Source organism: Pongo abelii, chromosome 19, assembly GCF_028885655.2.
Source record: "Pongo abelii isolate AG06213 chromosome 19, NHGRI_mPonAbe1-v2.0_pri, whole genome shotgun sequence".
Taxonomy (NCBI): Eukaryota; Metazoa; Chordata; class Mammalia; order Primates; family Hominidae; genus Pongo; species Pongo abelii.
The window spans coordinates 32,275,137-32,518,929 of record NC_072004.2 but is presented as its reverse complement, the minus strand read 5'-3'; the positions used below and the strand labels follow the sequence as shown (position 1 = coordinate 32,518,929).

Below are 243,793 nucleotides of genomic sequence, written 5' to 3'. Positions count from 1 at the left end.
TTTTTGACCCTCCGAGAATACCGGTCTCCGGAGACCATCCTGTTAACACCCTGGCCAGGACTGATCTCAGCCCCCACTCTGACGCACTATCACGCAGGGCTCCTACATCGCCAAGTCTCAGGGACCCACTTCTGGGCAACAGTGGCGGTCACTGTTACCAAAGCGGTGTCTCGGGCCTCCTGCATGCGCACTGGTGAGGCCGACTCCCCCCTTGCTCCCTACAGTCAGGCTGCGGACCCTTTAAAAAATGGCGGCGACACGACGGGCTGCGGGGACTGGGGCGGCGGCGAAGTCCGAGATGGCGGGTGGGAAGAGTACTAGGAGGGGGCCTGCAGGAGACCCAGGGTTGGACCCATAGGAGTCCTGTCATCAGGACCTTCTTGATCGGTCTTTTGTTTCAGTTCCTAGTGGTGGAGGAGCTTCAGGGTGCCGGCTGGGCATTCCAGACTCTTCTTCGGATCTGATTATGGATCCGAACGGGTGATCAGGAATGGGGTTACAATGTAGTGAGGCGGGAAGGGTCTCGGTGGGACACAGAAAGATCCCAAGGGCCGCAAGGCATACTGTAGGCTGAAAATGCACCAATCCATGAGCCCACTGCCTCCCTTCTTCCTGGGTGGAGCAGTGGCCTGCCTTTATCTCCAAGGCCCGGAGCTCTGGCATCCCGAAACTGCTTTCTGCCACATGTGCAAAGAGAGACAGAGGTGAGTCTGAGATGGAGCCAATGTGACCACACGTGGTACTGACGTCCCCCAAGAACAGATGGAGTGAGCGTGTGTCTCTGAGGCCGTATGGGGCGATGCCGAGACAGATAGTGACGTCCAGGCATGCCTCCGTGGGCCACTGGGACCTTCCACACAAAGCTGAGGAAAAGCCAAGCACACCTGAAAACATGCGAGGCAGGGCCTGTGCCCCAGTCCAAGCCACATTCAGGGATGCCTGCCAGAGGGGCCCAGAGGTTTCGACAAACGACACCACACTGACACCCCGCCACCGGGTAGGAACCCCTGACGCCACCTCCCCTAAACCCAGCAAAACCCAGTGCCTTTGGCTCCCTCACATCAGTGGCAGCCAAAAGATTCACTGCTTGAAGGCACTTTCCCCAGGAGCAGAGCAACCGGATGGCCCTTAGGAATGAGAGAGGAAGCACAGGTGGGATGCAACACTGCCTTTCCTAGAAGGCAAAGGTCAGCCACGGTGGGGTCGCCTCCCGCTCTTCCTGGACTGACCACGCAGCCCTCAATTCCGACATGGAGACCAAGGGAGCTTCCTGTCCAAGACAGGTATGGCAGCCCAGAGCTCCAGGATCATCACACCTGCCCAATCATCCAGAAATAGGTTTGGAGAGGGAAGGAATCATGAAACGGACCCCAAAGAAATTTCTCCCTGATAGACTGGGACGTGTTCTTTGTTGAAGACGTTGAGCCAGACTAAGAAGCCTCTAGGATTCCAAGAAACTGGGCAGACAGAGAAATAAGGAGCAGAGAGCAGAGGCCAGCGCCCAGGCAGGATACGGCACAATGCCACCATCACGGGCATCCGGGAACAAGTGCCAAACGGGTGACTTGGCCAGGAAGGCTAGCGTTTGGGTGACAGAAATGCTTGCCGCATCCCGTTGCCGGCTTCCTTCTCCGTCCCTGTGTCTAGCTGTGGCTAGATTTCTCAAGGAGGGCAAAGTGCGAGAGGAGTGGAAACCATCTTCTTGAAGGTCTGTGGGCACCCTCCTGCGGGTGGACAATGAGCAACTGTGAGGCCTTTGTCCTTGGCTGGGGTATGGTCGTCTTGATCCTAGCAAAGAGGCAGCTGAGGATGAGAAGGGTATTGAAACCCTTGCCAGTCAGGCTGGAGGCTCAGAGCCCCGACAATGAAGCAGGGCCACGGAGAACTCCTGCTTTGCCAAGCCTCAGGGACTGGATTCTAAGACAACCATGGAAATCAATGTGACGGGAAAATCAGCTAGAGCCTCTTGGATACGCATTTGCTGGGCCGACTCACGCTCCACTCCTGAAAGTCAGGCTGTGGCCCCTTTAAACAATGGCGACTGGCGGTGGCAGGGGGAATCCTGCTGCAGCTGCGGCGATGGTGGGATGCAGGTTCCAGTAGGGGGCGGCAGGGGAGAGAGGGCCGCGGGGGTCCCAGGGCCAAACGCCGAGGAGTCCTGTCTTAAAGACTTCCTTGAGCTGACTTCCACCGGTGGAGAGAGAGCTTCAGGGCACCTGCTGGCGTCTCAAGACCCCTCTTCAGATCCCATTTTGGACCCCTCCGGGTGAAGAAGGTTAGGCTCACCACATCTGCTGACAAAGGAAGGGCCTCGTTGCAGGACAGAATGATCGCATGGGCCTCAAGGCGTGGTGTCAGTGGAAAAATCACTGATCCATGAACCCTCATTCTCCCTCCTCCTTTGAAAGAGCAGTCGCCTGCCCCACTTGTAAAAGCTCTGGGGCCCTTGCAAGCTGATACCTCTTTCCAGAACACATGCAAACAGAGACAAGGGCAACTCCAAAGTGGAGCCAATGCCAACACATGTGGAACTGCCGTATCCCAGAGTAGATGGTGTGAATATGTGTCACTGAAGTCATATGGGGCAATGGCAAAACACAAGATGGTGTTCAGGCATGTGCCAGGTGGAAGGGGGGCACAAGTGACCTTCCCATCAATGCCAAGGAAAATCAAAGAACACCTGGATCCAGGAGGGGGCCAAAACATTCAGGGAGTCAGTCCACCCAGGAGCAGAGGAGAGAATGTTTCTCGAGAATGAGACTGGAAGTGCAGAGGAAATGCAACACCACCTGTCCCAGAAGACTAGGCCTGTCACAGTGGCCTACTGCTCATTCTAGGCAATCCACCCACTGATGAGGTGAAACACGGAGACCAAGGTAGCTTGCCTGTCTGAGACACCTATGGAAGTCAAGCTCTCCAGGGTCATCCAACCAGCCCAATCCAGCATAAACAGGTTGGGAGAGAGAAACAATCATGACATGGATGTCCACCAACTGTCTCCCTGATGGACAGGGAAGTGAGCTTTGTTGAAGACATTCAGCCAGATCAAGAGGCATCTAGGCCTCTCAGAAACAGGGGAGACAGAGTAACAGGGTGGCCAGAGCAGAGGTCAGAGCCCAGGGAGGATACAGCACCGTGCCACTGCCATGGACATAAGGGAAGAGGTGCCAAATGGGTGACTTGTCCAGAGAGGCCAGCGTCACAGGGAAAGGGATTGCTGCCATCTCCCATTCCCGGCTTCCTCTTCAAGACTGTATCGTGGTATGGCTTCATTTCTCAGAGAAGAGCCGTGAAAAGATACAGCCATCTTCTCTGACGTGGGTCTGCTCCTCTCCTGCAGGACAATGAGCTCCTGTGGGGCCTTTGTCCTAGGCTGGAGTGTCATCATCTTGATCCTGGAAAAGAAGCTGCTAAGGATGGGGATGATAGTCCAATTGCTCCGGGACAAATGCATCTCCTCATGTGTCCAGGCCTTCACAAACCTAAAGTGGAAGGGCCAGGAAAATGATTGACAACCGGTCACATGAACCAGGCAGAGAAGCAGAAAGAGGTTCACCAAAGACCGGCCGACATGGAAGAAATCGCTTTCTGGCACACAGGGCACATTTGTCCAAAGACACACACGCACAAGGGCACACACACACACACATACAAACCGACAGAGAGAGGGAAAAAAACTGACAGAGTGACAGACAGCGAGAGAGGAGAGAATGGGAGTCACCCCCCCCACACGCACACACAGACACATACACAGTCAGAGCAGTGGCACGGAAACACCTCCTCCTCAGCTCACAGGCAGCCCCTGAGGCTGCGGGGTTCTGCTCTCAACGAGAACGACTGTTGGGTGAGAGAGTAGCCCAAGAGCACGCAGTCCGACTTGTCCTAGAGATCATGGGGGCACAACTTTTGGGGAGACTCACCCGAACACCGTCCGGGCAGGCCTGAGGTTAGTCTGTCGCGGTGTTTCCCCTGGACTCCGCCGAGGGTTTCTTCATCCTGGTCGGCCCTTTGCGAGTCCTGGCATCCGGAGACATTCCTGTCGACCCCGTGGAGAGGTCAGGCTGGAACCTCGGAGCCCCAACACCCAAACACTGCCATGGAGGTCTCCTGCTTTGCCAAGCCTCGGGGACTGGTTTCTGACAACCGTGGGAATCACTGTGATAGCAGAAGCAGCTGGTGCTTCACACATACGCATTGGCGGGGCCGACTGAGGCTCCGCTCCTGGGGATCAGGCTGCGTCCCCTTGAAACAATGGCGGCTGTGCGACTGCAGGGGCGCTCCTGCTGCAGCCTCAGCCACCGCTGGATCCGGGATCCAGTAGGGGGCGGCGTGAGAGAGGAGGCCGCAAGTGAATAGCGCCAAACCCTCAGGAGTCCTGTCTTCAGGACTTCCTTCAGCCGACTTCCACCAGTGGAGAGGGAGCTCAAGGGCACCTACTGGGGTCTCAGGACTCCTCTTCAGGTCTGATCTTGGACCCACCCGGTGAGAAAGGAGGGGGAGCTTCAGGGCGCCTGCTGGGGATCCTTCAGATCCGATTATGGACCCCTCCGGGTGAGAAAGGATGGGCTCACCACATCTGGTGAGGCAGGCAGGGCCTCGCTGCAGCACAGAATGACCCCATGGGCCTCAAGGCGCAGCGTCAGCTGAAAATTCACTGATCCGTGAGCCCTCTGGCTCCCTTCTCCTTTGAAAGAGCAGTGGCCTGCCCCGCATCTAAAAGTCCTGCAGCTTCTGCAAGCCGACACCGTTTTACAGAACCCGTGCAAGCACGGACAGGGGGGAATCCGAGGTGGAGACAATGCGACCACGCGTGGCACTGGCGTATCTCAGTGCAGGTGGTGTGAATGTGTGTCACCGGAGTCATCTGGGGCGATGTTGAAACAAACAGTGGTGTCCAGGCATGTGCCCAATGGAAGGGGTGAAAAAGTGACCCTTCCATCAATGCCAAGGAAAATCAAAGAACACCTGGGAACCAGGAGGTGGCCTGTGCCTGAGTCCAAGCCACATTTTGAAACATCTGCCAGAGGAGCAAAGAGGTTTCTGCAACATTCACCCCACCCCCAACCCTCCACCGTCCAGGTAGCCCTGATGCAACCTCCCCTGCCCCCATCCCCAGCCCCAGCCCCAGCCCCAGCCCAGTCGTTTTGGCTCCGTGACGTTCAATACGGCCAAAAGATCAAGGGAGTCCTTCCACCCAGGGGCAGAGGAGAGAATGTCCCTCAAGTATGAGACAGGAAGTGCAGAGGAAATGCGACACCACCTGTCCTAGAAGGCAAGGCCAGTCATGGTCGCCTAGCGCTCATTCTAGGCAATCCACCCACCCATGAGGGGAAACATGCAGAGCAAGGAAGCTTCCTTGTCTGAGACACATATGGAAGCCAAGAGCTCTAGGGTCATCAGACCTGCCCAGTCAAGCAGAAACAGGCTTGCAGAGAGAAACAATCACGACACAGGTCTCCAGGAAGTGTCTTCCTGACGGACTGGGAAGTCATCTTTGTTGAAGACATTCAGCCAGAGTGAGAGGCATCCAGGCCCCTGAGAAACAGGGGAGACAGAGCAAGAGGGAGGCCAGAGCAGAGGCCAGAGCCCAGGAGGATACAGCACCGTGCCACCGCCACGGGCATAAGGGGAGGGGTGCCACTAGGGTGGCTTGTCCACAGAGGCCAGCGTTCCAGTGACAGGGATTGTTGCCATCTCCCTTTAACGGCTTCCTCTTCCAGACTCTATCGTGATGTGGCTTCATTTCTCAGAGAAGAGCTGTGAAAAGATACAACCATCTTCTCTGACGTGGGTCGGCTCCTCTCCCGCAGGACAATGAGCTCCTGTGGGGATTTTGTCCTTGGCTGCAGTGTGGTCATCTTGATCCTAGAAAAGAAGCCGCTTAGGATGGGGATGAGATTTCAATTGCTCCGGGACCAACGCATCTCCTCACGTGGTCAAGGCCTTCACAGACCCAAAGTGGAACCGCGGCGAAAACGATTGACAACCAGCCACATGACCCAGGCAGAGACCTAAAAAGAGGCTCATGAAAGACAGACCAAAAATCAAGAAGTCGCTTTTTGGCGCACAGGGCACATTCTTCCGAAGTCACTCGCAGATGGGAACACACACACACACAATGACAGAGAGAGAGAAAGAAGCCCACAGAGAGTGAGAGACAGAGAGAAGAGAGAATGGGAGACACGCACACACACACACACACGTACACACACACACACAGTCATACAGCAGTGGCACAGAAGCATACAACCCCACGCAACTCCTGAGGCTGCGGGGTTCTGCTCTCTGCGAGAACGACCCTTGGATGAGAAAGCAGCCTAGCGACACGCAGGCCGACCTGTCCTCGAGATCACGGGGACAGGACTTTTGGGGAGACTCACCCGAACACCGTCCTGGCAGGCCTGAGGCTGGGATGCCGCGCTGGTTCCCCAGGTCTCTGCCTGTGGTTTCGTCATCATGGTCGGCCCTTTGCGACTCCTGGCATCCGGAGATGTTCCTGTCGACCGCGTGGAGAGGTCAGGCCGCAGCCTCGGAGCCCCGACACCCAAGCACTGCCACGGAGGGATCCGGCTTTGCCAAGCCTGGGGGACTGGTTTCTAAGACAACCGTGGGAATCACTGAAGGTAGAAGCTGCTGGCGCCTCGCGCATGCGCATTGGCGGGGCCAACTCGCGCTGGGCTCCTGGCAGTCAGGCTGCGCCCCCTTGAAACAATGGAGGCTGCGCGGCGGCAGGCGCGCTCCTGGTGTAACCTCGGCCGCGGCTGGATCCGGGATCCAGTAGGGGGCATCGTGGGAGAGGGGTCCGCGGGTGACCTAGGGCCAAACCCTCAGGAGTCCTGTCTTCAGGACCTCCTTGAGCCAACTTCCACTAGTGAAGAGAGAGCTCTAGGGCTCCTGCTGGAGTCTCAGGACTCCTCTTTGGATCGGATCTTGGACCCCTCTGGGTGAGAAAGGATGGGCTCACCACATCCGCTGACCAGGCAGGGCCTCGCTGCAGCACAGAATGTTCCCATGGGCCTCAAGACTGTAGTGTCAGCTGAAAATTCACTGACCCATGAGCCCTCTGCCTCCCTCCTCCTTTGAAAGAGCAGTGGCCTGCCCCGCTTCTAAAAGCCCAGGGGCTCCTGCAAGCTGATACCACTTTCCAGGACACAGGCAAACAGGGACGGGGCTATTCCGAGGTGGAACCAAGGCGACCACGCATGGCAGTGGCGTATCCCAGAGCAGATGATGTGGATGTGTGTCACTGAGGGCATATGGGGTGATGGCGAAACAACCAATGGTGTCCAGGCATGTACCCAGCTGAAGGGGGGTACAAGTGACCTTTCCATCAATGCCAAGCAAAATCAAAGAACACCTGGGATCCAGCAGGAGGCCAAAAGATTCAGGGAGTCAGTCTACCCAGGAGCAGAGGAGAGGACGTCCCTCAAGAATGAGACAGGAGATGCAGAGGAAATGCGACACCACAGCTGTCACAGAAGACAAGGCCAGCCATGGTCGTTTACCGTTGCTTCTAGGCAATCCACCCACCCATGAGGTGAAACATGGAGACCAAGGTAGCTTCCCTGTCTGAGACACATATGGAAGCTAAGAGCTCCAGGGTCATCAAACCTGCCCAATCAAGCAGAAACAGGTTTGGAGAGAGACACAATCATGAAATGGATGTCCACCAACTGACTCCATGATGGACTGGGAAGTGATCTTTGTTGAAGACATTCAGCCAGACCTAGAAGCTTCTAGGCCTCTCAGAAACAAGGGAGACAGAGTAAGAGGGAGGACAGAGCAGGGGCCAGAGCCCAGGCAGGATACAGCACTGTGCCACTGCCACGGACATAAGGGGAGGGGTGCCAAACGGGTAACTTGTCCAGAGAGGCCACCATGACAGAGATTGTTGCCATCTCCCATTCTCAGCTTCCTCTTCAAGACTGTATCATGGTGTGGCTTCATTTCTCAGAGAAGAGCGGTGAAAAGATACAGCCATCTTCTTGGACGTGGGTCTGCTCCTCTCCTGCAGGAGAGTGAGCTCCTGTGGGGCTTTTATCCTTGGCTGGAGTGTGGTCATCTTGATCCTAGAAAAGAGGCCACTCAGGATGGGGATGAGATTTCAATTGCTCCAGGACCCACGCATCTCCTCACGTTGTAGAGGCCTTCACAAACCCAAAGTGGAACCGCCAGGAAAATGATTGACAACCGGCCACATGACCCAGGCAGAGATGCAGAAAGAGGCTCACCAAAGACCGGCCGACATGCAAGAAATCGCTTTCTGGCGCACAGGGCACATTCGTCCAAACACACACACGCACAATGGCACACACACACACATACACATACACACAAACTGACAGAGAGACGGAAAGAAGTAGACAGAGAGTGACAGCGAGAGAGGAGAGAATGGGACACACACACACACACACACACACACAGTCATACAGCGGTGTCACGGAAACACCCCCACCTCAGCCCTCAGGCAACCCCTGAGGCTGCCGGGTTCTGCTCTCCACGCGAATGACCCTCGGGTGAGAGAGCAGCCCACGGACACACAGGCAGACCTGTCATCCAGATTACGGGGGAATGACTTTTGGGGAGACTCACCCGAACACCATCCGGTCAGGCCTGAGGATGGGATGCCGCTCTGCTTCCCCGGACTCTGCCTGTGGTTTCGCCATCCTGGTTGGCCCATTTCAAGTCCTGGCATCCGGAGACGTTCCTGTGGACCCCGTGGAGAAGTCAGGCCGGAGCCTCGGAGCCCCGACACCGAAGCCCTGCCACGGAGGGCTCCTGCTTTGCCAAGCCTCAGGGAGTGGTTTCTACCACAACCCTGGGAATCGCTGTGACGGGGAGAAGCAGCTCACTCCTCGCGCATGCGCATTTACTGAGCCGAGTCCCGTAGCTCCTGGAAGTCAGGCTGAGGTCCCTTTAAAGAATGGCAGCTGCGCGGAGGCAGTGGGGCTGTTCTTTCTGTAGCAGCGGTGGCGGCTGGATACGGGGCCCAGTATGGGGCGGCGTGGGAGAGGGGACCGCGGACGTCCAGTACCAAACCGTGTCACCTGGAGTGACTGGCTCTCCAAGGGCCAGCTGGCCATCGTATCCTGGAGATGGTCAACAAAGCTTTGACCCTGACCAGAAAGGAAAATGCTGCCAGTGCCCTGGACTGAGGACAACCAGGACATATCACGCTTACCTGGGAAGGGCCCATACACAAAGGCTCCTGGAGAAGCACAGGGCCTGTCACCAAGATGACCAACATCTGGGGATTGTGACCCTGGGGACTGGCTATGTGAGTGTACTGTGTGAGCTGCCCCAAAATGCCACCCAGAAAGTGGAAATGGCCCTGGAAAGCTGTAGCAGGGAAACCCCTCACTGGTGAGTTATTCTCCACCTGCCTCCCTCTGTTCCTGGCAACCCTGCCCCATCTCGATTTTCAACCCCAGCTGTGTCTGCCTGGAGGGTGGCATGGCCAGCGTTAGTATTTCCTTCTACAGCTCAGTGATGGGCTCCACCAGCCCTCACCATGCCTCAGAACCTGAGACCCTTAGGGAAGGACAGGACATGCTGCAAACACAAACCCGGTGAGAGAGGGTCCTCTGGCCACAGAGGTCACAGGTAGGGGTCTACAGACTCCAGTTCTCAGTTCCTGACCAGGTTTCAACCATCAGCATGCTCTTTAACCTTATTATTTCTTGTCATTCCCATCTGTGACATGGGGAAGGCACCCACCTCAGAGGTTTTGTGAGCAACAAATGAATACGATTAAAGTGCCTTTCCTGGTGCTACACATAAAGCCAGGCATGAGTCCTTGTGCAGCTGCCCCACACGTCCAGGTCCCATAGGCTAGCTCAGACCACAGAGGTCACAGGTAGGGGTCTACAGACTCCAGTTCTCAGTTCCTGACCAGGTTTCAACCATCAGCATGCTCTTTAACCTTATTATTTCTTGTCATTCCCATCTGTGACATGGGGAAGGCACCAACCTCAGAGGTTTTGTGAGCAACAAATGAATACGATTAAAGTGCCTTTCCTGATGCTACACATAAAGCCAGGCATGAGTCCTTGTGCAGCTGCCCCACACGTCCAGGTCCCATAGGCTAGCTCAGACCCCAACGTTGGGCCAGTTCTCAACAGATGCCTGGATGCCAGGCCCCCCTGGAGATACTGGGACCCTGGCCTGGGCCTGGACAGAAGATCTTGCTGTGCCATTTGGAGACGACCGCATAGGTGAGGACTGGGGCCTATGTGGCCCTGTGAAGGGGTGTGCCCTAAGGCGGGGCTTGGGTGCCTCGCTGGGAGGGCACAGGATGGAAAGGCCGGCAGGTGAGACCCAAGGCCACTCTATACCACGTTTTGAACAAACCTGTCACTCTCCACCTGCAGACTCATCTCTGCATATTTAAGACACTATTGGGCCCTTAGTTAAAAAATGATATTTTGCTTGCACACTCAGCGTTCTCATCCAACATCAGTGGGGAATCAAAAATCTTTTATTTGGAAACAACAAGTAAGGGAAGCAATGTTGAAAATTTGTCATGGCTCCATAACCCACACCTCCTCTGGGGATTGATTATTTTCTTAAAATGCAACGTGTACTGTTAGTTTAAATCATCCCAACTGGATAACACTCTTTAAATCTTCAGTAAACCTTTGCGTTTAAACCACCTGCAGATGAGAGTAAATCTGTTAGGTGAGAGGAGAGTGAGCACTCAGTGGAGGTGAAATAAAATCAGGTAATAAGAACTTAGATTGTGGTCTCTTGACACCTCCCGCCCACCCCACCAGAATGTGACAGCTGAACAAGAAGACATGGCAGGCCTGGCCACAGTGCCCAGTGGGGCTGCCCACCCTAGCTCTTAGGAAACTGGATACTTGGGGCCAGTGGCCACCCAGGGCCTGTTGTCCACCTGGGTCCTAGGGGTAAACCTAAGACCTGTGTCCACCTGTGTGTTAGGAGTAGACCTAAGACCTGTATTTCCCCTGGGACCTGATGTCCACCTGAAGACTGGAGTTCACCTGTGGCCCTACTGTCCAACTGGGGCCTGAGGTCACTAAGGTCGTAGGTATCCCTCTGAGGCCTGGTGCCCACTTGTCCCTGATTTCTACCTGGATCCTGGGTATCCACCTGGAGCCATATACCCTTCATAAGCCTGGTTACCTTCCTGGGGCCTAAGCATTAACTGGGGGCCTAATGTACACCTGGAGTTCAGTGTCCACCTGGGGCCAGAGTTCTATGAGGAGCCTGGTCTTTACCTCGGGCCTGTCTCTCTCTCTCTGTGTGTAATCTCACTTTCTATGAATAGTTTTGAAAAATAACTTTCTGGGTTTTTTTTTTGTTATTGCTCTTACACAGTTAAATTTACATAAATGGACACATTGATTTGTTTCTGTCTTCTCATTTTTTCTTATCACCTTGCTTCAGTTGCTTTATTATTTCTATTCATCACCACTTAAAGGGCCAATCACAGGATACCAAAAACGACTTTATAAGGAACAGTGGTAAAGAAACATTGATTAAAAAATATGAAAATCTGTAACATAAGTATAATTAAAAGTATAATTTTGAAATTTTAATTTAAACAAGTGGGATAGGGAATAGGTAGAAAATTAATTTTAACTAGCTCTTTGGTAAGCCAGCACAATAATATTGAAAATCAAAAGTAAAAAAGCTGAAAAGGATGTAAATAACACGGTCAATATCTTTATCTAAAAGTATACAAATGTACATTTGTATTTCATCATGTTTTCAAATGTAGGTCATGAATTAGACAACAAATGAGTAATCAATGTATTCTAAATCGTCAATATCATATTGTATTCCTCAAAGCCAGCAATAATTAAAATTTTCAGATATTTGGAAATCACTAAGACCATTATTAAGCAATCTTGAATTTAGAGAGAAAACAATAGGTGAATTATGAAAACAATGTAGTATAATGATAAATACCTTTAGATATGTAAGTTTTTGAGAATTCATTTAAACAGAAATTGGAGGCATATTTCTAACTTTAAGTACATTTTTAAGAAAAAACTGAAAATCTAATAAAACAACTAAATCATCCATCTGAAAACCTAGAAAAAGCATACAAGTAAACAAAAATCATAACAAATTTAAGTAACATAAACTAAGAAATAACAGAAGACAAAATATTAAAATAAGAAAATAATTTTTGATATTAGTAGCAATACCAATTAAGAACATAAGGTATGCAGATGAAACAGAATTTTGAAAAAGCTATTACTAGAGATGTAACATAGATAAAAAATGTGGCCTTCAAATAGCAAGAAAAAATGTTTATCCTGGTTCCTTTCACAAATTCCTCCAAACTCTCAAAGATACACAGAAAGCAACAAATATGAGCAAATGGAAAATAGAAAAGCACGACAAACTAGACCTGTTCATTTCACACACTCCTATTAGGTTGGTGTAAAAGTTATTGCAGTTTTTGCCATTAAAAGTAATGTCAAAAACAGCAATAATTTTCACACCAACCTAATAACAATCTTTTGTTTATAATTTGCCTTTTTCTGCATATGGGACTAATCCAAGTATTTAGTTTCCATATGGGCATTATGATCGGCATGGGTTTGTGGGTGGTGGATATATAGTGTTGGCACAATTTGCTATGTAGGGTTTGCTCTTAGACATCCAGATAGAGTTACCAGGCAGTAGCCTATCTATTCTCTGAGTCTGGAGGTCTGAGAACAGGGTGGGTAGGAGAATATAGTGAGAACTCTGTGAGGAATTAGAGATATGGGGGTTACACTCTTGACCTACGTGTAGCCAGCAAGCCCTATTCAATGTGCTGAGTTTAGAGAAAGGCTCAGACAAGGGCCTAGAGCATGGGCAGGAGAATCTGCAAGCTTCCCAGGGTTCTGCCTGGGCCAGGGCCATGCCCAGCACAGCCTTGAAAGGACAGAACTGGGGTCCTGCAGTCCACCTCTGTGGGCACCTGGAATTACGACCATCCCACCTGCCCTAGTGTAGACAGGGGCTACAGGAGATGAAGCCTCCGTTTTCTCCTGTATATAATGTGAGGTGCTTAGAGCATGAAACCGTAGGGTTCCACATGCTCTGATAGTGCTTGTTGACCTTGGTTTTTTATGAATGACCCCGTGTTTGCTGAGACACTTGAAAAAAGCTATTCACTCTGGGGGTCCTTCAGAGCAGAGAGAGGCTTGGTGGTTCGGGTGGATGAGGATTTGTGATAGGACAGAATGTGCCCAGGCACTGGACCCTGTGTCAAAAGTCCCGGAACACGATCAAACCTCATTTGGAAGTTGGGGGAAATTGCTGCCCTGGCTGTGGTGAGGACGCCTCGAGAGTGAACTGCACATCCCAGGAACTGGAGGCAAAGAAGGGACAAAAGAGACTGCTGAGGTCCTTCTTACTGCCCTTGGAGCCTGCAGATCCTGCTCCTTTGCCTCCTGGGACCCTAGAGAGCCACTGACTTGAGGAATCCTAAATGCAGGTCCCTGTTTTGTTCTGTGATGCTCCTGCCTGAGGCTGCAGTGCTGATGCTCGCTACGGGGTGGGTGGGAGGACAGTGTTCTGTGTTCCTGGTGCCCACTGAGCTGTTCTCATGCATCTGGAGCCAGGGGAGAGTCATGCTGAGGTCACGCAGTTCCTGTTCTTATGAATGATCTCCACATTATGAGGTGGCCAGAAGCAAGAAGAGGCATTTGACATCCTCCCATTTATTCACTCAGCAACTCTGCCCTTAGCATTAGTCCTGTGTGCCAGGTGCCCTGGTGGGCCCAGCATACGGTACTGAAAATGTCCACGTGGTCCCTACCCCCAGGGGCCACAGTCTGAGGACAGGTAGACATCAAGCCCCAAGTTGATACCTAGGTGTCCGGTGGACATCATGCCCCAGATGGACACCCTGGCCAGAGGTACACTTCAGGTCCCAAATGGAAATTCAGCCATAGGTGGATATCTGGCAGCAGGTGGATAGCCAGTCCCAGGTGGACATCAGGCTCCAGGTTGACATCAGTCCCCAAGAGGATATCTAGGCCCCAGGTGGATGCCCATTGCATACTTGTAAATTGTCAAGACTGTTTTTTTTTTAAAGCAAGTGAGAGCTATCATAAAACATGATAATTTTTAGTAGATTTTGAATATTCCTAAACTCCATGAGAAATCATAATAAATACTTTAAAAATCAGCGTGTATATGGAATGAGTATTTTTAAATGTATCTTTCATGTTAAAAGATTTAGAATAAAATGTTACAAAAGTTATCTGTGTTATTCATAGAAAATGTAGACAATGAAAAGAATCAGAGACTAAAAATACCTATATTCTTGGCTATGAGATAATCGCTGCTATGGCACATTCCTTCTAACCTTATTGTCGTAGATTTTTTATACCTAATATTGATTTTATGCCACACATTTCATTACATATGCAATGGAGTATTACTTATTCATTACTAAATCACAAAGAGTTTGATTGATTGTGTGTATATTTAAAAAGGCAAAGGAGAAAGATAAATTTACATAATTCAGGTTTTTCCACTTAGCATTTTATCAATAAACATATGTGGTTGAGAGCATATGCATGAGAGATTTGGTTCTGCATTTATTTCGGATGGTCTCATGTCCTATGTGCTTATCACTAAATATGATTCTATTGTAAACTATATGCATTTATTTTTACATATGTCCTTAAAGGAACAAAAACATTTACCTTTGATGTTAAAGCAAATAAACAACAACAATCTGTTCTAATGCCAGAGGAACAGCAAACTGAGGGTGATTGTAAAATTATATATATGAATACATCACTTTAGAGGCCACTTAATTTTTTTCCAAGGGGATCTTTGACTATATGTCATTTGTATTTTATTTAATGATTTTATAATTTAACCCCTAAATTATAAATCTAGAATTTAGAAAGTATATTTCCTTGCTGGATTACATTTTTGGAAATATTATTTTATATGTGTACAAATATTACAAGTCATTGTAGACACTGGAAAAGTATATTATTATTTAAAGGCAATAAAGTTTCTACAATAAACTGGTATACCAAATAAAATTGTTGGTGCATTTTTTCCAGTAGATTTTGTACATATTACATATTTAACCTTTTTTATTCAGCACATAATTTTTGAGTATTTACTAAGTGTCTGCATTACGAACTGTGTTTAAAGAGTGAAATAACAGACATGGCCTCGAACATTAAAAATTAAAGTTAGGTCCCCTATTTATATATTTAAAAATGGTAATTATGAAAACTTGTTGAGATTTTTACCTAGATAACATTACAATAATACGCTTGATGTTAATATTTGCAAGTGAGCAAAAAAGAAAATAAAAAGATGGTTTAATTCATTCAATGTACACTTTAAAATTGCAGAAAATAGTCAAGTTTCTTTGCTTTGCAATTCAATGTCTATGTGTTTTTCTCTGCAACTTGGCTTTTGTGGAGTGAGAGAAACAATTATTCTTCCAGCCCAATAAAGGCAGAAGAGTAACAATAAATCTAATATTTTAAATGCTGATCAAAAGATAGTAAACATATTATTTCAGAATACTGAGATCAATAAGTTGATCTACAAAAAAAAGCCAAACTGACAGTATAACTGAATAAGAAAAGGCCCAAAAGAGACAAAATACTTTTTGTTTTGTTACCTCGGTATGACACAACTTACCCTAACTATAAAGACCCTACATTACCAAGATGGGTGGCTTATAATATGGAGAGTAAACAAAGTCATTTCACTTTTAGCATTTTTATTTCTCTAAGAATAAAATGTGTATGAGGAATTTATAAAAAAAATTGACACTATATGTTAATACTGCAATGAGCACTTTTCGAGAAAAGACTTTTTTACTCTCTTACCAACATGATGTTAGCAGTATTTATTTTCTCCAGAAATAATGCGGCAATAAAAATATCAGTATGTGGGTAAAATTAGTGTAGTTTCTTAAAGAAATGAGTTAGACCACAGGCTAATTATGTGTATTTCACTGGTATTTGAATGCCTACAATCATATTCTTTATAAGGCACAGAGAAGATTTTCCAAAAAAACAAATATGCAAACCTGAAAAGTAATTACCACTTGGTAGTGACAATATGGATAGGGTGAAGGGCGTCATCAGGAAGCAATGAAAAAGATACATTTGCAGTTAAATTTGAAAACCATGATGTTTAACACATATGGTAATAAAAAATACTTTCTCCTGTTTCAAAATTATTATAGACTTCAAGATAGAAGCTAAAATATCTAGGGATAATGATATGGTTAATCACAAATTAAAAATTAAAGGATATTTTGAGTATTATAAGTTAAGAATGAGATCTTATTACCCAATGAAAAGGGAATAATTCATTATGCTCCATCTCCATTGAATTAAAAGGCCCCATAACCTGGGTAATTTAAAAGTTTAATTTGACTTAAAAGTCTTGTTTTGTTCATCAAGCTGAAGGGTTTGCTCTCAGAAATATTCTAGGATTGCATATCCCCAACTCTGTATGAAGTATACAAAGAATGTTATAAGGGCCACAATCTAAATGTTATTATGTAAATAATTTAGTACCATTTCATTTGCCTTTGTAGATTTAAATATGTAAATGGCTTTCTCATATTAGGAAACATCATTTTTCAAAACCCAGATAAACATAATATATTGCAGGAGAATAATTATTTATTTATTTAAAAAGAAATGCTGGATGCTAAGTCCAAAAGACATAAATTATTTTATACTAATAACTACTAACATTTTATTCATTAACACATAAAAGTCAAAGATTTTAAAATAATCTTTAAATGATTAGCAACATGTTGATCTTTTTCTTTTTTCATAAACCTTTTTGAGTCTTACAAATACTAAATTATACAAGCAATATTAAATATTAAATTCAATGAACTTGAATTAAAATATTCAAATTTACTAGAATATGGACATGGGAAAAATGAAAGTAAACAGAAGCATAAAGCAGCATATGTAAAATTAAGAAAGCTACTGAGAGTGTTTAAAGTACATATTCATCTGTAGTCTAACTTCTGCCATAAATAAGGTGTCTTCTCAGTAAAACACAAACTGTTCATGAAGGGAAAAAGCATGTTGTATTAGGGAATATTCAACATAATTTTTTTAGTACTAACTTGTGCCTTGAATTTTATTTGATTTTGTGTTATAAACTTATGCACTTGATAATTTCTTTTTTCTTAAAAAAAGTATTTACAACTCTATTCAAAAGCAGTTTTTTTTTTTGTTTTTTTTTTTTTGAGACAGAGTTTCGCTCTTATCACCTAGGATGGAGTGCAATGGTGTGATCTTGGCTCACAGCAACCTTTGCCTCCCTGATTCAGGCGATTCTCTTGCCTCAGCCTCCTGAGTAGCTAGGACTACAAGCATGCACCGACATGCCTGGCTAATTTTGTTTTTAGTAGAAATGGGGTTTTGCCATGTTGGCCAGGCTAGTCTCGAACTCCTGACCTCAGGTAATCCACCCACCTTGGCCTCCCAAAGTGCTGGGATTACAGGCAAGAGCCACCATGCCAGGCCTCAAAAGCAGTTTTTAAAAGCAAACACAATATAACACCAAAGTTGATGAATCTATGCTCACTGAATTTTGCCAGGTTTAAAAAATTATTTACAGAATACTGCATCAAAAATAAGGCAATAACCCAAAATATACCATTAAAGATGTATTCACTCCTACAACTAGAAAGAACTAATCTATCTGGTAGCAAATAATACTTCATTCAGTTTCAGCATGTCTGAAATCTTTTTTTTTTTTTTTTTTTTTTGAGACGGAGTCATGCTCTGTCACCCAGGCTGGAGTGCAGTGGCACGATCTCAGCTCACTGCAAGTTCTTCCTCCTGGGTTCTGACATTCTCCTGCCTCAGCCTCCCATGTAGCTGGATTACAGGTGCCCGCCACCAAACCTGGCTACTTTTTTTGTGTTTTTGGTAGAGATGGGGTTTCACCGTGTTAGCTAGGATGGTCTCGATCCCCTGATCTCGTGATCTACCCACCTCGGCCTCCCAAAGTGCTGGAATTACAGGCGTGAGTCACCAAGCTCGGCCTCAGCATGTCTGAAATCTTTAAGGAAAAAAGTGATAAAACGTGACCCTCATTCTTCATTACACTCTTAGAACACTTGAGGGAAAATAATTTCCAAAGCACAAATTGGTAAAGAGGTGTAATCTTTCAAAAAGATATTCAGTGTTCAAAATCCAAGAATGCAATATCAGGCTGGGCGCAGTGGCTTATGCCTGTAATCCCAGTACTTTGGGAGGCCAAGGTGGGTCGATCACCTGAGATCAGGAGTTTGAGACCAGCCTGGACAACACGGTGAAACCCCGACCCTACTAAAAATACAAAAATTAGTGAGGCGTGGTGGTGTGCACCTGTAGTCCTAGCTGCCTGGGGAGCTGAGGCAGGAGAATTGCTTGAACCTGGGAGTTGGAGGTTGCAGTGAACCAAGATCATGCCACTGCACTCCAGCCTGGGTGACAGAATGAGATTCCATCTCAGAAAAAAAGAAAGAATGTAGTATCGGTATACACAGCTAATATACTGAATGAAAGAAATAGAATAATTTGAAGAGCTATCTTGACGAAAAAGGAGTCATGAGGAAAGTTGTATTCATGTCTCTGAATGAAGGAAATTGCAATGTGAGAAATTAGTACTATGACAACTATACTAAAAGCTTATTGCTAACATGTGTTGCGTTATTAACGTGTGTTAGGCAGAGTACCATACAATTTAAATGTGTTATCTCATTTATTGTAGGTAAAATGTAATTTTGAACTCTGGGATTATAAATGAATTAACTGGAATAAACTTCTATTTAAGTGGTCATCTATAAATTGGTATCTAGGAACAGGGTGATACAGTGCCCAAGTTTTCTAAGTATTCTTACTAACAGTTGTTTTTCTTGGATATTGCTCTTTTTTGGTCATTTTGATTTTTTTTATTTTAGAAAACTAATAAATTCACTCTTCTTGGTGCTGACACTTGGGTTTCATAGAAGAAAAAGTAGTTAAATTCTGTACTTTTAATTTTATTTCATTTTTTCTCTTTTAAAATTATTTTTAATTGGCATGTAATAATTGTACAGGTTTATGGGTTACAGAGTGATATTTTGATATATTTATGCAATGTGTAATGATCAAGTCAGAGTCATTAGAATATCCATTACCTAAATCATTTATTATTTCTTTGCAGGAGAATATTAAAAATCTTTTCTTCTAGTTATTTGAAAACACACAATAAATTCCCTTTAACTACAGTCACCCTGCAGTGCGGTAGAGAACTATAACTTATTCCTTCTCTCCAGCTGTAATTTTGTATGTGTTAACCAAATTTTTCTTATACTCCCCTTTCTCTTTCCTGTATATGGTAACCAATACTCTGCTATCTAAGCTTCCATACATGAGAACATGTAGTTATGTGCTGTTTATTTCTCTCTTTTTTTTTTTTTTTTTGAGACAGAGTCTTGCTCTTTCTCCCAGGCCAGACTGCAGTGGCGCTATCTTGGCTCACTGCAAGCTCCGCCTCCCGGGTTCAAGCCATTCTCCTGCCTGAGCCTCCCGAGTAGCTGGGACTACAGGTGCCTGCCACCTCGCCCGGCTAATTTTTTTTTGTATTTGTTGTAGAGACGGGGTTTCACTGTGTTAGCCAGGATGGTCTCGATCTCCTGACCTCGTGATCCGCCTGTCTTGGCCTCCCAAAGTGCTGGGATTACAGGCATGAGTCCCCGCTCCTGGCCTGTGGTGTTTATTTTTCTATGCCAGGCTTATTTCACCTAAGCTAATGCCCTCCAGTTGCATTCATGTTGCCACAAATGACAGGATTTTGTTCTTTATTATAACTCAATAGTATTCCATTATATAGGTATGTTACATTTTCTTTATTCATTCATCTGTTGATGGACACTTATGTTGATTCTATATCTTGGCTATTGTGAATAGTGCTGTAATAAACATGGGGGTGCAGGTAACCCTTTGATATATTGATTTTCTTTCCTTTGGATATATATTGAAAACCATACGATTAAATCAATAAACACAATGAAAGCATTTGGCAAAATTAAACATTCTTACATGACAAAAGCCTCTCAACAATTTAGTATAGAAAACATATGCTTCAACACAAAAGGGCATAAAGACAAACCCACAGCTAAGATCATACTGAATATGGAAAAGGTGAAAAATGAAAACTGGAGCAAGAAAAGGAGGCCCACTTTCACCACTCATATTTCACATACTGAAAGTCTTAGCCAGGGCAATTCAGTTAGAGAAAGAAATAAAGGGTGTCTGAATTGGAAAGGAGACAGTCAAATTGTCCCTGTTTGCAGACAATGTGATTTCATACACAGAAAAAACTAAAGACTCTACCAAAAACTTCTTAGAGTGATAAATGAATTTAATAAATTTAATAAAGTTGCAGGATATAAAATCAACATACAAAAAACAGTAGCATTTCTATATGTTGCTAGTAAACTAGCTGAAAAAAAATTCAGGAAGCTATTTCTTTTACAATAGCTACAAAAATGTAGCTATTGTAGAAATAAACTTAACCGAGGAAGTAAAAGATTTCTACAACAAAAATTACAAACATCAATGAAAGAAATTAAAGAAAACACAGAAAAGGAAAGACATCCAGGTTTATGGACTGAAATAATTAATATTCTAAAATGACTCACTATCCTACGTGATTTACAAATTCAGTATAATCACTAGCTTGTATTTTCAAAAGCACCTTAGCTGCATATTCTTAAGTCATTCAAATGACAATGCCTGGATTTAAGTGTAAGAGGTATTTTTATATCTATTTTATATTGGGCACAATATAGTGTGCTCGACCTCAAATTTGCTCAAAGATTGGAGCAGGTGCTGACAGCGAGGAGAACCCAGACAGTGGGCGCAGGCTTGAAAGGCTCCAGCTGTACCTGGGAGGGTGGGGCTCCTGCCTTCTCCTGGCTCCCAAGAGCACAGGACTGCCTGGGTCGCAGACCCTCCTTGGGCAGCTGCAGTTGCGCCTGGGGAGTTACTGCCCTGGCAATTTGGAAGGGGCTGGGCTCCCACTTGTCCCCAGCTCCCACTGGCTCCATAGAGTGTGCAGCCCTGGCCGTGACTCCTCTCTGCGTTTTCCCTGCAGTAGTGCACGGGCGAGGTGCAGGTGGCATGGGGGCCCTGGCTAATGCCGCACAAATGAACCTGATGCTCCTGGGGCCAATCCTGCAAGATCCGGCTGCCAGCGCTGATGGGCTCCCAGATGTGGTGGGAAGCGAAGTTGAGGCCACCATGGAGGGTCTGCACCTGGGAGTGGGTCCTGCCCAGCCATTAGGGGGCGGCTCAGTCAGATGCCTTGGGACACAGGGAACGGGGACCTACCACCGCCACTGCTGCTCCTGCTGCTGCTCCTGAAAACACTGCCCGTGAGGCCCAAGTGCTACTGACATGATGGCAACTGCCACTCCAGATGGCCAGCCGCTCCCATCAATAGTGTCCATATCTGGGAAGAAAAGTCAGGAAATAAATTATTGGTCAATAAAAATAATAGCAATAATAGTCCATGTTAAATTGACTGATCAACAGTGTTTGCTTTTGTTTAGGATTTTATTTTTTGCTTCATATTTATTAAACACATTTTATTTTATTGAGAACAAAATGTTAGATTTTTGGAAATTCATTTAGTACTTGTAAGTGTACTCTAGCAATGAAATTCTTAGCCAAACAGTTTAGACTCTAGTTAATATTTTATTGGTCAGAAATATTGTGTAATTTTAAAAATCTTGGTATATGTCTACATATGTTTAGTTGCAATTTAACTTTACCTACAGTCAGGTTTAATAGCTATCCTTTTATGAAAGGATGATATCTTACCCTTTGTAGATCCACAGTGCCTATCAACAATGTTTACTTGCAACATGTTGACAACTAACAGAAGCAAGGTATTAATTTGCTAATAACTTATTATCCTGGGGGACAGTACTATTCATTCCCAGGCACTTAAATTTCTACCAAGACACATTTATATATAGCTGGAAAGAAATTAAAGAAAGCACAAAAAAGGAAAGACATCCAGGACTGTATTATTTTTATTAATTAATTATTAAATTAATGTTTCAATTATCTTGAGTGCTTTCTCATATGAGATTTGTCTGGAATAGTAACATACCAGGACTTCTGCTTTGGAATTTCCTTTTTTCTGAATTTCTTTTTTTTGTGTGACAACTTAGCATTTTTTTAATATCTTTCTAAGTTGATACTGTTTTATTATTTCCTTCAAGAATTGAGAATGTACTTACATATTGAGCATACGAAATTTCCCATTATATCAAATCTTTATTCATTACAAAATTCAAATAAGCTAATAGATCCTAATGTTGCCATTGTTTGCATTTTCCTCTAGCCTAAAATTATTTTTATTTCAATTTTTGGAAAAGTATAACTCTTGTTTAATATCATCTCCCAACTCAAAACCAGATAAATAAAGCAATAAAGAAAACAGAGGCCAGGCACAGTGGCTCATGCCTGTAATCCCAGCACTTTGGGAGACCAGGAATAGTTGATCACTTGAGCCCAGGAGTTCAAGACCAGCCTGAGTAATATAACAAAACCCTATCTCTACTAAAAATACAAAAATTAGCCACGTGTGCTGGTGCATGCCTGTAGTCCCAGCTACTTGGGAGGCTGAGGGACAAGAATCACTTGAACTTGGGAGGCAAAGGTTACAGTGAGTGGAGCTGGTGCCACTGTCCTCCAGCTTGGGTGGCAGAGCCAGACCTTTTCTCTGAAAAAAAAAAAAGAAAAGAGAAAAAAAGTTTCCTAATTAGTAAAGATAGTTTATAGACAAGATCAATAATAAACAAGATGTTTATGAATAGCCACAATTGCATAAGTTGGAAAACAATCATTTAGATAAAGTTCTGGTGGTGTTGTATGTGCCTGTATGTGTGATAACATTTATCTATTAATCTTAATGTCATGCAAGGACAGTATCTTGATTTCTGCACTCCAAATTATTTCTTATTAGTAAATAAAAAATAAGTTTATCAGCTAGCAAATATTGCTTAAAAACTTGAAACACAAAAACATTGATATTATATGTATATATTTGTCAACACATAAAATATTCTGCATTTGTCATTTGCTCAAGTCTGAATGCTTTGGTTAGAAAAAAAGCTTCTAAATTTTATTTCTAGAAGATCACAATCTAAATTTCATATTCCCAAAGTTAATAAACAAACATAGTTGATAATTTTTCACAGCTGAAAGATAGGCATTATGATATATAAAATAGAAAAAAGTGAAGATTTATGTGGTTTAGCTGAGTCAATGAGTCAAAAATGTGGAATGCTGAAAAAAATAATGAAGTATTTTATCCCATTCATAGCAGCACTTCTTCAAATTATAATTTTCAGAGATGATCATAGTACATTCAAAATTAATTTTTAAATTTTGGTAACTGCTTTAATAAGGGTGATTGAGAAACTGCAGTGTATTAAGAATATAATAGTAGGGAACTAGGAACATCAGCCCTGACTCAGATTTCACCCGTAACTACTGAAAATGATAAAGAGAGGTTGGGGTGACATGATTCATATATTTGAATGTCTATCATGCTGAAAATTTCATTTTATTTTAATTTCTTAATTGAAGGATAAAATTTTATGTATTTATTTTGTACAACATGATATTTTGAGGTATATTTACGTTGTGAGGTGACTAAATCTAGCTAATTAGCATATGTATTACCTTATATGGTTATGAATTTTGTGGTAATTAACATCCAAAATATATAAGAAATTCAAACAACTCAATAGCAAGAAGGCAAATGAACTGATTAAAATATAAGCAAAAGATCTGAGCAGACATTTCTCAAAAGAAGACATACAAATGGCCAAGTAGGCATATGCAAAAAATGTTCAACATCACAATTATTATGGAAATGCAAACTACAGCTCCACTCTGCTGTCATCTCACACCTATTATAATGGTTATTATCAAAAATACAAGAATTAAACGTGTTGATCACGGTGTGGAGACCAGGGAACCCTTGTACACTATTGGTGGGAATATATTCACTTCGTGTAAAAGTAATTGCAGTTTTGCCATTACATTCAATGGCAAAAACTTCAATTACTTTTGCACTAACCTAATAAATTAGTACAGCCGCTATGTATTAAATATTAAGTTTTAGGCCGCTAAGTATTATGGTTCTCCAGAAATTTTAAAATTGAACTACTATATGATCCAGTGATCCCACTGCTGGGTATCTACCTATCCAAAGGATATAAAATCAGTATATGGAACAGATATCTGCACTCCCATGTTTATTGCAGTATTATTCACAGTAGTCATGATATGGAATCAACTTGTGTCCGTCGACGGGGGAATGGATAGAGAAAATGTGGCATATACATACAATGAAATACATTCAGCCACAGAAAAGAAGGAAATTCTGTCATTTGTGAAAACGTGGATGAACCTGGAGAATATTATGAGCTAGGCCAGAAAGACAATTATCACATAGTCTCATTTGTATGTGGAATCTCAAAAAGTTAAGAAGTAGAGAGTAAAATGTTTTTTTTGCCAGCAGCTAGTGTGGTTGGGAAGGGAGTTTGGTAGATGTTGGTCAAAGGATACACAACTATAGTCAGAGAGAAGGAGTAAAATTCAAGAGATCTATTGTGCAATGTGCTGACTATTGTTAGCAACTTAATGTATTTTTGAGAAATTCTGAGAGTGGATTAGTGTTCTAAACCAAAATGATAACTATGTGAGATGATGCTGGAAACTAATGGAAACATTTCTTTTTGTATGAAGACAGGACTGTGAACAAGGGTGATTGTAGCATTGTTGGTTGAAATGCAGATGAAGGCCATTGACTTCTTTCAGTGTTCTTCAAGAGCTTTGGAATGCAAGGAACCAACGTGGTATGGAGAAAAAAATGTTACATATAGTGTCAGAAAACTCAGATGATAAACTTAATAAATGCATGAATTTGGGAAGATAATTTACATCTCTCAGGATCAGTTACTTCATACCAAGGTTTATACGTGGGTTATTAGGAAGTCTGATTTAAATGATGTAAGTGAAATGTCTGAAACATAAGTTATTCTCAGTAATATTATAGTTATTTAACACAACATTTTAATGGGCATATGGTGTTAATGATACATTAAATTATATTTTAATATTTTAAGAAAATACTTTCATAAAGGAGTTTCATTCTTGTTGAACAGGCTGGAGTGCAATGGCACGATCTCAGCTCACTGCAACCTCTGCCTCCTGGGTTCAAGCTATTCTCCTGCCTCAGCCTCCCGGGTAGCTGGGATTACAGGCATGCGCCACCATGCATGGCTAATTTTGTATTTTTAGTAGAGACGGCATTTTGCCATGTTGGCCAGGCTGGTTTTGAATTAGTGACCTCAGGTGATCCACCCACCTTGGCATCTCAAAGTGCTGGGATTACAGGCGTGAGCCACTGCAGCCAGCCGAAAATAATTTTATTACATTTAAAATACTAGTAAAACTTATTTAATCTACATTTTCTTATGTTACAGAAATATGGTTGCAGTATGAATTCAGATGGTTTACACGTTAAAATTACTAACCTCTATGGCTGAAAAAGTTACCTATAAATGTTCATCGCCTTTAATTGATATTCACTCATATATGAAAATATATCACACTAATCAAATTGCAGATGTAGTAATAGAAAAGCAAAACTGTGCTATGAGTTTTGAACACCAATTTAATTTGACAGAACTTAAGTGACCAGAAAGAAAATAGAATTATTTGCAACTGAAGAAATTGCTGCTGGGTTAAAATTGACATTGAAAAAGCCCACCTTTTGACACTCTCCTCCCCCACATTGGCAACTGTTGGAATCAATTGTCATGCTCCCAAGGCAAATTATTGTCCATAACATCACAAAAAGTAATGAGAGCAAAAGAATTTCTGTAAGAACATGAGGCTTTCCTAAGCACTAAACTAACAAAGCTTGAACTTAGCTAAGAAATGGGAAGTTGCAGACACTGCACATCAGCAAAATGTCTTGGCAGAAGATGGACATGCAGAAGTGCAATCACTGTCTTATTTATTTTCCACTCTAGGGGACACCAATATGAAAGTGACTAATATCGGATAATCATTCCCAGAACCAATTAAACATAGCATGCCATTTCTTGTGGAGAATATTTCATGCTCAGGGAAATTAAACCATTTTATTATGATTAAGTTTCCTTAGTCAAACATGCTTTAAACTTACATTCTCACACTGTTAACTAGATGGGTATGAATTTACTTTCCTATGGTGTACAGGTGATTTCTGGAGGGAAATAGATGAAGTGCTCACGTGGAATGGAACTAGAGTGTGGTTCTTTTTGTATTCTACTTTGCATTAACTGAAATATTTAGTGTATTGATCTCATTTCCCAAATGAATAAAATGGAGTTCAGAAAGCTTATGTGATTTGCAAATTGAGGCAGAGCTGATAACACACAGTGTTGTTTTGGCAGTGCAAGTTTCTGACTTCAAATCCGTTTAGACCACAGAGTTTTATCTATACAGCATAATTATGACCAGATCTAAGAAATCAAATTCTAAAACAATAGAGACTATATTTTGATGATGTTTTACTATATGATCAAGAACAATAAGTTAGGATACATTTAAATGACTTTAGTGTGTTTCATCGGTTTAATTTTTATGACTGCACTGTGAATTATAGGCATTTTAAACTTATTTTAATTGTATGTTCCAAATGTGAATTGGACAAATATTTAAAATTGTTGTATTCTCACCACAAAAATGGTATGTAAGGCAATGCATATGTTCATTAGCTAGATTGAATCATTCCACAATATATATACTTTAAAATATCATATTGTACATGATATGTACAATGGTATCTACAAATTAAAAATGGAAATAATAATAAATTATGTCTTAGGCAAATATTCACTGATATTGGAAATAATATTTATGCATCTCATTGACTCAATTTATACTAAAAGGCAAATAGCCATCTTCCTTAATAATAGTTGTAGTATTTTCATAGCCATCTCTGTTTATCTCTGCAGTTTACTGTGAAGCAAATTTTCGTACTTCTCTTTAACACTCAGAGGAATACTTCAAAGGAAAATTGAGATATGAAAGTTGGTTGAAGGTTTTATGGGGTAAACTGGGTTATTTGTGGATAGATGTCATAGCACACAACCGTGTAGCAACTTATACTCAAGTACCATTCAAATATCTCCTCTTCACAAAACGTCTTCTGCTCCCTCGATTCCTTTCTTTAGGCATCTTCTGGTCTCTCATGGGAAGAATATATAATAATAAAGAGGGCTTGGGAGGAAAACAGACTAGTATTGGCTAATCCATTACATACTCTGGGTAAATTGTTTGAACCATATTCACACCCTGTTAATAAAACCTATCCCATATGGTTAAAATGGGTATTCAATAACATGTCTTTAATGTGTTTAGCACAACACCCAGCTAACTGTACCAATTGTGATAATGGTAACAAAGAAGTGGTCAGAAGCAAACAGAGAGGGAAAGCCCTTATTCCACTTCACATAATCTCCAACATTCTTGCCCCAAAGAGTATGTAACATACAATATAATTAAAAATGAGTATAGGACATTTAAGATTTCCAGGCTTATCTTCTGACCAACTTGCCATTAAGTTCTTCTGCTGCAGATATTATAGACACTTTATAAAGTAAGCACTCAAAATCCTCGTCTCCCTGGTCGTCCTCATGTTTGTTTGCCACTGGCATCCTAGAGAATGAACTGGCCTTCTCAATAACACCTTTTTTTTTTTTGAGACGGAGTCTTGCTCTTTCGCCCAGGCCGGACTTCAGTGGCATAATCTCGGCTCACTGCAAGCTCTGCCTCCCGGGTTCACGCCATCCTCCTGACTCAGCCTCCTGAGTAGCTGGGACTACAGGCGCCCGCCATGGCGCCCAGCTAATTTTTTTGGTATTTTTAGTGAAGACGGGGTTTCACCGTGTTAGCCAGGATGGTCTCGATCTCCTGACCTCGTGATCCGCCCGCCTCGGCCTCCCAAAGTGCTGGGATTACAGGCATGAGCCACCGCGCCCGGCCCTCAGTAACATTTTGACTTGATCTGTCAAGGCGCTTTCGTCAGTGCTTCTGGACCGCAGCCGCCACCTACAGCCTCCACAGTGCCAGGCGTCCCTGAGCTGGCCTCACTCCAGTTCCTGAGCACCAAGACCACAGAAGCTGAGGCCCCTGACGGAGGCGCCAAGGCCCTGGGGGTGGTTGCCCGAGTCCCGCGCCTGTCTCCTGAAAGGCCAAGGGTGGCCTGCACCTCGCTGACGGCTGTTCCCTGCGGTGTTCAGCCCCTCCTGGGAAGCCAGTGGCAGCCCCTGCAGCATGCACTCAGCTGCTCCTGCCCCGCAGGTGGGGCTCGCTTGCCTCCAGCCCCACTCCAGCTCCTGAGACTAGAAGGAACCGGACGAGGAGGTGTGCAACCTGACCAAGGTGGTCCTAGCGGGGAGCTTCGCTCCAGCGCTCTTCCGGGGAGGCTGGCTCACTTCTGGGACAGTGGCCAACCAAGGCCTGCGACCACCTGCCGAGCCGGTGACCGACGCCGCCCGACCCTCCCTCGCCCGCCAGAGCCCAACGCCCGTTGGACGAATCGCTGCTGCACAGCGGGCTCTGGTACCTGCCGTGCCTCATTTAACGGGACGCCAGGGCCAGGCGCCTCTGGCCGTGCTTTCAGCCCCAAGATTTCTGCGGCTTGGATCCCGCTGTGCGAGCTGCTCAGTGAGATCTGCTGCTGGAGGGGTGGGCTACATCTAGGAGGGGTTGATGGTGTCTCATCCCTGCAGTCCTATGGAAACAGGCTGTCTCAGAGAGGGGAGATGGGCAAGCCAGCTGTGGATACCCGGCTGGATGGCCTGGACGCAGCCCTCAGCAGCCTGGAGGAGAAGCTGGAGGGCTAGGTACCCATAGACGGGCTGGAAGCCTGGCCACTGTCACAGAAGTCAAGGAGTGTCCCCAGATCTCCCAGCCCCAGAAGCTGACCTCGAAGGGCTGAGGCCAGCACTGGGAGCTGTTCAAGCAAGACATGCAATCCTGCCATGAGAGCCAGGCCACGCCCCAGTGGACACCCACCCCACACCCTCCACAGCTCAACCTCAAGGGCTGTGAGGGCATTTCTGGTGTTAGCGTCTGTGGCTTCAAGTTCTGCATCCAACTCACCCGAGGAAAGCGACCCCCACCTGCGGGGCAGGAGCAGCCGGGTGCATGCTGCAGCGGCTGCCACTGGCTCCCCAGGAGGGGTTGCACCTTGCAGAGAACAGCCGCCAGCGAGATGCAGGCCTTCCAGCAGACAGGCACCGGGTTCGGCAACCACCACCAGGGCAGTGGTGCCGTTGTCAGGGGCCTCAGCCTCTGTGGTCTTGGTACTCCCTCCACACCCCCAACCCTGCACTTCCACAAATGTTCAAGGACAAGCAGCTCATCCCACGGATCCCGGAAGCCCCCAGAATGTGGCCTGGCTCTTGCCGACCAGGCCCAGCTGTGCCTCCATCAGGCCTGGCAATCCTTGCCTGACTTTGGCATCTACTACCTCATGGTCAGGCTCAAGAGCAGAAAAGATCCTGGGACTCGTCAACAATCAACAGTTCACATCGACTTGACTGTTGGTGATGTGGTGACCTGGCGTTTCAGCAATATGTGGTACTGGGATGTCAAACTGGGATACCAGCAGGCGGTTATCAACATGGCCTTCAGCTGTGTGTCTCCCATCTGTCCAGTTATGCACAACCACATCAGGGGCTACATTTTCCTGTTGATCCAGAGTGGGCCCCTGGGGAGGAGCTGGATGAGGGGATCTCTTCCTGCAGCTCAGGGGCGGAGGCTTTCTAAGGGCTGTCTGACTGCCCCTGTCCTGCTCATCCTCTGCGGCTAGGCTCCCAAGCCCACATCCATTGTGTCTGGCTGCCCACACCTGCTCCAGGCAGTCACTGAGCTGGGCTTGTTCACCTGGTGCCACTGGCTTTCTGCTGGCTCTGCCAGGGACCTGGCTGAGCCAGACTCTGCCATCATCTAGGCTAGGGACAGGGGTCCTGAGCTCATAAGGTGCCCGCTTCCCTTGTCCAAGAGGCTGAGGTCAACACCCCTGACCTCTCTGTAGTCCCTGAACACACAAAGAAGTCCAACTCTAACTGTGGGATGATGAGTCCTGTTTTCAAACTGAAGTTTATGTCTTCTTACTTTTAAAGACTAGTAATCGCTGTAATTCCTCAAGAAGATAAGGTGTCATGAATGTATTTTTTAACTGTCGTAGACTTATTGAAGTGAGTTTTGCAGTTCTAGTAATCCACAGAACACATTTAAAAAAATTGAATAATCTACCTTTGTTTCAGTGTCAGGTACTGATCTTGGTACGGCATTGGAAAGTAAACATGATGTAAAAAATCGCTGGTCTTATATAATTTATATTCTAGCAGGTAAGAGAAACAAACTGTGTATTAGTAAAATATACAGTGCATCAGGTGGTTCTAAGGAGGAAAACAAAGCAGGGCACAAAAATGAAGTGCTTAGAAAAACTTCTAGTAATACGATTAAGGTAGGCACCACTTTGAGGAAACATTTGAGCAAAATGATGAACACGGTAAATATTCATTAGGAAAAAATGGAATTTTTGTAAAATGAGAGATGATGTAGGTGAAGAATTTGACAGTTATGGATATATTAATTTTGGGATTTCCATTAAGTAGTTAATTGGAGATGTTAAGTAAGCATTTAAATATATAAATCTGAAACTCAGGGGAGAGTTCTGGCCTGGATATAAAATGTTGAAAATCATTGTTATATTGTTCTTTTGGGCATGTTCAGCTGCATGGGTGCTGGCAAGGATTAGACACAGACAGTTGCATTTAACCAAGGTTGTAATTTTGGCAGTAGAGTTGAATATATCAAGGGAAAGAAATGAATTGAAGTTGCATAAGCTCTAGAAATTTCAAGTTGATAATTAACTTCAATTTGTTTGAGGTAGATGGGAAGCAAAGGGATTATGGATATTAAAAAGTTCATAGAAACAGTAGATCATTGTTTCTTTGAAGCTCACACTTTGTTTCTAGATATATTGTTTTATGGCCAAATGGAGATATTAGCATAAAAATAGAATGGTTTTTATTAAATAACATTAAATGGAAAGATGTATTTGGAGTTGTCACTTTATATAAAAAAGTTGAAGAGGCATAAGAGTTATAGTGATTTACATCTTTATAAGGTATTTTAAAAGAGAGATTTGAGGAATGATGAAGGTTAAATGATTAACATAAAAACTAAGATTAAATGAGCTGGGCATGGTGACCCATGCCTGTAATCCCAACATTTTGGGAGGCTGAGGTGGGTGGATCGCTTGACCCCAGGAGTTTGAGACCAACCTGAGTAACACAGTGAGACCCTGTCTCTACAAAAAATACAAAAATTAGCCAAGTGTTGTTGCATGCACTTGTAGTCCCAGCTACTGAGGAGGCTGAGTTGAGAGAAATGCTTGAGTCTGGGAGGTTGAGGCTACAATGAGCTATGATTGCACTACTGCACTCCAGCGTGGGTGACAGACTGAGATCCTGTGAAAGAAAAGAAAAGAAGATGAGAGAAGGGAGAAAAGGGGAGGAGAGGGGAGGGAGAGAAGAGAGAAGAGAAGAGAACGAAGAGAAGAGAGAGAAGAGAAGGGAAAGAAAAAGGAAAAAGGGAGAGAGAAGAAAGGAGAAAGGGGAAGAGAGAAAATAAACAACAATAACAACAACAAAAATGACAATCAAATCAAACAACACATAGATTTACTGAAGCAGAAAGAAAGACCTGAGTCTATAGACCAACAGGTTGGAGCTCCAGATGACAGTGCTGAGAAAAAAAATCCCCATGGAATCACATGCTAAAGAATATGTGTTTGATTAGGAACTCCAGAGAAGGGGTAGAAGCCAATAATGAAATGGAAAGAGTAACAAGGGAAGAAAAAGGAAATTAATAACTGGAGTGATCAATAACCAGAGGAAAAAAACCCACAAGGTAAACCAATAAATGTAAAATAAGCCAAAAGAAATAAAATCAACTACAGTAGATCGATTGTTTAATGAAATGTGAACAGATGAATTCCCATTGAAAGACAAAGGTCAGCTTGGGTTTAAAAATACAGTGATAACTGGGCAATATGGTGAGATCCCCATCTCTCCAAAAGAAAAAAAAATACAAAAAATTTGCTGGGTGTAATGGTGCATGCCTGTAGTCCCAGCTACTGTAGAGGCTGAGGTGGGGGGATCACCTCAAACTAGAAGGCCAATGCTGAAGTAAGCTGTGATGGTGCCACTGCACTCCAGCCAGGGCAACAGAACAAGACCTTGTCTCAATCAACACCATCACCAACAAAAAAACCCAGTGATGTATATATACAAGAAAAACACTTAAACAATGATAATGGTGGAAAATAAAAGAATGCCAAGAGATACCAGGAAAGCACAAAAGCTAAAGTAAAATCAAGAGTGGCCATAATAATAATAGAGGGGTGGAATTTAAGGTTAAGCACTGAAATGGGATAAAGAGGGACACCATGTAATGATAGGCACAATTTGTAATGAGAGAACACTCAAAATCTGCATGCTCCCAACAGCATCACGGTAAATACAAAAAGCAAAATCTAGTAAAAGGTGAGATTTATAGAGAAAATTACAGAGAACACTCAAAATCTGCATGCTCCCCACAGCATCACAGTAAATATAAAAAGGAAAAACTAGTAAAAGAAGAGATTTATAGAGAAAATTTGAGTGGAAGGCTAAATCTCTGTTAGAACTAGAGTAAAAGCCTCCTCCCTCAAAGGATACAAAAGAAGTGAAAGTTTGAATAACCAAAAACTTGATTTGGTATATATGGGACCTTATATCCCTTAAATAGAAAATATACATTTTTTCTATATCTATGAAAATCTGAGAAAAATCATTTGTTTGGCCACAAAAAATTCATAATAAATTTTAAAAGTGGAGACTTTACACATTCGGAGAAAATGAATGCTTTCCTAATAAAATATAAAGTGCCCCTAATGAACTAGACAATGAGTAGAAACTTAATTACCACTGATGAGAAAAAAATCTGCCACTGAAAAAAGCACCAGGTCCAGAGGGTTTCATGAGAAGGAACTGTAGAAACCTTTAGAATTCACCTCTGTCAACATCTTCCTCCTCTGGGAAGCACTCCTGGATTTCCCTCTTGCTGACAAGATCCTGGGAGAGTGGCTTCTCCATCATGTCCCTGACACAGCTCCTTGAAGATGTACCATATCATATCATAACCATATGATATCATATCATAACCATATGATATCATATCTGCATACCACACCCTAACTGGATTTGATGGCCATTCTGTCCTGGACAATAAGCTACTTGAGTGTAGGAATCACGCTTTTTTATTGGTTCCTAGTGCCTGGTACAGCAGCTGACACTGGCTGACTAGGTGAATACGGTAAGTGAAAAAGCAGAATGCACAATCATCAGTACTCTGTGATGCCCCTATGGGAAATCCCCAAGACACACACATAGGAAGGAGAATAAATGAAAAGAAACCAAAATGCTAACAGTAATTAGATTGAGATTTCCCCCATTATCCAAATATTTGTGATGGAGTTAAACAATTTTTATAGGGGTGAATAGTAATTTATACAACCACCTGGGCCAAGGAGTAGAAAAGGAGGAGGAAGGCTCAGAGGATCTTCAGGCAGGCCCTTCTGCTACCTCGGCTTCCTTTCTCCAGCCAGGTGGTCCAGCCCCCAGGCAGACATGAAGGCCTTGACAGGGGCCTCTGCCCCACCACCTTCATGCCTCATAGGGGACCTCTAGCTAGGAGAAGGTGATGAAACAGGGTGGGCACCCATTGGGAGCCTAAGCTGGAGAGAAGGGTCCCGTGGGTCTTACCTGGCCCAGGCAGCAGCTCTGGAAATTCTATCAACACTAGATTCCTTCAAACAGAGCCTCCTAAATTTTAGCAAGAGCTCCTATGCCCTTCAGCCCCAGGGCCTTAGTCCTGTCAGCCCCATCTTCCCCTCAATATAAACCAACAGCCACTGTCCCCTCACTCCATGGCCAGGATCCAGCTATGAGTCTCCCTAGCATTCGGGCATGGAGGCCCAACTGCATTCCTGGTGATCACCTATCCCTGGTCATGACCAAGGACTTTCCTATGCCCCAGAGCCTGGCACTGACCATCCATCTAGGCTGGCATACCATACTAATGCCCACCCCTCCCTCTACTGGACACAGTCAGCTCTAGGAAGGGCAGAGAATATCCATCTAGAATGAGGGCAACTGCTGTGGCTGGGGAAAGATGCGACAGGGCAGATGAGCTTGTCCTGGTCCATCTCAGGCCCCTGCAGGCTGCAGGGAGCCAGGGACTAAGAGATGAATAACAGGTGTAGCCTTCAGGGAGATCCCCAGAGGACCATGGGGCCTGAAGGGAAGGGAGGGGTGGATGGGGAGAGCTCTTGGTGGAGAGGAATGTGAAGTGAAGATGGAGGGAGACCCAAGAACCTGCTCTCTCAGAGGTCAGACACTAGACAGGCAGCGGGGCTTCTGGGTCAGCCTGGGTCAGCAGGTGAGTCAGGGGAGGGAAAGGTTGGGCCAGGCGTAATCCAGCTGAACCACCCCAGGGTGGCTTCTCCAGCTTGGGGGTGGGGAAGTTGCTGTAGGAGGAAGTACAGGCAAGGGGACTCGCTGGAGTCCCCTCAACTTGGCTTCAGCTTCCTGCTGATACCAGCTTCCCTTTCCAAAGGCCCCCAGCTGGCCCTGGAGTAGAACAGATGGGTCTGTCCTGAAGTCAGTTTCTTTCTCTCAATCACAGCGACTTTGGGCTGCCCTTGGAGTTTGACCTAGGAAGTGGGTACAGGGCCTGGATCCAGAGAGGAGGGGTCACCGGATGGGTTACAGGATGGGGGAAGGGGAGGTCCAGGTGGAAGTTCAGGAGGGAGGGGAGAGAGTGAGGAAACTGCTGCGGCCCTCTCCTGGTCCTTCATGGGTGAGGGCTCACTCACAGTTCCCACAAGAGGAGGAGGAACAAGGGCTCCCAGCTCCTTCCAGTCCGGGCTGCCAGCTCAGATGTGTTGCCTCCGGAGCTGCTTGTACAAGAAGTTGCAGCAGCCTCGCTCTGCCGGGCTGGGCTTTCTCCTTTTGAGGTGGGAATGATGACTGCACCCTGAAATCCCCGAGTCAGGACCACAGCAGTGGGGAGGAGGCTCAGAGGCCCCTTTATTCCACGGGCTTTTGCCTGGCTTCCCTGGGATTCCTGAGTGGCCTCCTTCAAGGGAGGGGAAGAGTTGTCCCTGCTTACCTTCCCCTTGCCACCCTCTCTCTCCTTCAAGAGAGCTTGCTTTCTGCCCTCTCCTAGGCAGCCAGGGAACAGGAGACATCCCTCTCCTGGGACACCAAATTCGCCAACTACACCCTCAGCTGCAGATGGCAAGGTCACAATTTGGAATTCCTGTCTCCTGCCCTGCTTCCCATGCCCACAACAGGGCTGGGCACACAGAGGATGCTCAGAAGAATGAGCACGTGCTTGCCTTTGGCTTGCATTCTTCTTGCCGAGTCGAACAGTGTGGTCAACCCTGAAGGCCACCTGGCTGAAACTGAACCTGGTGGCCTGGGTGGGTTTTATGGGCAGGAGACCTGGAACTGTCCTGGACACAGCCATTTCCTGGCAGCGTGACCTTCGGCCAGTCACTAAACCTCTCTAAACATCTGTTTGTACTCAAGGCAAATGGAGGTGCCTATGTCTGCCTTCCGACTTGTTAGAAGCTTAACCCTGGGTGCAAGCCTTTGAGTAAGAGGCCACAGTACTCTTAGCCCCTTTGGGACTGTGTCTTATCATATTTTATGTCCCCTGTGTCCAACACAGTGACCAGTACATACCAAGTACTCAATATGTGAAATTAGAGTGCATGGTGAATGACAAGACTGCGCCATACATGGCAGGAGCTCCTCTCTTCTAGGGGTCTGTGGGCTTGCCCAGCAGCCTGGCCTCAGCCATGAGCCGATGCCCAACAGACAGGTGTCCCCACACACTCCCCAATGACCCTGTGTCACTGCCACCCTCACATCGTTGCCCCCTCTGTTCTGCTCCACCTCTCCTTTCTTACGAGATCCCTTCTCAGCAATGATCTCCTGCCCATCCACCTAAACTTGGGGATATTTCCATCTATGACCCTACACCCCCTCTATCCACACCATCTCCCTCCCCTTCTGCCTGTTGTCTACACTCTCAATCCGCATCCTCACCTTCACTCCTGACCCACTGTCCTCTGCCTTCAGCAACACCCTTGACCAGCTGGCCTTCTGGTGGCCACATTGGATAGGTGTACTATGGCCTTTATCTAACTTGACCTTTCTGTAGCCCCCTTCTTCTGGACACTTCTTGCCCTTTGGGCCAGCACTCTTGTGCTTCTCCTCCTTGATCTGTGCCTGCTGCTTCCTCTCAGGCTTCTCTTTTCCTCCCTTTGTCTGGCATCTACCTTCAGGCAGGCCCGGTGTTTCCTCCATTCTACTCTTCCTTAAGTCATCTCCCCTCAGTAAATAGCACCACTGTCTGCCCATGACTGCAAACTGGGAAGCTAGAACTTGGTCTGATTTCCCTTAGATGCCCCTTGACCACCAGACCCTGCCTACTCTAATTCTCAAAACCTCCGGTCATTGCCACGTGCCCATGGTACCACCAAGGATCTTAGCCATTCTTGCAGCCCTGGCCATGGCAATTTTTTTTTCTCAATCCCACACCCTTCTCTGCTAAAAGCCTTACAATGGAAACAGGATGGCATGCACATTGCTGGCAAGGGCCCATGAGACCATGCCCAGGTGGGCACTAGCCACTTGCAACTCCCTACTCCACTCTTGAACCTGACCCACATGTCCTCTCCTGCTGGCCTCCCATCTAAGAGGGTGAGACCCCCAGGACCATGGCTGTGTCTTAGTTCTCTCTAGATGTAAAAGCTCACCTGGGTCTTGGCAGGTGTTCAATTAGTTCATGCCTAATGATTAGGTGAACGGACCTGGAGGATCATGGTGGGGAAAGGGGATAGAGAGGGCCGGCTTTTCCTGAACCCTCTGAGGAGATAACAGGCAGGCTCACCTTTCAGGATATTCCTTCCCAAAATGCTGCTGGAAAATATAAGATCAGGGGTGGAGGTCCAACTAACTCCCGACACTGGACTTTGTTGGGGATAGAGTGTCAGGGAGGCCCACAGCTGACTCCTGAATAAAACACAGTCACAGGGACTGTGGTATTATTGTACCCATCACATAGTAGGGGTGGGGGTGGGGGAAACAGGACCAGAGATACTGAATGACTTGTGGAGGTCACACAGTAAATTAGGGACACAATTGGGCTCAGGGAGCAGCCTCTTTGGCCAATGTCCTAGTTCCTTCCTGCGAAAGTCCCTGGCCCCATCACCTGCACCCCTCCCGCACAGGCCACTGCAACCATGAACCTGCTGGGAGACAGAGGAAAGATGGGCAGAGGCACTATCCAACAGGGACCCTGGTACTGGGATGATGTCTTCTCAGAAGATGCTGGGACCTGGGATGCCGCGTTCATCTTAGGGCCTGGACCCTGGGATGTTGGCCCTTGGGCAGACCTGCAGAGCACTGGCTCATAGGTAAAGGGCTGCCACTCCTCCACCCTCCTCAACACACACACCGTGCACTCTATCTGAGCCAGATACTGGGCCAGAAGTGAGGTTCAAAGGGCACGGTCATTTCCCAACCTCCAGGGACACCTTTCAGAGGGGCAGACACTCCCACCATCACCAGGACAGAGAATGTGGAGAGGCCTGGAAGTCTGCCACCACGAGCCAGTGCAGGAAACAGAGGGGTGCCAGGACAAGAGCACTGGCATCCAGCCACCCATCCCAGAGATGCTGCCTGGCCGACTGGCAGGGGCTCCAGACAGGGACCCGCTTAGTCCCTATGCCCTCCTGCCAGTTGCTGTTTTCCAGCCTGGTCACAAGGTGACGGGCTGCCTCTGCAGGAGCCTGAGTGAAGGTGGCACAGACCTGGAGGGAAGCAGACCAAGGCCTACCCAGAGAGTCTGGGTGGACCACCTGCTGCTGCCAAGCACTTCCAAGTCTCCCCTTGCATAAGGCTCACAGCAACCCTAATTGTGTATTGTGCTTACATATAGGGATGTTGGGCCTGGAGGAATTAAGTGGCTGTCAGCAGCTGGCAGGTGACCCAGTGGAGTCAAATTCATGTTTTCCTAGTCTCAAAACCTGAACTCTGCATTATAATGAGAAGGGTGGATGGAAGACCTATTAGCAGGCTCAGGGGAACGGTGCCTCCTTCCTCTGGGCATCCAGGACTCAGGCCTGGCACATGGCAGGCATCAATGTTCATTGTAATGACATCAACTACAAAGAAAGAAATCAAAGGCACCCAAGGTTCAGAGGTAATCTGTCCACCCCACTCCCTTTGGGCGAAAGAACAAGCCAAGACCCTGAGAAAGGAAGTGAAAGCCAGGAAAATAGGAGGCCAGTGCAGAGGCCACATTCCACCCAGCATCCATCCATCCCAATCTCAAGTGGAATGAAAGCCCAAATCGGGAGCTGACCAGAATGACCCAAGTTTGCACTCCAGCTGTTCCCTGCACGTTGGAGTGCTCCCAACTGGGCACCGGGCTATGTGTGGACTGCCTTTGTAATGAAGGGAATGCGAGGATGGACTTGGAAGCACCTTCTGTGTCATCTGTCTGCATCTTTTTTGCAGGTGAAGGTGCAGGACCCCATCCATACCTCACCAGATTGTATCCTCTCCCCTACCTGACCTTATTGCTGCTCACACTCTCCATCCCTAAATGTAATCCCAATACAAGGGAGGAGTGTCCCCCTCACGATGGGAAGCACCTGCTTGGCTGGAAACCCAATCCGAGGTAAATTCAAGGAGTTCTGTGAACAGGACTGCTAGGGTCTGGCTCTGGGTTGGCCACAGGATAATGAAGCACTGGGAGTTGTCTGTTCTTGGGTGTGGTGTGCTCCTTTTCTTTCTAGAAGAGTGGCTCCTTTGCAGGGGGAGGTGACTTAAACCCCGGCGGGTCTCAGCCAGTCTCCCAATTCATCGCGGATTCAGGAACCACAGAAACGCAAAGGACATGGAGTCCCACAGCCCAAACAAAGCCACACAGATAGGCCACGAAAAGGTGGGGGAAAAAAATCTGTGGTGCGTTAGCCACATTCCTTTAAGCCGACTCCACTTACAGGCGCGCACACACACAGGCACACACACACGCACACACATACACAAAGCCACACACACACGCAGACATCCAACACTTGCAACACTCCCTCAGAAACACACAGCCTGGCAGCTTCTGAGGCTGGGTGGTTCTGAAGGATGCCCCACCTGGAGACAGCAACCCCGCGGAAAACAGGGGGCTATACCTAGAAATCAAAGTGGGGCAAGTTTCAAAAAGACTCACCCTTACAACGACTAGGCAGGCCTGAGGCATCCTGCAGATCCTTTAGGATCCTTAGGGATTTCACGGTTTAGTCCTGGGGCTCTGCCTTGCGTTTCTTCAGGCTCGTTCACATCTGCCCTCTCCTAGGATCCTCGGACTATCCTGTGGATCCCACGGAGAAGACAGGCGAGAGTCCACCGCCTTCGCACCTCCACGGTGGTCTCCTTCCCAGCTAAGCCGCACAGATTTGTCGTTAGGCAACAGTGGCATTCATCGTGATGCTAGCCAGAGCTCACAGCTCAGGCCTGGTGCCCTGAAACTAGCGCATGCGCATTAGCGAGGCAGGCCGGAGCACCGGACTGTCAGAGCTGTCAGCCTGCCCAAGCAGAAGAAAATGGTACAGGCAGAGCCGGCCCGGTATCGGGAAAAGGGCTGCCTGCCATAACCCACTGCGGGACCCTAAAAGTCTTGACCTTAGGGACCCCTCGGGTCGTCTCCTTTGTCGGGTCCCGCTGGACGAGGAGGCGTTTCAAGAGTGCGAGTTGGTCGCTGGAAACTGCTCTTCTGACTCCCTTCCTGAAAGAGGTTGTTTGCAGGAATCAGGTCCCATGGGGATTGGAATATAGTCTGGTGAGTTGTTGAGGGGTCTTTGGGTGATGGAATCCAAACTGAGACCCCAGAGGCAGGTGTCAGCAAAAGATGGACGGGCCCTTGGCCTCACTGCGTTACTTCATCCTGGGCCTCGCAGAGGATCTCTGGGAAAGGCAGAAACCGTGACAAATACAAGTCCAAGGTGGAGCAGTGTTCTCACACCTCGAACTGGCCTCTCATGGCTGCAGATGAGGTTGAGACATTGTCTCAGAAGTTGTCTGTGGTGATTGAAAGCCTGAAAAGGGTGCCCAGCAGTGCTGTTGATGGGCACTGTTGACCCTCCATGAAAGCCAACAAAAATCAAGGCTCGCCTGAGAGAGCGAGCTGACTTGTGCTGGAGTCCAAGCAATGTTCAAAGATTCCTGTCAGAAAACCCAAAACGCTCCTGCAAAGTGCAAACAACCTCAGCCCCAAAAGGAGACCACGACCCACAACCTGGAGGTCAGCCTGCCTACCTGAAGTCCCTTTTGCTGCCTGAAATCCCTGGCAGCCAAAAGATTTATGGCGAGAGACAGTCCCACGTAGCAACAGCCCAATGAAAGAACCTCTCCACAATGAGAAAGGACGTGCCGATGAAATGAAACAGAGCCTAGATTATCAGGCAAAAGCCAGCCATGGCTGCCTGCTACTCATCCTATAGTAATCATGCAGCCCTTCAATAGAAGTGGGAGAAGGAGAGTTTCCCTGTTGGCAAATGTAATGGGAATTTATGGTTTTAAAAGTATAACAGCTGCCAGTCATTAAAACGTGACAGCGTTTAGAAGAAAACACTCATGTAATGGATTCCCATGAGGATCATCCTCTGTGAACTGGGAAACATTTAGTGTGTAAGACGTTGAGCCAGCCCCAGGAAACCCTAGGCCGACGAGGAACATGGAAGTCAGCAAAAGAAGAGGCAAGTGGGGTGGCCACATCCTACCCAGCATCAACCCATCACACTTCTATTTGGCTCTAGGTATGAAAGCCCCCAAATCAGGAGTTTGCCAGGATGGCCTCAGTTTGCACTCCAAATGTTCCCTGCACCTTGGAGTACTCCCACCTGAACACTGGGCCATGGGTGTACTGGTTGTGCAATTAAGGTATTGAGGGGATGCAGTTGGAAGCGCCTTCATCTGTCTTCACCTTTTTTGCAGGTAAAGGTGTGGGACCTCATCCATCCCACAACAGATTGTGTCCTCTCCCCTATCTGACCTTATTGCTGCTCACACTCTCTGTCCCTGAATGAAATCCGAAGATGATGGAGGAGTGCCCCGTCACGACAGGAAGTACCTGCTCGGCTGGGAACCAAATTCGATGTAAATTCAAGGTGCCCCGCGGACAGAACTGCTAGTGTCTTTCCGTGACTTGGAAGCAAGACAGTAAAACACTGGTATATGTCCTTTCTTGGGTGTGGTGTGTTCCTGTTCTTTCTAGAAGCGTGGCTTTTTTTTTTTTTTTTTTTTTGCAGTGGAGGTTATTTTGACCCAGGTCGGTCTCAGCCAGCCTCCCAATTCACTGCGGATTCATGATCCACAGAAAGATAAAGAACACCGCATATTCTCACTCATAGGTGGGAATTGAACAATGAGAACACATGGACACAGGAAGGGGAACATCACACTTCGGGGACTGTTGTGGGGTGGGGGGAGGGGGGAGGGTTAGCATTGGGAGATATACCTAATGCTAGATGACGAGTTAGTGGGTGCAGCGCACCAGCATGGCACATGTATACATATGTAACTTACCTGCACATTGTGCACATGTACCATAAAACCTAAAGTATAATAAAAAAAAAAAAAAAAAAAAAGAACACCGAGCCCCGCAGACCAAGCGGAGCCACGCAGACAGGACAACAAAAGGTTGGGAGACTCAAAAAAAAGAAGCGCTGCAGTGCATTAGCCACATTCCTTTAAGTCGACTACACTTACAGGCACACACACACACACACACAAAGCCACACACACATGCAGACTTCCAACACTCGTAACACTCCCACAGAACACACAGACCGGCAGCTTCTGAGGCTGCATGTTTATGAAGGAAGCCCCACCTAAGAGAGCAACCCTGAGGAACACAGGTGGGCTGTATCTAAAAATCACAGTGGGGCAAGTTTCAAAAAGACTCACCCCTACAATGACTAGGCAGGCCTGAGGCATCCTGCAGATCCTTTTGGATCCTTAGTGATTTCACGGTTTATTCCTGGGGCTCTGCTTGACGTTTCTTCAGGCTGGCTCACGTCTGCCCTCTCCTAGGATCATGGGACTATCCCGTAGATCCCACAGAGAAGACAGGGGAGAGTCCACCGCCTAGGCACCTCCACGAAGGTCTCTGTCTCCGCCAAGCCGCAGGGATTTGTCGCTAGGTGACGGTGGCATTCATTGTGATGCTAGCCAGAATTTACAGCTCAGGCCTGGTGACCTGAGACTAGCGCATGCGCATTAGCGAGGCAGTCTCCGGCGCCCAGATGTCAGAGCTGTCAGCCTGCTTAAGCGGAGGAAAATGGTACAGGCAGAGCTGGCCTGGTATCAGGAAAGAGGCTGCCTATGATAACCCACTGCAGGACCGTACAAGTCTCGGCCGTAGGGCCCCCTCGGGCCGTCTCCGTGGTCGAGTCCCATGGAAGAAGGAGGCATTTGGAGAGTGTGAGTTGGTCTCTGGAAACTGCTCTTCTGACTCCCTTCCCGAAAGAGGCTGCGTTCAGGAACTGGGTCCCATGGGGATTGGAATATAGTCTAGTGAGCTGTTGAGGGGTCTTTGGGTGATGAACTCATACCTGAGACCCCAGAGGCGGGTGTCAGCGAAAGATGGCCGGGCCTTTGACCTCATTGCCTCCCTTCATCCTGGGCCTCGCAGGGGCTCCCTGGGAAAGGCAGGAACTATGGCAAAGGCAAGTCCAAGGTATAGCAGTGTTCTCACACCTTGAACTGGCCTCTCACAGGTGCAGAGGAGGTTGAGACATTGTCTCAGAGGCTGTCTGTGGCGATTGCAAGCAGGGAAAGGGTGTCCAGCAGTGCTGTTGAGGGGCACTGTTGACCCCCCATTAAAACAAGGGAAAATCAAGGTTCGAATGAGAGAACGAGCTGACCTGTGCTGGAGTCCAAGCAACGTTCAAGGATTCCTGTCAGAGGACCCAAAAGTCTCCTGCAAAGTGGAAACAACCTCAGGCACCACAACGAGATCATAATACACAACCTGGAGCACAGCCTGCCTACCCGAAGTCCCTTTTGCTCCCTGAAATCCCCGGCAGCCAATAGAACTGTGGCGAGAGGCAGTCCCACCCAGCAACAGCCCAATGAAAGAGCCTCTCCGCTATGAGAAAGGACGTGCAGACGAAATGAAACAGAGCCTAGATTACCAGGCAAAAGCCAGCCACGGCTGCCTGCTTTTCATCCTATAGGAATCATGCAGCCCTCCAATAGGAGAAGGAGAACAAGAGTTTCCTTTTTGGGGGATATGGTGAAAATGCTTTGTGATGTGTGGATTGATTATATAGAGTTAAACGTTTGTTTTGATTCAGAAGGTTAGATACACTCTTTTGAAATGTCCCCTCATTTGGAATGTCCCCTCATAGATTTGTACAATCTTTTGAAATGTCCCCTCATTTGAAATGTCCCCTCATAATTTTGTACTATCTATGAGGGAACATTTCAAAATTTTTTGAGGCATATAGTGAAAAACTGAATATCCTGGGATAAAAACTACAAAGAAGCTATGTATGAAAATGCTTTCTGATGTCTGATCTCATCTCACAGAGTTAAACCTTTCCTGAGATTCAGCAGGTCAGAAACACTTTCTTTCTAGAATCTATGAGGGGACATTTTTGAGCAAATTGAGTCCTATAGTAAAAAACTGATTATCTTGTGATAAAAACTAGAAATAAGCCTTCAGCGAAATGATTTGCGATTTCTGGATTCATCTTATGAAGCTAAATCTTTGTTTTGATTCAGCAGTTTTTAAGACTTTTTTTGTAGAATTTGTGAAGGGACATTTGGCTGCCCTTTGATACCCATTGAGAAAAACAGAATATCCCCTGATAAAAACTTCATGCAAGCTATCTGTCAAAAGGCTTTAGAATGTGTGCATTTATCTCACAGAGTTAACCTTTGTCTTGATTCAGCAGGTTGGAAGCACGTTTTTTGCAGAACCTAAGAAGAGACATTTCAAAGCACATTGAGGCCTATAGTGAAAAACCGAAAATCCCGTGATAAAAACTACAAACAAGCTATCTGTGAAAATGCTTTGTGACGTGTGAAATTATGTCACACATTTAAAGATTTGTTTTAATTCAGTAGTTTGGAAACACTCTTTTTGTAGGATCTACGAGGGGACATTTCAGAGCCCATGCAGTCCTATAGTGAAATAACAAATATCCCATGGTAAAAACTAGAAACAAGCTATCTGTGGAAATGCTTTAGGATTTGTGGGCTCATCTCAAAGAGTTAAACCTTTGTTTTGATTCAGCAGGTTGGAAACACTCCTTTTGTAGAATCTACGAATAAACTTTGTGGAACCCATTGAGGCATATAGTGAAAAACAAAATATTCTGCAATGAAAACTAAAAGCTTGCTATCTGTGAATATGCTTTGTGATGTTTGGATTCATCTTACAAAGGTAAAACTTCCTTTTGATTGAATAAGTTAAAAACACTCATTTTGTAGAATCTGCAAAGGAAAGTTTCAGAGCCCATTGAAGCCTATACTAAAAAACCAAATATTTCACGATATAAAGTAGAAACAAGCAATCAGTGAAACCACTTTCCTGTGTGTGAATTCATCTCACAGAGTTAAACTTTTTTTTTTTTTTTTTAGTAGGTTGGAAAAACTCTTTCTGTAGAATCTGCAAAGGGACATTTTAAAGCCCATTGAGGCATATAGTGAAAAACTGTATATCCTGTGATAGAAACTAGAAACAAGCTATCAGTGAAAATGTTTTGCAATGTGTGGATCTGTCTCACAGAGTTAAACCTTTGTTTTGTTTCAACAGGTTGCAAACACTTTAATTGTGGAAACTATGAAGAGCCTTTTTGTAGCTCATTAAGGCCTATAGTGAAAAATTGATTATCCCACCATAAAAACTAGAAACACTATTTGTAAAAATGCTTTGCAATGTGTGGATTCATCTCACAGAGTTAAACTTTTGTTTTCACTCAGCAGGTTGGAAACTCGTTTTTCATAGAATTTCAGAAAAGTTATTTGGAAGCCCATTGAGGCCTATAGTGAAAAACTGAATATTTGCAATAAAAAACTAAAAGGAAGCTTTTTGTGAAAATGCTTTGCAATCTGTGGTTTCATCTCACAGTGTTAAACCTTTCTTCTGATTCAGCAGATTGTTAAGACTTTTTTTTGTAGAATCTAGGAAAACACGTTTCGGAGCCCATTGAGGCCTATAGTGAAAAACAGAATGTCTCATGATAAAAACTAGAAGCAAGTGATCTGTGAGAACACTTTGTGATATTTGGATTTATCTGATAGAGTTAAACCTTTGCTGTGATTCTGTAAGTTGGATACACTCTTTGTACAGTCTACGAAGGTACATAGACCCCTTGAGAAGTATAGTGAAAAAACAAACATTCATCAACAAAAACTAAAAAGAAACTATGTCTGAAAATGCTTTGCAATGTGTGATTTCATCTCACAGAGCTAAACCTCTCTTTTATTAAGCTGATTGTGAACACTTGTTTTATAGAATATACAAAGGGACATTTCACACCCATTGATGCCTATAGTAATAAACCAAATATTTTGTGATAGAAACAATAAAAAATCTATCTCTGAATATGCTTTGCCATGTGTGGATTCATCTCGCAGAGTTAAACCTTTGTTATTATTCAGCAGGTTGGAAACAATTTTTTTTGGAGAATCTAAGAAGGGACATTTTGGAGGTCATTGAGACCTGTAGTGAAAAACTGAATATCCCGTGGTAAAAACTAGAAACAAGCCATCTGTGAAAATGTTTTACATTGTGTGGATTCATCTCACAGAGTTAAACCTTTTTTCTGATTCAGCAGATTGAAAAATTTCCTTTTGTAGATTCAAGAAAGAAACATTTCAGAGCCCATTGACAAACCAAACATCACACAATAAAAACTAAAAACAAGCTATCTGTGAAAATACCTTGCGGTGTGTGGATTTATCTCACAGAATTAAACCTTTGTTTTGATTCAGCTCTTTGGATACACTCTTTTTGCACAATCTATGAAAAGAGTTTTAGAAGCCTGTTGAAGCCTACAGAGAAAAGCTGAATGGCCCACTACAACAATAACAAATAACTATGTCTGAAAATTATTTGCCATGTGTGATTCCATCTCACAGAGTTACACCTTTTTGTGATTCAGCACGTTGATGAACAACCCATTATCCCATGATAAAAACTAGAAACAGGCTCTAAGTAAAAATTTTTGGCAATGTGTGGATTCATCTCATAGATTGAATCCTTTGTCTTGATTCAGCAGATTGGAAAATATCTTTTTGTAAAATCTATGAAGGGATGTTTTGAAGCCCATTGAGGCCCATAGTGAAACACTGATTATCCTGCAATAAAAAGTAGAAACAATCTATCTTTGAAAATGCTTTGCAATATGTGGATTCATCTCACAGAGTTAAACCTTTGTATTTATTCAACAGGTTAAAAAATACTTTTTAAAATAGAATATACAAAGGACATTTCATACCCATTGATGCCTATAGTAAAAAACTGAATATTTTGCAATAAAAATAATAAAAATTCTATCTCTGAAAATGCTTTACAATGTGTGGATTCATCTCACAGAGTTAAATCTTTGTTTTAATTAAGCAGGTTGGAAACAATCTCTTTGTAGAATCTAAGAAAAGACATTTTGGAGCCCATTAGGGCCAATATTGAAAAACCAAATATCCCACAATTAAAAACCAGAAAAAACCTACCTGTGAAAATGCTTTGTGATGTTTGGATTCATCTGATAGAGTTAAACCTTTGTATTTATTCAGCACATTGGAAACAGTCTTTTTGTACCATCTCCGTGGGACATTTCAGAGGCCATTGAGGCCTACAGTGAAAAACCGAATATCCCACTAAAGAAACTAGAAACAACCTATCAGTAAAAATTCTTTGCTATGTGTATATTTATCTCACAGAGTTAATCCTTTGTCTTGATTCAGCAGGTTGGAAACACTCTTCTTGTAGAATCTGCAAGGGTACATTTTGGAGCCAATTTTGGTCTATAGTGAAAAACCAAATATCCCACAATAAAAACTAGAAACAAGCTATCTTTGAAATTGCTTTGCGATGTGTCAATACTTCTCACAGAGTTAAACATTTGTTTTGATTTAGCAGGTTGGAAACACTCTTTTTATAGAATCTATGAAGGGACATGTCAGAGTCCATTAAGGCCAAGAGTCAAACACTGAATATCCCACGATAAAAACTAGAAAGAAACTGTGAAAATGCTTTGTGATGTGTGAATTCATCTCAAAAAGATAAACCTTTGTTTTGATTCAGCAAGACGGAATCACTCTTTTTGTCCCTTTGTCTACAGAGGTACATTTCAGAACCCATTGAGGCCTACAGTGAAAAACTGAATATCCCACAATAAAAACTAGAAACAAGCTATCTGTAAAAATGCTTTGCCATGCAGGGATTCATCTCTCAGAGTTAAACATTTGTTTTGATTGAGCAGAATAAAAAGACTGTTTTTCTAGTATCTACAAAAGGACATTTCGGAGCCCATGGACAAGTATAGCAAAAAATCAAATATCCCGCAACGTAAAATAGAGAAAAGCTATCTGTGAAAACGCTTTGAAATGTGTGCATTCATTTTACAGAGTTAAACCTTTGTTTTGATCCAGCAGGTTGGAAACTCTTTTTGTAGAATCTATGAAGTGATATTTCGGAGCCCATGGAGAAGTACATGGAAAAAGTAAATATCCTTTGATGAAAAGGAGAAAGAAGCTATTTGTGAAAATGGTTTGGGATGTGTGGATCCATCTCACAGAGTTAAACCCTTGTTTTGATTCAGCAGGCTTGAAACACTCTTTTTGTAGATTCTATGAAAGGATATTCCAAAGCTAATTGAGACCTATAGTGAAAAGTTGACTATCCCACGATGAAAACTAGAAACAAGCTATCTGTCAAAAGGTCTCATGATGTGTGGAATAATCTCTTATAGTTAAATCTTTGTTTTTATTCAGCAGGTTGGAAACATTCTTTTTGTAGAATATACCAAGAAACATCTTGGAGCCCATGGATGAGTATATTGAAACATTGAATATCTTGCAATAAAAACTACAAAGAAGCTATCTGTAAAAATGCTTTTTATTGTGTGGATTCATCTTACAGAGTTAAACACTCATTTTGATTCAGCAGGTTGGAAACACTCTTTTTGTAGAATGTGCTAAGGGCCATGTCAGAGCCCATTGAGGCCTACAGTGAAAGACCGAATACCCTGCCATGAAAACTAGAAACAAGCTATCTATGAAAATGCTTTGCATTGTGTGGATTCATCTCACAGAGTTAAACCTGTTTTTCAGTCAGCAGGTTAAAAAAACTCTTTTTGTATAATATATGAAAAATATTTAAAAACGTATTGAAGCCTGTATTGAAAAACAAAATATGTGGAGATAAAAACTAGAAATAAGCTGTCAAAATGCTTTGCAATGTATAGATTCATATCACAGAATTAAAACTTTGTTTTGATTAAGCAAGTTGTAAACAGTCTGTTTGTAGAATCTACAGGACATTTTGGTACACATTGAGGCCTATAGTAAAAGCTGAATATCCCATATCAAAAACGAGAAACAAGTTATCTGTGAAAATCCTTTGTGATGTGTGGATTCAACTCATAGAGGTAAAACTTTGTTTTGATTTAGCCGATAGGAAACACTCTTTCTGTAGAATCTATAAAGGGACATTTCAGAGCCCATAGAGAAATAAATGGAAAAAGTGAATATTCTTTGATAAAAAGTAGGAACAAGCTATCTATGAAAATGCTTTGGGATTTGTGAATCCATCTCAAAGAGTTAAATGTTTGTTTTGATTCAGCAGACTGGAAACACTCTACTTGTAGATTCTATGAAAAGACATTACAAAGCTTATTTAGGCCTATGGTGAAAAGCTGAATATCCCCTGCTGAAACTAGAAACAGGCTATCAATCAAAAGATATTGTGATGTGTGGAATCATCTCTCAGAGTTAAACAGTTGCTTTTATTCAGCAGGTTGGAAACACTTTTTGCAGAATATACGAAGGGACATTTCAGAACCTATAAATGAGTATACTGAAACACTGAATATAATATCCCGCAATAAAAACTAAAAACAAGCTACCTCTGAAAATGCTTTGCATTGTGTGGATTCATCTCACAGAGTTAAATATTTTGATTCAGCAGGTTGGAAACACTCTTTTTGTAGAATCAACTAAAGGCCATTTTGGAGCCCATTTGGGCCTACAGTGAAAGAACAAATATCCTGCAATAAAAACTAGAAAGAAGCTATCTGTGAAAATGCTTTGTGATGTGTGGATTCATCTCACAGAGTTAAACCTTTGTTTTAATTCAGTAGGTTAAAAAAAAATCTCTTTTTGTAGAATCTACAAAGAAACATTTCAAAGCCCATTGAAGCTTGCAGTGAAAAACAAAATATGTGGAGATAAAAACTGGAAACAAGCTATCCATCAAAATACTTTGTGATGTGTGGATTCATATTACAGAATTAAAACTTTGTTTTGATTAAGCAGGTTGTAAACAGTCTGTTTGCAGAATCTACGACAAGACATTTTGGTGCACATTGAGGCCTATAGTAAAAATTGAATATCTGCGTTAAAAATGAGAAACAAGCTATCTGTGATAATGCTTTGAAATATGTGGATTCAACTCACAGAGGTAAACCTTTGTTTTGATTTAGCATTTAGGAAACGCTCTTTTTGTAGAATCTATGAAGGGACATTTCGGAGCCCATGGAGAAGTAAATAGAAAAATTGAATATCCTTTCATAAATAGTAGAAACAAGCTATCTATGAAAATGCTTTGAGATGTGTGGATCCATCTCACAGAGTTAAATATTTGTTTTGATTCAGAAGGCTGGAAATGCTATTTTTGTAGATTATACTAAAGGACATTACAAAGTTCAGTGAGGCCTATAGTGAAAAGCTAAATATCCCGCAATGAAAACTAGAAACAGGCTATCTGTAAAAAGGTCCTGTGATGTGTGGAATCATCTCTCAGAGTTAAACCTTTGTTTTTGTTCAGCAGATTGGAAACACTCTTTTTGTAGAATATACAATGGGACATTGTGGAGCCCATAAAAAAGTACATTGAAACACAAATATCCTGCAATAAAAATTAAAGACAAGCTACTTCTGAAAATGTTTTGCATTGTGTGGATTAATCTCACAGAGTTAAACATTCCTTTTCATTCAGCAGATTGGAAATACTCTCTTTGTAGAATCTACTAAAGGCCATTTTGAAGCCCATTTAGGCCTACAGTGAAAGACCAAATATCCCATGATAAAGACTAGAAACAAGCTATCTGTGAAAATGTTTTGTGATGTGTGGATTCATCTCACAAAGTTAAACCTTCATTTTAATCTAGCAGTTTGGAAAACTCTTTTTGTAGAATCTATGAAGAAACATTTTAAAGCACATTGAAGTCAATAGTGAAAAAAAATGTGGAAATAAAAACTGGAAACAAGCTATCTGTGAAAATGCTTTAGAATGTGTTAATTCATATCACAGAGTTAAACCTTTGTTTTGATTAAGCAGGTTGGGAACAGTCTGTTTGTAGAACCTACGAGAAGATATTTTGCTGCACATTAAGGCCTACAGTGAAAAACCAAATATTTCACAATAAAAATGAGAAACAAGCTATCTGTGGAAATGCTTTCCAATGTGTGGATTCATCTCATGGAGTAAAACCTTTGTTTTGATTCAGCACATGGAAAGCACTCCTTTTGTACAATCTACAAGGGGACATTTGGGAACCTATTGGGGTCTATAGTGGAAAACCAAATATCCCCATGATAAAAGCTAGAAACAAGCTATTTGTAAAAATGCTTTGCAATGTGTGGATACATCTCACAGATTTAAAGCTCTGTTTTGTCAGCAGATTGGAAACACTCTTTTTGTAGAATCTACGAAATGAAATTTGGAATCCACAAAGGCCAATAGTGAAAAACCGAATATCTGGTGACAAAAACTAGAAAAAAGCTATCTGTGAAAATGCTTTGCAATGTGTCAATTCATGTCGCAGAGTTAAACCTTTATCTTGATTCAGCAGGTTGGAAACACTTTTTTTGTAGAACCTAAGAAGGCACATTCAGAGAACATTGAGCCCTACAGTTAAAAACTTTATATCTCAAGATAAAAACTAGAAACAAGCTATATATGAGAATGCTTTGTGATGTGTGGATTCAACTCACAGAGTTAAGCCTTTGTTTTGATTCAGCCCGTTGGAAATATTTTTTGTAGAATCTATGAAGGGACATTTCAGATCCCATGAAGAAGCATATGAAAAAAACCAACATCCTGTGATAAAAACTAGAAACAAGGTATTTGTGAAAATTCTTTGAGATCTGTGGATTCACCTCACAGAGCTAAATCCTTGTTTTGATTCAGCAGGCAAAAATCTCTCTTTTTGTAGTCCTGAATGGACATTTTGGAGCCCAGTGTGGCCTGTAGTGGAAAACTGAATACCCACGATAAAAACCAGAACCAAGCTATCTATGAAAATTCTTTATGATGTGTCATTTCATGTCACAAAGTTAAAACTTTGTTTTGATTAATCATGTTGAAAGCACTTGTTTTTGTAGAATCTATGAGGGGATATTTGAGAGCCTATTGAGGTCTGCAGTGAAAAACCAAACCAAATATCCAGTGATAAATACTAGAAACATACTATACGTGAAAACGCTTTGTGATGTGTGGACTCATCTCACAAAATTAAACCTTTGCTTTGAGTAAGCAGGTTTGAAGCACTCTTCTTGTAGAAACCATGAAGGTACATTTTAAAGCCCATTGAGGCCTATAGTCAAAAACTGATTATCCTGCAATAAAAACTTGAAACAAGCTCTCAGCGAAAATGCTTTGTGATGTGTGGATTTCTCTCTCAGAGTTATATATTTGTTTTGATTCAGCCAGTTGGAAACACTATTTTCATAGAATCTATGAAGGGATATTTCAGAGCCCTTTGAGGCCTGTATTAAAAAACCAAATATCCCACAATTAAACCTAGAAACAACCTATCTGTAAAAGTGTCTTGCAAAGTTTGGAATGATCTCTCAGAATTAAACCTTTGGTTTGATTCTGCAGGCTGGAAACACTCTTTTTGTAGAATCTACATAGGGATTTTTCAGATCTCAATGGGACCTCAAATGAAAAACAGAGTATCCTATGAAAAAACTAAAAATAATCCTTCTGTGAAAATGCTTTATGATGTGTGCACACATCTCACAGAGTTAAACCTTTGTTTTTATACAGCAAATTGGATACTTTTTTTAGAATCTACAAAGGAACACTTAGGGGCCTATTGAGGCCTCTAGTGGAAAACCAAATATCCCGTGATAAAAACTAGAAACAAGCCATCTGTGAAAATGTTTGTGATGTGCAGATATTTCTCCCAGAGTTAAGCCTATATTTATATACAGCAGGTGGAAAACATTCTTTTTGCAGAATCTAAAAGAAGACATTTCTGAGCTCTCTGTGGCCTATAGTAAAAAACAAAATATCCCCCTATAAAAACTAGAACAATCTGTGAAAGTGCTTTATGATGTGTAGATCTATCTCATACAGTTAAAACCTTGTTTTGATTCAGCAGGTTGGAAATACATTTTTGTAGAACCTACAAAGGGAAATTTTGGATCCCATTGGGCCTATAGTGAATAATCAAATATTGCACGATAAAAACTAGAAAAAAAACTATCAGTGAAAATGTTTTGTGATGTGTGGATTTATCTCACAGAGTTAAACCTCTGTTTGTATTCAGCAGGTTGAAAACCCTCATTTTGTGGAATCTACAAAGGGACATTTTGGAGACCTTTGAGGCCTATAGTGAAAAACAGAATATGTCATGATAAAAACAAGAAATAATCTATGTCTGAAAATGGTTTGCAACGTGTAGGTTCATCATACAGAGTTAAAACTTTATTTTTATATGGCATTTTGGAAACACTGTTTTAGTAGAATCTAAGAGGGAACAATTCTGAGCTAGTGAAGCCTATGGTAAAAAAACGAATATCTCGTGATAAAAACTTGAAACAAGCTATCTGTGAAATTGCTTTGTGATGTGTGGATTCAACTCAAAGAGTTGAACTATTGCTTTGATTCAGCAGATTAGAAAAATTCTTTTTGTAGAATCTTTGAGGGGCATTTCTGAGCCCACTGAGGCTTACACTTAAAAACTGAATATTCCATGATAAAAACTAGAAAAAATGATATTTGTGAAAATGCTTTGCAATAGGTGGATTCACCTCACAACATTAAAACTTTTTTTTTATTCAGCAGGTTGGAAACTCTTTTTTTGTGCAATCTATGAAGAGACATTTTAAAGCTGATTGAGCTTACAGTGAAAAACCAAATATCCTGTGATAAATCTATATGAAGCTGTCCTGAAAATGCTTTGCAATGTGTGATTTAATCTCACAGAGTTAAATCTTTCTTTTGATTCAGCGGTTGGAAACATTCTTTGTGTAGAATCTTCAATAAAACATTTCAGAGCAAATTGAGGCCTACAGTGATAAACTGAATATCCAGCAATAAAAGCTAAAAACAAGCTATCTTTTAAAAATGCTTTGCAAATGTAGATTCATCTTACAAAGTTAAATTTTCTTTTGCTTCATTAGCTTGGAAGCTTGGTGTTTGTAGAATCTATGAGGGGACAATTCAAAGACAATATTGACCTGTAGAGAAAAACCAATATCCTGCCATAAAAAGTAGAAACAAGCCTCTGTGAAAATGCTTTGAGACGTGTGGATTCATCTCAAAAAGTTAAACGTTGTTTTGATTCAGCAGGTCAAATCTGTACAATCTATAGAGGGATGTTTCAAAGCCCATTGAGCCTTAGTGAAAAACTAAACATCCTGTGATAAAAACTAGAAACAAGCTATCTGTGAATATGCTTGGTGATGTGTGAGTTTATCCCACAGAAGTATACCTTTGTTTTCATACTGCAGGTATGAAAAACTCTTTTACTTGAATCTAAAAGAATAAATTTCTGAGGCCTTTGAGTCTTGTAGTGTAAAACCAAATATTCCATCATAAAAACTAGAAATAAGCTATCTGTGAAGATGCTTTGCAATGTGTGGATTCATCTCTCAGTGTTAAACCTTAGTTTTGTTTCAGCAAGTTGGAAACACTTTATTTGTAGACTCTACGAAGGGACATTTTGGAACCCATTGAGACCTATAGTGAAACACTGAATATTTTGCAATGAAAACTGAAAACATGTTATCTATGAAAACGCTTCGCATGTGCAGATTCTACTCAGACAGGTAAACCTTTCTTTATATATAGTAGGTTGGAAACACTGTTTTTGTAAATTGTAAGAGAGGGTAATTTAGAGTCCATTGAGGCCTATAGTGAAAAATGCAATATTCCATGAGAAAAACTAAAAAAAGTTTATCTGTGAAAATGCTTTGTAATGTGTGGATTCATCTTACTGATTTAACCATTGTTTGTATTCAGGAAGTTGATAATAGTCTCTTAGTAAAATCTAAGAAGGAACATTTTGAAGCCCATTGATGCTTATATTGAAAAACCAGTTATCCCACGATAAAAACCAGAAACAAGCCATTTGTGAAAAATGCTCTGTGATGTGTGGATTCATCTCAAAGAGTTAAAATTTTGTTGAGGCCAATCCTGAAAAACAAAATATTTTGTGGTATAAACTATAATAAAACTATCTCTGAAAATGCTTTCTGATGTGTGATTTCATCTCACAGAGTTTAACTTTTCTTGATTCAGCAGGTTGGAAACACTTTTTTTTGTAGAATCTATGAAAGGGCATTTCAGAGCCTATTGAGTCATACAATAAAAAAGTGAATATCCCTTGATAAAAACTTAAAAAAGCTATCTGTGAAAATGCTTTTCAAGGTGTGAGTTGATCTCAAGGCTTATATTGAAAAACCAATATCTGGTGATAAAAATTAGAAATAAGCTATCTGTGAATTAGCTTTGCAATGTGTGGATTTATCTCACAGAGTTAAACCTATGTTTATAAACAGAGGTTGGAAACACTCTTTTAGTAGAATCAGAAAAAAGACATTTCTGAGCCCTTTGAGGCCTGTAAAGAAAAATCAAATATTTCCCAATAAAAACTGAAAAAAACTATCTGTAAAAACACTTTGCCATGTGTGGATTCATCTCACAGAGTTAAAGCCTTGTTTTGATTCAGCAGGTGGTAAATGCTTTTTTTGTAGAATCCACCAAGGGACATTTCAGAGCCCATGAAGGCCTATAGTAAAATACCAATAAAAACTAGAAACAAGCTGTGTGGTAAAATGCTTCATGATGTGTGGAATCATCTCACATAATTAAACCTTTGTTTCTATTAAACAGGTTGGAAACACCCTTTTAGTAGAATCTATGAAGGATCATTTTGAAGCCCATTGAGGCCTATAGTAAAAACTGGATATCCCATGATAAAAACTAGAAACAAGCTATCTGTGAAAATGCTTTGTGATGTGCAAATTCATCTCATAGAGTTAAACCTTACTTTTAAATCAGAGGGTTGGAAACACTTTTTTTTGTAGAATCTAAGAAGAGACATTTCAAAGCCCATTGAGTCCTATGGTAAATAACCAAATATTCCCTGATAAAAACTAGAATCAAGCTATCTGTGAAAATGCTTTGCAATGTGTGGATTTTTCTTACTGAGTTAAGCCCTCGTTCTGATTCCATAGTCTGGAAACACTAATTTTGTAGACTGTATGAGAGGACATTTTGGAGCCCCTTGAGGCCAATTCTGAAAAACTGAATATATCTTGATAAAAACTATAAAGAAGCTATCTCTGAAAATGCTTTATGATGTGTGATTTCATCTCACAGAGTTAAATTTTTCTTCTGATTCGGCAGTTTGTAAATGCTTTTCTTGTAGAATCTATGAGGTGATATTTCAGAGCCCAGTGAGTGCGACAATAAATAAATGAATATCCCTTGACAAAAACTACAAACAAGCTATCTGTGAAAACACACTGAGATGTGTGAATTCATCTCACAGAGTTTAAACTTTGTTTTGATTCAAAAGGTTGGAAACACTTTTTTTGTAAAATCAACCAAAAAATATTTCTGAGCCTGTTGAGGCCTATAGTGAAAAACCAATATGCCATGATAAAGTCTAGAAACAAGCTGCCTATGAATTATCTTTGAAATGTTTGGACTTATTCCACAGAGGTAAACCCTTTTTTGTTTTTGATTCAGCAGGTTGTAAACTGCTGTATAATCTATGAGGAGACATTTTGGAGCCCATTAGGACCTATAGTGAAAAACCAAATATCTTTTGATAAAAACTAGAAACAAACTAACTGTGAAAATGTTTGTGATATGTGGCTTTATCTCAGAGTTAAACCTATGTTTATATACAGCAGGTTGGCAACACTCTGTTAGTAGAATCTAAAAGAAGAAATTTCTGAGTCCTTTGAGGCCTATCATGTAAAAGCAAATACCCCCAATAAAAACTGAAAAAACATTATCTGTGAAAATGCTTTAAGATTTGTGGATTCATCTCACAAAATTAAACCTCTGTTTTGATTCAGAAGGTTGGAAACACTGTTTTTGTAGCATCTACAGAAGTAAATTTCGGAGCTCATAGTGGCCTATACTAAAAAAAACAGATATCCCGTGATAAAAACTAGAAACAAGCTGTGTGTGAAAATGTTTTGTAATGTGTGGATTCATGTTACAGAGTTAAATTATTCTTTTCATTTAGCAGGTTGGAAACACTGTTTTTGTAGCATCTATGAAGGGACATTTCAGAGCTTATTGAGGCCTATAGTGAAAAACCGAACATGCCATGATAAAATCTAGAACAAGATCTCTGTAAAAATGTTCTGCAATATGTGATTTCATCTCACAGATTTTAATTTTTGTTTTGACTCAGCAGGTTGGAAACACTCTTTTTGTAGAATCTATGAAGGTACATTTCTCAGTCAGCTGAGGACTATAGTGAAAGGCTGAATATCCTGTGATAAAAACCAGAAAGAAGTTATCTGTGAAAATTCTTTGCAATTTGTGGATTTATCTCATGATGTTAAACTTTTCTTTTGATTCAGCAGTTTGGAAACTCTCCTTTTTTACAATCTACTAGGAGATATTTCAAAGCCCATTGAGGCTTGTCATGAAAAATCTAATATCCTGCTATAAAAACAATAAAGAAATTATCTCTGAAAATGCTTTGCAATGCGTAATTTTACCTCACAGAGTTAAACCTTTCTTTTGATTCAGCAGGTTAAAAACACTCTTTGGCCGGGCACGGTGGCTCATGCCTGTAATCCCAGCACTTTGGGAGGCCAAGGCAGGTGGATCACGAGGTCAAGAGATCAAGACCATCCTTGCCAACATGGCGAAATCCTGTCTCTACTAAATATACAAAAAATTAGCCAGGCATGGTGGCAGGCACCTGTAGTCCCAGCTACTCAGGAGGCTGAGGCAGGAGAATGGCATGAACCCGGGAGGTGGAGCTTGTAGAATATATGATAGGATATTTCAGAGCAAACTGAGGCATATAGTGATAAACCAAATATACTGTGATAAAAACTAGAAACAAGGTATCTGTAAAAATGCTTTGTGATGTGTAGATTCATCCTACACAGTTAAAACTTTGTTTTACATCAGCACTTTGAAAACACCCTGCCTGTACATTCTACAAGGGGACAATTTGGAGCCCATTTTGGCATGTAGTGAAAAATCAATATCCCACAATAAAAACTATAAACATCTATCTGTGAAAATGTTTGTGATGTGTGGATTTATCTCAAAGAGTTAAAACTTTGTTTTGATTCAGCAGGTTGGAAACACTTTTTTTTTGGTAGAATCTAAGCAGGTACATTTTGGAGCCATTTGAGGCCTATAGTGAAAACGGAATATCTCGCAATAAAAACTAGAAGCAATGTATCTGTGAAAATGCTTTGTGATGTGTGGATTCATCTCACAGAGTTAAACCTTTCATCTGATTCAGCAGGTTGGAAATACTGCTTTTATAGAATCTATGAAACAATATTTCAGAGTCCATTGAGTTCTACAGCAAAAAATCCAATGTCTCACAATAAAGACTAGAAAAAATCTATCTATGAAAATGATTTGCGACGTGTGGATTCATCTCACAGAGTTAAGCTTTAGTTTTGATTCAGTAGTTTTGAAACACTTTTTTTGTAAAATCTATGAAGGAACATTTTGGAGCCCATTGAGGCTTACAGAGAAAAATGGAATATCCCGTGATAAAAACTCAAGGCAAGCTATCTGTGAAAATGTTTTGCCATGAGTAAATTCGTCTCAGAGAGTTAAACCTTTGTTTTGATTCAGTAAGTTGGAAATGCTCTTTTATACAATCTATGAGGGGATATTTTGGAGCCCATTGAGGCATACAGTAAAAAACCAAATGTCCCATAATAAAAAACTATAAAAAGCTATGTCTGAAAATTCTCTGTAATGTGTGATTTTATCTCACAGAGTCAAACCTTTCTTTTGATTTAGCAGGTTGGAAACACTATTTTTCTTGAATGTGCGAAAAGACATTTTGGAGCAAATTGAGGCCTACACTGAAAAACTGAATATCCCATGATAAAAACTAGAAACAAGCTATCTTTGAAAATGCTTTCTGTTGTGTGGGTTTCTTTCACAGAGTTATACCCTTGCTTTGAATCAGCAGGTTGGAAACACTATATTTTCAGAATCCATGAAGCAACATTTCAGAGCCCATGGAGGACTATATTGAGAAACCGAATATCCTGCAATGAAAACTAGAAATAAGCAATCTGTGAAAATGCTTTGTGATATGTGGATTCATCTCATAAAGTTAAACTTTGGTTTTGATTCAACAGGCTAGGAACACTGTTTTTTTGTAGAATCTACAAAGGGACATTTTGGAGCCCATCAAGGCCTATGGTGAAAAACTGAATATTCCCTATAAAAAATAGAATGAAGCTATCTGTGAAAATGCTTTCTAATATGTGGATCTCAGAATTAAAACTTTATTTTGATTCAGCAGTTTAAAAACACCCTTTTTGAAGCATCAACAAAGGGATATTTCAGAGCCCATGTGCATGTATATTGATAAACAAAATATCCTATGACAGAAACTAACAACTATTTATTTGTGAAAATGCTTTGCAATGTGTGGATTTATCTCAGAGAGTTAAACCTTTATTTTCACTAAGAAGGTTGGGGCAGTTATTTTGTAGAATACACAAAAAACACATTTTGGAGCCTATTGAGGCCTACAGTAAAAAATTGAATATTTCACAACAAAAACTAAAAACAATCTGTGTGTGAACCTGATTGGCAATGTGTGGATTCATCTCATGGAGTTAAACCTTTGTTTTGATTCAGCAGGTTGGAAATGCTTTTTTTTTGTGGAATCTATGAAGGGTCATTTTGGAGCTCATTGAGGCCTATAATAATAAACCGAATATTTCATGATTTAAGCTAGAAACAAGCTATCCGTGAAAATATTTGTTGATGTGTGGATTAATTTTACAAAGTTAAATCTTTGTTTTTATTCAGCAGGTTAGAAATGCTCTTTTTGTAGAATCTGTGAAGGGACATTTCAGTGCCCATTGAGGCCTACAGAGGCCTACAGTAGAAAACAAAATATCCCACAATAAAAAATAGAAACAAGCTCTATGTGAAAATGCTTTGTAATGTGTTCATTCATTTTACAGAGTTAAACCTTTGCTTTCATTCAGCAGGTTGAAAAAACTCTTTTCTAGAATCTACAAACCAACATTTCTAAGCCGATTCAGGCCTACGGTGTAAGGGCGAATATCTCGTGATTAAAACTAGAAACAAGCTATCTGTGAAAATAATTTGTGCTGTTTGCATTCATTTTACTGAGGTAAACCTTTGTTTTGATTCTGTAGGTAGGAAAAACTCTTTTTGTAGGATCTACAAAGGGACATTTCAGAGCCCATTGAGGTCTGCAGTGAAAAATCCAACATCCCATGATAAAAACTAGAAACAAGCTATCTGTGAACATGCTTTGCGATGTGTGAGTTCATCTCACAGAGTTAAAACTTTGTTTTGATTTAGTAGGTAGAAAAAACTGTTCTTTTTTATTATTATACTTTAAGTTTTAGGGTACATGTGCACAATGTGCAGGTTAGTTACATATGTATAGATAGACGCAATAAAAATGATAAAGGGGATATCACCACCAATCCCACAGAAATACAAATTACCGTCAGAGAATACTACAAACACCTCTACACAAATAAACTAGAAAATCTAGAAGAAATGGATAAATTCCTCGACACATTCACCCTCCCAAGACTAAACCAGGAAGAAGTTGAATCTCTGAATAGACCAATAACAGGTTCTGAAATTGTGGCAATAATCAATAGCTTACCAACAAAAAGAGTCCAGGACCAGATGGATTCACAGCCGAATTCTACCAGAGGTACAAGGAGAAATGGGTACCATTCCTTCTGAAACTATTCTAATCAATAGAAAAAGAGGGAATCCTCCCTAACTTATTTTATGAGGCCAGCATCATCTTGATACCAAAGCCGGGCAGAGAAACAACAAAAAAAGAGAATTTTAGACCAATATCCTTGATGAACATTGATGCAAAAATCCTCAATAAAATACCGGCAAACCAAATCCAGCAGCACATCAAAAAGGTTATCCACCATGATCAAGTGGGCTTCATCCCTGGGATACAAGGCTGGTTCAATATACACAAATCAATAAATGTAATCCAGCATATACACAGAACCAAAGACAAAAACCACATGATTATCTCAATAGATGCAGAAAAGGCCTTTGACAAAATTCAACAACGCTTCATGCTAAAAACTCTCAATAAATTAGGTATTGATGGGACATATCTCAAAATAATAAGAGCTATCTATGACAAACCCACAGCCAATATCATACTGAATGGGCAAAAACTGGAAGCATTCCCTTTGAAAACTGGCACAAGACAAGGATGCCCTCTATCACCACTCCTATTCAACATATTGTTGGAAGTTCTGGCCAGGGCAATTAGGCAGGAGAAGTAAATAATGGGTATTCAATTAGGAAAAGAGGAAGTCAAATTGTCCCTGTTTGCAGATGACATGATTGTGTATCTAGAAAACCCCATTGTCTCAGCCCAAAATCTCCTTAAGCTGATAAGCAACTTCAGCAAAGTCTCAGGATACAAAATCAATGTACAAAAATCACAGGCATTCTTATACACCAATAACAGACAAACAGAGAGCCAAATCATGAGTGAACTCCCATTCACAATTGCTTCAAAGAGAATACAATACCTAGGAATCCAACTTACAAGGGATGTGAAGGACCTCTTCAAGGAGAACTACAAACCACTGCTCAATGAAATAAAAGAGGATACAAACAAATGAAAGAACGTTCCATGCTCATGGGTAGGAAGAATCAATATCATGCAAATGGCCATGCTGCCCAAGGTAATTTATAGATTCAATGTCATCCCCATCAAACTACCAAAGACTTTCTTCACAGAATTGGGAAAAACTACTTTAAAGTTCATACGGAACCAAAAAAGAGCCCACATCACCAAGTCAATCCTAAGCCAAAAGAATAAAGCTGGAAGCATCACGCTACCTGACTTCAAACTATACTACAAGGCTACAGTAACCAAAACAGCATAGTACTGGTACCAAAACAGAGATATAGATCAATGGAACAGAACAGAGCCCTCAGAAATAATGCCGCATATCTACAACTATCTGATCTTTGACAAACCTGAGAAAAACAAGCAATGGGGAAAGGACTCCCTATTTAATAAATGGTTCTGGGAAAAGTGGCTAGCCATATGTAGAAAGCTGAAACTGGATCACTTCCTTACACCTTATACAAAAACTAATTCAAGATGGATTAAAGACTTAAACATTAGACCTAAAACCATAAAACCCTTAGAAGAAAACCTAGGCATTACCATTCAGGACATAGGCATGGGCAAGGACTTCATGTCTAAAACACCAAAAGCAATGGCAACAAAAGCCAAAATTCACAAATGGGATCTCATTAAACTAAAGAGCTTCTGCACAGCAAAAGAAACTACCATCAGAGTGAACAGGCAACCTACAAAATGGGAGAAAATTTTCACAACCCCCTCATCTGACAAAGGGCTAATATCCAGAATCTACAATGAACTCAAACAAATTTACAAGAAAAAAACAAACAACCCCATCAAAAAGTGGGCAAAGGACGTGAACAGACACTTCTCAAAAGAAGACATTTATGCAGCCAAAAAACACATGAAAAAATGCTCACCATCACTGGCCATCAGAGAAATGCAAATCAAAACCACAATGAGATACCATCTCACACCAGTTAGAATGGCGATCATTAAAAAGTCAGGAAACAACAGGTGCTGGAGAGGATGTGGAGAAATAGCAACACTTTTACACTGTTGGTGGGACTGTAAACTAGTTCGAACATTGTGGAAGTCAGTGTGGCAATTCCTCAGGGATCTAGAACTAGAAATACCATTTGACCCAGCCATCCCATTACTGGGTATATACCCAAAGGACTATAAATCATGCTGCTATAAAGACACATGCACGCGTATGTTTATTGCAGCACTATTCACAACAGCAAAGACTTGGAACCAACCCAAATGTCCAACAATGGTAGACTGGATTAAGAAATTGTGGCACATATACACCATGGAATACTATGCAGCCATAAAAAATGATGAGTTCATGTCTTTTGTAGGGACATGGATGAAATTGCAAATCATCATTCTCAGTAAACTATCGCAAGGACAAAAAACCAAACACCACATGTTATTACTCATACATGAGAATTGAACAATGAGAACACATGTACACAGGAAGGGGAACATCACACTCTGGGGACAGTTGTGGGGTGGGGGGAGGGGGAAGGGATAGCATTAGGAGATATACCTAATGCTAAATGATGAGTTAATGGGTGCAGCACACCAGCATGGCACATGTATACATATGTAACTAACCTGCACATTGTGCACAAGTACCCTAGAAATGGATATTTTAAGAAAAGGGTAATAAACCCTAAAATAAATCTCAAAACTTTTTTTCATTAATTTAAGTAGAAGAAACAGGATGTTTTTAGCTACTTATTCATCTTAGAAATTCTTGCATGGTTTAATTGGCCCTGCATATACATGGAGTGATAGGTGGTAGTTCCCTCCCTTCTGCTCCGAATTAGGGGGCCAGAATACCACTTCCCTTCTTTTCTCATGGTCTTATTGGCATTACACTGTGTTTTGATGATAGCTGGTTTAAGGCAAAAGACATAAAGGGAATACTAATGGTCTACATTTACGTGGTTTAAAGAAATCATATATTGTTGTATATTAAAGGTATCAATGTAAATATAATTATGCCCTTTTGCTACATTAAAACTTGACTGTAACATTGAGGGCTATGGTTTTAAAACTGGTTATGTGAGTGGAAATGCATGGTTCCTGAAACTATTTTCACATTCCCTGAGGTTTAGTAGAAGCTTCAAATTTCCTGTTTCTCCAATTGAACTTCAATGCTTATCTAAGGTCCATGTTAAAGTAGCTGAAAAGCTTTCTTTTGAAAAAGAAAGATATCCATAGCTAAAGTGTAGTTGGAAACCTCCATGAAATTCTTTACCTTCACATACCATATTTTTATGTTGTTTCCTCTTTATAACAATTTAAATCAATCTTGAACATTTTGTTGACTTTATTATGTTTTCTTTGCCCAGATGCTTTCTTCAGTCTACAACTCCTACATTTTCCATAACACCACTTATCACATTGTACATTTATTTTCTTAGCATTATGTAGAACAAAATTTCACAACTGGCCATGAAACAAGGGCACAGGGAGAACTGGGGAAAACATAGTATTTTGGAGTGTACCTCAGTGAGAGAGAAATACATCTAATTGATATAGACAAGGTCTAGATAATAAGTAAGCAGCAGGTGTCTCTTTCATGCACAATCCCCCTCTAAAAGCACTTGAAAGGGTTAAATTTTGAGACAAAAGAGACAACTCTAAAACTTCAGGATCTCGGCTTACTCTTGGTCACTGCTCATGTTCTACCAGACATTGTCCCAAACAGCTAAAAGTGTAAGCCTTGATCTCTGTGGTATTTTATAACTTCAAAACAAAGGAGCTCAGAGACGGAAAACTGAGGCTCAGAGAAGTCAGGACAAGGTGGTATCACAAAAGAGGAACACTTGAAATACCAATTGATCTTTCCTCCTACCTTTAAGTTGAATGGCTCATAAATTATCTCATATGTCTCCACATATTACAAGAAATAAAACTATATGGTTGCATGGTCCTATGACTAAAATTCCCATTGCAAATCTACAGACAAAAATCTCTTCTTCATGTTTCTCATATGAAGTCTAAGCTACATCTGACTTCAGTGAAGATGGCAAATAGCTGTTCCTCTTCCTTAAGCTCACCGTATATTTAACAAAAACTCTATTAAATAGCCCTTCCTCTCTCTTCCTTAAGCTGCAATTAAATTATATGTTATCATTATTTTAGGTTGGCATTTATCTTACACAATTAGCCTCTTTTTCTGTTCTGTGTCTTTTTACAAGGAGTTTTGTAGGTCATAACGTGAGTCAGTGCAACATGAAGATAAATTGCTTGGAGTAGGGAAAAAACAGAAAAAAAAATGGGATTGACAAAGAGGAAAGGAAATTGGTCAGGTTAGCTAATGAGCCAAGAATGTGAGAACATATATTTACTGATCTTTTTTCTTCCTTTCTGCATCTATAATGTATCTCCATTTAACAACCTCCTGGGCTTACAAATGTATAACAAGAAAAAAATATGTGAAGATTACTTTACTGTCCCTAATTACCAATTTTGCCCTGGCAACCATCTACTAAAACTACTAATAAAAAGAAGCATGATTTGTTTCTCCTACAGTTGGCTGAATTTAGTTAAATTAAAAATAAAGTGTTATTGACATTAGCTTCAGAAAATAAAGATCCAAAGCTGACTTGAGCAGTGATTTAACCAGAAAGCGATTAAATTCTATGAATATATATGACAGGCCTTATGTCTGAAGATTTTTATATTGACTCTTCTTATGGGCCTTGTTTTAAAAGATGCCAGAAAAAATATCTAATAATCTAAGGCAATGGCTAATGGAAATGCTACTGTTACAGCTCGAAGGTAACATATTTGTTTAAGAAATAGGTGTACTAGCCTTCCCTGAGACTCTTTTTCTGTAATTAATGATTAGTTGTATTTGTACTATAAATGATGGCGTTTGGATAATGATTACTGACCCGTATGCAGCTCCCAAACCACAGCAAACTTTGAAAATTCAATTACAAGTCCAGATGCTGTATACTGCATATGTAAACTGTTTCAGGAAGGAAGATTGCATATTAATAATTTAGTCTATGTGGGTTATCTCTGCAGGCTAGTGGATATTTTGCAGAAATAGTTCTTGGGGAAAGCAAAAGGTATACGTATACAGACACTAGACTGTTTCAAGTTTATTTCAACGTACAGCTACATTACATGTTTACTCTTATAATTAGTATTTTTGTGTCAATTATTAAAATCTCTCCATTTTTTAAAATTACTTATTTGATTAATATCTTTCAAAGATAAAAATAAATCTGAAGTATCAAGCTGTGTATTCTTGATGCCACAGAATATTATGTCATTTTTATGTGCTCAAACTGACTTCCTTCTGATTATAGAGTACAGAATAGCAATTGACATTTTTTGGAAAACTGTAAAAACCAACTTTCATAAATGAAGACCACCACCAACCAAAATTTATATCTAGTAGTAGACATGTACAATTTAAAAAAAAATTAGCATTTATTAAGTTTTACTGCTTATTATAGTTATTAAACTATTTACCCAATCATGTATTTTCTAGACACCTCCTATGAACCAGGATCTGTACTTGCTGTCCCAGTTATAAAGTAAAACAGCCTGTCCTTCCTGCACTCAAGGAGACAGCTCCATAAGTGGGGAGCTTGTTGAAAATGCAGAATTTGGGGAACTATTCACAGAGATTTTATTAAGTTACACTGAAAAAAGCCTGAGAATAGCTATGATCTCCTGTCTGGTGATTTGGATGTGATAGTCTCTTGAACATATTTTGAAATACACTTGCCCAAAGAATGGTGAAAGACCCAGCCATCCCTCCTCATGTGGCTGCTGAGGGAGATATATGCATAATAAAAAAAACTGCCAAAAACAAAGTCTCCTGTTCCTTTTTTTTCCATTTATTTTTTTCTACCACTTCAGTTCACATCTTTTCTTCCATTTAATAGTTTTCTGCTGTTAGACAAGACAACAGGAAATCTGGATGCTCCATTCCACACCAAATGAATCAGGACCTCCAGGTGAAAAAAAAAAAAAGTGGAGATCTGCTTTTTCTTCTTTTTCTTTCTTCTTTTCATTAATCTCTATTTGGAGAAACACTGGTCTTGGAAATGAATTGACATAGTAACGTGACCTTAGACAAATCAATTAAGTTTCTTGACCCCTGACTTTTTTTTTTATCTGTATAATGCTATTTTTACTAAGGATTTATTAATGTCCTTCCAGCTCTGGTATTTTCTTATTGATTCCAATTACATTTCAGCTTTATTCATTTTCTTTTTGATACAAATTCCTTTGATAGGAATGTCTTTAAACAAAAGTTTTGAGATTTAAAAAAACTGTAATCTTTGATAACTTCTACATTTATCATCCTCCTTATTTTAAATTTATTTTCTCTTGTTTATCACTAGCTAGTCTTCAAGTCTTGAAGTCAACTCAGACTGGAAAATATATGAAAGCCCTGTTCTTGTTTCTTTCGTATGTGCATTTGCTTTTTATAGAAATCTGGAAAAATTAACAAATTATAAAATGGTTTAATAATTATTTCAAGTATCTTTTCTAGGGTTTCTAATTGCTTTTCATTCATTGGATATGACAGTTCCAAATATATTCACCTTTGTAAATGAAGAGGATTGAATTTTAATCAGAAGAATGAGAAAATAAAAGTGCTATGATTAGAAAAGCTTGAGGATTATTCTAACCAGCAAGCAAACATCTTTAAAATCTTCAGAAGAATTGCAAAATTAAAAAAAAAATTATGTGGCAAGAACTCTCCATTGGATAGATAAATACAGGTAATAGATATCTTTGAGGTAAAATAGAACCTCAAATTAAATAGATTAATGTAAGAATTTAAAAAATGCTGATGAACTTGATATATTACAATAATGCTTCCTGGGCTGAAGGAAATATAAATAGGAGCAAGCCACAGTGGAAAAAACATACAATCTGTCTCACTGGGTGAGAGGGTTGTCCTGAAAACATATGACACCTGGAATGCCCTTTTCTCCAAGTATGCAAGTCCTCCAAATATCCTGAGGCTAATATAATGCCATCAAGTAAATGAACTTTGTTTATATACATGGGAACTTTTTAAGAAATCAAAACAGATTAAAATTCTCGAAAGCAGTATGATTGATCAATAACTAAATCTATCCATAACTGAGAATTTGCACAACCTGGGCAACAAGGATTTTCCAGGAATAAATTGCTATTCATCCATAGTGTGTAAATGACTCTTCCAAACGATTTTGAGCGATGTCACCATTTTATCTTATTTTTGTCTTCCTGTTCCATCTTCCACTGTCTCAAACTCTCTTTACTTCGTTCCTCAGGAACAGCTTTCATCTGCTCTTACTTCCTTTAAATATGTGATAATCTTTGCTCATTGACTCTATTTTCCTAAGATATGGTTGTTCTAATTGATTTTACCTCAGCTGACATTAGGAGCATTGTAAAAATTAATAACAATCTTACACAAGAATCTTTCTTAATACTATGAAATATAATCAGGTTTACCATTTTTATAAATCTCTTTGTTTAGAGTAAAACAGGTGATGATATGGCTTTATCATCAAGGGATTCACCTCAGTGCTAACCTAAAAAGAGAGGAAATTAGTTCTGATATAGGATCCAAACACAATTAAGCATTTTAACTCATGCATACAACAATCTGTCTCAATCAACTGCTACTCTTCTGTTTTACAATGAATTTCCTTCTTTCAATTATTTTCTAAGAAGCATTCTATTTTTGGCATAAAATATTGATTTCCCTGAACAAAAATTCATGAAGGTACCGCATAAGCGTGAAGACTTTAGATTTATGTATGATTTCTGAGCAGGGGCTATTAATTTTGGTTGACTTTGAGAGAACATTTGAATTGATTAGTATTAACTATTTTTAAATCAGTAGAGACTGAGTTATCATATACATATAGATGTGTATATGCATATGTGTGTATGTTTCTTCTTTTTTTAAATAGTGGGAGTAATGGGGTAAGATAAACTCATATAGACTAAAGAAAATAAACTCGTATAGATTAAAAAAATAAGTTGACAAATTTGAATTGTAGTATACAGAAGTACAACCTATTATAAATGTATATATGTATTAAGTATGATGAGTAACTACTCCTGTAATAACTATGTCTCCAAAAATCCTTCCTGGAAAATTGTTTTCTCCTAAATGTGCTGCTGCAGTTAACTTGTATTTTCCTATTGAAGCACTATTGCAATATGCTATGTTGCTTACTTGCTTGAGTACACGTTACTTGAGTAAACTCTGTGACAGCAGGGAGGGACCACACCTCTCTTTTTCTCATTCTTTTTTGTCCAACACCTTGTCTAATATATGAACAGACTTGTGGCTTCATAAATACCCACTGAAATAAATGAGCCGCATATTTTAGGCCCTGGTCACTTCTGCAAAGTCATGCTCAACCTCAATGCCAGTAATCTGGTATGTTATTTTTTGTTATCTTTTTTTTCTAACAGTGGAATAAGTATTGCAGTGATTTTATATTATTATGTCCTATGTTATTGACCTTAACACTTCCATTGGATACCTTAACACCATCTGTTCTATGCATCACTGCAGAGAAAGGTTGATGAAAGATTGATACCTGTCATCTTAGGAAGTCATTTGTGCACTGATTAAAGCAATTATAGGTGGGATAGTCTCTGAAAAATGTCCATTTTCCTTTTGTAAAGTAATTCTGTTATTTATGTCATGTCTCCATTGATGAGCCCACTGTCTCTCAAACTATTCACTAGCCAGTTTCTAATTTTATAATCTCCAAACCTTTGGAATTTGCCAACACAATAGAGCATTAGATGATTTTCTTGGACTTCATGCTTGATCTGCTTCAATCTATACTATTTGTTATAAACCTTGATGACTGACAGATCAGACCTATCATCTTGGATCCTCTGTAGTGGCATAATTTTGTCTTTGACAGATTATAACTTAAAATGGCTGAGAATACTTTGTCAACTTTAAAGTGTCTCTGCAACATTTTCAAGTATATCATTTTTGTCTTAAGCACTACAAAATACCTTTCCCTTATGAGAGTCAGTTAACTATTTTTAACTAGTTGCATTAAAAAGTGAAAACTAGGTTGCATTAAAAAGTGAAAACTAGTTTTCATTTCTAAATATGCTATTCTCTTCTAAGTAAATTAGGATAAAGTACTTTCTACTGAAAATCAAAATTATAAATCTGTTATCTTCAAACTTACTATGTACTTGTGAGTTTTTTATGTTAGGGAGTGCTTGAGTATAATGGGAGATCAATATAAAACCTCGTTTAAGAAACAATTTTGCATCTGAAATGATGCCTAATAGCTGAGGCAGTAGAAGTGGTGACCATTCCTGATAAAATTCTTCTTCATGAGTAAAAAAAATTCAAGACCAATGTATTATGAATCTGATTTTTTTCATATTTATACCAAAATAAAGAATGTTACATTATGAAATCATGGCTTGTTTTTACTGAGAGTGTTAAATTGTGGAGAACCAGTTATTTTCTCATAAGGCTTTTTGTCTGTGGTTACTGTTCAGTTACAATTGATGTCCTTAATGGCAGCGGAAACATCCATATCCACCATATCAGTCACATTCCAAGTAGCTGACTGTTGAATGCTTGGTGCATTAAGTAAGAGGCATCGACCAAGAATATTGAGAAAATTAAAGGGTTGTTAGAATAGAAAAAAGTTGAAAAAATATGGTTAGTGAGAAATGCTGTATAGTAGCATCCTTTAAATTTGACAGAAAAGTTGATTTCATCGAGAGTAGAAGAGTGGTTACAGTGTCATTTTTAACATAAGTTGAATATGTACTTAATTTTTAGTAGGAATGGTGTATTCTCTGAATTTGTAGATAAAAGTTATTTTTATTTAATCAGTTTCTACAGCCTTTCACCTTTCTTATCCATTTTATCTATCTATAAATGTTTATCATTTATTATCTTGTATATCTTCTTTTACATTTCTTATATGGATCTCTTGGAGTGAAGCGACCAGATGGTAGACACTCTTTATGAGTAGCTGTGATGTGGGTGTGCTGGGAAGGGAAGGGCATGGTCCCTTTAAATGATACGGAAGTGGGGAAGGGAAGTGCTGGGTAAAGGAGGGCATGGTCCCTGCCTAGGGCTTCACCTGCCTTCTGCCCAAATGTTGCATTTCCTAAGACCACTCTTGGCTGCTAAGCCCTCATCCTGTGTCTATAAAAATCTCTGAGACCCTAGCAGGCAGACACACAAGCGGCTAGACATCGAGAGGATGTCAAGAGGAGCACGCAAGTAGAAGATACCGGCAGTCCAGCAGGCCATCGGCCAGCAGAATGATGCAGAATTTGGCCAGAGCAGTTGGAGAAGCTCCACAGCCCCACATCAGGGAAAAACCATCTCCCTTCTGGCTCCCTCATCTGCTGAGAGAGACTGCCACTAAATAAAACCTTGCACTCATTCTCCAAGCCCAGGTGTGCGCCAATTCTTCCAGTATATCAATTCAAGAACCTGGGGTACAGAAAAGCCCTCTGTCCTTTCAAGAAAGTAGGGGGTATAATTGAGGTGGTTAACACAAGCCTATAGACGGCAAAACTAAAAGAGCACCCTGTAACACTTGCCCACTGGGGCTTCAGGAGCTGTAAACATTCACCCCTGGACACTGCCGTGGGGTCGGAGCCCCACAGCCTGCCCATCTGTATCCTCCCCGAGAGGTTTGAGCAGCAGGGCACTGAAGCAGCAAGCCACTTCCTCTGTCACATGCCCTGCAAGGGGGACAAGGAAACCTTTACCCTTTCAGGTGCTATCACATTAACTGTATAAGTAGTCATTCCACAAATATAACTTGAGCTAAATTTAATAGATGTATTATGGAGATTAATTGGAATAAAAAAATGCTTCAAGTACAATCATTTCTTTTCCTCTGTTATCTGGGACATAACCAAAAGTTAGAAGTTCAATATTAAAAAGATGATTCTCACACAAACCTAGGATAAACGTATTATAAGACTATATACAACTCATTAATGAGGGAACCAAAAAGAAGGTAAAACTGGTTTAAAATACATTTTGTGGAACTGGCATATAAAGAAAGACAATGTAGGGAGAAATGTTAAAATAAGACTGCTAGATAAAATACAGCACTTGTTAACGGCCTATAAAATAATATGTTAATCTTTCATGTTTTCTTTTCTACAAAGAAAAATCTACAAGTTGGCAGTAAATTCATACAAAGTTATATACATATATTAATTGTTCTGTTGGGTGTTTGTAAGCCAATGTTCAAGCTTTAATGTTCAAGTTTCAATGTTCAATGTTGAGCATTGAAAGTTACTTCCACACTGTCTGTGCTTTTTTTTTGAAGTTTTTAATGATTTTGTTAAACAGAGTCAATAAACTCTTAAATAGGGCCTAATAAAAATGTCTGCTTTTTCCCCAACTGTTTATATGGAAGAAATCTTTAACTCCTTTATCCAAAAGAAAACAACTGCTATCATGTTTGTCTCTCTAGGCTGTGAATGGTAGACTTGAATCCCAAAATCTAAGGGCCAACCATAAACTGCAACCAGAATGTAAGAAGACTTAATGAATTCATTTTCTCAAGAATTTTGCAGAAGAGTCTCGGTAGAGGAATTAAGAAATTAGTCACTATAATATACAGACATTGGTGAATAGAGAGTAATAGATTAGACCTATATAAGGAGTCTGGAGAACAAAAACAAACATTTCTTTCCAGAGCCTTGGGGTGGTGGGAGGGGAGAGCGACACAAGGAGAAGCATATGAATACACAGCCATACTTGGATTGTTTTAATCTCATTCCAGTAGAATTGAATGACTGGTTTGCAAGAACACTGCTAAAGGTCAAAAGTATAGGCTACTCCGAAGTAACCTCTGAATATCTAAAAGATGCTGTGTAAATCAAGCCCTCCAACATGATTGTATTAATATGTTTAAATGCATATGCAAAGGCAAAGACATGTTGTCTCATTTGTTAATTACTTCAAAGCGTTAGGTCTTGGGTTCACTAAATTTTAAAACTTGATATTTTTATATATTACTGTATCTTAAAAGAAAAGCAAAAAATATGAAAAAGCAAAATCAAATATTTTATAATATAAAGTGAAAAAAGGGCATTATATCAAATTTGATGTATTGCGATACTAACATGTCACATCTAGTTTAGTCTGATGTCCTGTTAGGTTTCATTGCCTACATGCTACCATAACTAGAGGTGACAGTTTAGAACATTTTATGTGTTAAAAGGCATAAATAGAAGTAAATTCTTTACAATATCAGGCAGGGAATTTTAAGTCAATTGGTCTAGGCTATCAAATACAAGTGAAAAAATTTCTAAGTGCACAAGGAAAAGGAAAAGCTTAGCTTCAAAAGTTGTGCTACTTTATGCTATCAAATTACATTTGAAAGAGGACTGATTATTTCAATGCTGAAACATATACACACAAGGGCAAAAGATCATTTTTAAACACAGCAGGCTTCTCTAAGTCCTGCTACAGGATCCTACTTAAAATGGCAAATGCAGATTTCATTGTGATGTTGATACCCTGTTCCTTCCCCCAAGGCTTGCTTTTCAACTTTTCTTGCTTGCAAATTTTCATCCTATGGTGTCAAGTAAGCATTTAGAGGATTTCACTTGGGATAATTCATTCTTACAGTCAGACTCAGTTGTGTGTGCAACAATGGCCTATCTATTCTGACATTATCGGAAATGAAGAAATGATTTTTTTTCTTTCAGCAGATGGTAAGCCTCATAAAATCTTTGTTTCAAACACCTTAAGAGTCCCTATGTATTTCCTAGCTACTTTTAGCTTAAAGTATTGTACTATTTGGTGACATGTTCAGGGTAAAAATATTTACATCCTATAGATTCAAATAAAAAATTGCTATAAATCATAGGCAAAAATTAGTGGTTAGATCATCCGTTAGAATATCTGCCAATGACAAGGTTATTTCAATATCTAGATTGATTTTATATGTTGAAAATAAAATGCTACAACCCTTTTCTCTGGAGGGCAAATTTAAAAATAAATTTAACCTATTTATGGGGGCATTAATTTAAAAATCAATTACTTGTTTTACAAATGAGATGTGGAAGAACTACGGAATGTTAGAATTTAAGTTTTTTTTTTAAAGTATTCAGCCTACTATATCATTTTATTTATGTATTTTATATTGCAATGAATATACATTTAAACAGGGACAAGTAATTTTTCTAAAAGATAAATTGAAAAGATAAAAGTGAGAATATCCAATGAGTAGACATAATTTCAGCACACTGGTATCACAAATTTTAATACCTAGCCTTATAATTTCTAAAGAATGTATTATTAAAAGAAAGAAAATTATTATTTAAAAGATAAACTTTGCTCCCCCAGGCTGACTTCCGATGTCCTTGATTTTTTTTTATACTTCGTATTTTAGATAATTTTATCTTCTTATTTTCTGTTCACGATATCTTCTACTTCTAACTATGTTGCTAGCCATATTTCATCTATGTTAATAAATACCTAAAGATATCCAGTGACCTTTAGATTACATCATTTTCATTGATAGGATCCTAATTCCCAGCCCCAAGTTCTTCCTTCAGACAATGTTGGTTCTAATTTTCAGAATTTGAGCGAGTAGAAGAATAAGAAAAAGACTTGGTGTTCGGGACAAGGGATATATGTTATAGTGACACAGTTGAGAGTATCAGAAAGTGTACAGAACTAAATTGGCCCCACAACAGTGGAGGGCCCGAATGTTTAACAGCAATGACCCCTACATAGTAGAATTTCAGGTGACAATTTTATTTTCAGATTAATTGATTAGTTGGCTTGCCTTTATTGGATAATTTTACTATTTTGGACTTGTATTACCTATAAAATATTGGCAAATTCATTTTTAAAAAAGACACTTAGAGATGACTGGGATTCCATATATTTGGAGTAGCAGAAAAATCCCCAATTAAACAGTGACTACAAACTATTGGAAGCAAATCTAATGAAGTTCACTATCTACCTGGAATATACGGATTTGGGAAGAAAAGCTTCATCAAGCCAGATAGACCTAAAATAAACAAAAATAAAGGCATTTGCAACTTTTTCTTTTGATAAGTTTTTTTCTACTAATTTTTCATGTGTCCCCAGCTTCCGCTTATTACTTGCCACTCTAGTCTTCTCTTTCTTTTTTCATTATTGAAACATAGTCAATCACATGTTTTTGTCTAATCAACTTACTATTTATTGATCTCCTAAAGAAGACATTCTTCATATATTAGAACCCTGTTCTACAGTTTTTATCATAGATTGATAGTACCTCTCACTTATTTTCATGTTCTAGGCAATGGGTAGCTTTGTTCTGCAGCTAAAATATTCTATGAAACTATGATCAAAAGTGCCACGAACAAAAGTGAATGGACTTTTGATGAGAATGTGGGGTTCACTAAGTGTGTTGCATTCTACATGTAAAATGTAAGTTTTGGAGTCAAGATTGGAATACAGATTTTAACATATATTATAATCTACCATTACAAAGTAAAAGTAATCTGCCATTGTTTTTAGTGGCAAAACCACAATTGCTTTTGCACCATCCTAATACTTTCCATATATGATCTTAAATAGAAAGATATAACTAGAGACTTACTCATATTTAAAATGAAGATAAATAATAATATTGATAAAGTTGTCTTATTTTATCAAATGAGATAATATGTAAAATTTTAAGCACAATGTTTGAAATATAGTAAATTTTCAATGAATATATTCTCACTACTAGTTAGTATTTTATACTGTAGGTGTATATTTTTGGAAAGAGTATGCAATAAATATTTAGCAGTTCTTTTTGTCAATTTTCTTTGATGGAATAATGTTTCTAAGTTTGAATCAATGAGGTTTAGGTGAACCTGATAAATCTGCAAATTCTAGAAGTTGTCCATCACCCAGTTCTGACTAGTGCATTCTAACTGGATGGTTGTAATTAATTTGTCCAGATATGAACATGTGACCCAATCTAGACGTAAGATTAAATCTTAGCTATTCCCTAGATGAGAGAAATAAAATTCTGACCACATCATTTTATTTCCTGACTCTAAAACTAGCTATTAATTCTAGACATTTTAGTTATACACAATTGTGTTGGAGAGCTATCTCATATCAACTTATGAGATCTGACTATTAAATTTTTGGAAATATTGTGAGGTCATTTTTAGACACAGAAATTATTTAAAATAAACATTTTAATTTATAATTAAATTATATTAAAAATAAGGAAAATAAATTACTTAAATTCATCACTTCCCAAGTATTTTGCTATATTTTGCTGTGATTTATGCTACCGAAAATATTTACATACGTTTGTATCATGGCAACACTATATAATGGCAAGCTAATGTGCAGCTCTCCAACTTCCTATTAGTGTCCTCAGGTTGTAGCTTGTAATTCAGTCATGAAGAGAGAATTTACAGCATGAAAATTAACACCACATATCAGGGTTCGATTTAATATTTTGTTGATTGTGTAGAATAAAAGTAATTAATAAAAGTAAAAATAAACAATGAACAAAAGTATGTTAATAATGCAAATTATTTTTTAAATTACGTCTGTAACCATTATATTGTGAACCGCCCCAACATACACAGACATATTATCCTTGTATTAAAAAATTATGATTCTCAGAACAGTGATTGTATCATTGGTGAACAAGTAAAGGTTTTAATTTTACCTTTATCTTACCATTAACGTATATAAAAATAGTAACCAATATTCATATTGAAACTCTATTCATTTGCTAATTGCAGTCAGTTATCTATGGATTTAAGAGTCAGGCAAAAATTAACAAAAACACCCCCTGAAAAGGGAACTAATATTTTATTACTTGTACATTATATGCTATGCATCTTTGTATAAGTAAAACATTAAAAAAATTTGCATATAAAATTTTTGAGTGATAATTCCTTTTTTTTTTTTTTCTGAGGTGGAGAGTTGCTCTGTCGCCCAGGCTGGAGTGCAGTGGTGCAGTCTCGGCTCACTGCAAGCTACGCCTCCCAGGTTCACACCATTCTCCTGCCCCAGCCTCCTGAGTAGCTGGGACTGCAGGCACCCGCCACCATGCCCGGCTAATTTTTTTGTGTGTTTTTAGTAGACGAGGTTTCACCATGTTAGCCAGGATGGTCTCGATCTCCTGACCTCGTGATCCACCTGCCGCGGCCTCCCAAAATGCTGGGATTACAGGCGCGAGTCATCACGCCCGGCCAGATTCTGAAATTTTAGAGAAGCTACAAGCCTAGTCAAAAAAAGGTTATTATTGCTCAACCTCAAAGGCAAATTCTGTGATGTGAATCTCAAGCTGTTACTTACTAAAGTATGACATTTCTCAGGAAGACAACTTTTCTCAATACCTTTCTAAAATATGATCAATGTTAAAAAAAAAGAAAACCCAAGACCTGTCTATCTGATGTCTTCAAGAGACCCATCTCACATGCAATGGCATCCATAAGCTCCAAGTAAAGGGTTTGAGAAAGATCTACCACACACAGAAAATACAAAAGTGCAGGAGTCACTATTCCTATATCAGAAAAAAGACTTCAAACCAGTAACAGTAAAAAAGAGCAAAGAAAGGCATTACATAATGATAAAGGGTTCAATTCAACAAGAAGACTAAGCTATCTTAATTATATTTGCACCCAACATTGGAGCACCCATATTCATAAAACACATACTTCTAGATCTACAAGGAGCCCTAGACAGCCCACACAATAATTGTGGGGAACTTCAACAACTCACCAGCACTATTAGACAAATCATCAAGGCAGAAAACTAAAAAAGAAATTCTGGACTTAAGCTTCACATTTGGTCAGCTGGACCTAATAGACATCTACAGAATTTCCCATTCATCAACGACAAAATACACATTTTTCTCATCTGTATATAGAACATATTTCAAGATGGACCACATGCTCAGCCATAAAGCAGGTCTCAATAAATTTAAAAAATATATAGAAGTCATACCAACCACATTCTCGGAACACAGAGGAAACAATATAAATCAATGCCAAGAAGATATCTTAAAATCACAAAATTGCAAGGAAATTAAACAACTTGCTCCTGAATAACTTTCAAGCAAACAACAAAATATAGGCAGAAGTGAAAAATATTCTTTGAAACAAGTGAAGAGAGACAAAACATATTAAAATTTCTGGGATATGGTGAAAGCAGTGTGAAGAGGAAAGTTTATAGCTAAACACCTACCTCAAAAATTTAGGAAGATTGCAAACTAATGATCTAACATCACATCTAGAGGAACTAGAAAAACAATAACAAGCTAACTCCAAAGCTGGCAGAAGAGAAGTAGTAACTAAAATCATTGTGGAGCTGAATGAAATTGAGACCCCAAAACCCATACAAAGAATTAACAAAACCAAAAGTTTATTTTTTGAAAATATAAACAAGATTGTTAGACCACTAGCTAGATTAACAGAACAGAGGGAAGGTCTAATTAGGTACAAAGAGAAATGAGAGGTGACATTACAACCAATCACACAGAAATACAGAAGATCCTCAGAGACTATTATAAGCACCTCTATGCACAAAAACTAGAAAATCTAGAAGAAATGAATTCCTGAGAACATGCAATCTTTAAAAATTGAATGGGAAAGATATTGAAACACTGAACAGACCAATATTGAGTTCTGAAATTGAATCAGTGATTTAAAAAAAAAAAAAACCTGCTAATCAAAACAACTCTAGACCAACTGGATTCACAGCCAAATTCTACCAGATGTATGTAGAAGAGTTGTTACAAATTCTACTGAAACTATTTCAAAAAATTAAGAAGAAAGGATCTCCCCCACAAGTCATTTTACAAAGCCAGCATCACCCTAATATCAATGCCTGGCAAAGACACAACAACAAAGAAAACTACAGGCCAATATCTCTGATTAATAGAGATGCAAAAATCTTCAACAAATTACTAGGAAACCAAATTCAATACCACATCAGTTAATTCACCAAGATTAAGTAGGCTTCATTCCTGGGATTCAAGGTTGGTTCAACATGCGGGATTTAATAAATGTGATTTACCACATAAACAGAATTTAAAACAAAAAAACATGACCATCTCAAGAGATGCAGAAAAATATTTTAATAAAATCCAACATCTGTTTATGATAAAAATTCTCAAGACACTAGATATTAAAGGAACATGCTCCTTAATAACAGCCATCTATGACAAACCCATGGCTGACATCATATCGAACAGGCAAAAACTGGAAGCATTCCCTTAAGAGCTGTAACAAATTATGGATGGCCACTCTCACCACTCCTATTCAACATAGTTCTGAAAGTGCTAGCCAGAGGAATCAGCAAGAGAAAAAAAAAAAAAAAGGCATCCAAATAGAAAAAGAAGTCAAACTCTCTCTCTTCACCTGATATTATTCTACACCTAAAGACTCCTACAAAAGGCTCCTGAACTGATAAATTATTTCAGGAAAGCTTCAGGATACAAAACCAATGTACAAAAATCTGTCACATTTGTGTACCCCAATAACGTTCAAGCTAAGATTGAGAACAAGAACATAATCTCATTTAAAATAGTTACAAAAATTAAAATACCTAGAAATACATCTAACCAAGGAGGCAAAAGATCTCTAAAAACTGTAAAACACTGGTAAAAGAACTCATATATGACACAAATGCAAAATTATTCCATGCTTATGAATTGGAAGAATCAGTCAGTATTGTTAAAATGGCCATATTGTCCAAAGCAATCTACAGATTCAATGCTATCCCTATGAAACTATGAATATCATTTTTCACAGAATTAGAAAAAAAAAAAAAGACGATTCTAAAATTCATTTGGAGCCTCTAAAAGCCTGAGTAGTCAAGGCAATTCTATGAAGAAAGAACAAAAGATAAATATCTAATATCCAAATTGTAGTTGTAGGTAAGCCATGGCATTTTGCCTATGCCCTTTCCTTTTCATTCCGTAGTAGGTTTTACAATTGCAAATGTCTCACGTGTGTGCATACATATCTGTGTATGTGTTTCCATGAGTGTGCATAAACTAAGAAAGCCCTTTTAGTCCACATTACCTGGGAGCCATTAATAGTCATATGATAAAAATAAGTATACAAAAATAAAAATTACCTTTACAGAAGCTAAAAATCAACAGAGTAAAAGTCATCATTCTTAATATTCATAGAAATGTGGAGACACACCCTCTATTTCCATAAGATGTCCAAACAATGTTTGAGTTAAGCTTCTCGAATTCTCAATAGTTTACACAGATGTCAGTTCATAAGCAGTACACACAGAACATGGAGACTAGTATAATTCCTGAAGGGTTAATTTACAAATGGATGGATTAGGGTTGGGGCAGAGATACCACAAAGGATAGTGAAGTAACCTGTCACTTTCTAGCAGCCATTTCCTTACCACAAGCACATCTGAAGGAGAAGGTGCATTACTCATAATCAGAAGTAAAACATCCTGTACAGTCTGTGTTTTGTTTGAATCAGTGGTTAAAGATGTAGCTACTTACAGGGAAGAGGTAAGATGGATTAGTATATTGGTCTAACTCTTCATCCTTCGCAGCTCCTGTTACAGGTTCACCATGAGCTGAGGCCAATCAGGAGTCAGAGGATGCAGAAGACACAATGTACATTAAAAAAGGTAATGGGAAAAAATGGCACATGAATCTAAAGCAGCAAATAAGGTATCTTTCACAGTTTAGAAACATTAGCTTTCATAGAGATAACTTTTTCAAACACATACATGAGATAGTGTCTCTAAAATGCTTAGGACAATGTCTGGCTTGCATGAAAGAGGTTCTAAAAATTTGTTAGGTTTGGCGGGGCACAGTGGCTCACACCTGTAATCCCAGCACTTTGGGAGGCCGAGGCAGCGATCACCTGAGTTCAGGAGATTGAGACTAGACTGACCAACACGGAGAAACCCCGTCTGTACTAAAAACACAAAATTAGTCAGGAGTGCTAGCGCATACCTATAATCCCAGCTACTTGGGAGGCTGAGGAAGGAGAATCGCTTGAACCCAGGAGGCAGAGGTTGCAGTGAGCCAATACTGTACCATTGCACTCCAAGCTGGGCAACAAAATCAAAATGCCGTCAAAAAAAAAAAGAAAATTAGATTCATTTTTCTTCCTATATTTGCAAAATTTTCCAGCAAGAATGAGTAAATAGAAGAATCAAGGGCCCTTTTCTCTCAGAAGAAAGCATTTACTATGTTAAAGGGACATAAGCTGCATGTTGATGATACATCATTACATAAATATTTGACAACATCTGCTCCTTTATGAAGTAATTGGCATCAAGATTTAATCTATCAAATACATTTACTATGTGCCATTTTGTATAAAACATATTTATATTGCTTTGAAATGAGCAGATATTTGCAATGATACTGTCCTTGAGTGGAGTGTTCATATTACTTTAATTTGGTCTGATAATAGTGGGTAGCAAAATCTAATGGTTGTGGGACACAAACTCTGTTAACATTGCTAACTGAGGTACGCATTCAACTATTTTTGTATATACTTAATAGTTTTTGATGCTTCCTGGTGTACCTCTTGCTGTGGATTTCCAGCCAGTGCCAAAGATCTTGTTTGTATATACATATATTGAGTAGATATAGCAAAGTAAATAGTTTCTACAGGACTCCATGTCATTGATTTCACACCGTGATAGGCAGCAGTTGTTCCAGGATCTCTGCTAAAACTCCTCATATCTAATAGCACTGCAAATAAGAGAATGGACTTTATTCATGCCAAAGTCAAACAGAATCCTCTAAAAATTTAAGGGAATAATGGTCTTAATGCAAATATTTCTTTTCTGAATTCTAAAATATAGCTTTAGAAATTTATTGGAAAAAAATATATGTATCGTCTACTCTTGATACCTTGAAGAAAAATCTGTCCTGAATTTTTGTACATTTTTCTCTCTAGAAATAAATGAAAAAGTATTTTAGAAGACTACTTTACCAGAACTGTTAACATCTAGCAACTTTCAGTTGTATGTGATTTGGGGAAAGAGAAGAGGAGAGAGATAAGGTATTAGATACATTTTTGCCAATGACATTTAGTAGAAAAAATTAAAATAATATGGGCATAGCATCTCTAACCAAGCACAATTTCATTGCAAATATCTGCTCAGCTCAAAGCAATATAAATCTATTTTGTATCAGCTCAAAGCAATATAAATCTATTTTATATAAAATGTTATACAGGAAATATATTCAATAGCTTCAATCTTGATGACAATTACTTCATAAAAAAAATTTCAAACATTTATGCAATGATACATTGTCAACATGCAACTTGCCCATGCCAACTATATACTTCATTGTTTTCATTATCAACAATTCTTTATATCTCCTCTTGTTCTAGCTGCCACTTAATTTGTCAGCAGAATTTTCTAGAAAGGTGTTAGAGATCAAGAATGTTTTTTAAAATGCTGACGATAGAGAAAAAGGACATGATTAGGAAAGAACAGAGAAACAATGGTAATAACCAATTTTAACATTTTTCAGAATATGAAAGTAAAAAAAATGATAGTAGATTCATGTTATGACATGTAAAAAAAAGTATGCTTAAAAAGAAGTGTTTCTGTTTTTCATTTTGTCTACCTACTGGCAACCTCCTCTGTCTGCTGTAAAATGCTGCTAGGAAAAGATGTTGTAGAGAACTTATAGATCTTTGTATAATTTTATATCTCATTTTAAAAAGTATGCCAATGACCGATACATGTATACTAGTTAAGGTAATCTGAGTGGATCAAATTGAGCACCCCTGATTTCAAAAAATATTCCAAATAGATTACCTATGTGTATCTTGATTCTGGTAGAGGCTGTCTGTAGACTTGATGGTCAGTCAGTAATTACATCATAGTAAAAATCATGTTGGTTCAATTAAATAAAATATTATTTATTTAAAAATATAACAGTATGCCTCAAATATGTATGAAATATATTTCTACACTGATATACAAAAACCCAATTTTCTAATATATTGTGTACAAGAAGCATATAGTTTGATGTTGCAAACCATAGTTGGGTGGTCTGTTAGATTTTACAATAAACATACTGCTCAGTAGGATCACAGAGGAATGTGTGGTAATCAGGTAAGAGTGATGAGGTGAATATATTGGCAACCTGGAGGTTTGAAAAAGACATCTGAGCAATTCTTGTAATTCTTTATATTTCCAAACTATATAGCAAAGGCAGAATTAAGCAGAGAAAAAAAATGATAAGGCAAAAAGAAGAAAACACGATATCTTTTCATTGTCTAGCATGATTTTTTGCATGACCCATGGAATAAAAATATAAGAAATTAACTTTCATAAGCAATATAATCTAACTTGCTTATAAACACAAAAAGCTGTCTTGATCATTAAGATCATGTTTAATCTAAAATAATTTTCATTTAGGGAATTTTATAGATTCTTTGAAGTATCAAAATATCTGTACATAATTATAGCACCAATTATATGAGTTGCAGAGGTAAATTCTGCTTGAGCAAACATAAGAGAGCATATGTTTTCTTTACTTTTTTGCTTCATAGACATTTTTTCTTTTTAGAATAACACTCTCTTCACAACCAGAAAAATATATTTCAATCTGGTTTTTAATTTAAAAATAAGTCATGTGGTTCTTCATGATTAGTCTCTGATTTGAAAGCTTAGTCATTTGGGAAAAAGTAAATACTGTTCAATCAACACAGTATTTTCTTCGTTAAACTTTTTATTCATGTCTTTTAGTTTACCAGTACCAATCCTGAAATATCTAAGACTGAGGGTTTAAAAATTTCGCATCTTTAATATTCTTTTTTAAATTAATGCCTCTTTTAACACCTAGAACTCATTGCCTAGTGAATTCCTTAATGTAGTCTCCAATGGGTAATACATAGCTAAGCTTCCATTGGACAGGTAATGTCTCCTTTTTGATTGATTAAAAGGGAGTAATACAAAGTATTAAGTAAAACACTAATTGAAATACAAATATTTTAGATTATATAACCATCAAAAAATTATTCATACATGAAATTGAAACCGTTTCATTGCACGTATTTTACTGATTACAGAATTTGTAATGCATGTTCTACCCTGTGAAGAATAAAAATATCTTTCCAGAGTATCAAATATGTCATTGAGAATTTTATAGAATATGCTGCCTGGGAAGAAGTACAATCACCTGACATTGTTAAACACTGGCAAAGACAAAAATAACAGCATTTGCCAATGCACAATGCCTGGAAGTTTGTTGATATAGATGAACATGGACAGATCTTTCTTTAAGCAGTATCATCATTGGTTTTCCACTTAACAGAAATGAAGGACCTCATATTTATGATGACATATTAGAAATCATGACAATGAAGTTGTTCATTTTTCTTCTAATACTTTTCTCTGTCAAATAGACACTACTAGGAGAGTGCACAGTGAGTACTTACCGACAGGGTAGAGTTAAAGTTATCCATTCTGTTTAGGTGATCTTGCCCAAATCATCGTCCAATATAGTATTCCACTCTTGCAGTAAAGAGTGGTTATCCACTGATTTTTAAAGTTCTAAGTCTATATCCTTATTGGAAGATGCGGACAGAAGAGGGAATTGTTTGAAGTTTATGAGTGTACAGTAGAGAAAAGTAGCACATGCTTGCATTTTATTTAAGAGTTGTCTGTGTCTGGGTGGTCTTAAAATCAAACTACCTGTTTAGGGATAAGAAGTACTTGGTGGTAACAGACATCAATAAGACAGAACACATCTCCAATGACCCCAGAAGGAGAAGATGCATAAAGAGCTATTACAAAAGGTTAAAACTAAAGGAGAGAACAGGGATCAGAGAAACAGGAAGATGTGTACAGTGATAGTTCTGAGAAAGCTTATTTTACCTTAAAATGGCTTTGTTTTTTTTTTTGGAGACAGAGTCTGGCTCTATCACCCAGACTGGACTGCAAGCTCTGCCTCCCAGGTTCACGCCATTCTCTTGCCTCAGCCCCCCGAGTAGCTGGGACAACAGGTTCCTGACACTACGCCAGGCTAATTTTTGTATTTTTAGTAGAGACGGGGTTTCACCTTGTTAGCCAGGATGCTCTTGATCTCCTGACCTCGCGATCCGCCAGCCTCCACCTCCCAAAGTGCTGGGATTACAGGTGTGAGCCACCACACCCAGCCCCTAAAATGGCTTTTAAGTATTTCCTTCAATGAAAACACCAGATATATTCAACACCAATTCTAACACAAAAAGACTTGGTGGCTGGGCGCGGTGGCACACACCTGTAATCCCAGCACTTTGGGAGGCTGAGGCAGATGGATTCATTGAGGTCAGGACTTCAAGACTAGCCTGACCAACATAGTGAAACACCATCTCTACTACAAATACAAAATTAGCTGGGCATGATGGCGGTTGCCTGTAATCCCAGCTACTCAGGAAGCTAGGGTGGGAGAATTGCTTGAATCCAGGAGGCAGACGTTACAGTGAGCCAAAATCATGCCACTGCACTCAAGTCTGGGTGACAGAGCAAGATTCCATCTCAAAAAAAAAAAAAAAAAAAAAAAAAGCACAACGAAACAAAAAGTCTTGGCAAACAAACCATTGTCATTCTTTGGATAACAATTTTTTAACCATTTCCAATTTAAGGTCCAAGTGTCCTGACCCCCATGTCTGTAAGAGAACATTGCTAGTCACAAACGTTCAGGAAAACAATAATCCTAGCTTGTACTTCCCAATAACTAATTAGAAGTGTCTCTTCTGCAATTTGATTGAATCATCTCCAAGGAAAAACACTGTTGTAAAAAATAAATATATATATAATTATGTATATATTATGTACAATTTTAAATATATTTCATTACATTGATATTTTAAATATATATTTCATTACATTGATATTTTAAATATATTTCATGACATTGATGTACTCTCAAAAATAGTAAACATGCAAACTAAACTCCTAACTGTTGCTTAGACCACACTATTGATACATGTAGTCAATAACCTTTCTCCTGAACTGTAATCTCACTGAAATAAACTGATCTTTAACCCAAAGAAATGTGAAGATCATCAGTATGGGATTACATCTCCTTTATAATGGCTTTAGTCAAGTGTAACTATACTACTGAGTATAACTACAATTGCATTAAATTGCAATTTAATTGAGAATATTCAAGAGTCCTTAAATTTTCAAAATATAAATAAAACCTAAATATTAAAACTGATTTTCAACAGAAAATGTTTTTACCTTGTATTGAAATTGTTAAACACACTACAATTACCCAATTTAAACCTATTCCAGGTAGATATTTTTCTGAATCCAGAAGCTAGTAACATATAATATCTCTGTATATATCATCTTTACAAGATAGTTTTAAATATGACATATTTACAATCACTTAAATTTTGTTTTTGCTACCGATTGACTAGTGATAATTCATACAATATCCTCATTTTTCAAGCAATAAGCTATTTTATAGTAGTTAGCATTGAGATTGCTCCACAGTCAATTTTCCTCAAACTATATTTTCTTCCTCTGGAATCCAAATTAATCATAGATGGTAATATCCTTCGTGGAAGGACAACTAAGGAGAAGACTTAATGGGTGATTAGTGGACAATTATCTTAGTTCTTTTTACAAAATAAGAAGACTTAATTTTTAAAACAAATTCAAAGTATTTTTTATATTTGAATAACTTATCCACAGCTTGGATATAAGAACTTGTATTTTTTATGTTTCTACACTGTAGTTTTGAGTTACCTTTGTGCCATAATCAATTATGGACAAAAAATATAAATACTAATAGAGCACAAGATTTAAGAATGAAACATAATCCTTACCCCATCACCCTTTCTGAAAAAGATAATAATAACAAGAATGATTATAAAAATGCATATGTAGCATAAAAACTATTTTCATATCCTGATTCTATTGCTGATAAGAAGGATATGGCATCTCTTTAAAAAGAAGATAACTGTGGCATTTAAAAATATAGCCACGAATACTTTGAATGTCCTGACATCAAAGGGCAGACATCATGTTTCTTCCCCCTAAAGTCAGACAGGCTGTGATTGCTTAAACTAACTGAGCATTAAAGTAATTCTATGTGACTTCTGATGCAAGATTATTAAAGGCAATACATTGACCCATTAACTGAAACACTCAGGAAAGCTACCTGTATGATTCCATGCTGTGAGGGAGCTCAAGTTATATGAAGAAGCAATATTCAGACACTCTGGTTAAGAGATTATTTTGAGCCCAGCTTTTAAGTCATACCAATGTAGAAGGCAAACATGTAAATGAAGAAGCTTTCAGAAGATTTCACTGTCCAACGTTTAATTCATTCCTAGACATCTAGGACTTCTCAGAGGCCCCAAATGCTGTAGACCACAGAAATGTCACCCCACTTTGCATTTTCAACCCCCTGACCCCAAAATATATGATGACGACAAAATGGTTATTGCATCATGCCACTGAATTTGAGCAGTTTGTTTTGCAGAAATAACTAGCAGAAGCAATCACAAATAGAAATGTTTTCTTTCTCCACAATTTGGAAGATGATGGTCTTAAGTAAGACAAAAAGGAAAGAGATGAAAATGTGGCATAGGACAAACCTGAGTCTTCCATTTCATAGCTGTCAATTTTGGCAATTGGTATTTAAATCATGGATGATATTCTCATATTCTGGGCATTTATGAAAGGTTAAATTAGATAGCATAATTAAAGTATCAGACACAACTGTGCTTTCAACAAAAAAATGCATAATTATTTCATCCCTCCCTTTATTAAATAAATTTTAATAGGTCCTTTTATAGGTGAAACATTAGTGCCAGAAAAGAATTTCAAACTATATAAATAAAAAATAATGTTTGGCTTTTTTGAAATTAAGGAAAATTTCATAGTGCAAGAGGTATTGGTAATGCAGTCTATAGAGATAAAAAATCATTCATTTTAATAAATACATGACTATCTCACAGGAAGAATACAAAGTTTGAGATACACAGGTAAATAAAATGGTTGCATTTCCAGTCCTCATGGAATTTAGAATCTAGCAGGTAAATAAATGGGAATCACAAACAATTTTTAGCCTGATGAATTTTTAATAAAAAGACCACAATAGTATAGGAATATAGAGCAGCAAAATTTGCCCTTGTCTCTTTGAAAATAAACCATTAAACTGATTCAAAATAATAAACAGTAGCTAATGAATATTAGAGAAGTATGCCTTGAAGCAGCAGCAATAGACATAAAAGCTGTGAGAAGAAAGAATGCAGAACATCTTAGCAAAATTGAGAGAGAACTAGTGTGTTTGGGTCATAGACACCAGTAAGCACACGTGACTGGAGAGAGAAGTCAGGGCTATATGAAAAGGACCTTTAGTAGATTACCAAATTTCTCTTAAGGGCAATAGTATATTATTCAAAGGGGTTAAGCAAGTGATTTCAGATATTAGTTTTAAAATGTTAGCTAAAGAATGCACAATCTATATGACTCTCCAGACTAAAACTTTTAGGGATTTTCATACTTTTTTTTCCCTTTTGATGCTCACGACATACCCTCATTCAAAAAAGTTTGGGCATTATTCTTCTATAATTATATAACAGACATAAGAATACTTGATTTATGATTTGTACTGTCATGCCCTGATTTAGGAAACAGAAATATAAAGGCTTTTTATCACACATGAGACAACTGGCAAAACTATTTAAATTTATCGCTATGTTGTTTCATGATTTAAAAAAAAAAAAATCCTACAAACTGAGTTTACACTCCAAACTCTATCCCAAGTATAGCAGGACATTTCATAGAAATTAAGAGGATTGGTTAAGTTTTGAAAAACTAGTATGTAGCTTTATATAATTACTAAACTGAAGAACAAAATATTATATTATGATAAACCTCTCATATTATTTTTTGTCATAGTTTCAAATGTCTATATATTTGCTTCACATTTAACTATTGACACTTGTAGTTTGAAAGCCTCTTAGTCTTTCTTGCTGTCTAATGGATGTTTGCTTAATAGGCCTTGATACTACTGTAGGCTTGAATTTATATAAATCTTACCTCCAGAACACACAATATAATAACTACCTATCCTATACAGAGGGTCCAGATATTCTACCTATGTCTTTCTGGTCTCATTCATAGAACTTATTTCTACTACTGGGACACTCTTCTCATGAGAAAACAAACAAAAAACAGAAACAAAAACAAGTCTACTTCCTCTTCACTCTCTTGCTTCTGCTCCCTGTCTCATGAATTCAGTTTGCTGCTTCTTTGCTCATGGAAAGGTTGCTTGGATCCAGAATGTGACTTTCCTTTCTGTGGTGCTGGCTCTTCTGCTAGCTTCTTTCCTTTTATCCTTTTATTAAAAACTATTCGAACATTTTATTTTCAGCATAATTTCTACCAACATTCATCAGACTTAGTAAGGAATCTCTGATTAAAGTTAAGCATTATGGCTATGTAAGTTAAATGAAAGTTGAGTATATTCAACATGTATAAATATTGGCATAAGCATAGCATCCAAAGACATACTCTTACAAGATAACTAAAACACTTAATTTTGATATGTGAGAGCTTGTTTTGAAAATGAAACTCTACACCCACACACAAACATAATATTTACCAGAAAATTTTCAAGTTATTTTTTTCAAAGGAATGTCACCTACTATGATCACAAAAGTTAGATGTCAGGAGTAATTAATTATCTCAAACTTTTAGCCACAATGCTTAGACAGTAGAACTAAAAGTTTTAAATTGGGACATAAATCTGAAACAAAAAGTTAAATTGGCTCTGTGGGATCTTATGTATAACTAAGAATGCTTATATTTTTCATCAAACTATTCTCTTTTAAAGGTTTGCTTTATACCCAATTAGTTTTGCTGTATTCCGAGTCATATGTTTAATAATGAGAAAAAAACGTTTTCTATATGTTGTTTTAGAAGACATGGAAAAGCACTTCAGAATTTTGATACATACTTTTTTTCTGACAAAGTAATTTTTCACTTTGTTACAAATTCGAGTGTGTCAACATCTACTCTATATATTAAAGTCCATTCAACACATGTACAATAGAAATAATGTAATTCCATTATATCATATATAATGGAAATAATATAAAATGCAAATGACTGTGCAAATAAGTTGACAAATTGTTGAAAGTTATTTGCTAGAATATGAAAGTCAAATAATAGAAGTTGGGGAATACCAAAATATCATGTGCTTTTTTATCTGTCTAGGGAGATTGATTACTTAATCCACTTCTTTTTAAAGCTTCATGAGCACTGAAATATATTTTGTAACTCTTTCTGAATGAAAAGATAATATTCATACAATGAATGTCAGGGTTTCATGTTGATCTTCCTATTGTCTTTTGTTTAACATCAAAACAACTTTTCAAAGATAACAATATAAAACAAAAATTATTTGAATATCTTGTTGACTTCTCTTGGAGAAAGAAATACACTGAGACCCAATTTGCTGTAGAGAGTGAGATTCCAATGCATATTTTAGAAGAAAGAAGAAAAATTAAAGAAAACCTTAATTTCCTTGCATAAGAAATAAATGCAGATGTTCCACCTCTAGAATGGCAATGTGAAGAGCTCCATGGATCTTTTATAAAATTGTTGAAAATTATAAAACAACCATCACCTATGTCACTTGAAAAGTCATAATGGTACGTAGAAAATGAAGTATTTATTCAAGAAAATCTACTGAAACTCACTAAGAACAGTGAGAGTTTTTTTTGCATTTGATCCACAACCCATTCTTACCTCTCTTTCTCACAGCCTATCTTGATATAAACTCTACTCAATGCAATGTAGCCAAGAACACAGGACTTTTACTAGACCCTATTGAGAGGCTGTAGTATCTTTTTGGGAGTAACAGTACATTAGAATTTTTCATTTCTACCCCCACCTGCTACCACTACCTGTTCTGGAGGTTAAGTTTTGTTGAATGTGGCCAAGAAGTAGGATGTCACTTCTTCCTACCAGCTTTAATTCATGGAATGAGGACTGTTTGGGTGCAACACACTGAGAACACTGAGCCCTGATTGCCTTCTTTCTGGTTTGTAAGGCAAAGTTCTCATTCCAGCAGTGGCAGGCTGAGATTACCAACGGCTACTTCTCATCCCAGTGACCCAGTCTCAAAGTAGGGCTGTCACTCCGAGAGGAGAATGCTGCTCTCTTTGCTGCAATCACCAGAGCCAAAGCTCAGAAGTTTTGCCCAAAGGAAGGGGCAGAACATACAGCAGAGAGTGTAAAGCTTTTCCCAAAAGAAGAGTCTGAGGAAATTTCAACTTCATTGAACAATGAAGTGATGGTAAAAAGCAAGTAAGAGAGACTGGCACTTTATTACAGACATATGCTTTGAAACAAAGGTCAGCTAGTTTACCAGGAATAACCCAGGAAAAAGACAGCTAAGAAGAGCCCTTCTGGTGTCAGGAACAAGTTTCAAATGCTGAACAAATGAAAAGACCTGAAATAATAAATAAGACTGTTAATATAACAAAAGCTGTAAACACATAGTATGTTTCTTTTTATCTCTTTTTTTAAGATATAAAATTATGTCAAGTGTGTTAGTCTGTTCATGCTGATACATATATATATACCAGGGACTGAGAAATTTGTAAAGAAGAAATTTATTTCTCATAGTTCTGCAGGCTGGAAGTTTAAGACCAATTTGCTGGCAGGTTTGATGTCTGCTCAGGTGCCTTGAATACTGCATTCTCCAGAGGGGATGAATGCTATATTTTCACATGGTGAAAAGGATGAAAAGGCAAAGGGGTTCTAACTCCCTCCAGCCCTTCTATAAGACACTCATACCATCCATGAGGACAGGTTCCAGCTCTTAATGCTGTCACATTGAAATTAAGTTTCAACATGAACTTTGGAGAGGACAAAACAACAAACCATATCATTGAGTAACAGTTATAACAATAAATTATTGGGTATATAGCATACATAGATGTAATGTGTAAAGCAATAATAGCACAAACAGAAGAAGAGCCAAAGTATACAAAACTGAACAAAAGAAAAATTTATATATACATAGATCACTAGAATTGTTATGCATCTAAAATTGATTCTGTTAAGATGTATACAGTAAACCCTAAAGTAACAAGGGAAACGTTGAAAAAATATAGATAAATTATTAAATTTAAATTAAATGTTTTATAAAAAATACCTAATTCAAAAGAAAGCAGTAAAGGAGGAATAGAGGGATGAAAAGACATAAGGTATACAGAAAACTGAAGTAAAATGATGGATGTAAATCTAACTATACTAGTAACCTCAAGTGAAAATGAATTTAAATATTCAAATGAAGGAAATATTGTCAGACTGGAGGAAAAACAAATTAATTAAACAAGATCCATCTACATGTTGTCTGCAGGAGACACATTTTAGATCCGAAGATGAAAATTCATAGAAAAAAAAGGATGGAAATGTTATATGATGCAGGCAGTAACCGCAAGAAAGCTGGAATTGTTATATTAATATCAGAAAAAAATAGACTTTGAAACAAAAGGGGTTACAGAGGTAAAGAGAGATTTCATAAAAATAAAAGGACCAATATCTCAAAAATAAATAATTATAAGCATATATATGTGTGTGATGAAAGGCTTCAAAATCCATTGACATAGAAACCTCCAAAAATGAAGATTAATTAGACAATTTAACATACTTCTTGCAGCCTTGGATACTCACTTTCACAAATGGATAAAATGACTAGGCAGAAGATCAACAAAGAAATACAACACTTGAACAATACTACAACATAACCAGACTGATTAGATATTTAAGGAACACTGTAACAACAGTAGATTCTCAAGTGCACATGCAACATTATCCAGGAATACCATATCCCAGGCCATAAAATAGACCTCAATGAATTTAAACATTGGAATAATACAAAGTATATTTTCAGACAATAATTGAGTAAAATAATAAATCAGCAATAGGAAAATTTGGGAAACTCAGAATTATGTGGAAATTAAACAACATGCTATTAAATAACCAATGGGTCCAAGAAGAAATAAATTAGAAAATACTTTAAGAATGCATATCTCCTATGTGATGCAATAAAAGTAGTTCTCATACTCAAAAATTACATTCTCTAACCTGCCACCATAAGGTACTGAAAAAAGAGCGATTTGAAACTACAGCAACCACAAGAAAGTATTAGGGATATACAAATTACTGAAATAGAAAAACAATTGAGAACCTCAACAAAGCCAAAAATTGTTTCTTTGAACACATCAACAGTGGCCACAATTTAAATAGACCGACCAATGAGGAAGAGAAACTATTCAAGTATTAATGAAATTTTTAAAAGGACACTAAACTTAAATAAAAAATTATTATAAAAGTACCTATGAACAATTATATCAAAAATTTAGATATTTGTTAAGAACTGGACAAATTCTAAGAAACATTCAAATTAGCAAAAATGAGTCAAGGGGAAATATAAAATCTTATCAAGTAAAGAGATTAAGTTAGTAATCAAAGCTACCACCTCGGGAAACAATGACAACAGCAACAAAATCTTCTAGCCAAGAATGCCTCTACCAAACTTTTAAAGTTGAATTAATATAATTATTTACAAACTCTTGCAAAAAATATAGAGAATACACTTCCCAGTTTATTCTATGTAGTATTACCGTAATAACAAAACCAGACAAAAGCATCAAAAAAAACCCAAAAAAAACCACAGAACAATATCTTTAACAAAAATAGATGAAAAAAAGTCCTCAGCAAAATGCTAATGATCAAAATCCAGCAATACATAAAACCTAATATACTATAACCAGGCAGGACTTATCTCAGGAATGCAAGAAAAATATAAAATAAATGCATCATTAACTAGAGTCAATTATACTGAGTTTCATTTTCCCTATTGATTACCTACTAAGTTGCTTCCAGTTTTACAGTATTTTGTACTGCCATTCCTAGACGCATATCTGGACTGTTTCACAGTATCGACTTTAGAGAATATAGAGGGATAATCTTGGAAATAGAGAAACAATATCGTTCATTGATTTTAAAAGCATGTATATATATACAAGTAGTCAAAAAGTCATCTTAGCCAAAATGAATTCCATGTCAATGAAAATAAAATAACGAAATGATACCATCAATCAAAAAGAGATGAGAAAATGGAGGAAATGAATATTGGAAAATAGAGTCACTGACTTCATTGTTGGATTTCTGGTGAAGCAGGTAAACAAATTAAATTCTCTTCTGTAGAGTTATCTTATCTAGGGCCACATGTCTTTAACCTGGCACCAACGAAGTACTAAAACCATATAACAAAACATTCTTTTATTAATTCCATATTCATCAAATGATTTTCTGGTATGCATTTTGGTTCTCATGTAACTTTGTCTATCTAGAAAGAACACTTTTGTTAATTTAAAAGGAATATTTCAGTTCCTACGCATTTCTTTACATTAACTGGTTTAAACACCGATCTCCGTTAGTTAATGTTAGTATACCCCCTACCCAAAACTGGATTAATAATCAGGTATCTGGGCAGGAAATGCTGTGCCGCAGGGTCTACTAGCAGTGAATGAGTAAGGAAATGATTTTGTGTCTTTCTGTAGTAAGGCATTCATAGCTTCTGTTTTACAAAGCATAATTATAGCTACCAATAATTTGGAGCCATAAATCATCAGTAAAAGGCTATATTTGTGTGCAAAACATTTGATATAAAAAGTTAAGGCTTCCAGTCTTATTTTATTTTGTTATAACTTTTCTAATTACATGGTACTATATTTTCAGATATGAGTACACACAATGAAAACAATTAAAAAAACAAAATTACCATTCACAGTTTGCCTTTTCATCAAATTGGTCTCATGTCATATAAACGTAGTTTATTTTAGAGATGCAGTGTTCCTTTGTATTCATAGCATCATCACTCAAGATGGTATTATGGTGAACATTTGGGTCATTACACTGGCTTATACTTTAACAGATTGCTATGAAATTGGATCTTATCCTTAAGCTCCAATGTCTGTATGGCCCTGATAATGCTGAAAATGCAGTCCTCATTGTACCTAACCTTAGGAAACGAATAAATGGCTATATGGAGTCCTGCCTCCCTTTGTGCTTTTATATTCCTGAGGGCATGATTTTGTAATACTTCACAGAATATGTCAAAGACTAATTGTGAAATAGTTGGATGTAAGTTATTTGGATGTCCCTGATTACACAACATCTGCATGTAAGATAATACACTATTTTCAATTATGATTTTGTCAAGTTCTCAAAATACAGGATTGGCTTTTAACTGAAACTATTTCTGTGTGCTGGCATAATACCATTTGTGCTATTTTCTTATATTTATTCTGTATATTAAAAAGAGACATTAATTAAAAGGGCTTTTGTGCTTATTTTAGACAATAAAGAAATTTATTATGAAAGTTTACACATAAATATGCTGGATAGTCATTTCATAATAAAGTATGACATTATTTTATTTATGTCTCCCCAAGGGTAAGGATCATTCAAGCAGAAATATCTCCTGTATCGGTATTTATTCACCTAAATAGACTGTTTTGGTTAAAATTTTAATGAAAAGTCATGCTTATATTACTGTATAATTTTGTATATGCATGGATATTTATCTGTTTAAAGTAGAGATGTAGTTGACATGAAGGGATGTCTGCCTAGTTCACGAAAGTATGACCATGAAAATATCATTTCTATGATACTCCCTCCTTATGGGAGCTATCCCCTTTGTCACTCCAACCTTGAAACTGTAATGTCAGAGATTATAGTATCTACTTCCCTGTGCAGTACTTTTTGATCCAAGTAATAGATCCATGATCTGAGAATAGTCAAAGTGCATCTCAGATTTTTCAAGAGTTGGAGAGAGTGAAGGTTTCACTTCTGATGGTATATGTTGTAAGAATGAGTCTGTATCTGTCAGTGCCAAAATAAGAAAGATGGAATAAGAATAAAGCTGATGCTCAGAGAAGAGGGAATGAGAGAGGTAGCATTGACTATTTAAAATCCTTCCTGAGGTCAGACCCACAAATGCATTTTCTGTTATTTTATTTCAATACTGATAAAATCTTTTTATGTTTATAGTTAGTTCAAATTAGTTCTTTTTTTCTATTTCAATTGAAATAACAGGTGTAAAAAAACACAAAATTACCCCATTTCCCCTTGCAAATGTATTGTTCTGAAGCTAGACTGATGTTGAAATACTCGAGGTCAACCTAAAATGATACTATTTTACTGATGCCTTCATTTTTAGTATATTTTCCTTAGATTTTACAAGAGGTAAAAACATCTAGTACAGATGTGTTTCCTTTTGAGGTTGCTTTTCATCTTATCTGGTGTGTGTGTGGCTGGGACAATGGAACACGATGGAAAGACTGAAAATGATAGCGTCCCAAAAAGCTGTTTTTACAGTGTGAAGCCTAGCCTCAGAGTAAAATCCCAATACTATCATGCAAAAAATTACTAGGTTTGCAGCAAGTATAAATAGGTTGGAAAACTAAAAAGGCCTATGAGGCCCTATAAGAACCCTGTTAATGTTTAATAAAGGTAAAGGTAAAGTACAACAGAAATAAAATGCAGGAAATCATTGAAAGTCTGTCTTTCAGGATCCTTTCTCAGTCTCACGGACACATTTTATCTGCATATTATGAACCTTCAAGATTTGAGCTTACTATAATAATTTAAGAGAAGTGCAGAAAAGTCTTTATAGCAGGCTCCCTCATACATTGTTGGTCATATACTTCTTAAGCCACGTTGTGTAAACCATCAAACTAAACATTCTAAACGATGTAGACCAGTTGGCACTAAACTTAAAGCAACATATTATGAATCAGTAACTAGCACATGCCATTTTCATCTTGCTCACTGTCAGTGTTATGCTTCCAATGCATCTCTAGATATAAATATTAAGCTGTTCCAGTCCAACTGTAAGAGAGCCCTCTCTTACGTTGCCATACATTAACATATATAAGAATATAAGATGCGTTGAGGAAAAAGTATCAAAGGATTGAGAAATCTGCACAAATTTTAAAAAGGATTAAGAGGCCAGGCTATATTTAATGTCATCCAAGATAATTCTAGTGCATTGGCATTGTTTTTTTACGTGCCTTTTCTTTCTTTTCCCATTGACTGATTGTCTCCTAACTAGTTTTAATCAATTTCATAGAATTTGCGTATAAGGCACACATTTTAGTCCAGTTGTTTTACAAATTTATAAAGCTAGATAATCACCTACACAATCAAATATAGAATATTCCCTTCACCTACACATTTATTGGACGACCTTTGCCAATGAAATTCCCCACTTCAACCCCAGAAGGTTTAATGCATTCTGTCTTGGGAATTTCAAATGTTATTTACACGGAAGCATACGGTATTTATTATTTAGTATCTGCCTTCTTTTCTCTAGTATGTGATAAAAATTCACCTTTGATTTTTTTTTTGTATAAAGGAATGACAATCCTTCAATTGTAAAAACTAAAGAACATAACACCCAACTAATCACATGCCTTAGGGGTGTATTTCTGAAAAATAAGATACATATTTTAAAAGCAACTTTATTAAAACTCAGGGCTATTAATGTATATATACAAATACAACACTAGAAAATAAAGTTGTTTCCAGGCCGGGAGCAGTGGCTCACACCTGTAATCCCAGCACTTTGGGAGGCCGAGGTGGGCAGATCACGAGATCAGGAGACTGAGACCATCCTGGCTAACAGGGTGAAACCCTGACTCTACTAAAAATACAAAAAATTAGCTGGGCTTGGTAACCTGCACCTGCAGTCCCAGCTACTGGGGAGGCTGAGGCTGGAGAATGGCGTGAACCCAGGAGTCGGAGCTTGCAGTGAGCTGAGACCATGCCATTGCATTCCAGCCTGGGCAACAGGAAAAAAAAAAAAAAACAAAAAAACAAAAAAACAGCTTCTGCAAAGCAGAGGAAGCAATCAGTAAAATGAAGAAACAGGCCGGGAGCGGCGGCTCACGCCTGTACACCCAACACTTTGGGAAGCTTGAGGGGTGCCAATCACGAGGCCAGGAGATGGAGAACATCCTGGCTAACACGGTGAAACCCTGTCTCTACTAAAAAGACGAAAAAATGTCTGGGCGTGGTGGCAGGGGCCTGTAGTCCCAGCTACTCTGGAGGCCAAGGCAGGAAAATGGCGTGAATCCAGGAGGCAGAGCTTGCAGTTAGCGGAGATCGCGCCACTGCACTCCAACCTGGGCGACAGAGCAAGACTCCGTCTAAAAAAAATTAAATTAAATTAAAACTTTTAAAAAATGAAAAAACAACCCAGAGAATGGAAGCAAGTATTTGCAAACTATGCATCAGGCAAGGGGTTCATACACGAAATATATAAAGAACTCAAACTGCTCAAAAGCAAAAATACAAATGATCTTATTTAAAAAATCTACCCAAAACCTTTGTCCCCCACCATTATTTCCCTACCTTCTTTTCCCGACCGCCTTTGGCCCCCTCCCTCTCACCACCCATTTTCTTCCACCATCTGCCCCCCAAACTTCATCATTTTTTGCCCACCCTCATTTCACAAAGCCTTCTCTACTCTCCTGCTCAACACCCTTTTCCCCATCCATCCACCCAAACCCTTTCCGCAGTTTCTTCCCACCGTCTTTCCCCCTTATCCCTGGCCGCCCTCTTTTTCCCATCCCGCTCTCATCACCCTCTTTTGCTCCTTTATCTAAGCAAAAACATTTTCCCCCATCTTTTCCTAAAACCTTCTCTGCACTCCTGATGCTCACTACCCTCTTTTCCCCCTTCATCCACCCTGTTCCTCCTTGCCATTCTTTCCCTTCTCCATCTACCCAAAAACATTTCCCCCGTCTTTTCACAAAGCCTTCTCCCCACTCTTATTCACTTCCCTCTTTCCCCCTCCATCTACACCCCAAAACTTTCCCCCTTTTCAAAGTCTCTCTCCTTTACCACTCGTGCTCTTCTTTCCCCTATCCTGCTTGTCACCCTCTTTTTTGCCCTCCATCTACCCCAAACAGTTTTTCCGTCATTTTCACAACCCCCTATCCCTGGCTCCCTCTCGCCACCCTCTTTTCTCCTCCTCGTCACCCTCTTTCCCCCCTCTATCTATCGAAACACATTTTTACCCACCGTCTTTTCTTTCTCCACCGTCTTTCTTTTCTACCACTGTCTTTTCACAAAACCTTGTTTTCCTCCTGCTGGCTACCCTCTTTTCCCTTCTCCCACCTGCTACCCTCTTTTGCTCCTCAAGCCAACCCCCCCCCACTGTATTTTTTCCCCACCGTCTTTTCACAAAACCTTCTCTCCCTGCTGGTCGCCCCGTTTTCCCCCATCACCTCCCTCTTTTTCCTCCTCCCACTTGCCACCCTCTTTTCCCCCTCCATCTACCCTTAAACTTTTTACCCACCGTCTTTCTGCAAAACCTTCCTTCCCTCCCACTCCTCACCCTGTTTTTACACCTCCATCTACCCAAAAATTTTTTTCCCCCACCATCTTTTCGCCGCCATCTTTTTGCAACGCCTTCTCTGGCTAAGTTATCCTTTTTTCGCTTTGGCACTACCTACCATCCTTACTCCCCTCCATCTATCCCAAAACTGTCTTGCTTCTCATACCGCTACAGCCGCGCTGCTATCTCTCCGTTGCTGCCAACAGCTGCAGCGAGGCGAGCCGCGCTCCAGCGGCTCCAGCCTCCAGCATACGGCCAATGACTCCTGATTCTTAGTCCTCTATGTTGGGCAGCAAGCAAGTCGACAGGAATATACGGGAACCTGAAAACACATGATCACTTTTCAGCATCATTTATATGCCGCGGTTATGCCCACGGAGGTTCCCGGACTGCATGTTTTGACGGATGAGAAAAAAACCTCCAGGCTTACTCTGACTGGACTTTATGATCATGTTCTGATTGGATAAGAGCAAGTCTTAACACAACCAATCACAGCATGAAAATAAAGTCCAATCAGAGTAGACCTAGAGGTTTTCTTCTTGTCCAATCAGAACATGTAATCCAGGAACTGCATTTGCATAACCTCCTATATAAAGTATGCTGAGGTCGCATCAGGTCATTTCAGGCTCTTCTGTGTCGAGGGGAGGAGCTACTCTGTGCCTAGTTTAGAGGACTGGAAGAGGCCGCAACCTTCCGCCTGCTGGAGGTTGGAGGATGGATGGAGGCTGAAGGATGGATGGAGCCTGGAGCCTGGGTCACTACCTCGCTACGGTTGGTGGTGGCGATAGAGCAGTAGGAGGGCGGTGGGCAGCAGGAGCTTCTCCTGCTGGGCTGGAGGACTAGAAGGAAGAGGCACCGCCACATGCTGGAGGCTGAAACCTGTGCCACCATGGCTCGCCTCGCTGTGGTTGTCGGTGATGTCGGAGACTGCAGCTCAGCCACAGTGGTAGAAATGTGATGGGGTAGGTGAGTTTCCGGGCCTGCCCTGTACACCTCTGGGGGCAAGGGTTGGGTGTCTCATTGGGGCTCACTGCTAGAGGCTATCCTGCCTGTGGCAGTGGTCTGGCTGGGGGCACTCTCCAGGTTTGCATTGCTGGCTGTGGGGCAGGTTGGCTGGCTATCTGGGGCTATACTGCCCGTGGTGGCAGGGGTGGTGGGGGATGCAGATTGTGTACACTAGCGTGTATTGCGGTGGCTGGTGAAGGGTTAGGGACGCTGTCTTCTGCTGCACTGCCTGCCGCCAGGGGTGGGTTGGGTGGAGTTATCTGGGGCTACGATGCTGGCAGTGGGGGGTGGTTTAGGGGCGTTGTTGGGTGCTGCACTGCCTGTGACTGGGGGGTGCACCATCAGGAGCTGAACTGCCCATGGCTGCATCAGATTGTAGGCACTATTGGGTGGTATGCTCCCTGAGGTGTGGAGGGTATTGAGGTTACATTGCCTGAAACTGTAGGGTGTGTTGGATGTGCTATCCGGGGGCTACACTGCTAGTGGCAGGGGGCAGATTAGGGGTGCCATGGGGTCTACACTGCCAGTGGCGTTGGCGAGCTGAGGAGGTGGCTGCGGCAGCGACAGCAGTGGCCTCCTTCTTCTGGTAGCCTCCAAGTAAGGGATAGTTCTCCTTTTCTTGGACTCCGGACTCTAGAAGTCGATTTTCTCCCGTGCGAGCTAGATTGCACAGCAGGGCCCCCACACCCATTGTGGTTTCCCGGCCCGCCCTCATGCTGTGTTGTGAAGACCACCTGGGACTACGAGGCAGGGAGGAGTAGGCACCATGGGGGAAGTGGGAGACAGGGCACTGTGGGTGGAGGCGTCAGGAATGGGAACCAGCCCTTGGGTGGGGAGGGCTGGCTGGGTCTGAGTTTCTCCTACTCAGGCTCCCCCAGGAGGACAGCCTTGGTGGGCCCAGCAATTGTTGGCCAGCTAGACTTGGCCAGGGGCCGGTTTCAGTGAAGGCACTCACTCACTCCGACCCCAGGCCCCAGTTCCTGGCCAGCTTTTGCCAGAAGGAGAGGTTGGACTTTGGAAGGTGGCTGTGAGTGCCTTCAATGAAACTGATCCCTGACATCCAGTCACCAGCATGACAAGGTGAGGCTCTAACGGTTCCACTCCCTGAGTCCTGTTTTGTGTTCTTCTGGCTTTGCCTGCCCATCTGCTGCAAGCCAGGCTAAAGGAGGAGAAGGAGGAGTCGCCTGTGGTACGGTCGAGCAGATGACGTGGCTCTGCAGCTTGCCTCATGCAGTTGGATGCAGTTGGTGGTGGAGATGGAGACCGCAGCTCGACTGGAGCGGTAGGAGGGCACCCACGGGGGCCAGGTGGTAGAAGCCTGGTAGGGTGGGCTGGTACGTTGAGGGTGACTGGTTGTGTTGGCATTGGCGCTAGTGGTGGTAGCAGTAGGAAGTCTGGGGCCCGGGACGGGGGAGTAGGAGCACTGCAGGGCCCATCCCTTTCTGGGGTGGGGAGGAACCTGTGGATGCTGTAACGAAGGTCTCGGTGGCAGTGGTGGTGGTACGCCTAGGGCAAAGAGGAGTCCTCCCCCTTCTCCTGCAGTCTTTGGAGTGTGCCCTCCTCCTGCTGGTTCCTGAGCTAGGCGTGAGTGGCAGCATTATCTCATTCTTAACAAAATTTAGGGGGTGACTATTTGTATATCCTTTTGCTTGTTTTCTGTTGTAATACTCTTGGAGTTACTCAAATTTTATGAATCGAGGAGAGGATAAAAGGTATCATAATAGGCCTTCTAATTCTCACACCTGTTCTTTTTCCTTTCTTCCATTATGTATTTTCTTCTCATTTTCTTGTTTCTCTTCATTTTCTTTTGCTACTGCTTCTATTTCATGTTTGTATTCTTGTTTCTCCTCCTGTTTTTTTTTTTTATGCCAAGCAATGGCCTTAAAACACCAAAACTCAGTTAAAAATAAAATACTTATCACTGTTGTATTTTTTGAATAACTGATCCCTTACTATGTTTTAGAGATGAGGAAAAAAAAAAGTCAGTTGTATAATTAGTTACTTGAATAGCTATGCTTTCATAATTGTGTTAACCCACTTATGCCTAGTGTTCCACGCTAAGCATGTGGGAATTACTTATATCCTACTGCTAAATGTCATCAACAGGTCTGATTTTTCACTTATGCAAAAATTCAAAACATTGCAACCTCTGCCATAAATAGGCTAATGCGTTCAGTGTTACTCAAGGAATAAAAAAATGAAGCATCACATAAAATATTGGTAGCAAACAGCCATTTCATGTCCCTCACATATTTTTTCTGGAGCTATGCAAGAGTCACAGGGGTAATAAATTGTAATTTATGAGATGATTAAGTGAACCATATTCCCTTCATATTTTTCTCTGCCACCATTTTCAAGAGTATTGTCATCTGCACGAGCAAACCTGGTTCATCACCACACCTTTGCAAGAGGAAAAAGAAGCGGGGAGAATCATGTGTATAATGTTGTTAAGGCAAATATTCACAACCAAAAACAAGGTTTTATTAACTTTCACCTTTAAGAACCTGCAGTGTTTAGCCCTCTTTGATTCCTAGTATTACTACCTTTGGTATGAACTCTTTTTTTAAACTGATCACTCTAGAAGTTTATGCATTTTGTATCATTTTTCAAGCAAACAGAATCGTGTAAGGCCTATAATTCTGACACTTTTTAGTTATTTTTAAGGCTATGAGCATGTAAGATCCTCTTGATATATGGAAGAATATGTATAAATACCACTAGGTAGCTTATTTTGAAGAGATAGCATCTAAATATTTGTCCAGAGTAGATTGGTTGCAGTTTCTTAGGTGTGTTTCTTAATACTTTGCCTCAATGTTTTAAATCATGTAGAAATTTGAATACAGTTTAACTTCATATAGTCCTTTGTTTATAGGTTTAATATTTCTAAAGACTAAAGACATCACAGCTCCGTTTAAGATTCAGTAATATTAATAAAATTTTAGAAATATAGGGTTAGAAACCAACAAATTCAGAGGAAATTTGTTAAATTATATAGCTGTAGAGCAGGAATGAAACCCAGGTTCTAAGCTCTAAGGGGGCCATGAGGTACCATACAGGTGCATCAGTGACTGGGCATAGATTAGGCAAAATTACAGGATGGTTAAGAGAGTGAGCTGTGGAGCCCAACTCTATGTAACGTGAATTTTTAAACTGCATGGTGCCACAGTTTATCCATCTTTATAGTGGGGACTGTAGTAAGTTTTTCTTTTTCTGCTCAGTTGTCTGTCTTGTTGCCAGCTGTTCCCTAGTCTGTCTTGTTGCCACTCCGTGCCCACATGACAGGACCTAAGGTAATTTCTGACAGGCTGAGACTCGTTAAAGAAAAACAGAAGGTGCTAGTAACCCCATTTTAGGAGAAACCTCTGTTGTCCTCATGGAACCCCCAAGAACTTCAGGCAGACAGGTCTCTCTCAAAATCTAAGGCTCTCCTCTGTTTTGCTTTGTGTTATCTGACCTTTTAGGAGTCGGTGGGCATCAGAAATCAGTTGGGGAGAGAGATCTAAAGAAAGTTGTGGATATGAAGATGCATTTATGGTAAGAAAAGTTATGAAGGAAAGAAATGTTACATGAGAGGATCTCGTATGGCAAATTTTTGTCCTAAAGTAGAATGACTAATTATGAAAGAGGGAAATACAGGAAAAGTCAGAAAGTTCGTGTCATAGATGGTCTGTGGAAATTGTGTTAGAGTTCATAAAATGAAAAAGAAAAACTTACAACTGCTAGATCTTTTCCTGTCTAGAAGTGTTGTGTATGTGATGTATATGTAAAGGAGCCCTACTTACTTGGCTTAGAAGAAAAGGAAGGCTCTTAAATATTTTTTCAGAAAAATAGAATCTCTAATGCCTTTTATTTCACATGACTTCAGTAATCTTTGGGAAATAAAGACAGTGTTAAAATCATTTTTTAGTAGAGACAGGGTTTCTCCGTATTGGTCAGACTAGTCTCTAACTCCCGACCTCAAGTGATCCGCCCATCTTGGCCTCCCAAAGTGCTGGGATTACAGGCTTGAGCCACCACGCCCCAGCCTACAAATAGGTTAAATTATTTTGTAAATTAGCTGTTGTTTATTTTGTCTACTCTCAGACTTCTGGATTTTTTTTTAAGTATGAAGGATTTCAATTGTCATATTAATATAAAAGCTTAGATAAATAGCACAAACATGAATTTTTTTTTGACAGTCTTGCTCTGTTGCCCAGGCTGGAGTGCAGTGGCACAATCTCAGTTCACTGCAACCTCCCCTTGCCAGGTTCAAGCGATTCTCGTGCTTAGCCTCCCAAGTAGCGGGATTACAGGCATATGCCACCATGCCTGGCTAATTTTTGTATTTTTAGTAGAGACGGAGATTCGTCATGTTGGCCAGGCTGATCTCGAACTCCTGGCCTCAAGTTATCTGCCCGCCTTGGCCTCCCAAAGTGTTGAGATTACAGGCATGAGCCATCGCACTTGGCTGACTGTATTGTTTATGAATTTTTTTACATCAAAAAGCTCATTTGTAGTATTCATTTTCTGTATGTATTCATGCCATAAAATTTATTTTATTTTATTTTAATTTTTTAAAAATACAGATGGGGTCTGATTGTTTTGCCCAGCCTGGTCTTGAATTCTGGGCTCAAGTAATCCTCTCACCATGGCCTCCCAAAGTGCTGGGATTACAGGCATGAGCCACCATGCCCGGCCTAGAAAATTTATTGTAAAGGAAAAGGCATATTTTTATTAAGCTGATAATCTTTACATAAATATTGAAGCATGGCATATTTCTTTATTCCACTTGGGCTATTTCATGTTGCATTAAGAAGAATTTTTTGTTTTTTCTTGTTACTATGCTTGTTTCTGGAATACTCCTTTCCTCCCTTACTCTTCCAAACTCTACTATGTCTAGATTTATCCTGTTTTTCAAGGGTTTGATCACATATTACATCAGCCAGGAAATGTCTGTCCTATTCCCTCTTCTCCAAAATGTATACTTTTTTTTCTGGAAACTCTTGATCCTTTGCCTCTAGACCATAAGCCCTTTGTAGGCATGTGTGAATCTGAGTTTTTAAATTTCTTTTTCCTCTTTTCCCACTCCCAGAATAACACCCTGTGTCCAGGAGTAGTAGATACTTGTTGAATGCATAAAAGAGCTTGGCAGCTAGAGTTAGTGTGGATGCTGTAGAAGATGTTTGATACAAATATGGCAGTTTGATGCTGAATAGTTTTTGGAAATTAAAAAACAGGTAGAAATTTCACCAATGTCAGTGACTAACATAGCTGTAATTAGTAAATTATCAAAATATTTCTTTTTTTTTCTTTTTTACAGAGAGGGTCTCTCTCTGTCCCAGGCTGGAGTGTAGTGGTATGATCATAGTTCAATGCAGCCTCCGAGTCCTGGGCTCACGTGGTCCTCCCAAGTAGCTGGGACTACAGGTGTGTGCCACCACACCTGGTCAATTTCTTTTATTTTGTAGAAACAGGGTCTCATTATGTTGCCCAGGCTGACCTCAAATTGCTGGGCTCAAGTGATCCTCACACCTTGGCCTCCTGAAGTGCTGGGATTATAGGTTCGGGCCACTGATCCCAGTTAAAAGCATTTCTTTAAAAAAGAAAAAAACATTCTGTTTATTGGGATTTGGGGGAGGAAGAGAAAGTAAATATGGGATTGGTTCATCCTAGACAGCACTCATGGTTCTAGATAATTTTAGAATGCAATAATGTTTTAATTTATATATGCAGGAAATTTTGGAGTAGTTTCAATCCTAGGAAAAAACTGGGAGTTAGAAATATGGGAAGATTGGCCGACACGATGGCTCATGCCTGTAATCCCAGCACTTTGGGAGGCCGAGGCAGGCAGATCACAAGGTCAAGAGATCGAGACCATTCTGGCCAACATGGTGAAACCCCGTCTCTACTAAAAATACAAAAAATAAAAATAAAAAAAAAAAACTAGCTGTGCATGGTGGCACATGCCTGTAGTCCCAGCTACTCAGGAGGCTGAGGCAGGAGAATCATTTGAAACTGGGAGGTGGAGGTTGCCATGAACCATGCCACTGGACTCCAGCCTGGGCGACAGAGTGAGACTCTGTTTCAAACAAAAAAAAAGATTATACCATAATTTGCTTAATCAACTTATGGTCACTGGATTTTTTTTTTTTTTTTGCCAGAAAAACAAAGCTGTAAACAATTGTGTGTGTGTGTATGAATATTTATGCACATGTACATATGTATATGTATTTTGTGTACTTGTACAAACAGCTTTGTAGGATAGATTCCTAGAAGTGGAGTTGCTGAAATCAAAAGATGTGAATAATGTAGATTTGGATAGATATTTATACTTTTTCCTTCCAAAAGGTTGTTGTACCAATTTGTAAAGCTAACAGTAGTATTCAGGTATGCCCCATACCGTCTCCAATACTAGATATTACAGTTTAAAACATTTTGACAATTTAGGAACTGAAAAAATGTGATTGTGATTGGCCTTTTATCAATCACTATTGAGGCTGAACATTTTTTAATATGGAGAGAGTTGTATTTCTTTCTTTCTTTTTTTTTTTTTTTTTTTGAGACGGAGTGTTGCTCTTGTTGTCTGGGCTAGAGTGCAATGGCTTGATCTCAGCTCACCGCAACCTCTGCATCCTGGGTTCAAGCAATTCTCCTGCCTCATCCTCCCTAGTAGCTGGAATTATAGGCGTGCACCACCACTCCCGGCTAATTTTATATTTTTAGTAGAGATGGGGTTTCTCCATGTTGGCCAGGCTGGTCTCAAACTCTGGAGCTCAGGTGATCCGCCCGCCTTGGCCTGCCAAAGTGCTGGGATTACAGATGTGAGCCACCGCACCTGCCTTTTTTATTTAGACAGAGACTTGCTCTTGTTGCCCAGGCTGGAGTGCAGTGGCACGATCTCGGCTCACTGCAACCTCCGCCTCCCACGTTCAAGTGATTCTCCTGCCTCAGCCTCCCAAGTAGCTGGAATTACAGGCATCTGCCACCATGCCCAGCTAATTTATGTATTTAGTAGAGACGAGATTTCACCATGTTAGTTAGGCTGGTCTTGTACTCCTGACCTCAGGTGATCCACCCACCTCAGCCTCCCGAAGTGCTAGTATTACAGGTGTGTGTCACTGCGCCTGGCCATATATCTTTTATAAATTGCCTACTTTTGTTCTTTGTTTATTTTCTGATGGGGTTACTGGTTTTTAACAGCTTGAAAGTTCTCTACATATTCACTTTTTTATTTCTTTCTTTTTCTTTTCTTTTCTTTTTTTTTTTTTTTTTTGTTTGAGACAGAGTTTTGCTCTTGTTGCCTGGGCTGGAGTGCAATGGCGTGATTTCAGCTCACCTCAAACTCCGCCTCCTGGGTTCAAGTGATTCTCCTGCCTCAGCCTTCTGAGTAGCTGGGGTTACAGGCCTGCACCACTATGCCTGGCTAATTTTGTATTTTTACTAGACATGGGGTTTCTCCATGTTGGTCAGGCTGGTCTGAAACTCCCGACTTCAGGTGATCCACCTGCCTGGGCTTCCCAAAATGTTGGGATTACAGGCATGAGCCAATGTGCCTGACCTTATTCACTTTCGTACATGTGCACATATCCCCCTAACTATTCTTTTGTAATGTTATGTAGTCAGATAAATCCAAACCCAGCACTGTGCTGCGCGGGACCTTGGGCACATTATTTAACCTCTGTACACCTTAATTTCCTTATTTGTACAATGGAGACAATGTAAATAGCATTAAGCATAGTGGCTGGCACAAAGTAAGTAAATAATAAATGTTAGCTGTGACTCTTATTAATTTATTTATGTGAACTTTGTGTTTTGTGCTCTACTTAAGACTTTCCTTGCTCCGAAATGTAAAATATTCACCTATCTACAAAACTAGAAAAACAAAGTGAAGAACATTATATGCCTCTATGTGTCTTTGCTTTAAAGATGAAAAACAATGTATATATTTTTGCTTGTATATCACAGGATATATGATACTTGGAAACATTGGTTGTCATAGTAAGAAGAATGAGTGAGAGGAAGACTTTTTTAACTGCATGCCTTTTTGTATTTTTAAAACAAAGAAGTCCCCAGATTGTATTTAATACTTCAATGGTTTCTTTTTTTCCTTTTCCTTCCCTTTTTCAAACTTCTAATTCTTTGATCCATCTGGCATTTATTTCTGGTATAAGAAGTGAGACATATTTTGGGGGATAAAATTGTGTGTGAATTCTACCCCAACTAGCTAGTTGTGTCAGCACCATTTAGTGAATAATCTGGTTTTTGCCCCACTATTAGAATTGTAGCTTTTGTCATTTACTATATGTGTTTGGGACTATTTCTGGTTGGTCTTGTTATTTTGGTCTCTTGTGTATTACCATACACTTTAAATTACTATCATTTTATAATTTTAATACAGATGGGGTTAGTTACCTGTTCAATACTCTTTTTTTTCAGACTTTGACAATTCTGGTCTATGTGTTCTTCTAGATGAACTTTAGAATCATTCTGTGACATTCGAAAGGAAATCATAGAGATTTTTATTGAATACTGAATATTGATTGGGAGTACTGAAATTGTAGGTGAAGTTTGGGGAAATTGACATCTTCATGTACCTTCTGTCCTGTGTTCTAATAGATTTTTATGTCTCTCAGTAGATTTTCAAACTTTGCTTCAAATAAGTCCTGTACAAGTAAGTCTTGTATATTTCTTGTTTATTTATTTTAAAAAACATCAGACCTATGAATGGGAGTTTGTTTATTTTATTCAACAAATATTATAGAGAATTAAACAGGTAGTTTTTATTCTAGTGAGAGAAGACAGAGTATACTCAAATAAAATGAAGTACGTAATCCGTTTCAGATTATGATAAACCTATAAAGGAACCAAAAGGGTGATGGGATTGAGAGTAACTAGTGGGAGCTTACCTTATATGTAGGGTGGTTGGAAAGACTCTTCTGAGATGACATTTGAACTGAGACCTTAAGTTTGAGGAGGAGCTAGCCACCTGAATGTGCCAGGAACAGTGTTCCTGGCAGAGAGTAAAGAAGGACGAAGGTCCAGCTAGGAAGGACCTGGCAGAGAAGGGCTCCTGAAGAAACTGAAAGGAAACTTATGTTCCTGGGGCCTAGTGAGCAATCTGGAAAGTAAGCAGGCCAAATCAAGTAGGGCCTTGGGTCATCGTAAGTGTTTAGACTTTATTTGCAGTGCGTAGGAAATCCTTGGGGAATCTGAAGCAGGAGAGTGACATGTTCTGATTTAAGGTTTAAAAAGAACACTTGGCTTTTTGACTTGAGAAAGTATTGAAGTGGGAAGCCCAGTTAGGAGTTTTTGCAGCAAGAGGTAAGGATGGTGGTAGTTAGATGGAGAGGCCTGGGAAGCTTCAGAGTCTGTGTGTGTGCGTGTGTGTGTGTGTGTGTGTGTAAGGAACAGCTAAACAACTTGCTGTTGGAGTGGGTGCTACTGAGAGCTAAGTACTGCTAGCTGCTGCAGAAGCTGTGTAGAGCAGAACAGAGCTGATCTTTGCCTTCACAGGTGTTTGATAGTTCTGTTTGTTTCTAAGGTGTGTACCAAAATAAAGTAGGCTAAGAGCATTTGACTTTAAGATTTATGGAGCTCAGGATTGCTGAGGGGGATGCAGCAAAAAACAAAGTCTGTTAATAACCCTTGTTTTATATTGCTTAAATACCTGTAGTCTCTGTTAGTGGGTCAAAGGGGAGGCAGCAGCAGACGATCTTTAAGGTATGTGTCTTTGAGTTAGAAAAACATAGCTTGAGGAAGTTATGTAGCTTCCCTACAGCCTTAGAGCTAATAGTGGAGCCAGACTTTTAGGTGAGCTCATGAACACACCAAGTCTTAGCACACTGCCTAGTATCTATCTAGAGCTCAGTAAGTGGTAACTTTTTTAGTAATATCCACTTAGATATTGTTATATCTATTAATTCAGGCCAAATATCTACATTAAAATTTTTCTTATCTCAATTTCTTTGTTGTTCTTTTGTGTTAATCAAGGAGGGAATTGGCATGTAGTCATCCATTTTGCTTGTGAAATATATTTGTTCTTTTGTTTGTTTGTTTGTTTGTTTGTTTTGAGATGAAGTCTTGCTCTGTCATCCAGCCTGTGCAGGGGTGTGATTTCGGCTCACTGCAATCTCTGCATCCCAGGTTCAAGTGATTCTCACGCCTCAGCTTCCTGAGTAGCTGGGATTACAGGTGTGCACCACAATGCCTGGCTAATTTTTTGTATTTTTTTTTTTTTTTTTTGAGATGGAATCTCACCCTGTCACCCAGGCTGGAATACAGTGGTGTGATCTCTGCTCACTGCAACCTCTGCCTCCCGGGTCCAAGCGAATCTCCTGCACCAGCCTCCCAAGTAGCTGGGATTAGAGGCACGTGCCACTACGCCCGGCTAATTTTTATAATTTTAGTAGAGATGGGGTTTTACTTGTTGGTCAGGCTGGTCTTGAACTCTTGACCTCGTGATCCTCCCGCCTCAGCCTCCCAAAGTGCTGGGATGACAGGTGTGAGCCACCATGCCCAGCCATATTTTTTGTATTTTTAGTAGAGACAAGGTTTCACCAGGTTGGCCAGACTGGTCTTGAACTCCTGACCCCAAGTGATCCACCTTCTTCTGCTTCCCAGAGTGCTGGGATTAGAGATGTGAGCCACTGCACTTGGCTGGTTTTGAAATATATTTGTTCTTAGAAGTTGAGTGAGTGAGTGTTGTTCAGTTCAGAGAATTAGTTCAATGTAGTGCCGACATACCACAGAGTTCTCAGTTGGATATTGTTACATCGTACTGCTGTCTTGGGACAGCACTTTATGTAGAGGTAAAGTAACATCATCTTTCTTTCATTTAAGCATTACGTATTTTTTATTATTTTTTGAGATAGAGTCTTGTTCTGTTGCTCAGGCTGGAGTGCAGTGGCACGATCTTGTCTCACTGCAACCTCTACCTCCTGAGTTCAACTGATTCTCATGCTCAGCCTCGTGAGTAGCTGGGATTACAGACATGTGCCACCATGCCCGGTTAGTTTTTGTGTTTTTAGTGTAGATGGGGTTTCGCCTTTTTCGCCAGGCTGGTCTCAAACTCCTGGCTTCTAGTGATCCACTTGCCTCGGTCTCCCAAAGTGCTGGGATTACAGGCGTAAGCCACTGTGCCTGGCCAGAATTACTTATTGAATATGTGTACCCATAGATTTATCAAATCATTATATCCTTATTAAAATTTTTCTTTCAATATCATACTTTATAAGAGGTAGAATAGGTTAACTAAAAAGCATTTTCTTTAGCTTCCATTTGTTTCTCTGCCTTTAAGTAAGATGTTATGATGTCAAAAGAGGCTGCCAATAAAATACCTTGTCAATGGCATTCCCCCAGATTAGATCTTAACCAAAAGGCTGAGAAGCAGTAGCTTTTTTTTCCCCCCAAAGGGAAGAATGCTTTAGTTTATTTTACAGGAGAAAATTTATTCCAGTACAGCACCACTTTGGTCTTGTATAAATTACAGGATTCACTTAGATAATTTCTAGTCTTTCCTCTCCTGGATGCTGGACTCTGTAATAAGTTTAGGAGGTCAGCTTTTTTTAAATTATCCCCAGGTTGGAGGATTTTAGGTGTTGGGATGCCCAGGGTGGTGGTCCTTCTTAGCCTTGTCTTGCCTAACATACTTTTAGAATTGGTCTAGAGCTGGACAGCTTTGTGGGAACTGGTGTGACCTAATTTGCTTCAGTTTAATAACTAATATTTTAGCATTTGAATGTCATAGAGGCATTGCCCTATCCGATACTTTTGTATCAGGAGGTTTTATTATTTTATCAGTTAAAAATTGCTTATTTTGTGGGATCCTTTTTCTGCTTTAGTGAAATGTAGGCTTCACCTCTATTGTGATGCTTGGTGGATTCATTCTTGTTCATCTGAAGTGGCAGCTGCCGTCCTGCCACAGTGAAATACATTTTTAGCTTTTTTTTTTTTTTTTTTGAGATGGAGTCTCGCTCTGTTGTCAAGCTGGAGTGCAGTGGCACGATGCCAGCTCACTACAACCTCTGCTTCCCGGATTCAAGTGATTCCCCTGCCTCAGCCTCCTGAGTAGCTGGAACTACTGGTGTGTGCCACCATGTCCAGCTAATTTTTTTTTTGTATTTTAGTAGAGATGGAGTTTCACCATGCTGGCCAGGATGGTCTTGATTTCCTGACCTTGTGATTCGCTGGCCTTGGCCTCCCAAAGTGCTGGGATAACAGGTGTGAGCCACTGTGCCTGGCCATTTTTAGCTTTTTTTCCAAGGTAGCTTAGGCCACCTTGAACACCTTGGCATAACACACTTTGATTATGCAAATGTTGTGGACCAAAAGCCGGGAGTTCCTGCTGAGAGGAAAAATTGCTTGTTTTTTGGCAGGATAGTATTTGAAATTTTGTTGTTGCAAGATTTTCCTGTTGAGTAAATATGTGTGTGTTTATTTAATATGAGAAGATTTAAAAAGGAACTTAAATAGATCAATTTCATTTTGCAATATTTTATTACCTGTTTGCAATATATAAGAGGCTAGTTCTGGGTTTATCTGTTTAATTCAGTTGGAAGTGCTATTGTCTTTTATGACAGTGACATATAATTATTACTACATTATTCTCATCCTAAAACATTATATGTTGATATTTAAGAGATGAGGAAGTTGCTTATAAAATCTTGATCAGATTTCTTAAACAATTCATAGAATTTTTTTAGTTCATGAGTCAACCATGTAACTACCCTGAGATAATGAGTTTTGGTGCTAAGAACTGAAATTATAATTTGATACTGCCACTTAAGATGCTCCCTTCCCCTTCAGTCTAAACTTTAGATTCTTTCTTTTCAGTGGGTTTCAAATGTAAAGTATTCAGCCCAGGTATCTTAGTGAGCCAGGACTGGAGTGAAGGGTGGAGGGAGGGATGGGGAAGGGCAGGGGGAGACTGAAAAGATGAATCCTAGGTCTCCCATTCTCGCTAGATGAGAATGTTTCTCCATTGTACCTTTTGTACACTTAGCTTTCATTTAAGACTTTTGAGGAAAACATTCTGGTTAAAAAACAAGATCTGAGCACTGTTGCCGTGTATCTCGTGGATAAGTTTTGAGGAAGGAGGTTGTAGTGGTCTCCAGGCTGCAGTTCATGTGAGGACAGGAAGGGCTTGCTTTGACCTGTCGATTTGTATGCCAGTAGGGGCTAATTTCCTGATTTTGCTAGTGTTTTTTTTTTTTTTTTTTCTTCTGTATTGGGCGAATTGTACTTTTAAATAAAACTGACTTTTTTGGGTTTTTTTTGAGATAATAAAATTAAACTTCTTTAAAGTCATACCACAAAACTAGGACAACAGGAAGGATTACTGAGATGAGGGAAAAAATGGAGAAGTCACTTAACTTGTGACTTTGAGTGACATTGAGTGTAATTGTTGAACTCAGGACTCACCATAGCTGAAAGTTAAACAATCTGCATTAAAAAATTGTACCTCATGGGTTTCTAATCATTTAGGCCACTGTTAGAAAAAAATGGGATGACTCTGAGTTAAAATCCTTTTTTTTGCCTCTGCATTCCATTTATAGCTTTATTTATTTGGGATGTCTGAGTTGGGAGGAGAGTGCAGAGATAGATCACTTAAAGCATGTTTTAGGACAGCAGATCAGAATTAGTTGGAAAACTTTTACAAAATGCATGAACGTTCATATAGTGAAATACTCTTTTGTTTTCGAACAGAGTTTCACTCTTGTTGCCCAGGCTGGAGTACAATGGCACGATCTCGGCTCACCGCAACCTCTGCCTCCCGGATTCCAGCGATTCTCCTTCCTCAGCCTCTCAAGTAGCTGGGATTACAGGCATGTGCCACCATGCCTGGATAATTTTTGTATTTTCAGTAGAGACGGGGTTTCAGCATGTCGGCCAGGCTGGTCTCGAACTCTCGACCTCAGGTGATCCACCCGCCTCAGCCACCCAAAGCGCTGGGATTACAGGCGTAAGCCACCACGCCTGGCCCATATAGTGAAATACTCTTTAGCAACAGAAAGAACCATAGATGCATGAGAATAATTGCCAAGTTGTATGTTTTTTTTTTTTTTTTTTTTTTGGAACGGAGTCTCGCTCTGTCACCCAGGCTGGAGGTTGGTGATGTGATCTCAGCTCACTGTAAGCTCTGCCTCCTGGGTTCATGCCATTCTCCCCACCTCAGCCTCCTGAGTAGCTGGGACTACAGGCTCCCGCCACCATGCCCGGCTAACTTTTTTGTATTTTTAGTAGAGACGGGGTTTCACCGTGTTAGCCAGGATGATCTTGATCTCCTGACCTTGTGATCCACCTGCTTCAGCCTCCCAAAGTGCTGGGATTACAGGTGTGAGCCACCGCGCCAGGCCAACCAAGATGTATTAAGTAATAAAAGCAAGATACAGAACAGTGTGTTTCTAGTATGCCACCATTTACATAGGGGAAAAAGTGTGAGTGTATGTATGTGTAGGATATTTCTAAAGGACACTCTAGAAACTAGTAACTTTGGTTGCCTTCTGGGAGGGTAACTGGGTAGCAGCTGGAGGAGAAGGGCGAGGAGATTTTTCACTTTGTATTCTGTGGTACTTTTAAAAACTCTTAAGTCCAGCATATAATGTTTATTTCCGAAAAGATCAGCCCTCCCCACAATGCCACACGTTGGCTTTTCCCCTTCCACCTGGAGCAGTTGCAGATGTATAGATGAGGAGGAAGCTCCTCAGGTGCTTTTAATGTGTGGTCTCACGGAACATCTCAGCTCCTCCTAGTTCACTGCTTGCTGAGAAAGCCGCAAAGCATTGCAGAAAACATTAGTTTTTCCCATTTTGCCACAGACAATTTTGTGATATTGGAGGAATTATTGACTTTCTCTGCTCTTCACATTTCTCACCTGTCAAATCAGTGTTGGGTAATCTCAACCTTCCAATCCTTAAGATTTGCTGACCTCCATGCCTCGGGCCTTGGAAGGGAGCAGGGAGAAAACAGACTGAGGGACAGCTGGTCAGTCTTCTGACTTTTCTCCTGGTCAGCTTTCACAACAGCAGGAAACGTGACATCACGAGAAAGGATGATATATTTATTTAAAATATTTATATATCACATGGTACCACATGCAATTTTTAAAGTTCCTTTTTTTTTTTTTTTTTTTGAGATAGAGTCTGGACCCCTCACCCAGGCTGGAGTGCAGTGGCACCATCTCAGCTCACTGCAACCTCCACCTCCCACCTTCAAGTGATTCTCCTGCCTCAGCCTCCCAAGTAGCTGGGTTTACAGGCGTGTGCCACCATGCCTGGCTAATTTTTTGTATCTTTAGTAGAGACTGGGTTTCACCATGTTGGCCAGGCTGGCCTTGAACTCCTGACCTCATGATCTGCCCGCGTTGGCCTCCTAAAGTGCGTGAGCCATGACGCCTGGCCTTAAAGTCCTTTCTATAAGTTTTTTCTTTTATTTTTTGAGTCAGAGTTTCATTGTGTCACCCAGGCTGGAGTGCAGTGGCACAATCACGGCTCACTGCAGTCTTGACTTCCTGGGCTCAAGTGATCCTCCTGCCTCAGTCTCCCAGGTAGCTGGGACCATGGGTGTATACCGCCATGCCTGACTAATTCTTTTTTTCTTTTTTTTTTCTTTTTTTGAGACAGAGTCTTGCTCTGTCACCCAGGCTGGAGTGCAGTGGCCCGATCTCGGCTCACTGCAAGCTCCACCTCCCGGGTTTATGCCATTCTCCTGCCTCAGTCTCCTGAGTAGCTGGGACTACAGGTGCCCACCACCATGCATGGCTACTTTTTTGTATTTTTAATAGAGATGGGGTTTTACCATGTTAGCCAGGATGGTCTCGATCTCCTGACCTCATGATCTGCCTGCCTCGGCCTCCCAAAGTGCTGGGATTACAGGTGTGAGCCACCACACATGGCCGCCTAACTAATTATTATTATTATTATTTTAATTTTCTTGTAGAGATAGGTCTGGCTTCATTGCCCAGACTGGTCTTGAACACCTGGCCTTAGGAGATCCTCCGATCTTGACTTCCCAAAGTGCTGGGATTACAGGTGTGAGCCACTGTGGCCAGCCTGTAAGTTTTGTTTTAAAGTTAGATTGAATGACAATTCCCTAGAAAATTTTATTTTCTAAACCTAACTGGATAAAGAATATATCGATAAAAACTGGGAAACTGATCAATTTGTCATACTGAATTATTTTTGGAATTTGCCCTCTTCCCAAATACCTTGAAAGGATGGAAACAAAATTGAAACTTTACTAATAAAGTATTAAATGGGTGGAGATTTTATATATATAAAATTATATATGTTATATTTTTATGTATACAATTATATAATTTTCATCTTATATTTAAATTCTATTTTTTTAAAACCACCCAATTAGGTAATAATAGAACTCTGGTCTTAAAGTAAGAGTGTATGTACACACGTGCACATGTGTATATGTGTATATAAAATTTTTGTCATGAGAGTTTTATATATAATTAAGATAGAAATTATATATTATGGCACACTTTCATACATATGTAATATTCTCTACCATATGTATGTAAAATACTCCCATATTAATTATGTATAACATAAATATTTGTGTTATCCTGAAACATAAACATAGATAATCATGTTTTAGGATGGGAATACTCAGGAGTATAAGGGTACCTGTTCTCCCATTAGTCAGTCTGTGAATTCAATATTTATGTGTTCTCATCCAGAATTTCTCTGGGACCTGACAAGCTGACTCTGATGCTTGTGTGTAAGGGGAAATGTGCTAGAATAGCTGGAAAGGTGGTGAAAGTAGCAGCAACAACAAAGCACAGTGAGGTGAAACTTGCCCTGCTGGATATGAAACCTCATAATACTAGAGTAATTTGAAAAGTGTGGCATTGGCACAGGAAAAGACAGACAAATCAAATTAGTCTAGAATTGTGGACAAGTAGGAATATACTTTATAATGAAGATGGCTTTGTTTTTCTTTCTTTCTTTCTGTCTTTTTTTTTTTTTTTTTTTGAGATGGAGTCTCACTCTGTTGCCCCAGCTGGTGTGCAATGGCATGATCTCAGCTCGCTGCAACCTCCGCCTCCCAGGCTCAAGTGATTCTCCTGCCTCAGCCTCCGAAGTAGCTGGGATTATAGGTGCATGTCACCATTCCTGACTAATTTTTGTATTTTTAGTAGAAAAGAAGTTTCACCATGTTGGCCAGGCTGGTCTTCAACTCCTGACCTCAAGTGATCCGCCGGCCTCAGCCTCCAAGAGTGCTGGGATTACAGGAGGAGCCACCGCTCCTGGCCTTCTTTTTCTTTATTTGCTATTTCAGTTCCATAGAATCATGCAAAGAGTAACATAACAAATGTCCATCTACCTACCATCTGTGATTACAAAACTTAGTATTTTATCATCCTTGCTTCAGAATTATTTAATAAAGACAATACTTCCTCTGCATAGATGCTTACCTTAAAACTACTCTTGAATTCTTTTCACAATTGACTTATCAACTCTCAAATTTAAAACCATGTGTTTTTGTCTTTATATTCCTCAGACATTTATAGAAAGGTATTTACTGAGCAGTTACTATGTGCCAGATATTATGCTGTTTTTATATACTGTTTATACTTTATATAGCTAATTATATTATTTTTCACATATTAACCTATTTTAAATATAAAAAGAAATGATGCATTAAGGTTTTCAAACCTTGGTAACTTTTATTAAGTAAATACTTGAGAGGAAGCTTTTACTGGTAATTGTGGTTTTATTTATGTAGCTGTAGTTATAATTTATTAGAAGTACACTTGGTGTTTTAGTTCTTACTAATTCTATTTTTTTCCCATCCTGTTTAGATGGTTTCCTAGAAACGTGATTGTTTACTGGCATTGATCTCACAGTCTGGTGAGGACTTCTTTACTGATAATGTCAAGTTCAGGTTATCCTCCCATCCAAGGAGCATTCAGCACAGAACAAAGTCGTTATCCTCCTCACTCTGTAAAGTATACGTTTCCCAGCACCCACCACCAGCAGGTAAGGAACAAATACTATGAAAATTGCACATGTTTTTTGTGTTTTTCTTTACTTTTCCTATTTAATACACATGTTGGTAGAAACCACCAAATTTACCCTTTTTTTTAAGTGGCAAGAGCTATTTACAAAGATGAGGAACCAAAGGTTAGGAATTAATTATTTCTGTCTTCTTACTGTGGCTTTATGCCGATTTGAAGAGTTGAACTTGTCTTTGCTTTTGATGACAGGAGTTGATGATAAATAGAAAACTTATCAATTCTCTAGAATTTCTAGGGTAAGACCTATATTTATACTCCCAAGTTGTGGTTGAGTTTTAAGCTGGCCAGATAACTTGGCATGTCTCAAGTGATGGCCAGGATAGAGACCCCTGTCTTCTTGAGAGACTGATGGTAGGAAGATGTGTATAGTAGGTAGGAAGGAAGGGATGGTAGACAGGAAGGAAGACTTTATCATAGGAAGAGTTTGTAAGAGATTGATTTACCTTGTGAAAAATAAAGTATGAGGTGAAATATCATCTCAGAGTAGACCAAGGTCATGGGTGTAAGAGGTTTAAAGAAAAATAGGAAAGGACGGGAAAAAACGGTCATCTCAGAGACTAAGAAAGCAGATTTGTCATCAGAATGTACTACGGGGTCCTCCTGAGGACTCCTGTGAAGTGCAGTCATGATTGCAGAGTTAGAATGGACATTCCCACGTTGTTCCCGTGTAGGGAGGCATTTAGTCTTTCACCATTACGTGTAATGTTAGTTGCACGTTTTTGTTGATGCCTTTTTTGGTTGAAGAGGTTGCTTTCTGTTCCTAGTTTGAGAGTTTCTGTCATGATTGGATGTTGAATTTTGCTTGTGTCGTTCCCCTACCCCAGTGTTATTCATCTGATTACCAATTTTCCGGATTATTGTTGCTGCTGGTTTTTTCATAAAATCAGGCCGGGCGCAGTGGCTCACGCCAGTAATCCCAGCACTTTGGGAGGCTGAGGGGGGTGGATCACTTGAGGTCAGGAGTTTGAGACCAGACTGACCAACATGGTGAAAGCCCATCTCTACTAAAAATATGAAAAAATTAGCCAGGCATCGTGGCAGGCACCTGTAATCCCAGCTACTTGGGAGGCTGAGGATGGATAATCACTTGAACCCGGGAAGCAGAGGTTGCAGTGAGCCAAAATCGTGCTGGTGCACTCCAGCCTGGGCAACAAGAGTGAAACCCCGTCTTAAAAAAAACAAAATTAACTTTGCAGTTGAGTTTATATATATACACATATATCTATATTAGAATGCACTCATTATATGTGTACATTGTAACAAATTTTGACAAATTCATAAACTCATAGAACCATCACCAAAATGAAGATGAACAACATTTCTAACACTCCAGCACGTTCCTTGGACCCCATCCTCCTTGGCACCCACCCATGTCAGTCCTCCTCCCCCACTTCCTACTAACCTCAGCTCCTAGGAAACCACTGATCTGCTTTCTATCATAAAACGTTGTATATGTTCTGAGCTTCATGGGAACTCTTTTGTCTATGACCTCTTTTGCTTCCCGTAATACTTCTGTGATCTATCCATGTCTGGCATGTCTCAGTTCATTCCTTTTTATTGTTGAGTATGGGTATACCACAATTTGTTTATCTAGTCACCTATTCCAGTTTTTGATTATTATAGGTAAAATTACTTAGAAAACATATATCTATATATTTGTTGTATCTAGATTATTAAAAGAAGTATTGCCTCATTTTCTTAACAGTATCCTTTGCAGAGCATACATTTTTTATTTTTATCAAGTCCCATGTACTTTTTTTTTTGAGACAGAGTCTTGCTCTGTCGCCCAGGCTGGAGTGCTGTGGTGCCATCTCAACTCACTGCAACCTCTGCCTCCCAGGTTCAAGCAATTCTTCTGCCTCAGCCTCCTGAGTAGCTGGAATTACAGGCATGTGCCACCACACCCAGGTAATTTTTGTATTTTTAGTAGAGATGGAGTTTCACCATGTTGGCCAGGCTGGTCTCGAACTCCTGACCTCAGGTGATCCGCCCTCCTCTGCCTTCCAAATTGCTGGGATTACAGGTGTGAGCCACTGCACCCAGCCCTGATGTATTATTTTTATTGTTTATTTTTTGTGCTTTTTGTGTCAAACCTAAGACATTTTTGCCAAATTCAAGGTCACTAAGATTTTCACTTACGTTTTCTTTTTTTCTATTTTTCTTTTGTTTTGTTTTTGTTGTTGTTGTTTTTTTGAGACGAAGTCTTACTCTGTCTGCCAGGCTGGAGTGTAGTGGTGCAATCTTAGCTCACTGCAAGCTCCACCTCCCGGGTTCACACTATTCTCCCGCCTCAGCCTCCCGAGTAGCTGGGACTACAGGCGCCCACCACCGTTCCCAGGTATTTTCTTTTGTATCTTTAGTAGAGATGAGGTTTCACCCTGTTAGCCAGGATGGTCTCAATCTCCTGACCTCGTGGTCCATGCGCCTTGGCCTCCCACAGTGCTAGGATTACAGGTGTGAGTCATCGCACCAGACCAATTTTCACTTAGGTTTTCTTCTCTAAGTTTTATAATTATAGGTCTTTCCTTTAGGTAAATTATCTATTTTGAATTAAAATTTTACATGTGGTGTGGTAAGCATTGAGTTTCAGCCTTTCTACGTTAAAAATGATGTTAGCTTGGAGAGTGGTCTTTACTCCTGTGTTTTCTTAAGGGGTTTGTGTAGGATTGGTACTTTTCTTTGAGATGGAGTCTTGCTCTGTCATCCAGGCTGGAGTGCAGTGGTGCGATCTCGGCTCACTGAAGGAGAATTGCTTGAACCAGGAAGAGGAGGTTGCAGTGAGCCGAGATCACGCAATTGCCCACTGTAGCCTGGGTGACAGAGCAAGAGTCAAAGAAAGAAAGAGGAGGAAGAGGCGAGAGAGAGAGAGAGAAAGAGAGGTTCAAGCAATTCTACTGCCTCAGCCTCCTGAGTAGTTGGGACTACAGGTGCATGCCACCACACCTGGCTAATTTGTATTTTCAGTAGAGATGGGGTTTCACCGTGTTGGCCAGGCTGGTCTCCAACTTCTGAACTCAAGTTATCCGCCCGCCTCAGCCTCCCAAAGTGTTGGGATTATAGGCATAAGCCACTGCGCCTGGCCTTTTCTTTCTTTTTTCTTTTTTCTTTCTTCTTTCTTTCTTTCTTTCTTTCTTTCTTTCTTTCTTTCTTTCTTTCTCCCTTTCTTTCTCTCTTTCTTTTTCTTTCTTTCTTTCTCTTTCTTTCCTTCTTTCTCTCTTTCTTCTCTTTCTTTCTTTTTTCTTTTTCTTTCTTCCTTCCTTTCTTTCTCTCTCTCTTTCTTTCTCTCTCTCTCTTTCTCTCTCTCTCTCTCCTCTTTCTCCTCTTTCTTTCTTTGAGTCTCGCTCTGTCACCCAGACTAGAGTGGGCAATTGCATGATCTCGGCTCACTGCAACCTCCTCTTCCTGGTTCAAGCAATTCTCCTGCTTCAGCCTCCCAAGTAGCTGGGATTACAGGAACCCGCCACCATGCCTGGCTAATTTTTTGTATTTTTAGTACGGTTTTGCCATGTTGGCCAGGCTGGTCTCGAATTCCTGGCCTTAGGTGATCTACCTGCCTCAGCCTCCCAAAGTGCTGGGATTTCAGGTGTGAGCCCACCACGTGTGGCCGGGATTGATACTTTTTCATCCTTAGATATTTGATAGAATTTATCAGTGAAACTGTTGGGTCCAGAATTTTTTTTGTGGGAAGAATTTAAATATGAACTCAATTTCTTTAATAGTTATAATTCAGATACTCAATTTTTTCTTGAGTTAGTTTGGGTATATTTTGTTGTTTAAGGTATCAGATTTATTGACATAATTCATCACAATATTTCCTCATCATTTCAGTGCCTTTGAGATATGTTGCGATGTTGTTCCTCATGTTGATAATTTTTTTTATTATTTTTTAATCAGTCCACCTAGGGGTTTATCAGTTTAAAAGATTTTTTAAGAACTAGCTTTGGTTTCAATCATTTTCACTATTTTTCTATTTCACTGATTTCTACTCTTTATTGTTTTTTTCCTTCTCTAATTGCCTGTGTATATATCATTTCTGACATCCTTCATTCTTTTTGTGTATTCAAGTTTTCTTCTGATATTATTGTGTTTTTGCCTGAAGCACTTCATTTCTCTCAGTTTAGGTCTTTTGGCAGTTAATTCTCTCAGCTTTTATTTGCCTGAAAAAGTTTTTATTTCTGAAGACAATTTTCACTAGATGTAGAATTCTAAGTTGACAGTTTCAGTATTTTAAGAGATGTCATATCATTGTATTCTGGCTTGTATGGTTTCTGACTGGAAGCCTGTGGTCATTCTTAATTTTTGTTCATTAATATATAAAACACATTTTCCCTCCTGCGGCTACTTGTTTTTTTTGAGGCATTATTGCTCTGTCATTCATGCTGGAGAGCAGTGGTACGATCTCGGCCCACTGCAACCTCCACCTCCCGGGTTCAAGCAATTCTCATGCCTTAGCCCCCTGAGAAGCTGGGGCTGCAGGCACGCACTACCATGCCCAGCTATTTTTTTTTTTTTTTTTTTTTGAGACGGAGTTTCACTCTTGTTGCCCAGGCTGGAGTGCAATGATGCAATCTTGGCTCACCACAACCTCCGCCTCCCAGGTTCAAGTGTTTCTCCTGCCTCAGCCTCCCAAGTAGCTGGGATTACAGGCATGCGCCACCATGCCCAGTTAATTTTGTATTTTTAGTAGAGACGGGCTTTCTCCATGTTGGTCAGGCTGGTCTGGAACTTCTGACCTCAGGTGATCCATCTGCTTCAGCCTCCCAAAGTGCTGGGATTATAGGCATGAGCCACTGTGCCCGGCCCCAGCTAATTTTTTGTAATTTTAGTAGGGACAAGTTTTCGCTATGTTGGCCAGGCTGGTCTCGAATTCCTGGCCACAAGTGATCTGCCTGCCTAACATATTCTAATATTTTTCCCAGTGTCTTTTTGTTTCAACTTTTCTTTTTTTTAAAGCATACTGAAGTTTAAGATGTTTTTACTGCCATCGAATCTTTTTTCTATAATGTTTATTAAACTTTATGCCTAATTGCCCTTTCTTCCCTGATGTCAGATAAATAAGTACCCACACATTTTGAGTTTTCATGCAATGAAGAGTAATTTAAAAGATAATAAATGTATCTACAATTTATTTTCAAATGGTTCAGCCAAAATGAAGTTTTATACACATACACAGACACACACAGAAAGCAAATATGTTAAAATGTTAACTCCTGGTGAATCTAGATGAAGGATAAATGAGTGTCCATTATACTGTTCCTTAAACTTTTAAGTGAATTTGAAATTTTTCAAAATAGTAAGTTGGATGTGGAAAATTCTTTGCCGTAAGCTAGAAATTAGCTAAGTTTCTAGGTGTTTTGTGACCCACCTTATCATGTGAAATATCTTTATCATACAGTAGTCTGTGGGGTTTATAAGAAATGTTCTGCTGCATTAAAAAAAAGAAATGTAAAAATATAGTGAATAGAGGTCATCTTCCATGGCTGAATACATTACCACAAATGTAATTTATAGAATTTTGTTTTTTAGCAGAAAAGTGTCTTAAAAACTGATTCATTAAAATGAGACATGTTGTGTTGTAGTGTGACCCATTTCCATGTTATAGTTGAGAAACTGGATATTCAGAAAAATTAAGTGACCTAAGTAGTACCTCCTGAGTTGGAATTAACCCAGGACCCCTGACTCTAGTCCTGCTTTTTTCCTCTAAAGTGTAAACCATTACTACTACTGCTAACCAATACTTCTCTTTCCGTCTCCCTCTCCCCATTCTCTCCCAACTGCCCACCTCCAGAAGTAAGGATTTAAAAAGAACTAACATTTGTTAGACTTTTTTTTAAATGTTAAGCCTAGGTATATCATTTATAGAAGAGTTAAATAAGTTTGAAAGAAAAAATTACCCACAGTTTTACCACTTAAAAGTTATTAATATTTTCATGTTGATTCTTCACTATTTGTGTATTATTTTAATTTTAATTTAATTTTATTTTATTTTATGGGTTTTTTTTTTTTTTTTGCTGCTGCTCCTTGTGGAACAGGGCTAACCCATAGGCAGTGTGTCCAGAGTCAGCCCGTATGAATATTTTAATGTGCTCATTTGTACATTCTGTTTAACTTTACTTTTGCTTAAATACGTGCTTAGCTTCTTTTTGTGCCAACAAGTTTACAACTGTATTGCTAGTGGCTACTTAGTATTCCACATATGAATAAATAAAGTTCACTGATTAAATAAAGTTATTTATTTAATCAATCGTCATACATTTAGGTTACCTGTTTGTTCAGAAGTACGATGTTGTGACATGCATTTTTTTTTTTTTTTTTTTGAGACGGAGTCTCACTTTGTTGCCCAGGCTGGAGTGCAGTGGCGCGATCTTGGCTCACTGCAACCTATACCTCCCAGCAATTCTCCTGCCTCAGGCTCCTGAGTACCTGGGACTACAGGCGCATGCCACCAATTTCAGCTAATTTTTGTATTTTTAGTGGAGATGAGGTTTCACCATGTTGGCCAGGCTGGTCTTGAACTCCTGACCTCAGGTGATCTGCCCACCTTGGCCTCCCAAAGTGCTGGGATTATAGGCGTGAGCCACTGCAGTTGGCCCATACATTATTTAGGTTGTTTTTTTTGTATGCATTCTTACTTATTTTCCTAAGGTAGATTTCTTTTAGTGTAATTAATTACAGACCAGGTTGATTTTTAAGGTTCAGTGGGTATTTCCAGATTGTCCTGCAAAAGAGTAGGGCCAGTTCTTAACTCCTGAAAACAGTGTATATAGATACTCACTTCTTGGCCGGTCGCAGTGGTTCACGCCTGTAATCCCAGCACTTTGGGAGGCCGAGGCAGGCAGATCACCAGAGGTCAGGAGTTCGAGACCAGCCTGGCCATCATGGTGAAACCCCATCTCTACCAAAAATACAAAAATTAGCTGGGCGTGGTGGCGGGTGCCTGTAATCCCAGCTATTCAGGAGGCTGAGGCAAGAGAATCACTTGAACCTGGGAGGCGGAGGTTTCGGTAAGCTGAGATTGTGCCATTGCACTCCAGCCTGGGGGACAAGAGCGAGACCTTGTCTCAAAAAATAAAAAATAAAAATAAAAATAAATAAAGGTACCCACTCCTTCTGTATCCTTGCTGACACCACGTTTATTGTTTAACAAAAAGATTGTTAATTTGATGAACGATTGTTTTTAACTTATACTTATTATTTCATAGTAAAATTTAACATTTTTTTATTTGTCTATTGGTTATTTTTCCTGTTTTGTAAATTGTTTTTTCATATATGTTGCCCATTTTTCTGTTGGTTTATTTTATATTGAGTTGTTAGAGTACATGTTTTGCAAATGGTTTTCCTATTTAATCATTTGCCTTTTTAATTTGTTATTACTGTTTTGATAAGCAGAAGATTGTGTTTTTGCATGTGTGGTTTTCTTTGTTTTTTTTTTTTTTGAGACGGAGTCTTCCTCTGTCACCCAGGTTGGAGTGCAGTGGTGCCATCTCTGCTCACTGCAACCTCTCCCTCTTGGGTTCAAGCCATTCTCCTTGCTCAGCCTCCCGAGTAGCTGGGACTACAGGTGCCCGCCACCACGCCCAGCTAATTTTTGTATTTTTTAGTAGAGACGGGGTTTCACTATGTTGGTCAGGCTGATCTTTAAATCCTGACCTTGTGATCTGCCTGCCTTGGCATCCCAAAGTGCTGGGATTACAGGCATGAGCCACCAAGCCCGGCCACTGATATTTTATTTAGATGAAACATACTGGTTTATTTTGGAAGCCAATGACCTCACGGATTTACATCTTAAGAGAGGAATTATAAACTGTAGGGCTTAAAGCTGCCAAAGATTGACTGCATGCCAGATGCAAAGGATATTGGAGCTTTAACTCTCTTAAGTCTATTAGAATTATTATTGCTTTTATTGGTGCTTTCCTTACAGAATTGTACAGGTTTTAGGGTGTAGCCATAATCTTATTTTCCCAGAAGGCCTCTTAGATTCAGTGCATACTATTACAGAATATGAGGCTTTTCCTCAGTGTATATTAGCTGAAATATCTGTACTAAGGTGTTTTGAAGCAACTGTCCAGTTATCTCCTGTATGCATTCTTGGCTCAGAACTATTGACTTTTCACAGTTCCTTAATCATTATTTAATACATTTTAGGATTCTGTAATCCTGTGAACTACCCTCATTGTAGGTTTCTCATAGTCTAAGTAAAATTAGTACAATAAAATTTATCTGTTTTATAGTATCGCTTATATCTGTACAGCAGACTGGAAATTAATAGGGTGTGTGTGGATGTGTGTTGGAGGGTAGTGGATTTTGGGTCAAGGGGCTTTCATTCTGCTACAGCTCTGTTGATTTGGAGGTGCAATGGGATGTTTTTGGCTAAGGAAATATTACATACGCTGTAGTGTGGGCTTTATGAAAGTAGGTCCAGAGACAGTAGCAGCTGAAGTTCCTAGGTCACTTCTCTGACTTTTATACCTCAGTTTTGGTTTGGAAAGCCTGAAAACTTTTGATAGGAACACTTGGCCATGTTATAGTTGTTAAGTTGGGTGGACACACGGGTTTTACCTAGAATAATACTATTTCCCAGCCAGTTGTTCAGACCATTTGAAGAGCCATTGCAAGGAGATGGCTGAGAAGTTGGTATCTTCCTTTGTCATGATTGCATTATTTACCTATAAATTCTCTATAATTTCAGTATTGTTACACTAGAGGCTGATCAACACTAACTCACCTGACTTTGTATAGCTTTTAGGCTCTTCAAAATAGTACATGGTATATCTAAACTTAAAAGTGAGGTGAGAATTTGCATATATGTAAATATGAAAGTTACTACTAAAGGTTTCATTAGACACATAATACACATGGCTCTGCTGTGGTTTAAAACTGACTTTTTCATTTAAGGCAATCTGGACTCTATTAGTGATAAATAAATTGTTTTTCTTGGTTTTATTCTCTAAAGGATCCAGCATTCGGAGGCAAACATGAAGCTCCATCCTCTCCAATTTCAGGGCAACCATGTGGAGATGATCAAAATGCTTCACCTTCAAAACTTTCAAAGGAAGAATTAATAGAGAGTATGGATCGTGTAGATCGAGAAATTTCAAAAGTAAAACAGCAGATCCATAAACTGAAAAAGAAGCAAGTAAAAGTCTTTGCCTAATATATTCTAAGAATGTATGTTTTTCTCCCTACAGAAGATATTTTTGAGTTTTCCATATTTTGAAACTTTACATAAAAGGAATCATGCCTTATATATTCTGACTTGCTGGGTTTTGCTACTGTTGTGGTTTTCTTACATTCATTCATTTTCCTTGCTGCACTGTCTGATTCTATGATTGTAGAGAGTGAAATTTGTTTGTCCATTCTATTTTTGATTTCTTTTATAATCCATACAATTGTGCTGGTTTTTGGTTCACTTGTAGAAATTTTATAGGGCATGTGCCCAGGAATGGCAGTGCTTGGCCCAAGATTATGCACAGTGAACTATTTAATAGATGATACCAAATTTGCTAAGAAGTAACACCATTTTACATTCCCACTGGCAGCTTATGTGAGTACTGGTTTGTGTACATTCTTGCCTTTACTTGATATCATTTTTTCAGTTGGATATGAGATAGTCTTCTCTGTGGTTTGGAAGGAGGCTGAGCTTATTTTCATTTGTTTATGGGTTATTTGGGTCCCTTATGTGCATTGTTCAAGTCTTTTGTCTATAGTCTCCTATTTCATCATTGAAATTTTTAGGATTTCCTGAAGTCCCTTGTCAGATACGTGTATAGAAGATTTGCCTAGTTTGTGGCCTGTTATTTCACTTTTAGCCCAGTATCCACTCTAAGTGTACACTAAGTCCATTTTTTTTTCCAGATTTGGAGTCTCACTCTGTCACCCAGGCTGGAGTGCAGTGGTGCGATCTTGGCTCACTGCAACCTCTGCCTCCCAGGTTCAAGCGATTCTCCTGCAACAGCCTCCTGAGTAGCTGGGACTATAGGCGCTATAAGTGCTTTTAATGTATTCATAAAGTTGTACAGCTATCACCACTCTCTAACTCTAGAACATTTTTATCATTTCAGAAAGAAACTCCATACTTTCTAGCAGTTACTCCCCATTTCCCCCTTTCCCCAGCCCCTGGCAACCACTAGTCTATTCTCTGTCTCTATGGACTAGCATATGCCAAATATCAGACAAAACAGAATCACATGTGACCTTTTGTGTTTGGCTTCATTGATTTAGCATGTTGTCCTGATTCATCCATGTTGTATCTTGTGTCAGCACTTCATTATTTTATATGCCTGAATCCCATTGCGTGAGTATACTACATTTTGTTTATCCATTCATTAGTTGATGGATATTTGAGTTGTGTTCATTTTTTGACTATGATTAATAATGTACTGTGATGAGATTCATGTACTCATTTTTGTCTGGACGTATTTTTACAATTTTCTTTATATATCTAGGAGTGGGCATATGGTAAATCTATGTCTAAATTTTTGAAAAACTTCAAATCTGTTTTCCAAAGTCTCTGTACCATTTTATATTCTTACCAGCAGTGTATGGAGGCTCCATTTTTTCCTACCTCCTTGCCAACGTCTGTTATTTTCCTTTTTTTAAAAAAAATATAGCTATCTTTGTAGACGAGAAGTGGTATCTAGTTGCAGTTTTCATTTGCATATCCTTAATGACTAATGATGTTGAGCATCTTTTCATGTGCTGATTGGCCATTTGTATATCTTTTTAGAGAAATATCCATTTAGATTGTTTGCTCATTTAATTGGGTTGTCTTTTTGTTATTGTAAGAATTCCTTATATATTCTGGACATTAGTTCCTCATCAGATGTATGACTTAATAGATATTTTCTCTCATTCTGTGGGTTCTTTTCACTTTCCAGATAGTATCCTTTGATGTTCAAAAGTTTTGAATTTTGTTGAACTCCAGTTTGTTTTTCCTTTGGTCACTCTTGCATTTGGTGTTGTATCTAAGACCCACTGCCTAATTCACGGTCACAGATTTATACCTGTGTTTTCTTCTACAAATTTTATAGTTTTACCCCTTATATTTGGGTCTTTGATCCTGATAGTGTTTTTCTGGTGAATAGAAATTCTTTAGGTTTTATATGAAAACCCACTGGGGTTATTAAGGTAGTTTTACTATATAATTTGTAGAAGTTTTATAGTTTTGCTTCTCATCTTATTCTTACTCCACTGGAAACTACATGTTGTATAGTCAGTGTTCATTTATATTTACTCACATATTTGTCTTCTTACCTACTCATCATTTCTTCTTGCAACTCAAGTCTTCCATCTACGGGAGCACCCTTCTACTGAAAAACATCTCTTAGAATTTCCTTTAGTGAAGGTCTCTTAGTTGGCAAATTCAGTATTTGTTTGGTTTTTATGACTTAAATATTGTCTTATATTTGGCCTGTTTATTAAAAGATATAGTAATTTCGTATGTGATTATTTTTTCTTAGTGCATTGTCTTCTTTCTTCCATTTTTAAGACTTTAGCTCTTGGTCTAAATCCATATTCTTTCATGGATAATGTGAAATTTCTCTCTGGTTGTTTTCAATATATTCTTTTTTCTTTTCTTCAGGGTTCCATTATTTTTATGATGATACATTTAGGTGTTTTTTTTTTCTTTTAAATCTGTCCAACTTGAGCTTCCTGAATATGAAAGGTGGAGTTTTTCATCACTTTGGGAAAATTCCAAGCCACTATCTTTTTTACAAAACCTTTCTAACAGTTTATTATTCTACTTATGAAATCCTGTTAGTTGTAATATCTTATCACTCTTGTCTTCCATGTCTCTTGTTTCTTTCTTATTTTTTACTTCCTTGGACTTCATTCTGAGCAATTTCTTCAGCCTATCTTCCAGTTTACATTTTCCTTTTCAATTATATGTAATCTGCTGTCAAATCTGTCTTTAATTTCAACAATTATGTTTTTATTTCTGGAATTTCTGTTTGGCTCCTTCTCAAATATGCCTGGTCATTTTTAAAATGTTGTTTTGCTTTCATTGAGTTGTATTACAATTTTATTATATGCCCAACAATTCTAATTAAGTCTTTATTGGTTGATTTTGCTGAGTCTCTTTTCTTTCGTCTTTATTTTCTTTACTTGTACAATGGTAATAATCTAGTAATAACACCAACTAAATCACATGATTGTTTTATGAATTGAGATAATGAATATATTGCATAATATCTGGTACATAGTAAATAGTAAATGTACATGCAATCCATTATAATAATTAGAAATAATGAAATATAATGTATGATTATGAAATGTACCAGAGCCACAAATTTTATTGAACGATATAAAAGACAACTAGAGAAAACAAAGAAATATGCCATAGCTGGATGGAAACAGTAATAATAATGTTGTGTGTTCATCTTGAACTAAATCATATCTCATACAATTTCAATAAAATTCCAATTAAATTTATTTTTAAAACATGACAAATACATTGTAATGTTAATGTAAAAGAACAAACAGGGCCAGGCTCAGTGGCTCAACCTATAATCCCAGCACTTTGGGAGGCTGAGGTGGGTATATCACGAGGTCAGGAGATCGAAACCATCCTGGCTAACACGGTGAAACCCCATCTCTAGTATAATACAAAAAATTTGCCTGGCGTTGCTGCGGGCGCCTGTATTCCCAGCTACTCAGGAGTCTGAGGCAGGAGAATGGCGTGAACACAGGAGGAGGAGCTTGCGGTGAGTGGAGATCACGCCACTGCACTCCAGCTTGGGTGACAGAGCAAGATTCCATCTCAAAAATAAAATAAAATAAAATATAAAAAGAAAAAGAATTTGTGTCTTGTTTCCTCATTAATGTTGGTTGAAAGCATGTTTGCACTTGTCTTTGACTTGTGTTTTATTACCATCGACTGGCATATTAAAAGTCCCTCTCAGCTTACCTTGTCTAAAAAAAATGTAAGAAAAAGGGCCTGTGGGAAGGACTACGAGGCAGAGGGGCTGGTGTGAGCACATGCTGGGCAGGAGGAAAGAGGTAATGACCAGGACCAGGGAAATCCCCAAACTCAGCAAGTCAGGGAGCCAAATGAAAGCCTTTCATCCTGTATCAGCCACCTAACCCCATCAACACTCCAAGTGAACATTCTCTTTTAGAGATACTCATTGTCCTGTTTTTTCTGTCATCTTGTAAAGGAATCTGATTTCTCCCATTAGCCTTTCACCAGACTAAAATTTCACATTAGAATGCTATTCTTTAGAAGGCATCTTCTTAGATTAGGCTGCAAGGAGATTCAGGAAGTTACTGTCAGTCACTTATACCCCACAGGGGCATTAATTCACCAGAGCTTTGGTGGGGCAGTAGAGGAGCTCATTACAAGCAGGTCTGGATGCTGCACAGAGTGTAAAGGGGACAGAAGGATCCAGGACACCTAGGCCTGGAGATAGCGCCAATGCTAGGAGGTACTGTTATTATTCCCATTTCACAGAGGAGGAAACAGACACAGGCAGGTAATGTGATCAAGACCATGCTGCCCCACAGTACAGGAGCCAGGATGTAAACCCACGCAGCCTGCCTTGCCATCAGAGCTCTCACCCATAACCTCGTGCTGCCGTTAAGCAGGATTGCCCTGTGGCCAGGGTCACAGCTTCTGGGTTCACGTTCCAGCTTCTCTACCATTTCCAGCTGTGTGACCTTGGGCATGTTACTAGTCTGTGCTCCGTGTCCTCTGCATAGTGGGTATAGCAATACCTGCCTCATGGAGTCCCTTAATTGAGTTAATAGCTGTAACATGCTTAGAATGGTGCCATGTGCATCATCACCATCCAGTACATATGGGCTGTCATGCCTGAATCCCAGATGGACACATATCCTTGAAGGGTCTAAAATCTGGGATCCTGAAATGCCTGGCAGTGGGATCCTGAAATCCTCTGGCAGCATTCTACCATATTTTGGCTGCAGAATTGTACCCTGCTTCCCGGGGCTAGAACGTGTGGGATCAGCTGCTTACTCAGTTCAGCCCCAAAGTAGGCAAAGAAGGTTTTGTCACAGGCTTGCCTGGGGCCCAGCCCCTGTAACCTTCCCTTGTCCCTCCCTTGCATGCTCCCTCACCCAGATTCACAAATGCACTCCCGGCCTTCTGGGCCCCAAGGGAAGGAGAGAGGGTGGGGAATGGGTTCACTGGTCCACCGAAGCATGCTGCCTCCAGCCCTGCTGAACTGGTGGGTCCAGGGAATGGTCCTGGACCTGATGGAGTCTTGCCCTCCCTTTAAGCCTTGATTTGCAGTGATCCAAGAGCTTCATTTCTTCCTGTGAGCCTGTCTGGATGTTTATGCTGGATGGCATGGACCCCTTCTGGCAGGTGTACACAGGCCAGGGCCTGGCTGGCAGCCATGGCAGGTGAGGAGACCTTGGCAGATGAGAAGACCTTCTGCTTCAGCTTCAATGTATGGGTCTTTTCCTGGCTCTCAGTATATTCCTCCTGAGCCATGATTGGCCCCAGTTCTATGAAACCTTCTGCAGCAGCATCATGGTGTCCAGGGGTATAATCTGGAGCATATGCCAGTGCTACCCCAAGGTATATGGTTGTGGGGCTTAGTGGAGGCAGAAAGGCTGGATCTTGTACCTCTCTCCCATGTATCAGCCCCATTCTTCAATCATCATCTTGTTCTTTTCATTTTGACTCCCTGTTTTATTATGTCTTCTCTTCAGAGCACCCATCCATTCATTTATCCATTCATCCATCTATTCATCCATCCATTCATCCCAGCATCAATCTATCAATCCATGCATCCATACATTTATTTGTGCAACCACTCATCCACCTATCTGTCCATCATTTAGCATAAGGATTGATCAGAAGCCGCCTGGTTCTGGAGCCACAGACCAGACACCATGGGGAGACATGATGAAAAACAACATATGATTTGTGTGCTTGAAACAAAAGTTAATGAGTGCTTACCACCTGCCTGGCAGTCCTGCATTCAGGGTGCAGTTCTCCCCTCATCCTGAGCATTTTGGTGCCTTCTATAGTTTCATTTTGTAGTAGAGAAGGCTGAGCCTCATAAAGTGGGGTCACACTGCTGCATAGTGGCATTTGGATTGGAGCTCAGATGTATGACTTAGGCATCACCCTCTGCCTTGAGTCCTCCACTCCAGGGTCCCAGAGCTGCTGAGCATTCTGGGGTTGGTCAGCTCTAACCTTGGTGGCATGCGTTGAGCAACTCTCCATATTTTGGAGTCTTAATGTATTCCTAGCCTTAGTGATGGCAAGGACCCTGCTTTGGGAGACCTGGGTTCTAGTTCCAGTCCTGTCCCAAACTTTCTGTGTGATCTTTGTCTTTCTGAGTCCAGTATTTGCATCTGCATAATAGGACACAAGCACCAATTTTCACAGCCTCATAGGGGTATTACAGAGGTCAGAGAAGAGAAGAGATATATGAATATTTGTAGACTGTAGAGTGTTTTGTTTAGGTGAAGGGCTGTCAGGTCCTGACAACCCTCTGGAATGAGCATGTCAGAAGTTGCAAATCTTCAATGCCCAGAAGCTGAAGTGACTCTTCCAAGGTCACGTAGCTAGTCAGAGACAGACCTAGGAGAATAAAATGAGAGAAGGATGGATTCTAACTTGGGCTCTGTCTCTAACTGCCTGGGAGACTGTTCAAGCCCCTTCCCTCTCTAGGCCTCAGTTTCCTTGTTTATACAATATGTGAGACAGGATGAGAGGATGAATGGAGAGGATATCTGGGGGCCCTGCTAGAACTCACCTCTAGGGCCGAAGCTTGGGAATCCCCAGAACCCCCATATTTTCCTTTACACATGGGTGGCTGTGCTCAAGGGCTCAGGGAGGCAGGACTCTTGCGGCCCTGGACTCCCTAGCCCTTCCCCTTCTGTGGGCCCACCCTGGGCTGTCAGCGTGTCAGGTGCTGGAATGGTCTGAGCTGGTTTGTAGTCATTTCCCAGGCAGTTGATGGTCGCCTCACCTCTGTCCGTGCCATGTCTTGAACAGAGGCCCCAGGGAGAAGTCCTGGGGGCCAGAGCCACCCGTGTCACCACTAGCCATGGTAGTCCTCTTCCCCGTGAGGAGGGTGCACCCTGGGAGATGGCATCGGGTGGAACAGAGCATCTGTCCTGACCTCCCCGTTAAGCAGAGGTGGCTCTGGGGCTCTGGGCAGGGATACTGGAGTGGCAGTGGGAAGCGAATTGGAGGAGGAAATACTGCTGGGTACTGATGAGTCACAGTTGATAGACTCATGTCTTCATGTGCTCTGGAGGTACTGTGGTTGGGTGCAGATGGCATATGTTTTGGTGACCTAAAGGCTTACATTCAAATAGCTGTTACCTCATGTTTCACGTCTGTGACCTTGGCAGGGGGAGCTCCTCAACCCCAAACTTTGCACAGCTGAGTGGGAGAAACCAGAACGGGCTTGTACTGTTGGGGACCTGGCATCACGCCTGGCACAGAGCACTTGCAAAATCTTCATTCTCAAGATTAGCATTTGTAGCTCTGGGGGATACACAGAGAGGTCTGTGTATGTATGGGCAGGTACATGTGGATAGGTGTGGGTCTGTTTGTGTGTGTGGGAGTGCATGTTTCAGGGACACAGGCTATCAAAACCAGCACAAGGTGACTCCAATAAGGGAAGGGAGGAAAGCACATGGTAAACCAGGAAGACACTCTAGAGATGAGGCTTCCTGCACCCCACATGGTCTCTTGGTGCCTGTGCCATTGTAGCCTTCAGTGCTCGTGCTTGTGCTACCCTCAGGATCCTCCCCTGGATCTCAGTGCCTGGCCTGTGGAAAGCTTCAGTAAATGGGGAAACATAAATATAAGGCAATACAACTAGGTAATTAGGGTAATTAAGTGAGGAGTAGCCATTTCCAACATACATTAAGCTGTCCCTGATTTTTAGGGCCTGGAGGTCTAGTGAGAGAGACAATTTGCGGCATGATGGGAAGGAAGTAGGATTCACAGAGAAGGTGAGCCGGGCTTTGTAGGTTAAGTAGAAATTCATCAGGCAGAGAAGATGTAAGAAGATGCTCCAGGCAGAAGAGCAACGTGATCAAAGCCTTGTAGTGAAAGAACAAGGCAAGTGGGTCAGCAATGCTACTAGAGGGGGAGGGGAACATGTCAAGGTGGAAATGCAGGGACCTCAGCTCCTCAGTGCCTGGGGTGTTATGCTAAGGAATTTGGATCTTACCCTTTAGTCAAAGGGACAAGGGAGGGACATGACCAGGTTTGCAATTTGAGAAAATTATCAGGCTGATATCTGGAAAGAGGAAGGTCTCGGGCAGTGAGACCAATGGGAGGCTTCTCTGCTCAGGTGAGAGATGATGGTCATCTGAATTAGGGAGAATTTGAACCCAAGGCTGTAGAAACTGAGAAGACAGTTCCAGTTTACCATATGTGTAGTACCTGCTGTGGCTGGCAGGGCACCAGCACTTCTACCCAGGTTATTTCATTAAAATTCTAAAGTAGACCTGGTCAGCTCTGGAAGCCACCTGGGCCTCAGGCATGAGAGAGGAGAAGGAATTGGGGCAAATCTAGTGGGTGGGTGCAGTTGGAGATGCTGAGCCTATTAGCAAAGATGGAACAGGAAAGTGGGGAGCAGGGAAAGGAGTGGCAGGGAGAGTGAGGCCTTTCCCTGCCTGGCTGCAGCCTTTACCCATAAGCCTCCCATTCCTCATTCCTGCCAGATCTACTGGACCCAGGACCAGGACCCTGGTTGGTGTTGAAGGTTCTGTCTCCTCTGTGGGCTTCCCTCCCTCTGCTTCTTCCTTCTGAGGATTGCTCAATGTTCTGCCTAAACACAAATCTGACTGCATATTCTCTTGCTCATAAATCTTCAAGGATGCCTCTGATTCTGGGCAAAGCCTGAGCTTCTTAGTTTTATGTTCTGGGGGTCTCCATTGTTTGATATCCCCTCTCCAGCTTCAACTCTGCCTCTTCCTCCTCATCAAAGTACCTGTATTTTAATAGGCTACCTCCTCTCCTTTTCCTCCAAGATTTTCATAATTGTGCTTGTGATGATGATGATGATGGTGATGATGGTGATGGTGAAGGTGGTGATAATGAGAGTGATAGTTATGTTGAGGATGATGGTGAGAATAGTGATGGTGATAATGTTGGTGATGGTGAGGAAGGTGATGGTGAAGATGGTGATAATGATAGTAATAGTTATGCTGAGGAGGATGATGATGATGATGAGAATGGTGAAGGTGAGCATGGTGATGGTGATGATAAGGATGCTGATGGTAAGGGGATAATGATGGTGATGATGAGGATGGTGATGGTGAAGGTGGTGATAATGATAGTGATAGTTATGCTGAGGATGATGGTGATAATGGTGAGACTGGTGAAAGTGAGCATGGTGATGGTGATGGTAAGGATGGTGATGATGAGGTGATAATGATGGTGATGGTCAGGATTGTGATGATGAAAATGGTGGTGGTGATAATAATGATGATGGTGATGGTGAGGATGGTGATGGTGAAGGTGGTGATGATACTGTGATAGTTATGGTGAGGATGCTGCTGCTGATGCTGATGAGAATGGTGAGGGTGAGACTGATGATGATAATGAGGATGGTGATGGTGAGTATGGGGATGGTGATGGTGCACCCCTTGATTTGGCAATTCGACATCTAAGAATTGTTCATTTCTTCTAGGATTTTTTTTTTTTTTGAGTCAAGACTTCCCTATGTTGCCCAGGCTGGCCACGAACTACTGGCCACGAGTGATCCTCCCACTTTGGCCTCCTGAGTAGCTGTAATTACAGGCATGAACCATGGTGCCTGGCTTTACCCTAGAAATTTATCCTGAGGAAATAATCAGACAAGTGTGCCAAGCGATACTTAGAGAAGGGTATTTATTGTTGCATTGATCATAGTAGGTAAGATGTGGGAAGAATGTAAATGACCAGCAACAGATTTTGGCTAAATAGTTGTGCTACAGCTAGGCAAGGGGCTGGCTTATGGCCATTCAGAACACAGCCCCTCCTGATTGAGTCAAATCTCCTGTCACTGCTCTCACACACCACACACCTCCCTCCTTTTCAGCACAAATTACAATCATAATTTTACATTTCTTTGTGAACCTCTTTGATGAATTTCTGTATCCCTCATTAGATGCGAAGCTCCATGGAGGCAAGGAGTGTACTATGTTCATTATTGTGTCTTCCACGCCACGTTAAGTTCCTGGAACACAGTACACTCTGAATAATTTGTTGTTAAATGAATGACTGAATCTATATTTCTTAGTATGGAAGGATGTTTGAAACATGCAATTAAGAGAAAGAGCAGATTATAAAGCAGCATGCATGCTGTGGTACACACTGCAAATTCCCGCCTTTCTTGATCTTCTTTGGGGGATCACATGCGCACTCTCAGTCAATAAATTATGATTGATCCAAAGTCAATCATGACAATGCTATTCTCTACTGCTAGGGATGGTCATGAGATCAGGTTCTGGCCAATCTAAACACAGATTTCCAGACCTAAAGAGAAACCCTCTGGGGGTCAACTCTGAAGTTCTTGCCTTTCTAATAAGAATACAGAAGTGACTGCTTTTGCTGGCCTTGTAAACTCATGTAGTGTTTGGAGCTTCAGTAGCTGTCTTACAGCCATGAGATAATTCCAATGGACTCATAAAGATGCTGGGCCTAACATTGTTGAACCAGTGAACCATAGCCAGGAACCATAGATACTCTAACTATGTAAGAAAAATGAACCTGTCTCTGTTTAAGTGACTGAACTTTCAGATTAATGCACTCCCAACAGATACAGAGCATGATCTCATATATACCTGTATGTGCAAATATGAATAGAAAAATAATTAAAGTGATTATCTCTGTGTGGTAGGATTCTCCTTCATATTTTTCTATTTTACAAAGTTTTCCCAAAGGGCATGTAAATAATAATCAGACAAATATTTCTGTACATTCAGAAAATAAACAATGGTACTAATTTTATTTTTAAAAAATAAACAAAATATTGGGGCCCCAGAAGGTAGTTCACTACCATATGGTACGTTCATTAGCCACGACAGAGAGGAACACTTGTGGGTATCCTGGAGGACAGGTTCTGCAGCAGTGAGAGGTCCCCTCCAGAAGAGTATGTGGTTCCAATCTCCTGAGAGAGGCGGGACAGACCCCAAGGAAGTAGATGAGAACCTGAGTGAGGCTCTGTGGGGAGAGAGGATGTTCCTCAGCCCTCACAAGGACATGTCAGTTTCACTTGAGATTAGGCCCCGGCCTTGGCTGGGCAGCCTGCCAGGAAGGTTCTCAGCAGCATGGGGTGATAACAGGAGGAGGGTAAGCCTGGCAAGCTGGGGCAGCTCTGGGATCTTCAGGCGGGGCTGTCTTGGGCAGTAACTGTGTTGGCTCTAAACACAGATTTCCAGGAAGCAGAGCATTGCAATCTCTCCCACCACAAACCTGGACCATCAGGGATGTTTCCATAGCAGCATCCATGCCAGTGAGGCATCTGGACATGATCTGTGATCCCCTCTCCCACTTTTCCTTTTCTCTTAGAATGGGACAGAGCAGCCTGGAGCAGCTAGTGTTCTGTAGTGACTCCAGTTTGCTGCTCTCTTCCTCATCTTCTTCCTCCTGCCCTCTGTCTCCTCTGCATCCTTCACCTTCTACATCAGGAAGCTCAAGTCACCGGGCTGAGCCTGGGCTTCTCATCTAAATCACGGAGTGCCAGTCAACGCCTCCCTTCCTCTTCCCAGGGAGCAACTTCAATCTTCCCTGCCTGCAGTGGGGAGCTAGACCCTGCTCCTTATTCAATGTGGGACCATCCGCAGCCTGTTTCCTCACCCCTGTAATGGGATTGCAGTCCTCCCTGCCACCTGGCAGTACTGCTTCCAGGCCGGGGGACCTCCTGGGAAAATCAACAGTGTGTGTGACACTGTGGGTGTTTGTGTGTGTGGAGGGGTGGGGCTGCCACCTGGCCATTTACGGACCCCATCCTTCCTCTCTCCCCGTGCTTGTCGCATGTCAGGAATCCCTCTCCTTTGTGCCATGAAACATAAGGCATTTTCAGATCCATCATCTCACTGAGCCTTGCATCTCCTTGGTGAAGTTGGAGTTATTGTCACCATTTTACTGATGAGTAAACTGAGGCTCAGAAAGGGGAAAGTCGTTGTCAGGGTTCCGCTGTGGACTTATAGCGGAGCTGGGATTAGGATGCGTGTTCTGGATTCCTGGCGGGGTCCTGGCCCATCTGCAGCTAAGGCCTGTCTTTCTGCTCCCATGAGGTCCCTTTTCCATTCCTTTCCTCCCCATGACAGCCACTGTCACCACCACCCAGGGTCTGTGCTCACTGTCACACCACCCCTCGCTGACACCTGCGTCTGGGCTGGAACCCACCATGTCCATCAGATGGATTTTCCTCAATGGTGGTTGGGCTCCAAATCCACTCTCCCCAGACTGACACAAATTGCACTACAGGGGGCCACAACTGTAGGCGTTTCTGGTCTAGAGGGAGAGATGGTCCCATAGAAATGTCAACATCACTTGGTGAAGAGGAGCGTGGAGACACAGGAGAAAGTTCAGGGAGTGATGTCAGGAGGAGGTGGCCCTTGAGTTGGGTCTTGAGGGATGTGTAAGAGTCTATCTCAGAGTCCCCCAGAAATCTTGGGAAATTCCTTGGTCCATTTCCCAGGGATTCTGGTACAGGCAGAGGAATCCACACTTCTCACAGGCAGGGGCTGTGACCTCACCCCACAGTTCTGATGCAGTTAGACCCTGGATCACTCTTGGAGAAATACAAGCAGGACTGAGAGACTTTGACCCAAGCACTGTGAAGGGGGTGGGATGGGAATAGATGTGGAATGGGCCAGAGGAATAGTGGTTGGAGCTATACCCTCCTGGACCACCTTGTCTAAAATGTGGCTCTCCCATCCCCCTCTCCCACTGATACATTCTATAATCCTTCACTTTTCCTTTATTTTGTTTTATTTTTTGTAGATACAGGATCTCACTATGTTACCCAGACTTGTCTCAAATTCCTGACCTCAACCATCCTCACATCTTGGCCTCCCAAAGCACTAGGATTACAGGCATGAAGCACCATGCTCTCATCACCAACTCACATGCTGAACATTTGACTAGTTTATTTATTACCTGTTTCACTCTACTAGCGTGAGGGCTACATGAGGAGAGGGACTTTGTCTATGTCATTCGCTGCTGTAGCCAAGTGTCTACAATGTGTAAGGTCATGGAAGCTTTTTCTGTTTTGGTTTGTAATTCTAATTTTGGGAAGCAGAAGATATGTGAGTGGACTCAGTGGCTGACAGGAAAAGGGAGAACAGTCTTGGTGTGCACAAGAGTGACAGGGAGACCTAGACAGAGAGATGTCAGAGGACAGTTCCTGGAAGAGGCTGATGGAAAGGTGGGGCAACTGGGGAGGGTCTCTCTGGACATGAATTCCTATGAAGCTGGCAGGGAGGGAGGAAGTGCATGGGTGGAGAGGAATGTCTGAAGAAGACCTCCTTGGCTTCCATATTCTTCATGAAGTGACAGGTGAGGGGCTTCCTGGGAAGAGAGGGCAGGAGGGGAGCAAATGTAGGCTGGTGACGGTGGGCCTGCAGCAGTGCCCCAGGGTGAAGGGGTGAATGCATTACTGAGGCTGGACCCTGGTCATGACCCTTGCCTTTGCCTCAAGACCCATTAAAAACCATCCTCCTCCAGTGAGGTTAGATCATGCCACTGCCCTCCAGCCCGGAGACAGAGTGAGACTCCGTCTCAAAAACAAAAACAAAAAAACAGCCTCCAGTCCCAATGTGCCCAGCTGGACCATGCGCTGCTTCCTGGATGTGCCACCATCACAACTGTAACACAAATCCTGAGTCACTGCCTCTAGAAAGCCTGCCTGGATACAGTGCCCATCAGACTGGGCTCCTGCAGCACCTGGTCTGCCACTACTATGTGACTTGCCTCTGCCTGCCTCTTATCACAGGTGCCTGTGTTTTTACCTGCCTCAGTGAGGGCTATTGAGGACCGGGCCAGGCTGATCCATCTTAGGGGCTACAGCAGGTGCCAGCAATGGCTGGGCTGTGTCAGGGCTGGGCAGTAAGCAGCCCAGGTTCTCACGCTGGGCACTGGGTGCCCTTTGCGGGCTCAACTGGGCATGACCACTGCTTCTGAGTGGCCAGAAGATTCCTGGGAGAGGCCTGGTTATCTTGGGCTGACCCTCGCTCCCCAGTTCCTTCCTCCCTCCCTCCCTTGCTGAAACCCTTTTGCCTGTCCTCAAAATCCTGCTCCAGCACCAGCAGCCCCCTGGTTTTCAGCAGCCTCAGGGAACTCTTCCTTTTCTTCCTTGCTGTAAGAGGTCCGATCCCCTGAAAACACTGCTGCCTTGCTGTCCTCTGCTCCAGCCCTTCCCTGAGCCTGAGCAGGATAGGTCCTCCTTGCTTCTCATTGCCTCCCTCTTTCAGCTCATCATCCTTCTCTCCCATAAAAATACATTCATGTGCCACGAAATGATGTTTCCATCAACCCAGACTGCATGTGCAGTGGTGGACCCATGAAACTATAATGGAGCCGAAAGACACTTACTGCCTAGCCCAGTGACATAACAATTGTAACGTTATGGCACAGTTACTATAAAAACATATTTATTTAAAAAGATTTATAATTCTGTAGAAAAAGAAATATATATCTGGTAGTGTAGCCAAAATATCCAGTGTTTATAAAATCTACAGTAGTGCACAGTCATGCCCTACGACTTCACCTTCACTCACCACTCACTGACTCACCCAGAGAAGCTTCCAGCCCTGCATGTTCCATTCATGGTAAGTGTCCTAGACCGGTGCACCATGTCTAGGTACCATACTATATTTTTATATAGTGCAATACTATGTTTTTACTGTACTTTTCATGATATGTTTGGATGCACAAGTACTGACCATTGTGCTACAACTGCCAACAGTATTCACTGCAGTAACCTGTGCCCAGGTGTGCAGCCTGAGAGCAGTAGGCTGTGCCATAGAGCCTAGGTGTACAGTAGGTACAATATTGAGGTGTGTGTAAGCACACTCTGTGACGTTCACCCAAAGAAAAATTACCCAAGGACACAGTGACACACGAAGGGAATCAGTATTGAAGCTCTTGCCCTCAGATTGCACCCTGGACCACATCCCTATGCAATGAAGACTTATCTCCCAGTTCATGGGCACTTTCTCCTGCTGAGGTGATGCCAACATGCACATAGAGAGTCCTCTTCATGCTCTGGCTCTTGGTCCCTCCACCCCTAGAGACCTTGTCTCCACCCTCCCTGAGTCACCCACTCCTACCTGTATATTCGTGTCCTTGTTACTGCAGAAACTGTAGCTACTCCAGATCCTCAATTTCAAACACCCTTTTTTGACCACCACTTTCCTTTTTCCCGCTGCCTCCCAACTCCAACACACTTCAATGACTCCAAATTTTCACTTTTGTGTCTCACTCACTTTCTTGTAAATTTCCCCTCCTCCCAGCTGAGACTATATGGTCCAGCCTGTCATCCACCCTCTCTAACACTCTCCACTCTCTTGCCCTACAATTGATTTTACTCCCACGGCAAAACTGCACTCTGCTGAAAACCAGCCACCCACTCCCTCTGCTCCTGCACTCAGGTGACTGAGCACAGCCAGAGAGAAACACACATGCATTTTGCTCTCATTTAATCATCAAGCCCAAACGCCCAGGTGGCCCTGGATGATGTCCTACAAACTCACTCATTTCCTGAGTCCATAAGTCTGCCAGACTTCTTTATTTGTTATCTTAATAAAAATATATATAATCTAAGCATGTTATGAATACCAACTGATTTAATTATCATAAAACTCTATGAATCTGTTCTATAATAATCACCATTTCACAGCTGAGGAGATGCTGGCACAGGAAGAGATGAAGTGACTTGCCCTGGAGCCCAGGCACCCAGCTCTGGAAGTGCTGCCCTGTCCCCAAGCAACAGTATTGTGCCTTCTCCTTCCTCCTTAAACCTCTAAAACCTTCCCCAGCCTTCCTTACACCTGCTGCCTTGCTTCCTATTTCAATTTGAAAATAGATGCAATAAAGAGAGAACCTTCCCTGGATCCCACCCCCACATCTCCCCAGCTGCTTGCCTCTGTGCTTCCTTCTCCACCTCTGCTTGACTGTAGCTGGAGTGTCTGCACTCATGTTAGGGGAGACTTTTCTCCATCATATCCAGAGCTCAACCCTCAGGTTCTTTCCTGAGTGTCCACTTTGCACACTGCCCGATTCCGCAATGCAGCTCTCCCACCCATCTCACACCCTGCATGCTTACTTATTCATCATCTGTTCTGCTCTACTACAGTGAGGGCTACACAGGGGCAGGGATTCTGGGTAACTTATTCACTGCAGATTTCAGCATCTGTAGGAGTACCTGGCACCTAGAAGGTGTTGGTATTCAATGAAGTCAGTCATTTTATATGTCAGGCTCTGGCCTGCTGCTGGGGACACTAGGGTGATTCAGACAGGTGCCTGCTTATACCAAGTTTACAGTCCCATAGGGGAGACAAACACATTGCCTGACAAATTTGCAGGCAGCCATTTATATTTTTCATCTTACAAAGCAGCCCTTATTGTACCTGAGAGGAAATGCACTCAAGCAGTGAGCTGTAGCCCCACCTCCCCTACTTCAGGATAGAAAGCCCCAGCCTCCAGCCCTTACATTCCTGGGCCTCCAGGGCTCCCTGGACTTTAGGAAACAGCTACTAAGGGAGTCCAAGTCCACTTTGACTCAGAGCTGTGGGATGTCAACAAGGTGCTTCCCCTCTCTGGTCCTCAATGTCTTTGTCTATTACAAGAGATGATGGTGCCAGCTCAGCAAGCTCCATGGGGCTGGGGCAAATAGGACAGGGAGGGTGACAATGCTTTGTGGACAGAGAGGAGGAATTCTGAGTGGCTACTGGAAAGGCACCATGTTTATTTGACAATTTCAAACATGGCAGAACTGCAGAACACAGACATCAAGACTCCCCTGTAATTCCATTTGGAGTCTAAAGCTTAGATTTTGTTTTGTTTAAGCAGTGGCAAACTTTATGTATAGATATAGATGTGGGATCATAAAATGCGTTTAAAATTTATTGATGTGGGATGACTTTGCCTATCAATATACAAGCATTTATTTTGTTTTAATAGCTGTGAAATATCCCACTGTATGAAGAGACTAAAATCTGTGCTTCTATTGTGGATATTTGGATTGATGAACCATTGGACCAAAACAGAGAGGGCAATCAAAGCATTTGACAGCCTGGCAGATCAAAGTGAGAGGTTCATTAGAGAAGACAGTAATGCTAAAAGGGGAAGAGAGCTAAGTGAATCTACCTGCCACAGTCAGAGCCCAGAATCCCACCACCCTAAGAGGCAGGAGACAACGTGGCTAAAAGGGCAGAGGCCCCCAGGGCTCCCAGCAGTGCCAGTTGCAAACTTGTCATCCCACCCTGTGTGTGGGCTTCCTATGCCCTGGACAGTCTTTCCTGAGGCAGAGGCTGTTTTAAGAGCTTAGAGCACCCATTCTACAGCAGATTTTCTTATGAATGAGGTCCCTGTTCTGTGCTCCTCACCTATCCTGGGCCGTTTTCCCAACTTGACTTTGGGTAGTGGGTGGATATAGGCCCCAGGTAAACACGAGGCCCCAGGTGGACATCAGGGCTCAATTGGACACACAGGCTCCAGGTGTATATCAGGCCCCAGGTATATACCATTTTCCTGGTACGTATTAGTAACCAAGGGGACACTGGAGTCCAGGTATACATCAAGCTCACATGTGGACACCCAGGCCTCATATGGACACCAGCCTACAGGTGAGCATCAGGCTGCAGGAGGATACCCAGGCCTTAGGTGGATATCAGGCTCTATAAGGACACCAGGCCTCATGTGGACATCAGGGCCTAATTTGGGACTCAGGTTCTATGAAGACACCTAGGCCTCAAGTAGCATCAGGGCCAAGGCAGATACTAGACTCCAGGTGGACATCAGGCCCTAGTTGGACACTAGGCCCTAGGTGGACACCTGGGACTCTGGTGACCATCAGGCCCCAGATTAACTCTAGGCCTTAGGTGAACATCTAATCCCAGTTGGATATCAGGCCCCAGGAGAACATCAGTCCCCTGATGTATATCAGCTTCCAAGTTGACATCAGGCCACAAGTGGACACTGGACTTGAGGTGTACATCAGGCCTCAGATGGACACCCAGGCCCCAGGTGTACACCAGGCTCAGGTGGAAATCAAGGCACAGGTAACACCATGCCCTAGGTGGTTACCTAGGCTTCAGGTAGACATCAGACCCCAGGAGGACACCTGGGTCTCAGGTGGTCATCAGGCCCTAGGTGGAAACTCAGGTCCCAGGTGCACATCACTCTCCAAGTGGACACACAGGCCCCATGGTGATACCCAGGTTCCAGGTGGGCACTGGGCCCCAGATAAACACCAGGCTCCGAGTAGATACCAGAACCTGGGTGGACACCCAGCTCTGAGGTGGATATCGGGCTCCAGGTGGACATCAAGCCTCGGGTAGATATCTAGTCCCCAGGTGGACATAAGGCCCCAGTTCGACACCAGACCCTGGGTGGATACCTAGGTCTCAGGTGGATGCATCTCCAGCTGAACATCAGGCTCCAGGTGGACACCCAGGCCCTAGGTGAACACTAGGTCTTAGGTGGACATTAGGCCCCAAGTGGACAACCAGGCCGCAGGTGGACACCCAGCCTTATCATGGACATCAGGCCCTAGGTAGACGGCAGGTTAAAGGTGCATATGAGGCTCCCGATAAACACCAGTCCCCAGGGAGACCCTTGTCCCCAGGTGAACACCAGCACCCAGGAAGACATCCACCTCCACCTGCACATCATTCCCCAGGTGTATACCTAGGCCCTATGGGAGCACCAGGCCCCAAGTGAGTACACAGATCCCTGGTGGCCATTAGGCACCAGGTTGACACCCAGGGCTTAAGTGGACATGAGGCCCCAGATGAATGCTAGTCCCCAGGTGGATAAATAGGCCCCAGGCATACATCAGGTCTGAGGTCTATACTCAGTCTTCAGGTGGACACTAGGCCCCATGCAGACACCAGACCCCAGATGGATACCAGGCCCTATGCAGACACCAGTCTGCAGGTGGACCGCAGGCCCCAAGAAGACATTATGCCCTGGGTTGACACCTAGGCTTCAAGGGAACACTAGGCCACAAGTGGTTCCCTATGCCCCCGGTGGACATCAAGCCTTAGTGGAATTCCTAGTCACCAACTGAACATCAGGCTGCAGGTGGATGCCCAGGCTCTAGGTGAATACCAGGTCCCACATGGACATTCAGCCCCAGGTGAACATCAAGCCCCAAGTGAATACCTAGGTTCCTGGTGAACATCAGGACCCAGGTGGCACTCAGGCCCTACACTCAGGCCGTAGGAAATCAGAACATATGTGGACACTCAGGGCCCAGGTGGCTATCAGGCCCCAGGTTTATATCACTTTCCTGGTAGACATCAGTACCCAGGTAGATACTGGACTTCAGGTATACATCAGGTTCCTAGGTGGACACCCAGGCCCCAGGTGGACACCAGACTGCAAGTGGACATCAGACCACAGGAGGACACCCAGGACCCAGATAGATATCAGTCTCCAGAAGAACACCCAGGCCTCAGGTGGACATCAGGTCCCAGGTTAATTCCAGACCCCATATGGAACTCGGGCCCCACCTGGACACAAGTCCCTAGGTAGATACATAGGCCCTGTAGGCCCTGGGGAACATCAGGCCTTAGGTGAAGTTCTAGGCTACAGGTGGACATCTTGCTCCAGTTGGATATCTGGTCCCAAGTGGATATCAGTCTTCAGGTGGACACAAAGTCCCAAGTTGGACATCAGGCACCAGGAGGACTTTAGTCCTCTGGTGAACACCAGCTCCCAGGTTGACACCAGGCTACAAGTTGACACCTAGGGCCCAGATGGTCATGTGACCCCATATGAACACTGGTCCCCAGTCAGCTAGGGCCTGGGTCCACCTGGAGCCTGATGCTTAGCTAGAAACTGGATATCCACCTGAGGCCTAGGTATCTACCCAGGGACTGGTGTCAAAGTGGGGCCTGATATCTACCTGGGGACTAGGTATGCACCTGGGGCTTGATATCCACCTCGAGCCAGATGACCTTCTGGAGTCTGATGTCCACCACAGACCTGAGTGTCCATCTGGGGCCTGGTGTTGATTTGGATTCCAGTGTCTACCTGGAACCTGGGGTCATGTTGTTCACTTGGAGCCTGGAGTTTTCACCTGGGGCCTGGTAGACATCTGGCCCCAGTAAACATCAGCCTGGGGCCTGGTTGTCCACTTAGAGCCTGGAGTTTTCACCTAGGGCCTGAAGATCACCTGGGACCCAGGTGTCCACCTGGGACACCAGACTCCAGGTGTACGCCCAGGCTCCAGGGTACAACAGGCCCCAAAAGAACTCTAGGCCATATTAAACATCAAGTCTCAGGTGGATGCCCAGGCCCCATGTGTATACCAGGCCCCAGGTAGACAGTGGACGCCAGCTGAACATCAGCCCCAAGGTTGACACCCACACTACAGGTGGATATCAGGCCCCAGGTGAATACCTATGCTTCAGGTGTGCATCAGTCCCCAGGTGAACATAAGGCCACAGATAGACATCAGGCTTCAGGTGCACATCTGGCTCCAGGTAAACATCAGGCCTTAGGTGGATACCCAATCCCCAGGTGGACATCAGAGACCAGGTTGACACAAAACAACCCCAGTGGGTATCATGTCCCAGTGGACATTCAGGCTCCAGGTAAACACACCAGCCCCACCGTAACCATAACCACCGTAACGAGAAATAGTAGATCTAAGTACCATCATGCTCCTTGCTCACAAAAGGATGCTTAGCTATTTTATTCAAAATACAACTCCATTCATCACTCTAAGCAGCGATGTGTAGAAAGGAAAAGAAAAATAAACCAGGCCTCAAGGAATCCATCCAAAATGAGGTAGATATTATAAGGGACAGAAATCCCCAAATGAAATGTTATAGTTGACATAGAATAGTCTTTAAAACCCATTAATTTTCTCGCACATTTGATACAGAGCATTATTTCCAGAGACTGAACCTAGAAAGAATTGCTTAAGACTAGAAGTCTTGTTCCAGCCTAGATTCCACACTGTTGAACATCTATACTTAGTACACCACATTATACATAGCACTGACATGACCTGTGTGCATTTAATTTTCTAATATTTGTTCATCTCTGGCATACTTTTTATATATATATAACCTATATAATGTACATACATACAAGTACACACACACACAAAGTATATAAGGGTAGGATAGTATAATTGTGCAGTAACATTTCTTGTGAAAGTGGTGGAAAGTGGATTGCATTGGCCACATGCTGGAATGTGCTTCCATTGGCAGAAGTAAGGCTTTCAAAACTAGTCGTTTTCATTTTTCTTTAGCAACTGGGAATATTAATAATTGAAGATGTGTTGGTATAAAAATAATCATAATAATCACAATGAAGTGGTGTTAATAATTATATCACAAGATATAATAAACATTATAGATATTATAAGATGTCAAAAAAAGAAGATGTCATAAAATCTTTGAGATGATTGACACGTTAAATGCGGCCTCCTGTTCCGCCCTGGGGCGCCACTCTCGTTGGGTTCTTGGCGGTGCTCACCCTACTTCACCTGCTCAGCCTAGGCTCCTGCGCCCCAGGAGTCGCGCCATGGGAGCGAAGACCTTGCCTCGGCCCTAGACAAGGACAATGAGGAGGGGGTGCACGTGGAGTCCCCGCGGAGAGGCTGGACGCCGGGCAGGAGCCTTTGCGGGGGTGCACAGCCTCCTCTGGAAGCCTTGGTCGCTGCCCAGTGCCTGCTGCGCCCTGCGAGCTCCGCGGCGGTGGAGATAGGCCTGCGCTGCCGGCTCTCGGCCCCGCCTGCGGAGCCTCTGCCCTTTGTCTTGCCCCTGGGGCCCGGGCCTCAGCTGGCCGGGGGTTCCTGATGTTAGCTGACGATGGGCTGGCCTCTGGGACTGGGTCGTGGGCCTCGTGCAGTGGCCGCCGCGTCACCAGCGCCAGACCTCCCCGAGGTGCCGCTGGCGATGCGGGAGGCCCGGGCTCGGGGTCTGCTGGGCCCCCTGGCGCTGCGAACCCCGTCACCTTCCATCGCGGCCACCATGCTGCCCGCTGGTCAGCCCAGGTCTGCAGCCTTCCTGGGACCCCTCAGGCCCCAAGGAAGCCGCTTGCGACACCAGGGCCGCCTGAACTTCCGCCAGGGCTGCGCCGCCCAAGTGGTTCCAGACAGCCAGCCCTGGCCCATGAATGAGACTTTCCGCTCCCCGAGAAGATCGCCCTCGGCAGGCATACACGGCCATGGAGGATGCAGCGGATACCTTCCAAAGTTTGTGGACACTCTTCTGCCACAACAAAAGTTTCGCCATCAGCTGCGATGCCGACTGGGGCGCAGAGACGCCTCCGGGAGTTGGACCAGGCAGTGCCTTTGCTGGGCATCCGCAGTGCTGACCACCCCAAGTGCAGATCCCCACTTCGTGTTCCTCCTACTCCACGTTCCACATCCAAAGTTCTCTCACCATTTCTAAGCAGGAGAAATCAAAAGAAACTGAAATCAGAAAGAAAGAGAGAGAGAGAAAGCCATGAGCAAAAAAAGAGCAAAACCTTTTGGAAAGCATAAAACGCCCCAAAGCCAAAAACTAATTCTTATCTCTTTTAAACCTTCTGCACTTCTCCAATGATGAATGATTTATTTTTTTTAACCACTGGCAATTCATAATTATTAACTTCTCTGGCATTAATGAATAGAAGTTGAATCACATGTGGTAGTATAATTTGTATTATATGAAGTTTTCCATATTTTAAAAAATAATTGTCCAGTTTTTCTCCATGGATTAACAATTAATGGAAAATTTTCAACATTGCTGTGTTAATGTCTCCTGAGATAATTAGATGTGAGTAATTTTTATAAACAGAATTTCCTGGGTGGAATTTCTCATCTTCAGGAGCTCCATAAATAACAACATCCCAAGAGAACTGTGAATTTGGGAACCGAAAGAACTGAGTCCCAACTTGTCCAGCCTGGAAGCTTTTGGGTGATCACTCTTGCAGGTGACTTCACTGCCTTCTGTTGAAAGGCCAGTGAGAGCCTGGGGGTTTCAACTTGCAAGAGCCTTACCATTTTAGGGTTAGCATTAACAATGAGGAAAAGGCATACTTTTTTGATATTCTCCGTATGTAATAAAATAGTTACCAAAACAAAGCAAAGTGTGAGTGGTGACTATTGAGAGGACCCTTTCTATCTTTGCTGGATTCCCAGAGATTTCTGGGTTTCTTTTGGAGTCAATAGTATTTCCATGTTAATTCTGAGCTCTTAAAACCCACAATGTGAGTTGCAGCCAGTGACTAGAGTTGCAGCCAGTGACTAGAGTTGCAGCCAGTGACCAGTGTTGCAGCTTGTTAAACTGATCACTGCTGGTAGAGCCTTTTCATTCTGCTCACTTCTTAAAAGGTCAGCTTGGTCAGAGATTAGTGCTATCCTGCCACAAAGAAGCAGTTAGGAATCAAGTAAAGGAGTCAGCTAAAAGCGTAATTACGAAGTAGTGAGGTCACAGCTAGATGGTTGTTGATCTCATTTTCTCTCTGCTGCTGATTTCAAGGCTTTATACTGTGTTTTGATGTAACATAGAATGTATACTATGAAGGACAAACAGTCTGTTAGCTTCTTGGAGCTATACTCCGTTACTGGAGCAGGGGACAACAATTTGAAGGACTTTATTACTCAGACAGTTTAATCTGCCTTTGGCTAGGATAAACTTCAAGTTCCAAGGGCTGGGTTCAGTTGTTATGCAAATTTAGATTGTTGCGGTAAAATTTCCAAAAAAAAAAGGATAGGACTCTTTAGATGAAATAAGAATTTAACTGTATTTGAACCCTGTTGAAGGCCAGACAAGTTTAGGCAAAATCCCATGACTGATGAGTCCCTTTAAATTCCAACATATAATCTATGTTGGTAAATATGATACGTGCACTGGAAAAGGACGTGTATCCAGTAGTCGTTGAGTGTCCCGTTCTGTATATGTCAGTTTATGTCAAGTTTGTTCATTGTGTTCATCAAATCTCCCTTTCTCTTATGGATTTTTTTCTGTTGGTTCCATCGGTAATTGAAAGGTATGTTAAAATCTACATTGTAGATTAGTCCATGTTTCTTTTAGTTATATCAGTTTCTGTAGTAAATAATTTGAAGGGATATTTTATATTTAGACATATTTAAAATTGGCATACTTTTCTGGTGACTGACATCGTAAAATCTTTTTTATCTTAGCAATATTTCTTGGCTTAAGTCTAAACTGTCAATAATAACACTCTGTCCCCCAGGCTGGAGTGGAGTTGTGAGGTCTAGGCTCACTGCAGCCTCTGCCTCCCTGAGTAGCTGGGACAACAGGCAAGCACCACCATGCCTGGCTAAGTTTTATGTAATTTTAGTAGAGACGGGGTTTTGCCATGTTGTCCAAGCTGTATATTTTTGAGGGAAACAAAGCAACATTTGCTGGAGACCTTAAGAACTACTAGCCTGAGGCAGTTCATAGTTTCAAAAGTAGTTAGAAGTGCATTTCTTTACCTTTAAGGTGGATGTTGTTAATTACCGTGATGAAAGGAAGTATTGTGCTAAAGTCAGTGTGGAATAGGAATAAGGTCCAGTGGTTGAGATCCAGTCCGATTTTAAGATTTGAAAAGTTGTGCTGTGTGCCCAACAGGCACACACATCCCATTAGTAAGTAAATTGTGCTTTTTTAAGAAAGAAACAAAAATATTGTTTCTACTTCCATTGCACGTTATTTTTTATATGTACTTGCAAATCCATCACCAAAATAAAAATAATGAACATATCCAGCACTCATAAAAGTTTCCCCTTGCCCTTTTATAATCCCAAACTTTCTGTATCTTCCTACCTTACCACTTTCCCTGACAATCACCAATCTGTCACTATAAAAGAGTTTGCCTTGTCTAGACATTTATATAAATGAAGTGTAGTATGGACTCTTTTTTGGAGGGGTCTGGCATCTTTCACACAGCATAATTATTTTGAGATTCAGCTGTATTGCAGGCATCAATGGGTCATTAATTTTATTACTGAGTAGTATTCTATTGTGCAGATCAGTCACAACTTATATATCCATTTGCCTGTTGGTGAGTTTTTGCATTGCTTCCAGTTAGGGACTTACACAAATGCATTTGCAATGAACATTCATGTACATAAGTTCTTATAACTTTGAGTAAATATTAGGAGTGTAATAGCTAATAGGTTTAGGTTTAGCTTTAATAGACCATCAAAATGTTTGCCAAAATGGTTGTACCATTTTATACTTTTATCAGCAGTATATAAGAATTCCACACTCTTGCCAACACTTTGTATGGGCCTTCTTTTAAAATTTTAGACATTTTCATGTGTGTACAATAGTATTTTATTGTAGTTCCATAATGCCTAATAATATGTAGTATCTCTTTATGTACTTACATGCCATCTGTATATATTTGGTAAAGTGTATGTTCACATTTTTTTTGCTTCTTCCTTTTTTGTTTTTTTCTTTGCTTATTTTCTCATTATTAAATTTTAATTGTTTCTTTATATACTCTGGATTCAAATCCCTTATTAGATATGAGACTTGCCAGTATTTTCCCCTTGAGTTTTCTTTTTTGTTCTCATAACACTATCTTTCAAATAGCAGATGCTCTTAATATTGATGGGGTCCAATTTATTAATTGTTCTTGTGCATTTGGTTTTTGGGGCTTCATCTAAGACATTTTTGATTAATTGAATATTACAAAGATTTTTTTTTCTGTATTTTCATCTAAAAGTTCAAAGCTTTTAATACTTTATTTTATATTTAAGTCAATGGTCCTATAAGTGACAGAGCTTTAACCCAAGTCACTGTCATGCATAGCTGGACCCAGGGGCTTATATAAAATCGTCAAGAAATGTTCTCCTTCTTTCTCTCGACACTTTTCCTTTTGTTTTAGCCTCATTTTTTCCTTCTGAAGATGACTCTCTTCTCTCTCTGTAGCAAGAGATAGTGTGACAAATAACCCACTTTACTTTGTCCTCACAGACCACAGTGGTAGAAAAAGCAAGAGTCCTTCCTGATGATTCCAAAAAAAAAAGTACTGAAACAGTTGCTATGATCCAAGGGTAGAGTCTTTTGCCAGAGCTGGGCATCATGATCACCTCTGGGGCTGGGGCTGGTAGGTTGGGTCAGGCCCAGTTGGTGCTCATTGAAATGGTCCTCAAAGAAAAGGGGGGCTCTCAAGAGGAGAGTTGCTGAACAACCCACCAAAAAATAGCCACTGTGTACATACCTACAATTCCTTGCCATTTTATAAGCAACTGGTTGGGTGGAAAATGACTAGAAATTCAGTTGTCATTAACTTTCCTTTATAATGTCAGTAGAATGAGCCATACATTTCACATGTTGTGGGTTATGTCCATGATAGTCATTTCTGTATATTAAGTATCAATTTGAAGTATCATCTGAAGAAATACACTATTTTGTGATGTTATCCTTAAATTAATATTTTTAGGATAAAGAATTATAGGATGAAAGAAAAGTCTAGGATAGAAACAAAAGAATAGGGAAAATGGGAGCATGGATATACTGCAGAAAATGGCCAAACAGGAAAAGTACTTGTGAGAGGTATTGAAGTACATAATTGATATCACATAGACCTCCAGGAAATTACAACTACTGGCATAAGAACAAACTATCTGAATAGTCTTTGCTAATACTGAGTCTTTTCTGCTTGCAAAAGAAGTAAGAATGGTAAGGAATTGGGACATTGTTCAGATAGGCCTGAATGCATTTATTCATTTACCTGTTGATGGGGTTTGGGGGTATTAATGAAGGATGTTAATAAATAATAATGGGCATGTTAGGTAATCATAATTGATTTGTCCATTTGGTCTGAAGAAAATTTTGCCTACCTTCTCTTTTGTCGAGGGATTCATTTTTAATGTCATGTTGGATTCTATGGCTTACTGAATGTGTAATTGCCTATTTATGGATTCTGAAGAATTTTATAAAATGTATTTGCCAAACATTTTGAAAACTTAGAACTTCTCCAAGGAAGAAGTTCTTTAGTGCTTAGTGCTGCCCTGACAAATATGGTAGCCACAGCCATGTGAATATTGAGCACTTGAAATATGGCTAGGCTGGACTGAGATGTGCTGTCAGGGTAAAACACACACCAGATTTTGAAGACTTGGTAGGAAATAAAATTAAACATATCTAATTAATAACTTTTATATTGGTTAGACATTGAAATAATATTTTGTATATATTTTACATATAAATATACATTCATGTGAATGTGTAATTAATATCTTCATATGAAACACTTCTCAATTACAATTGGAAGAATGATGACTTTGTGGTGGAGAAATCTGGCACAAACTTGATCATGTGCCTTCTGCTGTGGTGTCCTAGGAAGACCACAGCAGTATTTCTGTGGTTTTCTTGTGAAAGATACATGACCTAAGTCTGGATGTGGAAACACATCAGATGGAAAAGGACGAACACATCCTTCATAAATGCTTATGCTCTTTAAAACTCTTAAGGTTATGAAAAATAGGGCAAAACAGAGGAACTGTTTGAAGTTGAAGGAGCTTAAGAGACATGACAATTAATGCAATGGGAAATCCTGGATTGGATCCTGGATTACAAAGTTCAAAAAAAAATGTATTTAGGGCACAACTGAGAAAATTTGGATGAGATTATAGCATCTGTTGATTGGACAGCAGTGTTGGGTGAATGCTGATATCCTGATATGGATGATTATGTTCTGGTTATGAGAACTTTTCCCAGATTCCTCATCGTTTGCCCAGTGGGTTCACGGACAATGTGGCGATGGTAGCAGGAGAAGATGCTACGTTTCCAATAACATGAACTTCCCTGCAGCAGTGCTGCCTACTGCCCAGATGAGTGCCCTGACTGCCGACAATGAGCAATGCTGAGACCCTGGAAAGAGGAACTGCCTTGCCTAGACCAGACAGATTTCTGGTAATGTTGTAATAATATTTTCTCCTTTCCTTCATGGAAGTGGTAAAGAATTGCCGTCACTGGAATAGATGCATATCGGAATATGGACTCTGCTTCATATGCTTCTCATAGCATCAAATTATTTACATTTTCTGAGTTCTTATTCTCTGCTATCATACAATTACTACTGATGATGGAGCTTATTTTACAAAAAAAGAAGTGATGCGATGAGCTTCAGCCCATATTTATTGGTCTTGTGACATCCCACATCACCCAGAGGAACATGACCTCACAAGAATCAGTTACTTCACCAACTGTGAGACCCTGAGGGGCTGGGTTTCTATCCTACGAGATGTGTTAGATGCCCTGACCCAAGAGCCCTCCTACCCAGAATGCATGGTTCCATGAAGCAAGGATCATTGTGATGGTGGTGATGATGATGGTGAGGATGGTGATGGTGAAGGTGGAGGTGGTGATAATGAAGTGATAGTTATGTTGAGGATGATGAAGGTGATGATGATGGTGAGAATGGTAAAGGTGAACATGGTGATGGTGAGAATGGTGATGGTGGTGATTGTGATGGTGATGATAAGGATGGTGATGGCGAAGGTGGTGATGATAACAGCGATAGTTATGGTGAGGATAATAGTGATGATGATGAGGATGATGGTGGTGAGAATGGTGATAGTGACGATGATAGTGATGGTAATGTTGATAATGATTATGATTATGAGGATGGGGAGGGTGACAATAATTATTATGGTGAGGATGGTGATGGTGTACGTGGTGATAATGATAGTGATAGTTATGGTGAAGATGCTGGTGTTGATGATGGTGAGAATGGTGAGGGTAAGAATGGTGATGGCGATGATGATAGTGTTGGTGATTGTAAGGATGGTGATGGCGATCATGGTGATGATGATAATGGTGCTGACTGGGCTATGAGGTAATGGAGGCAGAAAAGTGGCAGTTTCTAGGAAGTATAGAGCCAGCTGGGAACTGCAAGGCAACCTTAGTGGGGGTGGAAGATGTCGGGCCTCTGCCTCATTTCTAGACATCTGGGCAAAGCTCACCCCTCACAGTAGTTTCAGGAACCCCTCCATCCAGCATTTCCTTCTCGCAATCAGCATGGAGCTTTTGGGGTGCAGAGAAGTGTCTTCTATTCACTGCACTCTGTGGGAAGGGAAAAGGGGGAGTGGTATTTATGAACCCAGTATAATACAGTAGGGTCTCATCTAATATATTTTGGGAGAATTTTCAGCTGAAGAGAGCAAGCCTCAGAGAAGTCAGGTAACTTTATCTTCAATAGCATCCAGTTGTGATTTATTGAGCAGTTACTATGTGCCAGGCAACATGCTGGGTGGTTCCTTATATGTTATCTCATGAAATCCTACAGCAACACAAGACAGGCATAACTACCCCATTATAAAAACTGTGGTAAAATAAACTAAAATTTACTGTCTAACTATGTTTAAGTTTACATTTCAGTGGCACTAAATACATTCACAATGTTGTGCAACCAATTTCCAGAATGCTTTTCATCTTGTAAAACTACAATTCTGTAACTCATTTAAGAACAACTTCCCAATCACCACCCTCCCCAGGACCTGGTAGCAACCATTCTCCTGTCTGTCTCTATGGATTTGACTACTCTAGGTGCCTTGGAAAAGTGGAATAATACAGCACTTGTCTTTTTGGTCTGGCTTATTTTGCTCAGTCTAATGTCCTCAAGGTTCATTCTTGATGCAGCAGGCATCAGAATCTCCTTCCTTTTCAAGGCTGAACACTATTCCACTGTATGAATAGTCAGCATTTTGTTGATCCGTCCATCCATCCATGGACACTTGGGTTACTTCCACCTTTTTGTTATTGTGGATGATGCTGCTCTGAACATGGTTGTGCAAGTATCTCTTCCAGGCTAGCCCCATTATACAGAAGAGCATAGAGAGATTCTGGGAGGAGGGATGACCTGCCCGGGGCCTTTGGTGAGGTCCTGGTGGAGGATCTCCCAGACCTCAAATGCAGAGCTCCTCTCCTCACCTCACTGCCTTTCTCAGGACCTGCCTCCTGCCCCACCACACAGTGCCCACTCCCTAGTACTAGACTTGCTAAGGCCTCTTGATCCCTGAAAATTCAGGGACAGGGACTGGTGGGCACAACTACAGTCACTCACTTCTCTGTCACCTACTGCAGATTCTGTGCCAAACAATACATGATAATGACCTGCTTTCCACTCTTTCACCAGATGTGGATGAGGCGCCTATTGCATGCCAGGTATGTGTGGTCACTGGACAGAGACCCCTGGGAAATGAGAAGATGTGAGCTCCTCAAGGCCAGGGGCATCCCTTTCACTTGCCGCTACTCTGTGAGGGATGGAGGGGAACCCTGAAGCATTGGAGAAGTGCATGAGTGACCTAGCTCAGATGATGATATCATAATAACCCTGTTTGTTATCACCTACCATGTGCCAGGCATTGTGCGAAGTACTTTGCACACATTACCTGCTGTAAAGCTCAGAGACAACTGTAGGAGTGAATCTGTTATACCTCCCACTTTACAGGGGAGGAAACTGATGCCCAGAGTGGTGAACCAGTCTTCCCCAGGCCTTGCAGCTAGTCTCTTGGATGCAAATCCAGGCGGTCTGACTCAGAGATCCCCTCATCCTCTTGGTTTTTGCCCCTGCAGCCCTCTGGCCTGTCCCCAGAGCCCTGTACCCTGGGCCGCCCCGAAGATGACTGGACATGGGCTTCAGCAAAGGCAGCAACCCCAGCACATCTCCATTTGATAGGGAGGAACCTCAGGCCCACCACAGGAGCCCTGGGCTGCAGGTGGTGTAGGTGCTGGCTGAACCACAATGCACCCATGTTGGAGGATGCACCCTAGGATAGGCAGCAGCAGGAGGTCTCCCTGCCCAACAACTGGTAGTGGTACCTGAGAACAAAGGAGGAGAAGGAGGCTTTGAACACAGGTGTGGAGAAGCCCAAGGAGGAAGAAGAAGACTTGGACTATGGACTGCTGGATGGCCTCAAGGACCCACTCCCAGAAAAGCAACTTTGAGACTTATACCCAGGGCTGAGATGAAAGTGCTCCCTATTTTCTATCCTGGAACTGCTGCAAACCTCGGTGTGACATCACAGGGCCTCATTTCCCTATTTGTAAAATGGGATTATATAGGGGTTCCAATGAGACACTGGACCGAGAGCATTTTGAGAATTGTAAAAAATGTACAGTGAGGGAATAATTATTATCAATGGACCATTGCTCTTCCAATAGTTAGTATTCTTTAGCAAATATTTGAAGGTAAAATATGATTTGTTGAGGAGGTTTGCAGCAGCTGAGACCCTCAAGAGTCTTTTCTGTCTCCGTTCAAAGCTGGCCTCTGACAGGGACCTTCTTGGTGCCACCCCTGGGCCTCTCATCCTTTGTGCAGGCTTCTCAGGGTTCTTATTTCTATTGCATCTTGTGGTTCCCTAGTGGATGGTGTGCTCCATCTTCACTCAGAGCTAACTGCATCTTCTCCAGGCCCATGTCCCTTGTGCAGCACCCACTGCTCCCTCACCAGGATTCAAACCTTCTGTGACTGACCTCTGCTGACCTCCCTCATTCTTTCTGCTCCTCCAGTTCCATGCCTGTGCCCCTCAATCCCGTGGCTCACACTCTCACCCAAGCTGTTCTCCATCGGGATTTCCTTGGCTCCCTTTTCTGCTCGGCAAATTTGTGTTCATCCTTCCAAGCCCTGCACAGATGTCCTCCTCTCAAAGCTCTCCCTGAGGTCACAGAGTCCAGGAACAAGGTAGTCCTTTCTCCTCTGCTGCCTCTGGGTTTTGTGCCTTTATCACTTTGGTGTGACTGCCTGCCTCTTGCTGAAGGGAGGCATTTTGGCTTTACTCACCTCAGTATCTCCTGGGTCCAGCTGGGTGTCTGGCCTGGCCCAGAATCGGTGCTCATCGAGGGTGTATAGAACTCACAAGGACCAAGGAATGTCTTGCAAATAATACCACCCTCCCACACTTCTCCAATGTTTACTTTCCAAGCTCCTTTATTCTTTGACATTCAAATTTCTAAATGGCCTGTATGTATTTACAAAGCCTGGGAAAACGCCTTCAGAGGACAAACACACCCTACCGGCAGAATGTATTTGCATTGACTAGGATTATGGATGAAATTCAGCTTTCTGGAAAATGAATCATTTGGCATTGGCTGAGTATCTGCTCTGTGCCAGATACTAAGCTGTGATCTCTAGAAAGAGACATGAACTACTGACACAGTTGTTGACCCTGAAGAGCTCAGAATCCAGTGAGCTTGATTTCTTGTAAGTTAGAGACCGAGTTCAGAGCAGAAGCTCAGGCAGGAGGAGAGAAGTAAAATGGACATACCAGAGGCAGTGACAGCCACACAGCTGTCTGGGGACACTGAGTGCAGCAACAAATAGCTTAGGCTGCTTTGGCAGCCCAGGAAGGTATCACGGTTTGCTATTGCAGCATCTCACTGATGCATTTGTTATGCTGATCTCTGCAAAGCCCCTCTGTGCCCCAGCCCAGGATGGTGGCAGCCATGCTGTGGAGAAAAGGGTAGTGACCAGGACCACAGGCTCAGAGCTTGCACCCTGGACCGCCTGGGAATGGGAGCTCTTCACATGTTCTCTGCCTCTGTGTTCAGGTTGGGGGTCCTGGCCAAGGAAGGGAGATGACCCCCATGCTGAGTCAAAGGGACACACTCCCGGGAACAGACTGTCTTTTCTTTCTGGGTAATTTCTGCCTGTGCAGTGAATGGTGAAACCAGACACATCCTCTCTGTTGGTATGACACAAAGACAGGCGTTCCTGCTCATGGGCTGAATCTTCAGTTGAGGGGAGGTGTAGCACACTCCTGTGCTCTGCTGACTAAGGCAGGGACACATGTCACCCCATCAGAATGACTGCCAGACCAATGGCTAAAATAAAATCATTTCCAATATTCAAAGGTGTCACCTTCATTCATCTACAAATATTTTTCCTTTTCTTTCCTTTTCTTTTTTTTTGAGATGGAGTCTTGCTCTGTCACCTAGGCTGGAGTGCAGTGGCATGATCTTGGCTCACCACAACCTCCGCCTCCTGTTTTCAAGCGATTCTCCTGCCTCAGCCTCCCGAGTAGCTGGGACTACAGGCGCCCACAACCACATCTGGCTAATTTTTGTATTTTTCATAGAGACAAGGTTTCACTATATTTGCCAGGCTGGTCTTGAGCTCCTGACCTTGTGATCCACCCGCCATGGCCTCCTAAAGTGCTGGGATTACAGGTGTGAGCCACCTCGCCTGGCCCAAGTTTTTTTCTATAAAACGACCTATTGCACTCAGGATAGGGTAAATGAGGCATCATGCCTGCTGGCAACATGGGCCCTATCTGGAAAGTGAGTGCCCACCACCATGGCACAGTGCTGTGCAGTGCCTGTGTGGTGCTGAATCTCAGGAGCAGCCCCCATCCTGTGAACCAGAACTACAGGGACCTTAGACATAAGCAAAGACCTCTGGTGGCCAGGCCTGCCAGCAAGCAGATGCTGACTCTGTCCCGGGGGTCTGCAGGGAGGTCGGGCCAGTGGAGAGGTGGTGAGACCCATGTGTGGTCTCCCCCACTCCCGCCCATGCTATGCAATGGGGGCGACCACACACCCGATCTGCCTGGGAGGGTCCTGGTGTGCCCACTGCCTCACTGAGTTATGAGGGGTACTGCCTCTCACATCTCACCGGTATCGCATTTGAAGGACAAATTATGTCTTCCCTTCTCCACCCTGCGGAACTCTGTTTCCTCATGTGCAAGTGGGGGATGATGTGCTTACATGGTTCTGCAGTGGGGGTATCGATGGGATCCATCTGTCAATACCCTGCATCCAGTGACCACCTGGAGCACACCTGCAGCTCGCAAGCTGGGCTTCCTGCTGCAGGGAGGGGAGGAAGCACTGCCTGGAGCCAGGGAGCTTCTCTGAAGGTGGTGTTGGAAAGGACTTGTTCCAGAATTTGGGCTTGTATTGGAAGCTTGGGGGAGGGTTGAAAGAAGACTTTGCTCCAGATTGGATGCTGTCAGAGGCAGGGTGTATTCTATCACCTGGCATCATCCCCAATCTTACCTAGAAGGAAGGAAGACAAGGCCAAAGCTAACGCTGCAATTGACAAAGAGGTAGCAGTCATGACATAGACACACAGGGGAGGGGGTGTGAGGTCATTTTTGTCCATGTTTTGCATGAGCTGAGCCATGATAGCTACCAAGTGACCTTGCTTTGTCTTGACCCATCATGGTCACAGAGCGACCTTGTCTGATGCTGACAACCTGGGCAGTTCAACAGGAGAACACCAAAGCCTTGTCAGCCGTGGTTGCCGTCCTCCTGAGGCTTCGCTTCTCCTCCTCTGGGGCCGACTGCTGACCATGGATGGTGTCGAGTGGGAGGGGAATATGCTGTGGGTTTTTTTTTGCAGAGCAAGGGCAGAGGACTCTGATGCCTTCAGCTCTGGCCATCCTGAGTGCTGTGATCTGCTTCCCCTGCTTCCTACACCACCCACAATCCCACCATGCTGTTGCAGTCAGTGCCAACTCATAGTCCCTTCTAAGGGCCCCAGTGTCTCTGGGTCACCCCCTCTCCCCTGGGAGGGAAGCAAGGTTCTCATGAAGGTCCCAGGTGGAGGTGCTGAAAGAGTGTGGAGGTGCCTTCTTGAGTGTCAAAGTCTGGGATTCCAGCTTTCAGCCTCAGGCTCCAGGTGTGTGTGCCGAAGTGGAATTTTCTGCTCTCATTCGCTCTCCTGTCTGGTCAGAGGAACTTGGGGAGTTTCCTCTCTAGGGGAGGGAAAGGCCCTGGAGAGGTGGCCTTGCCCTGAACTGGGAAGGGGTGGGCACGGGAAAGCAGGGGACTGGGCTCTGCCTACTGCTTGCTGACAGCTTGGGCACAGCACTGCCCTCCCTGGGCTCCTGTCTCTCTTCTCTGTATGATTAGGTGGAGGTGGATGGGATTCTGCTTCTACTCCTGGTCCTTGGGCACCATGTCACGTACTCACACACTTATGACCCCATCTGGTCCTTGGAACAGCACTAGGGGATGGATCTGTCAACCTCACGTTGCAAATATTTGTTCTAAATCCCACACTCTGAAGTCAGAAAGACCTGGGTTTGCCCTCAGCCACGGACGCTTGCTTGCTATGTGACCTTGGACAAGTCACTGCCCTTCTCTGAGCCTCAACACCCACATTTACACAGGGGAAGAATAATACCTCCCTCTTGGGCTGCTGTGAAGCAGAGCTAATGGGTACATTGCCTCAGGCATATTGCAGGTGCTCAGAGTGTTGGTCTTTCCTTCCCTTTCTAGGTCTCCATTTCCTCGTCTACACAGTGGGGAGCAAGTCTGTCCTGATTATAAATAAGACAATAGGTGAATGCACTCAGGAAGCCTGGGGACAGGGATGCATAGAGAAGCTTCTTGCAAAGGTGAAGATTCATGCCCTGAGCCCCGCACTGAGTGGCAGGTGAGAGGACAGCAAGCCCAGCGACTGAGGCCTACAAAATGCCCCCTGCAGAGAGGGAGGAGGAGCAGTGTTCTAAGGTGGGTGGTTGGCAGCATCCCCAGTGCTTGCAGGAGGAGCAGGACTGCTTGTGCTTGCTCAGGTGGGTGGTAGGTTAGGTTCTTAGGCATCTGCTGGGTATCAGATGCTGCACAAGCATCATCTCCGTGAATTTAATCTTTCCATCATCCCTGAGAGGTGGGCATTACAGGGGCATAGTGGGATTGAAACACAAGTCCTCTGAGCCTGTGCCTTTTCTACAAGGCAACTTGGTTCACATGTAATAATAGGACCCAAAAATACACCTGCTATGCTGTGCTCACCAAATTTCATAACATCCTTGTGACCTGCGAGGTTAGTGTACTGTCTTCATTTTATGGATGAGAAAACTGAGGCTCAGAGAGGCTGAATAGTTTGCTCATCCTTCCAAAGAACTAAAGGGAAGAGGGGTGCTATAGCTGTGGGGCCTTCTATTCCTGGCAGGAAGTGTGCAGTACCCCAGGCCATTCTGACCCTACTGCAGGCAGGAGAAAAGGCACATGAACAAATCCAGCAGCAAGCTTCCACTGAGGGCCTCCCTGGCCTTTGCTTGCGCTAGTGCTGAGGGAGAAACAGCCTTGTTCCTTCACATAGCATGGTTTCCTGCCACCCCCAGGATAAAGGTCAGAGTCCTCAGGTCTGTGTTTGAGACTCTTCATGGTCTGGTCCCACCTGCATTTCCAGCCAAATTCTCCACTACGGCCCCCAGTGCAGCAGCCCTGGCCATCTGTCCCATCCCACCATCCTGCCTTGGCTCAAGCTGTTCCCTCTGTCCCATGCTATTCACACATAGAACAAGGAGAAGCTTGATAGAGGCTAGCCTGAATTTTCCATTTGAGAGCATTTTCAGCTTCTGGAAACAGACATTTCACCCAAAATTCCAGATTCCCTGCTACTCTGAAAATACATACATACATACATACATACATACATACATACATAAATCTGCTCTTACTCTGCACTATTCTGTTTTTTGAGACAGAGTTTCACTCTTGTTGCCAGGCTGGAGTGCAGTGGTGTGATCTCCATTCACCACAACCTCTGCCACCCGGGTTCAAGCGAGTCTCCTGCCTCAGCCTCCTGAGTAGCTGGGATTTACAGGCATGAACCACCATAGCCGGCTAATTTTCATGAACTTTTTTTTAGTAGAGATGGAGTTTCACGATGTTGGTCAGGCTGGTCTCCAACTCCTAACCTCAGGTAATCCACCAGCTTCGGCCTCCCAAAGTGCTGGGGTTACAGGTGTCAGTCACCTCACTTGTCCAGTCTGCACTATTCCTTAGTGCAGACTAACAATGTCTTGAGCCAAACAATGTCTTTCTCATTTGGACGTGACCTTCAGGGTCTAATTTTTGTATTTTTAGTATAGATCAGGTTTTTTTTGACAGAGTTTCACTCTTGTCACCGAGGACCCATGGTGCAATGGCATGATCTCAGCTCAATGCAACCTCCGCCTCCTGGGTTCAAGGGATTCTTCTGCCTCAGCCTCCCGAGTAGCTGGGATTACCGGCACCTGCCACCACACCCGGCTAATTTTTTGTATTTTTATTAGAAACAGGGTTTTGCCATGTTGGGCAGACTGGTCTCGAACTCCTGACCTTAGGTGATCCACCCTCCTCAGCCTCCCAAAGTGTGGAATTACAGGCATAAGCCATATCCTGGCCTCACCTGGCTAATTCTTTTTATATTTGAAGAGACAGTGTTTCACCGTGTTGGCCAGGATGGTCTTGATCTCCTGACTTTGTGATCCGCTGGCCTCAGCCTCCCAAAGAACTGGGATTAGAGGTGTGAGCCACTGCACCCAGCCTCAATGTAGCTTATTATCAAAGTATTTACATAGAAAAATTAATCAAACAGCACAAGCATTTCAATACTTAGGTTAAGATGAAATCTGTGCCCGGAAGAGTGCCAGACACACATGAAATGTTTTGTGCATGAAGCAACCACAACTTAAAAAGATTTTGTTATTCATTTTTGTATGTTATTTTGGGAATGTGATTAATCACCTATGTAAAGGACGTTGGGAAGAATTTCCAGATACTCTGATATGCATGACATCTTAATCATACAATATAAAGCAAGGCTATCTTAGAAAATTAGGTATCACTGCCAAGGACCTTTACAATTGAAGATAAATTAAAATTTCTATTAAATTTGTAACAGTCAGATGGGTTGGCAGGCAAGATGTGTCATTTTTTTCTCAGCATTTTTTCTTTTCCTTGATTCAATAAAACAAACTGAAACGCCAGCTATCTGCAGAACCCTCACTAGACTATGTTTAATGATATGTGAAACACAGCCTGCACACTCACAGATCCTTGCCACGTCCCGTTCCCATCCTCTCAAAACCTGTGTTACCCTGTGGCTAGATTTCTCAAGAAAATGAAAGAGAGAGACGAACGAGAACCATCTTCTTTCAGGTCGCTCCGCACTGCTCCTGCAGGTAGACAATGACCTCTCCGGTGAGGCTTTTATCCTTGACTGTGGGGTGGAGGCCTTAATCCTAGAAAAGAGGCCTCTCAGGGTGGGGAGGTGATTTAAATTCTTACTAGAGAGATGCAGCTCCCCACTTCATCTGGACCTTCACAAACCTAAACTGGAGCCACCTGAAAAATGACTTACAACCGGCCACACAAGCCAGGCAGAGAGGCGAGGACAGGCTGACCACAAGAAAGGCGGACGTAGAAGATACCGACCTCTGGCGCACAGGGCACATGTGTCCCAACACACACACACACACACACACACACACACACACACACAGACGGACACAGAGCAAATGAGTGAGAAAGGTGAGAGAGAGAAACAAGAGACACACATACGCACACACACAAACGCACAAAGACGTACAGCAGCGGCATGGTAACACCTACCCCCAGGCAGCCCCTGAATTTTCTGGGTTCTGCTCTCCATGACTACAACCCACTGGTGAGAGAGCAGCCCACGGACACATAAGCAAACCTCTCCTTTTTTGAAGAGACTCACTGGCACACCGTCCGTGCAGGCCTGAGGCTGGGATCCCGCGCTGCTTCCCCGGCCCTCCGCCCGCAGTTTCTTCCTCCTGGACGACCCTCCATGAATCCCGGCCTCCAGAGACCATCCTGTTGATGCCCTGGCCAGGACTGGTCTTAGCCCCGACGCTGACTAATCCCTCTAGTCCTAGGTACTCGGGAGGTGGAGGCAAGAGAATCGCTTGAACCCGGGCGACAGAGTTTGCAGTCAGCTGAGATCCCGCCACTGCACTCGACTGAGTGACAGAGTGAGACTCCGACTATAAAAAAAAAAAAAAGAAAGAAAAGAAAAATGATCCCGGAGCGGCGGCTGCGGGGACTGGGGCGGCGGTGGGTGAAGTGAAGTTTGGGATACGGGTCTCGTCGACCCTCCCCGAATCCAGGCCTGAGGCTGGGATCTCGCGCTGCCGCCCTGGCGATACGCCTGAGGTTTCTTCCTTCTGAGGTTTTTTCCTGATGGTCGACCCTCCGAGAATCCCAGTCTCCGGAGACCATCCTGTTAATGCCGTGGCCAGGACTGCTCTCAGACCCGACTCTGACGCACTACCACACCGGAGCTCCTACTTCGCAAAGTCTCAGGGACCCATCCCCGGGCAAAGGTGGCAATCACTACGACCAAAGCGGAGGCTCAGGCCTTGCGCTTGCGCACTGGCGAGGCCGAATCTCCGCTTGCTCCGGAGAGTCAGGCTGCTGATCCTTTAAAAAATGGCAGCGACGCGCGGCTGAGGGTACCGGGGCAGCGGTGGCGGCGGCAGCGCAGTCCGAGGCCGCGGGTGGGAAGAGGACTACGAGAGGGTCCTGCGGGAGACCCAAGGGTTGGACCCATAGAGGTCCTGTCATCAGGACCTTCTTGATCGGTCTTCTTCTTCGGTTCCCTGTGGAGGAGGAGTTTCAGGGTGCGGCTGGGCTCTCTGGACTCCTCTTCAGATCTGACTATGGATCGCACGGGGTGATCAGGAATGGGGTTACAATGCAGTGAGGCGGGAAGGGTCTCGCTGGGGCACAGAAAGATCCTAAGGGCTGCAAGGCGTACTGTCAGCTGAAAATGCACTAACCTATGAGCCCACTGCCTCCCTCCTTCCTAGGTGGAGCAGTGGCCTGACTTCATCTCCAAGGTCCGGGACTCTGGCATCCCGACACCGCTTTCCGCGGCATGTGCAAGGACAGACAGAAGCGAGTCCAAGATGGAGCTAATGTGACAACACGTGGCACTAATGTTCCCCAAGAACAGATGGAGTCAGTGTGTGTCTTTGATTGCCGTATGGGGCGACGCTGAGATGGATAGTGATGTCCAGGTGTGCGCAGGTGGGTCATTGGGACCTCCCACACAAAGCCAAGGAAAAGCCAAGCACACCAGAAAAGCTGTGAGACAGGGCCTGTGCCTGAGTCCAAGCCACATTCAGGAATGACTGCCAGAGGGGCCAAGAGGTTTCGACAAACTACACCACACCGACATCCTGCCACCGGTAGGTACCCCTGACGCCACCTCCCCTGCACCCAGCAAAACCCAGTCCCTTTGGCTCCTTGACATCCGTGGCAGCCAAAAGATTCGGTGCCTGAAGGCACTTTCCCCAGGAGCAGAGGAACCGGATGGCCCTCAGGAATGAGAGAGGAAGGGCAAGTGGGATGTAACACTAACTTTCCTTGAAGGCAAAGGTCAGCCACGGTGGGGTTGCTTCCCGCTCTTCCTGGACTGACCATGAAGCAATTACTTGGGACATGCAGACCAAGGGAGCTTCCCTGTCCAAGACAGGTACGGAAGCCCAGAACTCCAGGATCATCACACCCTATCATCCAGAAATCGGTTTGAAGAAGGAAGCAATCATAAAAGGGACCCCAACGAAATTTCTCCCTAATGGACTGGGAAGTGTTCTTTGTTGAAGACATGGAGCCAGAATAAGAAGCCTCTCGGCGTCACAGGAACTGGGCAGACAGAGCAAGTGGGAGGACACAGCAGAGGCCAATGTCACAACACAATGCCACTATCACTAGCATCCAGGAAAAAGTGCCAAATGGGTGACTTGGCGAGGAAGGCCAGTGTTTGAGTGACAGACATGCTTGCCCCATCTTGTTGCCAGCTTCCTTCTCAATCCCAGTGTATAGCTTTGGGTAGATTTCTCAATGAGGGCAAAGGGCGAGAGGAGTGAGAACCGTCTTCTTGAAGGTCTGTGGGCACACTCCTGCGGGTGGACAATGAGCACCTGTGAGGCCTTTGTCCTTGGCGGGGATGCCGTCATCTTGGTCCTAGCAAGGAGCCAGCACACAATGGGAAGGGTATTAAAACTCCTGCAAGACAGGCCGGAGGCACGAAGCCCCTTCACTGAAGCACAGCCATGGAGAACTCCTGCTATGCCAAAATTCAGGGACTGGATATTAAGACAACAGTGGAAATTACTGTGAAGAGACAGTCAGCTAGAGCCTTGCGGAGGCACATTGGCTGGGCCGACTAAAGCTCTGGTCCTGGAAGTCTGGCTGCTGATCCTTTAAACAATGGCAACTCTGCGGTAGCAGAGGGGCTCCTGTTGAAGCCTCCGCAGCGACTGGATCCAGGGTCCAGTTTGGGACAGCCTGGGAGAGGGTGCCGCGGGTGTCCTGTCCCAGGGCCAAACCCCCAGGAGTCCTGTCCTCTGGACCTCCTTATGGCGACTTCCACTGAGGGAGGGGGAGCTTCAGGACGCCTGCTGGGTTCTCGGGATTCCCATTCAGATCCGATTTTGGCCCCCTGCGAGTGAGATAAGATGGGCTCACCATATCTGGTGAGGCAGACAGGGCATGGTTGCAGCACAGAATGATCCCATGGGTCTTAAGGAATGACGTCAGCTCAAAATTCACTGATCCAACAGCTCTCTGCCTCCCTCCTCCTTTGAAAGAGCACTGGCCTACCTGGCTTCTAAAAGCCCTGGGGCTCCGGAAGTCGACAGAAATTTACAGGACACGTGCAAACAGGAAAAGGGACAAATCCCAGGTGGAGACCATGGGATGACGCGTGGCACTGGACCATCCCACAGCAGATGGCATGAATGTGTATAACCAGAGGAATGTTGGGCAACACCAAAACAAACGGTGGTGTCTAGACATGTGCCCAGTGGAAGAGGGGAAAAAGTGACATATCCATCACAGCAATGGAAAATTAAAGAATACCCTGGAACGAGGAAGGGGCCTGTGACTTACTGGAGCCACATTTTTAAATTAATACCAGAGGAGCAAAGAGGTTTCTGCGAAACTCACCCCACCGCCAAAGCTCCATCACCCAGGTAGCCCTCACAAAACGTCCCCTGCAACAAGCTCCAGCACCATCTCCAGACCCAACCCCAGCCCCAGGCCTAGCCCCACAACCAGCCAAGTCCCCATGGATCCCTGACATTCGTTACGGCCAAAAGATCTAGGGAGTCAGTCCACCCAGTAGCAGAGGAGAGCATGTCCCTCAAGAATGACACAGGAAGTGCAGAGGAAATGCGACACGATCAGTGCAAGAAGACAAGGTCATTCACGGACGCCTAGCGCTCATTCTTGGCAATCCAGCCACCCATGAGGGAAACATGGAAAAAAGCAAGCTTCCCTGTCTGACAGACTTATGGAAGCGAAGAGCTCCATGGTCATGAGACGTGCCGAATCAAGCAGAAAGACGTTTGGAGAGAGAAACAATCATGACACAGATCTCCAGGAAGTGTCTCCCTGAAAGAATGGGAAGTCAAGGACTGGGAAGTACCTGACAGACAGGGAAGACATTTGGCCACAGAGATAGGCATCTAGGCCAGGGGAGGCAGAGGAAGAGGGAGGACAGCTCAGAAGGAGCAAGAGGAAGGAAACAACAGAGGGAAGACAGAGCAAGAGGGAGGACAGAGCAGAAGCCAGAGCCGAGGCAGGATAAAGCACCATGCAACCGCCGTGGGAATAAGGGGAGGGGTTCCAAAACGGTGGCTAGTCCAGAGAGGCCAGCGTTCCAGTGACAGGGATTGTTGCCATCTCCCATTCCCAGCTTCTTCTTCTAAACGGTATGGTGGTGCGACTTCATTTCTCAGAGAAGAGCCGTGAAAAGGTACAACCATCTTCTCTGATGTGGTTCTGCTCCCCTACTGCAGGACAAAGAGCTCCTGTGGGGCTCTTTTCCTTGGTTGCTGTGTGGTCATCTTGATCTTAGAAAAGAGGCAGCTCATGATGGGGATGAGATTTCAATTGCTCCGGGACCGATGCATCTCCTCACGTGGGCCAGGCCTTCACACACCCAAAGCGGATACGCGGCGGCGAAAACGATTGACAGCCGGCCTCATGACCCAGGCAGAGACGCAGAAAGAGGCTCAGCAAAGACAGACCGGCATGCCAGAAATCGCCTTGTGATGCACAGGGCGCATTCAGCCAAAGACACACACGCAGAGGGGCACGCACACACTAACCGACAGAGAGAGGGAAAGAAAGACACAGAGACTGAGAGACAGAGAGAGAAGAGAGAATGGGAGAAACACACACATGCGCGCACACATACACGCACACACACACACACAGAAACAGAGTCATACAGCAGAGGCATGGAAACACACCCCCCCGCCCAGGCAACCCCTGAGGCTGCGGGGTTCTACTCTCGACGAGAACGACCCTGGGGTGAGAGAACAGCCCAGGGGCACGCAGGCCGACCTGTCCTCGAGATGACGGCGGCACGACTTTTGGGGAGACTCACCCCAACAGCGTCCGGGCAGGCCTGAGGCTGGGATGCCGTGCTGCTTCCCCCGGACTCCGCCTTGGGTTTCCTCATCCTGGTCGGCCCTTTGCGACTCCTGGCATCCGGAGACGTTCCGGTCGACCCCGTGGAGAGGTCAGACCGGAGCGTCAGAGCCCCGCCACCCAAGCACTGCCATGGAGGGCTCCTGCTCTGCCAAGCCTCAGGGACCGGTTTCTAAGACAACCGTGGGAAGCACTGTGACGGCAGAAGCCGCTCGCGCCTCGCGCATGCGCATTGGCTGGACCGACTCGCGCTCCGCTCCTGGCAGTCAGGCTGAGTCCCCTTTAAATAATGCCCCCGCTGCGCGGCTGCAGCGAGGCTCCTGCTGCAGCCGCAGAGGCGTGTGGATACGGGGTCCAGCTTGGGACGCCGTGGGAGAGGGGGCCGCCGGTGCCCTGTCTCAGGGCCAAACCCCCAGGAGTCCCGCCCTCAGGATCTCCTTGAGCCGACTTCCACGGAGGGAAGGGGAGCTTCAGGACGCCTGCTGTGTTCTGGGGACTCCCGTTCAGATCCGATTTTGGCCCCCTCCCAGTGAGATAGGATGGGCTCACCACATCTGGTGAGGCAGGCAGGGCCTCGCTGCAGCGCAGAATGATCCCATAGGTCTCAAGGCGTAGCGTCAGCTGAAACTTCACTGATCCATCAGCCCTCTGCCTCCCTCCTCCTTCGAAAGAGCAGTGGCCTGCTCCGCTTCTAAAAGCCCTGGGGCTCCGGAAAGCCGACCGCCCTTTACAGGACACGTGCAGGCAGGAACAGGGGCGAATCCGAGGTGGAGACCATGTGACCACGCGTGGCACTGGCGTATCCCACAGAAGATGGTGTGAACGTGTGTCACCGGAGGCATACCGGGAGACGGCGAAACAAACGGTGGTGTCCAGGCATGTGCCAGTGGAAGGGGGGAAGAAGTGACCTTTCGGTCAATGCCAAGGGAAATCAAAGAACACCTGGGACTCGGTGGGTGGGGGGCCTGTGCCTGACCCAAGCCAGGTTTTCCAATGCCTATCAGAGGAGCAAAGAATCTTCTGCAGAATTCGCCCTGCCCCCAACCCTCCTCCTCCCTGGTAGCCTTGACGCAACTTCCCCTGCACCCAGCCCCAGCCCCAGCCCCAGCCCCAGCCCCAGCCCCAGCCCCAGCCCCAGACACAGACCCAGCCCCAGCCCCAGCCCCAGCCCAGTCCCTCTGGTTCCCTGACATTCGTTTGGGCCACAAGATCAAGGGAGTCAGTCCACCCAGGAGCAGAGGAGAGGATGTCCCTCAAGAATGAGACAGGAAGTGCAGAGGAAATGCGACACCACCTGTCCTAGAAGACAAGGCCAGTCACGGTCGCCTAGCGCTCATTCTAGGCAATCCACCCACCCATGAGGGGAAACATGGAGAACAAGGAAGCTTCCCTGTCTGAGACACGTATGGAAGCCAAGAAATCCAGGGTCGTGAGACCTGCCCAATGAAGCAGAAAGACGTTTGGAGAGAGATACCATCATGACATGGATCTGCAGGAAGTGTGTCCCTGACGGACTGGGAAGTCATCTTTGTTGAAGACATTGGGCCAGAGCGAGAGGCATCCAGGCCCCAGAGAAACAGGTGAGGCAGAGCAAGAGGGAGGATAGAGCAGAGGCCAGAGCCCCGGCAGGATACAGCGCCGTGCCACCACCACGGGCATTACGGGAGTGCTTCCAAAAGGGTGGCTTGTCCAGAGAGGCCAGCGTTCCAGTGACAGTGACAGGGACTGTTGCCGTCTCCCATTCCCGGCTGCTTCTTCTACACGGTATGGTGGTGTGGCTTCATTTCTCAGAGAAGAGCCGTGAAAAGTTACAACCATCTTCTCTGATGTGGTTCTGTTTCCCTACTGCGGGACAAAGAGCTCCTGTGGGGCTCTTTTCCTTGGTTGCTGTGTGGTCATGTTGATCTTAGAAAAGAGGCAGCTCATGATGGGGATGAGATTTCAATTGCTCCGGGACCGATGCATCTCCTCACGTGGGCCAGGCCTTCACACACCCAAAGCGGATCCGCGGCGGCGAAAACGATTGACAGCCGGCCTCATGACCCAGGCAGAGACGCAGAAAGAGGCTCAGCAAAGACAGGCCGACATGCCAGAAATCGCCTTGTGCTGCACAGGGCACATTCAGCCAAAGACACACACGCAGAGGGGCACGCACACACTAACCGACAGAGAGAGGGAAAGAAAGACACAGAGACTGAGAGACAGAGAGAGAAGAGAGAATGGGAGAAACACACACATCCGCGCACACATACACGCACACACACACACACAGAAACAGAGTCATACAGCAGAGGCATGGAAACACACCCCCCCGCCCAGGCAACCCCTGAGGCTGCGGGGTTCTGCTCTCGACGAGAACGACCCTGGGGTGAGAGAACAGCCCAGGGGCACGCAGGCCGACCTGTCCTCGAGATGACGGCGGCATGACTTTTGGGGAGACTCACCCCAACAGCGTCCGGGCAGGCCTGAGGCTGGGATGCCGTGCTGCTTCCCCCGGACTACGCCTTGGGTTTCCTCATCCTGGTCGGCCCTTTGCGACGCCTGGCATCCGGAGACGTTCCGGTCGACCCCGTGGAGAGGTCAGACCGGAGCGTCAGAGCCCCGCCACCCAAGCACTGCCATGGAGGGCTCCTGCTCTGCCAAGCCTCAGGGACCGGTTTCTAAGACAACCGTGGGAAGCACTGTGACGGCAGAAGCCGCTCGCGCCTCGCGCATGCGCATTGGCTGGACCGACCCGCGCTCCGCTCCTGGCAGTCAGGCTGAGTCCCCTTTAAATAATGCCCCCGCTGCGCGGCTGCAGCGAGGCTCCTGCTGCAGCCGCGGCGGCGTGTGGATACGGGGTCCAGCTTGGGACGCCGTAGGAGAGGGGGCCGCCGGGGCCCTGTCTCAGGGCCAAACCCCCAGGAGTCCCGCCCTCAGGATCTCCTTGAGCCGACTTCCACGGAGGGAAGGGGAGCTTCAGGACGCCTGCTGTGTTCTGGGGACTCCCGTTCAGATCCGATTTTGGCCCCCTCCCAGTGAGATAGGATGGGCTCACCACATCTGGTGAGGCAGGCAGGGCCTCGCTGCAGCGCAGAATGATCCCATAGGTCTCAAGGCGTAGCGTCAGCTGAAACTTCACTGATCCATCAGCCCTCTGCCTCCCTCCTCCTTCGAAAGAGCAGTGGCCTGCTCCGCTTCTAAAAGCCCTGGGGCTCCGGAAAGCCGACCGCGCTTTACAGGACACGTGCAGGCAGGAACAGGGGCGAATCCGAGGTGGAGACCATGTGACCACGCGTGGCACTGGCGTATCCCACAGCAGATGGTGTGAACGTGTGTCACCGGAGGCATACCGGGAGACGGCGAAACAAACGGTGGTGTCCAGGCATGTGCCAGTGGAAGGGGGGAAGAAGTGACCTTTCGGTCAATGCCAAGGGAAATCAAAGAACACCTGGGACTCGGTGGGTGGGGGGCCTGTGCCTGACCCAAGCCAGGTTTTCCAATGCCTATCAGAGGAGCAAAGAATCTTCTGCAGAATTCGCCCCGCCCCCAACCCTCCTCCTCCCTGGTAGCCCTGACGCAACTTCCCCTGCACCCAGCCCCAGCCCCAGCCTCAGCCCCAGCCCCAGACACAGCCCCAGCCCCAGCCCCAGCCCCAGCCCAGTCCCTCTGGTTCCCTGACATTCGTTTGGGCCACAAGATCAAGGGAGTCAGTCCACCCAGGAGCAGAGGAGAGGATGTCCCTCAAGAATGAGACAGGAAGTACAGAGGAAATGCGACACCACCTGTCCTAGAAGACAAAGCCAGTCACGGTCGCCGAGCGCTCATTCTAGGCAATCCACCCACCCATGAGGGGAAATATGGAGAACAAGGAAGCTTCCCTGTCTGAGACACATATGGAAGCCAAGAAATCCAGGGTCGTGAGACCTGCCCAATGAAGCAGAAAGACGTTTGGAGAGAGATACCATCATGACACGGATCTGCAGAAAGTGTGTCCCTGACGGACTGGGAAGTCATCTTTGTTGAAGACATTGGGCCAGAGCGAGAGGCATCCAGGCCCCTGAGAAACAGGTGAGGCAGAGCAAGAGGGAGGATAGAGCAGAGGCCAGAGCCCCGGCAGGATACAGCGCCGTGCCACCACCACGGGCATAAGGGGAGGGCTTCCAAAAGGGTGGCTTGTCCAGAGAGGCCAGCGTTCCAGTGACAGTGACAGGGATGGTTGCCATCTCCCATTCCCGGCTGCTTCTTCTACACGGTATGGTGGTGTGGCTTCATTTCTCAGAGAAGAGCCGTGAAAAGGTACAACCATCTTCTCTGATGTGGTTCTGCTTCCCTACTGCGGGACAAAGAGCCCCTGTGGGGCTCTTTTCCTTGGTTGCTGTGTGGTCATCTTGATCTTAGAAAAGAGGCAGCTCATGATGGGGATGAGATTTCAATTGCTCGGGGACCGATGCATCTCCTCACGTGGGCCAGGCCTTCACACACCCAAAGCGGATCCGCGGCGGCGAAAACGATTGACAGCCGGCCTCATGACCCAGGCAGAGACGCAGAAAGAGGCTCAGCAAAGACAGGCCGACATGCCAGAAATCGCCTTGTGCTGCACAGGGCACATTCAGCCAAAGACACACACGCAGAGGGGCACGCACACACTAACCGACAGAGAGAGGGAAAGAAAGACACAGAGACTGAGAGACAGAGAGAGAAGAGAGGATGGGAGACACACACACACGCGCGCACACATACACGCACACACACACACACAGAAACAGAGTCATACAGCAGAGGCATGGAAACACACCCCCCCAGGCAACCCCTGAGGCTGCGGGGTTCTGCTCTCGACGAGAACGACCCTGGGGTGAGAGAACAGCCCAGGGGCACGCAGGCCGACCTGTCCTCGAGATGACGGCGGCACGACTTTTGGGGAGACTCACCCCAACAGCGTCCGGGCAGGCCTGAGGCTGGGATGCCGTGCTGCTTCCCCCGGACTCCGCCTGGGGTTTCCTCATCCTGGTCGGCCCTTTGCGACTCCTGGCATCCGGAGACGTTCCCGTCGACCCCGTGGAGAGGTCAGACCGGAGCCTCAGAGCCCCGCCACCCAAGCACTGCCACGGAGGGCTCCTGCTCTGCCAAGCCTCAGGGACCGGTTTCTAAGACAACCGTGGGAAGCACTGTGACGGCAGAAGCCGCTCGCGCCTCGCGCATGCGCACTGGCTGGGCCGACTCGCGCTCCGCTCCTGGCAGTCAGGCTGCGTCCCCTTTAAATAATGCCCCCGCTGCGCGGCTGCAGCGAGGCTCCTGCTGCAGCCGCGGCGGCGTGTGGATACGGGGTACAGCTTGGGACGCCGTAGAAGATGGGGCCGCCGGTGCCCTGTCTCAGGGCCAAACCCCCAGGAGTCCCGCCCTCAGGATCTCCTTGAGCCGACTTCCACGGAGGGAAGGGGAGCTTCAGGACGCCTGCTGTGTTCTGGGGACTCCCGTTCAGATCCGATTTTGGCCCCCTCCCAGTGAGATAGGATGGGCTCACCACATCTGGTGAGGCAGGCAGGGCCTCGCTGCAGCGCAGAATGATCCCATAGGTCTCAAGGCGTAGCGTCAGCTGAAACTTCACTGATCCATCAGCCCTCTGCCTCCCTCCTCCTTCGAAAGAGCAGTGGCCTGCTCCGCTTCTAAAAGCCCTTGGGCTCCGGAAAGCCGACCGCGCTTTACAGGACACGTGCAGGCAGGAACAGGGGCGAATCCGAGGTGGAGACCATGTGACCACGCGTGGCACTGGCGTATCCCACAGCAGATGGTGTGAACGTGTGTCACCGGAGGCATACCGGGAGACGGCGAAACAAACGGTGGTGTCCAGGCATGTGCCAGTGGAAGGGGGGAAGAAGTGACCTTTCGGTCAATGCCAAGGGAAATCAAAGAACACCTGGGACTCGGTGGGTGGGGGGCCTGTGCCTGACCCAAGCCAGGTTTTCCAATGCCTATCAGAGGAGCAAAGAATCTTCTGCAGAATTCGCCCCGCCCCCAACTCTCCTACTCCCTGGTAGCCCTGACGCAACTTCCCCTGAACCCAGCCCCAGCCCCAGCCCCAGCCCCAGCCCCAGACACAGCCCCAGCCCCAGCCCCAGCCCCAGCCCAGTCCCTCTGGTTCCCTGACATTCGTTTGGGCCACAAGATCAAGGGAGTCAGTCCACCCAGGAGCAGAGGAGAGGATGTCCCTCAAGAATGAGACAGGAAGTGCAGAGGAAATGCGACACCACCTGTCCTAGAAGACAAGGCTAGTCACGGTCGCCTAGCGCTCATTCTAGGCAATCCACCCACCCATGAGGGGAAACATGGAGAACAAGGAAGGTTCCCTGTCTGAGACACGTATGGAAGCCAAGAAATCCAGGGTCATGAGACCTGCCCAATGAAGCAGAAAGACGTTTGGAGAGAGATACCATCATGACACGGATCTGCAGGAAGTGTGTCCCTGACGGACTGGGAAGTCATCTTTGTTGAAGACATTGGGCCAGAGCGAGAGGCATCCAGGCCCTTGAGAAACAGGTGAGGCAGAGCAAGAGGGAGGATAGAGCAGAGGCCAGAGCCCCGGCAGGAAACAGCGCTGTGCCACCACCACGGGCATAAGGGGAGGGCTTCCAAAAGGGTGGCTTGTCCAGAGAGGCCAGCGTTCCAGTGACAGTGACAGGGATTGTTGCCATCTCCCATTCCCGGCTGCTTCTTCTACACGGTGTGGTGGTGTGTCTTCATTTCTCAGAGAAGAGCCGTGAAAAGGTACAACCATCTTCTCTGATGTGGTTCTGCTTCCCTACTGCGGGACAAAGAGCTCCTGTGGGGCTCTTTTCCTTGGTTGCTGTGTGGTCATGTTGATCTTAGAAAAGAGGCAGCTCATGATGGGGATGAGATTTCAATTGCTCCGTGACCGATGCATCTCCTCACGTGGGCCAGGCCTTCACACACCCAAAGCGGATCCGCGGCGGCGAAAACGATTGACAGCCGGCCTCATGACCCAGGCAGAGACGCAGAAAGAGGCTCAGCAAAGACAGGCCGACATGCCAGAAATCGCCTTGTGCTGCACAGGGCACATTCAGCCAAAGACACACACGCAGAGGGGCACGCACACACTAACCGACAGAGAGAGGGAAAGAAAGACACAGAGACTGAGAGACAGAGAGAGGAGGATGGCAGACACACACAGACGCGCTCACACATACACGCACACACACACACACAGAAACAGAGTCATACAGCAGAGGCATGGAAACACACCCCCCCCAGGCAACCCCTGAGGCTGCGGGGTTCTGCTCTCGACGAGAACAACCCTGGGGTGAGAGAACAGCCCAGGGGCACGCAGGCCGACCTGTCCTCGAGATGACGGCGGCACGACTTTTGGGGAGACTCACCCCAACAGCGTCCGGGCAGGTCTGAGGCTGGGATGCCGCGCTGCTTCCCCCGGACTCCGCCTGGGGTTTCCTCATCCTGGTCGGGCCTTTGCGACTCCTGGCATCCGGAGACGTTCCCGTCGACCCCGTGGAGAGGTCAGACTGGAGCCTCAGAGCCCCGCAACCCAAGCACTGCCACGGAGGGCTCCTGCTCTGCCAAGCCTCAGGGACGGGTTTCTAAGACAACCGTGGGAAGCACTGTGACGGCAGAAGCCGCTCGCGCCTCGCGCATGCGCATTGGCTGGACCGACTCGCGCTCCGCTCCTGGCAGTCAGGCTGCGTCCCCTTTAAATAATGCCCCCGCTGCGCGGCTGCAGCGAGGCTCCTGCTGCAGCCGCGGCGGCGTGTGGATACGGGGTCCAGCTTGGGACGCCGTGGGAGATGGGGCCGCCGGTGCCCTGTCTCAGGGCCAAACCCCCAGGAGTACCGCCCTCAGGATCTCCTTGAGCCGACTTCCACGGAGGGAAGGGGAGCTTCAGGACGCCTGCTGTGTTCTGGGGACTCCCGTTCAGATCCGATTTTGGCCCCCTCCCAGTGAGATAGGATGGGCTCACCACATCTGGTGAGGCAGGCAGGGCCTCGCTGCAGCGCAGAATGATCCCATAGGTCTCAAGGCGTAGCGTCAGCTGAAACTTCACTGATCCATCAGCCCTCTGCCTCCCTCCTCCTTCGAAAGAGCAGTGGCCTGCTCCGCTTCTAAAAGCCCTTGGGCTCCGGAAAGCCGACCGCGCTTTACAAGACACGTGCAGGCAGGAACAGGGGCGAATCCGAGGTGGAGACCATGTGACCACGCGTGGCACTGGCGTATCCCACAGCAGATGGTGTGAACGTGTGTCACCGGAGGCATACCGGGAGACGGCGAAACAAACGGTGGTGTCCAGGCATGTGCCAGTGGAAGGGGGGAAGAAGTGACCTTTCGGTCAAAGCCAAGGGAAATCAAAGAACACCTGGGACTCGGTGGGTGGGGGGCCTGTGCCTGACCCAAGCCAGGTTTTCCAATGCCTATCAGAGGAGCAAAGAATCTTCTGCAGAATTGGCCCCGCCCCCAACCCTCCTCCTCCCTGGTAGCCCTGACGCAACTTCCCCTGCACCCAGCCCCAGCCCCAGCCCCAGCCCCAGCCCCAGACACAGCCCCAGCCCCAGCCCCAGCCCCAGCCCAGTCCCTCTGGTTCCCTGACATTCGTTTGGGCCACAAGATCAAGGGAGTCAGTCCACCCAGGAGCAGAGGAGAGGATGTCCCTCAAGAATGAGACAGGAAGTGCAGAGGAAATGCGACACCACCTGTCCTAGAAGACAAGGCCAGTCACGGTCGCCTAGCGCTCATTCTAGGCAATCCACCCACCCATGAGGGGAAACATGGAGAACAAGGAAGCTTCCCTGTCTGAGACACGTATGGAAGCCAAGAACTCCAGGGTCATGAGACCTGCCCAATGAAGCAGAAAGACGTTTGGAGAGAGATACCATCATGACACGGATCTGCAGGAAGTGTGTCCCTGACGGACTGGGAAGTCATCTTTGTTGAAGACATTGGGCCAGAGGGAGAGGCATCCAGGCCCTTGAGAAACAGGTGAGGCAGAGAGAGAGGGAGGATAGAGCAGAGGCCAGATCCCCGGCAGGAAACAGCGCCGTGCCACCACCACGGGCATAAGGGGAGGGCTTCCAAAAGGGTGGCTTGTCCAGAGAGGCCAGCGTTCCAGTGACAGTGACAGGGATTGTTGCCATCTCCCATTCCCGGCTGCTTCTTCTACACGGTGTGGTGGTGTGTCTTCATTTCTCAGAGAAGAGCCGTGAAAAGGTAGAACCATCTTCTCTGATGTGGTCCTGCTTCCCTACTGCGGGACAAATAGCTCCTGTGGGGCTCTTTTCCTTGGTTGCTGTGTGGTCATGTTGATCTTAGAAAAGAGGCAGCTCATGATGGGGATGAGATTTCAATTGCTCCGTGACCGATGCATCTCCTCACGTGGGCCAGGCCTTCACACACCCAAAGCGGATCCGCGGCGGCGAAAACGATTGACAGCCGGCCTCATGACCCAGGCAGAGACGCAGAAAGAGGCTCAGCAAAGACAGGCCGACATGCCAGAAATCGCCTTGTGCTGCACAGGGCACATTCAGCCAAAGACACACACGCAGAGGGGCACGCACACACTAACCGACAGAGAGAGGGAAAGAAAGACACAGAGACTGAGAGACAGAGAGAGAAGAGAGGATGGGAGACACGCACACACGCGCGCACACATACACGCACACACACACACACAGAAACAGAGTCATACAGCAGAGGCATGGAAACACACCCCCCCCAGGCAACCCCTGAGGCTGCGGGGTTCTGCTCTCGACGAGAACGACCCTGGGGTGAGAGAACAGCCCAGGGGCACGCAGGCCGACCTGTCCTCGAGATGACGGCGGCACGACTTTTGGGGAGACTCACACCAACAGCGTCCGGGCAGGCCTGAGGCTGGGATGCCGTGCTGCTTCAGCCGTACTCCGCCTGGGGTTTCCTCATCCTGGTCGGCCCTTTGCGACTCCTGGCATCCGGAGACGTTCCCGTCGACCCCGTGGAGAGGTCAGACCGGAGCCTCAGAGCCCCGCAACCCAAGCACTGCCACGGAGGGCTCCTGCTCTGCCAAGCCTCAGGGACGGGTTTCTAAGACAACCGTGGGAAGCACTGTGACGGCAGAAGCCGCTCGCGCCTCGCGCATGCGCATTGGCTGGAACGACTCGCGCTCCGCTCGTGGCAGTCTGGCTGCGTCCCCTTTAAATAATGCCCCCGCTGCGCGGCTGCAGCGAGGCTCCTGCTGCAGCCGCGGCGGCGTGTGGATACGGGGTCCAGCTTGGGACGCCGTGGGAGATGGGGCCGCCGCTGCCCTGTCTCAGGGCCAAACCCCCAGGAGTCCCGCCCTCAGGATCTCCTTGAGCCGACTTCCACGGAGGGAAGGGGAGCTTCAGGACGCCTGCTGTGTTCTGGGGACTCCCGTTCAGATCCGATTTTGGCCCCCTCCCAGTGAGATAGGATGGGCTCACCACATCTGGTGAGGCAGGCAGGGCCTCGCTGCAGCGCAGAATGATCCCATAGGTCTCAAGGCGTAGCGTCAGCTGAAACTTCACTGATCCATCAGCCCTCTGCCTCCCTCCTCCTTCGAAAGAGCAGTGGCCTGCTCCGCTTCTAAAAGCCCTGGGGCTCCGGAAAGCCGACCGCGCTTTACAGGACACGTGCAGGCAGGAACAGGGGCGAATCCGAGGTGGAGACCATGTGACCACGCGTGGCACTGGCGTATCCCACAGCAGATGGTGTGAACGTGTGTCACCGGAGGCATACCGGGAGACGGCGAAACAAACGGTGGTGTCCAGGCATGTGCCAGTGGAAGGGGGGAAGAAGTGACCTTTCGGTCAATGCCAAGGGAAATCAAAGAACACCTGGGACTCGGTGGGTGGGGGGCCTGTGCCTGACCCAAGCCAGGTTTTCCAATGCCTATCAGAGGAGCAAAGAATCTTCTGCAGAATTCGCCCCGCCCCCAACCCTCCTCCTCCCTGGTAGCCCTGACGCAACTTCCCCTGCACCCAGCCCCAGCCCCAGCCCCAGCCCCAGCCCCAGACACAGCCCCAGCCCCAGCCCCAGCCCCAGCCCAGTCCCTCTGGTTCCCTGACATTCGTTTGGGCCACAAGATCAAGGGAGTCAGTCCACCCAGGAGCAGAGGAGAGGATGTCCCTCAAGAATGAGACAGGAAGTGCAGAGGAAATGCGACACCACCTGTCCTAGAAGACAAGGCCAGTCACGGTCGCCTAGCGCTCATTCTAGGCAATCCACCCACCCATGAGGGGAAACATGGAGAACAAGGAAGCTTCCCTGTCTGAGACACGTATGGAAGCCAAGAAATCCAGGGTCATGAGACCTGCCCAATGAAGCAGAAAGACGTTTGGAGAGAGATACCATCATGACACGGATCTGCAGGAAGTGTGTCCCTGACGGACTGGGAAGTCATCTTTGTTGAAGACATTGGGCCAGAGCGAGAGGCATCCAGGCCCCTGAGAAACAGGTGAGGCAGAGCAAGAGGGAGGATAGAGCAGAGGCCAGAGCCCCGGCAGGATACAGCGCCGTGCCACCACCACGGGCATAAGGGGAGGGCTTCCAAAAGGGTGGCTTGTCCAGAGAGGCCAGCGTTCCAGTGACAGTGACAGGGATGGTTGCCATCTCCCATTCCCGGCTGCTTCTTCTACACGGTATGGTGGTGTGGCTTCATTTCTCAGAGAAGAGCCGTGAAAAGGTACAACCATCTTCTCTGATGTGGTTCTGCTTCCCTACTGCGGGACAAAGGGCTCCTGTGGGGCTCTTTTCCTTGGTTGCTGTGTGGTCATGTTGATCCTAGAAAAGAGGCAGCTCATGATGGGGATGAGATTTCAATTGCTCCGGGACCGATGCATCTCCCCACGTGGGCCAGGCCTTCACACACCCAAAGCGGATCCGCGGCGGCGAAAACGATTGACAGCCGGCCTCATGACCCAGGCAGAGACGCAGAAAGAGGCTCAGCAAAGACAGGCCGACATGCCAGAAATCGCCTTGTGCTGCACAGGGCACATTCAGCCAAAGACACACACGCAGAGGGGCACGCACACACTAACCGACAGAGAGAGGGAAAGAAAGACACAGAGACTGAGAGACAGAGAGAGGAGGATGGCAGACACACACAGACGCGCTCACACATACACGCACACACACACACACAGAAACAGAGTCATACAGCAGAGGCATGGAAACACACCCCCCCCAGGCAACCCCTGAGGCTGCGGGGTTCTGCTCTCGACGAGAACCACCCTGGGGTGAGAGAACAGCCCAGGGGCACGCAGGCCGACCTGTCCTCGAGATGACGGCGGCACGACTTTTGGGGAGACTCACCCCAACAGCGTCCGGGCAGGTCTGAGGCTGGGATGCCGCGCTGCTTCCCCCGGACTCCGCCTGGGGTTTCCTCATCCTGGTCGGGCCTTTGCGACTCCTGGCATCCGGAGACGTTCCCGTCGACCCCGTGGAGAGGTCAGACTGGAGCCTCAGAGCCCCGCAACCCAAGCACTGCCACGGAGGGCTCCTGCTCTGCCAAGCCTCAGGGACGGGTTTCTAAGACAACCGTGGGAAGCACTGTGACGGCAGAAGCCGCTCGCGCCTCGCGCATGCGCATTGGCTGGACCGACTCGCGCTCCGCTCCTGGCAGTCAGGCTGCGTCCCCTTTAAATAATGCCCCCGCTGCGCGGCTGCAGCGAGGCTCCTGCTGCAGCCGCGGCGGCGTGTGGATACGGGGTCCAGCTTGGGACGCCGTGGGAGATGGGGCCGCCGGTGCCCTGTCTCAGGGCCAAACCCCCAGGAGTACCGCCCTCAGGATCTCCTTGAGCCGACTTCCACGGAGGGAAGGGGAGCTTCAGGACGCCTGCTGTGTTCTGGGGACTCCCGTTCAGATCCGATTTTGGCCCCCTCCCAGTGAGATAGGATGGGCTCACCACATCTGGTGAGGCAGGCAGGGCCTCGCTGCAGCGCAGAATGATCCCATAGGTCTCAAGGCGTAGCGTCAGCTGAAACTTCACTGATCCATCAGCCCTCTGCCTCCCTCCTCCTTCGAAAGAGCAGTGGCCTGCTCCGCTTCTAAAAGCCCTTGGGCTCCGGAAAGCCGACCGCGCTTTACAAGACACGTGCAGGCAGGAACAGGGGCGAATCCGAGGTGGAGACCATGTGACCACGCGTGGCACTGGCGTATCCCACAGCAGATGGTGTGAACGTGTGTCACCGGAGGCATACCGGGAGACGGCGAAACAAACGGTGGTGTCCAGGCATGTGCCAGTGGAAGGGGGGAAGAAGTGACCTTTCGGTCAAAGCCAAGGGAAATCAAAGAACACCTGGGACTCGGTGGGTGGGGGGCCTGTGCCTGACCCAAGCCAGGTTTTCCAATGCCTATCAGAGGAGCAAAGAATCTTCTGCAGAATTGGCCCCGCCCCCAACCCTCCTCCTCCCTGGTAGCCCTGACGCAACTTCCCCTGCACCCAGCCCCAGCCCCAGCCCCAGCCCCAGCCCCAGACACAGCCCCAGCCCCAGCCCCAGCCCCAGCCCAGTCCCTCTGGTTCCCTGACATTCGTTTGGGCCACAAGATCAAGGGAGTCAGTCCACCCAGGAGCAGAGGAGAGGATGTCCCTCAAGAATGAGACAGGAAGTGCAGAGGAAATGCGACACCACCTGTCCTAGAAGACAAGGCCAGTCACGGTCGCCTAGCGCTCATTCTAGGCAATCCACCCACCCATGAGGGGAAACATGGAGAACAAGGAAGCTTCCCTGTCTGAGACACGTATGGAAGCCAAGAACTCCAGGGTCATGAGACCTGCCCAATGAAGCAGAAAGACGTTTGGAGAGAGATACCATCATGACACGGATCTGCAGGAAGTGTGTCCCTGACGGACTGGGAAGTCATCTTTGTTGAAGACATTGGGCCAGAGGGAGAGGCATCCAGGCCCTTGAGAAACAGGTGAGGCAGAGAAAGAGGGAGGATAGAGCAGAGGCCAGATCCCCGGCAGGAAACAGCGCCGTGCCACCACCACGGGCATAAGGGGAGGGCTTCCAAAAGGGTGGCTTGTCCAGAGAGGCCAGCGTTCCAGTGACAGTGACAGGGATTGTTGCCATCTCCCATTCCCGGCTGCTTCTTCTACACGGTGTGGTGGTGTGTCTTCATTTCTCAGAGAAGAGCCGTGAAAAGGTAGAACCATCTTCTCTGATGTGGTCCTGCTTCCCTACTGCGGGACAAATAGCTCCTGTGGGGCTCTTTTCCTTGGTTGCTGTGTGGTCATGTTGATCTTAGAAAAGAGGCAGCTCATGATGGGGATGAGATTTCAATTGCTCCGTGACCGATGCATCTCCTCACGTGGGCCAGGCCTTCACACACCCAAAGCGGATCCGCGGCGGCGAAAACGATTGACAGCCGGCCTCATGACCCAGGCAGAGACGCAGAAAGAGGCTCAGCAAAGACAGGCCGACATGCCAGAAATCGCCTTGTGCTGCACAGGGCACATTCAGCCAAAGACACACACGCAGAGGGGCACGCACACACTAACCGACAGAGAGAGGGAAAGAAAGACACAGAGACTGAGAGACAGAGAGAGAAGAGAGGATGGGAGACACGCACACACGCGCGCACACATACACGCACACACACACACACAGAAACAGAGTCATACAGCAGAGGCATGGAAACACACCCCCCCCAGGCAACCCCTGAGGCTGCGGGGTTCTGCTCTCGACGAGAACGACCCTGGGGTGAGAGAACAGCCCAGGGGCACGCAGGCCGACCTGTCCTCGAGATGACGGCGGCACGACTTTTGGGGAGACTCACACCAACAGCGTCCGGGCAGGCCTGAGGCTGGGATGCCGTGCTGCTTCAGCCGTACTCCGCCTGGGGTTTCCTCATCCTGGTCGGCCCTTTGCGACTCCTGGCATCCGGAGACGTTCCCGTCGACCCCGTGGAGAGGTCAGACCGGAGCCTCAGAGCCCCGCAACCCAAGCACTGCCACGGAGGGCTCCTGCTCTGCCAAGCCTCAGGGACGGGTTTCTAAGACAACCGTGGGAAGCACTGTGACGGCAGAAGCCGCTCGCGCCTCGCGCATGCGCATTGGCTGGAACGACTCGCGCTCCGCTCGTGGCAGTCTGGCTGCGTCCCCTTTAAATAATGCCCCCGCTGCGCGGCTGCAGCGAGGCTCCTGCTGCAGCCGCGGCGGCGTGTGGATACGGGGTCCAGCTTGGGACGCCGTGGGAGATGGGGCCGCCGCTGCCCTGTCTCAGGGCCAAACCCCCAGGAGTCCCGCCCTCAGGATCTCCTTGAGCCGACTTCCACGGAGGGAAGGGGAGCTTCAGGACGCCTGCTGTGTTCTGGGGACTCCCGTTCAGATCCGATTTTGGCCCCCTCCCAGTGAGATAGGATGGGCTCACCACATCTGGTGAGGCAGGCAGGGCCTCGCTGCAGCGCAGAATGATCCCATAGGTCTCAAGGCGTAGCGTCAGCTGAAACTTCACTGATCCATCAGCCCTCTGCCTCCCTCCTCCTTCGAAAGAGCAGTGGCCTGCTCCGCTTCTAAAAGCCCTGGGGCTCCGGAAAGCCGACCGCGCTTTACAGGACACGTGCAGGCAGGAACAGGGGCGAATCCGAGGTGGAGACCATGTGACCACGCGTGGCACTGGCGTATCCCACAGCAGATGGTGTGAACGTGTGTCACCGGAGGCATACCGGGAGACGGCGAAACAAACGGTGGTGTCCAGGCATGTGCCAGTGGAAGGGGGGAAGAAGTGACCTTTCGGTCAATGCCAAGGGAAATCAAAGAACACCTGGGACTCGGTGGGTGGGGGGCCTGTGCCTGACCCAAGCCAGGTTTTCCAATGCCTATCAGAGGAGCAAAGAATCTTCTGCAGAATTCGCCCCGCCCCCAACCCTCCTCCTCCCTGGTAGCCCTGACGCAACTTCCCCTGCACCCAGCCCCAGCCCCAGCCCCAGCCCCAGCCCCAGACACAGCCCCAGCCCCAGCCCCAGCCCCAGCCCAGTCCCTCTGGTTCCCTGACATTCGTTTGGGCCACAAGATCAAGGGAGTCAGTCCACCCAGGAGCAGAGGAGAGGATGTCCCTCAAGAATGAGACAGGAAGTGCAGAGGAAATGCGACACCACCTGTCCTAGAAGACAAGGCCAGTCACGGTCGCCTAGCGCTCATTCTAGGCAATCCACCCACCCATGAGGGGAAACATGGAGAACAAGGAAGCTTCCCTGTCTGAGACACGTATGGAAGCCAAGAAATCCAGGGTCATGAGACCTGCCCAATGAAGCAGAAAGACGTTTGGAGAGAGATACCATCATGACACGGATCTGCAGGAAGTGTGTCCCTGACGGACTGGGAAGTCATCTTTGTTGAAGACATTGGGCCAGAGCGAGAGGCATCCAGGCCCCTGAGAAACAGGTGAGGCAGAGCAAGAGGGAGGATAGAGCAGAGGCCAGAGCCCCGGCAGGATACAGCGCCGTGCCACCACCACGGGCATAAGGGGAGGGCTTCCAAAAGGGTGGCTTGTCCAGAGAGGCCAGCGTTCCAGTGACAGTGACAGGGATGGTTGCCATCTCCCATTCCCGGCTGCTTCTTCTACACGGTATGGTGGTGTGGCTTCATTTCTCAGAGAAGAGCCGTGAAAAGGTACAACCATCTTCTCTGATGTGGTTCTGCTTCCCTACTGCGGGACAAAGGGCTCCTGTGGGGCTCTTTTCCTTGGTTGCTGTGTGGTCATGTTGATCCTAGAAAAGAGGCAGCTCATGATGGGGATGAGATTTCAATTGCTCCGGGACCGATGCATCTCCCCACGTGGGCCAGGCCTTCACACACCCAAAGCGGATCCGCGGCGGCGAAAACGATTGACAGCCGGCCTCATGACCCAGGCAGAGACGCAGAAAGAGGCTCAGCAAAGACAGGCCGACATGCCAGAAATCGCCTTGTGATGCACAGGGCACATTCAGCCAAAGACACACACGCAGAGGGGCACGCACACACTAACCGACAGAGAGAGGGGAAGAAAGACACAGAGACTGAGAGACAGAGAGAGAAGAGAGGATGGGAGACACACACACACGCGCGCACACATACACGCACACACACACACACAGAAACAGAGTCATAGAGGAGAGGCATGGAAACACACCCCCCCCAGGCAACCCCTGAGGCTGCGGGGTTCTGCTCTCGACGAGAACGACCCTGGGGTGAGAGAACAGCCCAGGGGCACGCAGGCCGACCTGTCCTCGAGATGACGGCGGCACGACTTTTGGGGAGACTCACCCCAACAGCGTCCGGGCAGGCCTGAGGCTTGGATGCCGTGCTGCTTCCCCCGGACTCCGCCTGGGGATTCCTCATCCTGGTCGGCCCTTTGCGACTCCTGGCATCCGGAGACGTTCCCGTCGACCCCGTGGAGAGGTCAGACCGGAGCCTCAGAGCCCCGCCACCCAAGCACTGCCACGGAGGGCTCCTGCTCTGCCAAGTCTCAGGGACGGGTTTCTAAGACAACCGTGGGAAGCACTGTGACGGCAGAAGCCGCTCGCGCCTCGCGCATGCGCATTGGCTGGACCGACTCGCTCTCCGCTCCTGGCAGTCAGGCTGCGTCCCCTTTAAATAATGCCCCCGCTGCGCGGCTGCAGCGAGGCTCCTGCTGCAGCCGCGTCGGCGTGTGGATACGGGGTCCAGCTTGGGACGCCGTGGCAGATGGGGCCGCCGGTGCCCTGTCTCAGGGCCAAACCCCCAGGAGTCCCGCCCTCAGGATCTCCTTGAGCCGACTTCCACGGAGGGAAGGGGAGCTTCAGGACGCCTGCTGTGTTCTGGGGACTCCCGTTCAGATCCGATTTTGGCCCCCTCCCAGTGAGATAGGATGGGCTCACCACATCTGGTGAGGCAGGCAGGGCCTCGCTGCAGCGCAGAATGATCCCATAGGTCTCAAGGCGTAGCGTCAGCTGAAACTTCACTGATCCATCAGCCCTCTGCCTCCCTCCTCTTTCGAAAGAGCAGTGGCCTGCTCCGCTTCTAAAAGCCCTGGGGCTCCGGAAAGCCGACCGCGCTTTACAGGACACGTGCAGGCAGGAACAGGGGCGAATCCGAGGTGGAGACCATGTGACCACGCGTGGCACTGGCGTATCCCACAGCAGATGGTGTGAACGTGTGTCACCGGAGGCATACCGGGAGACGGCGAAACAAACGGTGGTGTCCAGGCATGTGCCAGTGGAAGGGGGGAAGAAGTGACCTTTCGGTCAATGCCAAGGGAAATCAAAGAACACCTGGGACTCGGTGGGTGGGGGGCCTGTGCCTGACCCAAGCCAGGTTTTCCAATGCCTATCAGAGGAGCAAAGAATCTTCTGCAGAATTGGCCCCGCCCCCAACCCTCCTCCTCCCTGGTAGCCCTGACGCAACTTCCCCTGCACCCAGCCCCAGCCCCAGCCCCAGCCCCAGCCCCAGACACAGCCCCAGCCCCAGCCCCAGCCCCAGCCCAGTCCCTCTGGTTCCCTGACATTCGTTTGGGCCACAAGATCAAGGGAGTCAGTCCACCCAGGAGCAGAGGAGAGGATGTCCCTCAAGAATGAGACAGGAAGTGCAGAGGAAATGCGACACCACCTGTCCTAGAAGACAAGGCCAGTCACGGTCGCCTAGCGCTCATTCTAGGCAATCCACCCACCCATGAGGGGAAACATGGAGAACAAGGAAGCTTCCCTGTCTGAGACACGTATGGAAGCCAAGAAATCCAGGGTCATGAGACCTGCCCAATGAAGCAGAAAGACGTTTGGAGAGAGATACCATCATGACACGGATCTGCAGGAAGTGTGTCCCTGACGGACTGGGAAGTCATCTTTGTTGAAGACATTGGGCCAGAGCGAGAGGCATCCAGGCCCCTGAGAAACAGGTGAGGCAGAGCAAGAGGGAGGATAGAGCAGAGGCCAGAGCCCCGGCAGGATACAGCGCCGTGCCACCACCACGGGCATAAGGGGAGGGCTTCCAAAAGGGTGGCTTGTCCAGAGAGGCCAGCGTTCCAGTGACAGTGACAGGGATGGTTGCCATCTCCCATTCCCGGCTGCTTCTTCTACACGGTATGGTGGTGTGGCTTCATTTCTCAGAGAAGAGCCGTGAAAAGGTACAACCATCTTCTCTGATGTGGTCCTGCTTCCCTACTGCGGGACAAAGAGCTCCTGTGGGGCTCTTTTCCTTGGTTGCTGTGTGGTCATCTTGATCTTAGAAAAGAGGCAGCTCATGATGGGGATGAGATTTCAATTGCTCCGGGACCGATGCATCTCCTCACGTGGGCCAGGCCTTCACACACCCAAAGCGGATCCGCGGCGGCGAAAACGATTGACAGCCGGCCTCATGACCCAGGCAGAGACGCAGAAAGAGGCTCAGCAAAGACAGGCCGACATGCCAGAAATCGCCTTGTGCTGCACAGGGCACATTCAGCCAAAGACACACACGCAGAGGGGCACGCACACACTAACCGACAGAGAGAGGGAAAGAAAGACACAGAGACTGAGAGACAGAGAGAGAAGAGAGGATGGGAGACACACACACACGCGCGCACACATACACGCACACACACACACACAGAAACAGAGTCATACAGCAGAGGCATGGAAACACACCCCCCCAGGCAACCCCTGAGGCTGCGGGGTTCTGCTCTCGACGAGAACGACCCTGGGGTGAGAGAACAGCCCAGGGGCACGCAGGCCGACCTGTCCTCGAGATGACGGCGGCACGACTTTTGGGGAGACTCACCCCAACAGCGTCCGGGCAGGCCTGAGGCTGGGATGCCGTGCTGCTTCCCCCGGACTCCGCCTGGGGTTTCCTTATCCTGGTCGGCCCTTTGCGACTCCTGGCATCCGGAGACGTTCTCGTCGACCCCGTGGAGAGGTCAGACCGGAGCCTCAGAGCCCCGCCACCCAAGCACTGCCACGGAGGGCTCCTGCTCAGCCAAGCCTCAGGGATGGGTTTCTAAGACAACCGTGGGAAGCACTGTGACGGCAGAAGCCGCTCGTGCCTCGCGCATGCGCATTGGCTGGACCGACTCGCGCTCCGCTCCTGGCAGTCAGGCTGCGTCCCCTTTAAATAATGCCCCCGCTGCGCGGCTGCAGCGAGGCTCCTGCTGCAGCCGCGGCGGCGTGTGGATACGGGGTCCAGCTTGGGACGCCGTGGGAGATGGGGCCGCCGGTGCCCTGTCTCAGGGCCAAACCCCCAGGAGTCCCGCCCTCAGGATCTCCTTGAGCCGACTTCCACCGAGGGAAGGGGAGCTTCAGGACGCCTGCTGTGTTCTGGGGACTCCCGTTCAGATCCGATTTTGGCCCCCTCCCAGTGAGATAGGATGGGCTCACCACATCTGGTGAGGCAGGCAGGGCCTCGCTGCAGCGCAGAATGATCCCATAGGTCTCAAGGCGTAGCGTCAGCTGAAACTTCACTGATCCATCAGCCCTCTGCCTCCCTCCTCCTTCGAAAGAGCAGTGGCCTGCTCCGCTTCTAAAAGCCCTGGGGCTCCGGAAAGCCGACCGCGCTTTACAGGACACGTGCAGGCAGGAACAGGGGCGAATCCGAGGTGGAGACCATGTGACCACGCGTGGCACTGGCGTATCCCACAGCAGATGGTGTGAACGTGTGTCACCGGAGGCATACCGGGAGACGGCGAAACAAACGGTGGTGTCCAGGCATGTGCCAGTGGAAGGGGGGAAGAAGTGACCTTTCGGTCAATGCCAAGGGAAATCAAAGAACACCTGGGACTCGGTGGGTGGGGGGCCTGTGCCTGACCCAAGCCAGGTTTTCCAATGCCTATCAGAGGAGCAAAGAATCTTCTGCAGAATTCGCCCCGCCCCCAACCCTCCTCCTCCCTGGTAGCCCTGAGGCAACTTCCCCTGCACCCAGCCCCAGCCCCAGCCCCAGCCCCAGCCCCAGACACAGCCCCAGCCCCAGCCCCAGCCCCAGCCCAGTCCCTCTGGTTCCCGGACATTCGTTTGGGCCACAAGATCAAGGGAGTCAGTCCACCCAGGAGCAGAGGAGAGGATGTCCCTCAAGAATGAGACAGGAAGTGCAGAGGAAATGCGACACCACCTGTCCTAGAAGACAAGGCCAGTCACGGTCGCCTAGCGCTCATTCTAGGCAATCCACCCACCCATGAGGGGAAACATGGAGAACAAGGAAGCTTCCCTGTCTGAGACACGTATGGAAGCCAAGAAATCCAGGGTCATGAGACCTGCCCAATGAAGCAGAAAGACGTTTGGAGAGAGATACCATCATGACACGGATCTGCAGGAAGTGTGTCCCTGTCGGACTGGGAAGTCATCTTTGTTGAAGACATTGGGCCAGAGCGAGAGGCATCCAGGCCCCTGAGAAACAGGTGAGGCAGAGCAAGAGGGAGGATAGAGCAGAGGCCAGAGCCCCGGCAGGATACAGCGCCGTGCCACCACCACGGGCATAAGGGGAGGGCTTCCAAAAGGGTGGCTTGTCCAGAGAGGCCAGCGTTCCAGTGACAGTGACAGGGATGGTTGCCATCTCCCATTCCCGGCTGCTTCTTCTACACGGTATGGTGGTGTGGCTTCATTTCTCAGAGAAGAGCCGTGAAAAGGTACAACCATCTTCTCTGATGTGGTCCTGCTTCCCTACTGCGGGACAAAGAGCTCCTGTGGGGCTCTTTTCCTTGGTTGCTGTGTGGTCATCTTGATCTTAGAAAAGAGGCAGCTCATGATGGGGATGAGATTTCAATTGCTCCGGGACCGATGCATCTCCTCACGTGGGCCAGGCCTTCACACACCCAAAGCGGATCCGCGGCGGCGAAAACGATTGACAGCCGGCCTCATGACCCAGGCAGAGACGCAGAAAGAGGCTCAGCAAAGACAGGCCGACATGCCAGAAATCGCCTTGTGCTGCACAGGGCACATTCAGCCAAAGACACACACGCAGAGGGGCACGCACACACTAACCGACAGAGAGAGGGAAAGAAAGACACAGAGACTGAGAGACAGAGAGAGAAGAGAGGATGGGAGACACACACACACGCGCGCACACATACACGCACACACACACACACAGAAACAGAGTCATACAGCAGAGGCATGGAAACACACCCCCCCCAGGCAACCCCTGAGGCTGCGGGGTTCTGCTCTCGACGAGAACGACCCTGGGGTGAGAGAACAGCCCAGGGGCACGCAGGCCGACCTGTCCTCGAGATGACGGCGGCACGACTTTTGGGGAGACTCACCCCAACAGCGTCCGGGCAGGCCTGAGGCTGGGATGCCGTGCTGCTTCCCCCGGACTCCGCCTGGGGTTTCCTCATCCTGGTCGGCCCTTTGCGACTCCTGGCATCCGGAGACGTTCCCGTCGACCCCGTGGAGAGGTCAGACCGGAGCCTCAGAGCCCCGCCACCCAAGCACTGCCACGGAGGGCTCCTGCTCTGCCAAGTCTCAGGGACGGGTTTCTAAGACAACCGTGGGAAGCACTGTGACGGCAGAAGCCGCTCGCGCCTCGCGCATGCGCATTGGCTGGACCGACTCGCGCTCCGCTCCTGGCAGTCAGGCTGCGTCCCCTTTAAATAATGCCCCCGCTGCTCGGCTGCAGCGAGGCTCCTGCTGCAGCCGCGTCGGCGTGTGGATACGGGGTCCAGCTTGGGACGCCGTGGGAGATGGGGCCGCCGGTGCCCTGTCTCAGGGCCAAACCCCCAGGAGTCCCGCCCTCAGGATCTCCTTGAGCCGACTTCCACCGAGGGAAGGGGAGCTTCAGGACGCCTGCTGTGTTCTGGGGACTCCCGTTCAGATCCGATTTTGGCCCCCTCCCAGTGAGATAGGATGGGCTCACCACATGTGGTGAGGCAGGCAGGGCCTCGCTGCAGCGCAGAATGATCCCATAGGTCTCAAGGCGTAGCGTCAGCTGAAACTTCACTGATCCATCAGCCCTCTGCCTCCCTCCTCCTTCGAAAGAGCAGTGGCCTGCTCCGCTTCTAAAAGCCCTGGGGCTCCGGAAAGCCGACCGCGCTTTACAGGACACGTGCAGGCAGGAACAGGGGCGAATCCGAGGTGGAGACCATGTGACCACGCGTGGCACTGGCGTATCCCACAGCAGATGGTGTGAACGTGTGTCACCGGAGGCATACCGGGAGACGGCGAAACAAACGGTGGTGTCCAGGCATGTGCCAGTGGAAGGGGGGAAGAAGTGACCTTTCGGTCAATGCCAAGGGAAATCAAAGAACACCTGGGACTCGGTGGGTGGGGGGCCTGTGCCTGACCCAAGCCAGGTTTTCCAATGCCTATCAGAGGAGCAAAGAATCTTCTGCAGAATTCGCCCCGCCCCCAACCCTCCTCCTCCCTGGTAGCCCTGACGCAACTTCCCCTGCACCCAGCCCCAGCCCCAGCCCCAGCCCCAGCCCCAGACACAGCCCCAGCCCCAGCCCCAGCCCCAGCCCAGTCCCTCTGGTTCCCTGACATTCGTTTGGGCCACAAGATCAAGGGAGTCAGTCCACCCAGGAGCAGAGGAGAGGATGTCCCTCAAGAATGAGACAGGAAGTGCAGAGGAAATGCGACACCACCTGTCCTAGAAGACAAGGCCAGTCACGGTCGCCTAGCGCTCATTCTAGGCAATCCACCCACCCATGAGGGGAAACATGGAGAACAAGGAAGCTTCCCTGTCTGAGACACGTATGGAAGCCAAGAAATCCAGGGTCATGAGACCTGCCCAATGAAGCAGAAAGACGTTTGGAGAGAGATACCATCATGACACGGATCTGCAGGAAGTGTGTCCCTGACGGACTGGGAAGTCATCTTTGTTGAAGACATTGGGCCAGAGCGAGAGGCATCCAGGCCCCTGAGAAACAGGTGAGGCAGAGCAAGAGGGAGGATAGAGCAGAGGCCAGAGCCCCGGCAGGATACAGCGCCGTGCCACCACCACGGGCATAAGGGGAGGGCTTCCAAAAGGGTGGCTTGTCCAGAGAGGCCAGCGTTCCAGTGACAGTGACAGGGATGGTTGCCATCTCCCATTCCCGGCTGCTTCTTCTACACGGTATGGTGGTGTGGCTTCATTTCTCAGAGAAGAGCCGTGAAAAGGTACAACCATCTTCTCTGATGTGGTCCTGCTTCCCTACTGCGGGACAAAGAGCTCCTGTGGGGCTCTTTTCCTTGGTTGCTGTGTGGTCATCTTGATCTTAGAAAAGAGGCAGCTCATGATGGGGATGAGATTTCAATTGCTCCGGGACCGATGCATCTCCTCACGTGGGCCAGGCCTTCACACACCCAAAGCGGATCCGCGGCGGCGAAAACGATTGACAGCCGGCCTCATGACCCAGGCAGAGACGCAGAAAGAGGCTCAGCAAAGACAGGCCGACATGCCAGAAATCGCCTTGTGCTGCACAGGGCACATTCAGCCAAAGACACACACGCAGAGGGGCACGCACACACTAACCGACAGAGAGAGGGAAAGAAAGACACAGAGACTGAGAGACAGAGAGAGAAGAGAGGATGGGAGACACACACACACGCGCGCACACATACACGCACACACACACACACAGAAACAGAGTCATACAGCAGAGGCATGGAAACACACCCCCCCCAGGCAACCCCTGAGGCTGCGGGGTTCTGCTCTCGACGAGAACGACCCTGGGGTGAGAGAACAGCCCAGGGGCACGCAGGCCGACCTGTCCTCGAGATGACGGCGGCACGACTTTTGGGGAGACTCACCCCAACAGCGTCCGGGCAGGCCTGAGGCTGGGATGCCGTGCTGCTTCCCCCGGACTCCGCCTGGGGTTTCCTCATCCTGGTCGGCCCTTTGCGACTCCTGGCATCCGGAGACGTTCCCGTCGACCCCGTGGAGAGGTCAGACCGGAGCCTCAGAGCCCCGCCACCCAAGCACTGCCACGGAGGGCTCCTGCTCTGCCAAGCCTCAGGGACGGGTTTCTAAGACAACCGTGGGAAGCACTGTGACGGCAGAAGCCGCTCGCGCCTCGCGCATGCGCATTGGCTGGACCGACTCGCGCTCCGCTCCTGGCAGTCAGGCTGCGTCCCCTTTAAATAATGCCCCCGCTGCGCGGCTGCAGCGAGGCTCCTGCTGCAGCCGCGGCGGCGTGTGGATACGGGGTCCAGCTTGGGACGCCGTGGGAGATGGGGCCGCCGGTGCCCTGTCTCAGGGCCAAACCCCCAGGAGTCCCGCCCTCAGGATCTCCTTGAGCCGACTTCCACCGAGGGAAGGGGAGCTTCAGGACGCCTGCTGTGTTCTGGGGACTCCCGTTCAGATCCGATTTTGGCCCCCTCCCAGTGAGATAGGATGGGCTCACCACATCTGGTGAGGCAGGCAGGGCCTCGCTGCAGCGCAGAATGATCCCATAGGTCTCAAGGCGTAGCGTCAGCTGAAACTTCACTGATCCATCAGCCCTCTGCCTCCCTCCTCCTTCGAAAGAGCAGTGGCCTGCTCCGCTTCTAAAAGCCCTGGGGCTCCGGAAAGCCGACCGCGCTTTACAGGACACGTGCAGGCAGGAACAGGGGCGAATCCGAGGTGGAGACCATGTGACCACGCGTGGCACTGGCGTATCCCACAGCAGATGGTGTGAACGTGTGTCACCGGAGGCATACCGGGAGACGGCGAAACAAACGGTGGTGTCCAGGCATGTGCCAGTGGAAGGGGGGAAGAAGTGACCTTTCGGTCAATGCCAAGGGAAATCAAAGAACACCTGGGACTCGGTGGGTGGGGGGCCTGTGCCTGACCCAAGCCAGGTTTTCCAATGCCTATCAGAGGAGCAAAGAATCTTCTGCAGAATTCGCCCCGCCCCCAACCCTCCTCCTCCCTGGTAGCCCTGACGCAACTTCCCCTGCACCCAGCCCCAGCCCCAGCCCCAGCCCCAGCCCCAGACACAGCCCCAGCCCCAGCCCCAGCCCCAGCCCAGTCCCTCTGGTTCCCTGACATTCGTTTGGGCCACAAGATCAAGGGAGTCAGTCCACCCAGGAGCAGAGGAGAGGATGTCCCTCAAGAATGAGACAGGAAGTGCAGAGGAAATGCGACACCACCTGTCCTAGAAGACAAGGCCAGTCACGGTCGCCTAGCGCTCATTCTAGGCAATCCACCCACCCATGAGGGGAAACATGGAGAACAAGGAAGCTTCCCTGTCTGAGACACGTATGGAAGCCAAGAAATCCAGGGTCATGAGACCTGCCCAATGAAGCAGAAAGACGTTTGGAGAGAGATACCATCATGACACGGATCTGCAGGAAGTGTGTCCCTGACGGACTGGGAAGTCATCTTTGTTGAAGACATTGGGCCAGAGCGAGAGGCATCCAGGCCCCTGAGAAACAGGTGAGGCAGAGCAAGAGGGAGGATAGAGCAGAGGCCAGAGCCCCGGCAGGATACAGCGCCGTGCCACCACCACGGGCATAAGGGGAGGGCTTCCAAAAGGGTGGCTTGTCCAGAGAGGCCAGCGTTCCAGTGACAGTGACAGGGATGGTTGCCATCTCCCATTCCCGGCTGCTTCTTCTACACGGTATGGTGGTGTGGCTTCATTTCTCAGAGAAGAGCCGTGAAAAGGTACAACCATCTTCTCTGATGTGGTCCTGCTTCCCTACTGCGGGACAAAGAGCTCCTGTGGGGCTCTTTTCCTTGGTTGCTGTGTGGTCATGTTGATCTTAGAAAAGAGGCAGCTCATGATGGGGATGAGATTTCAATTGCTCCGGGACCGATGCATCTCCTCACGTGGGCCAGGCCTTCACACACCCAAAGCGGATCCGCGGCGGCGAAAACGATTGACAGCCGGCCTCATGACCCAGGCAGAGACGCAGAAAGAGGCTCAGCAAAGACAGGCCGACATGCCAGAAATCGCCTTGTGCTGCACAGGGCACATTCAGCCAAAGACACACACGCAGAGGGGCACGCACACACTAACCGACAGAGAGAGGGAAAGAAAGACACAGAGACTGAGAGACAGAGAGAGAAGAGAGGATGGGAGACACACACACACGCGCGCACACATACACGCACACACACACACACAGAAACAGAGTCATACAGCAGAGGCATGGAAACACACCCCCCAAGGCAACCCCTGAGGCTGCGGGGTTCTGTTCTCGACGAGAACGACCCTGGGGTGAGAGAACAGCCCAGGGGCACGCAGGCCGACCTGTCCTCGAGATGACGGCGGCACGACTTTTGGGGAGACTCACCCCAACAGCGTCCGGGCAGGCCTGAGGCTGGGATGCCGTGCTGCTTCCCCCGGACTCCGCCTGGGGTTTCCTCATCCTGGTCGGCCCTTTGCGACTCCTGGCATCCGGAGACGTTCCCGTCGACCCCGTGGAGAGGTCAGACCGGAGCCTCAGAGCCCCGCCACCCAAGCACTGCCACGGAGGGCTCCTGCTCAGCCAAGCCTCAGGGACGGGTTTCTAAGACAACCGTGGGAAGCACTGTGACGGCAGAAGCCGCTCGTGCCTCGCGCATGCGCATTGGCTGGACCGACTCGCGCTCCGCTCCTGGCAGTCAGGCTGCGTCCCCTTTAAATAATGCCCCCGCTGCGCGGCTGCAGCGAGGCTCCTGCTGCAGCCGCGGCGGCGTGTGGATACGGGGTCCAGCTTGGGACGCCGTGGGAGATGGGGCCGCCGGTGCCCTGTCTCAGGGCCAAACCCCCAGGAGTCCCGCCCTCAGGATCTCCTTGAGCCGACTTCCACCGAGGGAAGGGGAGCTTCAGGACGCCTGCTGTGTTCTGGGGACTCCCGTTCAGATCCGATTTTGGCCCCCTCCCAGTGAGATAGGATGGGCTCACCACATCTGGTGAGGCAGGCAGGGCCTCGCTGCAGCGCAGAATGATCCCATAGGTCTCAAGGCGTAGCGTCAGCTGAAACTTCACTGATCCATCAGCCCTCTGCCTCCCTCCTCCTTCGAAAGAGCAGTGGCCTGCTCCGCTTCTAAAAGCCCTGGGGCTCCGGAAAGCCGACCGCGCTTTACAGGACACGTGCAGGCAGGAACAGGGGCGAATCCGAGGTGGAGACCATGTGACCACGCGTGGCACTGGCGTATCCCACAGCAGATGGTGTGAACGTGTGTCACCGGAGGCATACCGGGAGACGGCGAAACAAACGGTGGTGTCCAGGCATGTGCCAGTGGAAGGGGGGAAGAAGTGACCTTTCGGTCAATGCCAAGGGAAATCAAAGAACACCTGGGACTCGGTGGGTGGGGGGCCTGTGCCTGACCCAAGCCAGGTTTTCCAATGCCTATCAGAGGAGCAAAGAATCTTCTGCAGAATTCGCCCCGCCCCCAACCCTCCTCCTCCCTGGTAGCCCTGACGCAACTTCCCCTGCACCCAGCCCCAGCCCCAGCCCCAGCCCCAGACACAGCCCCAGCCCCAGACACAGCCCCAGCCCCAGCCCCAGCCCCAGCCCAGTCCCTCTGGTTCCCTGACATTCGTTTGGGCCACAAGATCAAGGGAGTCAGTCCACCGAGGAGCAGAGGAGAGGATGTCCCTCAAGAATGAGACAGGAAATGCAGAGGAAATGCGACACCACCTGTCCTAGAAGACAAGGCCAGTCACGGTCGCCTAGCGCTCATTCTAGGCAATCCACCCACCCATGAGGGGAAACATGGAGAACAAGGAAGCTTCCCTGTCTGAGACACGTATGGAAGCCAAGAAATCCAGGGTCATGAGACCTGCCCAATGAAGCAGAAAGACGTTTGGAGAGAGATACCATCATGACACGGATCTGCAGGAAGTGTGTCCCTGACGGACTGGGAAGTCATCTTTGTTGAAGACATTGGGCCAGAGCGAGAGGCATCCAGGCCCCTGAGAAACAGGTGAGGCAGAGCAAGAGGGAGGATAGAGCAGAGGCCAGAGCCCCGGCAGGATACAGCGCCGTGCCACCACCACGGGCATAAGGGGAGGGCTTCCAAAAGGGTGGCTTGTCCAGAGAGGCCAGCGTTCCAGTGACAGTGACAGGGATGGTTGCCATCTCCCATTCCCGGCTGCTTCTTCTACACGGTATGGTGGTGTGGCTTCATTTCTCAGAGAAGAGCCGTGAAAAGGTACAACCATCTTCTCTGATGTGGTCCTGCTTCCCTACTGCGGGACAAAGAGCTCCTGTGGGGCTCTTTTCCTTGGTTGCTGTGTGGTCATGTTGATCTTAGAAAAGAGGCAGCTCATGATGGGGATGAGATTTCAATTGCTCCGGGACCGATGCATCTCCTCACGTGGGCCAGGCCTTCACACACCCAAAGCGGATCCGCGGTGGCGAAAACGATTGACAGCCGGCCTCATGACCCAGGCAGAGACGCAGAAAGAGGCTCAGCAAAGACAGGCCGACATGCCAGAAATCGCCTTGTGCTGCACAGGGCACATTCAGCCAAAGACACACACGCAGAGGGGCACGCACACACTAACCGACAGAGAGAGGGAAAGAAAGACACAGAGACTGAGAGACAGAGAGAGAAGAGAGGATGGGAGACACACACACACGCGCGCACACATACACGCACACACACACACACAGAAACAGAGTCATACAGCAGAGGCATGGAAACACACCCCCCCCAGGCAACCCCTGAGGCTGCGGGGTTCTGCTCTCGACGAGAACGACCCTGGGGTGAGAGAACAGCCCAGGGGCACGCAGGCCGACCTGTCCTCGAGATGACGGCGGCACGACTTTTGGGGAGACTCACCCCAACAGCGTCCAGGCAGGCCTGAGGCTGGGATGCCGTGCTGCTTCCCCCGGACTCCGCCTGGGGTTTCCTCATCCTGGTCGGCCCTTTGCGACTCCTGGCATCCGGAGACGTTCCCGTCGACCCCGTGGAGAGGTCAGACCGGAGCCTCAGAGCCCCGCCACCCAAGCACTGCCACGGAGGGCTCCTGCTCAGCCAAGCCTCAGGGACGGGTTTCTAAGACAACCGTGGGAAGCACTGTGACGGCAGAAGCCGCTCGTGCCTCGCGCATGCGCATTGGCTGGACCGACTCGCGCTCCGCTCCTGGCAGTCAGGCTGCGTCCCCTTTAAATAATGCCCCCGCTGCGCGGCTGCAGCGAGGCTCCTGCTGCAGCCGCGGCGGCGTGTGGATACAGGGTCCAGCTTGGGACGCCGTGGGAGATGGGGCCGCCGCTGCCCTGTCTCAGGGCCAAACCCCCAGGAGTCCCGCCCTCAGGATCTCCTTGAGCCGACTTCCACCGAGGGAAGGGGAGCTTCAGGACGCCTGCTGTGTTCTGGGGACTCCCGTTCAGATCCGATTTTGGCCCCCTCCCAGTGAGATAGGATGGGCTCACCACATCTGGTGAGGCAGGCAGGGCCTCGCTGCAGCGCAGAATGATCCCATAGGTCTCAAGGCGTAGCGTCAGCTGAAACTTCACTGATCCATCAGCCCTCTGCCTCCCTCCTCCTTCGAAAGAGCAGTGGCCTGCTCCGCTTCTAAAAGCCCTGGGGCTCCGGAAAGCCGACCGCGCTTTACAGGACACGTGCAGGCAGGAACAGGGGCGAATCCGAGGTGGAGACCATGTGACCACGCGTGGCACTGGCGTATCCCACAGCAGATGGTGTGAACGTGTGTCACCGGAGGCATACCGGTAGACGGCGAAACAAACGGTGGTGTCCAGGCATGTGCCAGTGGAAGGGGGGAAGAAGTGACCTTTCGGTCAATGCCAAGGGAAATCAAAGAACACCTGGGACTCGGTGGGTGGGGGGCCTGTGCCTGACCCAAGCCAGGTTTTCCAATGCCTATCAGAGGAGCAAAGAATCTTCTGCAGAATTCGCCCCGCCCCCAACCCTCCTCCTCCCTGGTAGCCCTGACGCAACTTCCCCTGCACCCAGCCCCAGCCCCAGCCCCAGCCCCAGCCCCAGCCCCAGACACAGCCCCAGCCCCAGCCCCAGCCCCAGCCCAGTCCCTCTGGTTCCCTGACATTCGTTTGGGCCACAAGATCAAGGGAGTCAGTCCACCCAGGAGCAGAGGAGAGGATGTCCCTCAAGAATGAGACAGGAAGTGCAGAGGAAATGCGACACCACCTGTCCTAGAAGACAAGGCCAGTCACGGTCGCCTAGCGCTCATTCTAGGCAATCCACCCACCCATGAGGGGAAACATGGAGAACAAGGAAGCTTCCCTGTCTGAGACACGTATGGAAGCCAAGAAATCCAGGGTCATGAGACCTGCCCAATGAAGCAGAAAGACGTTTGGAGAGAGATACCATCATGACACGGATCTGCAGGAAGTGTGTCCCTGACGGACTGGGAAGTCATCTTTGTTGAAGACATTGGGCCAGAGCGAGAGGCATCCAGGCCCCTGAGAAACAGGTGAGGCAGAGCAAGAGGGAGGATAGAGCAGAGGCCAGAGCCCCGGCAGGATACAGCGCCGTGCCACCACCACGGGCATAAGGGGAGGGCTTCCAAAAGGGTGGCTTGTCCAGAGAGGCCAGCGTTCCAGTGACAGTGACAGGGATGGTTGCCATCTCCCATTCCCGGCTGCTTCTTCTACACGGTATGGTGGTGTGGCTTCATTTCTCAGAGAAGAGCCGTGAAAAGGTACAACCATCTTCTCTGATGTGGTCCTGCTTCCCTACTGCGGGACAAAGAGCTCCTGTGGGGCTCTTTTCCTTGGTTGCTGTGTGGTCATGTTGATCTTAGAAAAGAGGCAGCTCATGATGGGGATGAGATTTCAATTGCTCCGGGACCGATGCATCTCCTCACGTGGGCCAGGCCTTCACACACCCAAAGCGGATCCGCGGCGGCGAAAACGATTGACAGCCGGCCTCATGACCCAGGCAGAGACGCAGAAAGAGGCTCAGCAAAGACAGGCCGACATGCCAGAAATCGCCTTGTGCTGCACAGGGCACATTCAGCCAAAGACACACACGCAGAGGGGCACGCACACACTAACCGACAGAGAGAGGGAAAGAAAGACACAGAGACTGAGAGACAGAGAGAGAAGAGAGGATGGGAGACACACACACACGCGCGCACACATACACGCACACACACACACACAGAAACAGAGTCATACAGCAGAGGCATGGAAACACACCCCCCCCAGGCAACCCCTGAGGCTGCGGGGTTCTGCTCTCGACGAGAACGACCCTGGGGTGAGAGAACAGCCCAGGGGCACGCAGGCCGACCTGTCCTCGAGATGACGGCGGCACGACTTTTGGGGAGACTCACCCCAACAGCGTCCGGGCAGGCCTGAGGCTGGGATGCCGTGCTGCTTCCCCCGGACTCCGCCTGGGGTTTCCTCATCCTGGTCGGCCCTTTGCGACTCCTGGCATCCGGAGACGTTCCCGTCGACCCCGTGGAGAGGTCAGACCGGAGCCTCAGAGCCCCGCCACCTAAGCACTGCCACGGAGGGCCCCTGCTCAGCCAAGCCTCAGGGACGGGTTTCTAAGACAACCGTGGGAAGCACTGTGACGGCAGAAGCCGCTCGCGCCTCGCGCATGCACATTGGCTGGACCGACTCGCCCTCCGCTCCTGGCAGTCAGGCTGCGTCCCCTTTAAATAATGCCCCCGCTGCGCGGCTGCAGCGAGGCTCCTGCTGCAGCCGCGGCGGCGTGTGGATACGGGGTCCAGCTTGGGACGCCGTGGGAGATGGGGCCGCCGGTGCCCTGTCTCAGGGCCAAACCCCCAGGAGTCCCGCCCTCAGGATCTCCTTGAGCCGACTTCCACGGAGGGAAGGGGAGCTTCAGGACGCCTGCTGTGTTCTGGGGACTCCCGTTCAGATCCGATTTTGGCCCCCTCCCAGTGAGATAGGATGGGCTCACCACATCTGGTGAGGCAGGCAGGGCCTCGCTGCAGCGCAGAATGATCCCATAGGTCTCAAGGCGTAGCGTCAGCTGAAACTTCACTGATCCATCAGCCCTCTGCCTCCCTCCTCCTTCGAAAGAGCAGTGGCCTGCTCCGCTTCTAAAAGCCCTGGGGCTCCGGAAAGCCGACCGCGCTTTACAGGACACGTGCAGGCAGGAACAGGGGCGAATCCGAGGTGGAGACCATGTGACCACGCGTGGCACTGGCGTATCCCACAGCAGATGGTGTGAACGTGTGTCACCGGAGGCATACTGGGAGACGGCGAAACAAACGGTGGTGTCCAGGCATGTGCCAGTGGAAGGGGGGAAGAAGTGACCTTTCGGTCAATGCCAAGGGAAATCAAAGAACACCTGGGACTCGGTGGGTGGGGGGCCTGTGCCTGACCCAAGCCAGGTTTTCCAATGCCTATCAGAGGAGCAAAGAATCTTCTGCAGAATTCGCCCCGCCCCCAACCCTCCTCCTCCCTGGTAGCCCTGACGCAACTTCCCCTGCACCCAGCCCCAGCCCCAGCCCCAGCCCCAGCCCCAGCCCCAGCCCCAGACACAGCCCCAGCCCCAGCCCCAGCCCCAGCCCAGTCCCTCTGGTTCCCTGACATTCGTTTGGGCCACAAGATCAAGGGAGTCAGTCCACCCAGGAGCAGAGGAGAGGATGTCCCTCAAGAATGAGACAGGAAGTGCAGAGGAAATGCGACACCACCTGTCCTAGAAGACAAGGCCAGTCACGGTCGCCTAGCGCTCATTCTAGGCAATCCACCCACCCATGAGGGGAAACATGGAGAACAAGGAAGCTTCCCTGTCTGAGACACGTATGGAAGCCAAGAAATCCAGGGTCATGAGACCTGCCCAATGAAGCAGAAAGACGTTTGGAGAGAGATACCATCATGACACGGATCTGCAGGAAGTGTGTCCCTGACGGACTGGGAAGTCATCTTTGTTGAAGACATTGGGCCAGAGCGAGAGGCATCCAGGCCCCTGAGAAACAGGTGAGGCAGAGCAAGAGGGAGGATAGAGCAGAGGCCAGAGCCCCAGCAGGATACAGCGCCGTGCCACCACCACGGGCATAAGGGGAGGGCTTCCAAAAGGGTGGCTTGTCCAGAGAGGCCAGCGTTCCAGTGACAGTGACAGGGATGGTTGCCATCTCCCATTCCCGGCTGCTTCTTCTACACGGTATGGTGGTGTGGCTTCATTTCTCAGAGAAGAGCCGTGAAAAGGTACAACCATCTTCTCTGATGTGGTCCTGCTTCCCTACTGCGGGACAAAGAGCTCCTGTGGGGCTCTTTTCCTTGGTTGCTGTGTGGTCATGTTGATCTTAGAAAAGAGGCAGCTCATGATGGGGATGAGATTTCAATTGCTCCGGGACCGATGCATCTCCTCACGTGGGCCAGGCCTTCACACACCCAAAGCGGATCCGCGGCGGCGAAAACGATTGACAGCCGGCCTCATGACCCAGGCAGAGACGCAGAAAGAGGCTCAGCAAAGACAGGCCGACATGCCAGAAATCGCCTTGTGCTGCACAGGGCACATTCAGCCAAAGACACACACGCAGAGGGGCACGCACACACTAACCGACAGAGAGAGGGAAAGAAAGACACAGAGACTGAGAGACAGAGAGAGAAGAGAGGATGGGAGACACACACACACGCGCGCACACATACACGCACACACACACACACAGAAACAGAGTCATACAGCAGAGGCATGGAAACACACCCCCCCCAGGCAACCCCTGAGGCTGCGGGGTTCTGCTCTCGACGAGAACGACCCTGGGGTGAGAGAACAGCCCAGGGGCACGCAGGCCGACCTGTCCTCGAGATGACGGCGGCACGACTTTTGGGGAGACTCACCCCAACAGCGTCCGGGCAGGCCTGAGGCTGGGATGCCGTGCTGCTTCCCCCGGACTCCGCCTGGGGTTTCCTCATCCTGGTCGGCCCTTTGCGACTCCTGGCATCCGGAGACGTTCCCGTCGACCCCGTGGAGAGGTCAGACCGGAGCCTCAGAGCCCCGCCACCTAAGCACTGCCACGGAGGGCCCCTGCTCAGCCAAGCCTCAGGGACGGGTTTCTAAGACAACCGTGGGAAGCACTGTGACGGCAGAAGCCGCTCGCGCCTCGCGCATGCACATTGGCTGGACCGACTCGCCCTCCGCTCCTGGCAGTCAGGCTGCGTCCCCTTTAAATAATGCCCCCGCTGCGCGGCTGCAGCGAGGCTCCTGCTGCAGCCGCGGCGGCGTGTGGATACGGGGTCCAGCTTGGGACGCCGTGGGAGATGGGGCCGCCGGTGCCCTGTCTCAGGGCCAAACCCCCAGGAGTCCCGCCCTCAGGATCTCCTTGAGCCGACTTCCACCGAGGGAAGGGGAGCTTCAGGACGCCTGCTGTGTTCTGGGGACTCCCGTTCAGATCCGATTTTGGCCCCCTCCCAGTGAGATAGGATGGGCTCACCACATCTGGTGAGGCAGGCAGGGCCTCGCTGCAGCGCAGAATGATCCCATAGGTCTCAAGGCGTAGCGTCAGCTGAAACTTCACTGATCCATCAGCCCTCTGCCTCCCTCCTCCTTCGAAAGAGCAGTGGCCTGCTCCGCTTCTAAAAGCCCTGGGGCTCCGGAAAGCCGACCGCGCTTTACAGGACACGTGCAGGCAGGAACAGGGGCGAATCCGAGGTGGAGACCATGTGACCACGCGTGGCACTGGCGTATCCCACAGCAGATGGTGTGAACGTGTGTCACCGGAGGCATACCGGGAGACGGCGAAACAAACGGTGGTGTCCAGGCATGTGCCAGTGGAAGGGGGGAAGAAGTGACCTTTCGGTCAATGCCAAGGGAAATCAAAGAACACCTGGGACTCGGTGGGTGGGGGGGCCTGTGCCTGACCCAAGCCAGGTTTTCCAATGCCTATCAGAGGAGCAAAGAATCTTCTGCAGAATTCGCCCCGCCCCCAACCCTCCTCCTCCCTGGTAGCCCTGACGCAACTTCCCCTGCACCCAGCCCCAGCCCCAGCCCCAGCCCCAGCCCCAGCCCCAGCCCCAGACACAGCCCCAGCCCCAGCCCCAGCCCCAGCCCAGTCCCTCTGGTTCCCTGACATTCGTTTGGGCCACAAGATCAAGGGAGTCAGTCCACCCAGGAGCAGAGGAGAGGATGTCCCTCAAGAATGAGACAGGAAGTGCAGAGGAAATGCGACACCACCTGTCCTAGAAGACAAGGCCAGTCACGGTCGCCTAGCGCTCATTCTAGGCAATCCACCCACCCATGAGGGGAAACATGGAGAACAAGGAAGCTTCCCTGTCTGAGACACGTATGGAAGCCAAGAAATCCAGGGTCATGAGACCTGCCCAATGAAGCAGAAAGACGTTTGGAGAGAGATACCATCATGACACGGATCTGCAGGAAGTGTGTCCCTGACGGACTGGGAAGTCATCTTTGTTGAAGACATTGGGCCAGAGCGAGAGGCATCCAGGCCCCTGAGAAACAGGTGAGGCAGAGCAAGAGGGAGGATAGAGCAGAGGCCAGAGCCCCGGCAGGATACAGCGCCGTGCCACCACCACGGGCATAAGGGGAGGGCTTCCAAAAGGGTGGCTTGTCCAGAGAGGCCAGCGTTCCAGTGACAGTGACAGGGATGGTTGCCATCTCCCATTCCCGGCTGCTTCTTCTACACGGTATGGTGGTGTGGCTTCATTTCTCAGAGAAGAGCCGTGAAAAGGTACAACCATCTTCTCTGATGTGGTCCTGCTTCCCTACTGCGGGACAAAGAGCTCCTGTGGGGCTCTTTTCCTTGGTTGCTGTGTGGTCATCTTGATCTTAGAAAAGAGGCAGCTCATGATGGGGATGAGATTTCAATTGCTCCGGGACCGATGCATCTCCTCACGTGGGCCAGGCCTTCACACACCCAAAGCGGATCCGCGGCGGCGAAAACGATTGACAGCCGGCCTCATGACCCAGGCAGAGACGCAGAAAGAGGCTCAGCAAAGACAGGCCGACATGCCAGAAATCGCCTTGTGCTGCACAGGGCACATTCAGCCAAAGACACACACGCAGAGGGGCACGCACACACTAACCGACAGAGAGAGGGAAAGAAAGACACAGAGACTGAGAGACAGAGAGAGAAGAGAGGATGGGAGACACACACACACGCGCGCACACATACACGCACACACACACACACAGAAACAGAGTCATACAGCAGAGGCATGGAAACACACCCCCCCAGGCAACCCCTGAGGCTGCGGGGTTCTGCTCTCGACGAGAACGACCCTGGGGTGAGAGAACAGCCCAGGGGCACGCAGGCCGACCTGTCCTCGAGATGACGGCGGCACGACTTTTGGGGAGACTCACCCCAACAGCGTCCGGGCAGGCCTGAGGCTGGGATGCCGTGCTGCTTCCCCCGGACTCCGCCTGGGGTTTCCTCATCCTGGTCGGCCCTTTGCGACTCCTGGCATCCGGAGACGTTCCCGTCGACCCCGTGGAGAGGTCAGACCGGAGCCTCAGAGCCCCGCCACCCAAGCACTGCCACGGAGGGCTCCTGCTCAGCCAAGCCTCAGGGACGGGTTTCTAAGACAACCGTGGGAAGCACTGTGACGGCAGAAGCCGCTCGCGCCTCGCGCATGCGCATTGGCTGGACCGACTCGCGCTCCGCTCCTGGCAGTCAGGCTGCGTCCCCTTTAAATAATGCCCCCGCTGCGCGGCTGCAGCGAGGCTCCTGCTGCAGCCGCGGCGGCGTGTGGATACGGGGTCCAGCTTGGGACGCCGTGGGAGATGGGGCCGCCGGTGCCCTGTCTCAGGGCCAAACCCCCAGGAGTCCCGCCCTCAGGATCTCCTTGAGCCGACTTCCACGGAGGGAAGGGGAGCTTCAGGACGCCTGCTGTGTTCTGGGGACTCCCGTTCAGATCCGATTTTGGCCCCCTCCCAGTGAGATAGGATGGGCTCACCACATCTGGTGAGGCAGGCAGGGCCTCGCTGCAGCGCAGAATGATCCCATAGGTCTCAAGGCGTAGCGTCAGCTGAAACTTCACTGATCCATCAGCCCTCTGCCTCCCTCCTCCTTCGAAAGAGCAGTGGCCTGCTCCGCTTCTAAAAGCCCTGGGGCTCCGGAAAGCCGACCGCGCTTTACAGGACACGTGCAGGCAGGAACAGGGGCGAATCCGAGGTGGAGACCATGTGACCACGCGTGGCACTGGCGTATCCCACAGCAGATGGTGTGAACGTGTGTCACCGGAGGCATACCGGGAGACGGCGAAACAAACGGTGGTGTCCAGGCATGTGCCAGTGGAAGGGGGGAAGAAGTGACCTTTCGGTCAATGCCAAGGGAAATCAAAGAACACCTGGGACTCGGTGGGTGGGGGGCCTGTGCCTGACCCAAGCCAGGTTTTCCAATGCCTATCAGAGGAGCAAAGAATCTTCTGCAGAATTCGCCCCGCCCCCAACCCTCCTCCTCCCTGGTAGCCCTGACGCAACTTCCCCTGCACCCAGCCCCAGCCCCAGCCCCAGCCCCAGACACAGCCCCAGCCCCAGACACAGCCCCAGCCCCAGCCCCAGCCCCAGCCCAGTCCCTCTGGTTCCCTGACATTCGTTTGGGCCACAAGATCAAGGGAGTCAGTCCACCGAGGAGCAGAGGAGAGGATGTCCCTCAAGAATGAGACAGGAAATGCAGAGGAAATGCGACACCACCTGTCCTAGAAGACAAGGCCAGTCACGGTCGCCTAGCGCTCATTCTAGGCAATCCACCCACCCATGAGGGGAAACATGGAGAACAAGGAAGCTTCCCTGTCTGAGACACGTATGGAAGCCAAGAAATCCAGGGTCATGAGACCTGCCCAATGAAGCAGAAAGACGTTTGGAGAGAGATACCATCATGACACGGATCTGCAGGAAGTGTGTCCCTGACGGACTGGGAAGTCATCTTTGTTGAAGACATTGGGCCAGAGCGAGAGGCATCCAGGCCCCTGAGAAACAGGTGAGGCAGAGCAAGAGGGAGGATAGAGCAGAGGCCAGAGCCCCGGCAGGATACAGCGCCGTGCCACCACCACGGGCATAAGGGGAGGGCTTCCAAAAGGGTGGCTTGTCCAGAGAGGCCAGCGTTCCAGTGACAGTGACAGGGATGGTTGCCATCTCCCATTCCCGGCTGCTTCTTCTACACGGTATGGTGGTGTGGCTTCATTTCTCAGAGAAGAGCCGTGAAAAGGTACAACCATCTTCTCTGATGTGGTCCTGCTTCCCTACTGCGGGACAAAGAGCTCCTGTGGGGCTCTTTTCCTTGGTTGCTGTGTGGTCATGTTGATCTTAGAAAAGAGGCAGCTCATGATGGGGATGAGATTTCAATTGCTCCGGGACCGATGCATCTCCTCACGTGGGCCAGGCCTTCACACACCCAAAGCGGATCCGCGGTGGCGAAAACGATTGACAGCCGGCCTCATGACCCAGGCAGAGACGCAGAAAGAGGCTCAGCAAAGACAGGCCGACATGCCAGAAATCGCCTTGTGCTGCACAGGGCACATTCAGCCAAAGACACACACGCAGAGGGGCACGCACACACTAACCGACAGAGAGAGGGAAAGAAAGACACAGAGACTGAGAGACAGAGAGAGAAGAGAGGATGGGAGACACACACACACGCGCGCACACATACACGCACACACACACACACAGAAACAGAGTCATACAGCAGAGGCATGGAAACACACCCCCCCCAGGCAACCCCTGAGGCTGCGGGGTTCTGCTCTCGACGAGAACGACCCTGGGGTGAGAGAACAGCCCAGGGGCACGCAGGCCGACCTGTCCTCGAGATGACGGCGGCACGACTTTTGGGGAGACTCACCCCAACAGCGTCCAGGCAGGCCTGAGGCTGGGATGCCGTGCTGCTTCCCCCGGACTCCGCCTGGGGTTTCCTCATCCTGGTCGGCCCTTTGCGACTCCTGGCATCCGGAGACGTTCCCGTCGACCCCGTGGAGAGGTCAGACCGGAGCCTCAGAGCCCCGCCACCCAAGCACTGCCACGGAGGGCTCCTGCTCAGCCAAGCCTCAGGGACGGGTTTCTAAGACAACCGTGGGAAGCACTGTGACGGCAGAAGCCGCTCGTGCCTCGCGCATGCGCATTGGCTGGACCGACTCGCGCTCCGCTCCTGGCAGTCAGGCTGCGTCCCCTTTAAATAATGCCCCCGCTGCGCGGCTGCAGCGAGGCTCCTGCTGCAGCCGCGGCGGCGTGTGGATACAGGGTCCAGCTTGGGACGCCGTGGGAGATGGGGCCGCCGCTGCCCTGTCTCAGGGCCAAACCCCCAGGAGTCCCGCCCTCAGGATCTCCTTGAGCCGACTTCCACCGAGGGAAGGGGAGCTTCAGGACGCCTGCTGTGTTCTGGGGACTCCCGTTCAGATCCGATTTTGGCCCCCTCCCAGTGAGATAGGATGGGCTCACCACATCTGGTGAGGCAGGCAGGGCCTCGCTGCAGCGCAGAATGATCCCATAGGTCTCAAGGCGTAGCGTCAGCTGAAACTTCACTGATCCATCAGCCCTCTGCCTCCCTCCTCCTTCGAAAGAGCAGTGGCCTGCTCCGCTTCTAAAAGCCCTGGGGCTCCGGAAAGCCGACCGCGCTTTACAGGACACGTGCAGGCAGGAACAGGGGCGAATCCGAGGTGGAGACCATGTGACCACGCGTGGCACTGGCGTATCCCACAGCAGATGGTGTGAACGTGTGTCACCGGAGGCATACCGGTAGACGGCGAAACAAACGGTGGTGTCCAGGCATGTGCCAGTGGAAGGGGGGAAGAAGTGACCTTTCGGTCAATGCCAAGGGAAATCAAAGAACACCTGGGACTCGGTGGGTGGGGGGCCTGTGCCTGACCCAAGCCAGGTTTTCCAATGCCTATCAGAGGAGCAAAGAATCTTCTGCAGAATTCGCCCCGCCCCCAACCCTCCTCCTCCCTGGTAGCCCTGACGCAACTTCCCCTGCACCCAGCCCCAGCCCCAGCCCCAGCCCCAGCCCCAGCCCCAGACACAGCCCCAGCCCCAGCCCCAGCCCCAGCCCAGTCCCTCTGGTTCCCTGACATTCGTTTGGGCCACAAGATCAAGGGAGTCAGTCCACCCAGGAGCAGAGGAGAGGATGTCCCTCAAGAATGAGACAGGAAGTGCAGAGGAAATGCGACACCACCTGTCCTAGAAGACAAGGCCAGTCACGGTCGCCTAGCGCTCATTCTAGGCAATCCACCCACCCATGAGGGGAAACATGGAGAACAAGGAAGCTTCCCTGTCTGAGACACGTATGGAAGCCAAGAAATCCAGGGTCATGAGACCTGCCCAATGAAGCAGAAAGACGTTTGGAGAGAGATACCATCATGACACGGATCTGCAGGAAGTGTGTCCCTGACGGACTGGGAAGTCATCTTTGTTGAAGACATTGGGCCAGAGCGAGAGGCATCCAGGCCCCTGAGAAACAGGTGAGGCAGAGCAAGAGGGAGGATAGAGCAGAGGCCAGAGCCCCGGCAGGATACAGCGCCGTGCCACCACCACGGGCATAAGGGGAGGGCTTCCAAAAGGGTGGCTTGTCCAGAGAGGCCAGCGTTCCAGTGACAGTGACAGGGATGGTTGCCATCTCCCATTCCCGGCTGCTTCTTCTACACGGTATGGTGGTGTGGCTTCATTTCTCAGAGAAGAGCCGTGAAAAGGTACAACCATCTTCTCTGATGTGGTCCTGCTTCCCTACTGCGGGACAAAGAGCTCCTGTGGGGCTCTTTTCCTTGGTTGCTGTGTGGTCATGTTGATCTTAGAAAAGAGGCAGCTCATGATGGGGATGAGATTTCAATTGCTCCGGGACCGATGCATCTCCTCACGTGGGCCAGGCCTTCACACACCCAAAGCGGATCCGCGGCGGCGAAAACGATTGACAGCCGGCCTCATGACCCAGGCAGAGACGCAGAAAGAGGCTCAGCAAAGACAGGCCGACATGCCAGAAATCGCCTTGTGCTGCACAGGGCACATTCAGCCAAAGACACACACGCAGAGGGGCACGCACACACTAACCGACAGAGAGAGGGAAAGAAAGACACAGAGACTGAGAGACAGAGAGAGAAGAGAGGATGGGAGACACACACACACGCGCGCACACATACACGCACACACACACACACAGAAACAGAGTCATACAGCAGAGGCATGGAAACACACCCCCCCCAGGCAACCCCTGAGGCTGCGGGGTTCTGCTCTCGACGAGAACGACCCTGGGGTGAGAGAACAGCCCAGGGGCACGCAGGCCGACCTGTCCTCGAGATGACGGCGGCACGACTTTTGGGGAGACTCACCCCAACAGCGTCCGGGCAGGCCTGAGGCTGGGATGCCGTGCTGCTTCCCCCGGACTCCGCCTGGGGTTTCCTCATCCTGGTCGGCCCTTTGCGACTCCTGGCATCCGGAGACGTTCCCGTCGACCCCGTGGAGAGGTCAGACCGGAGCCTCAGAGCCCCGCCACCTAAGCACTGCCACGGAGGGCCCCTGCTCAGCCAAGCCTCAGGGACGGGTTTCTAAGACAACCGTGGGAAGCACTGTGACGGCAGAAGCCGCTCGCGCCTCGCGCATGCACATTGGCTGGACCGACTCGCCCTCCGCTCCTGGCAGTCAGGCTGCGTCCCCTTTAAATAATGCCCCCGCTGCGCGGCTGCAGCGAGGCTCCTGCTGCAGCCGCGGCGGCGTGTGGATACGGGGTCCAGCTTGGGACGCCGTGGGAGATGGGGCCGCCGGTGCCCTGTCTCAGGGCCAAACCCCCAGGAGTCCCGCCCTCAGGATCTCCTTGAGCCGACTTCCACGGAGGGAAGGGGAGCTTCAGGACGCCTGCTGTGTTCTGGGGACTCCCGTTCAGATCCGATTTTGGCCCCCTCCCAGTGAGATAGGATGGGCTCACCACATCTGGTGAGGCAGGCAGGGCCTCGCTGCAGCGCAGAATGATCCCATAGGTCTCAAGGCGTAGCGTCAGCTGAAACTTCACTGATCCATCAGCCCTCTGCCTCCCTCCTCCTTCGAAAGAGCAGTGGCCTGCTCCGCTTCTAAAAGCCCTGGGGCTCCGGAAAGCCGACCGCGCTTTACAGGACACGTGCAGGCAGGAACAGGGGCGAATCCGAGGTGGAGACCATGTGACCACGCGTGGCACTGGCGTATCCCACAGCAGATGGTGTGAACGTGTGTCACCGGAGGCATACTGGGAGACGGCGAAACAAACGGTGGTGTCCAGGCATGTGCCAGTGGAAGGGGGGAAGAAGTGACCTTTCGGTCAATGCCAAGGGAAATCAAAGAACACCTGGGACTCGGTGGGTGGGGGGCCTGTGCCTGACCCAAGCCAGGTTTTCCAATGCCTATCAGAGGAGCAAAGAATCTTCTGCAGAATTCGCCCCGCCCCCAACCCTCCTCCTCCCTGGTAGCCCTGACGCAACTTCCCCTGCACCCAGCCCCAGCCCCAGCCCCAGCCCCAGCCCCAGCCCCAGCCCCAGACACAGCCCCAGCCCCAGCCCCAGCCCCAGCCCAGTCCCTCTGGTTCCCTGACATTCGTTTGGGCCACAAGATCAAGGGAGTCAGTCCACCCAGGAGCAGAGGAGAGGATGTCCCTCAAGAATGAGACAGGAAGTGCAGAGGAAATGCGACACCACCTGTCCTAGAAGACAAGGCCAGTCACGGTCGCCTAGCGCTCATTCTAGGCAATCCACCCACCCATGAGGGGAAACATGGAGAACAAGGAAGCTTCCCTGTCTGAGACACGTATGGAAGCCAAGAAATCCAGGGTCATGAGACCTGCCCAATGAAGCAGAAAGACGTTTGGAGAGAGATACCATCATGACACGGATCTGCAGGAAGTGTGTCCCTGACGGACTGGGAAGTCATCTTTGTTGAAGACATTGGGCCAGAGCGAGAGGCATCCAGGCCCCTGAGAAACAGGTGAGGCAGAGCAAGAGGGAGGATAGAGCAGAGGCCAGAGCCCCAGCAGGATACAGCGCCGTGCCACCACCACGGGCATAAGGGGAGGGCTTCCAAAAGGGTGGCTTGTCCAGAGAGGCCAGCGTTCCAGTGACAGTGACAGGGATGGTTGCCATCTCCCATTCCCGGCTGCTTCTTCTACACGGTATGGTGGTGTGGCTTCATTTCTCAGAGAAGAGCCGTGAAAAGGTACAACCATCTTCTCTGATGTGGTCCTGCTTCCCTACTGCGGGACAAAGAGCTCCTGTGGGGCTCTTTTCCTTGGTTGCTGTGTGGTCATGTTGATCTTAGAAAAGAGGCAGCTCATGATGGGGATGAGATTTCAATTGCTCCGGGACCGATGCATCTCCTCACGTGGGCCAGGCCTTCACACACCCAAAGCGGATCCGCGGCGGCGAAAACGATTGACAGCCGGCCTCATGACCCAGGCAGAGACGCAGAAAGAGGCTCAGCAAAGACAGGCCGACATGCCAGAAATCGCCTTGTGCTGCACAGGGCACATTCAGCCAAAGACACACACGCAGAGGGGCACGCACACACTAACCGACAGAGAGAGGGAAAGAAAGACACAGAGACTGAGAGACAGAGAGAGAAGAGAGGATGGGAGACACACACACACGCGCGCACACATACACGCACACACACACACACAGAAACAGAGTCATACAGCAGAGGCATGGAAACACACCCCCCCCAGGCAACCCCTGAGGCTGCGGGGTTCTGCTCTCGACGAGAACGACCCTGGGGTGAGAGAACAGCCCAGGGGCACGCAGGCCGACCTGTCCTCGAGATGACGGCGGCACGACTTTTGGGGAGACTCACCCCAACAGCGTCCGGGCAGGCCTGAGGCTGGGATGCCGTGCTGCTTCCCCCGGACTCCGCCTGGGGTTTCCTCATCCTGGTCGGCCCTTTGCGACTCCTGGCATCCGGAGACGTTCCCGTCGACCCCGTGGAGAGGTCAGACCGGAGCCTCAGAGCCCCGCCACCTAAGCACTGCCACGGAGGGCCCCTGCTCAGCCAAGCCTCAGGGACGGGTTTCTAAGACAACCGTGGGAAGCACTGTGACGGCAGAAGCCGCTCGCGCCTCGCGCATGCACATTGGCTGGACCGACTCGCCCTCCGCTCCTGGCAGTCAGGCTGCGTCCCCTTTAAATAATGCCCCCGCTGCGCGGCTGCAGCGAGGCTCCTGCTGCAGCCGCGGCGGCGTGTGGATACGGGGTCCAGCTTGGGACGCCGTGGGAGATGGGGCCGCCGGTGCCCTGTCTCAGGGCCAAACCCCCAGGAGTCCCGCCCTCAGGATCTCCTTGAGCCGACTTCCACCGAGGGAAGGGGAGCTTCAGGACGCCTGCTGTGTTCTGGGGACTCCCGTTCAGATCCGATTTTGGCCCCCTCCCAGTGAGATAGGATGGGCTCACCACATCTGGTGAGGCAGGCAGGGCCTCGCTGCAGCGCAGAATGATCCCATAGGTCTCAAGGCGTAGCGTCAGCTGAAACTTCACTGATCCATCAGCCCTCTGCCTCCCTCCTCCTTCGAAAGAGCAGTGGCCTGCTCCGCTTCTAAAAGCCCTGGGGCTCCGGAAAGCCGACCGCGCTTTACAGGACACGTGCAGGCAGGAACAGGGGCGAATCCGAGGTGGAGACCATGTGACCACGCGTGGCACTGGCGTATCCCACAGCAGATGGTGTGAACGTGTGTCACCGGAGGCATACCGGGAGACGGCGAAACAAACGGTGGTGTCCAGGCATGTGCCAGTGGAAGGGGGGAAGAAGTGACCTTTCGGTCAATGCCAAGGGAAATCAAAGAACACCTGGGACTCGGTGGGTGGGGGGGCCTGTGCCTGACCCAAGCCAGGTTTTCCAATGCCTATCAGAGGAGCAAAGAATCTTCTGCAGAATTCGCCCCGCCCCCAACCCTCCTCCTCCCTGGTAGCCCTGACGCAACTTCCCCTGCACCCAGCCCCAGCCCCAGCCCCAGCCCCAGCCCCAGCCCCAGCCCCAGACACAGCCCCAGCCCCAGCCCCAGCCCCAGCCCAGTCCCTCTGGTTCCCTGACATTCGTTTGGGCCACAAGATCAAGGGAGTCAGTCCACCCAGGAGCAGAGGAGAGGATGTCCCTCAAGAATGAGACAGGAAGTGCAGAGGAAATGCGACACCACCTGTCCTAGAAGACAAGGCCAGTCACGGTCGCCTAGCGCTCATTCTAGGCAATCCACCCACCCATGAGGGGAAACATGGAGAACAAGGAAGCTTCCCTGTCTGAGACACGTATGGAAGCCAAGAAATCCAGGGTCATGAGACCTGCCCAATGAAGCAGAAAGACGTTTGGAGAGAGATACCATCATGACACGGATCTGCAGGAAGTGTGTCCCTGACGGACTGGGAAGTCATCTTTGTTGAAGACATTGGGCCAGAGCGAGAGGCATCCAGGCCCCTGAGAAACAGGTGAGGCAGAGCAAGAGGGAGGATAGAGCAGAGGCCAGAGCCCCGGCAGGATACAGCGCCGTGCCACCACCACGGGCATAAGGGGAGGGCTTCCAAAAGGGTGGCTTGTCCAGAGAGGCCAGCGTTCCAGTGACAGTGACAGGGATGGTTGCCATCTCCCATTCCCGGCTGCTTCTTCTACACGGTATGGTGGTGTGGCTTCATTTCTCAGAGAAGAGCCGTGAAAAGGTACAACCATCTTCTCTGATGTGGTCCTGCTTCCCTACTGCGGGACAAAGAGCTCCTGTGGGGCTCTTTTCCTTGGTTGCTGTGTGGTCATCTTGATCTTAGAAAAGAGGCAGCTCATGATGGGGATGAGATTTCAATTGCTCCGGGACCGATGCATCTCCTCACGTGGGCCAGGCCTTCACACACCCAAAGCGGATCCGCGGCGGCGAAAACGATTGACAGCCGGCCTCATGACCCAGGCAGAGACGCAGAAAGAGGCTCAGCAAAGACAGGCCGACATGCCAGAAATCGCCTTGTGCTGCACAGGGCACATTCAGCCAAAGACACACACGCAGAGGGGCACGCACACACTAACCGACAGAGAGAGGGAAAGAAAGACACAGAGACTGAGAGACAGAGAGAGAAGAGAGGATGGGAGACACACACACACGCGCGCACACATACACGCACACACACACACACAGAAACAGAGTCATACAGCAGAGGCATGGAAACACACCCCCCCAGGCAACCCCTGAGGCTGCGGGGTTCTGCTCTCGACGAGAACGACCCTGGGGTGAGAGAACAGCCCAGGGGCACGCAGGCCGACCTGTCCTCGAGATGACGGCGGCACGACTTTTGGGGAGACTCACCCCAACAGCGTCCGGGCAGGCCTGAGGCTGGGATGCCGTGCTGCTTCCCCCGGACTCCGCCTGGGGTTTCCTCATCCTGGTCGGCCCTTTGCGACTCCTGGCATCCGGAGACGTTCCCGTCGACCCCGTGGAGAGGTCAGACCGGAGCCTCAGAGCCCCGCCACCCAAGCACTGCCACGGAGGGCTCCTGCTCAGCCAAGCCTCAGGGACGGGTTTCTAAGACAACCGTGGGAAGCACTGTGACGGCAGAAGCCGCTCGCGCCTCGCGCATGCGCATTGGCTGGACCGACTCGCGCTCCGCTCCTGGCAGTCAGGCTGCGTCCCCTTTAAATAATGCCCCCGCTGCGCGGCTGCAGCGAGGCTCCTGCTGCAGCCGCGGCGGCGTGTGGATACGGGGTCCAGCTTGGGACGCCGTGGGAGATGGGGCCGCCGGTGCCCTGTCTCAGGGCCAAACCCCCAGGAGTCCCGCCCTCAGGATCTCCTTGAGCCGACTTCCACGGAGGGAAGGGGAGCTTCAGGACGCCTGCTGTGTTCTGGGGACTCCCGTTCAGATCCGATTTTGGCCCCCTCCCAGTGAGATAGGATGGGCTCACCACATCTGGTGAGGCAGGCAGGGCCTCGCTGCAGCGCAGAATGATCCCATAGGTCTCAAGGCGTAGCGTCAGCTGAAACTTCACTGATCCATCAGCCCTCTGCCTCCCTCCTCCTTCGAAAGAGCAGTGGCCTGCTCCGCTTCTAAAAGCCCTGGGGCTCCGGAAAGCCGACCGCGCTTTACAGGACACGTGCAGGCAGGAACAGGGGCGAATCCGAGGTGGAGACCATGTGACCACGCGTGGCACTGGCGTATCCCACAGCAGATGGTGTGAACGTGTGTCACCGGAGGCATACCGGGAGACGGCGAAACAAACGGTGGTGTCCAGGCATGTGCCAGTGGAAGGGGGGAAGAAGTGACCTTTCGGTCAATGCCAAGGGAAATCAAAGAACACCTGGGAGTCGGTGGGTGGGGGGCCTGTGCCTGACCCAAGCCAGGTTTTCCAATGCCTATCAGAGGAGCAAAGAATCTTCTGCAGAATTCGCCCTGCCCCCAACCCTCCTCCTCCCTGGTAGCCCTGACGCAACTTCCCCTGCACCCAGCCCCAGCCCCAGCCCCAGACACAGCCCCAGCCCCAGCCCCAGCCCCAGCCCAGTCCCTCTGGTTCCCTGACATTCGTTTGGGCCACAAGATCAAGGGAGTCAGTCCACCCAGGAGCAGAGGAGAGGATGTCCCTCAAGAATGAGACAGGAAGTGCAGAGGAAATGCGACACCACCTGTCCTAGAAGACAAGGCCAGTCACGGTCGCCTAGCGCTCATTCTAGGCAATCCACCCACCCATGAGGGGAAACATGGAGAACAAGGAAGCTTCCCTGTCTGAGACACGTATGGAAGCCAAGAAATCCAGGGTCATGAGACCTGCCCAATGAAGCAGAAAGACGTTTGGAGAGAGATACCATCATGACACGGATCTGCAGGAAGTGTGTCCCTGACGGACTGGGAAGTCATCTTTGTTGAAGACATTGGGCCAGAGCGAGAGGCATCCAGGCCCCTGAGAAACAGGTGAGGCAGAGCAAGAGGGAGGATAGAGCAGAGGCCAGAGCCCCGGCAGGATACAGCGCCGTGCCACCACCACGGGCATAAGGGGAGGGCTTCCAAAAGGGTGGCTTGTCCAGAGAGGCCAGCGTTCCAGTGACAGTGACAGGGATGGTTGCCATCTCCCATTCCCGGCTGCTTCTTCTACACGGTATGGTGGTGTGGCTTCATTTCTCAGAGAAGAGCCGTGAAAAGGTACAACCATCTTCTCTGATGTGGTACTGCTTCCCTACTGCGGGACAAAGAGCTCCTGTGTGGCTCTTTTCCTTGGTTGCTGTGTGGTCATCTTGATCTTAGAAAAGAGGCAGCTCATGATGGGGATGAGATTTCAATTGCTCCGGGACCGATGCATCTCCTCACGTGGGCCAGGCCTTCACACACCCAAAGCGGATCCGCGGCGGCGAAAACGATTGACAGCCGGCCTCATGACCCAGGCAGAGACGCAGAAAGAGGCTCAGCAAAGACAGGCCGACATGCCAGAAATCGCCTTGTGCTGCACAGGGCACATTCAGCCAAAGACACACACGCAGAGGGGCACGCACACACTAACCGACAGAGAGAGGGAAAGAAAGACACAGAGACTGAGAGACAGAGAGAGAAGAGAGGATGGGAGACACACACACACGCGCGCACACATACACGCACACACACACACACAGAAAGAGAGTCATACAGCAGAGGCATGGAAACACACCCCCCCCCCAGGCAACCCCTGAGGCTGCGGGGTTCTGCTCTCGACGAGAACGACCCTGGGGTGAGAGAACAGCCCAGGGGCACGCAGGCCGACCTGTCCTCGAGATGACGGCGGCACGACTTTTGGGGAGACTCACCCCAACAGCGTCCGGGCAGGCCTGAGGCTGGGATGCCGTGCTGCTTCCCCCGGACTCCGCCTGGGGTTTCCTCATCCTGGTCGGCCCTTTGCGACTCCTGGCATCCGGAGACGTTCCCGTCGACCCCGTGGAGAGGTCAGACCGGAGCCTCAGAGCCCCGCCACCCAAGCACTGCCACGGAGGGCTCCTGCTCAGCCAAGCCTCAGGGACGGGTTTCTAAGACGACCGTGGGAAGCACTGTGACGGCAGAAGCCGCTCGCGCCTCGCGCATGCGCATTGGCTGGACCGACTCGCGCTCCGCTCCTGGCAGTCAGGCTGCGTCCCCTTTAAATAATGCCCCCGCTGCGCGGCTGCAGCGAGGCTCCTGCTGCAGCCGCGGCGGCGTGTGGATACGGGGTCCAGCTTGGGACGCCGTGGGAGATGGGGCCGCCGGTGCCCTGTCTCAGGGCCAAACCCCCAGGAGTCCCGCCCTCAGGATCTCCTTGAGCCGACTTCCACGGAGGGAAGGGGAGCTTCAGGACGCCTGCTGTGTTCTGGGGACTCCCGTTCAGATCCGATTTTGGCCCCCTCCCAGTGAGATAGGATGGGCTCACCACATCTGGTGAGGCAGGCAGGGCCTCGCTGCAGCGCAGAATGATCCCATAGGTCTCAAGGCGTAGCGTCAGCTGAAACTTCACTGATCCATCAGCCCTCTGCCTCCCTCCTCCTTCGAAAGAGCAGTGGCCTGCTCCGCTTCTAAAAGCCCTGGGGCTCCGGAAAGCCGACCGCGCTTTACAGGACACGTGCGGGCAGGAACAGGGGTGAATCCGAGGTGGAGACCATGTGACCACGCGTGGCACTGGCGTATCCCACAGCAGATGGTGTGAACGTGTGTCACCGGAGGCATACCGGGAGACGGCGAAACAAACGGTGGTGTCCAGGCATGTGCCAGTGGAAGGGGGGAAGAAGTGACCTTTCGGTCAATGCCAAGGGAAATCAAAGAACACCTGGGACTCGGTGGGTGGGGGGCCTGTGCCTGACCCAAGCCAGGTTTTCCAATGCCTATCAGAGGAGCAAAGAATCTTCTGCAGAATTCGCCCCGCCCCCAACCCTCCTCCTCCCTGGTAGCCCTGACGCAACTTCCCCCGCACCCAGCCCCAGCCCCAGCCCCAGCCCCAGCCCCAGACACAGACCCAGCCCCAGCCCCAGCCCCAGCCCAGTCCCTCTGGTTCCCTGACATTCGTTTGGGCCACAAGATCAAGGGAGTCAGTCCACCCAGGAGCAGAGGAGAGGATGTCCCTCAAGAATGAGACAGGAAGTGCAGAGGAAATGCGACACCACCTGTCCTAGAAGACAAGGCCAGTCACGGTCGCCTAGCGCTCATTCTAGGCAATCCACCCACCCATGAGGGGAAACATGGAGAACAAGGAAGCTTCCCTGTCTGAGACACGTATGGAAGCCAAGAAATCCAGGGTCATGAGACCTGCCCAATGAAGCAGAAAGACGTTTGGAGAGAGATACCATCATGACACGGATCTGCAGGAAGTGTGTCCCTGACGGACTGGGAAGTCATCTTTGTTGAAGACATTGGGCCAGAGCGAGAGGCATCCAGGCCCCTGAGAAACAGGTGAGGCAGAGCAAGAGGGAGGATAGAGCAGAGGCCAGAGCCCCGGCAGGATACAGCGCCGTGCCACCACCACGGGCATAAGGGGAGGGCTTCCAAAAGGGTGGCTTGTCCAGAGAGGCCAGCGTTCCAGTGACAGTGACAGGGATGGTTGCCATCTCCCATTCCCGGCTGCTTCTTCTACACGGTATGGTGGTGTGGCTTCATTTCTCAGAGAAGAGCCGTGAAAAGGTACAACCATCTTCTCTGATGTGGTCCTGCTTCCCTACTGCGGGACAAAGAGCTCCTGTGGGGCTCTTTTCCTTGGTTGCTGTGTGGTCATGTTGATCTTAGAAAAGAGGCAGCTCATGATGGGGATGAGATTTCAATTGCTCCGGGACCGATGCATCTCCTCACGTGGGCCAGGCCTTCACACACCCAAAGCGGATCCGCGGCGGCGAAAACGATTGACAGCCGGCCTCATGACCCAGGCAGAGACGCAGAAAGAGGCTCAGCAAAGACAGGCCGACATGCCAGAAATCGCCTTGTGCTGCACAGGGCACATTCAGCCAAAGACACACACGCAGAGGGGCACGCACACACTAACCGACAGAGAGAGGGAAAGAAAGACACAGAGACTGAGAGGCAGAGAGAGAAGAGAGGATGGGAGACACACACACACGCGCGCACACATACACGCACACACACACACACAGAAACAGAGTCATACAGCAGAGGCATGGAAACACACCCCCCCCAGGCAACCCCTGAGGCTGCGGGGTTCTGCTCTCGACGAGAACGACCCTGGGGTGAGAGAACAGCCCAGGGGCACGCAGGCCGACCTGTCCTCGAGATGACGGCGGCACGACTTTTGGGGAGACTCACCCCAACAGCGTCCGGGCAGGCCTGAGGCTGGGATGCCGTGCTGCTTCCCCCGGACTCCGCCTGGGGTTTCCTCATCCTGGTCGGCCCTTTGCGACTCCTGGCATCCGGAGACGTTCCCGTCGACCCCGTGGAGAGGTCAGACCGGAGCCTCAGAGCCCCGCCACCCAAGCACTGCCACGGAGGGCTCCTGCTCAGCCAAGCCTCAGGGACGGGTTTCTAAGACAACCGTGGGAAGCACTGTGACGGCAGAAGCCGCTCGCGCCTCGCGCATGCGCATTGGCTGGACCGACTCGCGCTCCGCTCCTGGCAGTCAGGCTGCGTCCCCTTTAAATAATGCCCCCGCTGCGCGGCTGCAGCGAGGCTCCTGCTGCAGCCGCGGCGGCGTGTGGATACGGGGTCCAGCTTGGGACGCCGTGGGAGATGGGGCCGCCGGTGCCCTGTCTCAGGGCCAAACCCCCAGGAGTCCCGCCCTCAGGATCTCCTTGAGCCGACTTCCACGGAGGGAAGGGGAGCTTCAGGACGCCTGCTGTGTTCTGGGGACTCCCGTTCAGATCCGATTTTGGCCCCCTCCCAGTGAGATAGGATGGGCTCACCACATCTGGTGAGGCAGGCAGGGCCTCGCTGCAGCGCAGAATGATCCCATAGGTCTCAAGGCGTAGCGTCAGCTGAAACTTCACTGATCCATCAGCCCTCTGCCTCCCTCCTCCTTCGAAAGAGCAGTGGCCTGCTCCGCTTCTAAAAGCCCTGGGGCTCCGGAAAGCCGACCGCGCTTTACAGGACACGTGCGGGCAGGAACAGGGGCGAATCCGAGGTGGAGACCATGTGACCACGCGTGGCACTGGCGTATCCCACAGCAGATGGTGTGAACGTGTGTCACCGGAGGCATACCGGGAGACGGCGAAACAAACGGTGGCGTCCAGGCATGTGCCAGTGGAAGGGGGGAAGAAGTGACCTTTCGGTCAATGCCAAGGGAAATCAAAGAACACCTGGGACTCGGTGGGTGGGGGGCCTGTGCCTGACCCAAGCCAGGTTTTCCAATGCCTATCAGAGGAGCAAAGAATCTTCTGCAGAATTCGCCCCGCCCCCAACCCTCCTCCTCCCTGGTAGCCCTGACGCAACTTCCCCTGCACCCAGCCCCAGCCCCAGCCCCAGCCCCAGCCCCAGACACAGCCCCAGCCCCAGCCCCAGCCCCAGCCCAGTCCCTCTGGTTCCCGGACATTCGTTTGGGCCACAAGATCAAGGGAGTCAGTCCACCCAGGAGCAGAGGAGAGGATGTCCCTCAAGAATGAGACAGGAAGTGCAGAGGAAATGCGACACCACCTGTCCTAGAAGACAAGGCCAGTCACGGTCGCCTAGCGCTCATTCTAGGCAATCCACCCACCCATGAGGGGAAACATGGAGAACAAGGAAGCTTCCCTGTCTGAGACACGTATGGAAGCCAAGAAATCCAGGGTCATGAGACCTGCCCAATGAAGCAGAAAGACGTTTGGAGAGAGATACCATCATGACACGGATCTGCAGGAAGTGTGTCCCTGACGGACTGGGAAGTCATCTTTGTTGAAGACATCGGGCCAGAGCGAGAGGCATCCAGGCCCCTGAGAAACAGGTGAGGCAGAGCAAGAGGGAGGATAGAGCAGAGGCCAGAGCCCCGGCAGGATACAGCGCCGTGCCACCACCACGGGCATAAGGGGAGGGCTTCCAAAAGGGTGGCTTGTCCAGAGAGGCCAGCGTTCCAGTGACAGTGACAGGGATGGTTGCCATCTCCCATTCCCGGCTGCTTCTTCTACACGGTATCGTGGTGTGGCTTCATTTCTCAGAGAAGAGCCGTGAAAAGGTACAACCATCTTCTCTGATGTGGTCCTGCTTCCCTACTGCGGGACAAAGAGCTCCTGTGGGGCTCTTTTCCTTGGTTGCTGTGTGGTCATCTCGATCTTAGAAAAGAGGCAGCTCATGATGGGGATGAGATTTCAATTGCTCCGGGACCGATGCATCTCCTCACGTGGGCCAGGCCTTCACACACCCAAAGCGGATCCGCGGCGGCGAAAACGATTGACAGCCGGCCTCATGACCCAGGCAGAGACGCAGAAAGAGGCTCAGCAAAGACAGGCCGACATGCCAGAAATCGCCTTGTGCTGCACAGGGCACATTCAGCCAAAGACACACACGCAGAGGGGCACGCACACACTAACCGACAGAGAGAGGGAAAGAAAGACACAGAGACTGAGAGACAGAGAGAGAAGAGAGGATGGGAGACACACACACACGCGCGCACACATACACGCACACACACACACACAGAAACAGAGTCATACAGCAGAGGCATGGAAACACACCCCACCAGGCAACCCTTGAGGCTGCGGGGTTCTGCTCTCGACGAGAACGACCCTGGGGTGAGAGAACAGCCCAGGGGCACGCAGGCCGACCTGTCCTCGAGATAACGGCGGCACGACTTTTGGGGAGACTCACCCCAACAGCGTCCGGGCAGGCCTGAGGCTGGGATGCCGTGCTGCTTCCCCCGGACTCCGCCTGGGGTTTCCTCATCCTGGTCGGCCCTTTGCGACTCCTGGCATCCGGAGACGTTCCCGTCGACCCCGTGGAGAGGTCAGACCGGAGCCTCAGAGCCCCGCCACCCAAGCACTGCCACGGAGGGCTCCTGCTCTGCCAAGCCTCAGGGACGGGTTTCTAAGACAACCGTGGGAAGCACTGTGACGGCAGAAGCCGCTCGCGCCTCGCGCATGCGCATTGGCTGGACCGACTCGCGCTCCGCTCCTGGCAGTCAGGCTGCGTCCCCTTTAAATAATGCCCCCGCTGCGCGGCTGCAGCGAGGCTCCTGCTGCAGCCGCGGCGGCGTGTGGATACGGGGTCCAGCTTGGGACGCCGTGGAGATGGGGCCGCCGGTGCCCTGTCTCAGGGCCAAACCCCCAGGAGTCCCGCCCTCAGGATCTCCTTGAGCCGACTTCCACCGAGGGAAGGGGAGCTTCAGGACGCCTGCTGTGTTCTGGGGACTCCCGTTCAGATCCGATTTTGGCCCCCTCCCAGTGAGATAGGATGGGCTCACCACATCTGGTGAGGCAGGCAGGGCCTCGCTGCAGCGCAGAATGATCCCATAGGTCTCAAGGCGTAGCGTCAGCTGAAACTTCACTGATCCATCAGCCCTCTGCCTCCCTCCTCCTTCGAAAGAGCAGTGGCCTGCTCCGCTTCTAAAAGCCCTGGGGCTCCGGAAAGCCGACCGCGCTTTACAGGACACGTGCAGGCAGGAACAGGGGCGAATCCGAGGTGGAGACCATGTGACCACGCGTGGCACTGGCGTATCCCACAGCAGATGGTGTGAACGTGTGTCACCGGAGGCATACCGGGAGACGGCGAAACAAACGGTGGCGTCCAGGCATGTGCCAGTGGAAGGGGGGAAGAAGTGACCTTTCGGTCAATGCCAAGGGAAATCAAAGAACACCTGGGACTCGGTGGGTGGGGGGCCTGTGCCTGACCCAAGCCAGGTTTTCCAATGCCTATCAGAGGAGCAAAGAATCTTCTGCAGAATTCGCCCCGCCCCCAACCCTCCTCCTCCCTGGTAGCCCTGACGCAACTTCCCCTGCACCCAGCCCCAGCCCCAGCCCCAGCCCCAGCCCCAGACACAGCCCCAGCCCCAGCCCCAGCCCCAGCCCCAGCCCCAGCCCAGTCCCTCTGGTTCCCGGACATTCGTTTGGGCCACAAGATCAAGGGAGTCAGTCCACCCAGGAGCAGAGGAGAGGATGTCCCTCAAGAATGAGACAGGAAGTGCAGAGGAAATGCGACACCACCTGTCCTAGAAGACAAGGCCAGTCACGGTCGCCTAGCGCTCATTCTAGGCAATCCACCCACCCATGAGGGGAAACATGGAGAACAAGGAAGCTTCCCTGTCTGAGACACGTATGGAAGCCAAGAAATCCAGGGTCATGAGACCTGCCCAATGAAGCAGAAAGACGTTTGGAGAGAGATACCATCATGACACGGATCTGCAGGAAGTGTGTCCCTGACGGACTGGGAAGTCATCTTTGTTGAAGACATTGGGCCAGAGCGAGAGGCATCCAGGCCCCTGAGAAACAGGTGAGGCAGAGCAAGAGGGAGGATAGAGCAGAGGCCAGAGCCCCGGCAGGATACAGCGCCGTGCCACCACCACGGGCATAAGGGGAGGGCTTCCAAAAGGGTGGCTTGTCCAGAGAGGCCAGCGTTCCAGTGACAGTGACAGGGATGGTTGCCATCTCCCATTCCCGGCTGCTTCTTCTACACGGTATGGTGGTGTGGCTTCATTTCTCAGAGAAGAGCCGTGAAAAGGTACAACCATCTTCTCTGATGTGGTCCTGCTTCCCTACTGCGGGACAAAGAGCTCCTGTGGGGCTCTTTTCCTTGGTTGCTGTGTGGTCATCTTGATCTTAGAAAAGAGGCAGCTCATGATGGGGATGAGATTTCAATTGCTCCGGGACCGATGCATCTCCTCACGTGGGCCAGGCCTTCACACACCCAAAGCGGATCCGCGGCGGCGAAAACGATTGACAGCCGGCCTCATGACCCAGGCAGAGACGCAGAAAGAGGCTCAGCAAAGACAGGCCGACATGCCAGAAATCGCCTTGTGCTGCACAGGGCACATTCAGCCAAAGACACACACGCAGAGGGGCACGCACACACTAACCGACAGAGAGAGGGAAAGAAAGACACAGAGACTGAGAGACAGAGAGAGAAGAGAGGATGGGAGACACACACACACGCGCGCACACATACACGCACACACACACACACAGAAACAGAGTCATACAGCAGAGGCATGGAAACACACCCCCCCAGGCAACCCCTGAGGCTGCGGGGTTCTGCTCTCGACGAGAACGACCCTGGGGTGAGAGAACAGCCCAGGGGCACGCAGGCCGACCTGTCCTCGAGATGACGGCGGCACGACTTTTGGGGAGACTCACCCCAACAGCGTCCGGGCAGGCCTGAGGCTGGGATGCCGTGCTGCTTCCCCCGGACTCCGCCTGGGGTTTCCTCATCCTGGTCGGCCCTTTGCGACTCCTGGCATCCGGAGACGTTCCCGTCGACCCCGTGGAGAGGTCAGACCGGAGCCTCAGAGCCCCGCCACCCAAGCACTGCCACGGAGGGCTCCTGCTCAGCCAAGCCTCAGGGACGGGTTTCTAAGACAACCGTGGGAAGCACTGTGACGGCAGAAGCCGCTCGCGCCTCGCGCATGCGCATTGGCTGGACCGACTCGCGCTCCGCTCCTGGCAGTCAGGCTGCGTCCCCTTTAAATAATGCCCCCGCTGCGCGGCTGCAGCGAGGCTCCTGCTGCAGCCGCGGCGGCGTGTGGATACGGGGTCCAGCTTGGGACGCCGTGGGAGATGGGGCCGCCGGTGCCCTGTCTCAGGGCCAAACCCCCAGGAGTCCCGCCCTCAGGATCTCCTTGAGCCGACTTCCACGGAGGGAAGGGGAGCTTCAGGACGCCTGCTGTGTTCTGGGGACTCCCGTTCAGATCCGATTTTGGCCCCCTCCCAGTGAGATAGGATGGGCTCACCACATCTGGTGAGGCAGGCAGGGCCTCGCTGCAGCGCAGAATGATCCCATAGGTCTCAAGGCGTAGCGTCAGCTGAAACTTCACTGATCCATCAGCCCTCTGCCTCCCTCCTCCTTCGAAAGAGCAGTGGCCTGCTCCGCTTCTAAAAGCCCTGGGGCTCCGGAAAGCCGACCGCGCTTTACAGGACACGTGCAGGCAGGAACAGGGGCGAATCCGAGGTGGAGACCATGTGACCACGCGTGGCACTGGCGTATCCCACAGCAGATGGTGTGAACGTGTGTCACCGGAGGCATACCGGGAGACGGCGAAACAAACGGTGGTGTCCAGGCATGTGCCAGTGGAAGGGGGGAAGAAGTGACCTTTCGGTCAATGCCAAGGGAAATCAAAGAACACCTGGGAGTCGGTGGGTGGGGGGCCTGTGCCTGACCCAAGCCAGGTTTTCCAATGCCTATCAGAGGAGCAAAGAATCTTCTGCAGAATTCGCCCTGCCCCCAACCCTCCTCCTCCCTGGTAGCCCTGACGCAACTTCCCCTGCACCCAGCCCCAGCCCCAGCCCCAGACACAGCCCCAGCCCCAGCCCCAGCCCCAGCCCAGTCCCTCTGGTTCCCTGACATTCGTTTGGGCCACAAGATCAAGGGAGTCAGTCCACCCAGGAGCAGAGGAGAGGATGTCCCTCAAGAATGAGACAGGAAGTGCAGAGGAAATGCGACACCACCTGTCCTAGAAGACAAGGCCAGTCACGGTCGCCTAGCGCTCATTCTAGGCAATCCACCCACCCATGAGGGGAAACATGGAGAACAAGGAAGCTTCCCTGTCTGAGACACGTATGGAAGCCAAGAAATCCAGGGTCATGAGACCTGCCCAATGAAGCAGAAAGACGTTTGGAGAGAGATACCATCATGACACGGATCTGCAGGAAGTGTGTCCCTGACGGACTGGGAAGTCATCTTTGTTGAAGACATTGGGCCAGAGCGAGAGGCATCCAGGCCCCTGAGAAACAGGTGAGGCAGAGCAAGAGGGAGGATAGAGCAGAGGCCAGAGCCCCGGCAGGATACAGCGCCGTGCCACCACCACGGGCATAAGGGGAGGGCTTCCAAAAGGGTGGCTTGTCCAGAGAGGCCAGCGTTCCAGTGACAGTGACAGGGATGGTTGCCATCTCCCATTCCCGGCTGCTTCTTCTACACGGTATGGTGGTGTGGCTTCATTTCTCAGAGAAGAGCCGTGAAAAGGTACAACCATCTTCTCTGATGTGGTACTGCTTCCCTACTGCGGGACAAAGAGCTCCTGTGTGGCTCTTTTCCTTGGTTGCTGTGTGGTCATCTTGATCTTAGAAAAGAGGCAGCTCATGATGGGGATGAGATTTCAATTGCTCCGGGACCGATGCATCTCCTCACGTGGGCCAGGCCTTCACACACCCAAAGCGGATCCGCGGCGGCGAAAACGATTGACAGCCGGCCTCATGACCCAGGCAGAGACGCAGAAAGAGGCTCAGCAAAGACAGGCCGACATGCCAGAAATCGCCTTGTGCTGCACAGGGCACATTCAGCCAAAGACACACACGCAGAGGGGCACGCACACACTAACCGACAGAGAGAGGGAAAGAAAGACACAGAGACTGAGAGACAGAGAGAGAAGAGAGGATGGGAGACACACACACACGCGCGCACACATACACGCACACACACACACACAGAAAGAGAGTCATACAGCAGAGGCATGGAAACACACCCCCCCCCCAGGCAACCCCTGAGGCTGCGGGGTTCTGCTCTCGACGAGAACGACCCTGGGGTGAGAGAACAGCCCAGGGGCACGCAGGCCGACCTGTCCTCGAGATGACGGCGGCACGACTTTTGGGGAGACTCACCCCAACAGCGTCCGGGCAGGCCTGAGGCTGGGATGCCGTGCTGCTTCCCCCGGACTCCGCCTGGGGTTTCCTCATCCTGGTCGGCCCTTTGCGACTCCTGGCATCCGGAGACGTTCCCGTCGACCCCGTGGAGAGGTCAGACCGGAGCCTCAGAGCCCCGCCACCCAAGCACTGCCACGGAGGGCTCCTGCTCAGCCAAGCCTCAGGGACGGGTTTCTAAGACGACCGTGGGAAGCACTGTGACGGCAGAAGCCGCTCGCGCCTCGCGCATGCGCATTGGCTGGACCGACTCGCGCTCCGCTCCTGGCAGTCAGGCTGCGTCCCCTTTAAATAATGCCCCCGCTGCGCGGCTGCAGCGAGGCTCCTGCTGCAGCCGCGGCGGCGTGTGGATACGGGGTCCAGCTTGGGACGCCGTGGGAGATGGGGCCGCCGGTGCCCTGTCTCAGGGCCAAACCCCCAGGAGTCCCGCCCTCAGGATCTCCTTGAGCCGACTTCCACGGAGGGAAGGGGAGCTTCAGGACGCCTGCTGTGTTCTGGGGACTCCCGTTCAGATCCGATTTTGGCCCCCTCCCAGTGAGATAGGATGGGCTCACCACATCTGGTGAGGCAGGCAGGGCCTCGCTGCAGCGCAGAATGATCCCATAGGTCTCAAGGCGTAGCGTCAGCTGAAACTTCACTGATCCATCAGCCCTCTGCCTCCCTCCTCCTTCGAAAGAGCAGTGGCCTGCTCCGCTTCTAAAAGCCCTGGGGCTCCGGAAAGCCGACCGCGCTTTACAGGACACGTGCGGGCAGGAACAGGGGTGAATCCGAGGTGGAGACCATGTGACCACGCGTGGCACTGGCGTATCCCACAGCAGATGGTGTGAACGTGTGTCACCGGAGGCATACCGGGAGACGGCGAAACAAACGGTGGTGTCCAGGCATGTGCCAGTGGAAGGGGGGAAGAAGTGACCTTTCGGTCAATGCCAAGGGAAATCAAAGAACACCTGGGACTCGGTGGGTGGGGGGCCTGTGCCTGACCCAAGCCAGGTTTTCCAATGCCTATCAGAGGAGCAAAGAATCTTCTGCAGAATTCGCCCCGCCCCCAACCCTCCTCCTCCCTGGTAGCCCTGACGCAACTTCCCCCGCACCCAGCCCCAGCCCCAGCCCCAGCCCCAGCCCCAGACACAGACCCAGCCCCAGCCCCAGCCCCAGCCCAGTCCCTCTGGTTCCCTGACATTCGTTTGGGCCACAAGATCAAGGGAGTCAGTCCACCCAGGAGCAGAGGAGAGGATGTCCCTCAAGAATGAGACAGGAAGTGCAGAGGAAATGCGACACCACCTGTCCTAGAAGACAAGGCCAGTCACGGTCGCCTAGCGCTCATTCTAGGCAATCCACCCACCCATGAGGGGAAACATGGAGAACAAGGAAGCTTCCCTGTCTGAGACACGTATGGAAGCCAAGAAATCCAGGGTCATGAGACCTGCCCAATGAAGCAGAAAGACGTTTGGAGAGAGATACCATCATGACACGGATCTGCAGGAAGTGTGTCCCTGACGGACTGGGAAGTCATCTTTGTTGAAGACATTGGGCCAGAGCGAGAGGCATCCAGGCCCCTGAGAAACAGGTGAGGCAGAGCAAGAGGGAGGATAGAGCAGAGGCCAGAGCCCCGGCAGGATACAGCGCCGTGCCACCACCACGGGCATAAGGGGAGGGCTTCCAAAAGGGTGGCTTGTCCAGAGAGGCCAGCGTTCCAGTGACAGTGACAGGGATGGTTGCCATCTCCCATTCCCGGCTGCTTCTTCTACACGGTATGGTGGTGTGGCTTCATTTCTCAGAGAAGAGCCGTGAAAAGGTACAACCATCTTCTCTGATGTGGTCCTGCTTCCCTACTGCGGGACAAAGAGCTCCTGTGGGGCTCTTTTCCTTGGTTGCTGTGTGGTCATGTTGATCTTAGAAAAGAGGCAGCTCATGATGGGGATGAGATTTCAATTGCTCCGGGACCGATGCATCTCCTCACGTGGGCCAGGCCTTCACACACCCAAAGCGGATCCGCGGCGGCGAAAACGATTGACAGCCGGCCTCATGACCCAGGCAGAGACGCAGAAAGAGGCTCAGCAAAGACAGGCCGACATGCCAGAAATCGCCTTGTGCTGCACAGGGCACATTCAGCCAAAGACACACACGCAGAGGGGCACGCACACACTAACCGACAGAGAGAGGGAAAGAAAGACACAGAGACTGAGAGGCAGAGAGAGAAGAGAGGATGGGAGACACACACACACGCGCGCACACATACACGCACACACACACACACAGAAACAGAGTCATACAGCAGAGGCATGGAAACACACCCCCCCCAGGCAACCCCTGAGGCTGCGGGGTTCTGCTCTCGACGAGAACGACCCTGGGGTGAGAGAACAGCCCAGGGGCACGCAGGCCGACCTGTCCTCGAGATGACGGCGGCACGACTTTTGGGGAGACTCACCCCAACAGCGTCCGGGCAGGCCTGAGGCTGGGATGCCGTGCTGCTTCCCCCGGACTCCGCCTGGGGTTTCCTCATCCTGGTCGGCCCTTTGCGACTCCTGGCATCCGGAGACGTTCCCGTCGACCCCGTGGAGAGGTCAGACCGGAGCCTCAGAGCCCCGCCACCCAAGCACTGCCACGGAGGGCTCCTGCTCAGCCAAGCCTCAGGGACGGGTTTCTAAGACAACCGTGGGAAGCACTGTGACGGCAGAAGCCGCTCGCGCCTCGCGCATGCGCATTGGCTGGACCGACTCGCGCTCCGCTCCTGGCAGTCAGGCTGCGTCCCCTTTAAATAATGCCCCCGCTGCGCGGCTGCAGCGAGGCTCCTGCTGCAGCCGCGGCGGCGTGTGGATACGGGGTCCAGCTTGGGACGCCGTGGGAGATGGGGCCGCCGGTGCCCTGTCTCAGGGCCAAACCCCCAGGAGTCCCGCCCTCAGGATCTCCTTGAGCCGACTTCCACGGAGGGAAGGGGAGCTTCAGGACGCCTGCTGTGTTCTGGGGACTCCCGTTCAGATCCGATTTTGGCCCCCTCCCAGTGAGATAGGATGGGCTCACCACATCTGGTGAGGCAGGCAGGGCCTCGCTGCAGCGCAGAATGATCCCATAGGTCTCAAGGCGTAGCGTCAGCTGAAACTTCACTGATCCATCAGCCCTCTGCCTCCCTCCTCCTTCGAAAGAGCAGTGGCCTGCTCCGCTTCTAAAAGCCCTGGGGCTCCGGAAAGCCGACCGCGCTTTACAGGACACGTGCGGGCAGGAACAGGGGCGAATCCGAGGTGGAGACCATGTGACCACGCGTGGCACTGGCGTATCCCACAGCAGATGGTGTGAACGTGTGTCACCGGAGGCATACCGGGAGACGGCGAAACAAACGGTGGCGTCCAGGCATGTGCCAGTGGAAGGGGGGAAGAAGTGACCTTTCGGTCAATGCCAAGGGAAATCAAAGAACACCTGGGACTCGGTGGGTGGGGGGCCTGTGCCTGACCCAAGCCAGGTTTTCCAATGCCTATCAGAGGAGCAAAGAATCTTCTGCAGAATTCGCCCCGCCCCCAACCCTCCTCCTCCCTGGTAGCCCTGACGCAACTTCCCCTGCACCCAGCCCCAGCCCCAGCCCCAGCCCCAGCCCCAGACACAGCCCCAGCCCCAGCCCCAGCCCCAGCCCAGTCCCTCTGGTTCCCGGACATTCGTTTGGGCCACAAGATCAAGGGAGTCAGTCCACCCAGGAGCAGAGGAGAGGATGTCCCTCAAGAATGAGACAGGAAGTGCAGAGGAAATGCGACACCACCTGTCCTAGAAGACAAGGCCAGTCACGGTCGCCTAGCGCTCATTCTAGGCAATCCACCCACCCATGAGGGGAAACATGGAGAACAAGGAAGCTTCCCTGTCTGAGACACGTATGGAAGCCAAGAAATCCAGGGTCATGAGACCTGCCCAATGAAGCAGAAAGACGTTTGGAGAGAGATACCATCATGACACGGATCTGCAGGAAGTGTGTCCCTGACGGACTGGGAAGTCATCTTTGTTGAAGACATCGGGCCAGAGCGAGAGGCATCCAGGCCCCTGAGAAACAGGTGAGGCAGAGCAAGAGGGAGGATAGAGCAGAGGCCAGAGCCCCGGCAGGATACAGCGCCGTGCCACCACCACGGGCATAAGGGGAGGGCTTCCAAAAGGGTGGCTTGTCCAGAGAGGCCAGCGTTCCAGTGACAGTGACAGGGATGGTTGCCATCTCCCATTCCCGGCTGCTTCTTCTACACGGTATCGTGGTGTGGCTTCATTTCTCAGAGAAGAGCCGTGAAAAGGTACAACCATCTTCTCTGATGTGGTCCTGCTTCCCTACTGCGGGACAAAGAGCTCCTGTGGGGCTCTTTTCCTTGGTTGCTGTGTGGTCATCTCGATCTTAGAAAAGAGGCAGCTCATGATGGGGATGAGATTTCAATTGCTCCGGGACCGATGCATCTCCTCACGTGGGCCAGGCCTTCACACACCCAAAGCGGATCCGCGGCGGCGAAAACGATTGACAGCCGGCCTCATGACCCAGGCAGAGACGCAGAAAGAGGCTCAGCAAAGACAGGCCGACATGCCAGAAATCGCCTTGTGCTGCACAGGGCACATTCAGCCAAAGACACACACGCAGAGGGGCACGCACACACTAACCGACAGAGAGAGGGAAAGAAAGACACAGAGACTGAGAGACAGAGAGAGAAGAGAGGATGGGAGACACACACACACGCGCGCACACATACACGCACACACACACACACAGAAACAGAGTCATACAGCAGAGGCATGGAAACACACCCCACCAGGCAACCCTTGAGGCTGCGGGGTTCTGCTCTCGACGAGAACGACCCTGGGGTGAGAGAACAGCCCAGGGGCACGCAGGCCGACCTGTCCTCGAGATAACGGCGGCACGACTTTTGGGGAGACTCACCCCAACAGCGTCCGGGCAGGCCTGAGGCTGGGATGCCGTGCTGCTTCCCCCGGACTCCGCCTGGGGTTTCCTCATCCTGGTCGGCCCTTTGCGACTCCTGGCATCCGGAGACGTTCCCGTCGACCCCGTGGAGAGGTCAGACCGGAGCCTCAGAGCCCCGCCACCCAAGCACTGCCACGGAGGGCTCCTGCTCTGCCAAGCCTCAGGGACGGGTTTCTAAGACAACCGTGGGAAGCACTGTGACGGCAGAAGCCGCTCGCGCCTCGCGCATGCGCATTGGCTGGACCGACTCGCGCTCCGCTCCTGGCAGTCAGGCTGCGTCCCCTTTAAATAATGCCCCCGCTGCGCGGCTGCAGCGAGGCTCCTGCTGCAGCCGCGGCGGCGTGTGGATACGGGGTCCAGCTTGGGACGCCGTGGAGATGGGGCCGCCGGTGCCCTGTCTCAGGGCCAAACCCCCAGGAGTCCCGCCCTCAGGATCTCCTTGAGCCGACTTCCACCGAGGGAAGGGGAGCTTCAGGACGCCTGCTGTGTTCTGGGGACTCCCGTTCAGATCCGATTTTGGCCCCCTCCCAGTGAGATAGGATGGGCTCACCACATCTGGTGAGGCAGGCAGGGCCTCGCTGCAGCGCAGAATGATCCCATAGGTCTCAAGGCGTAGCGTCAGCTGAAACTTCACTGATCCATCAGCCCTCTGCCTCCCTCCTCCTTCGAAAGAGCAGTGGCCTGCTCCGCTTCTAAAAGCCCTGGGGCTCCGGAAAGCCGACCGCGCTTTACAGGACACGTGCAGGCAGGAACAGGGGCGAATCCGAGGTGGAGACCATGTGACCACGCGTGGCACTGGCGTATCCCACAGCAGATGGTGTGAACGTGTGTCACCGGAGGCATACCGGGAGACGGCGAAACAAACGGTGGCGTCCAGGCATGTGCCAGTGGAAGGGGGGAAGAAGTGACCTTTCGGTCAATGCCAAGGGAAATCAAAGAACACCTGGGACTCGGTGGGTGGGGGGCCTGTGCCTGACCCAAGCCAGGTTTTCCAATGCCTATCAGAGGAGCAAAGAATCTTCTGCAGAATTCGCCCCGCCCCCAACCCTCCTCCTCCCTGGTAGCCCTGACGCAACTTCCCCTGCACCCAGCCCCAGCCCCAGCCCCAGCCCCAGCCCCAGACACAGCCCCAGCCCCAGCCCCAGCCCCAGCCCAGTCCCTCTGGTTCCCGGACATTCGTTTGGGCCACAAGATCAAGGGAGTCAGTCCACCCAGGAGCAGAGGAGAGGATGTCCCTCAAGAATGAGACAGGAAGTGCAGAGGAAATGCGACACCACCTGTCCTAGAAGACAAGGCCAGTCACGGTCGCCTAGCGCTCATTCTAGGCAATCCACCCACCCATGAGGGGAAACATGGAGAACAAGGAAGCTTCCCTGTCTGAGACACGTATGGAAGCCAAGAAATCCAGGGTCATGAGACCTGCCCAATGAAGCAGAAAGACGTTTGGAGAGAGATACCATCATGACACGGATCTGCAGGAAGTGTGTCCCTGACGGACTGGGAAGTCATCTTTGTTGAAGACATCGGGCCAGAGCGAGAGGCATCCAGGCCCCTGAGAAACAGGTGAGGCAGAGCAAGAGGGAGGATAGAGCAGAGGCCAGAGCCCCGGCAGGATACAGCGCCGTGCCACCACCACGGGCATAAGGGGAGGGCTTCCAAAAGGGTGGCTTGTCCAGAGAGGCCAGCGTTCCAGTGACAGTGACAGGGATGGTTGCCATCTCCCATTCCCGGCTGCTTCTTCTACACGGTATGGTGGTGTGGCTTCATTTCTCAGAGAAGAGCCGTGAAAAGGTACAACCATCTTCTCTGATGTGGTCCTGCTTCCCTACTGCGGGACAAAGAGCTCCTGTGGGGCTCTTTTCCTTGGTTGCTGTGTGGTCATCTCGATCTTAGAAAAGAGGCAGCTCATGATGGGGATGAGATTTCAATTGCTCCGGGACCGATGCATCTCCTCACGTGGGCCAGGCCTTCACACACCCAAAGCGGATCCGCGGCGGCGAAAACGATTGACAGCCGGCCTCATGACCCAGGCAGAGACGCAGAAAGAGGCTCAGCAAAGACAGGCCGACATGCCAGAAATCGCCTTGTGCTGCACAGGGCACATTCAGCCAAAGACACACACGCAGAGGGGCACGCACACACTAACCGACAGAGAGAGGGAAAGAAAGACACAGAGACTGAGAGACAGAGAGAGAAGAGAGGATGGGAGACACACACACACGCGCACACACATACACGCACACACACACACACAGAGACAGAGTCATACAGCAGAGGCATGGAAACACACCCCCCCAGGCAACCCCTGAGCCTGCGGGGTTCTGCTCTCGACGAGAACGACCCTGGGGTGAGAGAACAGCCCAGGGGCACGCAGGCCGACCTGTCCTCGAGATGACGGCGGCACGACTTTTGGGGAGACTCACCCCAACAGCGTCCGGGCAGGCCTGAGGCTGGGATGCCGTGCTGCTTCCCCCGGACTCCGCCTGGGGTTTCCTCATCCTGGTCGGCCCTTTGCGACTCCTGGCATCCGGAGACGTTCCCGTCGACCCCGTGGAGAGGTCAGACCGGAGCCTCAGAGCCCCGCCACCCAAGCACTGCCACGGAAGGCTCCTGCTCTGCCAAGCCTCAGGGACGGGTTTCTAAGACAACCGTGGGAAGCACTGTGACGGCAGAAGCCGCTCGCGCCTCGCGCATGCGCATTGGCTGGACCGACTCGCGCTCCGCTCCTGGCAGTCAGGCTGCGTCCCCTTTAAATAATGCCCCCGCTGCGCGGCTGCAGCGAGGCTCCTGCTGCAGCCGCGGCGGCGTGTGGATACGGGGTCCAGCTTGGGACGCCGTGGGAGATGGGGCCGCCGGTGCCCTGTCTCAGGGCCAAACCCCCAGGAGTCCCGCCCTCAGGATCTCCTTGAGCCGACTTCCACCGAGGGAAGGGGAGCTTCAGGACGCCTGCTGTGTTCTGGGGACTCCCGTTCAGATCCGATTTTGGCCCCCTCCCAGTGAGATAGGATGGGCTCATCACATCTGGTGAGGCAGGCAGGGCCTCGCTGCAGCGCAGAATGATCCCATAGGTCTCAAGGCGTAGCGTCAGCTGAAACTTCACTGATCCATCAGCCCTCTGCCTCCCTCCTCCTTCGAAAGAGCAGTGGCCTGCTCCGCTTCTAAAAGCCCTGGGGCTCCGGAAAGCCGACCGCGCTTTACAGGACACGTGCAGGCAGGAACAGGGGCGAATCCGAGGTGGAGACCATGTGACCACGCGTGGCACTGGCGTATCCCACAGCAGATGGTGTGAACGTGTGTCACCGGAGGCATACCGGGAGACGGCGAAACAAACGGTGGCGTCCAGGCATGTGCCAGTGGAAGGGGGGAAGAAGTGACCTTTCGGTCAATGCCAAGGGAAATCAAAGAACACCTGGGACTCGGTGGGTGGGGGGCCTGTGCCTGACCCAAGCCAGGTTTTCCAATGCCTATCAGAGGAGCAAAGAATCTTCTGCAGAATTCGCCCCGCCCCCAACCCTCCTCCTCCCTGGTAGCCCTGACGCAACTTCCCCTGCACCCAGCCCCAGCCCCAGCCCCAGCCCCAGCCCCAGACACAGCCCCAGCCCCAGCCCCAGCCCCAGCCCAGTCCCTCTGGTTCCCGGACATTCGTTTGGGCCACAAGATCAAGGGAGTCAGTCCACCCAGGAGCAGAGGAGAGGATGTCCCTCAAGAATGAGACAGGAAGTGCAGAGGAAATGCGACACCACCTGTCCTAGAAGACAAGGCCAGTCACGGTCGCCTAGCGCTCATTCTAGGCAATCCACCCACCCATGAGGGGAAACATGGAGAACAAGGAAGCTTCCCTGTCTGAGACACGTATGGAAGCCAAGAAATCCAGGGTCATGAGACCTGCCCAATGAAGCAGAAAGACGTTTGGAGAGAGATACCATCATGACACGGATCTGCAGGAAGTGTGTCCCTGACGGACTGGGAAGTCATCTTTGTTGAAGACATCGGGCCAGAGCGAGAGGCATCCAGGCCCCTGAGAAACAGGTGAGGCAGAGCAAGAGGGAGGATAGAGCAGAGGCCAGAGCCCCGGCAGGATACAGCGCCGTGCCACCACCACGGGCATAAGGGGAGGGCTTCCAAAAGGGTGGCTTGTCCAGAGAGGCCAGCGTTCCAGTGACAGTGACAGGGATGGTTGCCATCTCCCATTCCCGGCTGCTTCTTCTACACGGTATGGTGGTGTGGCTTCATTTCTCAGAGAAGAGCCGTGAAAAGGTACAACCATCTTCTCTGATGTGGTCCTGCTTCCCTACTGCGGGACAAAGAGCTCCTGTGGGGCTCCTTTCCTTGGTTGCTGTGTGGTCATCTCGATCTTAGAAAAGAGGCAGCTCATGATGGGGATGAGATTTCAATTGCTCCGGGACCGATGCATCTCCTCACGTGGGCCAGGCCTTCACACACCCAAAGCGGATCCGCGGCGGCGAAAACGATTGACAGCCGGCCTCATGACCCAGGCAGAGACGCAGAAAGAGGCTCAGCAAAGACAGGCCGACATGCCAGAAATCGCCTTGTGCTGCACAGGGCACATTCAGCCAAAGACACACACGCAGAGGGGCACGCACACACTAACCGACAGAGAGAGGGAAAGAAAGACACAGAGACTGAGAGACAGAGAGAGAAGAGAGGATGGGAGACACACACACACGCGCGCACACATACACGCACACACACACACACAGAGACAGAGTCATACAGCAGAGGCATGGAAACACACCCCCCCAGGCAACCCCTGAGCCTGCGGGGTTCTGCTCTCGACGAGAACGACCCTGGGGTGAGAGAACAGCCCAGGGGCACGCAGGCCGACCTGTCCTCGAGATGACGGCGGCACGACTTTTGGGGAGACTCACCCCAACAGCGTCCGGGCAGGCCTGAGGCTGGGATGCCGTGCTGCTTCCCCCGGACTCCGCCTGGGGTTTCCTCATCCTGGTCGGCCCTTTGCGACTCCTGGCATCCGGAGACGTTCCCGTCGACCCCGTGGAGAGGTCAGACCGGAGCCTCAGAGCCCCGCCACCCAAGCACTGCCACGGAGGGCTCCTGCTCTGCCAAGCCTCAGGGACGGGTTTCTAAGACAACCGTGGGAAGCACTGTGACGGCAGAAGCCGCTCGCGCCTCGCGCATGCGCATTGGCTGGACCGACTCGCGCTCCGCTCCTGGCAGTCAGGCTGCGTCCCCTTTAAATAATGCCCCCGCTGCGCGGCTGCAGCGAGGCTCCTGCTGCAGCCGCGGCGGCGTGTGGATACGGGGTCCAGCTTGGGACGCCGTGGGAGATGGGGCCGCCGGTGCCCTGTCTCAGGGCCAAACCCCCAGGAGTCCCGCCCTCAGGATCTCCTTGAGCCGACTTCCACGGAGGGAAGGGGAGCTTCAGGACGCCTGCTGTGTTCTGGGGACTCCCGTTCAGATCCGATTTTGGCCCCCTCCCAGTGAGATAGGATGGGCTCACCACATCTGGTGAGGCAGGCAGGGCCTCGCTGCAGCGCAGAATGATCCCATAGGTCTCAAGGCGTAGCGTCAGCTGAAACTTCACTGATCCATCAGCCCTCTGCCTCCCTCCTCCTTCGAAAGAGCAGTGGCCTGCTCCGCTTCTAAAAGCCCTGGGGCTCCGGAAAGCCGACCGCGCTTTACAGGACACGTGCAGGCAGGAACAGGGGCGAATCCGAGGTGGAGACCATGTGACCACGCGTGGCACTGGCGTATCCCACAGCAGATGGTGTGAACGTGTGTCACCGGAGGCATACCGGGAGACGGCGAAACAAACGGTGGCGTCCAGGCATGTGCCAGTGGAAGGGGGGAAGAAGTGACCTTTCGGTCAATGCCAAGGGAAATCAAAGAACACCTGGGACTCGGTGGGTGGGGGGCCTGTGCCTGACCCAAGCCAGGTTTTCCAATGCCTATCAGAGGAGCAAAGAATCTTCTGCAGAATTCGCCCCGCCCCCAACCCTCCTCCTCCCTGGTAGCCCTGACGCAACTTCCCCTGCACCCAGCCCCAGCCCCAGCCCCAGCCCCAGCCCCAGACACAGCCCCAGCCCCAGCCCCAGCCCCAGCCCAGTCCCTCTGGTTCCCGGACATTCGTTTGGGCCACAAGATCAAGGGAGTCAGTCCACCCAGGAGCAGAGGAGAGGATGTCCCTCAAGAATGAGACAGGAAGTGCAGAGGAAATGCGACACCACCTGTCCTAGAAGACAAGGCCAGTCACGGTCGCCTAGCGCTCATTCTAGGCAATCCACCCACCCATGAGGGGAAACATGGAGAACAAGGAAGCTTCCCTGTCTGAGACACGTATGGAAGCCAAGAAATCCAGGGTCATGAGACCTGCCCAATGAAGCAGAAAGACGTTTGGAGAGAGATACCATCATGACACGGATCTGCAGGAAGTGTGTCCCTGACGGACTGGGAAGTCATCTTTGTTGAAGACATCGGGCCAGAGCGAGAGGCATCCAGGCCCCTGAGAAACAGGTGAGGCAGAGCAAGAGGGAGGATAGAGCAGAGGCCAGAGCCCCGGCAGGATACAGCGCCGTGCCACCACCACGGGCATAAGGGGAGGGCTTCCAAAAGGGTGGCTTGTCCAGAGAGGCCAGCGTTCCAGTGACAGTGACAGGGATGGTTGCCATCTCCCATTCCCGGCTGCTTCTTCTACACGGTATCGTGGTGTGGCTTCATTTCTCAGAGAAGAGCCGTGAAAAGGTACAACCATCTTCTCTGATGTGGTCCTGCTTCCCTACTGCGGGACAAAGAGCTCCTGTGGGGCTCTTTTCCTTGGTTGCTGTGTGGTCATCTCGATCTTAGAAAAGAGGCAGCTCATGATGGGGATGAGATTTCAATTGCTCCGGGACCGATGCATCTCCTCACGTGGGCCAGGCCTTCACACACCCAAAGCGGATCCGCGGCGGCGAAAACGATTGACAGCCGGCCTCATGACCCAGGCAGAGACGCAGAAAGAGGCTCAGCAAAGACAGGCCGACATGCCAGAAATCGCCTTGTGCTGCACAGGGCACATTCAGCCAAAGACACACACGCAGAGGGGCACGCACACACTAACCGACAGAGAGAGGGAAAGAAAGACACAGAGACTGAGAGACAGAGAGAGAAGAGAGGATGGGAGACACACACACACGCGCGCACACATACACGCACACACACACACACAGAAACAGAGTCATACAGCAGAGGCATGGAAACACACCCCCCCAGGCAACCCCTGAGGCTGCGGGGTTCTGCTCTCGACGAGAACGACCCTGGGGTGAGAGAACAGCCCAGGGGCACGCAGGCCGACCTGTCCTCGAGATGACGGCGGCACGACTTTTGGGGAGACTCACCCCAACAGCGTCCGGGCAGGCCTGAGGCTGGGATGCCGTGCTGCTTCCCCCGGACTCCGCCTGGGGTTTCCTCATCCTGGTCGGCCCTTTGCGACTCCTGGCATCCGGAGACGTTCCCGTCGACCCCGTGGAGAGGTCAGACCGGAGCCTCAGAGCCCCGCCACCCAAGCACTGCCACGGAGGGCTCCTGCTCTGCCAAGCCTCAGGGACGGGTTTCTAAGACAACCGTGGGAAGCACTGTGACGGCAGAAGCCGCTCGCGCCTCGCGCATGCGCATTGGCTGGACCGACTCGCGCTCCGCTCCTGGCAGTCAGGCTGCGTCCCCTTTAAATAATGCCCCCGCTGCGCGGCTGCAGCGAGGCTCCTGCTGCAGCCGCGGCGGCGTGTGGATACGGGGTCCAGCTTGGGACGCCGTGGGAGATGGGGCCGCCGGTGCCCTGTCTCAGGGCCAAACCCCCAGGAGTCCCGCCCTCAGGATCTCCTTGAGCCGACTTCCACCGAGGGAAGGGGAGCTTCAGGACGCCTGCTGTGTTCTGGGGACTCCCGTTCAGATCCGATTTTGGCCCCCTCCCAGTGAGATAGGATGGGCTCATCACATCTGGTGAGGCAGGCAGGGCCTCGCTGCAGCGCAGAATGATCCCATAGGTCTCAAGGCGTAGCGTCAGCTGAAACTTCACTGATCCATCAGCCCTCTGCCTCCCTCCTCCTTCGAAAGAGCAGTGGCCTGCTCCGCTTCTAAAAGCCCTGGGGCTCCGGAAAGCCGACCGCGCTTTACAGGACACGTGCAGGCAGGAACAGGGGCGAATCCGAGGTGGAGACCATGTGACCACGCGTGGCACTGGCGTATCCCACAGCAGATGGTGTGAACGTGTGTCACCGGAGGCATACCGGGAGACGGCGAAACAAACGGTGGCGTCCAGGCATGTGCCAGTGGAAGGGGGGAAGAAGTGACCTTTCGGTCAATGCCAAGGGAAATCAAAGAACACCTGGGACTCGGTGGGTGGGGGGCCTGTGCCTGACCCAAGCCAGGTTTTCCAATGCCTATCAGAGGAGCAAAGAATCTTCTGCAGAATTCGCCCCGCCCCCAACCCTCCTCCTCCCTGGTAGCCCTGACGCAACTTCCCCTGCACCCAGCCCCAGCCCCAGCCCCAGCCCCAGCCCCAGACACAGCCCCAGCCCCAGCCCCAGCCCCAGCCCAGTCCCTCTGGTTCCCGGACATTCGTTTGGGCCACAAGATCAAGGGAGTCAGTCCACCCAGGAGCAGAGGAGAGGATGTCCCTCAAGAATGAGACAGGAAGTGCAGAGGAAATGCGACACCACCTGTCCTAGAAGACAAGGCCAGTCACGGTCGCCTAGCGCTCATTCTAGGCAATCCACCCACCCATGAGGGGAAACATGGAGAACAAGGAAGCTTCCCTGTCTGAGACACGTATGGAAGCCAAGAAATCCAGGGTCATGAGACCTGCCCAATGAAGCAGAAAGACGTTTGGAGAGAGATACCATCATGACACGGATCTGCAGGAAGTGTGTCCCTGACGGACTGGGAAGTCATCTTTGTTGAAGACATCGGGCCAGAGCGAGAGGCATCCAGGCCCCTGAGAAACAGGTGAGGCAGAGCAAGAGGGAGGATAGAGCAGAGGCCAGAGCCCCGGCAGGATACAGCGCCGTGCCACCACCACGGGCATAAGGGGAGGGCTTCCAAAAGGGTGGCTTGTCCAGAGAGGCCAGCGTTCCAGTGACAGTGACAGGGATGGTTGCCATCTCCCATTCCCGGCTGCTTCTTCTACACGGTATGGTGGTGTGGCTTCATTTCTCAGAGAAGAGCCGTGAAAAGGTACAACCATCTTCTCTGATGTGGTCCTGCTTCCCTACTGCGGGACAAAGAGCTCCTGTGGGGCTCCTTTCCTTGGTTGCT

The 243,793-nt window shown here is 47.3% G+C and overlaps 2 protein-coding genes, 1 long non-coding RNA gene and 1 pseudogene across 10 annotated transcripts; 1 reads left to right on the top strand and 3 right to left on the bottom strand.

The window, feature by feature from the left end:
• Positions 1-2,004: 2,004 nt before the first annotated feature.
• On the bottom strand, positions 2,005-43,135 carry LOC134760545 (protein FAM27L-like). 5 transcript variants are annotated; one of them, XR_010138208.1, is made up of 4 exons: positions 42,191-43,135; positions 21,348-21,468; positions 8,593-8,707; positions 2,005-3,482 (listed from the first exon to the last, which is right to left on the bottom strand). XR_010138208.1 is itself a non-coding variant. In XM_063718541.1 (2 exons), exons 1-2 carry the CDS (start codon positions 8,664-8,666, stop codon positions 3,200-3,202), a joined length of 357 nt encoding a protein of 118 aa, XP_063574611.1. In that variant the 5' UTR covers positions 8,667-8,872; the 3' UTR covers positions 2,005-3,199. The 5 variants fall into 5 exon arrangements, 1 of the variants encoding a protein (XP_063574611.1); XR_010138209.1 differs by lacking the exon at positions 2,005-3,482 and adding an exon at positions 6,283-6,496; XR_010138207.1 differs by lacking the exon at positions 2,005-3,482 and adding an exon at positions 7,785-8,069.
• Positions 43,136-66,418: 23,283 nt separating this feature from the next.
• Positions 66,419-99,374, bottom strand: LOC134760547 (uncharacterized). Of its 3 annotated transcripts, none has more exons than XR_010138214.1 (6): positions 99,106-99,374; positions 81,115-81,284; positions 80,073-80,149; positions 74,556-74,603; positions 68,053-68,132; positions 66,419-66,617 (listed from the first exon to the last, which is right to left on the bottom strand). It is a non-coding gene; the product is annotated as an uncharacterized LOC134760547 (long non-coding RNA). The 3 variants fall into 3 exon arrangements; XR_010138215.1 differs by having other exon boundaries at positions 66,419-66,637; positions 99,106-99,371; XR_010138216.1 differs by having other exon boundaries at positions 66,419-66,637; positions 99,154-99,368.
• Positions 99,375-117,788: 18,414 nt separating this feature from the next.
• Positions 117,789-127,211, top strand: LOC134760546 (putative nuclear receptor corepressor 1-like protein NCOR1P1). Of its 2 annotated transcripts, none has more exons than XM_063718542.1 (2): positions 117,789-117,964; positions 126,956-127,211. In XM_063718542.1, the coding sequence occupies exons 1-2, from the start codon at positions 117,857-117,859 to the stop codon at positions 127,154-127,156; spliced, it is 309 nt and encodes a 102-aa protein (XP_063574612.1). In that variant the 5' UTR covers positions 117,789-117,856; the 3' UTR covers positions 127,157-127,211. The 2 variants fall into 2 exon arrangements, 1 of the variants encoding a protein (XP_063574612.1); XR_010138211.1 differs by lacking the exon at positions 117,789-117,964 and adding an exon at positions 119,761-120,340 and having other exon boundaries at positions 126,956-127,073.
• Positions 127,212-147,826: 20,615 nt separating this feature from the next.
• Positions 147,827-162,002, bottom strand: LOC134760544 (protein FAM182B-like; annotated as a pseudogene).
• Positions 162,003-243,793: the final 81,791 nt, after the last annotated feature.

Excerpts from the sequence above, each read along its gene's own strand:
- LOC134760545 (XM_063718541.1), bottom strand. The coding sequence starts at position 8,666 with ATGGCGAAACCACAGGCAGAGTCCGGGGAAGCAGAGCGGCATCCCATC. Across the intron at positions 3,483-8,592 it reads CCTGACCGGATGGTGTTCGG|GTTTGTGAAGGCCTGGACAC; the intron begins GTGAGTCTCCCC and ends CTTCCACTTTAG.
- LOC134760546 (XM_063718542.1), top strand. The coding sequence starts at position 117,857 with ATGTCAAGTTCAGGTTATCCTCCCATCCAAGGAGCATTCAGCACAGAA. Across the intron at positions 117,965-126,955 it reads CCAGCACCCACCACCAGCAG|GATCCAGCATTCGGAGGCAA; the intron begins GTAAGGAACAAA and ends TATTCTCTAAAG.